Below are 274,397 nucleotides of genomic sequence, written 5' to 3'. Positions count from 1 at the left end.
TATATATAAAAGTTGGATATATAAGATATGTATATATAGTGGGATTAAGATGACAGAAAGATTAGATGATAAGATAATGTGATTTTATTTCGAATTGTCATGTATATAAACATATAGATTTCGAAAATAAAAATATATCTAGAAGATAAATAAAAACCTACAAGTTAAGGAAGTGCATTCATGAAAAATTCAAAAGTTTGACTAGCAAAGATCAAGATTTGGCTGTTTAAGAAGACCAATATATCAAGAAGATGGAAGAAGACCAATATATCAAGAAGATGGAGATTCAAGAAAATCAATGAGCAAATCTTGAGTGCAGGAATTCAAGAGAAATTTGAAATCTCCATAGGGAAAATTTGAAATTTTAAAGACATAAATTAATTAATGAAAAATAAAAAATCTATCGGATATTGAAAATTAGACATGAAATTGAAATTTACATGTCTAGCAAGTGGAGATTTTTCGAAAATGAAGCTTTTTAAGTTTTTGAAAGTTTAGGTCGAATGCAAAATTTTTTTCTTTCTTTTCTTGTGATAAGATTATCCTACATACTGGCACTGTGAGGATTCAACCGCATATGGGTGAGAATCCCAACATATGATATATTTATGACCCTTGCATGATGGCATTGTAACCATTATACGATATCGCCTTCTTAGAAGAGTACAAACTAGAGACTGATAACAGTAAACCATGAAAAATAGATGAATCTCAGTGTCTATGTCATGTTATACTTACATTTATGCTCAGGATATATGTTATACGAATTATATTATGCATGATATGTTGTTTTCGAATATCATGTGCATTTGTTATGTATGTGCTCGAACGACCACAACTTATTGAATTACGAGCATATTACTCGTCTTTTTACTCTTCATCCCCAGATAAATCAGAATAGCAAATATAAGAAGAATAATAATGAGAACAAAATCAGTTTTGTGACTGGTAGTGGATGCATGAAGAATTTTAATTTAATTTATGTTATTTTAAGTTGTAAATCGTTTCCACATTTTTTTATCATCATTTTAAGTATTAATGTTGTAAATACAACGCAATTTCTATGATATTTATGATACAAATTGATTTTGAAACCTTTTTAGTTGACGATTATGTGATTATTGAACCATACTTGATGCAAACTCTAGTAAGTCGTCGAAAAAGCAAAACAGTAAACTCACAAAAGTTTCCCCAAATGAAAGATTCTAATGTGTTGAACATGAAAAAATCAATGTAAAAGCATCGATCATGTTCCTATGCATGTTACAATAATTGAAAGTAGCAGTGAGAATGCAAAATTAATTTGCATCATTAGCGTAGATTCTACGTTACCATTTCTTTCGAACATTAATTTCCTACACTTTTTCCCCTGACTTTTGAGCAAAAAATTATTTGAGAAGATTAAAAACGTGCTCTAAATTTTGTGGTTTTCAATAATATGTTGACTTTTACAGTTGTTCTCAATTTTGTGTTCGCTCGAATTATAGCCTCAAACGTTATAATTTACTAGTTACCATCCGATCTTTTTTATTATTATCGATGGATTAAAGTGAAATTTGACAAATTATGGAGGGACTAAATTGATATTTGAATTGTTGAAATAAAAATAAAAATATGTGTTGAAATTTTAAAACAACAAAAACAAAAAAAAAGTATAATATTAATATCATATAAAAGTAAAATTGGAAGAAAAATTTGGTGTGTCTTTAGATAGTTATTATCATGTCCTCACACTTAATATAATAGTATAGATTCAGCTCTACCAAGTGAATGCTGAAATCGATGGCATGATCTCTCAAACTCGTTTAATCGTAAATATATATATATTGAAATGTTAATAAATATGTCAAAATAAGCTGGTCACTTGCAAGACGTAGAAATAATTTGAGCTCTAATCTATTCAATACATAAAAAAAATAATTAAATAACATGTGAAATGTAATAATTTTTTTAAATATAAATAAACGAATCGATCTATTCAAAATTCTCGTCTGTTTGTGCTATTGGCTTGCAACTTTAAAGTTACGAGTGACATTACTAAATTGCACCAACCACCGAAAGGTAGAAAAGTATTTTTCCCAGTGGCTCCTCTTCTTTCTAGTGTGTCAATGTCAGCAACAGACCTTGCATGTGTAGATTGGCAATTTGTAGGTGGTTTTTAATGGGATATAAAGAATTATATAACCTAAAATTTTAAATTCGACTGTATTATATATTTTTAAGATTATCTAGTAATGTTGGAGAGCTTAGAAGATCCAATTTTGCCGCTCAACATGATATTGTGTACTGTAAAATCGTTGGATTATGTGGACCTCATGTTATTAACTTGATCTAACGACGATGTTGTGCACTACATCATATCCAAAACCTTAATTTTGATGCCATTATATTAACTTATACCTTAATCACTTCAAAATATACTCTCAAATTCACCCAATTTGTGAAGTAACACCATCACCTAACTTTGATGAGACGACTATTCTTTTTTTAAAAATAAATAAATATAATAATTGAAATCATATCGGTATTTTGAAAAAAGTATATTCGTAAATATAGAATATTCTTTTTCGAGGAATAAATATATATAAATTAAGTGTAAACGATTGAGGTTTTGACTTTTTGGAAAAAAAGGTCATAATAAATAAATATTGGAACTGTATCTGCCAGTGATGAATGAATCAAGTGAAGGAGGTGCATGTACAAAATATAATCATGGGACATCACATGCCCGATATAATTAATACTGGTAATTATGCCCACGCGATCCGTGTGTACAATATTTTTTATTATTATCGATGGATTAAAGTGAAATTTGACAAATTATGGAGAGACTAAATCGATATTTGAATTGTTGAAATAAAAATAAAAGTGTGTGTTGAAATTAAAACAAAAAACAAAAAAAAAACATAAGTGTAATATTAATATCATATAAGGGTAAAATTGGAAAAAAAAAAGTTGGTATCTTCTCTAAGTAGTTATTATCATGTCCTCACACTTAATATAATAGTATAGAAGTATAGATATATAATAAATAACAAATAATATAATATAATAAATAAGAAATTAATTATTAATTTATTTTGAAACATAATTGTTTATTATTATTTAATAGGATTAGAATGCAGCCGCCTCTCGATTTTAATTTTGCACTCAGTTGGAACTAAAAGGAGCGCAGGTGGGATCCATTTGGACATTTGGTGATGCCAACGGCAAATTTTATTATTTTATTATCTAATATATATATATACACATATATATTATGAATGGGTCTCATGTGACACCGTCTCATAAGAGATCCGTCTCACAAATACGACCTATGAGACCGTCTCACACAAGTTTTTGTCATATATTATATATACATATATATAAAATATAATTTTCTTTGCCTTTTTATATTATTTATATCAAGATAAATCTGTTTTAATTGAACTTTAAAATTATGTACTTCTAAGTATCAAATAAAAGTAAATGCAAATACCAAAATAATTAAATACATGAATTATTTAATTCAGATTTGCATAAAATTAGTGAGCAATTTCTTCTTCTTCTTTTTTTTTTTTTTTAAAAAAGAGGCTTTAAACAAATTTTAGGCATCCAATCACACAATTAATCATTGTTGTCTACACTGGTGCAATTATTGCAATTATTGGTAGTTGCTTAAAATAATTTCTGGAATAACACTAAAAACCATTTACTGAAGAAAAGGACATCTGAGAAAAATCAGTGTTGTATAAGTCGAACATAAAAGATTTGGTTCATAACGTAAAATAAAAATTATTAATTAACGTCACACAATAAATTCTTCTCAAATAATATTTTAACAAATGTGTTCATCCAATAATTTTTAAAAAAAATTACTGGTCACTAAAAAATACACATTGATTCTCAAAATGTTTTTTTTAAATGTATTTTATATGTAAAGATAGTTCAAATATTAAGTCAATTTATCTGGTGAAGGTTCAAATTTTTTGGAAATCATTGACAAAATAAAATGAAGAGAAATATTAAAATTCAAATGATATATCGGATTACGGTTGATGAATTTTGAATATTTGTTTAGATTTGTTAAAATGTATTCAATTTAAATTTTAGTTTTATCATGATAATGATATTGTTATTGTGCTCATGTAATTAGTTTTGTTTTAAAAAACTATGGTGGATTTACCTAGCTAACACAATATATGAGATGGTCTGGTCGGGTTGGATCGAGTTGAGGTTTTTCTCCACGTTATTTTTTAACGGGTTAAAGTGAGGTGGGCATGTCAACTCGTTTTGAAAGATTTATTAATTATTTATAANATTTATTAATTATTCATAAATAAATAAATAAATAATTTTTGAAATAAAAAAGACGATCTATTTATTAAAAAGTCATTGGTATAAAAATTCTTAATAATACAGTGATATTATTATTGAGTCTTGTGAGACGATCTCAACAATTTTTATCTGTGAGACGGGTCAACCCTACCAATATTCACAATAAAAAAGTAATACTTTTAGCATAAAAAAGTAATAATTTTTCCTGAATGATATAAATAATATATTCGACATACGAAATTGATCTGTGAGACTGTCTCACAAGAATTTTTGTGATTATTATTTTATTGAATATTTTATCTAAGAAACGCAAAAAAAAAAAAAAAAACATATCGAGAAGATTAGGATTTGTTATTATTATTTTTCGGGGTGAGTTTAGTTGTTTTTAATTGTTGACTTGGTAAATAAATAGTCAAAACGTCAAAGCAGAAAATATTATTTACCACCATTTTCTCCTGCCATCTTAGCCGCCCCCGCTCGTCGATATATACCGCAGCACCACTCTTCTTCTGTCAACAAAAAGAATCCGTCTCATTCGCAGATACGCATATTTCTTCTCCAGAAACCTCACAGCAACCATTTTTCTCCCAATCTCACCCATTTTTTTCCTCATATATTTCTTGATTCGTTGATTCATTCAATTTTTTTGGTGAGAAGCCGTTGAAAAATTGGTGTTACATGCACGTATACGTATAATCTATTGTATGTATACGTGTGTGTGAGATTTGTGATGAGTATATGGTGAGATGATGGAGCAGAAGCACGTGTTATTGTCGGCATTGAGCGTAGGGGTGGGTGTTGGGGTGGGGCTCGGTTTGGTTTCCGGTCAAGCGGTCGGCAGATGGACCGGTGGTTCGAGTTTTTCGGTGGTTGAGGGGATCACGGGTGAGCAGATTGAGGTGGAGCTTGTCAGATTGATTGATGATGGAAAGGAAAACAAGGTCACGTTCGACGACTTCCCCTATTATCTCAGGTGAGTATAGAGAACATGCAAGTACTTTTTCTCTGTTTGAGAGAAATAACTTCTTCGGTCGTTTCATTTGCTGCTTGGTTCTTTGTTCTTTTACATGGTTTTTTGGTTTTGACTTGAGAAAAGACAAAACGATGTGTGATCAGTGAATGATTGGTTGAATGGTAGATTTGAATGGTCGGTGTCAGAGGATCAGAATAATATTCCAGATGCTAATTACTTTTGATTGTTCGCCTTTTCTTTAATTTTTCACCTGGCGACTCGGTCATGAAGAATTCTTTGAGGGCTTTTGGAGCTTTTTTTCTTCTTTCTTTTTTCTATTTGGTCTTTGAAACGCCATTATTTCTTCGTGGTCGAAGAAGACTAGTGATATTTTATAAGTTTTAGTCGAAAAAGATTTTTTTATTTTTATTTTTTTGTATATTTCATATATCTGTTTATAGTTTTAGTTGAGGCTATTGATTTGAATATCATATAAAGAAAAAAAAATTAGTAATCACAGCAAAGGACTGATATGGTTACTATGGATATTCATAAAAGTAACGTATATTTTAACTATATCTTTAAGTTCTTCATATCTTTGAGGTATTATTAATGATGTTAAAATTATATTTGTATAGTTTGTAGACTGACTACGCGGTTAAAGTAATATTATACTTTTTCCAGTTAAAGTTGGTACATTCTATGTCTTCTGTTTCCAGAAAAGATCACATCTTATTAATCGCCTTGAGTTCTTAACTGTGAAGCTGTCATCAATGTTACGCGTCCTCTATTATATAGGCAAGTAATAAGTTAATTGTGGAACCTTATGTATTTTTCTTTCTCCCTTGATGTTTTTGACAGTGAGAGAACACGTGTATTATTAACAAGTGCGGCGTACGTTCACTTAAACCACTTAGATGTCTCTAAGCACACTCGAAATCTCTCACCTGCTGCCAGCCGGGCAATCTTGCTCTCTGGACCTGCTGGTATTTGAAATCACACCTATCTCCAATTTAATTTAGCAACCCTCAACTTTCTTGTTGCTGTAGTCTTTTATATTTTTACCTTTCTGTAGAACTCTATCAGCAAACGCTTGCTAAGGCTCTAGCGCATCATTTTAAAGCAAAGTTGCTGTTGCTGGATATAACCCACTTCTCAATTAAGGTTATTGAGCTGAATAATATTTTCCGGTGCTTATTCTTTCCACATCTCTGTACTGACCTGCATCATTGTTTTTTTATTGGTCAACCATCTATAGATGCAGAGCAAGTATGGCAGCACCAAGAAAGAGTCCGTGAGTATATTTTTCATATCTATGTTGGAATGACTAGTTTTAGTTCCTTAATTTTTTGTAAGAGGGTTATTTGGGTCCATTATATACTATAGTTATGAAAACTAAGACAGAATCCAAGTGCAATGTTCTGCTAGATCTACATCATTAAACGTAGTGAAAGTGAACCTGATGGCTTTAAGTGAAAAGCGTACTGATTCCAATTGTTTGTGTCGTAGTCACTCGAAGGCACTGTCTCAGAAGTAGCATTACAACGAATGTCCACTTTCCTCAGCTCGTTTCTTCCAGCAAAAGGGGATAACAAAGGTACATTGTAAGGCATGATTTTATTTTGCATGTGTTTTCATGAAATTAAGTGTTTGTTTAAAGGGCATTTTGCACAGGCAGCACAGCCTTACATTTTGTTATATCGATCACATATAGAGCTATAATGGAGGAAAACCTGTTTATATGCGTCAGAAAGTACACGGTAGTGTCGGTTTCTCGCTATGCAGGGATTCCTTTACCTTCCATCTTCACCCAATAAGCTCAACAAAAGCATTATTAAGAAGTCACCTTAATCATGACTGACTTGTAGCATTATGAGCAATTTAGGTTGCATGAACAGTCTATTGTAAGTTGTGAATGCAACCTTAATACGAATTTGAATGCAGCATGCTCAGGCAAAAGCTATTACTAGCAATTTACTTGCTTGTTCCTGCTTGCACACAAACATTATTGATATTTATAATTTGATCTGAGCAATTTTTAAAATTCCTGTTATGAAGGCACGTTATCGAGGCAAAGCAGTGGATTGGATTCTAAGGGAAGGTATGGTTAGCAAATTTCATTTAGAACATCAACATTCTAAGCCAGACTGAACTCCCGAATGACCCTTAATTCTTCTTCTTAAAGGAACAATGAAGGAATCAGCAATCCCCTAAAACCTCGCAGGACTTCTTCTGTTTCTTCGGACATGAGTAACATTAGTGTGCAATCATCCTCTTCAAATCCAGGTTTGAACATAACATTTTTAACTGGCATTGATTGTTATTCTGTTGTATGTGTCAGTTGCAAGATTAAAGTACAAATGCCAAATTGTGGTGTGGTTGGCTTATACCTTCTTGCGCTCGAGTATTTTATGTACAAAATAAATGGTATTTATCCCTGAAAATGAGCTTACTATGTTTCCCAAGCATTTGATTATTTGATTTAAGTTCCAATTTGCTAATTTTTCAGTTTTTTTCCCTTGAACTGCATTGTTTCGACGAAGAATGTTCTTTACACAAATATCTCTTAGTTCACTCTTAATTGTGTAATCAAATTTAACATCTGTTTGTTTTTATCTTGATTTTATCAGCTCATATTAAGCGCATTGGCAACTTGTCTTTTGATGAGAAGGTTTTCTTACAGTCACTTTATAAGGTAACATTGTCAAGAATTGCTTGATCTTGTCCATTGAATGTCACTTATCCTTTTATCGACATCGTTTGATAATTCCTTCTCCTGATTCTATTTGCATATGTTGTGTGTCTTATGTGATCTTGATGTCCCTTTCACCTATTTTGGCATAATAAAATGTTGGCCTTTTGAGTTATTTTTCTATATATAATAACTTAGTTGTCTCTGGCAGGTGTTAGTTTCAGTCTCCCAAACCAGCTGCATCATTCTCTACATCAGGGATGTTGAGAAACTTTTTCTCCAATCTTCAAGATTCTACAAATTGTTTGATCGAATGCTAAAGAAATTATCAGGATCAGTTTTGGTCCTCGGTTCTCGGATGTTGGACTTTGAAGAGGATTGCGGTGAGGTAGATGACAGGCTGAGTCTTTCATTTCCTTATGATATTGTGATCAGGCCACCGGAAGATGAAACTCATCTTGTGAGCTGGAAAGCTCAGCTGGAAGAGGATATGAAGAAGATTCAGTTTCAGGATAACAAGAATCATATTGCTGAGGTACTTGCTGCCAACGACCTTGAATGTGATGATCTAGGATCAATCTGCCTTGCTGATACTGTGGTTCTGAGTAATTACATTGAGGAAATTGTGGTTTCTGCTATATCTTATCATTTGATGAATATCAAAGATCCAGAGTATCGTAATGGGAAGCTTATAATATCATCCAACAGGTTGAGATAAATCTTTATTTTTTGACTTTTTTTCTGCTGTCTTTGCTCGCTAAATGTCTTTTATTTGCTTCAATCGATTTGGTGCAGTTTGTCCCATGGTTTAAGCATTTTTCAGGAGGGGAAAAGTGGTGGCAAGGATACCCTTAAAATGGAGACTAGTGTTGAATCGCTGAAGGTTGTGCTTAGACTGTTCATCATTTTTCAATATTTTGTCCAGTGTTCTCAGATTGTAATTGTACGTGCTTTTCTTGTTTTGATAAATATTAGGAGACTGAATCAAAAGATGGTTCTGGAGGAAAACCTGAATTTAAGTCCGAGAGCAAGAATGAGGCAGAAAAATCTTCTTTGATAAAGGTAGATAGATAGAATACCTCAGGCTCCAAGCTCCTCCTAGTTTGTACTATTTTTGTTGATGTAGAACTGTGGTCAATATTCAGGCTGTGTGATTTTGAACAGACGAGATCCAAACTATGTTGAAGCTATTTCTCCTTCTTCTTATCTTGTTCGTTTGAGCCTCAAATTGATTTTACAGTTTCTTCCTAAATGACCCTTCCTTTCTTTTCTAAACCTTGAAACGAAAGGGTTTACTATAGGTTGGAAAGATGTGTTTTGCTACGATCAATAACACGTAATAACTTTATCTTATCCATTTTGTCTTACTGACACTGTCACGATGCTTGGTGATGCCAGGAAATCCCCCCTGACAATGAATTCGAAAAACGCATGAGGCCTGAAGTTATTCCTGCAAATGAGATTGGAGTCACATTTGCCGATATTGGTTCTCTGGATGAGACTAAAGAACTACTTCAGGAGCTGGTCATGCTTCCTCTTAGAAGACCAGACCTTTTCAATGGAGGGCTTCTTAAGCCTTGTCGAGGCATCCTTCTTTTTGGACCTCCAGGTACTGGAAAAACAATGCTCGCTAAGGCCATTGCTAATGAGGCTGGAGCAAGCTTCATAAATGTCAACATGTCAACAATCACTTCAAAATGGTTTGGTGAAGATGAGAAGAATGTTCGAGCTCTTTTCACCCTAGCAGCAAAGGTTTCTCCAACCATCATTTTCGTAGATGAGGTTGATAGCATGCTTGGACAACGGACAAGAGTAGGAGAGCATGAGGCGATGCGTAAAATTAAGAATGAGTTCATGACACATTGGGATGGACTCCTGACAAAACCCGGAGAGCGCATTCTTGTTCTTGCTGCAACAAACCGACCTTTTGATCTCGATGAAGCAATAATTAGGAGGTTTGAGCGCAGGTATCATAACTGGTTGTCCGTTGCACATATTTTGGGATTCCATTTATTAAATTTGCTTGTTGGCTTACAAATGCCAGCTTGAGTTTCACGTAAATGGACATTATTTTTGAAGTGTAATCAATCTTGAGTTACTGTTAAACAGAATTATGGTCGATCTTCCATCGGTGGAGAACAGAGAAATGATCTTGAGAACCCTGTTGTCCAAAGAAAAAGTTGAAGACCTAGATTTTAAAGAGCTTCCAGCCATAACTGAAGGATATAGTGGGAGTGATCTTAAGGTGTGTGTTTTCTCCTGAAGATTTTTTCACGCTATTCTTTAATTGGTTGCCAATGACTCTTGGTGGTAATTATTGGAAACAGAATCTATGCATAACTGCGGCTTATAGACCAGTAAGAGAACTGCTGCAACAAGAGAGACAGAAGGATAGGGTATGCTAACATTTCAGCACAGAAGATGGACCTTCTTGATCACTCTCCTTGTTTATTCATACAAGCCTTGGTCCCAAACTTGTTGGGATCGCAACATAGATCTCTCATTATTTTGTGTTTGCGTTTCATTAATTCTTCTAACCTTTTCTTTTTATTATGTTCCGATAGGAAAAAAGGCAAAAGCATGATGAAGGCCAGAGCTTGGAAGATTCTTCTACACCAGGAGAAGAAACTGAGGAAAAGGTGATTTTTCTAAGGCCCTTAAACATGGAAGACATGAGGCAGGCAAAGAACCAGGTAATATGAATTTTATTGCTGTTGATTGGTGACCATGGAAGTTCGAATATCAGCGTTATTTCTAATCTATGAAAACATGGCCAGTTCTATCCACGCACCATAATTTTTCCCAATCATACTGGTCCATTTTTTTATTTTATCTATTCTATAAAGAAGAATTCAACTCTAGGGACAAATGATATCTTGGGTACATGAGATGCCATCAATAGCACCATCTTCTTTATTATTCAAGTGATAGTTGTGTTCATATGCATGAATCAATCTTATCATTTTGCTGTATTTGAAATTAAAGCCTTGCTGATCCTCGATTCACCAGAGTTTATGATGTTCTATAAATTTACGTCGAGTTATTTTTGGCATTTCTCTATTTAAAGTAAACTATTGGTATTTCCTTATGATTTAGTAACCGGGACTTTAAAACTGTGTAAAAAGAAAATGATTCTAGCAACTTCTATTTATCATCAACCACACACTAATCACTAGAGTTCATTGCAAATTGAAAAGGCATTGCTGCATATTTACAGGTTGCTGCTAGTTTTGCTTCGGAGGGATCCGTAATGGCCGAGCTGAAGCAATGGAATGATCTATATGGAGAAGGAGGTTCAAGAAAGAGAGAGCAATTATCATACTTTCTTTAAAAGATAGGGCTTTTCGAATATTGACATCGGAAGACAACATTTTGTTTCCTTATATGCAACAGATGCAAGGGAAAAATGGATTCCTGGAACCAAACCAATGCGAAAACCTTCTTAGAATTGTTGATTATCAAACTTGAATTCAAATGCGAAACGTTTTGATTTATGCGTAGGCTTTTGTATATTTGATTGAATTCTTGATCGAAATCTCGAGTTAGGAGGTTTATAGGGAGCTGCTGCTAGAAATGATATACCATTGCTATTTAGAAATTAGACAATCGAAGTGTGTTTTTTTAAGATGTGTCTGCATACAGTAGTGGCTCTCATTTATTGTAAATTTGTAAAATTAATACAAATTGTAATCCATTCATTATTTCACTTTCCTCGTATGAATTTGATAAGCATAACAAATTTCAGATGGTGCCGTTCGGTTGAACCATAAATTTTGGATCGTTTGGTTCAATTTAAACGACGTTTTATTTGGTTACGATTTTAATTTTTAAATAAAAATTTAAAACCCGTAGAAACACAACGGACCGCCATATATGACATTTTGGATCCTAATGATTTATCTTAGAGAAATTGGTCGACTGTTTCTAGAATTATTCGCCTGCAACATATCAAATATTGTTACGATAATCAAACTAGTATTTATTTTTGAGTTCTTAATTTTGATGTATAAAATTACTAAAACATTAAAAAAAATTAGAATAAAAAAACATTAAATTTGATTGTGTTTGTATCAATTTATGAGATCTTTGATATTTTTAAAGATTAATGAATTTTTACAAGCAACTAATGCTCAAAAAAAAAAAATCATTAGTATTACATATTTTAAAACATGTAACTTGATTTGTAACTCAATTAATTACTTAAACCACATGAACCAAACCGTAATATTCTTATTTCTAATATTTTGTTATTTTTATAATATTTTTAGTTGCTAATTCTTATTTTTAATTTTGTTCTTATTGTTCTCTTGAAAATTTGATAAATATTTTAGTAGTTAATCAAAATAATTTAAATTTAAAACATTGAATTATAGATGGTAATAGGGAATTTGAGTAGAATATAAAATTCGATGGATATAATGATGAGGCTAAAGTCAAAATATATAGAGAAGATGAAGTTATGCATGGTTATTAGTATAATAAATAGGGATGAAAACGGAAGATATCAAATTCGACCCATTACATATATTCCCACTGCACCAGTAAACTCGTTTTGATTTGGGCCGATCGTACTAGGCCTGTGGCCGGTCCGGAGTGGTGCCAACCTAATATGACAGGATTCACCCAGCCCAATATAGTATTGGGTTAGTTTTCTTGAAAATGCAACCCAATTACTAGCTAGTTTCTAACNAAAAAAAAAAAAAAAAAAAAAAAAAAAAAAAAAAAAAAACCCATCACTGATTTACAATTCTCGAACTATTCCTTTTACCTGAAACTTCGAAACTAGAAGCTTGAAAAAATTGAGGGTCAGATAATGGCCAGCAAATTAAGCCGTTCTCCACCATCAATCATCAGATCCGAGTTCGCAAACTCTGTAATTCGCCGATTCATGTGTTCGACGGCTCAGAAGTTAGGGAAGAGAGAAGAATCGGATCCAGAAACCAAAGAGAAAATACAGCAGATGCAGGATGAAGAGAAATATAATCCGAATACCGAGGGAAATGAGGCCGAGGAATGGATGAACAGAGAGAACGGCGAGATTGGAGGGCCCAGAGGCCCGGAGCCAACTCGGTACGGCGATTGGGAGAAGAACGGTCGGTGCTCCGATTTCTGAATTTTTCATTTCCAGATTATAAAAATATTAATTGGCTTGATTTTGGGTTTTTGCGTGCTAAATTATGAGTTTAAACTAAATAAATAATAACAAATATTGATTCCATAAAGTTTGCTCAACAAAGTTTTATAATTATTTTAATTATAGCAATGAAAGATGATCTCTTAATCATTTCAGAATACTTTAGCGTAGCTAAAACGAAGTTTCGAAAATATTAAAATCAATTAAGTTGTTTCCTCCCATATATTTGTTTAATCCTATTTAAATTTATGCCAGAATTAAAGTATACCATGAAGGCATGTAGTGCACTCGAACTCATGGAATTGTCTTTTTTTTTGTTCTTCCTTGTTGGTAAATGGACATATTCTCTATATATTTTATCAACCTGTGTTTCTATATCCTCTTTTATTTAATTATTTATTTTAAGTCAAATAACATAACGTCGATTAACTTAGGCAACTCAATTAAATAAAGTTCTAATATAAATATAAAAAATGAACAGAATTTGTTGCAGTCCAGTGGCCCGAAGCAATTCAAATATAGCAATTTAGTGGTAAACAAACAAACAAACAACACAGACACACAGTGAATATGAGACAGAACAACAAAATGACTAAATTAAAACAGACAAATACCTAACCCACTCACCGTGAAAACCTAATACCACCACTCTACAATATCTAAGCAAGTTTGTCTTTCAGACTTTTTGGGAGTCTACTCAAAACCTTGTCGTTGAAAACGGCATATTGTTTCTTCAACTCTGACTCGGCTTTCTCGGCAAAAGCATCGATCTGATCATCGTATTTTTCGTAAACCAAAGGCACCGTGTGCAGCAAAACGATACCTATTTTTGAAGGTGAATATAGGAACGAAGAGAAAACATGATAAGGAAATGGTAATGATGTAGCTTACAATTCGATAACAGCCATTATGTATAGAGATGATAGCAAGAAAGCTAATTACCGATGTAAAATAAGGTCAAGAAGTTGCAGCAACTCCCCAGAGAGGATAATATCCACAGCCCAGCAATCACCTGAAAACCAGAATGGGATTTCAAACTATCAATGGAAAAGTTATTGAAAACGTTAATGAATTTCAATAAATCACAGCCTGCAAATATATTCAAAATGCTTTAGTCTAGTACGTTTGACAACAAAATAGTAAGCGCCACTACAAAAGTTAGCCTAGGGCTTAGATGTTTGTTTGTTTAGCAACAATGTTTCATAATGAAATAAGAACAAATAGATTCACACACAGCAAGGAATTTCTTCAAATCTTTCCCACGTGCAATGTCTCGAAAGATGGAGCAAGCACGGTTGAATTCAACACGAAGGGCAGAAGCTACACCCAGCACTATGTCCTCCGGAAGAATGACTTCTGGGATCTTAGGTGGAGACCTGTGACGCATGATAAAACAGAAAAGTGAGAAGAATGTATAGAAAAGTCATCAGTAGGAAGTTTCTTTACCAGTTTAGAATCATACTTATTAATAAAGGTGGATGCATTTGACCAAAGAAAAAGGATTGCCAGGGCAAGAATAAAGATATGGCACACTAGTGAGAGTAAGTGATATTCAAGCAATTCAAAGAGCACCCAAACTGTGGTGGCAACACCAATCACACCACCGGAAGTTCTCTTGTCTCTCCATAGGAAAATATCAGCAGCTGTCAGAAAATATCAGCGTCAGATAGCACAAAATAATATTTAATAGTGATAATAACAGTTATGAACACATGCACCATATTACATGAGCCTACGTGTAAAAAGCAGCCACACAACTCTCCTAACTCTAGACTCGCAAATTATACTCTAATCGGGTCCATAAACCATTTCAGAGATGAAAGAAATCAATTACAAGATTCACGGACTCTTTTAAGAGGAATTTCTTTGACAGTTTCAGAGCATATATATGCACCAAAAAACTATCCTCCAGTAGATTACATGGAATTTGCGAGCAGTACCGGAGCATATAAAATAATGCACAACAAATAATTGTGGAACTGAGCAGTTTACAGCATCAAATGAGGAGACAATGCAATCTTTCTGTTTTTGAATAGAAAAATAGCCTCACTTTTCTATGTAGAACTCAAACATCAGAAGATGTTGGCATTGTTAAAGTTTGAAAATATTATTAGCACAATAACAAAGAATTTAAATTTCTTGAAGAGTTCGAAAGTACAAACTCCCGTCTATATTATTTCACTGAATTGGTCATGGGTTCTTATTCTCGATCTTTATTGTCCATTATTTCAAATAACACGTACATGTATCTATCTATGTTCTCCATGTACGTTCAAGTATTTCTACAATACATCCTTGTTAACAATATGAAGTATGAACACCACTAATGAATGCAGTTTGATAAATAGTTATATGCACCAACGAAACCAATCCAATAACCTCAATTCCAGAAACCGTTGTATGAGAAAAATGAACAGTATCTCATCTAACGCATGTCGATGATAAAACCATTGGAGAGATAGAGAATACGAAATCCATACGTTTTCCACCTCCTAGAACCTTGTGGACAGGCTTTTCGCGGCCGAAGAGACGATAAATCTTGGCCTTTTTTGATTCGGCAGAAGATTTGATGTCCTTGTCGTCGTCCGAATCTGACGACGAAGATGGACCGTGGCTGTGAAGTTTCTCCGTGATCTGATCGATCACTGATTTAGCGTTGGATTCGTTCTTCTCGTGATCAGACATGGCTTCTGATTCCAGATTTCACGGGCGGCCGAACGGGATGTCGTTTGAAAGTTTATTTCGGCGCCTTTTGCGATGTTTCCTAGTTGAAGTGATTGAAATGAGGGCTGAGGTTTAGGGAAACGGAAACGAGCTGGAGCACCGTGTCGGGTTAGTGGGTTTGCCCAATAAAAATATATTACTAGCCCAATGGAGAATTGAAGTTGAGATAGGGTCAGAATTCAAATGGGCCTGGACCCTTTGCTGATTCACGAGGCAGTTATAAAAGAATTCCACCAGCAACTTTCTGCAAATCAAATCAGTAAATAAAAAATATTTTGTAAATTTCTAGCTTTATATTAGTCCTTTTATCAGTATTGTAAAAACTCATGTGATACAGATATTTTATTTGACTGTTTTTTGAAAAATTATTATTTTTTATTATAAATATGAACATGTCTCATAAATAAAAATCTGTGAGACCTCTCATAAGAGACCTACTAAATAATTGTAAGTAGTGCAATGCGATCAAATCCATAAATACATATATATGTGGTTGATTAATTTGAAATATCATTTTATTTTTATTAAAGTACAAAAAAACAAATGATCGTATCACATTTCAAATGTATGAGAAATATTTTCAACTATATGCGACTCATGGAAATATATTAATTTTTATATTAAAAATATTATTTTTCATTGCTTATATAGATCGAATCGACTAATCTCACATATCGTCCAATAAAAGTCATGTTCCATTACTTGATTATCACTCCTATAACATAAGGTCGGAGATTTAGATGAACATTATAATCATACAAATATATTTAGATAAAGAAAATTTTTAAACACAAGGTTTTAAAAATATATAAATAAACATACAATCTTATATCTAATTACTCCCGGATCCTTATCCTCATCCCAAACTTGCTTCGTCGGAACGGTCGTGCCCTATCGATCAAGTTGGTGGGCTCGAACACAATAACATGCCATGTACGTAATATCATTTTTATAACAGTATTTTAAAAATTCAAAGTTTCATATAATAATCTAAAAATATAATGAATTTAAATAATTTAGGATATCTGACCGGGGGTTCAGATCTTATGTTGTGCAAATATTACGTTGAAGATGAAGAAAAGGAAAATTAACATAGTTTGAAAACAATATATATATATATATATATATATACTTTGATGTAAGTTACGGTAATTAAATGGATAGAGTCCTTATTTTTTAAGTATTAAGTTTTATGTTCTATTATTGTTTGGATCATTTTTTCTTTTTTCTTTTTCTATTTTTTTTAAAATATATATATCAAAATTACCGTGTAATTCACCACTATGTTTTATAATTATATATTAATTCTCATTAATAAAAAGTAAATGAATTATAAAAAACATATTGTTAATTCATGCGTGCTTCAATGCATTATTGTATATATGTGTGTGTGTGTGTGTGTGATGTTATTGATGCAGTATCCCCGTGACTCTACAGCATGGACTCGTCTGAGCACAAGGAAACAACCTAGCTACACTCTACTAGCTAGTACTACTCATCCACCCTTCATGCCAACAAATGGATATATATATCTATATATATATATTTATTTATTTATTTATTTATTTATTTGTGGTAATGTATAAAATTAAGTGCCAACTCCTTGTAGCTAGCTAGAGGTGGATTTCCAAATGTGAAGCAAATTATTAAAAAAAAAAAAAAAAAACCAAATGGCATATACACTACTTCACTATCATGCATAGAAATTAGTACTAACATATCCTTCCACAATTACCTTCTCTTTCCACTCTATCATTCTTGCTCCGCCATGGATAAAGAATCACCACCGCGGCCTTACAAAACGTACACGATCACAGCCTCATCCATCTCCTATATGAAATCCACTACCACAATCGCCACCCTCTTCATCTTCAAACCTTGCATTCCAACTCCACCAACTTACATCTTACGAGAAATCTCACTTACCGCATATCCATCTCAAATCCTCGCAATCGTCGGCCCCAGTGGCGCTGGGAAATCAACTCTACTCGACATTTTGGCTGCTCGAACCGCGCCGACGAGTGGCGCCCTGCTCCTCAACTCTTCCCCCCTCAACCCGTCGTCCTTCCGCAAGCTATCCGCTTATGTTCCCCAGCATGATGCATGCCTTCCTTTACTCACCGTGGCTGAAACATTTGCCTTTTCTGCGAGTTTGCTGAACCCTAAAACCTCTGATATATCAGGGATTGTGTCCACCCTTCTTGATGAGCTCCGCCTCAAACATTTGGCGGAGACTAGGATGGCGTGTGGGCTCTCCGGCGGGGAACGCCGTCGCGTTTCTATAGGACTAAGCCTCCTCCACGACCCGGCGGTGCTGCTTCTTGATGAACCCACTTCAGGACTCGACAGTGGCTCAGCTTTGAATGTAATGAAGACGCTCAGATCAATCGCAGACTCACGCCATCGCACTGTTGTTCTGTCTATTCATCAGCCAAGTTTCAAGATTCTTTCCACCATAGATAAGATTCTACTCCTAGCGAAAGGAACGGCTGTGCACAACGGTACACTTTCTTCCCTTCAAGATTTCTTGCTTTGCAATGGCTTCTCAGTTCCCCCACAGCTTAATCCGCTCGAATATGCCATGGAAATACTGAATCTGCTCCATAAACCCGAAGCCATTTCACCGGCCGCAGCATCACCTGAAAATTCTTCCCCTTCTCAATCAAAAATTGCTGAAACAAAAGAAAAAATAAGGTACAGAAGCTCGAGTTTCCACGAAATAGTCACATTATACATCAGGTTCTGGAAAATAATATACAGAACAAAGCAGTTACTCTTAACAAACACTTTACAGGCTTTGGGGGTTGGCTTAGTGTTGGGCACAATATACATAAACATTGGATTTGGTAAATCAGGGATTGAGAAAAGATTTGGCCTTTTCGCTTTCACTCTAACATTCCTCCTCTCCTCCTCAACCGAAAACCTGCCAATCTTCATCGACGAAAGACCAATCCTTCTGAGAGAAACCTCGAGTGGAGTTTATAGGTTGTCGTCCTATCTCATGGCGAATACTCTAGTTTTCTTCCCCTACTTACTCGGGATCGCATTTCTTTACTCGGTTTCACTCTATTTCTTAGTGGGTCTTTGCGCAACATGGCAAGCGTTTGCATACTTTGTTCTCGTCATCTGGGTCATACTTCTAATGGCGAACTCATTCGTCCTATTCTTAAGCTCCGTAGCTCCAAATTTCATTGCTGGAACTTCATTAGTGACAGTACTTCTAGCCGGATTCTTCCTGTTCTCCGGCTACTTCATCGCGAAAGACAACCTACCCAAGTTCTGGCTCTTCATGCATTACTTGTCCATGTACAAATACGCTCTGGATGCATTCTTGATTAACGAGTATTCCTGCATGGTTTCAAGGTGTTTCATATGGTCGGATGAGACGAAGACGTCGTGCATGGTGAATGGGGGTAATGTGTTGGAGAAGAAAGGGCTCCATGAATTGCAGAGGTGGACGAATGTTTACATTTTGCTTGCGTTCTTCGTGCTTTATCGTCTGCTTTGGTTGATTGTTTTGAGAAGAAGGGTTTCAAGATTCAAGAAATGAAACAGCTAGCATGCCTTCAGTCGTTGCACAAAACGGATTAATTTCTTAACACAAATCGAGGTAATATTTAAGGATCCGTTCAATAAACATTTCTTGTAAAAATTTTCGATTGTTCATGGCGTTTCTTTTTTTATATAATTGTTAAGATATATTATGGAAATTTGTGGTTGTAAATGTCAATTAATGCATGCTTGATTAACGCCAAGACGGATGCCGAAATCTAAAATTAGCGATTTTAAAATTACGATGATTATAAGGTTTACTCAAATTGTGCTTATATGGATTTTTTTATATATATATAGTAAACTTTTAAAAAGAAAGGATTTAAGTTGAAATCACTCCCGTAATTTATCATTTGAATTTTTTTTTACTTTGATTTAAATTGTATTAGAATTGTAACTGAAGGATTTAAAATTTATAGATTTCTCAACCGTCCAATTATTATAGTAGCTTTGTAGTTCTTTTTTATTTTTTTTGGGTTGAAGGATGACTATATTTGTATTAATATATTTTTAGTTGGCAATAGTGTGAGTGTGTGTATATATTATTATTATTATTATTATTATTAATATTAAAGTTGAGGATATAATGATAGAAATCGTCAAGGAACCAAGATATGTATATTCATTTTTGACCCTCTATTATGAACAAATTCACCAAAATTATTTTATATTAAAATTGCTGTGTAATCTCGCACTATTTTTTATAATTACATTTTGATTCTCATTTAAATATAAATCAAATGAATTATAAAAAAATATTGTACAAGTATGCAACGAGTGTATCGATATACTAGTATATATTATGAATGCGTGGGCAGTACAAATAATTGTTTATGTTTTATGTGAATAGTATACGAGTTCATGAAAACAATTAAGCATCATAATTTGCATATATGACTGTAAATCGATTCTTCGGTTTGGATCATGATAAAAAGACAAGGAGTAACAACAAAAAAATATATATAATTTTGATATGTTGTACGTTTACGTGAACACTGATATATAATGTGATATTCACCAATGAAACATAGAAAAATTAAATATCAAACACATGAGTGTCATCATCGATATTTATATAAGTGCATGTATAAGATAAATGTGTCATGATTTATCAAAAATATACATATATGTTTGAAATATGTGCTTGTCACGGGTCCTTATGATCCCGACAATAACAAAGTGAACATAAATATGCGAAAACAAATTCAAGTTAATGCATCATCGTCGTTTTCTGCGAAATTATGCAAACCTTATGATCATAGGGGCCGGTCTCCATAAAGAAAACACTATAGTCTATAGTCACCAAGTGGTGAGATGGGATAATATATAGGAGAGGGAAGACTTTGTAAATATTTAGTGTGTGTGTGTGTGTATAGAAAAATCTTATAATTTTTACTTATTCGAGTGGAAGCGATCCAATTGAGATACAATAAAGTAATATAAATTTAGAACCAAAATGTATATACCTATATATTTCACTAGAATATATATATATAAATAAAATATTTAAAACTATATATCCATATTAAATTGTCCTAGTCTATTGTGGCCCAGGCTTGAATCGCAGAAAAAAGATGCAGAGATTTGTTGTCCTTTATCTATTTTCCGAATCATTTGGTCACGGGTTCTACTTGCCTTTTTCCTATCACGTGAATCCATGAACATGCATGTACCAATATTTCATTTATATCATAAATTATTACTTGAAAATATATATAATATATAAAATTTTTTTTGATTGGCTATAAATTAGTATTAAATGAAGAAATACGATACATTATATATATTCATGGTTTAGATTATTTTTAATGTTTTATCTTCCGTACATTTTCGGTTTAATATATTAATTAAAGTATTTTTTATTTGAATATTATGAATTAAAATAATCAATAAATTTGGAGAAAGGTAAACCCAATCCAATTTATCCTCATCGATAACCAGCCCGGATAAGTTTGGTGGTCCAGTCCAACAGGTTGAGAGCCCAAGGATCACTAACAAGTTCGTTTATTATTATTGTGTGTGTGTATATAATATAAGTAAAATATGATTCTTGTTGAAAAATTATTTAAAAATGTGTTAAATATTTGTGTTGAAAATGTGAATGTTGAATGTTGAAAATTAGGTAAAATTAGGTGTTGAATATTGAAAATTAGTGTGTGATGATGTAGGTAATGATGTATTTTATTTTTGGATTATTTGTAAAAATTTTCTATAAATAGATCTCTCATTTGTGAAGAAAATCACAATTGAGTTGAGAGAAAAATATTATAAAGTGTGTAGTGTGATAATTTTGAGAGTTTGAGATTTTTACTTTTTACCGTAAATTTTTACTTTTTCACAACACGTTATCAGCACGAAGCTCTAAAAGTCCTCCATATTTTTCCAAGCTCCGAACAGAAGAAAAAGGTAACAAAAGTAATAATATTTATTTTACTGTTATTTATTTATTGTTTATATATGTAATATATAATATAATGTTATTGTTAGAAATAATAAAAATAATTTTTTCAAAAACTTGTTATAAATCCTGGGAGGATGTTAAGACGACATCCCACACTCCCGGTAAGGGATACGACAAGTATAAAAGCCTATAAGGTTTTTTAAACAAAATAACTTATGACACCTAATTATAATAATGTGATATGATATACATAATTATTTAAATATGACTAATATTATATACACCATATTATTACCATAAAATTATACAAATACATACATTTATTTTCTTATACACCAACGGTAATAAACGGTAACAAAACGGCTAGTTTTTGCTCTATAAATACAATCTCACAAATACATTCAATCACTCCAACTTTCTCTTCTTCTCTAAAAATTATTCTTCATCAAATTTTCGAAGAAAAAAAGAAGATGGCTTTCACGAGGTTATTTTTAATTATTTTGGTTATCATACTCACCAGTCTTGTATTTATCGGAGAATATCCTCCTCGTGTGTTTTCTTTATTTTTACGAATACTTGTACTTGTTGTTTATCCATTACTTTGTATTGCAATATTCATTAACTAATAAAATGCATCGTAATTTTTAGTACCACCATGGCAAACTTGGCAAAGCTCGAATTCATCGCTCTTGATATTACTGGGAAAAACTATATGCCATGGACTCTTGATGTAGAAATGCATCTTGAGTCATTGGGTCTAAGCGAGACCATTAAAGAAAATGGTATATCTTCATCACAAGAAAAAGCAAAAGCTATAATATTTTTACGACGACACCTTGATGAAGGTTTAAAATGTGAATATCTCATCGAAAAAGATCCCATGGCTCTGTGGAAAGGATTAAAAGAGAGATTTGAACATATAAGGGAAGTTATACTTCCGACCGCCCGTGATGAATGGAATATGTTAAGATTCCAAGACTTTAAAAAAGTCAGTGATTACAATTCAGCGATGTATAGAATAATCTCGCAGTTAAAATTTTGTGGACATGAGGTTACAGAATCGGAAATGCTTGAAAAAACATTTTCCACGTTTCACGCATCAAATATAACACTACAGCAACAATATAGAGTGCGTGGATTTGCGAGATATTCTGAACTCATCGCCTGTCTTCTTGTGGCGGAAAAGAACAACGAGCTATTAATGAGAAATCATCAGTCCCGACCCACTGGATCAACAGCATTTCCAGAAGTAAATGCTGTAAGTAAAAATGAATTTAAATCTGGAAACCAAAATCAAATTCAAAGACAAGGTTTTGGTCGAGGTCGAGGTCGAGGTCGAGGTCGTGGACGTGGACGAGGAAGTGGTCGTAGTCGTGGACGCGACCGTGGTTTTGAAAATAATCGAGATAGTTATTTCTATAACTCATCTCAAAATAACGTCCCAAACCATCCACAGAAAAGGCATCAAGAAAACATGAATGTTAATGAAAATCACTCGAAAAGATTTGAAAGTTCTTGTTTCAGATGCGGCACTCCAGGACATCGGTCTCGTATTTGTCGAGCCCCTGAGTATCTTTGCAAACTTTATAAAGAATCAATAAAGGGGAAAGAAAAGGAGACCAACTTCACTGAGCGAAGTGACCGTTTGAGTGATTCAACTCATTTTGATGCTGCTGATTTTATGAATGATTTCTCTGGAAATGATCAATATGTTGGTGGGATAGAAATGAACAATATTGATGCTGCAGATTTTCTCAATGATTTCTCTGAAAATGAACAATATAGTGGTAGAATATAAATGTACAATAATTTATTTTTCATGTATTTATATGATAATGTTTTATTGTACAATTATGATATGTGTTATATTTAAATATGTATTGTCATTAATTTTTTTTCATTGCATATTTTTTGAAGTTCAAATATGGAAAATGCTATGAGCAAAGCTGAAGTTTGCATACCCGATAGTGGTACAACGCACACTATCCTCCGAGATAAAAGATATTTCTTGGAACTAAAACCAACAAAAACAACGGTGAATACAATATCAGGTCCTGTAGACTTGATTAAAGGATGTGGTAAAGCACAATTTTTGTTACCTAATGGTACAAAATTTTTGATCAATGATGCTTTATATTCACCACAATCGAAAAGAAATTTGTTGAGTTTTAATGATATATATTCCCATGGGTATGATACTCAAACAATGAATGAAGGGAATGAGAAATATATGTGTCTTACCACATATAAATCAGGAAAGAAATATGTGATTGAAAAACTACCAATGCTCCCTACTGGATTGCATTATACACATATACGTCCCATTGAATCAAACATGGTAATTGATAATTCTTCAATATTAACCAATTGGCATGATCGATTAGGACATCCTGGTTCAACAATGATGCGAAGAATTATAGAAAATACACATGGTCATCCATTGAAAGACCAGAAGATCTTTCAGAATAATAAGTTTCAATGTAAAGCATGTTCTCTTGGAAAACTTATTATAAGACCATCACCAGCCAAAATCCAAACTGAATCACCAATGTTTCTTGAACGTATTCAGGGTGATATTTGTGGACCAATCCATCCACCATGTGGACCATTCAGATACTTTATGGTATTGATTGATGCCTCCAGCAGATGGTCACATGTATGTTTATTGTCAACTCGAAATGTTGCATTTGCAAGATTACTTGCTCAAATAATAAAATTGAGGAATCAATTTCCCGATTATACAATCAAGAAAATTAGACTTGATAATGCTGGTGAATTTACTTCCCAGACTTTCAATGATTATTGTATGTCTATGGGAATCATTGTTGAGCATCCTGTTGCTCATGTACATACTCAAAATGGATTGGCTGAATCATTGATTAAACGTCTGCAAATGATTGCTAGACCAATGATTATGAAAACAAAGCTCCCTATTTCTATATGGGGACATGCAATTTTACATGCTGCTTCATTAATTCGCATCAGACCAAGTGCATATCATAAATACTCCCCATTGCAGCTTGCATTTGGTAAAGAACCAGACATTTCTCATCTGAGAATTTTTGGATGTATGGTGTATGTGCCTATTGCACCACCTCAACGAAAGAAAATGGGACCTCAAAGAAAGATTGGAATTTATATTGGTTATGATAGTCCATCGATCATTCGATATCTTGAACCACAGACAGGCGACGTGTTCACAGCACGTTTTGCTGATTGTCATTTTAATGAGGAAATCTTCCCAATGTTAGGGGGAGAACAGAAACATACCGAAAAAGAAATTACATGGTATGTATCATCATTGTTACATCTGGATCCAAGAACAAAACAATGTGAAAAAGATGTACAGCAAATTGTGCACTTGCAAAGAATAGCAAATCAAATACCAGATGCATTTGCAGACACAAAAGGGGTAACTAAATCATATATACATGCTGCAAATGCCCCTGCTCGAATTGAAATTCCGAAGAAACAAATTGAAGATAGTCATGATGTCATTAAACGCCTGAAGCGTGGAAGGCCAGTTGGTTCCAAGGATAAAAATCCTCGAAAAAGAAAATTCATAGAGAAACACAATGATCACAAAATAGAGAATGATGTTCCTGAAGAAACACATAATGATCACAAAATAGAGAATGATGTTCCTGAAGAAACACATGATGATGAAAATGTTTTGTCAGAACCACAAACTGACGAGAATCATGAAATCTCTATCAATTATATTAATACTGGAAAAATATGGAACCGAAAAGATATAGAAGAAATTGATGATATATTTTCTTATAATGTGGCAATCGACATCATAAATGATAATGAAGATCATGAACCAAAATCTTTTGGTGAATGTAAAAATCGGCAGGATTGGATAAAATGGAAAGATGCCATCCAGGTTGAATTGGATTCGCTAAATAAACGTAATGTTTTTGGACCTATAGTCCTTACACCTGAAGGTGTAAAACCTGTTGGATACAAATGGGTTTTTATTCGAAAGCGAAATGAGAAAAATGAAATAGTAAGATATAAAGCTCGACTTGTTGCACAAGGTTTTTCTCAAAGGCCTGGAATTGATTATGAAGAAACGTATTCTCCTGTGATGGATGCAATTACGTTTCGGTATTTGATTAGCTTGGCAGTATCTGAAAATTTAGAAATGCGTCTTATGGATGTTGTTACAGCCTACTTATATGGATCACTTGATAGTAATATATATATGAAAATCCCTGAAGGATTTAAGATGCCTGAAGCACAAAGTTCAAAACCCAGAGAATGTTATTCTGTGAAATTACTAAGATCATTATATGGGTTGAAGCAATCCGGCAGAATGTGGTATAATAGGCTAAGTGATCACTTGATGAAAAAGGGATATGTAAATAATTCAATATGCCCTTGTGTTTTCATTAAGAAAACAACATCCGGATGCGTAATTATTGCTGTATATGTTGATGATTTAAACATCATTGGAACAAATAAGGAAATTCAAGAAGTTGTGTCATACTTGAAAGAAGAATTTGAAATGAAGGATCTTGGAAAAACCAAGTATTGTCTGGGTTTACAAATTGAACAAAAAGAATGTGGAATATTTGTTCACCAGACAAATTATACAGAAAAGATCCTTAAACGTTTTAATATGGACAAATCAAATCCTTTAAGTACTCCAATGGTTGTTAGATCATTAAACATAGAAAAGGATCCATTCCGTCCATGTGAAGATGATGAAGATATTCTTGGTCCAGAAGTACCATATCTAAGTGCTATCGGTGCCCTTATGTATCTTACAAATTGTACAAGGCCTGATATATCTTTTGCCGTAAATTTATTGGCAAGATTTAGCACATATCCAACAAAGAGACATTGGAACGGAATTAAACATATATTCCGTTATCTACGAGGAACGACAGACTTGGGACTTTTGTATTCAAAAGATGCTAATCCAAGTATAATTGGTTATGCCGATGCTGGATACTTATCTGATCCACACAAAGCACGTTCTCAAACTGGATATGTATTTACTCGTGGAGGCACTGCAATTTCTTGGCGTTCACAGAAACAAACACTTGTAACAACTTCATCAAATCATGCCGAGATTATTGCACTACATGAAGCAAGCCGTGAATGTGTGTGGTTAAAATCAATGACTCAACATATCCAAATCTCATGCGGATTATCATTCGACGAGAAGCCTGTGATACTATATGAAGATAATGCTGCATGTGTTGCTCAAATGAAAGAAGGATACATAAAAAGCGACAGAACTAAACATATTCCTCCTAAGTTCTTCGCATTCACCAAGGAGCTTGAGAAGAATAAATGTATTGATGTTCGTCACATTCAATCAAGTGAAAACTCATCAGATCTCTTCACAAAGGCACTTCCTACGACAATATTCAGAAAGCACATATATAATATTGGGATGCGCAATCTACGAAATTTGTGAAGAATTGTTCGTGTCAACATGAGGGGGAGTTTACGTGACTGCACTCTTTTTCCCTTACTATGGTTTTTATCCCAATGGGTTTTTCCTAGTAAGGTTTTTAACGAGGCAGTATAAAAACACGTAATGTATACAATCATTATGATCATCATCACAAGGGGGAGTGTTGAAAAATTATTTAAAAATGTGTTAAATATTTGTGTTGAAAATGTGAATGTTGAATGTTGAAAATTAGGTAAAATTAGGTGTTGAATATTGAAAATTAGTGTGTGATGATGTAGGTAATGATGTATTTTATTTTTGGATTATTTGTAAAATTTTTCTATAAATAGATCTCTCATTTGTGAAGAAAATTACAATTGAGTTGAGAGAAAAATATTATAAAGTGTGTAGTGTGATAATTTTGAGAGTTTGAGATTTTTACTTTTTACCGTAAATTTTTACTTTTTCACAACAATTCTACTTTTCTAAGTTTTTATTATATGGTTTAATATAAAATCATGTCACCAAAATATCTATATATCAATAAAAACATTATTTTTGCTATACTTTGAAATTTCTCGCAAAAAATAATACGTTATAAAAGGAAATATTTATCGGTATTAATGCATTCACTTCACACATTAAATATTTGAAAATAAATACATAATTAAATTTGAAGTGTTTTTATATTTTTTTAAAAAAAATTCAATTTTGATTTTGATGTCTCTCTAAAATATAAACAACATTTAAATATCTACAGTGATTATACCATTTCGTTTAATTTCGATTATGATTGTTTAGTTTTATGTTGTTTTTATATATTTAGTCTCACTAATTTCTATCATATTAAATAAATTATAATATTTTTTCTATATATAATATTATGTTTTTTTAACTTTTTAAAAGAATGTCGTTGTCAATATATGATATATTGACCTTTCATAAATTATTATTATATGTATTTTAATTCAATCTTTAATATAAATATTTTTTTAACATGTTCTCAAAAATAATTAAAATTTTTAATGCAAATTTATTCATCTAATTATGATTTATCATTTCTATATCTGTATTGGGTGTAGCACTTCTCGAATTCGTCATTAAGTAATTACAATTATATTATTGATTAATTCAAAATTCCATTGTTAGCAATGGATGGGTTTCTTTATTTGGTTTTTTGAAGGATAACAATATATACAAGTGGAGTAAATAATTTTGATATGATGCACAATAATTACGTGTCGTTTTGAATCCAAAAAATTTAATTAGATCCTCTCACAAAATTGTGTGATATATTTTCAAATGATTTACAAAAAAAATATTATTTTTATATCGAAAATATTATTTTTTATTATTAATATAAATTGAATCGACTAATCAGTCTCACGGATAATACCACTTATTTTTAAACTTGACCAAAAAAAGAAACAATTTTTTTAAAAAAAAAATAAAATCTGAAGAGATACATCATATCATACCACAGGAAGCAAAAAGGTAATTCGGATCACAAAACACCACCACACATTCCAATAACTGAACATAAGCATGGAATATTCCACTATGCAAAATTATCATTTCAACTTCATTCGATTCAATTCGCCACATCCATCTCACCGTCATCGAATATGCTGGTGATCGAACTTCACACCACAGCCGCCGTTCGACTCCCCGCCGCCAATGTTTTCATCCCTCGGTAACTGTTTTTCTTTATTTTTCTACTTGTTTTTTGATATATTTTGGTCGTTTGCTTATGCTTGAAAAAATGTGGAGTTTGGGGGAATGAACTGAGCTTTTTCCCCCTATTGAATTTGGTTGGTGAGTAGGAGTAAGTGCTGGGAGTTGAGGGATAACTGTGTTGGAAGAAGGTCTGGAGGTTGGGTGAATGGTGGTACTCGGAATAGAATAAGAGCTACTGCAAAAGAGCAGCCGACCTCCGGTTCGGGTTCGGGTCCGGTGAAACATAATTTGAAGCCTCAGAGGTATCATCCGTTCGAAGACATTTTGGACTCTGAATTATTGGAGAACGGGGAAGCTAGTCTCACTCCAGCCGAAGCTTCTCGGACAATAATTGAGGTATACACAGAAATAGTAGTGTGTAATTTCAAGTTTCGTCTCAAGGAATTTTATTGGTGATGAATTGCTAATTTTATGGAAATGATTTGGTTGTGGGTGAAAATCTATGTCGTTGATGTTGTGTAAAGATTTTGTTTTAGGTGAATAGCAAGGCGACACTGATGTTTTCTGGTTTGGTGAATGAAGAAGTTCACGAGAGCATTTTTTGGCCAGATCTGCCTTATGTAACCGATGAACATGGAAGTAAGATGCAATTATTTCTTGTTTATATTTGGCACTATTTGGTTGTCGATGGGAAGTGTTGTCATTGCTAAAGTTGCGATTGCTTGTGATCAGATATATACTTTCAAGTGAAGAACGATGAAGACATCTTGCAAACTCTCACTTCTGAAGAAACCATCGTGGTAAGTTTATATCTTTTAAACTCAATGCACATGATTTTGACAAAAAGAAGAACGATATCATCCTATAAAATTCAACCACAGTCCTTTACGACTTGTTAGTACCTGGAGTAGTGCTATAAAGACTTTACACTTCTGTTATTTCTATTTTCCGATCTTGATTCTTCCCTCTTTTGGAAGCCACTGATGATTTGATCCGCATCTAAAAAAATAGCTTAAGAGATTGAATCAACAGCATGAACTTTTTACTTGCCAAGCGACTAGTGAAAGAGTGTAACATAAGTAGATTCGAGACACTAGTAGTTGCCAATTTACTTCAATGCATGCCCCTATCCCAATGTTCAAGTGCATTGTCAGATATTAAGGATCTTCTAATTCAAGCAATTTTTTTAGATGCTTACTAGAATTTCACACAATGCAGCAAGTAATTGTTGGACTAGATACTGCAGAAATGATTAGCGAGATGGAAGCATTAGGTCATTCTGATATTGAATTTGGTGTTGATGAGTTGGATGGTGAAGGTAGCGATTATGATGATGGTGAGGAAGATGAAGAAGATGATGATGATAATGAAGAAGATGATGATGAAGACAGTGAAGTGTGCACTCTACCTTCTATTCTTTTATCTTTTAGTGTCAAGGTTGTAGCTCTGCAGTATGTAAATTTTATCACATTCATCTGCAGGAATGGGTTGCCATTCAAGATGATGAGGAGGATGAAGATGAGGAATCTGATGGATCATTGGGGGACTGGGCAAAATTGGAGACAATGCGATCTTCTCATCCTATGTATTTTGCCAAAAAGTTAACAGAGGTAATTTTTTCAATAAGTTTGGTGGGCAATAATGATAGAAATTAGTCAGAAAAACTTGAATCCTTATTAGAAATAGTCTACTTTTTATTGACAGAGACTAGGATATAACCTCAATATTTTGTGGGTCCTTTGAAATTCTAGTAATTAAAAGAAGTATGTATTATAAAATAAATCCACGATTCAATAAAGTGTGAACATATTGAATTAACTAAGAACTCAAATTTAATTTAATGATTTAGTTGATTAAATACGAACTAATCTACCAAAATGTTGGAGTTTTTTTAAATAAAATAATAATGAACAAACCTATTAATAAATAGACAAAATTATATTATTGGATATTTTTTTGAAAAGCAGAAGAATATGACATGATTACCTACATCCACAGCCATAAATCAATTTATAATTTTAACATGATTAAAAGTAATGTAATTAAACCTAAATGAATCATAGAAAATATTTTTTCCCAAATGACATACATAATAAAGATTTTATAACATAATAAACATTGAATTTTAATTTATTTATGTTCTTGATTTAGTTCATTGTGGTCAAACAATATTCTTTAGTTTGATATATTCAACAAATTATATTATAACAACACAAGAAGTTCTAGTATTTATCTACATAACGTCTTCCCGACTAAAAGTTGTTAAAAAATTAACAATGACCGGTGAGGTATGTATGCGAAACATTTCCGTGAGTATAATAAAGAGCATTCCTGTAGCACTCAAACAGGATTGTAGCAATGGGGTTATAAAAAAAATTCATCTGAAATTCGGTCAAGGCATAATTTCAATGCACTCAAGCGATCATCGGAGGCTCTTCTGCTGTATTAGAGAGGTGGTGATGCTAATTGACTTCAACCACCAAAATTTTTATAGATAGAGAACATTGTTTATAATGGTTTCTTTGATGTCAAGATCTTATGAATGTAAAAGGAAAGCTAATTGTGGAAAATATAAGAGAGTCGAGGAAGATATTATATCCTGAAGAGGTTTCATGATTCAATTTTTCTCAAAGAGTGGCTTGAGAAGTTCAAGCTAAGACAAGGTATTAAGTTGTTTTGGAGAAGTGAACCGATTGATATACAATACATGGAAAATAAGTTAGAGTACATAAGGAAGAAAATAGCCCAATTTGGCAAAATAAATTTTCAACATGTATGATTTTGGATTGCCGTATCGAGTATAACCTGATCACTAACTTGAAACAAAATAGCTAGAATTGAAAAACAAGGTAAAAGTGACAAACAATTGTTTTATGTTGTAATGAGGATGACCCAGAAAAGATTACTCTACATCATCTGAAAGTATGTAAATCCATGTTGCTTTAAGAATGTTAATATGAACAGCTTGAATTGCCAATATGATGTCAACAGAAGATCGTGCCAACATCACGGATAATCCTACTGATGGTGAAGATGGGGATAACATTATAATATTGGAGTTTTGTGGCATGCAAGGAAACAATTGAAGCATTCAACAGCACAATAATTTTCCATAACAAAATAAAACAAGTAGCAATAGACTCATATTTTAAGAACATATGACATTTAAGAATTTTTTTTTGATTTTATTAAATTATTTATTTATGATATAAACAGTAGCATAGAGTATGAGGCTTCGGAAGAAATATTATCTTATTAATTTATCAAAATTATCAATTTGTCTCTCTAGCCCAAGTCTGGGAGCAAGAAAGACTATTGTCTGATAGAAGTGATTTACCAATCAAATATTAAATTATGGAGGTTATACTGTACTTTCATGCTCATATTTTTTTATTGTAAAAAATGTACACCCTTTTTATGGCTACTTTTTTTGCACAGGTTGTTTCAGACGATCCTTTAGATTTTATGGAACAGCCTTCTTCTGGCCTTGCTATACAAGGCCTTGTAAGACCTGCATTCATCGAAGAACATTCTGTCATCCAAAAGAATGTATCAGATCCTGAATGCAGTGATACTGATTCAAGTAACATTGACGATGAACATCAGGAAGAAGGCACTGTGAAGATCGATGGCCACAGATATGAAAAAGAACAATCACAAGATGATCCAAGTTGGGCAGAGGAATTGGAGAAGGAAGAAAACCTTGGAAGTGGATTTTCGTTTTACAAACTAGAGATGATTAAAATTCAGTTAGTGTCAGCGCATGGACGTGAGGTAAATCTATGGCTTTCCTCGTGAATCTCAGCGGTATATGTTGTTTCGTGTTGTGTTAGAACTGTCTTCGTACTTGTTAAAGTTTAATATATTTCAATATGTGACACTAGAGAAATGTCAAATTTACCTCTCTTTGTTCCCTGCCTTTTTTATTCATTAATGTTGATCGCCATTTCAATACATCTTCATCCACATAACGAAGAGGCAGTTTCTGGATACTAAGAGGTGCTACATGAACAGGAGACATATACTCTGTTTTATGCTGTATGTTACTAGACAAAAAAATGCAATAGTTTGTCAATGATAGTAGTTTTTTACATTCATTAAACGAATGAAAACTTATGCTTGACATCCGTATTCTCTCCTTAAATGATTGATGTTACTGCAGTGCTAAGCAATGCAATTTTTTATTGATCCATATGGAAAATGGGGAGTATGATGGAGTTGTCATAAGTGGAGTAGAAAAAAGAGACAAAGTATGTCTCATACTGTTGTTCAATCTGGTTGATTAACTGATGATCACATTTTTGATTCTGTTTCTTCAGACTCTATTCTGATATATTTTCAGTGTCAAACTTACAACTTGGAATAAAATGAGACGGGATAGGTATTATACACATGTTGTTTGGTATTGGGAAGGAAAAGTGTGATTTAATTATTCTTGCAGAATTTTGTTGAAATAGAAGATTATAAGAGGGCTCGACCTGATGCTATAGCACATTCAGCCGCAAAAATAATATCACACCTCAAAGCTGGTGGAGAAAAGACCACTCAAGCTCTACAATCTCTTTGTTGGAGATGTAAAGGGATTCAAGTTGAGGTAACACTCTGAACAACGGACCACAATTTCAAAGCGTTAGTTATTGTGAGCCTGACTAATATACCTGTTGGGAAAATTGATTAAAGCTTTACCGTCATCTAGTATTGGAAAATAAATCTTAGACATAAGGTTCTATTACACCCATATGTAGTAAGAAATTTATGGCATGAAGAATGTGTAAGGAACTAAAACATCACCATTCCCCACCACATTTTCCATGCCCATGTACAAGTCGTCCCAGATATAATTCGTTTCCCACCGAGAAGCATAAAAATTTGTTAAAGTTCTAATTTATTTATGAAAATTTTTCCACTTGGCTGCATCATCTACTTGTATGATGAATTATCCACTCTAGCCATGTATTGTTATTGAATTAAGGAGTAAAAATACCATCTAGTGAGTCATCAGAAAACTTTAATAAGCAGTTGCTTGGTTTTTGCACTAATTTTTTACAACTTGAAACAATGACAGGAATGTGCTCTTATAGGAGTAGACAGCCTTGGTTTTGACTTGCGGGTTTGCTCGGGAACACAACTTCAAACACTGCGTTTTCCTTTCAAAAAACGGGTGTGTACTTTTCTTTCCCTTACTTTCAGGTTGTTCATAATTTCCTTACTGGATTTTTGAACAGTAGAACATCATCTCAACATCAGTTGCTTTTCTTTCCCTTACTTTCAAATTGTTCCAGCTTAAAAGGCTTGTTTCAGTTGCTTATATTTTGTTGTGATAAACCATCCCATGTCAATTAACTTGTGAGATTTGGCTTAATGCACAATTGGATGCTTTATCTTCAGCAGTGGTAGAATAATCAAATTTCATGTACTCGGTGGATCCTGATTCAACTCTTACTTCTCTCGTGAATCTCTAGGACTACATATATTTTTATGTGGTTTTGGCTTCATAAATTTGCCATCCTTCAAAAAGATTGTCTTACCTCTCAAATCCCCCTCATACTTAACTTCACAGGCCTCATCGGAGTACGGTGCCGAAAGGCATCTGAATGACATGCTGTTTCCGAGAGCTCACAAAATCCAACCACGGAAAGAAGCTCAGCAGACTGAATCTTAGGTTCAAGTTAGATGCTGCTGATATCTGTATTTTTTTTTTTTATGTTGTCCCATGTACGTAGTCGATAAAAATAGTACAAAGCTATATAGGAAATCTTTCAGTTTCAGCTATTATATTTGTTATTGCAAGAAATTTTGACATTCCAAATCTCGTCTCGTATCTTCTTTCCATTTTGTAATAATATGTGTATTGCATAATTTTAAAATTTATTTTGGGAGAAATGTGTATTTTATTCATATAAAATACGATATTTGAATTTGAATTTTAACTCTGTTGCACATAATTTTTAACGTTTTATGATCATGTGTGATCGGGTGGATTCATAAATCCAAACTGATCGATTCGATCTTCAATAAGCTGTATTACTTCCATATTTTTCGATTATATTATTTTATTTCAAAATATAGGATGGGTGTCTAGTAATTTAAAACTCCATATAAACAAAACAAGTATGGTTCTAAATAAGTTCACGGGATATATCAAATCATGAAAGATTTGGTTAAAAGGTAGAAATCGTTTCGTTGCAAAAAAATGGTTTCCGAGTGCATTTTTATATGATATCAATTATTTTTAAAACAAAAAATATTCCTTCAGAAACTAAACCAAATATAGGTAAGATTTCTAATTCAATTTCTGTATATATATTGCTCTCTTGTTGGTAATTCTATGTTCGATGTCGTTTATTAGTGCCTTCTCTTGCCGTTTTTCAGTTTTGGCTTTGACTGCAGTCTTAGGATCGATGCCTATAAGATTTGATCAACTCGCTTCACAATTTCATTTGTTTCTACAACATCTCTTCTTAGGATCGCCTTATCTTAATACCTTTTTTGCAGGGTAATCTCATCGAAGACCCTCGTACAACCTCGTGCACCACGCCAATCCCTGCACTGATATATTTGCAGGGTAAGTCTTAGGATCCCTGTCCATGAGAAAGTTGAGGGAGATTAGGGGGTTCGACAATGCATGTGAGATTTTCACTTAGGTTTCACAAACAGGAAACTAATCAAGGGCGAAGAGGAGGGATTCTTGAAAGGATGAATAGGTTTTTGTGTCTCATACTTCTAAATTAGATAGAAATCTTACCTATATTTGGTTTAGTTTCTGAAGGAATATTTTTTGTTTTAAAAATAATTGATATCATATAAAAATGCACTCGGAAACCATTTTTTTGCAACGAAACGATTTCCTTAATATATATATATATTAAGGAAGCGATTTCGAAATTTTTTTTGACTAGTTTTTGTTCTTCACAAACAAAAAAAATATATTAATAATTTTAGTGTAACCATTCCCCGCTTTAGGAAGTGCCATAAGTTGAAAATGAGGCAATACTATAAAAAGTAAAGGCCACAAAATGTCATGCCTTCGTGCTTATACCTAATCTTATGATATAATAAACTTAATTGTTTTTATTAATTGACTGTTTGGATTAATGCTAGTGGCGGCTATCCTTTAACATAATAATTTTTTTATTCCTAACCAATTAACACTAGAAACGTGGTACGATGACGTTTTCTACTCATCATCAATTAGCATTTTCCCTTCAAAATAATTTAAGTGATGAATTTCAAATGATATGAGTACATAATTTGAAATTAACATAATTATCAATGAAATTACGTAACTTGATATGAAGTAAATTTGAAATCCAAAAATATGAAATTTATTGAATTGAAATTCATCATCTCAAATATATCCTCAATCCGTCAAGCACAATCATCACACCTTCTACAAAGTTCAAGTTCTTTTTTCGAAACTAAATATCAATTTTTAGTCTTTTTGTTTTTTTATAAAAATGTAAATTTTTGGTAGAATTTGTTGGCATGTTCGATATTTAATATTTTAACAGATTCCAAACTTTCTATTACGAGTGACTTCAAAATATTTTATATATTTATTGAACATTCGTAAAAGAATCATTCAAACATTGATCGAATCTTTAATATTTGGACATGGTAAATAGTGTGGCCATTTTTGGTTTAGATATAAGTTTAAGTTTCCAGGTCGCTTGAGATTAATTAAACGTAGAAAACTACGAATGATTTTAATATACAGATGTTTTTTGGTCGGAAAGTGGCGGTCGATCAATACTCAACTGCTCCATTACATGTAATTACTCCATGAAATTATATAGTTATTTCATTTTATTTGTTTGCTGACTCATCGAAAAATTATTTGGTGTGTTGGGAATTTTCAATTCAACTCACTTAGTTTAGATGACGGGACGAACCTAACTAATTTCTTGTGTTGTTTCATGAATCAAGAAATTGTCAATTCAATCCACTTATTTTATATAGTGGATGAGAATAACCATTATAACATCTCTATTTGTCACGGAATTTGAACGAATGATATAGAATATGTATAAAGCTTTAGTTATTGGGTAGAATATTTTGTGTGTATCCGAGTGAAACTCATCAACTTGAATTAAATTAAAGATTTTTACATGTTATCTTTAATTTTTTATCAGCATTAATTTACTAAAGATTTTAACTACTCTTGGCTTTTCTAGCTTGTTACTATCAAGCATCAATTTCTTTACTTTTGATAGTTTATGATAAATAATTAATGTTTTAAACTCTATTATTTCATGTACCTTATATTAAAAGTAAAACTTTTTAGAGGTGATTTTTTCAGAAGATTGTTTATAATTAGTTAAATAACATTATTTTCGTTATTTAGTGTGTAAGAATTTTTGTAAATTATCATAGGTTAGAATAATTCTTCTGGTTTTTTTTAAAGAGAACAATCAATCTTATTCATAAATGATTTTTTAGAAGATTGATCTTTCTTATTTTAACGTGCATTTATTTTGTGAATTTATATAGTAGAGGTATTTTGGGAATTTTAAAAACTAATACTGGAATTATTAATCAATCTATTAACTCCCAATCTTAATAGTTAGATATGCAAAATAATAGATTGAATCATCATTTGAAATACTAGATTTGGACCTAATTTTCTTCTATATATTTAAATCATCCCATTTTAGAACATAAACCTTGCATTTGTCCCTAGCCAAAAAAAAAAGGCGCATCCGACCACCTTAAAATTTTTCATAAACTCAAACATTTGAATATCCACTAGTAAATTCTTGCACTGACCAAGAATCATTAATGAAAAATGGCAGCAAACGATGTCCCATGTTGTGAAACTATGTTTTGGGTATATTTGGTGGTTAGCGTATCTCTAGTTTGTTTTGCCGGCCTCATGTCTGGGCTAACTCTAGGACTCATGTCTCTCAGCCTCGTTGATCTCGAAGTCCTCATCAAGGCTGGTCGGCCGGAGGACAGAAAGAATGCCGGTGAGTCCCCTTTCAAACGTCAAGAATTTTTATTAAATCTGACGTATCTGTAGTTGTCATGCCATTACAAGTCTTGTTGGTTCAGCATATCGCGAACCGTATGGTTGTTTGGTCACAGTCAGGACGAGTGCACAAGGATTTTCAAGTTGAATCCATCCATGTGCACTGACACGTTATTTGGTTTCATCATCTCTTGCAGAAAAGATCTACCCGATCGTGAAGAATCAGCACTTGCTACTTTGCACGCTGCTTATATCCAATTCCCTGGCAATGGAGGTAACTGCATGACACATAAAACTTTACTTTGAATTAAATCTTTAAACCATTATTTTAACATATATACTTTTTTTTTTCTCATGCGATATAATTAAAGGCCCTTCCAATTTTCCTTGATGCTCTTCTTCCTGCCTGGGGAGCCATACTGATTTCAGTTACCCTCATACTCGCATTCGGAGAGGTACATCAATATTTTCTTCTGTTTTTTTTTAAATAATATAACCCGGGATACAATGCGAAACTCGTATTCCAACCCCTTCATGCAAATCATAATGCATGTTTTAAATATTCTGCAATTTCGTATTCGTACATTATCTCATGCATATCCAGAAGGGACACTGTTGTACTCGTGTGCCCGTTCTCATATCCATACTTAAAGATTGGAACAAATTTCTCTAAGCAAGGAGAATTTCCTCATAAGAAAAACTTGGGAGCGTGATTAAGTTCGATTTAGTTATCCTGAAACATATGGAATAGATTTTATTCATCGTCTCATCCTTCTTTTTTCGCGCAGATTATACCTCAATCCGTGTGCTCTCGATATGGTCTGAGTATTGGAGCAAGATTATCAGTACTAGTAAGATTGCTGGTGTTAATAGTTTTCCCTTTATCGTACCCCATTAGCAAGCTTCTGGATTTGCTGCTTGGGAAGAGCCATTCTGCTTTATTGAGGCGTGCTGAGTTGAAAACCTTGGTTGACATGCATGGAAATGAGGTTTGTTTGTATTTATTGATTCTAACAATATAGGAAATGATAATATTTACACACGTCAAGTTTACTACTTCCTCCTAAGAACGTATGTGATAAACAATTGTAAATAAAATAATAGGTACATGATTTCCATAGATACACATATGATCGTATTTCGTATTTATCAAATTTATAGATGATGAGTGTAATTCAAATATTTTAAACTATAAAGCAATATAAATGCTATTACATGTTTCAATCATAGAGCCACACATAGAAACAATTACTGCCAACAAAACCCCTTGTCAAAACTTGATCAAACTACTATTGGGGTATTGACTGACTTATTTCACAAGAGGTGACATGGTGTAAACAAATCGAGCAAGCTCGAAAAATAAATTAGATTGATATTTAAATTATCGAATTCGAGCCAAACTTGAAATTTTTGAATTTTTATTTCCAACCGAACTTGACCCTAAAATATTTTGTTCGATAGTTCATCTAACATATTGTGATCTTTAATATTTTTTGATATAATATAATTATATAATAAATAAATATATTTCACGTTTTTCGAACCTGTGATTTCGAAGAATAGTTCAAATTGTTCGCAAAATTTTTGAAATTTTCAGCTTCGAATCAAGTTCGAATATACTTTATCAGAGCTTGAATTCGAGCCTTATAATTTTTCTTGATACTCGTTCGATTCAGTTTGTTTACATCCATAGGCATTGTCATGCCCCGAAACTCGGGATTTGACACCGACGTCGTTTAACAATCACACAACTGAAACGACCAGCCTCGTAGCATAGTATACACCGAAAACCAGTTTATTAATCATAAATCTAAAAAAAAAACAACCGTCTTTACAACTGAAATAAAATAAACTTGCGGAAACGTCTAACATAAAATTTTAAATTTGCTAAAATTCGAAAATCCCTACTACCAAAATCTCGAAAATTAAATTAAATCACCAGCCCCAAAACTGTTCAGATTCTTCTTCCTCTACCTGTTCTTCGGATTTATCTGGGAAAGGTTGTAAGGGGTGAGTATTTTGGGAATACTCAGTAAATGGGGGAATTATCGAACACCACATAACAAATTCCATATTTTCGAAAATAACATATATTGATAGCATGCTTTTCATAATTTTAACACTGCAATTTTTCACCTTTCATGGTTTACTGACGTCAGTCCCTAAGTTTTAATCCTCTAAGGGGGCGAGGCCGTAAAACAGTTCTATCCCACTGTTAAGGGCCATATGTTGGAATTCCACCCATTTTCAGGGAATCCTCACAGTGTTCTCACAAAAACGTAACAAGATTTTAAAAAAAACGTAGACGGTGTTCGACCGTAATTTTTTTTCTTTAAAAAGAAAAACACATAACCCAAAAATTTAAACTTTAAAATTTGCCCACTTACCTTAAATTCTTGATGCAAAAATTACGTGAATAATTAGGGTTGCTTGCACAGGAATTTCGAAAATTCCTCTTCAACGGCTGGACGGCGGCAGCGCTTCGCTGTGCTCGAAAATTCCTATGGAGACTAGAGGAGAATTTTCGAAAATTTGCTGTATTCTAAGGTGTGATTTTCGAAAACTAGGGCCCTTCTATTTATAGGAGTTGGCTGCTATCGTGATAGTGCGTTTGAACTGTGAATCAAATCTAAAATCTTGATATATCCGTGATCTAGGTAGATATCCGAAATCTCCTTTTTTTTTTCCACCTAATTTTCGAAAATCTCATGGTGTATATTGTTAGATTTCGAATTCTAGGGATTTTATTATCTCTTATTTGATCTTTTATCCCGGTATCTCAATATCAACCTAAATCTTAGACATTTATCTGCTTATTTTCAAAATTCCTTCTTTAATTCCTTAGATTGAGATAAATTTATTCCTACCAAAATTTCAAGTTTAAAAATAGATAATATTATCTTAATCTCGAGCTTTATAATTCTGTACACGATAAAATTATCTACACAATTATCTACACAACTTAGATAACCTTAAAACAAATCTTATATTCTGAATGATTTAAATATTAATATCCAAGATTACACCATCAAATTATTAACCTGATATTAAACTGATATGATCACGATATCACAAAATCCCGGGTTTTATAGGCATGGCCAAATATGGGTTGTTGGGGCCATCTTTCCCCAACATGGTTAAATTATCTATAAACTCACACATAAAATTTTCCAAATATTAGTTTCTATAGCCATTTTTAGATGTAATGCATCGGTGATGTCAGGCTGGAAAAGGTGGAGAATTGACCCATGATGAAACAACTATAATTTCTGGAGCTTTGGACTTGACCGAGAAAACTGCTAGAGATGCAATGACACCTTTGTCTAGAGTTTTTTCACTTGATCTTAATGCTAAATTCGACAAGTACGCAGCAAGCTCTCTGCCCTTTTCTCCATTCAAAGTTTACATTCTTGTATTTTCACAAATATTTCTGTCCTCAGTGATACTATGGATCTGATCATAAGCAGAGGCCACAGTCGTATACCGATATACTCGGGTTCTCCAACAAACATTGTTGGCCTCGTTCTGGTAAGCAAAACCAAGCAGTCTTAACTCTCAAATTGAACCGAAAAAAATATGATCATTACCTTAGAAACACACTTCTCCAAAAGTTCAAACTTGTGGAAAATGGCCCATCAATAATTTTATACTTTAGTATATACCTCTATGTAAAAACAAATCGTAATTAGCATCCAATAGGCGAACGGTAAGTTGATTAACTAACTCTTATTAGCCTTTCACTTGAAAATGGTGGGCAAATTCTTTATATTCTTTTTTCTGACCACCGTGAAAGAAAATATTGATTCATTAGAACCTAAAGTTGGTTTTTCTGTTCTTGAAATGACAATAGGTCAAGAATTTGATCAAATGTCTCCGAGAAGACGATTTCCCCATCAGAAATCTTACCATAAGGAGAATACCTAGGTACATCATTCCAACGTTTTATGTTTCTTACCTCCATTAATCTTTTACCTACAAAACCGACTTCGAGATTTTCACCATATCATATCAATATGTAACCAACTCCTCTGGTTTTTTGGCATATGACAGATTCAATGAAAGTCTACCATTGTATGCCATATTGAGCCAGTTTCAGAAAGGGCAGAGCCATATGGGTGTTGTTGTAAAGAATGCCAGTCATCTCAAGGATGTCGCAGAAAGTATTCCCTCCAAATCTAACGAGTTGAAACCGAACGTCAACTCCAACTTAGTCACAATAATTAGTGTTGAAAGCTTAAGTTCTTCCCCTAGTACAGATGAAGAAGTTCTTGGCATAATTACGATGGAAGATGTTCTGGAAGAACTACTACAGGTAAACTAAAATCACATTCAATTAAATTTTCCAAGTAGATGCTTTATTTTTTTGCCTCAATCATATCTAAAGCTCCTATTTCTATGTGCTTGTATGCTTTAAGGGGCCAATATTTGACGAAACAGATGAACATGTTGACAATCACAACAAGTAAGTTAGACTCAACCTTTATCCTCTTTGATCAAATTTAGCACGATTAATCTATACCATGTACCTATGAAGTATCCTTTAGAATAACCACTTATAGAGTTTATTTGCCATGACTTTTTTTCTGTTTCCTAAAATACTCCTCTACTATTTCGAATTTTTTTTTATCTACTTTAGTTTTTTCTCCATTTTTTAAAAGAATGAACCATTTACTAATGAACACATAAAATTTTTATCATACAAGTATTTAATCTCTTCAAGTGTTTGTTTCACTCCCTAAAATACGCATCACTTTAATAATGATACACTTTGATGTTTAAAATATCAATATTATATACATAAAATCATTAGACTTGGTTAAGAATTCCCTCTTAATGTGTTCCACAGGATAGAGATGAATATATTAACTCCAGTTAAATTTGGACCCAAGTCTCCGGGAATGGCATCACCTTCTCACCTGAATTGGCGAAGCCCAACTGGATCTCCCTATTCTTCTAGCCATCGGACACCACTTTCATATAATCAAACTGCTACCACACGTTCGCCACTCTCGTATCATCAAACAGCCACAACACGTTCACCACTCTCTCCGTATATTCAATCACCTGATACTAGACCAAGTCTTTCTCCATCATCAGGAAACTCTGTGGCAAATTCTACAAATGGGATTGCTCGCCCTCGATGCGGATCACCATCCACCTATCAGGTAAGATAAAATATATTTAGAGGAAGAGTGGTATCCAGAAATGGAAGCTTTCAATTGAAAGTAGAAATTCTTCAATCAAACTTAACCAAATCTTTCTATGAATTCTAGTAAGTTGAATATAAAATAATAAAAATTTTGTAAATAGAGAATACACTACAGAGATTATCTTCATGTCACGAACACGTATATCCTTGACACAATGGTCAAACGGAAAAACATAATTGACTCTCTTTTAATTTAAAATACAATCATCACCCTTAAAATAGGTTAAGTTTTGGGGGATAAATATATACAGTAGAGAGTATATTATCCTAACACTAAATCACAAGAAGATTACATCAAATTGAGTATAATGTAAAGCCAATTACGTAACTGTGATGTGATTTCCAACATAATTCCTAAGTATCTAAATTGCAAAATACATATGCATTCTTACCAGCTTAACCGCAAATCTAGGGATGTTAACTTTACATGGTTTCTTAATTAATATATGCTAAGGATGACAAAACTTCATTAAGAGTAATTGCATCCTATTCTGTTGTTTAAATCAGGTTTCGAGGAAATCATACGAGAAGCTGAGAAAGCCGGGCAGTTGATAATTCCCCAGATGTTAGGAAGATTACGCTAGCTATTGACAGCAAGCTTTGTCAATTGTCAGAATTATTTCCTGTGATATTTTGAAGCCGACAATTTAAAAGCAAAAATCTTGGTTGTAACTTTGTGGTGCTTATTTAACTTAACAAAACATTCTATAGCCACAAATCTGTATCAACACTTCCTGCTGCTTTTGACTTTGTAGACAACAAGAATCACCGCAGTGCTAGACTAATAGGTAAGATATACAGCACTTTGACACAGATAGATATATAGAAAAGTTTCAATACACTAAAAATTCGAAAATCTGGTAAAATGAGCATGAAGTTAAAAAAAATATTCATGCGAAGGTGAGAGATTGACTATTTTGTGCTGCTAGATGATCCCTCTGGTTGCAATATCATAAAGATCCAATCTTTGCATAAACAGACGGTGAACAGCACCCAGTGGAATAGAATTTGGTTTCCCAAAGTTGAAGATGTCTGGTTTGACTCGGTAGGCAAATGTATTTTATCTTCTTTTATTGTATAAAGACTACAATTGTGGGGGCAATAAATATCCTTTAGCAATACAATATTCCAATCAACTCATAGTGAGAATTTTTTTAGCATAAAACAGAACCATTCATCTGTCTAGATAAGATTTCAACGCATCAATAATGACAAATTGTGCGCACACACATTTCTTTCGAAAACATTGACATACAACAAACTGGAAGAAAAGCCATGAAAACTCTCACCATTCTCCAACAAATCACACTCCCACACACAACAAAACCATTTTCATGGTCGCAAAGCAACCCAAATCTCCATCATAACCGCCGTGGGTTGCCATTCCCACAACCAAGAACATGGAGGGTGCACGGCGAAGCAAAGGGGTTCACCGGACAGTCAGACCCATACAAAAGAAAGCCCAAGAATAAAGAAATCCCTGCAAGAAAAGGTAAAACAACCAGAAGAAGCAGCAGAGACTACGAAGAAGCTGATGATAAAATACCTGAAATTGTGTGGAAGAGAATGATTTCAAGAATCCTGTCGTACGTAGGCGTGCCATTGTTAACGGGTTTCGCTTCGCTGCAAGCTTTTAGCATAATAAAAGAACAAAAATTGTGGGATATACCGATTTGGCTGCCATATTTGACGACTTTGATCACCTTTGGAGCTTCAGCACTTGGGATAGCTTTTGGCAGTCTCTCAACGAGTCTGGATCCAGATGAAGAAGGCTCAATCTTGGGGCTTGAACAGTTCGAGAAAAATTGGACTGAAGTGTGGAAGGAAGAAGATGAGAGTGGCGAAACATGACTTTCCATTTCGAGTGCTTGATTTACATCTCAATTTCATGGACCTATATTTTTTGGGTTTCGATTGAAATAATATAAAATCTCACATTTGATTATTGGAACGTTGCTAGGATTTGTAAGAATTTAAACATGTCAATCTTTGGTTTTGTTCTAATATGGATTCGAGCTCACGTCTTACACCAGCGTACCAGAAAGAGTGATGACATATTATGGTCAAGCTATTGTCATACGACTGAATAATTCGGTCCTCCAATGTATACAAGTGTGTGTCTATATATATATATGTATATATTTATTTTATAATAATGTGTTTAAATAAATAAATATAATTATAATTTTTATTTTGTTATGATTTGAATATAAATTAATTATTTAATTTTAGGACGGTCCAACGAAAACGAGGCGGTGTAAAGTGAAACAGGATAGATCCAAAATTGGGCCAAAGCAGGTCCAAACCCATCTCCATTTTCATGCAAACCGCCAACCTTTGCAGAAACCCTCACTGGCTATTACTTTTATTTTTATAGAAATTAGAAGAATCGGTCCAGCTGATTTAATATTTGCTGTTAGTGGAAAAGTGGCTTTACTGAGAATAAAGGGAGCCTTCTGAGCTTAGCAACCAAGCAGAAAACCGAAACCCAACTGGAAGCTCTTACAGGCATGGCTTTGCCGAACCTCGGCTCGTTATCATCTTCTACGGATGCGGTTGCGGCCTCCAGTACGACGTTGTCTCAGGACGACTCGAACAGGAAGGTCCGAAAACATTACACGATTTCCAAGTCACGAGAGAGCTGGACCGAACCCGAGCACGACAAGTTTCTGGAAGCCATTCAGCTGTGAGCACGAAATTTTGGATTTGGCATTTATTGATTCTTGTTTTACCGGTTTACGTGGATTAGGGTTTGGTTCGGGTGAATTTGACCGAGACTGTGCCAAGGAATTTTAATTTGGTTGGATTTTCTTTAGATTTCATGAATTAAGTTTTATATGTGAGTACTTTCATTAGGCAAGAACTGTATGGCCAAATTCTCTTTGCTTTCTGTTTTTTGTCTTCCGACCATTGTAACTGTGCTTTGATCAGGTAGTAGAAGGAGCGATTATCTGTATTTTGGCTGTTTATTTGTCTTCTTGAGACGCATGATTTCATATGTTTTGATCGAGGGTATTGCTATACCCAAGGTTTACTTAATATATGAATACGATAACCTTCAAGGATGCGAGTGAGTGGAGAGGGTAATAAATTGTTTTCAAAATTGTTGTGTGGCTGCTGATCTGCTAATCCTGCAGCAAGATGTCGGCTTACTCTTTGATGAACCAAACGTCCAAACCATAATTTTACATTCTCGCTCTGTATTGTTCCTTTATTTGCTATTGGTTTGATTTACTAAAGATTTGAGCTCTTTTCATAAATACAGCTTTGATCGTGATTGGAAGAAGATTGAAGCATTCATTGGATCAAAGAGTGTCATTCAGGTAACTTCTAAATTCGTACAATTATTTAATTAGTAATTACCCTGTCTTGCCTGTTTGAATGACTGTTACTTTTATTCTTGTTGAATTAACTCCCCAACTCCTAAGCATGACATGTACATATTCTACGGGCACTTTTTCTTTCAAAGGATAGGTTCTGAGGGCGAGAAGTTCAGAAATACCAGCCGAATTCAATCTACTATCATAACCTGGTTTCTGAACTGGGAATTCTTTTGTATTATCATGATGTGTGCCTTGAATATGTGTTTTTGACATTTATAAAGTTTGTATATAAGGAGTTTCATTATGTTTTTCATGGGATACAGAATTTTAGACTCAGCATCAGAGGAACGTTAACTCAGTGAGGGACTGGAGCTTAAATAACTCACTCAGAACACTTTTTTAAAGTATTACGTGGTACAATTTGGTCAAATAAGCCTTTTTGGAATAAATATTCAGTCGCTTGTGAACCTTCAGGTACTGTTTTATTGTTGGAAGCTTTAGAGAAATGTGCCTTAAACTAGGACCTCTATCAAAATTACTGGGATACACCTACATTTATTAGTGACTCCTGCTAAGCAGGCACAGAGAGATGCTGTCAACAGAGCTTTTCTGGCCATATCAACTGGATTATAATTTTCCTGGCTCTGCCAGATACATTTCCTGTGTTTGTACTTATTGGATTTACCACATGAACTTCAATTACATAATTGAAACAATTGTTTTGGAGTTTACTTTCTGGTAACAAGAAAATAACATTTCTGTTGATATTGGTTTTTGGACATCTTTCCACTTCACAATTTCTGTGTGAAGATTTTTTTTTTTTGAGTGACGTGATATAAGATAAATCATATTTTTGTAGATTCGCAGTCATGCACAGAAGTATTTTATGAAAGTTCAAAAGAGTGGGATCAAGGAACATCTACCTCCACCTCGGCCAAAAAGGAAAGCTGCTCATCCTTATCCACAGAAAGCTTCAAAAATTTGTAAGAGCGGATTGATTTTCTCTAATCCTGTTTGGAGTGGGTTTGAAATTAGTATAAACTCTGCCATGTATTGTAAGCTCAGCAGTGGGGGGTGTTTTACGACCCATGCCATCTCCCCAAGCATCCCCTCTTGTACCTGATACTGGATCTGTAAGTAGGCCAGATTCTTCAGCTTCGCTCAGGCATTCTGATACTGCTGCCTCCCTACCTTGCTTGATTGACAATTCTGTAAAAAAAGGTGTTCTTAATCTTATGTGCAAATAAAGATACCCTATTCCATAATTCGAAGACTTTTGCATTACATCTCTGAGTATGAATTTATGTTGTTGCAGGTGATATCAGATCTGGTGGACAGTCACTGCCTGGTATTTACTGTTGCTGTGGAAGTGACAGCAGTCCAAGGGCTAGGCCAACAGGTAAGATATTCCACTGATAATTAAGATTTTAAGAATAAAGTTGTCGAGGCATTGTGCTCCTTGAGCTGTAATGGTTGAGTGCTTTTGCTTAATCGTGTGTATCTTGTGCTAATTCGTAAACAGTTAGGTGGTATTTGATTATCGTTACATAAAGTGTTACACAATAGTCAAAATTTATATGGTTTGAAGTGCCGACACTCTCAAATGTATTTTCAAATGAGTTTTTTTTTACCTGGCTCCAAACAGTCTTGTCCGGTTCCTTTCTATGCACGCATCTGCTTAGTAGCTAATGTTTCGTGTACAAACATGAAAACTTCTTGATGTTTATCACTTTTCTGATTCCATCTCTAATGGATGTAATCTTCATTAATTACTTATTTTGCTGGCTGCTTTCTGGTTATTACTGTTATTAATGTATCAATTGCGGTTTTTATTGCAGTTCTTCCTGATTTTGCTCAAGTGTATAACTTCATAGGCAGTATCTTTGACCCAAATGTGACCGGACATTTACAGAAATTGAAGAAAATGGATCAAATTGACATCGAAACTGTATGATTTTCAAGCATGACATTTGTGCATCTCGTTGCTTCATCATTATGTGGTAGAAACTAGAAACCATTATTTTTTGGTGTGTCAAGCAAAATCTATGAATGCATCATCTAAATACTTAGGACTAAACTGTTGGAAAGGAATGAGGATGTGATATCTGATCTTGAACTGATGCTCAAGAATGTTTTTTGTTCTGTTTGTTACAGTTGGAACGTACATTCTGACTTCAAAGCTGCTCTTTTTACTCTGTTTGGTTTGTTTCTCTTGTAACATGTCTAACTTATGCAAAAAAGAAAATCTTTTAATGAAGTTTAAACATAATATCTGTACTCAGATGTTATATTTCAAAGTAACCCTTACTCTTTTAAAGCTTGTGAAACAAGCTGCAAAAGTATATTCTGGTCCTTACTGCGGTCTGAGATGTCAGAAATAGTGTTATTTTCCTTACTAATATAATTTGATGATCTTTATTAACTCTATATACCCTTGACATATGCTATAATTTTTACTGATTTTTTTCTTTTTTTTCCCGGACACGTTAACAGGTTTTATTGTTGATGAGAAATCTCTCCATCAATTTATCCAGTCCTGATTTTGAGGATCATGTAAGAACTATGTAGTCCGAGAATCACAGCATAAGTCTCCATTCTCTAATCTTCTATTGTTGAGCAATTACTTGTAATGAAGTTTCCTACGACTTTTTACTGCCATATTATTAACATATAATGCAACGATGGACTCATGAATATGGAATGGCAGTGGGGGGAAGAGTTGTATAATATGAAACTTTTTTGTGAGACAAGAAAATAGAAAACATTGATGGAACAAAGCCCGTGTATCAGAGAGTTAACTGTAAAATTTGAGTAAATTTTCACCAGAAGTAGGGAATGGGGTTGCACTTATCCCGCCTTCTGCTCCATTGGCCCTGTTTCTACTTACATGCAATGTAACCATTGTGATATATTGTTGCAGAGACGATTACTTTCAACCCACGAGATTGACAAAAGGGACAGTGCCTACGATGCAATAAAATATATCCGTACTGATCAATTTGACGATTCGACATAATGTGGTACTCCTTTGGCGGTTCGTTTTTTGAAATTATGATATTGCGAGAATGATGCTTATGATTTTTAATTAAAAACCAAAACGTGCTCATTTTAGCAGGTCAGGACCTTGGCTTGGCACTACGGGTATTGGATTGTATAAAGTAAGGCAAAATCCAGTGTTTGTGATCATATTTTCTTTTGGTTGGGCAGTTCTCATGTCCTCGCGTGTTGTACATAGTAACTGTACAATAAAAGGTGAAGGAGGACTAGTATTAGATTATTTCTTAGGTTGGACTTGGGGTGCAAACAAATGAAATCGATTGAACACTGATAGAGTTATAAACAAACTATCAACTCTGTTAAAGATTCGAGCTCGATTCATTTGATTCAGACTGATTATCGAGTTTTATGATAGCTAGACTCGGGCCTGTAATTTGTTTTAATTTTAAACATAGTTATAGATTAATAATTAGTAGATAATTGAATGTAGCGGCCAACGAGAGTGGTCCATGAGCTGTCCAACAAAATAATTTAAGCTCGAAATGGTGTGCACCCCAAGTACTGATTAAACTAGGCAAAAGTGTACCGAGTTTCATTTTGTGTTGTAAGGGTGGACGAAGATGTGGCACTGTATAATTCAGTATCAAAACCATGAGAAGAATTGTGTTGCGGGAAAGTAAGTAATACAATGTGGAATGTAATGCAATTTTTGGTCGGCCCTGTTTTCTAGATTTTATGCAATAAGTTCAATGTAATTTTATTTTCCACAATATACCTTGCTTCTTGTTCGATAGTTGGATAATATTTGATCCGTTAAACAAGAAAATTTCAATTCAGGTTTTTTTTTATACATCATACTTGCATAAACAACATAATTTATGAATTTTAAAACCTTTTTAATTAAATATTATTTTTGGGGCTTGGCTCTCTTATCCGATTTTGGTTGTCTTTAGGATATAATCTATATTTCCTTTTGGATAAACTTTGACGATGGTGATTAAAAATGTGATTGTGTTATTTTTTCCATTTGATATTTATTCGAATATGGTAAAGAAGTTTTGTGAAGAATCGCCCTAATGAAATTATATGGTTACATTTTGGTGATTGAATAAAAATCCCTGTTTCGGTTGAACCTGTTCTCCACAGATTCCGTTCCCCAATCAACCACGTCACTTCCATATATTATTAATCAATTACATGTATTTTATATATTCAAATTGTTGTGAAAAATTAAAAATTTACGGTGAAAAATAAAAATTTCAAACTCTCAAAATTATCACAATACACACTTTATAATATTTTTCTCTCAACTCAATTGTATCAAATCTTTACAAATGGAGACCTATTTATAAGATTTCTTTGGAAAACAATCTAAAAATAATTTCATCATTACATACATCGTCACACACTAATTTTACCTAATTTTAAACATTATAATTTTCAACACAAATAAATATTAATTTCCAACACAAATAACTATTCTAGGAGTGAATGTTCTATAATTATTCTCTAACTTAAGATAAAGATTGATTTATCTTTTTTATAACAATATTTAAATCATTAGATTTTTTTAAAAAAAAAATGAAAAGAAAAAGAAACCCATGATTTCGTACCACACAGTAACATGCCAATTACTTGTCAAATAATCGAATTCCAGAGAATGAGTCCTGATAAAACTAAATTTTATTGTAACAAAATTTTTATCTCAGAACATCTTAATCAAGAACACTAGATATAAATCCATCTTCCATTAATCCAAATAATCAACTCCGAAACTTTTTTTTATTGTTATTAAAAAAAAGATCATATTGCCATTCATTGTATCCCCAATTGGCCACCAACTGTCGGAACCCATATCAGTCTTTGGAATGAAATTATGGGTTGCTATCGTAATCGGCGTTGCAGTAATCCTGCTTTCAATCCTCATCTCTGTTCTTGTATTCGGGAAACGCGGAAAAAACAGCACTGAATCATCAAGTCCAAGATTGCTGATCAATCCGAGTTCCATGGATAAGAGGCTGTTATCCGTTAAGAGATGGGCTATCGAGGCGAACATGGAGGAGCCAGAAAACCAAGCGACGTATTGTGATGATAAATGGCCTGGGATTTATGGGGAAAGCATTGTTGGTGGTAGTGATGTGGAGGATTTGAAAACACTAGTGTTGGATACCGGATCTGCGAAAATGTGAGCTGGAATGGGGATCATGTGATCTTTTTTCTTTGTTTATCGATCGATAACACTGAAGAAGTTGTCAAAAGGCTATAGAATAGCAGGCATATATAAGAACTGTTAGCCAAATTGCTAAAAGCGGCCATATGAACGGTAGCAATCTCGTAAGTACAAAATACTAAACGAAATAAGTATATTTATATAAACCGATGCATGTAACAAGTACAGTTTTCTTAAACATATTTGTCGTCTCAGATATGTGCTTCGAGGATTTAGTCGGACGATGCAGCGATGTTACACAAAGCAGAAAACGCAAACAGAGGCACCCAACAATCAATCAAGAATGTGAAAGGTAGCTAAGCGATTTTTTCCCTTGATCAGTATGACATTCGACGTACTCAGATCGTGCCCGTACACTTGTACACAAAGTCAAGGTTTTTCCCATTCAAATCGGGCCCTTGATTTGCACCCCTCCTGCCACCCTTGAAAGAATGCGTAATAGCTCACTGATCGAGCGCTCTTGCGCTAAGAGCGCTGAAGATGAACAGTGCTAAGCGATCTGCCGTAATGTACTCGTACTATAAAGAAGAATGAGATAAAGTGAATAAATATTCAAACTTATTATCATTTTATATATATATTATCCTTTTCCTGATATATATAATCAATCCTTTTCTTGACATTAGGTAGGAGTTCCTATAACCCAAGCTTCATCCTGGTCATGGATAGATCACCCAGGTTCGGGTCCATGAATAGTGACAATTCTTGGTTAATTATTTGATATAAAAAATTCAGATAAGTGCAAGTAATATTATAAAAGTTCCAAGTTTTCTACGAGTCATAGAACAAATTCTTGGTTGTAATCAATGTGGGAAAATTCTCTCTACTCGACCTGTACCAAATAGCAACTGTTTTTCTAACTTCATCATATTTTAAAAAAAAATGTCATATCAACCGGAAATGTTGCAAGATATATTTTCCGTCTATAAACTATAAATTTTGCCAACAAATATTAATCCCATTTCCCGACTGAAACCAAATTCTTGAATATAATCACATAATTTATTTTTTAATTTAATATTATTCGTTCAGGGAATCGGGATGCTTGTGTGGGAGTATATAGACAATGGGAATCTTAGCCACAGGCTTCACCAGTTGATAGGCGTAGCAAACTCTTTAAGTTGGAAAATTCGAGTGAAGATTATTATAGGAATCACAAAAAGGTTTATGAATCTTTGTCGAGTATAAACTTGTTTCATTTGCCCTTGAGCTACTAACCGAATCAATAGTGGTCATATATAGAACGTATATAAAATGCGTATGCATGTATGTATAAAATTTGTAGATATGTTTGATTTATACTCGGTTTGACTTACCTTCGTTAAGACACTGAACCAGCGATGATTCATCAAAACTTGAAATCAACCAATATATTGGCTGATAAACAGTCTGATAATGGGATCACGAAGCTTTTAGGCCCCGAGTGGAATCATGTCACGGTTCCTCCAATGGAAATGACCGGGTAAATAAGCTCTTTATGTCCTTTGAGTTTCAAGAATCTTTTATGTCTAAGAACTGTAAGTTTATGATTTAAATATAATTTCGTTAGCTATGTAGATATATTCCACCGGAGTTCACGAACACGAGTTTAGTGAGCACGAAGAGTGATGTTCACTGCTTTGGAGTTCTTTATCGGTAGATTGTATCTGGAAAGCTTTCTACGTAGTTGACTTTGGAGGATATAGAGGTTAATATGTCTTAATTTTATAGACACAGATACCAGTGAAATATCAAATTTCTTGTACTGGTATTTCAATATTCTTGAATGAACAACTTGGATTAATTTCGGAGGATTGGGTAAAATCCAAGATGTCAGACCAAAAATATGATTTCGTATTCGATTCTAAGTTGCTTGAACGCCCCCAATGAAGGAACTCAAACGAATTCTTCTCAGTGCTCTTCGGTGTGTGGATTTTGAGGTCGAAAATAGACCTTAAATAGGAGAAATTATCCATATGCTAGAGTCTCGTCACTTGTTACTCAGTGATGTAAATAGACGTCATTAATTATATTTCTATATACATTAAATAAGTAATTGAATTAACACTTAGTGCACACACGTCCTATGCACTCAATTTATTTTGAAAGTTCTTTATTTATTATAATATTCACCGATAATAATATCTTGTTTTGTTAACAGAATAGATTACATGAGACCTTGAGAAATCCGCAATGTGACCGACTAATAATCAGGTGACACGTATCCATAATCCTCTAATATCCAATTTTACCCTTGTTCTATTCACTTCCGGCTCTTCCAGTTCCCACCGGCAAGCAATCTCATTCGATCGGTTCTTTTAAGTTTTATCCGTCTCACTTGTTACAGATCCATACTTTTTTTCTTCACCCGATTCACAATTTTTATCCTTTTTTGACCTTAAAGTTGATCTTTTTTGTCCCTGATAGCATCTTGTTGTTGAGGGGCCTTCTTTTCTCTCCTTGATCGTTATAGGTTTTACTTGGTTTTGATTCTGAATTACTGATTTATTCTATTATTTTTTCAGTTCTCTATGTGGATTTTTTGATCTGATGCAAAACAGTGCATATGAGAGATTGATTTTCTTTCGAATTTAGATTTTGGCTTCTGGGTCTGGCGAATCGTGCGATTGATTGTGGGTTTTTGTCGTCTAAGTGTTATTGGATTTGGGTTTTCCTTTAATCTAGGTTCTTAAGTAGAGTAGGTTTTGTTGAATTGTTTAATTGTTTGGATACCTTAATTGTAAATTTTTTTGGGGGATCTGAAATTGAGGTTAGAGTAACTACACCAGGATGCTTGTTATGATGGGTAACCTAAACCAACAGCTATCATAAGGAACTAATGTTACTGAATCAGTTACCTAGTTGTTTTCTAGTTTATACTGCGGATTTGATAACTTAAAAATTGATTGTTTAGTTTTAAGGGAAAAAATTAAAGAACGTGTAATTGTTCTAGTCTAGTGATGATAGAATTCTATTTAATTTACGCTTAAAATGGAAGGCTCCGGTTAGGAGGACTGCATGTTAATTAGGGTATTTCTGTTTGGTACTTTATTGAGGATTTGATCTTTGAGGTGGCTAGGATTGATCGGATCTTGAATGGGTTATAGGAGCATTTGTTGTGGGCGTTTTTCGATCGATGCTGTGGTAAAGGCCAAGTTATGTGTGCATTACATAATAAATTGTTTTATGTGTCGCTTACCTACTTAATCAGTATGGTCGTGTTGATTTTTTGTGTTGTCGCTGCTATTTGTAGTATTGTTTTCTATTTTATCTTTGTCGTTTTTTCATGTCAGCATGCTGTTGTGATTTCTCTCTTGAATTTTGCTTTGCATTTAGTCAGATCTTCAGTGCTTTCTAATGATTCATCGATCTTTATGCAGGAGGAAGGCCATGTGAGTTATTCGAAATAGAGAGAAACAGTTAACTTAAAATCAATAAAATCATCTTTTTTTATATTGTGACTGCGATATGGGTGGCACAGGTTGTGAGAAATTGGGAAAAATGGAAAAGGTTAGTGGATTAAGTTCTCATATGTTTTCTATTCTCCTATGTCCAGTTATTTCTTTTTGGGAGTGTAGTGTGCGTAAAATGAGGTACTCCTTTAGACCGGAGTGGGTGTAGGTGTAAGTTTGATCTATCTAAATAATTTCTGTAGTTTCCAATTTTAATATTTCGTTTCCATTATTAAGTATTTAATAGCAAGGTTAAAAAGGAAACGGAAACATATAGATAGATCATGCTCACTGCTGAGGTAAGTTTTCTCGAAAAAGCACAAGGGTAATTTAAGAGAGAGAGGTGTACAAGTTATAGAGTTACAGTTGAGGCGTTACTGGGCATGATGGATTGTGTTAAAGTGACAGCTAGTGTTAGGAAAGCCAAGAAGAAGCAGGTGAAGGGAGAATTAGATCGCCTTAAACAGGCCGAGAAGAAGAGGAGGCGCTTAGAGAAGGCTCTGGCTACTTCTGCGGCCATCCGTTCCGAACTGGAAAAGAAGAAGCAGAAAAAGAAAGAAGAACAGGAGCGGCTCGATGAAGAAGGTGCCGCCATAGCTGAGGCAGTTGCACTTCATGTCCTACTTGGTGAAGACCCTGAAGATTCAGGCAATGTCGTGCGGAACAAGGACGAGGGGCTGTCCTCGTGGGATCATGCTCAACAAATTGATGTCATTTTCGGGAGAAGACGGGGGCTGTTTCCTTACCATGACCAACTCGATTATTCATTTGAAAGCATGGGACGTGTTTCTGATGCTCGTATATATGGGCAATTGCAAAATCAATGGGGAAATTCTATGTGGGCGACTGATCCTCAAGAAAATTATTTATACTCTCTGTGTTATGAAGAAGATGATTTGTGCTCTGCTGATTTATCTGCTGATCATGTTGCTGCTGAAGCTGTTTCATCACTTAAAATAGCTGATGATGCACGGGTAGATGCATACGTCTACAACCATATTTTAAGTGGGTAGAAGGATGGATCTTTTTGTGGTGTGGTGAAGTTGTGGGTCTTGCCAGTTTTAGTTGTTTTGAGCAAATGATATGTACATATATTACATCTCTGAGTTGAATTAGCGTGTGATTTTGTTGAAGAATACAGTTTGTATCGTGACATTTTGAAGCTTTTGACTTTCAAGATCTTACTGTTTGATTTTTGTTGCCGAAATTTACTCATTTTCCTTACCGCATGGCATCTTTCATCATTTGGAATATTTTATGAAGTGCTCTTCAATAGCTATTCGCTGCAAGTCATAGCAAGGAATCCCGACCGATTGGAAATAATATGGATGTCAATAAACTAGCAATGGGTTTATAAAAACGGCGGTTTTGTATATCTTTTAGGGCAAGAATTTATTCTTGATTTTAAAAAAAAGTAATTTTTTTATATTTTAGAAATAATTGTAGGTTGAGCTGGAGCTGTTTGGGTGGGGTCCACTGGATTGTCGGGTCCCGCCTGATATGCGGATCAGATGGACAGTTCCCAACCTGTCAAAATAGTGGGCTGGCCTGTTCACCAAGTGGTGGGTAGTGGATCAATTCCTCAAAACTTAATTGAAAATTGACAGATTGATTGTGAGTTTTGGTGGGTTATGGGTTGGACCGTTTCATTGGGCCCGTTTTGATTTGAGCTCGCTCACTTTCAAGACAATATCCAAAAAAAATGTGTAAAACTGGGCTCCATGCAAAACTAGATCGTGGTCAACCCTGCCATGGGTTAGGTCCATTTTAGTGCAGGCTGAGAGATGGACCATTTGTTGTCTAATTGGGCTTTACAACCATTCGGCTTTTAAAGGCCCAATCAGTTTCATTTAGCTTGCAAATGCACACACGAGTATCGACACCAAGTATCCTTTAATCGACGAGCTCGATGAATCAAATTCTCTCTTTGGATTCTCAATCTTGAGGTTTTTCATCTAATCTTACTCAGAGTTTTTATTGTTTTTGTAAATTATATTGTTTTTACGATTAGGGTTTGGTTAATCGTACTTTGTATGTGATTGGGTTAGTTTCAATTTCTGGAGATTATATGCTTCATATTGTGTTGTGTATGAATCATGATACAAAGCTCGTTTTTTTCTTTTTTTAAAAAAACGGAACCAAAGCATTTCAAATCCACCAAATACTCAATTATTGGAGTTAATCAAATTCATTTTTACAAGTTCATTCCTCGATCAAATCCTTCCATCCAGAAAGGAGTGCTTGAACTCTCTGGAAATTGAAATTCCTAGCAGAGCTGATTTAGAATATGTGCCTTTAGTGTGGTGAGTATTTTGATAATCGTGAATTACACAAACTAGCCATTGTACATGGTTTCATTTTTCTAACCATTTTTTAATCATTAAATGTAGAAGTACTTTGAAATGTATGTCTGTCTTTTGTGTGTGTGTTAGAGAGTGTATAATTAAGGTTTGCTCTATATTCTTTAAAGTAGAAGTCTGTGTGGAATTACCTTCTCTTGTATTGCCATTTTCTTTGATTTGGTGATATGTTGTGGAAGAATGTGTCTTTGTTCTCGGAAATAATGCATTTGGATCTCCTGAGTTTTAATGCGTATTCAATTGCCGTTGACTTCATTTTTTATTTTGGAATTGGTTTCTGCTTGTGGATTGACTCTCTGCTTGTGGATTGACTCTCGAAAGGATTGACGACTACTGTGGCTATATCATGGTATTTCTTCTACAAGCCTCTTTTTAGTCCATCGAAATTTATACGTTAAAACAAAGTGTAGTGAGTATATTTGATGTTCGTTAGCATCACTTGCTTTTCTTTATATTTCCCATCATTCAAGGGATGGAAACTCAGTTCTGAGTAACATTTCAAGTTTGCAGCATAAGAATTAAAGGTTTTCAAATCTGAATGAAATATCGATAAGTAATTTTTAAGCTGGTGGATGGTTGCATGTTATATCGCGAGTCACTGACTTGGCTTTTTCACAACAATTGGCAGGACTCCAACAATTTCAGTGATGAAAAGTTGGAATGTAGATTATATGTTGGGAACCTTGATTTGAGGATCACAGAGTAAGCGCAACATTCTTTGGTATCAAATAATTTCTATCAAGAATTCTACGCCCCCGAATAAAACTACTATATGTGAATCCTTGTAGGGCTGCTCTGATTAAGATGTTTTCCCCCTTTGGAAAGATAATCTCCGAAGACTTCCTGTGGCATACCCGTGGCCCAAAACGTGGAGAACCACGTGGTTATGCTTTCATTCAGTTCAGTTCTATAGAGGTAAGTTGCTCAGTTTATAGTGTCCTCACTCGATGCAATTCCTGAATCCTGCTTTTAAAGTGAGAATGCAGGAAGCTAAACTGGCCAAGGAGAAGATGCACGGCAGGATGGCATGTGGCCGCCCCTTGGTCGTTCGTCTTGCTAGTGAGAAATACACATTGGAAGGACAAGCTAATTCACTCAAATACAGTGGTGAAGGAAGTGCATCTAGCATTCCTGTTGGTTATTCAGGACAAATAAATCGCTGTGCTAGAATTGCTGCAATAAAGAATAAGCTAAAGGCCATGGAACAAGAAGATGATAAATGCTCGAAAAAACAGAAGCAAACTGACATATCGGGGCACTGATGGTTGTGAGAACACCTTTCCCTCATAGAGGTCGTACGCAAGCAAAATCTTAAAGACGATGGGTATGCTGTTTTTATGTGTGTGCACAAATTTGCGTTAGTAGAATATGTCGACATTGTAACATATGATCGAAGGAGCAGTTCTCCTCTACACTTCTGGATATTGCTTCGTTGTAAAATTCTCTTTTGAATTTTCGTGCATCAGTTTTTTTGCACCTCATTGTTGCGAGTGGGAGCTTTACCAAGGATATCGATACAACATATTATATTTCTTTCTATGCTCTGGTCCAATGGTCCATCTTGATCGAGCTATTATTCTGGTGTTGAATGCAAATTCCACTAAACAAGCATACTTCTTACAAAGATGTATTGTAAACTCACACTTCAAGACCACAACACTACCCCGTAATCAAGATTGCACTAACTTGCATGCTATTTATCGCGTGCCGATGGCTCCGGTTGGATTGAACCCTGAAATTATGTCCCCATTCATGAATCTTAACTACGGTGCGCAGTGATTGCAGATTGGTGTTCCTAGTGTATGGCAAAACCCTCGCTAAAAAGGCCTTCATAGCTAAGTTACAAGCTCTGAAAAACAAAGTACGAGAATGAAGCTTAGAAACTTTGAACAAAACTTAAAGATTCGGAGCTTGATATATGATTCTTTCTTGAAATTGTCGTTAGCTTATGGTATCTTGCTTGCTTTTATGATACACCAGTTCTTTGTGTTTCCATCCTCAAAGGGTCAAAAACAAAATTCCAAAGAAATGGCATGTTAGCATTAGTTGCATCTTCTTTTTTTTTTTTGACAAATTTCTACTCATCCAAAAACTATTTTTTTCCTTTTAAAAAATGGAAAAATATATATGTTATAGGCATGTTTATTTTATTAAATTTTATAACCAAAAAATTACATATATTACTTGTAAAATTAATCATCAAATATGGGTTTTTTAACAAAGAATTAAAAGTAAAGAATTTAATTTTGATTTTAAAAGATAGTACGATTTCAAAAAAATATGAAAAAAAATTATCTATGACAAATATATATGTTATAGGCATATTTATTTTATTAAATTATATAACTAAAAAATTACATGTATTGCTTGTAAAATCAATCATCAATCAAAACTTTGAATATGTAATTCATGAAAAGAGATTTAATGAGCAATAAAAAGACTCTAAGTTATTTTCTACTATAAAAATAATATATGATATAATCCTTATAATAAATATAATTATAATTATCATTGATTAGCATTTGTCAAAGTATCATATTTTCTACATATGATAGTTAATATCTTTATTTAATTATTTTGAAATCAAACTAATTAATTCAATAGATACAAAAATAACATTTTTTTAAGAAATTTTATTTCTTTTGTTATATTTCTAATTATTTTAATGGTGAAAATCATACCAATAGTTTAAAATCTATATTTAATAATTATTATATGAGTTTATTTGATATTTACTATATAATCTTATTTGAATGTGCATTTCTTTACATATGTTGATTTATTTATTATTTTAAAACTTATTTAACAAGAAATTAATAGTCATCAATGTTAGTCTACGAAAAATCGATATATAAAATTTATTATCCATGATATAGAATTGTAAAAATAAAAAGTAAAAAAATTCTTTATGAGGTTAAATTAAATATTATGAGTTATATTTTATTATTAATATTACTATTTAATTTGTTTTAATATTGTTTTTATGAGTTAGTCACAGTGATTTTAAATTGATAATTATTTGTCTTTAGTATGCTTCGCTTATGTAGATTATGATTTATACATTGATAAAATCCATAATTTGTTTGATTTTTAGGTTATTCTGCTTTACACGTGGTGTTTGAATATATAAATTTTTTAAAAAATTTTGTTTCAGTTCATTTTGTTTTATATATTATGTTCATTACAATTTATTATATAACATAAAATCTACTGCTTGAATTTTAATTTGGGAAACAGTTTAAAAATAAGTTATATAAATTCTTATAAATCGTCTAATATGATATTAAATTAAGCCCAGATAAATAACAAAATGATTCAAATTATTTTTTAGAAAATCAAAATTTTTTAACTTTTATAATATAATTGATATTACGTGCAACGCACGTGCATCATGCTAGTCTAATATAAATACACCAAATCAAATTAAATTACCATATTTCAGTTTAAATACCGATGGACTATTGATGAGTAGTGTGGCCATCCTACAAGAGCAAGATGATTATGCATTCAAGCAGTGGCGGCGGCGGCCTATTTATGTGAACACAAAAATAAATTTTAATATTTAATTCAGTGAGAAGAAGGGTAGAAATATTAGCCCTAATGATGGCAACTATTTTTGTGTTGGTTTTTTGTAAAATTTGAATGTTAATATGTTCATTACACCGATTATTCAACAAGAGGGAAAAACAAAAAAACAAAATAGTAATAAGGCCAGAATTGAAATCATACGTATGGAATGTTTTTAACATTTGTTTAAGTCGAGCTTTGAGAAATATGAAGTTCAAGTCTTACAGTCACCCACCACGTACAAATATCAGTGTTACGATGAATGTGTTGTATATCAACATTAATATTAATGTATATATTTGTGTAATAAATTTTTTACAATAATTTATTATAAAATTATTTGATAATTGCAAGATGGGGTTTAGATAAGATTTTATGTAATGATATTGATTGAAAACATGTAAATTTTCAAACAATAATTTCGTTAAAAAAAATAGTTTTCGCCATAGCATCAAACATATATAGTAGTCGATTTGTAAGTATTGAATGAAAGGGGCATTTATGTCATTACACTAAATGACACTAAGGAGCATTTTTTTTTTTTGGGGATTAACTTTCTCAATCATAAACAAAATTGAAGCATAAATGTGTTAGCTAAAAGCCTAAAATTTGGAAACTTGGTCCTTTTTCATTCAACACATATGTTAAAACATTGTGGCTTTTCTTTTGTACTCATCTATACTAAATTTTTTTTCATGTACTTAAAGACTCCTCTTGGTAAATAGTTTCTTGAAAAAAAAAAGAAGGGGACCTTTTACAAAAAGAAGAAATATACGGAGACATACATGGATTTGGTTAAAACAGGGAGGAAGATTAATGGACGAATCAAGAATGTCCAACTTGGAATAAAGTTTCTTGTTTTGGTCATTTTTCTTGGATACATGATGATATGGATTATGATGCCTACAAATATATTTTGGCTACATTGGTTGCCTCGTATTCATAATGCGACTGCTTCGACTTACTTTGGGCAACAAGGTTTGATTTCATGTAGTGTGTTATGACAATAAAGTGTTTGGTAATAAATTTTCTGAGTTTGTTGGAGTTACAGGTGATCAGTAGTTGCATGTGGATCGTTGTTGTACATCTTGTAGCTGGTTAGAAACTTGGTTCTGAAAGTTTTCTTGTACTAACTTCACTCATCCTTTGATTACATTAGGTGCAAATTTTCTTATATATTCATTTCCGATCCTTCTTATGGCTACATTGGGATGTTTACATCTCTATTTGTACAAGTATGTTGATGATGCAGACACTAGGTATTTGAATAATCTCTTATAGCACAATTTCTTATCAGGGTTTATTAAGGAATTCCACTTGTACCCATTACAAATTTTTTTCTCGATAGAGTTCAAAAGACTGCACATTTTGTCTCTTGGAAACGACCCGTACTCATGAGAGGCCCTCTTGGAATCGTGTCTTTGGCAGAATTATCATTTCTATTAATGTTCCTTGCGCTCTTGATATGGTCATTTTCAGCCTATGTACATGGCATGTTCAAGAATATAACTAGACAGGCTGCTTCAACTATGAACGAATCTGTGTAAGAGTATTGTTTTCCAAGCATTTGACAACTAAATGTCATTGGTGTAATCAATGACTTGGGAGAAATATCTCAAAATACAAACCCATTTTTTGTGTTTGTATCAGGTGGGAACTCAAGCTATGCAGTGCTGCTCTGCTGTTAGGCCTTGTAGGGAATGTATGCTTGGCTTTCCTCTTTTTTCCAGTGGCTCGAGGATCATCAATATTACGCTTGTTTGGCCTCACTTCAGAATCCACGATCAAATATCATATTTGGCTTGGCCATACAACATTAACACTTTTCACTGCACATGGTCTTTGCTATGTTATCTTTTGGGCTAATACGCATCAGATCTCGGAGGTATATAATGATCAAGTCTTGGTCTAATTTTTGTGGGATTTGCTAAAAAAAAAGATTCTTGATCTTTTTTCAGATGATCAAATGGAATAAAATTGGGATTTCAAACCTGGCTGGTGAAATAGCTTTGGTCTCTGGATTAATAATGTGGATTACAAGCTTCACTCTTGTTAGGAGGAAAATATTTGAACTCTTCTTCTACACACATCATCTGTACATTGCTTTTGTTGTTTTCTTCGTTTTACATGTGGGATTTCCTTATTCTTGCATCATGTTACCCGGTTTCTACCTCTTCTTGATTGATCGGTATCTGAGATTTTTACAATCTCAGCAAAAAGTTCGTCTGGTATCTGCTCGTGTATTACCTTGCCAAGCCATGGAACTGAACTTTTCCAAGGATCCAAGTGAGTTATGATTCAGTATGCACCTCTCTTTACAGAGATATCATGCTTTTAGATTACCGAACAGCGAAACTTTACTTTATTGCCCATTTCCTAATTTTCCATTCATTACCAGGATTGAGTTATAAACCATCAAGCATTATGTTCATCAATGTTAAGAGTGTATCTAAGCTCCAGTGGCATCCATTCACTGTAATCTCAAATAATAACACGGATCCTGATCAACTCAGCGTTGTCATCAGATGTGAAGGGGGATGGTCTCAGAAGCTTTTTCAGAAACTTTCGTCTCAAATACATCGTCTTGAAGTATCCGTTGAAGGACCTTATGGTCTCGCATCAACCTCATTTTTAAGGTTAAATTTTACCAAAAAAAAAACAGCATTCCTTTGATTTCAACTCGGCCAATTCTGTTCCTTCTTTTTTGTTATCAAGCTACATATCATGTGGACTAATGCATTACATATGCAGGCAAGACATGCTAGTGATGGTGAGTGGAGGCAGTGGAATCACCCCTTTTATTTCCATCATTCGAGAACTCATTTTCCTTTCGAGCACATCAGAAATAAACATGCCGAGAGTTCTCCTCGTGTCAGCTTTCAAGAAATCTGAAGATCTCGCAATGCTAGAGCTTCTGCTTCCAGAATCGGGAACTTTTTGCAATATTTCCACCTTAAAGTTACAAATTCAAGCATACGTGACGAGAGAGAAAAGGCCCACGATGGACAACCAGAAGCAACCTCAAACCATCTACTTCAGGCCAAATGCTCTTGACAAACCAATTTCTTCCATTTTAGGCCCGAACAGTTGGATTTGGCTTGGAGCTATAATTTCATGCTCTTTTCTCATTTTTCTCATTCTAACCGGTCTTCTGACTCGATACTACATCTACCCGATTGACCATAACACCGATCAGATATATTCGTACACTGCAAGATCAATGCTCAATATGTTGTTATTGTGTGTGTCTATTGTGATTGCTGCAACGCTAGTGTTTCTTTGGAACAAGAAACAGAACGCTATATATGTGAGGCAGATTCAAAGTGCTGACTCCCCAACATCAATAGCATCTCCAGCACCAGAGTCTTGGTCTTACAACATCGACAGAGAATTAGAAATCCTTCCACGCCAACAATCTTTGGAGCAATTCACTACAATACATTTTGGCCAAAGACCAGATTTGAAAAGTAAGCTCCTCTTTTTCCCCAGAAAATAATTACAGAAACTAGTTACCAGGGTATATATCAGGCATCAAGAGTGCGCCAACTCCCCCAAGAAACAAAAAAAAATCTCCAAATAAGTTTTTTCCATGCTCCATGAATTAAGTCATCCTTTCATGCATGAAATTCCGTGCGTCTGCCTCTGAATATGCAATGTTGTTTTGACGAAATGTATGTTATTTTCTGAGGCAGAAATACTGTTGGAGTTGGAAGAATTCGACGTCGGAGTTCTGGTTAGTGGTCCCAAGAAGATGAGGCAGGATGCAGCTGAAATATGTTCATCTAGTTTAGCCAACAACCTGAGTTATGAATCTTTTAGCTTCAACTGGTAAAATTGAAGCCGCATGAAAATCTTACATTTGTTTTGTATCATGAAATCTTATCAGGTTATTATGTGCTTCTTTGAATATACTCTCGTAAAATTTGATCAAGTTTTAGGGGTGTATTTTTTTATTTAAGTCAATTTAATATGTTTATTTAATTAATTAATATTTTTAATATTAATAAATATATAACAATAATTTTCAATATTAATAAATAATCAAACTTAAAATAATTTCATTTATTTTAAGTAAATTTTTGTATGAAGTCAATTTTATTTTTGACAATATGTTTAACAACAAATAAACAAGACGGCATAAAAAATAGAGAATAATGATTTTGTTCACTATATATCATATGTATGAATTTTGTGTTATAACCAATATTAAGATATAAATTAATTAAAATTATAGAAAATGATAATTAATTTAAAAAATAAATTTTACTTATTAAAAATAATATTATTGTTTTCAATTTATGGACCAATAAAATATTATAATTAATATAATTTTAAATTTCACGAGGTTTTGTTATCAAAACTCGAAAAATAAAATCAACTATATAATAATTTTGCTTTTAAACTCTTGTTAGCAATAATAAAATTATGTTTTAAAAAGTCCAACGAAAATGAAAAATATAAAAAGGAGAAAAGAATGAATTAATTATTGTTTGTATTGATATTATTTTTAATAGAAATGAAAGTGAATATGTGAGTTTGAGATATTTAATTCTCAATTACATGTACATCCAAATATTTAAGATGAATCAAAAACGTTTTTTGGTATTTTATAATTGTATCTTAGGATTTGATTCTTGTACTTAATAAAATTTCACTGAGTAATAATTAAAATTTTACTGACATTTTGAATATCTCTAGATTTTTAAACTCCACAAAAATCATTAAAAGTTTAGAACCAATTAAACTCCATTTGATATTTATTTCAACACCCAAACATATCACAACAAAGACAAACTAAAAGGGATATTTGCTATAAACCTCACATGAGCCGAGCTACGTATCTATTTAAAAAAAAAAAAACCAATTTTCTACCATATTTTTATTTCAAAAATAAACTTCAAAATTAAATTTCGGATTTATTGGGAAGCAAAAGTTCTAAAACTTTCAACGAATAATGTGATAATATTTTTTTTCTGAAACATAATAATTACATTAAAAACAAATTACTCATCAATTTGAGTAAAAACAAAAGTGACTATACTATTTATCTATCTACTTTGATTTAGACGAAATACACTAACCAAATTAATCGAAAATATTAAGGAAGAAAACGTCCACAACTACACCAAACAGCCGTTTTTAAAATTGGAATTGCATTATATAAACAAATGAGTTAGCAGGAAACAACGAGCGTAAGGCCAATCTGCAACGCGGGGTGGTCACAACTAATTGACCAAACACACCTAACTAGTCTCCTCATCAGATAATCTCGGCATACCAGCAAGGCAGAACCTCACAAGCTACTGCCAAAAGTTCATATTACCAATTTTCCATCAAGGATGCATCAGCTTAGGTGACTCAATTGCCATGAGATCAGAAGAAATTTCTTCCCCCCAGTTCATGTATGGCAGCTTTGGTGACTCTGGTGATCGACAAGCAGGTGAAAAGTTGCCACAAGTCTCTGTTTTCCAGAATTTTAGAACTTGGTCATTAGAGGGCTGCTCGGTCATCTCTTCCATGATCAAATCCTTAACCAGTTCCTCAGGCTGAATCATAATTGAATAATAATATCTAAAATTTCAATGTTCAAAACCTTGTAAATGAATAACAGAATGTGAAGGAACAGACCTTCTTTGGTGATGACTTTACCACAGCAGATGGCCACACGAGAAAATCTGAGAATACCAAGAAATGAAGTTCGGTCCCGGGGCATAGTACAAAAACGAAAATGAATATATATTGATTTTTAAAGTTGATTGGCAATACCATTATCAAGTCCAACTGACTTCATAAAGAAGCCCAAATCCATGATTTTCGTTTGTGCTTTGATGCACTCTTGATGATTGTGATGAAATCTATCTTCTACTATAGAGATGGGTACTTTTTCTTCTGCAACAGCGCTTAACTTCCCACCTGTCTTTGGCGCATATAGTAAAGGTCTCTTAACTGAGTTTGTAATGTCGCCAAGCGCTTTCCTGTCACCATCTTCTCCTTTCTCGGTTGTTTTTACCCTTTTTTTGGTGGTAGCAGTAGAAGCAGCACATAGATCTTTCCCAGTGGAAATGGCATTTGTAAAATTGTATGTTTTGTTTGACTGAAATACAGATGGTTTTCTTGAATTCGATATGTCATTCAGAGCTTTCCGACCACTGATCCTTCCTTTCTTATCTGCCTTGAGTACATCAGCCTTTCCACCTAGAGTTCTCCAAGAGAAAAATAAAGGCTTTAAAACTCCAAGCATATCAACGGAATATTTTGATAAAAATTTATGTTAGGATATGAGTAACTTTACCATTGTGGAGAATATTTAAATTTTGATCTTGCATCAGGAAATGAGCTGGTAAAAGATAAAAGTTTTTAAATGTGTGAAAGGACAATTAAGAACTACAATACATTTTTCTACATTTACCCCTTTATACCAAAAGCATAGTAAAAAATCATAGATTCATGGTTTAATAACTTCTGAAGGCAACCAACACAATCAGAAAATAAAAATTAAAGAAATTTTTTTAACTGAAGATTCTATGAACTCCTCACCAGGGCAGTACCATTTTGTCAATAACTGAGAAGTTTCCATCATAAGCTATTTGAATATTAATGATTCAATACACTTGAATAAGACTGTATTGAATTAACTGTTCGAATTTTTTTTCTAAAAATCATGTTTCTGCACGTATATAAAAACATGATAAACAAATATGCGGAAGCTAAATCGAGCCTTACCTCCAGCCATTGAATTATCTTTTGATTTCTCTGATTTTCCTCCGATTGAAGCCTTCTAAACACTCCAATCTCTCTATAGATGGTGTATTATTCTGGTGTGTTTAGGGACCTCAATCACCTCTATTTATAGGTGTTTCTCATACCATCAACTAGAAAAGTCGGGAGCATGAATGTCAAAAGAAGAATCGTGTACGCATCTAAATTTTCTTGGCCGTCGTCAATATCAATTTGTACACGCCTCTTTTAATATGTGTCATATTTCTTACATTAACTTCATCAAAATTCATATAAGTTATATTCGTCAACTGAAAAAAAGTTTTGAAATGGTAACAATATTCTGAATTTGATCGCTCCCACTGATCAAGTCATTCTCAAGAAATTTTGAATCTCTTCATTCCACAACCTCATGATTTGTGATGAACATTTATCTGTTATAGTACTTTGTACCCTATATCATCTCATATTAATAGCGCCCATTAAGCCTGTATGAAGAATAATATTCAATTTCACAACTTAAAATTATAAACTTGAATTTTAGAAATTAATATCAGAGTAATAGTAATATGCTGCAAAATTAATGAATACATGCTATTGTTATTAAATGAAACAATAAACTATATGTCATGTTTTACCAATGTAATTCATGTTTTAAAAATCCAGTGACATAAAATTTGCCTGTGGGCTAAAATTTTAATTCAATAAGATTTTTCTGTAACTTTATGATAAAACTATCAAAATGTATTTTCCTTAATTCCTGTGGGTAAATTAAGAAAAATATAATTTAATATTTTAACCTAATTAGTTATATAAATATAATAAAAATCCCTGTGGGGTAAATTTTATTATATTTATATAATTAATTACAATTGATGTCCATTATGTGATCCAAATCCACTTAATGCATAATTTTTCATAATTAAGGATGCGGTGGCTATTCCTCAATTATTTAAAATTATACGGTTCACTGGACAAAATTTTGGCTTTACGTAATGCTTTATATAATAATTATTTCGCAATCAATACTTTCCAAGAGTGCTTCCAGGAAAAATAGGTAGTGATAAGGCTCTTTAAATACCTAACTCCTAGTCAGAGCAACATTGCTCAGGGAGACCAGTGGCAAGTCAAGACAGTTTAACCGATCTATGAAGAACTCCCTCAGATCATGTTTTCTTACGTCACCTTATAATTATTATTCAACTTAATTATCCACATATATGTGAATCTTAAGAAACCAAAATTTTTCATTAAATAACTTTATATTCACATTTTTACTTAATATGAACAAATATGTTCCCCATCAGTTTTTCTCTTCAATCAGAGTAGTGATAAAGTGAGGATCACATTTACGTGAAAATGTGGGCTCCTCATCAGTTTTTCTTTTTTATCAAAGTAGTGATAAAGTGAGGATTATTTATTCATTTGTGAACATCTTAAATATTTTATAATATTATATTCACATCTTACTTGATATGTTCATTTCAAATTATAAACAACTTAATATATTTAATATGAACATAATGTGAATATTGATGTACAAATTATTTTTCAATATTATTTGCATTTTAGATTTCAAGAATAAATGCAAACATAATATTAAATTTTCATGTACACGTCAAACACTTATCCATAATATTTGACATTATATCTAACATACAAAAATAATTTCTTAACATGTATTAAAAATTACATCGAATTTGAAATTATTTTAATGTGTACAAATTATTTAACCAAATGCTATATGTATACCGAATTATACATATAACTTAATAACATATTAATCATCATTATTTATTTATTTATTATTTTTATTTTAAAAATAATAATAAAAACGAAAAAAAAACCAACGACCATGTATACCAATTTGATAATTGGTGTGGGTCTCACGACATTAATTAATATTATTATTATTATTAAAATTATAATAATAATAAAACTTTGCAGAGACTTTAATGAGAAGGCAGATTCACGTGAAATGTTTTATCGGTATTAAATTGTTTGAAAATTGAAGGCAATTCATTGTATATCTCTTCGTCTACAACCTCTCCAATTTTCAGAAAACCAGTAGCACCTTCTTCAAAATATTTTCCTCCCGAAAAAATTCTCCATTATTTAAGATTTCAAGGAAGAATTTCAAGGTGCAACCGAGAACACAATTCTCAGGTAAGTTTCTTAATATAATTTTATCTGATTTTCAACTTCAAGTTTTTTACGTAAAACTTTCCCGATATCGAATTTTCAGAAAATGAAAACAAAATTTTAAAGGTTGAGGTATCACTGCTCTGATATCAAATGTTAGAATTTTTTTCTAAAAATCATGTTTCTGCACGTATATAAAAACATGATAAACAAATATGCGGAAGCTAAATCGAGCGTTACCTCCAGCCATTGAATCATCTTTTGATTTCTCTGATTTTCCTCCGATTGAAGCCTTCTAAACACTCCAATCTCTCTATAGATGGTGTATTATTCTGGTGTGTTTAGTGACCTCAATCACCTCTATTTATAGGCGTTTCTCATACCATCAACGAGAAAAGTCGGGAGAATGAATGTCAAAAGAAGAATCGTGTACTCATCTAAATTTTCTTGGCCGTCGCCAATATCAATTTGTACACGCCTCTTTTAATATGTGTCATATTTCTTACATTAACTTCATCAAAATTCATATAAGTTATATCCGTCAACTGAAAAAAAGTTTTGAAATGGTAACAAACCACAAATTTGCTTCAATAATTCCTCTTCTCCTCCAAAATTAACCATAACTATTGTGTATCTTTTAGTATATCTATTAGTTCATTAGTGTACAATACTATGATTGCTTAAATTAAATACAACATATCCCTGCAGTATTCTTAAGTTATCTGGGATTTATCAACTGCTTTATTCATGAAATATGGAAAACGCGTGGAATATATGATCCATTTCATAACTCCAATGTCAATAATTCATAAAAAAAAACCACATCCTACGAAATCCTTCTTCACCCTTGAAGAAGGAGCAATTACCTCCCATGTGTGATCAAAATCACTTTGAAAACACTCGAATGAAAAAAGAAAAAATATATCAACAAGAATGAAACCCAAACACAATCAAAAGTTGAACAAAATACGAACACTCAAATTAGAAGGCTTTAAATAATTCGCATGCTAAGGATAAACAAACGCTAATGATAAGAAATTTAACATCAATTTACAAATATAGATATTAACTCGAGAAACGTTCAGGTCATCATCCGACTTTTTGTCACGAAAATTTCCAACAAACAAGAAGATGGAGAAGAAAACTCACGGTAGATTCTCAGATTTTCAGAAATTTCTTTCGCGCTCCAGAGTATTACCTTCTTGTTTCGAAAAATTTCTCACTTAATTCAGAGGATTAAAGTAGATTTAATTTCTTCACTCGAATCTTCTCAATTTTCAAGGGCTTCAAATCTTGAATGAATTCTGGCACTTTGGCGTTCTACGAATAAAAAGGGGCCGCAGTGCAACAACGGTCATATTTGTAAGGATGAAATTACAGAAATAGGCCGTTCTCACCCAATAATTACAGAATTGGATTTATCTTTTTTCTTGATCAATTAAATTATTTTCCAATAATATACTCTATATCATATAAATATTTTAATGTTTGTAATGTACAATGTGATTTGAATTATTTAGCATGAATATTATTTAATATCAGTGAAGTAAATTAAATTAATCAAAATTTTAAATGGTTTAATCATGGATTTTAACAAATTAAATACTTTTTACTTGCCATCTTAATATTTTTTTTAAATTTAAATTGAAGTGTTTGTTGAAATATGAGTTTGCTATCATTAAGTCTCAAAATCATGTGTTCTTGTGCATTTTCCTAAGGGTATGTCTCTTGGGAGACGGTCTCACGAATCTTTATCTGTGAGACGGGTCTACACGGTCTACCATACCGATATTTATAATAAAAAATAATACTCGTAGCATAAAAAGTAATATTTTTTCATAGATGACCCAAATAAGATATTCGTCTAACAAAATACGACTCGTGTGACCCTCTCACACAAGTTTTACCTTTTCCCTAAGGCCTATTATATCAAGTCACTCGTATGCCTCACCAGGAGATATACATTTTAATATTATTAATTAATAATTAAGCCAGTGCCTTCCATTAATATTCATTGCCTTAGACAAAGCTGGGGAAGAAGTCAAATGGCTGAGAAACTTCCTAGAAGATATTCCTTGTTGGAATAAGCCAGTGCCTTCCATTAATATTCATTGTGATAGTCAATCGGCAATAGGAAGAACACAAAGCAGTATGTACAATGGTAAGTCTCGTAACATTAGACGAAGACATAATACCATAAGACAATTGATCTCGAACGGGGTTATTTCTGTCGAATATGTGAAATCAAAGGAAAACCTAGCGGATCCATTTGCAAAAGGAATAAATAGAGATCAAATGTACAAGCTGTTAAGAGGGATGAGCTTAAAACCCACGAAATAAAATATTTATAGCGGTAACCCAACCTTGTGAATTGGAGATCCCAAAACCTTGGTTCAATGGAAAAACTAAGTTATAATTATTGGTTTAACACTTGGAAACAATGAAGGCTCATTCCTATGAAATCCAAGTAGAAAAAAACCTGCAACACGTGGTAAGGTTAAGTTTCTTTTAATGATGCCTAGACCTAAGAGGTAGGGTATGGCAGGATACTCTAGATAGGAGATCACCTATATAAGTGAGAAGTAATGGCCGTTTCAATGGAAAACACTTATGAATCTAAGATATGGTCCAGGGCCGAAATGGACACAACATGAGAACAATAATATGTTAGAATTACTATTGTGTAAATACTATTGACTTGGTTTACATAAACGGTTGACTAGTTCAAGACATCATGTCACTACTCAACTAGTAAATCCTATAGTATATTACTAAGGAAGGTTCAAAGTCAAAAACTACCTATCCTAATGCAATAATAATTCACAAGAGCTTTCAAGTAAATAAGCATACATGCATTAATTTCATTTATGTGGGGGATTGTTGGATAAATGAAAAGAGAAGAAAAGGAAGAGTGAGAAGTTGTAAAGGGAAGTGGGATGTCTCAAGTGTGGCTTGTCCCACATTGAGTTAATAACCAAATAAAGTCTCCCTAATAAGCTCCAAGTTGAGACAAGGGTTTGGGCCCCAAGGGGTACCAGAAGTTTTTAGACGAGGGAAGACGCTAATAAGTTGTGTCTCGGTAAACCAAACACACACGCGCGCGCCCGGCCGGCGCGGTGCGGTGCGGTGTGGTCTTATGACCGTATTATTCTTTTTGGACAAAATTTATTTGAAAATAATTTTGTTGACAACACCTGCTCACGAAACCGAAACAGAAACCAACGTGCATTCACAGAAGATGCTGCGCATATGCGCGCCAGAATCCGCGCACATGCGCGTGACTTGCTGTTTTCTTCGCAGATGGGCAGAACAAGTCGCGCATATGCGCGGATAAGGACGCGCATATGCGCGAACCTTTCTGGAATTATGCATTGTGGGCAGAGCAGGGCGCGCATATGCGCGACTTAGGACGCGCATATGCGCGAGCCTTTCTGGAAATCTGCGTTGCGAATCTGTGCATGCGTCCCTCACAGAAAAGGTGGGTTTCAACCAAACAATGTACCCCTCGACTGAAGTTGTGACTCTTCTTCACATCCGGTCCGTAAAGACGTGACTTTTCTGCGCACCCGGTGATCATCTATAAATGATTCCTCCATCCATTTTAGAATTGCTGATCATTTTTCTAATTTCTTGTCATATTGCTGCACTCTATTTCGTTTTATATACTTGAAAGTTCCTGCATATTTTGTTCGTTGTTTCGAGACTTGTAGTGCCTCAAAATCTCGGATTGAAGTCATTGTATCTTAGGGACGATTGCCTGCAACGTATAGCACTATATACGGGCAATTTCGTCTTGCGGACAAAGGAGATTCCTTGCCTCTACTTGATCTTATTGTTGCTGCGTTTTGTTCGTGATTCAAGTTACTGCGCTTTGCTCGTGTTTAAAGTCTTCCAACATATCCAGGGTAATATCTTACAAACATATACTTCCAAACAAATTAATGATAAATATATTAATTTTTTAAGTTGATTAAATAATATTAAACAATTAACACGAAATTATTTTCAATTTAAAAGTGTTGTTCAATTTTAAATTGAAATTTTGTTTATAAAGTTTTTTTTAGTCGGTACGAAGGATAATTATGAAATTAAATATTTTGTTGTCTNTATACATGGTTTCACTCATTCGAGTTAGAAATTAAATCGCAAATGGGACATTATACATCTATAGATTAAATTTATTCCTTATTTTATTTTTTGGTTCACAAAATTTTTTGCAACGTATATAATTTGATGATCGCCAAACCGTTAATTTGTCGTGTCTAAAAACTAATGTTCCATACTAATTAGTTACAACAAAATTGAAGTTAGACGACTTTTCGATATGACCCAGCTGATGAATAATATAATATCAGAAATATTATTTTCATGATTAATATAAATCGAGTCGATACAAATATAAACATATGCTCACTCCAATATTACTATGCTTGAGTCAAAAACTTGATGATAAATGGCGATTCAATGCTGCATTATGTATTCCACCAACATATGTATAATGTTAAAATGCGCCATGTGGGAGGGCCACGCTGGTTTTCACACCGAATCAATGAGAAAATGACGATTATTCTTGTTCGCAAATTTGATCCAACATTTTTCCATGGGAAAACCTTTTTAAGTATAAATAATCTATTTTTAGATTTTCGGTGTAAAAATGCAGTAATTGTCCTACTAGTTTTTTAGTGGTATGATATTATTTTGATTCGATATTCTAATATTTATTTATATTTTAAATAAGAATTATGTTAGATTTTTCATGCACCATTCTTTTTTAAATTCCACGCCTTTTCCATGTGGGTCTGGCCTTGAAATTTGAGAACTAAACGACATTGACTGCAAAAGCATCCCGTGTGAAGCCCGCGTTAAGATAAGAATATTCTTTATACTCAAATTTTCCAATTCCTCAATATTTTATTCATTACCAACCTTATTTTATTTTTATTTTAATTTGAATATATGTGTACAAAAATTTATTTTTATATTATTTGACATCTATTTTCAACGGCCTATAATATAAGACATAAAAAAAAAAGTTTTTTTTCTCGATTTTTATTTAATTTAATTTATTTTAAATCACAAAAACCGTTGTCAATATGCTTTATTGATTAATTTTATAAAATAAATATTCGATTTGATTTGTATAAAAATTTAGTTGAGTCGTCTCACATGTCTAGGTAATTATTTTATATTAGAACAATATTTATTGAAGAGCAGCAGATATTTCTAACTCTGAAAAGTCCTGTCTCGTTAACCACTCCCAAAAATCTAATTTCTAATCCAAGTTCCAAACGCAGGACTGTTTATATACCCAATTTACCCTTACTTATTTTTTGAACTTCAATAATTTGAAATGGATGTTTTTTCATTGTATTTTCACTGTGTAGCCGATAAGGGTCAAAAAAGTCTGGATGGCATATCAGTAATAAATTCAAATGTCAAGCCTAAACAAAAGTCACTCCGCCCTATAAATGACCCAATCTCACTTCTTCTCTAATGCCCCAACCAAATTACGTAATATATTTTCTTATAAAAAAATCGAAAATGGCGTCACGGTACGAGGTTGAAGTCACCGTCACTTCCGCCAAAGACCTCAAGAATATCAGTTGGCGACACGGCAAGCTCAAGCCATACGCCGTCGTCTGGATCGACTCCAAGAACAAGTTGTCCTCCCACGTCGACGAAGAAGGCGACACGTCCCCCTACTGGGATCAGAAGCTCACCATCCCCTTCGACTCCCCCATAGAGGAGACCACCCTCTACATAGACATCGTCCACGCCGACGCCGATGAGGACACCAAACCTATAATCGGCTCCGCCAAGCTGCCCCTTCGCCACGTTGTGGATGATGTCGGGTTGAGTGCCCTCGCAGATCGGAAGCTCGAGCTGGTGCGCCCATCCGGCAGGCCACATGGCAAGGTTGAGGTCAAAGTCAGCGTACTTGAACCGCGATACCGTGCGGCACAGGATCCTTACCACGCGCAGCCGTACGGCGTACCTCCGCCTGGGTCGAGGGACTACACACCCCCACCACCGTATGGAAATCCATACAGTGCGCCACCCGCTTATGGTTCACAGACAGGATACCCGGGTTACGGGCAGCCGAGCTATGGACAGCCTGCGGGTTATGGACAGTCATATTACGGGCAGCCGGGAGGTTACGGGCAGGGTAGTTATTACGGGCAGCCACCTCCCGTGGAGGAGAAACAGAGCAAGTTTGGGGGGATGGGAACAGGCTTGGCTGTAGGTGCCGTGGCGGGGGTGCTAGGTGGAGTCGCGCTGGCGGAGGGCTTCGATGCGTTGGAGGACAATATTGCTGACGACGTGGCAGATCGCGTGGAGGATGACTTGGGCGACGAAGGGGATGATTACTAGGAACGTATTGGAAATATAAATCTCATTTTAATTTCGACGATCTTTATGCATTTGTTGTGTTTGATTTGAATTTCAAAATAATCCTTTGTGTTTTTAAATCATTTTTAGAATCCATCCCTTACTTTTATGAAAGGGTATTTTCTTTTTCAACAATAATTAAATTCTCAAAGATTAATTAACAAAAAAAATATGATTTTTGTGAGATTGAAATACTCATATCTCACTTAGAATAAGGAGTACTAGAGTGACAAAATATAACACGATCTGTTAATCTGATACGACTCAACACGAAAAAAATTAGGTCTGGGTTGGGTTTTTCGGGTTCGGTTGGGGTTAGTGACAAGTCAGATTTCATGTTGGATCAGATGAATTTTTTTTAAATAAATATTATATATATTTTTATATATTGGACGTTTGAATAAAATTTATTGTATATTTATATGATAAATTTTCATTATTTAATATTTATTTTGTATATTTTTTTATTTTTTTTAATAATTGTTTATTTGATTTAATAAATATATTTTTACTTTTCTACAATTAAATTTTCAAATTTAAATCAGAAATTTTGTTATTACATGTTTAAATTAAAATATTATTATTATTTATTATTTTTTAAATTTTTTCATTAAAATTTTTTTAAAAAAAAAATAAATAAAATTCGGGTTAGACGGACTTAGTCGGGTTAGGGGTTTTCGGGTTGGTTCGGGTTCCGATTGGGTTCGGGTTGGAAAAAAAATATTTCGTGGGTTGATTCGAAACCGAGCCACCCGACTGGAGTAAGAGCCAGTTGAGAGAAATCAATTTAACATGGCGAAAGATTGCATTTTCGGGGATTGAATTGCAGAATGTAATAAGGAAGAACGCAACAAAAATTGAATTGGGAGTCAAAATTGTACAAGCCATTTCATTTGTCATTTTGGTGTATGTTTCAAGCCATCACGTAAAATATATGCACACAATTTCCCCAAAGAAAAAATCATTTTAATACATGGACACAATTTCCTAATTATGAATTTATAAAACAAATGATGTGTTTTAGCTCATTTCTTTCTTTGTCAACTAAAAATTTAGAAATATGATAAGATTTTGAAACAATTTTAAATAATAATAATATAAAAAGAGGTATTTAGGAGTCAAAGTCACAAAACGTTCTGATTTGCCAAAACGTAAAGTCAGAGTGCATTTGGTATTTAAATATTTAATATAACTTATTTTTTGAAATAATGGTAGGGACCAAGCGAAAGTTAGTCAACTCCTGGCTTTAATATCATTTTGAAGAAATAAGAAAATGTCGATGCCTTGTTTGAAAATCTGCAAATTGCTTTTAGCCGTGACTCCACCTATTTATTATCTCATAAATTTTTTACTTTTAAAAAAATGAACGACATTTTAAAAGAAAATCCCTAGATATTTTAATTTGAAAATACTTTTTGAATTAAAATTTATATTACCATGCAATAATTATGAACAGAGTAGTTTTGGAAAGTTTAATAGGTTTCTTAAGTATTTAGTATTTTGGAAAAATATACTGAATTATTATGATAAAAAAAATTTATTTCTTGGGTTTTTTTATATAAAATTTTTTATAATGAAATATTTTTCATGTTTTTAATTTTTAATATTAATCTACACACCCCCATATACATACACATACATACATATGATCAAGTTGGTTTACCCTTGTAAATTAGAAATAGCCGGAACTCTTATCATGCCAACCAAGCGGTTGCCTCAGGGTCCGGCCCAATAAAAGGCCCAAATTTATATATATGTAAATATATATATGTTATTTGTTTTCTAACTCACTCCAAATCTTGACTCTAATTCTTGTCCCCATTCATCAAATAAAGTTTATGGTCTCCTATTTATTTAATCCTGAAGGTAAGTAATTTTTTTCATGAATTATGCTTTATTTCCGTTTCTAATCTCCTTTCATCAGATAAAGTTTATTAATGTATTTATTAGTATATTTGTTATTTGCAAATTGAATTTTATATTTATTACTGTAACAAGAAGGCCCGTTTTTCAAATTTCGTTTCAGGCCCCATTCAACACAAGTACGGCTTTGAAATTAGAGCATGATTCTAGATTTTGATGATTGTTAACATGTAACTATTATCAGACTTTATTTTTAATGAAGTCATTAACATAATTAAATTAGATTATCATAATATGTAAAATATTCCATTTAATTTAATTTTTCTTGGCCCAGTAAAGTAAAATATGTCAAGCAAGTTATTTATATTATTTGGGACCAATTTTCATTTTCATGTAAATATTTTAATTTCGATTGCATCTTGTTATTTCTGAAAATCAAGAAAAAACCACCAGCTCTGAGTTTTAGTCTTTTAGATTCGATCTTGGAATTAAAAAAATAATTTTCAAATCTGATTTCAATTTTGTTTATGAATTAAGTTTATGCTGTATTTAAGTCAGATAAATTGTGCATGATATACATAATTGAATTCATTATTATATCTAATCAATTATATATCCAGCTATATATACCATAAATTTTATTGTGCATGGGCAACTAGAGATCTGTAATTACTATTGAATCTGGGAAAACAAGTTTATTGTATAATATAATAATAATAATAATAATAATAATAATAATAATAATAATAATGATATATAAAATAAATGAGTACATATAAATGCAAGATTTCATCTTGGCATGCCCGAGCAACGTGAATCAATCGCATGTTCTAGGACGTGTCTTGAAAACGTTGTCCCCGTATGCAGACGAATCAATTTCTATCCAATATTAAAAGAAACGATTGCTGTCATGAGAAATAAATGATGGCAAGTAACCAACTAATCTTTTTCACAAATGTGCTCTCTTTTCACGTGCAGGTAATTTAGTATTTCTTTAACATTTTCTTGATTCTGAGCGTTTGAATCTGTGAATAGTTTTTTGGGTTGATAAGAATGAGGTGTTCTTGAACTTTGTATTCATCTTATTCCTATTGCGGTTAAGCTGTTTCATCAAAATCTTATCTTGTTTTGGTTTGAGGTTATTTGTCAATAGATGATTAATGGGCACGTGTTTTACTTTCAGAGTAATGAAACTATTGGGATTTCGATTGATTAATCAGGCTTAGATTTAGTTTTCTTGAGAATTTTTTCCGAGTTTTCTTGTTCTTACATTGAATTATTTCGTGGTATAATAGCTTTGATTTCTTATGAAATGTGCTCTATGTCAAGAACTCAACACTGAATCCTCCCAAGTTCATGTATTCAAATAATTCTCTATTTCAGATGGTTGATTTTCATGTGAATTCAGGTGGAGCAGAGATGAATCTTGGATGTAAATATTCTGAAATCTGGGGTGCGTAAAAAGAGCTGGGGATTTTGATTGTTAAGTGTTAAACATGACTATGGCTCCAACTGTAAAAGTGGTTCTTGGCTCAATCGCGTTCGGAATATTCTGGGTCTTGGCAGTTTTTCCGGCCGTTCCATTCATGCCCATCGGAAGGACTGCAGGTTCTCTCCTTGGCGCTATGCTTATGGTACTTTTCCAAGTCATAACTCCAGACCAAGCATTTGCTGCTATTGATCTGCCTATCCTCGGTCTTCTTTTTGGGACAATGGTTGTTAGTGCTTATCTGGAACGAGCCGATATATTCAAATATTTGGGCAAGTTACTATCTTGGAGAAGCAAGGGAGCGAAGGACTTGCTTTGCCGAATTTGCTTGATATCCGCTGTTTCAAGTGCCCTATTCACCAACGATACGTCTTGTGTTGTTTTGACGGAATTCGTGTTGAAAATCGCGAGGCAACACAATCTCCCTCCTCATCCTTTTCTGTTAGCCCTGGCTTCAAGTGCAAATATTGGGTCATCAGCAACTCCGATAGGCAATCCTCAAAACTTAGTTATAGCAGTTCAAAGTAAGATCAGTTTTGGAAAGTTTTTATTCGGAGTTCTCCCAGCGATGCTCGTGGGAGTTGTGATCAATGCTTTGATGCTTTTGTGTATGTATTGGAAGTTGCTATCGGATCAAAAAGATGAAGAAGATGCTTCAGTGGAAGTTGTTGGAGAAGACGATGTGAGTTTCCATCGATTTTCACCTGCTACAATGTCACATCTCGCGTCACTGAAGTCCCAAGATCTGAGCTCTATTTTAGACTCAATGGGTATCCACAGCCCTGCGAACATCAATGGTCTAACAAATATTCACAGCCCTGTGAACGTCAATGGCCATGAGTCGAAACTCAATCATCGTGGGAATATGCCCGAGAATGGTAGCATTCACAGCTCTCCTGATGTTAATGTTCATACAGATAACACCGAGAAGCTTAGGAACCGAGGCTATTTAGCTGAGAGTGAGATTCATAAGGTCCTAAATACGGGAGTTGAATCAGTTAGAAATTCAGATGCTTCAAAAGAAACTACAAACTTCGGGCCTATACTATCAAAAAGGGGTCCCTCATCTTCTGGGGTTGAGTTTGAAAATTTTGGGTCATTCACGGAAGAAGGACTTGGATTTTCCAAGAAATGGAAAAGAATCTTATGGAAAGCATGTGTTTATCTTGTTACTTTAGGAATGCTCGTGGCTTTGCTATTGGGGCTAAACATGTCGTGGACTGCAATTACCGCTGCACTCGCGCTTATCGTTCTTGATTTCAAAGACGCCAGGCCTAGTTTAGAAAAGGTGATATTTATTTCTTAAAACTATTCTCAAACTTTTTTATGTCGTTGACATTTCGACATATTTGACATCTCAGGTATCATATTCGCTCTTAATATTTTTCTGTGGAATGTTTATTACCGTCGATGGGTTCAATAAGACAGGCATTCCGAGTAGTTTGTGGGAGTTCATGGAGCCATATGCAAAAATAGATAGCGTAGGGGGAACTGCTATCTTAGCAGTTGTTATTGTTGTGCTCTCGAATGTTGCTTCCAATGTTCCGACAGGTATGTCAAAAGTTGAACTCGAATGCCTTTTTAAGATTTTCAACACTATTTACATTTGTAATTACGCCTTTAGTATTCTTATATAACCCTTTTTTGGCTGATCCTATGAAAATCAAAGTCCAAGAAAGTTCTTTTCAACATTTTAAAAAGAGCTTTTCAAGTCGAACAACTTGATTCAAGTAGTAGCTAATCAAGTACAATTCTAGTGTAGCCCTCGGCTCGTGTCAAAGCTTAGTATGCAGCCTTGTTCTATAATTTATGTACAATTTCTGGGTCTCTTTAACAATATCGATACATCTAACGTTGCACACTCTGGTTGTACTTAGTGCTACTACTCGGAGCTCGTGTGGCAGCATCAGCAGCGGCGATATCACCTGCAAGCGAGAAGAAAGCGTGGCTTATCTTAGCCTGGGTGAGTACTGTCGCCGGGAATATGTCGCTCTTGGGCTCAGCTGCAAACTTGATCGTCTGCGAGCAGGCACGTCGTGCTCTACACTGCGGCTACAATTTATCATTCTGGAAACATCTCAAATTCGGATTTCCTTCGACGATTGTAGTTACCGCGATAGGTTTGATTCTCATCAGAGGGTGACACTCCTTTTTCCAGTCTAATATTGAGTATATTTTATGCAAGATGCCACCAAAAACTTGCCATGGTCAAGAGTATACACAAGTCTAAGTTCTTGGGAGAGTTTCATAAGTTCTTTTGTCTTATACCATCTGTATCATTAGATACTTTCCCCTTAAATTTGTTATATTAATACATGCCCTTATCGATTTTTACTTGAGTAATTTTTTAAAATTACGATATAAATGACGATTGTATCAAGAATATAGAGCCGATTACCATAATTATATTATATATATCGAAATATTCAAACAAATATTGCATTTAATTTTTGTCCTAAATCAAATAAATCAAACTAAACTACATGAAAATAGTTATATCAACATCCAAATTGGCATCACTCAGAATCTAAGATGCCACCGATTTCTGTCCAAACAAAAGGTGTACATCTTCTTCATAGGGTAGACAATCATAGTGATGAAATTTAAAATTTTTGTATTCAATTACAGAGACATTACAAGTACATTTTTCGATATAATATAGGCCATACTCTACTATGGGAATCAGATAAAAGTCCCAACTTTCAATTTTTCACGGTTGATTGGAGAATCATAACTATCATTTGATCAAATCCATGCTGAAATCCCAGAGTTTCTTTGCCACATCTGAGTCTCCAGCTTTCCCACTTGCTTTGGCCATGTTGTTGTCTGCAAAGTAGGCACCGGTCGTCCCCTTTATTTGTGGATGCAGCGCCAGATAACAAGTGGTTGAAGCACCCTTTATAAACCATGAACGGTTAGAATTGAACTTTCAATCCGTCAAAACATGGTTGTCCGTGTTTGTTATTCGACACGTTAAAGCATGCGTCAATGTAAAAAGACATCGGGTATGATAATTCATTGAATTATAAAAGAGGAGTGAGTGGTTTTATAAGATTGTGCAATTAATAATTTTAACAATTTCTTAATCATTCTAATAAATGAGTGAATACGAAGCAGTTACTAGCGAAGTATATTGTCTATAGCCTCATTCATGAAATGAGTATGAAAATACGAGCTAGTTACTAGCAAAGTATATCGTCTATCACCTCATTTAAGAAGGCTCGTGGACTAGGGGTATGAAATTGACTTGGAATTAATGCATTACAATTTACAACTAGAAAAGAATGTTACCTGCTGAACATTTTTAAACACCAATTTACCAAGTGTGCCGAGAAAACCTGTATTATGAAAAATCGTTGCACAGTAAGTTGGATAACGGATGAGTGTTCGCAGATTCCAAATAAATTTTGTTTTAATAATATTTGTGCAAAAACACGTTGCACTTTTTTTTTGTCTAAAACGAAATGAAGGAAATGTGAAGGACTCCAAGGTCCAAAGGGAGAGCATATATATCTGGTCATTATGTCAACTGTGAAGTCGAGTAATATGGTGTTACCTTCAAATAAGCCGAGGTTTCCTCCCCAAACACTGAAGTGACGGAAAAGATTAGTCGTGACTACTCCAGGATGAACTGAATTTACCGTTATCTCAACACCATCTTCCTGTTCAAGATCTATAAAAGATCAGAAATTCAAGAATCTTCAGATATTTTGATACAAATCCAGAAAAAATATGTAGATCAATAAATAGCCTTAAATGTGTGCTAAATCAAGTCAAGAAACAGGGGAACTCTTCAAATATTATTTAAAATGTTTAAAAGCCAAAAAGTCATAAGTCCCACCCCTTGATTTTATTCCATCATGCCAAAGGAAAAGGCATCACCTTTAAGCGTCTGGCCAATTCATTAGCATGCAGTAGATTAGCTAGTTTAGATTGACCATAAGCAAGCCACCTATTGTATCTGGAGACAGAGAATTGATATTAGAAGTTAAAACATATAGATTTCCATAAAGAATCTGCTAAAAAGGGAAAACTATGGTGCACCCTTCTTGATCATTAAGTCTGTCAAAGCGAATTCCCTCTCTATATGAAAAGTGGTGGGCCTCTGATGAAACATTCACTATCCTTCCCTCCCTTTTCGTCTCACCAACCGTTCGTTTCATCGTGTCTAACAACAAATTCGTCAAAAGAAAGTGACCTGAAAAAATATCGTTCTCAAATATTTCAATACTTGAAGCTTAAGATAGTTGGATTAAAAAAAATTCTTGCATATGGGCACACAAAACACATCTGAACAAGAGCTCTAGATACCTAGGTGATTGGTGGCGAACTGCAACTCTATATTGTCTTTAGATAGCGTGTACGGTGTTGCCATAATTCCTGCATTATTGCTGACAGCGGAACATACAAAATCCATACTTGGAAAAATTTCGTGCTAGATGCAAATTTTACGCTTGACAGAAAAATGGACATGGCAGACATTGAGGAACAACCTCCCCTGTTACGATATGTAGCTATGTGGCTCAATATTCAAAATGCCGGCTCTTGATTGTTAAATAGTTTTAAAAGATTTTAATTACAATGATACCATCAGATATAACTTTTAATATAGAGAAAGACGCTTGGTTTTACAGAAATGAGATATTTAGTGACAATCGTCCCTGTCAAACAAAGAAAATAAATTCAAATCTGACGAATGATTCTTCTAAAGCATATATTTCTACGCTCAACATTCACCATAGGTGTGTAATGTGATCTACTTACATTAAAAGATTCAGTGGCTGTCCGGACGAAGTAAACTCGGACGCAAATTTTATAACAGATGCCATTGAACTGAGATCCAACTCCATTGCGTCTACTTTTGCTGCAGGAATTTCGTTAACTATTGCTTCTTTCACTTGTTTTCCAGTAGAAACGTTCCTAGAACCCATTATGACATGCACACCGCGCAATGCAAGAACTCGAGCAGTTTCTGAACCTATACCACTCGACGCCCCTGCAAGTGAAATAAGAGGATTTGAGCAAAACCAGTGAATGAAATGGCACTGTTGGCAGTCTATAGAAGATATTTTAAATTTTATTTCTAAGTTTTATCCACAAAATACACCAAACAATCAAGCCAGGCAATTGTAGATCCAACCTGATCCAGCTTCTAAATTTTTTGAGTCATTTATAAGCTTATCATAAGTTTTCAAGTTCTAGCCCGACGCACTCACTGACCGCACCAGTTTCATTTTGCATTGTTCTTATCCAAAATCGAAAAAAAAATTTTGAAAATTACACATCGTATAATGCCAAAGTTTTAATGGAAAAGTTTTGATATAATAACGATGCTCGGTGATTAAACTTGATCATCCCAAGATTTCCAACAAAAAAAAAATTGTTATAGCAATTAAATCACAAAAAAAAAAAAAAAAAATAAAAAAAAAAAAAAAAAAAAAAAAAATGAAACCAGTAGGAAAACCAACATTTTCTTCTTTCAAAGCAGTAAAATCAAAACCGTGATCTCATCCTCATGCTTAACCTGTAACAATGGCAGTGAGCCCGGACCCATCAATTCCATTGGTAACTTCTTCAGCAGTAGACGAAGAAGCAAACCCAGATGTCCCATTCCTTCTAAACAGCCACATTTGCTGAGAGAAATAACTCCCGCTCACAATCTTTTTCGAATTTGGAATGGGAGTACACAGAAACAGCCGGTGAAATTTTGAACAAATGACGTTCATAAAGTAATGTGTTGGATGAGTGGAAAAATGTCGAGAACGTGGATTGCGCATGCGTGGATCAGAGGGGAAGGGAGACGTGTGTAAGCAATTTGTGGCATATTTGATTTCCAAATAGAAAAATCTTCAACGAGGAAGTAACTTTACAACCTCAACCAAATTGATGAAAATATAATATAAAATAACTTTGATGATCAAGCCTACTCACATTTATTGACATAGATATAAGTACACTATTATTTTAAATGATTGATAAAATAATAGCAAAGACAAAATATCTTGAGTGGAGATTGAGGTAAACCAAATAATTGGACAAATTTTATGTCGAATAATACCATGATTTATGTTGATGTTCAATAGCACAGTTGTTCACTAGTTGATGTTCCATTGCACAGTTCCCTTACGACATTGAAAGGGAAAACAAATTAAAGAAAGTAATAAAGATCTAGATTGAATTATAATCCTCGACCCCTTTGGTCCATGTAAAAATAAAAGAGCGACAATGAGAATTGGAGCACGACTGTCGACTCTCCAAACAATAACAAGACTCAATTTATTTAAAGCATAAATCTTGCTTTCCGTCCTTTCGCCCATGTAAAAAATAAAAATAATGACGGACCTAATTCCTTCCCAAAACTTACTCCAATATTGAGACAGAAGATCTCTGGTAAAACGGAACCTCTGCTAGAAAAGGGCAATTACGTAAAACACTACACAAGCTGATTATACTCCTGTATACTAGACAACACCTCTTTCTTTCGGTCTGTATTTAATTCGCAAACCCTTGTCCGGTTTTGTTTTGGGCGTCACACCTTGAGAATGTACGCCGAGCCGGTTCTCAACGTTACCAAGAAGACTAATTTCTCCAAGAATTGATGCTTGAGTGGCCATTTTGTCGGAGTTTCCAAGAGTTTCTGGTCCAGAAGCAAGTACTAATCTCACGTGGTCCGCAGATATAGCTTCCTTCCATCCTTAAAAACAAACAGAAAATCAGGGAAAAAGGAAATTTTGCAAGCGCAAATTGTTAAGATGACGCGAGAAGGAACGCGAAAACAGTAAAATTACACGTACTCTGTGCAAGAAATTCTTTAGCTGTAATGCTGGAGAATGGTGCACATTCTTGTTGAGGGGTTTCGCCTGAAAGTAGGCAGGTGTCATTTCTAATGTCACAATCATCGTCATCCTCTATCGAGTGCGATGGTACACATCTTTCACTGGATGAAAATCGATCATTCGTACTCAATATACCACACATCACGCCTGGTTCCTCGCTACCACTCTCAACTGGGGAGGTACTTATAGCTTCACCTTTGGTGCCAGACTGGACACTATCTCCTTTAGTTAGTTCCTCCATCATAATATTCTTGTTGAGGATGGCATGCTCCATGCTAGGAGTGCCTATCGATTCATCTGGATGGCACTCATGTTTCCGTGAATCACGAACTTTTAGTGCGACAGAAATAGAACCAATCATCACCTCACTGTCAGTATCCTCCGTTTGGCAACTAATCTCTCCTGGCATCGCTGCTTTCAAGCTCTCCCCAGCATTATTTGGTTTAAATTTTCTGGTCCAAACTTTGTTCCCATTAACTAGAGCCTGGCCTTTGGTATGTCGGAGCTTTTGTGTAGCTTCAGGTTTTAATGCTTGAAGATTTTTCCTAACGACAAAGCCATTTCGACCGGCCTTGTGTGATTTTGGAACCTGCCAATTATTGATAGCAACATGCTGATGATCATTCACACCAGGTCCAATTGTCTGAAAATCGTCTAGTATTATACGTTCAGTGTTAAAATCCAACTGTGCTTCAATATCTGTTTCTTCTTCTTTGCTACAATTCTGTAAGGAGTCTAAGTAGGACTGGATAAAATTGTCCGCATTTGGTGAAATTGAATTAGAATCAGATGGGGATGGAGTCGCCGCAGATGCTTCAGCCAAAACTGGTCCATCTACTGCATCAACAGTCACATTCAAGTATCCATTCCCCTCGTACAAGTGTTCCTTATATTTTTGTTCCTTTTGACGAAGCTTTTTTTGTTTTTTCCTCTCCAAAAGCTCCGCTTGCCTATCAAAACCACAACCAGAATGAGTAAATACGGTTGTAATGCCATCAGCACTCAAAATAAGTCGTGTCTCAGTTATGTAAATGAAGCGAAGTGAAATTTAAGATATGTTACGGTCTTGCTGAGTGACTCCAATACCAAAAGCACATCACGGCAAATAGATTTTAAAAAAGACTCAATTGCTCGTGCTTTTTCACAAATAATACAAGCATCAATGATAGGAGAAAAGCTATGTTAATTTTAGAACGTATCCCACCTTGCCTCCTAACCTTATACCTCATGCATAGTTAACCCCTTCGCACTCTTTAATCATTTTTCCTCTCCCAGATATATCAAAACACACTTAACCCCTTATATTACTAATTGCACCAAATGTCCTCCCATATTATTAATTAACCTCCAATGTAGCTCATTTTTAAATTAAAAAACTAGATATTTGATTTTTTTTTAAATATTTAATATATATTAGACTCATTGATATTTCTGAATAAAAAACTTGACCATAGCTACATCAGAATCTATATCTATAATTAAAAATATTTGATTAACTACAATTTTTTTAATGACGTCAATGAATAGAATAACTTGAAATGTATGAGGGGTACTTCAAAAAAACAATAATGAGGTAAATTGAATCAATTAGTAATGCAACACAGTAGGACTCGAGAGGATTAATTGAATCAACACTTCTAACACTAACAAAAAAACAGAGGTAATACGGTTACAACCCCAACATCAAAGAAATTCTCCAATGTAGGAGGTAAATTCCAAGAACCGATTAATTATTAATTATAAAATTTACCAAAGAAGCCCAAAAGAAACTATCTCAGTTTATATGTTTTTGGAAACATTTACATGACAAGACCAGCGACACAATACAGTACTCAAGACCAACTACATAGAACAAAGAAAAAACTTATTAGACATCATGGCCATCACACTCATTAAGTAATACCAATAATTAACAGCCAAATTCCAAATAACTATTTTCTGTCAAGTAGAGGAAAGGCACAAAATTATTAGCAGTAAAAGACATGCAATTAGAATGAGGTTAACTCCAAAGGCATAACTAACAATGCCACCAACACATACATATATGTATAATATAGTAACACACATATACAAATATCACACTACATGCATACACACACAAGAGAAAGCGAGAGATGTAACTACACAGTTTCATGCATAGTTCATGTCAATTGCGCAATACCTTTTTTGAGCAGCTTCTTCCTCCTCGACAAGCAGCTTGTGGCATCTCAAAGCCTCTGCATCTTTGTCCGCAACCCATGCTTTCACCTGGTTACGAAAGCATGAGTCATAGTACATCATATTAAGTTACTCAAGAGACAAAACTGAGCCAATAGACTAAGGTATGACTCTGTCCAATGGAAGGACAATATTCTTCAATAATAAACCACCAATCCACCTCCAAAGTCCAAAAGAAGAAGAAAAGGGTTTAAGATAGAATCCCTCATGGTTGGTCGGTATGTGGTTAGGCCCGTTACATAAAATAGACATTTTAAGGATTTTGTTTCTGCTTTTCATGCAGTTATATTCGGGTTAGTTTTCCTTCAAAGATCCTCACAATTTCAAGTTCTTCAAGACAACCATTCAACCACAAAATTACTAGCTTTCAGAGTGCACATTGTGAGATAAACTAGAAGTCATTCAATGGTACCTAAACACAGTAACAAACGACGAAGGGATGAACGAAGAGTGAATACCAGCTGCAGTTCAAAGAGGAATCCGGTGCAAGCAACTAAATTCTTCAGCTCAAGGCTATTTTTAGCCGCTTCTACATCAAAAACATATTTTTGCACAGAATCAGCGGTGCCAGCACATAAAAATGTTCTCTCGCTGGCATTATCAAGAATGCTGAACAACTCCTGTGAGGATATTGGCAGCCTGGGAGGCTTAGCATGAATAATGTCCTGAGAATGAAGTTTCACTAAGGAAAAAAATAACAAAAGAAAAAAAAAATTGATAGCAGTGTAGAGAAGGCAGGGACGATTGAACAGGTGGCAGTATGGAGTAAAAATATGCCTCCTCACTCACCAATAATGCAGAGCCAGCTTTCACATAAACTGGCGGAAGAGTCCACAACCCTGGTTTGCGAAGAGAGGATGCCAAAGCCCTTACTATCGACGAGCCGGGAATATCCTGAACAATGACATACTAGTTCAACCAGTGAATATTATAAGAAAGACCAATAATTCAACAAAAAAAAGGAAGGATATCACACTATTAGATAATTTATTGGGAGACCATGTTATTCTTTAAATAATTCAAAGGATTAGGAAGGCAATAAAGTTTGCAATAATTTAAAGAAAAATTATATTTGCTCACAATGAAGACATTGAAACCATTCACAGATAGATAAAAACAACCTAAGGAAGACAAGATCCCATATTTCAAACTCAATTTATGAAACCGGCTATTGAAATCCTTAGATAGTTGCCTAGTACTATTGTGCTTCTGGTATGATAGGCAAATCAATTGTGATGTGATCTTAACTACGACCCACAATCAAAATAATGGTGGAGCATCTAAATGCCTTGATTCTCATAAATCGAAGACGATGAAGGAATCTGAAGATCAACATATTGACAATTTGAAGAAATTCAAGAAATGGAAAGATTATGCTTGGAAGTTTAAGCTATTTGATTAACAGGCCTGTTGAGTTATTTAATTTAGTTGAAGGCCTATTTTGTTAGTTTATGAGCTTCAATCTTGTTTATTTAAGTTTTCTTTCGTTGCAAGTTAAAGAGTTTCCTAGTTGTTTAAGATGTCCTTATTTAAAAGGTTTCCTAGTTATTTAGATTTCCTTATTTAAATGGTTACTTAGATGTAGTATTGATTGTCTATAAATACTCTATTTCATTGTCAATAAATTAATAACCTTTTTCATACAATTTGTGAGCTTTGCGCTCGTTTTTCGCTTACACGTGAAACACAAAAAAAAACAAGTTTATCAAAGTTTTCAACTTTGTGGCCTTCGTCGACTTATTGTTCTTAGGTTCTCAAAGACAAGTTCTTCGTGGCTTTATGGTTTGTGGCATGTTTCTTCTTATTGTTTTGGTTCCTACCTCATTTATGGGCAACGGGTCAAAACACGTCATTGAAGCTAACTTTGAGTTCTTGGCGTTTTGTTACAATTTCGATATTGGGTTTCATCGGAGTTGTTTGGGTTCACATGTCTCGTAGGATATTGTGTTCATACACGTTGTTGTCGGTTCTCTATCACATCGTCAGTGATTTTTGACAACCTAAAAACCGCATGATATTGCAACTATTTTCAGATTCACAAACACAGTCAACAGCAGCAATGAAACAGAACACAAAATGACATAATGAAATAGAGCACGACAGTGCACACAGTTACATTTAGAAATGGTTTTAACTTCGTGGCAATTCCTGTTGAGTGTGTCTATATCTATATATATACTAAAATGAGTGATATGGTGCTAAGGAAAATCCTAGAACTATCACAAATGCAACACTGCACCCTGTCAAAGCACAAGGATCATAACATAATAATGGTAGAAACGAGAAAGAAAGATACTCAGGTAGACTTTATATAAGAAGCTAGTAGATTCTGATCAATGTATAGAAAATTCATGAACACACGAATTATTTTCTTGCCCCCGCGTAATTACAGGTAAAGAAGCCAAATGCTGTTTTCTCAGAATATACAAGACAAAATCCATCGACTTCCAAATCCCGTCAGTACTCAGCCAAGAAAAATTTCTATGAAAGGAGAAAGTATCAAAGTTCAACCCATTTCATAAAACAATCTGTAGAAATGTAAGCCTGATATAATATCTACAAATCTACATGTTCCCAATTGGAAGAATATTTTTTACAAAATGAATAATTCATCTTCGTTAAAGTTCTTTTCTTTTTTTGGGATAACCCAGAATAAAAGTAATCCAGCTAAAAGGTCCACATCGTTCAACTACGAAGTCCAGGTTAGATTTTCTTACCATGTACAACACTGGCTTATCATCAAAGAAAGCAATTTTCTCAGCACGATGCAGACAGGCAGACACAGACTATTAAACATAAGGTCGAACGTTGTGTAAAACAAACATAACAACACACACAGAAATTTTAGATGGCAATTACCTTTAGCATCACATCACTTAACGACACTATTTCCGTGGACTCCTTCAGAGATAGCTGTGGAGATAACATGAAATTATTTCAATAATGGTGAAATAAATAAGAAACAAATGCAACAGGGGAAGGTAATCTATTACCTTATCCCAAAAAGCAGCCAATAAATCCCTATTTTTGTGAGATTCCTGCATAATGTGAAATCAAGAATAAGAAATATCTGAGAAACGAAAACTCGGAAAAATCAATTACAGCCTGTCTTCACCAATTTCGACATCTAAGGTTCACCAAAATATGCTAGGAGAACGTAACACTAGGAAAATATGTCATACAAGAATCGCATACATAATTAATACTATCACAAAAGATGAAAGGTCGAGAATTCATCAAAAAGGCTGCCCATATTCCACAATTTTTCATTAAATCTTGTAAAAATCATACAACCTTATCCACATTCAGAGACCGACGGTGTACGCGAATGTGTCTCCTGTAGTTAATTGGCGAACAGAACTCTCGGGAACACTTCTCACACTTCTGCATCTGAACTTTCACAGGAGTAAGCAAGGGCCAACCAGGAAGATCTGTAAGAAAGTAGAAAGAAAGAATTAATAAGCAAACTAGAGCAGCTGTTGATAACTTGATGATATCCAGTGATTTTTCATGGGTCGATAGCTTACAGGCTATAGAAACATAAGAGCATTACATCATAAGGCTTAAATTATTTGCCCACCTGGCTGATCTAAGGAATGAAGCAACTGAATCCACTGTACTGGGCTGTCCCCAGTTCTTGAAAAGGGAAGAATAGGTTCCTTTTCAACAGCTTGTCTGATGAAACTGTTAAGGGAATCATTCCCTTCATCCGATTCCATTGCATTGAGACTTCCACTGGTGCAGAGATTTGCAACAGACATCTAAGATTCAACTACAATCAGATCATGCGGTGGCACTGCAAGGATATAAGATTGCATGATCATACATGGAAGAGAGAGAAATTCACGGACTCACTTGAACAAAGAGAAGAGCGTAGTGTCAATTGACTTAACCAAACAATGCAGCTATAATAAAAAAATTCAAATTGCGGTGAGAATTATTTGATTTGTTCAGCCAAACCCGTCATCTCATGAATAGGAGAAGGTCGAATTTGATTTTCAAGAGTCGTGTAAAATAAGGATTCATAATGGCCCAATTAGTTGAATAGCTAATATCATAAAACAAGACTTCACTGAATGGACATACAAAGAGAAATAGTGCAGTTGCAACATGAAGGAAAAGCTTGGGCAAAACAATCAAGAAAACCAAGTATCAAAGGTTTATATGGAAAAGCTAATGCATTTTAACCCATATGAAAATCAAGTCAAATTTTCTTTGTAGACAAGCACAAATTTTAATTGCCTCCGGAAGCAGTATGGGGATTAGATGGTGTGTGAGGATACATCAAAGGATGTTAACGTTTTGAATATAGCTTCATCTCCTGCAAGGTGATAAACATTAATAACAGATAACCAGAAGTTTTCAACATAGCTATTTTAAGTCTCAAAACTGGCCATTGACCAATATAAAGTTTATGACATTCCTATAGCATACAGAAGATCATCTGAAAATAAAGAGGCCTTCTATGAGTGTGTTTAGATAGAAAAGGTGAACTAAGGAATGATTTTTAGAAAATTGTTTCTTCAGGCAAGTTGTTTAAAAAGCCTTTGTGTCCAACAAGAACTGATTCTGCTGCATGAACACTTAAAAAAACAATGTTTAATAGAGTAATTTTGTAAGTTCGATGTTTTTACTAGCCCTATAGCTAAGAAATGTACTAACAAGTAGATGTGCATGTCTGCGCACCCACCACCCGGCAATAAATATTTAGTGAATCGCAAATATTAGGAATCAGATTTTCCCATTTGCACAAACACAACACAATCATATCCCCAGCATATATAATCAGCAAATAAACAGTAGCCGAACCCCATGATCTTCTTTCCTCCTTGACCATCCCACCACCACAAAAGAAGTTCCCGATGATCCTTGCCACAATCTTATGTGTCAAGTAATTCGATGAAGTAAATCATTTTAACTAGGCTACACTCGAGCAAAATTCTACATAGAAAACCTAGAACCACAACAAAAAACTTTCCCTTCAACGAAAGGGCGGAAAAGAAAACCATTAAAAACAAATCCACTGCACACGCGCAAACAATCTCATTGAACTCGGACAAATAAACGAGCAACGTACGGAACGATTCAGTTCAAGATTCATAACAAAATCAAATATACACATAAATAAACAATCAGCAATGACAAAAATGGCCGCGACCAAAAATGAAGGAGAAAAATTAACAACATATGCTAGGGTTCATGAGATCACGTGATCTGCGATCCGCATGTAACCTACAGTTCATAAGAGTGAAAAGAATCACGTACCGGTCCAGTTAACTTACAGGAGGATCGCCGGCAACAGGTGAAAGGTTGCTCGTCGACTGAGACGTCGTCCTCGAATTTGTTGATATGAATCTATTACCTAAACGAGAGATGAAGGAGTCGGCGAAGGTTTTTAGAGAGAGAAATGAAATGAGGTGGAAATGGGACATGTAATTAGGAGAATATATATATATATATATACGCATACACGAACGATTTAAAAATATGGATTTTGAGCCTTCTAAACAGTAAAATCATCTAAGAAGTCGATAATGTAATATTGTTCATTGTCTAAAAATCAAAACAATACATAATCACATAAACGGTCTTGTACAACACATTTTAGAACATTGATCTTTATAATCATTTCACCATGCATCATCAACCAAAACATCGTTTGTAATTAAAAAATTATATCAGATAGTTTTTTTTTTAATGAATATCAGTAAGTTGACGAAGTGTTTTGGATTTTCTCAAAATAACCGTATTCTCATTCTTACTTTACAATTTCTATCTATTCTAATCTTTATTTCAATTTCAGTATGGATTCCCAAAAAGGCTGGATTTTGATTATCATTCTACATAAAATACATATTCCAAAAAATCTTTTGCTCATGGCATAAATGATAAATCTACCCCGAAAGCCAAATGGTCCTCCTGTATGCTTTTTTAAAATAAAATATTTTAATAAAAATATTCCTGAAGATTTAAACGGGCCAGGTTCATTCTTTTATGGGTGCGTTTTTTTTTAAATGCGTTAAATAAGAGCTTAGGCCCAGACGGTTTGGCTCGGTCCATGTCAATCATTGGTTCGAAAATAAATATCCAAGAATCTGGGTGCCAATTCAGTAATGTACATAAAAGAAAAGGGGAATTTAGCAAATATTCGTTTGCTTAAATTCATTTCGTTTTCAGTCAGAACATCTTTCTTTCTCTGCTTGCAAAGATTTCAAGTCAAAGGTGATCTCACTCTCCGAGGATACCTAGATGTAACTATTTGCTGAATTTTCAATGACTTATCGTTGATTTTTGCCGGAAGATGTTCACGTTTTCAGCGTTTTCTTTATCTTTCATGAGCGCGTGTTTTTTTAATCTATATCATTGTTGATTATGCGGTGAATTGATTCCAATTCTGTAGAAGTGTTTTTGTGTTTTTAAGATTTTCACCTCTCTCTTTTTTTCTTCCGGATTATGTACCTTTACTGTGATTTCTTGCTTTTTCTCGCTCGTGATTATTTGTGAGTGAACGAGAATTAACTAAAATTTATTTCTTTTCGTCTGCGCTTGAACGCGTATTATCTATAGGGTTTTTTAATTTAGTGATAAATTACTGAGACGGTCTTAATGAGCTTATTTTCTTATAAAGAAAAGTAGAAAAGAAGGGAGGAATGTGCTAATTTGTGTGGTATATTTTGGCAGTCTCGTGGATGTGTTGTCAATGTAAATTTATTCTCCGAGACCCTATACTTTGGCATTATGCGTGCGACTTTGATTCGTTGCAGGAAATTCTTGCGGCACACATCGTGGGGATAAAAACTCCTGTTTTGTTTGCACTTAGTGTTTTCCAGAAATCATGGCTATGGTTTCCAAAGGGACTAATTGGATTTTAACTGAGCCTGATTGTTGGCCACTGTGTTTTTGAAGTTATTAGACTCGGGTTTCATAAATTGTTAGTTTATTTCCTAGATGGAGCCACTCTGGAAACTTGTTTATTTGCTGGAACTGCCTTCAATCATTCTACTAATCACCGCCGTAGCAGTGACATATGCCTCTGCTTCTAGAGCTCTAAGTTATGAAAAGGAAATGGAGCGAAACAGTGACCTATCAGAAGCTTCCATTACTTTGGACAGCTCTCAGGCTCTGATGATCCCAATAGTGAGCTCTTGCAGCTTGCTTATTATGTTTTATTTGTTTTCCTCAGTCTCTCAAATTCTTACCGTTTTTACCACAGTTGCGTCAGCATCAGCCCTATACTTTTGCTTGTCACCATATGTTGTTCACATCAAGTCACAGTTCAGTTTGTCTGACCCACATGTATCTCAGTGCTGTTCCAAGCCACTTACCCGTATCCAAAGTCTTTTGTTGTTTATCTGCATTGCTTTAGTTATGGCATGGATTGTATCTGGGCACTGGATATTGAACAACATTTTGGGTATCTCTCTTTGCATTGCCTTTGTCAGCCATGTTCGACTTCCCAATATCAAGATATGTGCAATCCTTCTTTTTTGTCTGTTCTTGTATGATATATTCTGGGTTTTCTATTCTGAGAGAATTTTCGGTGCTAACGTCATGGTATCGGTTGCAACTCAACAAGCGTCTAATCCGGTACATACAGTGGCTGATAGTTTGAGTCTTCCGGGGCTACAGTTGATTACGAAAAAACTAGAGTTGCCTGTCAAGATTGTGTTCCCCAGGAATCTGTTAGGTGGTGCAGCACCTGAGAACAATGTGTCCGAATACATGATGCTTGGTCTTGGAGACATGGTAAGATATGTTGTTTATATGTTCCTGGTGATTTAGATTTATATCATCTGGTTGCTGGTGCGGCGTGGCTGGAGACTGTTTAAATGCTTTCAGATTTGAGTTAAGTGTGTTTCGGCTCACAGTGTGTGAGCTGGCTCTACATGTCCTGTGGTATCATATAGTTATAAATCATCTCGATCTTACCATTATTGTGCTAATGTCTTTCTTTTGCATTATTTTAAAGTAATTTGGTGTCTGTAGTTTGACTAATCTTCACTGACCTTTATCCGCATTAACCAAAATTTGTCCATGGCTTCAATAGATACCAGTGTTTATGGACATATTATACCATAGTGAAAACTCACACGGCTTTTCCATAGCCTCGTAGTCTCGTATTTTGTTCAAGTCCCTCTCCAGAAATGCAGAGCATATTAAGTATGTTATTGCTGAGAGATGCTAAAAGTATAATGAACGTTTTAACCATTACTCACATCTTTATTTTTTAATATTACCGGTCACCTTCACTGTATTTTGGCTCTGAAAGCATGAGTTTACAGCATCCTACTACTTTTTCCGGCATAATTTGTGTATTGCTTTTGTATACATTGTGTGACAATAATTTGAGCTCTTGCTATGTTTATTATTTTTGCAGGCTATTCCATCTATGCTTTTAGCCATGGTTCTCGGTTTTGATCATCGAAAAAGCAGGGATTCTGCCACTTCCTTCGATGTACAATCTTCAAAGGGTTTCAAGTACTTTCCACACGCACTTACTGGGTATGCAATTGGACTGGTAGCCGCACTAGCAGCTGGCATTTTGACTCGATCACCTCAACCAGCTCTTTTGTATCTGGTATGTACAGACACTGATTACTATAGACAGTTGAAACTAAGGTGAAATTCAAATTTTTAAACTGTATTAGGAGTTCCAACATTGCCTTTCGATTTAGACTTGAACTATTGTGCTTAGATATTATCCGACTTCGCCTTTCAATTCTTTGCAATTTTGCGACGAATGCAGGTGCCTTCCACCCTTGGACCCGTAATCGTTTGCTCTTGGGTCAAGAAGGACCTGGCCGAGCTGTGGGAGGGAAATTCGATAAATGTAGATGAGAAAGCCCATCTAACAGTGCCCTGATACTTATATTTGGCCTCAACCTGTCCGCCCTCTGGGATGTTGGAAACTCGGAAAATATAAATGGGTGCGATTTGGTCCAACTTGATCTCAAATTGGAATATGATAAAACATCAAGTAGTATGGCATGTACTGAGGCCATCCGAGGAAATTTATATTGGGGGCAAGACTTGAATACTATTTTATGCTATTTTGAAAGATATTTATAATGATTTGTTCACAGAAATCGCCCGCGATAATCTTCGTAATTGAAAGAAACCAATAGAATCGCCATGCAAGGAGTAGAATCCTAGGCCGTAACCTTCGAGCGATAGAATCCGAGAAGTTATATTGTCGTATTATTATACTATTCTGGCTAAGTTTTAATGAGGGTTTCATCTTCTCGGACAACGTCACTAAAATATCAGGCAAAATGGAACGGTGAAGAAAAATAAATAAATTTATATGAAATCGAAACTAAGACATACGAATTGGATAATTTTATTTAAACATGATGGGAAGTAGATGTTAAAATTTAAATGTTTATTTTCTTAAAAAATTATATCATTAGGTTTAATTTTTTTTTTAAAGAAAAATGAAATCATTTCATTAATCGAACCAGCAAGTCTAAGGGATGGAGAGGCCGAAGGAATAACATAATTGCTTCTAAGAAATCGAAATTATAACGAGATTGAAAACTTCGATGAGCCAATTCATGTGCCACTTTGTTAGCACTACGAGCCAATGTTGGATTGTAAATTGATCTAAAGATTCGGCAATAGGTGCATCCATGTGCAATGTTGTAAGCATTTTTTGGCTAGCTAGCTGATAAAAACAACCTGGTTGACATGCCTTCTATTCAGGCCGATTTACAAGTGTAATGGTACTACCATCATTTATAACTAGTGCGGACCAAGCGATGGTAAGAGAAATAGTCCTAAAAAATAAAATAAAAATCTAAAATACCAAAAATATCCTTTTTATATTTAATAAAATATCATGTAAATCTATAATTTTTTAGAATTATTAAAATATTTCTTAATTTTTATCCAGACTTTCGAATTTTTTAATTCATACCACTCCTAGCATAAAATTTTTATTTAACAATAAATTTTAAAAATAACACCAAATTTTTTTATATGCATCGTATGCCGCCAAACCAAAGTATGCTAGTTAAATACAAATATCTAATGACATACCACGCAATATGTAAAATTGTAGAACAAAAAACAAAAAATAAAGATCTGTTTTATATGTCAGAAATGCAAAATAATGGATAAATATTATTCATTACTCAAAAACAATGAAAAAGTATGATAACATCATCAAGATTTATCGCCGAAGATTCCAAAATAACCACAATTCTAAAGAATCGTTTATATTTTTTTTCCAGTTCCCCAACTAGCTTTTCTCTAGGTAATTGAAGAACCTGCCACACGTATAATGAGGAAAATCGATCAGTTTCTTCCTAAAAACATAAGGACGAAAATGTTACAAAATTTTACCTCTTTTGCCTGCTCTTGTTCATGTACGATTCTTAGCCGCACATTTAAAGCGGCATGGTACATTTCATCACGAATTTTTTCAAAAAGGGGTTGCTTATTTACTCTCCACAGCAATATAGCTTGTCTAGATCCATTCACTGAAACTTTCTGCAAAATATTAAAGTTAATTCAAAGTTCTTCCATTTCCAACATAAACATTATTTTCTCCCAAGCAAAATGTCACCAGTAAAAACTAATCCAGTGCATCTATAGTCCCTTTTATCATTTATGTATTATTTTTTCTTTCTGATTGAACCTTACATATCTGCAATCTCACTAGTTAACAATGTCATATATAACCGCATTCTCGAAGCACATCTGATAGGGACTGGTGTATCATGCATAGTTCACCTCACAGATTCGCCAGCAGCGAAGAGCAATTACCAAATAATGTTTCATTATATATACATTCGTTTTGGTCGAATGTCTTTGATTATTATCTGTGAAACTTCACAAAATAATAATCCAGGACTTGATTCATCGAATCAATTATATCAATGTCTAGCCTAAACATGAGGTGTACTCTAGAACATTGATAATGCAATTAAAGTTACCTCCATGTCCAAGAAATCATCCTTCCAAAGCTTGAATAAAGTCTTGAGTGTATCTTTCTTTTCGACAAATGTATCATCTGAAATCTACAAATGTTAATATCAGATGATCCACAAGAAACATTTCCTATAAATCAGCTTAAATCTAGTCATGTTTGGTATTCACCAGAATAGCTAAACAATTCAAATCTACCGTCGTTTTTCCTTCCAAAAGTTTACTTCCCAAGTGGAAAAGGGTTTCAGAGATCATAATAACAAATTAACATTTTCCAGCAAAGCACACAAAAAAGAACATGAAGTTAGAGCTGAATAAGTGGAGACTGTTGAGCAGCCTCGAATCTAATTATAAAATACATGAGTTGACATCAAATGTCATAGTAATCCAAATCTCTCAAGCTAAGCCAATGCTATAACAACTTGATCCAAGAAAAAAGGTCTCAAGTACAGAATATAGGTATCAGTTGCTACAAAATGAGAACAGCTTGTGGAAAATCACAGGCCAAAAAGGTCTGATAAGAGCAATCCACATTTCAGAAACAGTTAAATGTTCCAAGTCGATGAATCAGTGCAGTGGAAAATTAATCGACATCGAGTGACACCTCCAATGTAGAAATTAGCATGCCAAACAAAAAGCGTCAAAATATTAGTCTATAGAGTTACCTTATCAGTCTCAAGAAGACGACCAGCTTTTGACAGTAATTTGAATATCCTGCATGCCTCCCTCCCATATCTCTTCAATACCACCGACTCCACCTATGTAAATATTCCAATTAATATTAAATGCTGCATACATGAAAGAAGCCAAGAATATGGAGGAAAATTACAGACCTCTTCATTTTGAGCCTTTTCAGTGATGCCCTTCAAATCTGTTGAGATAACAAAAGGGTGAAGCCAGTGCATTAAAACCTAAGGGATAAACAACGGCTGATATGCAAACATTTGATGACTGCACCAGAAAGTAGCACAGAGAGTACGTCCATACCAATACTATAAGTCTCACCATCTGCTGATGAGCGTGTACAGCCAAGCTGGGCAAGTGAAGCTCTAATACGATCAAAATCCATACCAATACCGCCATCCTTTTTAATAACCTCATCATAAATAGCATTTACTGATAGATTAGCTGAAAATTATATTCAGAGTGGTGAGAAATTACTAAGTGGAACACCAAGTTCAATCACACGGAGAAGAGATCTCAAAAAACTAAACACCATCATGTGAAAGATCATTGATCAATATTCAAAGTGGGCCTTCATAGTTCACACACACCAACTACAAAGTTCTAGATGCACAGTTGGAAAAATTAAAAAACAAAAGTTAATGGGACACATGAGCCATGACAGAACAGTTTAACCTAAACACTTTATCCAAGCAACTCATGAGGAGTTGAGCAGTTGTCGTTTGGCTAGTTATGGGATCAAACAAATTGAACCCAATTTTTTAGGCTTATCTATAGCGGAAATATAAGAAAGCATGTGTTAAGGGAGTTTGTTATTCTGTATATTATTTTGCTAGGTGTTTTCTATCTTGAGCTAGAGGCAAGTATAAATCTGAACAGATAGAAGCCAAGTTCACAACCACCTATCTCTTTGTGCTTTGGAAAATCAACCACCAGCACTACATAAACTGAATTATCTTCAGATCATTTTTTAGAAGAAACTTTAGTGATGGATATCTAAAGGCACACTAGAGGCAAAAGGAAAGAGACTCAACAGTCCAAAATGGTCCCACGGTGGATATAATTCCTCAGAGTAACTACCAAGCACTGATAAGGATGAGCAACAACAATCGAATAAGTAGACTTGAGAATGAAAAATGGGGATTAATTACCTGATTCTTCAGCTTTCTGCCTGAAAGTAGTGTATTTACTTAATTCCAAAATTGCACTCAGCACAATCGAAGCATCATCATTTAGTCTTGTTTTTACGTACGAAATGAAAGTCTAAATCACATATGCAAAGAATCAAATACTGGAGAGAATATGCATCAGGATATATTATTATTAGAGAAATACAATTCATAAAGCTTAGCAACATTTATCAAGTGTTGCATCCCTGATCAAATGAGACAATCATATGCATCAGTCCAAGAAGTAACCATTACAACAAACCTTGTCCCTCAAACGTCGTACAAATTCTTCATAGTTCACACGCCAAATAACTTCTTTCTTTTCACCAGCACCTATCAAATCTTCATCATGCAACNTAAACTCAATCAAAATTTTCTTTAAACTCGATCAAAATTTTGAAAGAAATTTCCAAACAGGATAGCACACAAACCTTCTTCCCAAGTGTCACTCTTGCATGCCTTTCTTCAATTTTTTCTTCAGAAGCAGAGTCTATGTACTCTAAGAATTTTAATGACTCCATCGGAGCAGCTGCTTCCAAAACACCCTGCTCTACTGTCTGCACTTCTTCAGTCTGTCATTGCACAACAAGCACTAACTTGCCAGGAAGAGCTACAAAATGGATCCGAGAAATATACAAACTAGTTCGGAATTAGCCACAACAATATCAAAAGTTGCCAAGGAGAAAATATACAGGAAGAACCAACTGAGTATATTAGCGTTCTCAAACAAAAGAAATTACAACTGAAACTGTGCCTCAATCATCTGAACTATTACTCAAAGATACGCTAAAACCTGCACACCACCACTCAGAATTCCTATAAATTCTATGTATGAGTTATCAACTAGGCTTTTCTGATGTGATCCTGAGAAACAAATTTCATTAATAAAATGTATAAGTTAGGGATAAAACCTACTTCTGACCAATCTCCCTAACAAAATAAAATAATAAACGGATTTGTGACAAGAATTAAAATTCATTTACATTATATCGGCCAACTACAGCTTAGAGCTCTATTTTATTGCATGAGGAAGAATTTCTCGGAATAACTAATTCGGAGGGGAAAATAAAACAGAATGATCAACATTTATTGAATTGTTTAGAATAATTGAGCAGTCCTACCTGTAAAAATATTCGAAGCAGAAATCATGAATTTTCTATTCATTGGCATTGCCTTATATTTCTACTTAAGTGGAGCCTAAGTTACGACGTTGGAAATCGTCCATAATTGTGAACAATTGGAGGAAGAGATTGCTTCCTCCATATTTGTACAAGTGAAACTATATTATTAGTAAACTGACAAGTCCACAAACGATTACCTTGCCTTTCCTGGCACCACGTTTTCCCGCAGGAGGTTTGTCATCAGAAGGTGGCGCAAGAAATGGCTCAGGTTCAGGACATCGTTCAATAAATCTAAAATTCAGAAGCCTGTTGAAGCTTTCTTTTACAACTATAACATCAGACTCTCCTGCTACAATAGTTTAGAGAAAAAGTGAAGATGTTATTAAGTGCTTAACAAGATGTTTCCTGACAAGTAAATAGCTAGATTATTTAAAAAGTTTCAAAAGCTAGGGTTCTGATTTATTTAACTTATGGCGAACCCTACATTTCTATCACATCAGATTGAGATATGAGGTTTGCCTAAAACCTTTGCCAGGGAGTACATATGTCTAAAGAAACTCGATTGAGGTTGACTACAACATATCAACGATGTCGATGTTTCTATTATAATTCAACAATGCACATAAACAAAGTAGGTCAGCATTTTTTAAGACTTGTAGGCCTGCATTTGGCATCAAGGAATTAGAATAATTTTATCTTGAATCAGGACGATGATTTTATTCACGTAGAGTGGGTGTGGCATGTCATATATTTGTGTGGAAAAAGGTGGACCAAAAATAAACACCTGAACCACTCTAGTTAGGATCTGTAATCAAAATGTTCACGGGATTGGGAAATCAAATTGAAGCATGCTTATAGTGTAACGAAATTATATATTTTATTCTAATTCAGGGCCTAAATCCCTCACCACCTATCTAACTTTAGAATTGCAAAGATGCCAAAAAGCACCCAGAACCACTTTGTCACCAACAACTCTCTAAACAAATGCAGAGAGCAGGTAATCAACAATTTCAGAAATTATTATCAATCCATTAACAGATTGCAGAATCTGAAGTGGTCACCCATTAATTGCAACAATGAATCAATCAGATAATACAAGAGTTAATCAGTCATAAAAATATATATCAACTATTTATAATATATGATTTACCCGTGATCTGCTCATTCCTCTCGATTATTTGATTAAGAGAAAGTCTTCCATGCTGAATCAACCCATGAAAAATTTTTAGGCACTGTATCGAAAAGAAATTAATCAATGGCTTCAGAAACCAACTTCAACACCAGAAGGCACAAGTGCAACAACAAATTAACCAGCAAAACAAATTATCAATAAACAATTCTCACATCACTTCCAAGCTCCTCCGATACGATTTGAATAAATTTACGAGCCCTCGACTTGTGAATAATGTTGTCAAACAAGGCAATATACTGTGTCACACTCTTCGGGGCCTCATCTTTCTTCGGGGCCTCATCATAAGCACCTAAAAATTTAAAAGAATTGAAACATTACTTGACCCTAAAGAATTTTTTAACAATCAATCACAACTAACAAGCATGAAAAACTTGATCCCCGACATACCATTGTTTTAATATTCAAAACAATGCCACCGAATTCCGGGAGAGGACCAATAATCTCCCTCAAACAAGAAACTTAATTTTTTTAAAAAAAAAATTTCAAAAAACTACTTCAATCAATGAGAATTCGATTTGAAATAATTGCCACTTCTACCTTCCAGCTGGGTTGAAAAGGGTTGGACACAATTTTGGTTGAATAAAACGCGCAAGCAGTTCACGACACTCTCCTTGCTTAGCTCCGTGAATCGGATAATCTGAGCTAGTGTTAGGGTTCCTCGGCGCAATAAACAGTCGCATACTTTCTGCAACGCAAAAAAATGACAGAAAACGTAAAATTAGAATAGGAAACAGAGCGGGGAGAACGAAAGTGAGTGGACAATAAAATAGGAGTGGTAACCGAGCATTGTTCTCCGTAAGAAGAAGATATTATGTGAGTCGCTAGTAAAATTCCATGCTGCGACACCATTGCAGGCCAGAGTTCCAGCGCTTGCAAGGACAATGAATTTGTGTTACTTAAACCCCATTTTGCGTGAATTTATACTAAAATAATATATATATATATATATATATATATCATTAAGTGGGTTTTCTCACGAATCTTTTATCACGAATCAACCCTAACGATATTCACAATAAAAAGTAATATTCTTAATATAAAAAATAATATTTTTTCATTCTCATAAAATACGACACGTGAGACCGTTTCTCACAAATTTTTGCTTTAATCATTATAATACAAAACTAATATGTGTGTGTTATTAATTAGTAATTATATGAAGTAACAGTTTTGGTAAATTGAAAAAAATCAAATCAAAATTAAAAAAATAGTTATTTATGAAAAAAATATACCACGAGACTACGAGGTTATTTTTTGAAACGGTTATTTATCAATAACGAGTAAACACGAAATGTGTTTATAAATTAAATTTTATTTATATATAATAATTTTTCATATATAATTTAATGAGATTATATTAAATTTTATTTAAAATTAATTTTTAAGTTTCTAATTTATTATATTTTTTTAATCAGTAATTTATTATGTTTTGCTTTTTACGAAAAATGAATATGCACGATCGCTAACAATATATGGATTCGAGGCCAATCAACCTATAAGTCTCATCGTCACTTGGGTAAGCCCACGAATCATCCCATAGAGCATGGGGCTGGGCAGGGTTGACTAGATAATTTGATGGACAGGCTTGTATTGGGCTTTTATTGTCCTGGGTCATGGGTTTCTGAACCGATCCAGCCCATGTTCATCTTCAACTTAACAATATTTGTCCTACGTGGTAAAGATGATTACTGCTCGAAAACCCTTCCTGGCCAGTAGCCTCAATTCTTGTTTTCGAACTCCACCAAAACATATAGCGGAGTTCTTCAAGGAAGAACAAGGAAATGGTGAGCCAAAGGCAAAGAACGGCGCGGAAACGCTTTAAGGAATCTAACCCAGAACTCTTCCCTAAGCCGGAGCCAACGCCGCCGAAAGATCCAAACAAGGTAAAGAAGAAGAAATATGGAAAATTCAAACGCAATAAGTTGAAACCCATTGATCCAAATAAGCCGAAGAAAACTTCGTACAAAAGGCACCCGCTTAGAGTTGCTGGCATGAAGCCCGGCGAGAGCTGCTACATATGCAAAGCGCCTGAACACATTGCTAAAGATTGCCCCAAAAAATCGGAGTGGGAAAGGAATAAGGTTAGATATATATTTTTGTTTGATGATGTTTTTTGGATTTTGGTATGTGTGTGCTCAATAAGGATTCGGGAATCTGTATTTCTTTGTATATATTGTATTATAATGCTTGCCGGTTCATTCCCTTAGGTTTATTGTTGGTGTAATTGTTTATGTGGAGCTTTTGCATTCTATTGACCAAACAAGTTTAGATGTTTATTTCTGTCTTTGGTGGTGGACTACTCCAATCTTCATTCATTCTTTTTCTATTGTTTTTACTGAAAATTCCATTAATATTGTATGTATATATTTTTGGAGATTCTTAGCTATTTCTTTTACTCTAAAATGAGATGTTCTCCCTCTTCTTAGTGAAGTGAATGAATATTTTGTTGGACATTTACTGCGTGAAGGAAATGTACTATCCTTGACACTAGTTATTTTTTACTGATGTAGATATGTTTGTTCTGTCGGCATCGTGGCCACAGTCTAAAGAATTGCCCTAACAAGAATGAAGAGTCTTTCGACAGGAAATTGTGTTACAATTGTGGAGAAATGGGACATTCTCTGGATAAATGTCAGTATCCTCTTCAAGATGGTAAATATTCTTCCTTCGGACTCAATGATTTGCATCCCCTGTTATTTCCTGATATATTAACTCAACTGACGATTAATCACTGTGCCTAGATTTTTATTGATCAGTGGTAGATTATCTTTTTATTTTTTATTTTTTATTTTTTTTTATAGGAAACATAGTGGATTATCTTTTTATTGATCAGCAGTAGATTATCTTTTGCAGTTATTTGGTAGGTTTTTATGTTGTAATGAGGTAGGTATATAATCATGATGTTAACCGGTAATATGTATTATGTAAAGCAGTTCGTAGCTCTCCAAATGTCGCCGTATATTTTTTTATTTCCTTTCTATTCCACATTTCCCATTTTCACAGAATGAAGCAAACATTGCTCTATCTGAAAATGAAATAAAACATTGCTCTATCCAACAATATATTTTTCCTCCTATTTACATCTCCGACATAATCTTTAGTTTTTAATTCAACTATTTCCAATCTCCGAAAATACTATAGTATTATAATCAAATATACAACGTTTTTAAATTTGTGAATACCCACAAACCATTGAAAAATTGTATATCTCTGTCATGATATCTCCTATTAATCCATATTCTTACATAACATGGAAAGCTAGACTAAAAATATAAAATAAAACCAAACATTCATTACATTCTACAATACATATCCCAAGAATTAAGTTTTAGAAAAAAATCTTCCAGGACAGCCAAACATAGCCTTGGTTCTCCTGCCCATTTTGTTAGGTCTAAACTTTTTTATGTTATTTTATGAAACATTTGAATGCTGGGACAGGTGAACCAGTGTGTAAAGATGCTGAAGTAGCTTATGTTTGAGTAAAAATGTTGTTCTCATTAATGTAGGACTTTGTCGAGAGGAGTGTTTGTTGTTTATGTTGAAAAGAAGCAGTTTATTTTTGTCAATCTAAACATTCTGACAGAATTGTCTCGGCAAGGCAGACGTATCAAATGTAATTCCCATCTACTGGGATGACCAAGTCTAAGAGAATGCTTTGGTAGTGTCCCGTTTTGTTTCAAATTTTTGGAGATATAGAGAATTTTAACTCGAGTTTACTGGTTCATTTTTATATCATCTGGTTGGATGTAAATTCCAAGTTCATTAAAAATTGACTCATCTGTGCTGCCAAGGTTTAGGGAAGGCCTTCTAAACTTAAGTTTTGATGTCACAGGAGGAACTAGATACGCGAATTGCTTTATATGCAATGAGTCCGGGCACTTGAGTAAAAATTGTCCTAAGAATACTCATGGAATCTATCCAAAGGTACATTCTCTTTATAATGACACAAACGAAGATGCACGCTTCACTCATGATGCTGTGACTTAATTTGCTATTTTTTATCCAGCATCTTTCTGAATAAGGAACCGATGTTTTCTTGCTTACTATAAGTCAAACAACCATTTTGATTGATCCTAGGCAATTTCCTTGCTATTTGTTAGTACTTTCAACAAACTTCTTCATTAGGTGTCTTCGACTCGAAAAGGAGAAAAGTATGATTTTGGCAGAATCGTAGAAGTCAAAATAAGCTTAATCATAGACATCCCATTCTTCTCGCCACTTTTTTTAATTATCTTTTTCCTAAAAGAAAGTCTAATGAGATTTGTTTAATGGCCTACCTAAATTACACTCAGTTCTGCATCTATTGACACCACTCTTCTAGTCATGGGGCTAATAAGCTTTCGGTGTTTTGCAAAATGTTTGTGCAGGGTGGGTGCTGTAAAATTTGTGGCGGTGTCACGCATCTGGCCAAAGATTGTCCTAATAAACACAGCCAAACTTCTAAAGGTGATTGGATGTCCGGTTATTCATGTAAGTACAGTGTATTAGTTCATTGACTGTATTTTGCTCTCAGTTGTCCGGTTAAATCTCTTATTTCTCAAAACTATGTTACATTGATATGCCATTACTATGCTTGACATGGGCGTTCAATATTTTTACCATTGTAAATATGTGTATTGCCCATTAGTTGAGAGAGATAAAAGTGTAAAATCCGTAATATATGACATACTTACCATTCCTGAATGTTAATGTCAATGAATGATACATTTTGGACAGTGAGTTTAGATGCAGAAGTATTTAGTTCAATCACTTCAGTAAGCTGGGATTTTTAAGTTTTTTACAATTAAAACAGAGACATCTTTTTGATATACGATCGTGGAAAAAACACCCTTTTTTATTTTATTTTCAGAAAGAAGTTGAAGCAGAATCATAGAAAGCTATATTTTCTTGCTGATGGTTTAGCTGTAGAAGTTGAAATAACTAAAACTTATGCATCAGCATATATTTATATATATGACATTTGCATTCAAAGCTCTCTCGACTTTTGCTAATCGTCTTGTATTGTAACAGCTGAGATTCAAGAAAGGCCTAATCGAATAACCAGGTTCCTTAGTGGAGACGACCTTGAAGATGACTTCATTGCAGCTGTTCCGGTTGCTGCTGAGAAAGATAAGAGTGTAAAATCCAGTAGTAAGCAGAGAACTAAAGTCGTTAGTTTTGTTGGTTGAATTGAACGCAAGAGATGTTAGACAAATAGACCGTTTGAACTGTTGTTTTCATGTAAAAATTAATATTAATTGAATCGTTTTTGCGGTTCTCTCTTTTCTACCTTTTGTGCTTCTAGTGTGCATTTAGTTTTTTCGGCAATATATTACTATTAATTAAAATTATGTACCATGTTTATAGAGAAATATAGTTATATTATATATTTATTTATTATAATATAATTGATCCATATTTATTTAATTACGAGTTCGTCTAGTTGAACAACCATCATTTCAGTCTACGTATTAATTTTTAAAATCTGTCTCTGTTGGTCTAGGATCCGTGTGTGTTAAAAATTAATTTTACCTCGCCTCTCACACCCTGCCCACCATATCGCACATCGGGAGACGAACGTTACTAGTTCCGGGGACCAAGTGATCCGTACCGTTGCATTGGAGAATTTACCCACATCCTCTACGAACATGGAGATAATCTCAAGCGATATAGGGACTGAGGTGCATCATTATGATAAATCCGAAGTGGCTGACCTTAATCGAGACTTAGCTCTCGAGAAGCTACCGCCACGGGAAGGGGTGGTATTCAAATGGAAACAACGAGCACGGGAGGAGGGGATGGTTGCTGAAGCTCAAGGAAATGAAGCTGAAAAGTAGATCGAGTAGTTGACGACTCGAGAAGAATTGCACTGGAAGCAAAGAGCACGTGTGAACTGGTTGGGATTTTTTTTTATTAATAAACTGCAATTTTTTGTTTTCGATTTTTTAGATTAACTAAATTTTGTAATAGCCCATTAAAACAAAAATTTTAGTTTTCTCCCTTAACGTAAATAATGAACTTTCAAATACCTATGTCAAAAGAAATTTTTATTCATCAATTTGAATGTTTTTTCAAAAATATTGCAACCAGTCGAATTTTTAAATCTAGACGGTTGCTTATTCATAGACTATTATGATGGTGAAATTGGTAGGCACGCTGCTCTTAGGAAGCAGTGCTAGAGCATCTCGGTTCAAGTTCGAGCGACCGAGGCAATCACTTCGCAAATAGACCGGACTATAGATGATGTCATGAATGATTGCCTTTGTGCTCTTTATACAGCTATGGAGGTCCGAAAAGCCTTATTTGATATGCATCCCTCAAATGTTCCATGTTCGGACGGATTCAGACACTTTTCTTCAGGAAAAAATTGGACCTTTATTTGGGATTGCCAACATTTCGGAATTCGGAAAAGACATGTCTTCATGCAAAATTTCCAGCTGAACCGAATATCCCAAAAGATTTTCGGGACATTAGCTTGTGCAACATAATGAGCGATCATTAATTGTTTACAACTGATCCATGCAAAATTCATTGATCCTTATCAAAGTGCTTTCGTTTCCAAGAGATTTATCTGAGACAACATCATCATCGCTTTGAGTGTATGAACTAAATTCAAAATAATGCAAGAAATAAAACTGGTTTTGGTGTCCTCAAATTAGATATAAGTAAATTATTTTGTGAAAAGTGCAAAAATATATATTACTAATTAATTAACCAAACTATGAAAATAAAAAAAATAAGAAACCACATAGAACCAAAAGTAAAAAAAGAATAAATTCAGTGTATTTAATAAATATCAATCTTGATATATTATGAATAATTAATTAGTTAAAATAAAAAAAAATTGTAAATTAATTCATAAACACATTAATTTGTTAAGATAAATAAATATAGAAAGACAAATTCACAAATATATTTATATTTAAATAAGTAGATAATTGATGATGGGATGTACGTGAAATGCATACAAAGTCAAAGTTTGCGACCCATTGCTTCCAAAACAAAAAAAAAACTTCGAACCAGCTGATTTCAAGAAAACTAAATCGGTGCACTGGCCAAGTGTTGGAGCTCCAAAATCTTGAAACCTCAACGCCCGAAAACCTCTAAATCTTAGCATACAAGTGGGATTTCGACATTTAAGTGAACTCGTGGAAACAATGATCCGCCGGTTACTTGGAAGATCTTCGATGACAGGCCTCCTCCCTTTCGTCTGCCTCGTGTCTTTCGGCGCGTTCATTTGCACTCGCCGCCTGGAATCTTCTGTTGCTGTGAGTCTCCAAATTTCTCCGATAGTTTCGTTAACTTATGTAGCATTACTCCGAATGTAGCATTAATCTTTGGAGGTATTATTATTATTATTATTATTATTATTATTATTATTATTATTATTATGTTTTCTTGTTCAGTACTGGGCTTTGTTTCTTAATTCTGGATGATGTTTCTGGTTTAAACAGCGTCATTTGGCTTGTTCGGTTGGTAATTCTGGTACTTTCTTGTTTAAGGAAATTTAATGATTCAGTAAAGAAGAATTAGTTAAGTAGTTTGGTTATTGTTAAATATATTGTAATAAAAAGAAAAATGGACTAATAAAATTTGAGAATTCAGGAGTAAAATCTGGATACGCGCTTCATTTACAACTAACTGCTAACTAACACGTATGCGCGTACTGAACAATACATCTGTCGGTGATAATCAATTGTGAGTTAAATATGAGTTTAATTAATGTCACCATTTTTATAGGTATTCTTTAATTTTGGTATCACTTACCAATGTTTTGGACTTAAAATATATCTTGATTAGGGTCTATACTGATTAGTATAATGGTACAGATCGAATTAGTAATATGGCCATTTTGGATTCTAAATTGGAGGAAGCAATTGTGTTTATGTTTCTTGTTTCGGTTTGTTCTATACATGTTTATTTTTACAAGAGAAATGTTTGACTCTTAATGAGATCAAATTTCACCGTAATCTTCAATAATTAGTATTTCGTTCTTTATATATATGTGTTATCTTTTAGAAGAAATGGTAAAGTTTATATTAACAAAATCAAAATATAGCCTTTGTTGGAAACTACTGACATTTGTAGAGAATGCAAAAGAAATAGTTGTCTAAACTTTAACGTTATTTCATCATCATATGCTTGTGGATTCCTATGTGTGTATGTATTCCTTCCCAAATCTACCGTTCAAACAAAGACTAAATCCAATTCAAATATCTCCTCTTGCAGGTCATGACCGAAAACCCTCAGAAACCAGTATTAACCACCAAAACAATGTACCATCATCCTTCCGAAACACTTCAAATCCATCCCAAGGTCACAGAAATACCCCTGAATTGTTCACGTGATACCTTGCCTCGAATTTGTCCTGCCAATTATTACCCTTCCAAAAAACCATCAGAAAACAACGACACTTACTTAAGCCCACCACCTTCGTGTCCTGGTTACTTCCGTTGGATTCACAATGATTTGTGGCCATGGAGGGAAACAGGAATCACTAAAGAAATGGTGATGAGTGCCAGTCGAACAGCAAATTTCCGATTGGTGATATTAAAAGGGAAAGCATATGTGGAAACATATAGAAAATCGTTTCAAAGTAGAGATACATTTACTCTTTGGGGGATCTTGCAATTGCTAAGGAAGTTCCCTGGGAAAGTCCCGGATTTGGAGTTGATGTTTGATTGTGTAGACTGGCCGGTCATCAAGAAAGAAACTTTCCACGAGCCTGAGTATAAATCTCCACCACCATTGTTCAGATACTGTGGCGACGATGCCACATATGATATAGTGTTTCCAGATTGGTCGTTCTGGGGATGGTAAGTTTGTGTTTCATTGGAGTACATATAATAATCTTGATTATATAGCATATAGTGTGACCAAAGCATGGGTGGAATTATAGACTAGATTTAATTGTTTAGGCCGGAGATAAATATAAAACCGTGGGATGATTTGTCCAAAGATATCAAACAAGGAAACACGAGGACTAGATGGACGGATAGGGAACCTCATGCTTACTGGAAGGGAAATCCAGCCGTTGCTGCCACCAGGATGGATTTGCTCAAGTGTAATGTTTCAGATGAACAAGATTGGAATGCTCGTGTATATGCACAGGTGAAGTTTAATTTTTCCTTGGACTTTTACTTTCAATAGGAATAGATAGATGTCTTGAAATTTGTTCACAAGTTCGTCTAATTATGTTTGTTTTGAATCGTAGAAGCTCCATTTTGAGCTGTGAAAGTGAGTTGATAATTAGGATAGGAAACAATTATACGGAGTGATAGGATTTAACAATCACTTAATTTGATGCAACTTTCTTAGGCAGACAAGAATTGTGATGAGAGATCTGCCCGAAAATTTTGATAGAAGTGGCAACTTGATGTAATTTGACGTGTAAAACATACATTTTCTAAAAAAGGTTTACAAAGTTGTTGGATTTTTAAATTTGAAGGGTGGCTGTACTGCCATCATCAATGTTAAGGTTTTCAAGGGCATCTTCCTTCCTCATTCACAGCCGTAAGCATTTGACAGGGTAAAATGTCAGAACACTGGAGCATTAATTACTCAAAATAAATTTGCAGGATTGGAAACAAGAACAAGATCGCGGTTACAAGCAATCAGACTTGGCGAGCCAATGCATTCACAGGTGTGACGGATGAACACTTTATATATGGTTCGTTTTTTCCCAGTATCAAAACTGCAGCTTATTTTATATGGGAATATGACTCCAGGGGCCTTTTTCCTCATTGTTTGCTTAACATGATTAACAGCTTCATTTATTTTTTTCATCATGCGCTATATACACAGATACAAAATTTACATTGAAGGTTCAGCATGGTCCGTGAGCGAGAAATACATTCTAGCTTGCAATTCTGTGGCGTTACTCGTAAAGCCTCATTATTACGATTTTTTCACTAGAAATTTGATGCCATTGCAACATTACTGGCCGATTAAGGATGATGATAAGTGTAGATCGATTAAATATGCAGTTGACTATGGAAATAGCCACGAACAAGAGGTATTCATCTCTCTCTGAAACCATGACCGCCCATTGATTGAAAACTAAAACTTTGTTTGCAAGGGAAGAGTCAACAGCAAGCACATATTAGTTTTCCACTTGTAAATACCCTTTCCCACTCTTATGTCTCAAAATTTCATTTTCCTCTGCTATTGTGATGTTTGAGCATTAACCAAACGATCTAAATGTAGTGTTTTAGCTACTTTACGAGCAAAAAAGATTTGAGTTCTTGCATCGTCCCTCGTATTATCACCTCCTCTTGATCGTACACATCTTTCATACTCTGTAAACCAGGCTCAAGCCATCGGCCAGACTGCAAGCAAATTCATCCTAGAGGAACTAAAGATGGATTACGTCTACGATTACATGTTTCATCTCTTGAACCAGTATGCTAAGCTTTTAACCTACAAACCCACCGTCCCCAAGAAAGCAGTCGAACTCTGTTCAGAATCAATGGCTTGCCATGCACAAGGATTGGAGAAGAAATTCATGACCGATTCTCTGGTTAAAGGGCCTAGCTATTCGGATCCATGCGTCCTGCCTCCACCGTACGATCCGGCGACACTTCATTCTGTTCTTGAGGGAAAACAGAACAATATACATCAAGTAGAAGCATGGGAACAACAATTTTGGGGGACTCACGATAAACAGATAAAAGATTGACCATTATAAACTTTGCCTTTATTTTTATTTTTACAACTTTTGGCTGTTTTCTTTGTATCAGTATGAATCGATATACATACCGCAGTTGCTGTTTAAGAACAAAGCAAGAAAAGAGAAGATATATAGCACAGTTTCACGAGGTGCCATTTTTTGTTGTGTTATAGCAAGAATTTCGTTGTAGGACTATGAGTGGCGTATACGAGTTGCATTTTGATGATGGGTTTTACGAATTTATTTTTATTTTATTTTATTTTATTTCAATTTAATTTTTTTAGATTTGTTTCCTTATATTTTTGGAAATAAATTTATCTTGGTTAAAAAAGTAATTTACATATTGAGTATGATTTTATTTAATTCATTGTTTATGTATAAACTGAAATCGGTTTCCCGTTTGCATGAGATAGTTATAAAAGAGAGAAAGAAAAGATAAATCTTTATTAAATTTTTCAAAAAAAGAAGTAAAAGCACTAAAAACTCTGATTTCTAAATTCAGTTTTTTTATTAAACGTTTTGAGGCGCTGAATAAATTTGTTCAAACATTATTAAATTATGTAAAATTATTTTTTTAAAATAAATTTGAGGAGATAATTTTCTTTAAAAAAAATAATTGATCAAAAATTTAAAAAAAATCTATATAATATATGGAAAGAAATGGATACGCTTGGCTAGTTGAGAATGTCATTTTCTTGAAAAGAATAATCGACCAAAATTAAACAAAAAAGTTTATAATATATGGACAATGGATATGCCTAGGTGTCGAAATTCTAACATGTTACGTGGATTATTATTTATTTAACAACTTTAGTGTCCAAGTTACTAACCATGTTTGAGACTATTTTACAAATATTTATTTGTGAAACGAATCAACTATGCTCATATTTATAATAAAATGTAATATTTTTTCATGGATGATCTAAATATAAAATTCGTCTCACAAAATTGATCTGTAAGACTGTAACTCACATGAGATTTTGTAATACATTATTATGGTTCATCAATTTTATTTAAATTTAGTATCACATGTTACCTTACATATTTATTTTAATTTACTTATATTACTGATTTTTTATTTTGTAAAACTATATGATAATAGTAGTTTGTGTCTTTTCTCGCTCAATTAATTATTGCATATAGTGTGATAGCAGTCCAAGGAGATTTCAGATTCAAATTAATATGAACTTACTTATTTACGAAATTTATATATTTAAAAATATTATTACAAAACATTTTATGTAATGTAAGGCGGCCAGGGAAATTGGACAAGCTTTAATGCGTACGCACGTGAAATTATTTTATGGTGATTTTTTTATTAAAAAAAATACAAATAAAATTAAAAAAACATAATTAAATAATTGTTATAATTTATTATTATCTTTGATAAATATTTGTACATTCAGTGTCCAGCGCCTTCAAAGTTGTCTATTTTCACAAATAACTTAAAACACAACATGAAAAAACGAGTGATAAAACTAAATAAGAGGTCATTCGTATGTATAAATTATGGCCGCATCCGAATTTACTTAAAGATCATCCAATGGAAAAAGATTGTCTTTCTGCAAGATTAATCGGTAAAGTCCGAATATTTGGGTTCCTCGAAAAAGAAACATATAATAGTTTTTCATAACATAAATTTAATCTTACAACTCAAGAAATCGAAAAAGTTCGGGTCGAATAAGTTGAATCTAATCGAATTTTCAATATTATTTGCGTCAATGTTTAAGAAACGATATTTTAATGACTCTGTATTGTCAATTATTTTTATGTCAGTGTAGAATAATAATAAAAAAAAATGTGATAATAATTTGAAAGATTAGTATTACATGATTATTTTCGAACTCTAGTATGATAAAATTTGAATTGAACATTGAGACGATGTCAAAATATTTAATTTATTAACAAATGATAAAATTCCAATCACTTGTTACTTTCTAAAACTATCTACTTGCTTATATATATAAATTTTGTCTGCATTTTTTTTAACAAATGCATGTACTTGTGATATTTTGGATGAACTCATATTTATTTATTTTTAAAATGAAATTATATACAAGTTAAAATTTATCCTCTATTAAACCTACCAACTCTTTGGAAATTTTTTTTGTCTATATGATTTATCTGATCATCGTTTACAAACTATTATGCTGATCATTTAAATTTATTTTGAACGAACCAAAAATAATTGTTACGGGTTCAATAAAATAAAATAAAATAAAAATCCACCTGACTCTTGAATTTATTATAAAAACCAAAAAATGCATTGTATATTAAAATAAAATTTAAATCATTTTTATAAATATTAAAATTATAATATTATTTTTAGAAGAAAAAAAAAAGAGAAAGTCGTGTGCCCTGCGGTAGTTGAGCACGTGGAGGTAGCTAGCAGCCTTCAATGACCCAAAGTATGGTCCAGAGTCGTGGCGACACCACACGATCAGTGACTGATATATGTATATATAAGAAGTAAGAACAAAAAGGATAGGACCACAGTTGGAAACTATAAGGAAAATCGCTCTGTTTTCTAGTATTTGGCGGATTACATCTTGACTAAGCGAACCCATTGAGGAAAACTTGGAAGAGGAGTGGGAAAACAGAAAAAGAAATGACGATAGGGGTGAAGGCAGTGCACGTTTCTTATGTGGCGCATGTTCTGGGTGTAGTTGGTGCTATATTGGTGTTAGTCTGGTGCATAAGCTTTAGGGGTGGTTTGGCTTGGGAAGCTACGAACAAGAATCTCATATTCAATGTAAGATTTCCTTTTTTTTTCCAGTTCGTGTATTTTTCTCCCGTTTGTTTGGAAGCTTTTGGGGTTTGTTTCGTGTTATTTGATGTGATAAATTTGTGGGTGGCGAGTGGAATTGGATTCCATGGTCCAGTCGAAGCTTCTCTTAGGCTCTTGATTCTTTGTCTGTTTTTGGGTTTTCTGAACTTCTTTTTTAGTTTGTGTGCTGTGATTACTGGGATATGGGCTGCAAGAAACTAGATTTTGACAGTTGTCTGATGTCATAGAAGTGTTTGTTCTTGATTCAATTGTTGTCTTCCAGGGAAATGAGCTGAAGTAGTAATCTACTTATTAAGCGGAAGATAATTCGCAAGTTAATTTTTTGTTTGAAATATGAAAAAATGATAGATTTCTAGGGAGTCCAGTAATTTGTGAGATGCCGTTGACCCGTGTAACTGATTTTGGCATAAAAAATAAGGTTTCACTGGAGGACTTTCAGCTCAATTCATTAATATATATTCAAATGATATCCATTACTGGGATGCCCAACCACATCGGACCCGTACGTACCGGTCCATGGTGAGCAGTGTTGTTCTTAGTACAATTGTATGACCTTTGGATCAATCATTGTGAAATCTCACTAAAAAATTTTGTATGTCTGGGTTGCATTTGGATTGATGGATGTGATTTGGGTGACTTTCATTTGAAATCCACCATATTTATTGTTGAATAAAAAAATAACTTGATGTAAAGTGGATTTGATATTCACTTGTATTTTGTTCATCCAAACAAGTCGAGGAATTTGAAATCAATGGACTTGAAATCCTGTATGTCAATTCCTTCGATCCAAGCACTGCCTAAGGGTTAAAATGGTGATGTGGGAATCGTGAACAGAACTCTTGATGCAACATAGAATGATAGTGGAGTTAGGGTTCTTATTTAGGACTTAGGAGGGATTGAAACTAATTTGACGAAATTTTAGATGGGGAGAAACTCTAATTACATGATAAAAGTATTCTGGTGTTACGGAAAACATGATAAAAGTATTCTGGTGTTTGGACACACTGAGGATAAGAACCCAACTATAGGATCTCATTAAACACATTTGATTTCTAAAATTACCCTTTACAATTATTGAACTACATATTTGAATACCCCCGAATGAAGGAGTAAATGCTGTTCTTTCTTAACATATATGGAGAGATAATCATGGTTTTTAACCTTCTCCATGAGATTTTAAAATGTATCAACAAGGCTTAGTGTTGCAACGTATATATAATTGGTTGAATCAGAGTAAACATATTAAATTTTAGTTACATTGTAAGCGGCGGGGTTAGTCGAGGAATAAAGACGAGTCATGAATTTCAAAAGATAGAGTTGAAAGAATATAATGGTTATTAGTTGATCAAGGGACTGCAATGCTTCAATTTAGGTTGATATTTGTGGCAGGAAAAGAAAATCTTGAACGAGAACAGTCTCGATTTAAGATTTTTTAAAATAACTTGACTATTAAGATGGTTGTGGTGAGTCTCACATCTTATTTTCTTCTTTTGGCTCCAGCTTCATCCTGTATTGATGCTCATTGGGTTGATCATAATCGGTGGCCAAGGTAGTAAAAGCTCATCTTGAACCTAAACTTTATAGAATTTCTTAAATTTCTCCATTCTTTTTAATTACAGCCATTATGAGTTACAAATGTCTGCCTCTGAAGAAGCCAGAAAAGAAACTAATACATCTAGTTCTTCATGCTATTGCTCTTGTACTCGGTATAATTGGAATATACACCGCATTCAAGTTCCACAATGAAAGCAACATTGCAAATTTATATAGTTTACACTCTTGGCTAGGAATTGGTGTCATCTCTCTCTATGGAATCCAGGTTACATTCAGATGCTCAAATTATTCCTCAGTTTGTATCTTATATTAATTTTTTTGGCGTCCTTTATGTTTCTGTTAAAAATCATGGCTTGAGTGGCATAAATATGTATGCTAGGTTCTTGTTGCATGTGTTTCACCACTGGCTTGTCGATGTGATTTTTTAACTTTATGATCTAAAGGCGACATTAAGTTGAGATTGAGTTCAGACAGAAACGATTAAGCTTGAGGTTTTCTTGTTAAGGGGTTGGGTTGGTTATATCATCGAGGCTTGTACGAGCAAGTGTAGTTAACAACGCAACTCAAATCTTTTGATCATATAGTACAAGCATTATGTTTTGCTTGATATGTTCTATACATTAAAATTTCTGGAATTCCTCGAACTTTGTTGTACTTAGCCCTTAAGTTAAAATATCCGCAACTTGATTCCCAGTATAAATTTTCTCCATGGTTTTTTCTATAAAACCTTTTCTTGAGTCAAGTGTTCCTTGTGTGTACCTCAATATTTGTCGTAAGTGAGGTTTCTTTTTGTTCTTCTTATGGCGGAGACCCAGTGAAATTGGTTCGTTTAAGTTTCCTAAGCAAGTTCGCCTAGTTTTAGGTTTTAGCACCTTCCTTATTTTCGGATGCAACTCAGATTCCTCCTGCATGGCTTGTATCCATGAAAGCCCTTTTTTCTATGTGTTGGTGTTCTATATGACTGACATAAAACTCGACTTGTTAGATATTAAGGAGGTTTAGTGAGCACTTAACCAAATTTCCAATTGTTGATAGCAAACAATTCTCCTCCAAATAATTTCGAATGACATTGGCTCTGATAAAATTGGTAGACCATCTAAAAGCTACGGCTGCCTAGCAGTAAGGATGTAACTGAATATTTTTTTTGAACTATACAAGAGTTCAAATATAATATTTCGATTATCATGCTGCATTGATTGCTATATAAGAAATGCTATTGCTATTAAAAGGCTTGCATCCCTATTCCCTCCATAGCTAGCTTCTCAATTCTCGATACTCATCCAAATGACAAGTGTAAAATTTGCCAAAATTTTATTTCTATCCCCGTAAGTTGGCCATATCTACCCAAACATGAAACACACGATTTCTGCTCTTATTTGATATATATATAGACATTTTTTAAAAAAAATTCTCCATTGTTAAGGACCTCATCATCTCATGTATTTCTGATAATTTACAGTGGTTATACGGGTTCGTGATTTTCTTTTACCCCGGAGGAACACCACCACTTAGAAAAGAGTCACTTCCATGGCACGTACTTTTTGGCATGTTTGTTTATATATTGGCTGTAGGCACTGCTACCTTGGGTTACCTTGAAAAGCTTACCTTCCTGGAGAGCTCTGGTATTGCCAAATATGGTTCGGAGGCATTCCTTGTCAACTTCACCGCTATAGTCACCATCTTATATGGGTCATTTGTCATCTTCACGATCCTGTCTCAGGCTCCTCCAGAAGTTCATGAATATGGTTATGGTTACACGGCCATAGAAACATGAATGATTGTTTTTGCTTGCTCTTTTTTGGATTTGAATAATGCGGGGCTTCTAGTAAAGTTGGTCAGTGGGTGTGTGCATGAACGTGAACTACAAACGTTCGCCAAATATTTATGCTTTGACACAATTACACAAAGGATATCCCATTAATTAAGCAAGTAGTATGCACTGCTATTATTCGCCAATTACAGAATGAAAATTCGTAGCGAATTATTGAATAGATTATCATTTGTCTACGCATAATTTCTGAAAAATGATCATTTGAGGAAGTGATCATATTCTTGCTCTCCCTTTATTAGCATGGTCTACAATTTGCGTCTTTATATCTCTATCAATTCTTTTTCTTGGATTTATTTATTTATACATATATATGTGCACAGACGTTTAGATATTATTATTATGCCCATTGCAATCAGAAGAATAATTCTGACGTAATCAAATTTTTAATAAATCTCAGTCATATATTTAGTTTTCTTGTACTTGGTGTTTCTAGTGTAAAGGTGCTTTAATTTTCTTGGTGATTATATTTTCAGGAATTTTAAATATATATATTTGAGTTGAGAAAGTTTGTTACCGAAGAATTTCGAACTAAGAGTTATAAAGATAAAACTTTGATGTCAGATGAATTACAAATTTTTCAGTAATTTTATTTTATTTTTTAAAAAATATCAACTCTATTATTATTTTTACTAGAGTTTCACTCAGATGTACGGAATATTAAAATTAGTAATTATGTTTTGTTTAAATAAATAATTAAAATTATTGATATAATACATATATTTAGTTATTATATAATTTTTTAATATCATTTGAGATCGTATTCAAATAAAGATAACAATCTTGTTATTAAATTGAATTATTTATCATTGTATTCGATATATTGATGTGTTAAAAAATATATATTTTAAAAATCATATATTATTTCTTTATCAAAAAATTTAAAGAATAAATTATCTTTTTTCAAAAAATAAGTAAATATTTTTTGAACTTTTTTAAAAATATTTACACCGAATTCTAATTAAATAATAATAATAATGTACGGACAATCAATATAAACAAAATTCACGAAAAATTTGAAAAGTGTAATATTATATAAAAATGTTATAGTGTATTTATTATTTTAGAGTATTTGAAGAACTAAATATATAAAAGTAACACAAAACTCAAAACAGTAATCGGAATTAAATGAAATGATGATATCAATGCAAATATTTAAGGTAATATTATTTACACTCCACTTTTTTTAAAATATATTTCATATTTATTTTTTTTACTCTAAAATGTTTAATATGTTTTGGAATGATTTTTAAAAATATTGATATAAATGTACAATGTCTTTTATACAATTTTCTTTCATTAAATATAAGAAAATATTAAAAATAAATCACAAAGACTCTAATAAAGCGCTCCCGTGAGTCAATATGTGAGACAAATCTTATACAAGATTTGAATATTAAAAAATATTATTTTATGTCAAAATTATTATTTTTCACTCAAGATATGGATCGAGTTGATTCGTCTCATGAATATAGACATGTGAGAGGGTTTCAAATGAGACTTACTCAAATTAATTTAGTTAAATTTATTAATTTATCTTGAGTAATTTTTCGTAAATATGTTGACAAACAATTTAATTAAACTATTGATTTATAACATTTTTTAAAATATTATAACACATTATTATAAAGTTATTATTATTTTTTCAAAAATATATTGTAGCGAATTTTAAGATAGTTTATTTATTTTCAAATAATTATTTTAATTTTTATTTATAATATTTATTTAGTAATTTAATGAGTAACAAAAAGAATTGTAAATACTTGTATAGTTATTGATTATTGTATGTGTAGTTGTAAATTTAAGTTTCTCGAATAAATTTATCTTTAGTGAAATAATAAATATTTATACTATTATCTTTTAATATAAACTATTGCTTTAATTACATATATAAATATATTAACAATTTTTGTGTATTACTTTTTCAAAATCAATACATTTAAATAAATATATGAGAAATAACAATGAATATTATTATTTTTTAAAAATAAATAAATTAATGATATTAAAAATAGAATATTATTAAATATAATACTAATCCACGTTTATTTCCTTTTACCATGAATTTTTTGACGGAACTTACTATATATAAGAACAACTCTACTTTCATATTAATAAAAATGGTTGGCTCTTTAGCTAAACATATTATAATAGAAAATCTACGTAGAACAAACTATAATCATATCTCCAAGTCACAAAATTATTTTCAAACCAAAGCATTCGAGATAATTATCAATTTATTTAGAAAAAAAAATCACATATAATTTTTTTTAATTTGTTCAATGAAAAATTCATATATAAATTTAATTTCAAAAATATTATTTATATAAAACCTTATAAATTATTAGAGTATGATATATAATATTACTTCCATAGTTAGCCAACTACACACAACTCTGTGGGCAGCAGCCAACTCACTCAAAATAGTCCAAAAATTATGTATCAATCATACTCATACAGTTCCCTTCTGGGTTCAATTCCAAGCGACACTTACCTTCCTCCAACCAACAGTTACGATCTATTTAATCTTCCATAGTTCGTATCGTTCTCTCTTGTTGAATTCTCTGTGTTTTCCTGCTGAAATTGAGCTAATATATCCAATTTTCTGAAGTAATGGGTGTGGAAGGAACCAAGAATGTAGAACCCGATACCTGTTCCGACCCTCCTCCGCCGCCGCCGGCGGTGGTGGAGCACGTGGAGGATCCGAAAGATGTGGTGGAAGAGAAATCTGAGATTCCACTTGCTGAAGAGAAGAAACCTGATGAGTCCAAGGCTCTTGCTGTTGTTGAAAGTAAATAAAGACACCCTTTCTTCTCTGCGTGTCTAGGTGTTGTAATATGTGTATGTATGTGTTGATGTTTGAGATGTTTTATTGGCTTTGAATGGAAAGGAAAAAAGTGTTCTTTGTTGCTTTGATAAAATCGTTTCTCGAGTTCGAATTTGGAATTTGTACATGTTCTTTACGTTGAAAAGAATCCTTTTTTTTTGTTTTAAAAAAATAAAAAATAGCATCCCTTTTGGATTTTTTTCATGTTCTGTAAAATTATTTGGTAAATCTCAAATCTTGACCTATCTTGCTTAGGGACACGGTGATTAGCCATTGCTTAAGCCAAACTTTTCCTAACCACGATTTTCTTTTTGTTCTATGCTAAAGAACCAGAATCTACTGAGAGGAAAGAAGCCGAGGGATCCATCAGCAGAGGTAATCAAGACTATTTAGAATACTACTTCTTATGTTTATAGTGAATGAGTCGAGAGAGTTATAAAATTTTCCATCATATCTCACTACTTCAGATGCTGTACTTGAACGGGTAGCAACTGAAAAGAGGCTGTCCTTAGTCAAAGCATGGGAGGAAAGTGAAAAGTCGAAAGCTGAAAACAAGTAAGTTGCGTCGAGAAAAAGTTGTGTTCTTTTTTTATTAGAATTCGTCGATATTTGTCTGAGTTTTCCTACGAAAGTGTGGAAAAAGGAGCATTTATCAACTTGTGGCTCGTTGCTACTGAATTATTGACAGAGCTCAGAAGAAGGTATCCGCTATCGCGGCGTGGGAGAACTGCAAGAAAGCTAGTCTAGAGGCTGAGCTTAAGAAGACCGAGGTAACAAGCTATACATCTTAGATTCTTAGTGTATATTTTCTTCTTTTTGATGCTACCCCCATCCCCCAACTCCCTTCCTTTTTTGGTTTCAAGCAGGTAGAGGAAGTTGTTTTGCAAGTTCTAGAAATCAATCAATCGCGTATTGTTACGTTCTGTTGCTAAAAATATGTATGTACCATGGATTTCAAAATGCATGTTAGTATTACCAAATTTTAAAAATATATATACTTTCTTTCATTTAGTATATATTCCTCATATGCTTGATATACTTGTGCATGCCCCAGTTGATAAAAACTTCTGGTGAGCATGCCTTTAATGCGGGTTTTACTTGAAATGAAATGCACTGCTATTGTAATGCATATTTGCCTAGAGGCTTGCAGCTAAATAATTTGTAAAGCACAGGTTTTTTTTTTTTTTTTGACAAGTTTCTCTTTGTATTTGAATTCATTAAAGTGCTTGCTTTGCGTTGCACTTAGGCTCCAGGGCACTCAAGCACTTTAGTTTGATTTCGCCCCTTTAATAGCTAGTACTAAATAAAACGCATTTGATGTGTATGTGAAGAACATAATAGAAATATTGCTAAAATAATTATTTACTAATTTGTATTTTAATAATTTTTAAAAAGAGAAACTTTTAAATATAAATTTGTCAGGAAAAATACTTCCTGCTAAATTAAAAATTAATCATAGTTTTTATTCTTAAATTTTGCATATTGATTATTTTCGAAATCATTCATTTGTATTCTTTTAGTTTTAATCTACATTGGGAGTCTCAAATTTAGTTTGTATGGATTTTTTCGCCTTACTAAATTGAAATAAATGTGCCTGGCACGTTTGATATCCAAAGTTATGATTCACATCCTTTTTTTCCAAGTTGATGTTGGGTTATTTCCAGGAGTATTATGTATTTAGAGGTTCAAAGGAAAGTTCAGGAGATGATTTCCAAAACTACCTTCAAATTTCCTTTTTGTTAAGTGCAGCTCGGGTTTAGTTTCAGAATTATACATGTGGAGTTCCCAATAGAATATTAAGGGTGTGATCAACTGAGTTGAGCTCAAGTAGCACCCTACTCTCGAGCTCGTCTCACCAAAAAAATAGTACTTGAACCTGAGCTTACTCGAGTGACGCTTTCTGATTTCGAGCTCAATTTGCATAATTTTTGAGTTATTTGAGCTTTAGATCAAGCATTAAATCTCTTTTTACAAGAAACTCTCAATTTTTTAAAATATTGAATACTGCAGTATGTGAATTTTGATGAAGATAAGATAAGATATTCATCTAATCAATATATTTAAAACATAAAAAATAAAAAAAAATAAAAAAAATTGTCGAGCTTGATTACTCATGGAATGCTTGAATTTAAGCTCGAGCATGGCTTGAGATAGTACTCCAGCTACTCGAGTCTTGGTTGCATCCTTAAGTAAGAGTATAAAGTCTGTCAATTTCATACATAGAGATTAGAGACACCTGACTATTTTTGAAACCATTAGTTTTTTGTTATCAAATTGTTTTTGCTTTTCAATTTGGATTGGTGCTCAACTTTGGCCTTCACATGTGTGCGTGCATATAATATAAGGTGAGATTTTTGTGTACTTAGAGACAGACCCATTTAACTGGCAGGCATGCGCTGGTCACCCTCATTGAAGACAAAAAATTTCAAAAATAAAATAAAATAAAATTGTATCACGCCATAGTTTTCCATCTTTGTTTCAGCACACGAAAATTTAAAAAAAAAAACAATCAAACAAAAACAAAATGATATAGTCATTGGCATTCAAGTATGATGCAGATTTTGGTTGTGACCCAATATATGAATGGTTTATAGGAACAACTGGAGAAAAAGAAGGCAGAGTACATAGAGAAAATGAAGAACAAGGTTGCACTAGTCCATAAGACAGCAGAAGAAAAACGAGCGACTGCTGAAGCCAAACGCGGGGAAGATCTTCTCAAGGCAGAAGAGACGGCTGCAAAATACCGTGCTACTGGAACTGGACCAAAGAAGTTACTTGGATGTTTCTAAAAGTGAAATTATCTTGTCCAAATGTCAAACTGCAGATTTATGTGTACATGTTGTATTTGAATATCTGTTTATTGTTCAGATGTATTGATTGTGTGGTAATTTGATGTAGAATTCATTGATTGTGGCCAATAACTTCATTATTATGTGTGCATAGTGATGTATTATTTGATACAGGTTAATTAAGAGAAGTGATTACTTTTTCGTTTGAAAGGGCAAGTTTGTATGATGTATAGTATTTTATTTCTTGAATTTTGGATGCCGATAGGAAAATCTATCGTGTGCTTTGATTTGGGAGGTTATGCATGATCGCTGGCCTTTGTTTTGATGTCTGTTCTTGCTGGCCAACATGGTAGCATTTGAATATGGTATGAAGCTCAAAGTTTTTTGCCTGACCATCAGTTGCAGTGATAAGTGCTTTATCCTACACTTGATATTTATGCTACGATAAATAAATTCTCAAGTGGAATGTTTGGACTGTAAGTTCTTGACTTATTGGCAACAATGGTGGTTAATCCTGGTAAATCAGTGATTTTTTTTTTCTTTCCCTGAAAAAAGTCAATAATTTCAGTTCGATTTTGATTGTGGTGTTCAAAACCTAACAGACCGATGACCAAATTGGGGGAGATGATTTCTTTTATCTGTTTCGTTTAGTGTTGGTTAAATTATTTTGATTGTTTTTTTTTATTATTATTCTTGTTCGAGTTTAGTCATAAGCTGGAATGCTCATCCCTTAATGGCATTATCAACTATAGTCTACAAGTTTTACCTTACGGAAACATTAAACAAACATGAACTAACCTATAATTAACATGCTACGCAGAATAGATTACTACAGTAAACTAAAATTCAGATCATGATGGAAAAAGTTTCTTTTCAAATTAGTACTTCTGTTTTAGATTCAGCTAGAAAGGTTCACCAAACGTAAAACAGTGCTATACCAACTGGACATTATGGTGAAAACTATCACATTGATGGCACCAAGGGAAGTTACTGCATCTGATCTTGGATAGAAGCAGAGATATTATTAAAGGATTCTTGAAGGAATCCCATATCATCGCCACCAGCTGGAAAATCTAGTAAAAACTGAAACATTACATCTGCTGATTCATCGATCTCGTATGGTTTTGTCAAATCAGAACAAGCTGCAAAAACGTCTGCTTCCTTTCTGCAGCTCAAATGTTCCACATTTTGGTTGGCCATGGATTTGGAGAGTTGGTTTGTGGCTATGGAGCTCGATTCAACTTTAGTTAAGGACGATGTTTGAGAAGCTTGGCTGTGAGATGAGGTGTCGCCAATCCATTCACTTGTACACTCCTTGATTTTTCGAAATGAATCAGCGACTCTAGAGTTCCACAGACGGAGGAAGAAGTCCCTTTCAGATTGATTTTCTAATGACGTAAGCTGTGCTTCACTTGATGGATAAGATTTGACCTCGAATTGAATCCTCTCCGATTGAACCATTTGGCAAGACAGTGGAGATTCAAGATTTGTGTCGACTGACTTAGAAGAGCTGGCTGGCTGGTTGGAGTCTATGCTGGTAAAGCGCTTCCTCAAATGTGAGTTCCAGAAGTTCTTGATATCATTGTCTGTTCTTCCTGGTAAATGCGAGGCTATCGCTGCCCATCTGAAAGTAATAGTGATTCAAAATCAGGATATTGATTCACCTACACCCTTGACGTGGAACGTAGCTTAAATAGTGGTCGATACCCCGTAGTTGCTTCTTGTTCCTCAAAGAAATATAAGGAAATAACAAACAAAATCCAGGTTGAACTTTGGAGTTCAGCATAGTCATCATTGTCAAATATGATCACTATATCCAACACTGTAGTTTGTAATTAATTCAATTTTTGTAAAATAGCATAACAATTTAAGCACCATTATTTTAATTGGTGCACCGCGTATGCAGTCATAGTACATGTCAATTTTATCAAGTGGTGTTCATCCAGCAGGTGACTTTTTGTTCTAACAGCAATTATATGCAATTACATCATATTACAGATAGCCCGAGCATATCATGCAAAGGTAAATAGGCATGGAGATTGAATTAAGGGGGGGTGTAAGAGGCAATTCCTTACTTGTTACCCAGTGTTCCATGTAGGTCAATGATACTTTTCTCTTCCTCTGCACTAAAGGGACCGCGTTTAATGTTGGGTCGAAGATAGTTTATCCAACGAAGCCGACAGCTCTTCCCACACCGAAGGAGACCTGTAGCAGTCACACACGCAAAAAACCGTTCTTAGCATCTTTCTGTTTCGTCGTGCTTCTCTGATTCTAGCATTAGTTTCTTGGTTATGAATATCAATTCAGATTCTTGAAGATTATCAACTGATAGAAGTGTGACCGACGGAAATGATAAAGCAGAGAACTGCTGACTTCTAGTGCTTGAGCCCTTCTAAATCGTCGTCCTATCCATTGAAAATGTGCAAGGTATGTAAAAAGCTAAACGTCTCTTAATTTGAAATTTTGTTACTATAAATCACATTTTATTCGTAACAGAATGCTCCTCCTTGATCAAACCCCACCCCACCCCACCAAAAACGAAATCTTGGTTCTGCCTCCAGTTCCTCCATAATAATTCAGAGGATGGTCTTAGGACAACTTGCAAGTTTATCTGCGAGATTATCGGTGCACGGGACTGAATTTTAACGGGGTCCAAGTCAAACAGACGAGGTAAGCCAAGTGGAAGGAGTCATCCTAGTTGCCTTGTGATCGGCAATGATCACAATATATAACTCATTTCTTCTATTTTGTGATTTCAGAAGAACGAATCTCACATCCGGAAATGTGTTGCTGGCCTCTCTATGAAGAAAGAATAATCAATAGATCTCTTAGTTCTTATTTCTTCAGAACAATCACTCGTGAGCATGGCACGAGTTACAGGTAAACAACCATGAAATGGTTAAAAATGCAGGTAGTAGAGGAATTCCTTCTATTCATTACTTGGCTAGTGCAGAATAAGTTGGAAAAATATGCCCAATTTTGACAAACAAACATTAATTGTATTTTATGGACTTAAAATCAAATATTCTTCCTACCATAACAAAAGAAAAAAGTTCAAATTTCCGGAAACATAAGTAACATTTTAATGTTATTTTCAAATTATCTTCTAAAGAACACTTTTTCACCTCAATCCTTTACATTCAGTCTTTCAACTCAACTTTTTTCTCAATCCCAAAAATATCATGGGATCGTATTACAACTACACCAATAAATTATATATTTTTAATTCCAACAAATATATATTGTATTTTTTTTATCTTTGCTTCTGATGTTACAATTTCAAGGAATATTCTCACAGTAATGGAAACTTAACCAAATTTAATCATTTTTTCTCTTAGGACCAAGAGTCCCTCCCACAGCTCGCATTCTTAACTAGAACAATGATAGAATCCAAGAAATAAATATTGTAGCAGAGATTGATTTAGAAGTTAACCACGTAAAACAGCAAATGAATGCGCATGTACACAGAAATAAAAATGGTGCTGACAATTTTTTTTAAAAAAAAAAAACCTGCAATTTTAGGGAGATTCCTCCAAGCGCCATGCCCATTCCGAGTGATGAAATCAACAAGAATCTTGTCTTCTTCAGGAGTCCAAGCCCCTTTTCTTATCCCTTCTTTTTCACAGCATGTCATTCTCCCTTTCTTCTTCTTCCTTTTCTCCCCTTCCTTATTTGTTTCTCTCTTTTTCACCATTTTTACCAAAACCAACAAATCATCTGCCCCAAAATTAAAATGCAGTTTAAACAAGCTAAATGATATTCAAGAAATGAGTGTACTTTTGGAACTAAATAAGAGGAGAAAGACACAATAAGGTGGAAAGGTGAACAGAAAAGGTTCTTGGGAGGGCTGTGACACCAAGGACTACGTAAGGATTCTACTACTCCGGTTAATATCCATTTTCTTTTCAACAAAAAATTATTACAAATTACTTAGAATAAAATAATAATAAAAATAATCACAAACTCTATCTTTAAAAATATTAATCATTTAAAATTCTTTCAGGGGTAGGTCTCTTGTGAGACGGTCTCATGAATTTTTATCTGTCATACGGATCAACCCTACTTATATTTACAATAAAAAATAATACTCTTGGCATAAAAATTAATACTTTTTCATTGATGACCCAAATAAAAGATCCGTCTAACAAAATACGATCAGTGAGATCGTCTCACACAAGTTTTTGTCTTCTTTCAGAACACCAATGAGGTAAGACATATATATTAGATATATTTAAATCACATTCAATAGGAACGTGACACTTCATTGATATTCATATTCATATAGAAAAGCAATCAAGATGTGCAGCATATATAATTATGAGTAAGTGGTTAGTGTTGAACTGGTTCATATAGAATGAGCTTGGAAAGAATATCATAAATGCAAGCAGATTACAACAGAATTATTTCTCACAGACTTCCAAGAACCCATCCCCATCCAATGCTTCCTTCTCTCTGCATTTATTTTGTACTCTCCCCTCGTTATTAATTCTAAAATTTTTTATTATTTATTTTAGCAAAAAGTTCATTTGTATATTCAAATAAACTCGTGTTTATAATATAATAATGTGCAGCACAGAGGTAATTGATGAAGAGGGAAGATCTAGTACACACACACACACACATATATATAGAATCATGATATAATATATTAATTAATTTTAAATTTGCATCCTTGCAACTTTTATTTTATTCAGTCAAGATATTCGAATTCAATACAGTATTTAGTCTGAGTCGAATTACTTACTATTCAAACCAAAACATTGTTCTTTAAATAAAAGAATTGCATTTATTCAATGGTAAAAATTTCCATCTTTGAGCCAATGAGGTATGAATTCGAGCTCAGGTAACAACGAAAAACCCTCCGCCCCCATGCAATTGATAAACAATCCATCTTTGACGACTATTACTATACACAACATATTCTACATTTTCAAAAAAATTAACAAAAGTTAAGATTTTAATTTATGCAATTTTCTTATATAGAAAATATATAACAAATTTTGTTCCGATTAATCACAAAATTCTAATAACACCAATTAAAAAAGCTACCTCGTCAGTTGTACGCCAAACCAACTTCACTCGGATACGCTGAGTTCTTCTGGAGAATGAGAGATGGCGACAAGAGACACACAGACATACATATATTCATTCATAGTCGTGCATGCAGATATATATATAGATAGATACAAATAACATAATGCATACGTATATCGTGCATGCTTACCTGCAGGAAAATAAAGATAGACGGAGGGATTCGCGGAGAAGAGAAGAAGAAAGCCTGTCCAATTTTACTGAAAGGGCTGTTTCTTATGGTGGTGGCTTGCGATGTTCCGTTTTAGCCGGGGTTGTTTTTTTGTGCTTTTCCAAAGACGACGAAAAAGATTGGGACCCTTTTCACCTTTTTATTGAATTAAATTAAATTCAAATAAAGAGATTACCTCAATCTCTGCTCGTTTTCCAAGCAAAAAAATCTGGGTGGACACGGGCTACTTTTATCCTTTGTGCAACGCAACGTGCTGAATGCCATTTCTCAGACATACAGATATTATATTCCAACGTACAATGGTCCTTACCACCCGATAATTGTAAATATTACCATATTCAATTTTTTTTATATATTCTGTTATTTCTTATAAGGTGGGTATCCTTCATCTATCTCATACTATTTATCAATAAAAAAAATACCTTTTTTGATATTTACTAAAACCAATAAATCTATATATTAAATAATACACAAATAAGATAAATTTAACTCTAAAATGCATTAATTCTTATATTGATAAAATCACGAAAATCTCAAAATTATAATATTTAGTAGTTTTTGCAACTAGAACACAACACATCAAAAAATTATAAATTTAATTGTATTATCGTCGGCTCGATTTCGAAGGAAAAAAGAGAGGAGAAAAGCTTTTTTAAGGAATTTTATGCCAAGGGAGGAGTGAAAGAAATGAGGTAGGCGGGGAGAGAAATTTTGTGTGAAGGACTAAAGTTCAACATCTAAACCTAATATATTATTTGAAATTTTAAAAAAATAAATAAACACAATTAACTGTAATTAAACGTGTTTAATTATCAACTCAATCCACCTATTTTATGTAATGGTGGACCGATCCCATTTTGACACCCCTACATGTCATAGGCAAAAACTTGTGTGAGACGGTCTCACGGATCGTATTTTGTGAGACGGATATCTTATTTTTGTTATCCATGAAAAAGTATTACTTTTTCTGCTAAGAGTATTACTTTTTGTTATGAATGTCGGTAGGATTGATCCGTCTCACAAGAAACTTACTCCATGTCATATTAGGTGGGGCGGATAGGGGGGACCAGCAACCAGCCATTAAATCTGTATTTTTGTGGGATTACAAAAGTTTAGCAAATACATATCATAATCCAAATTTAATAAAGGCAAAAACTTGTGTGAGACGGTCTCATGAGTATTATTTGTGAGACAGATCTCTTATTTGTGTCATCCATGAAAAACTATTACTTTTTATGGTAACAATGTTACTTTTTGTAGTGAATATGGGTAGAGTTGACCCGTCTCACAGTTTAGGATCTGTGAGACGGTCTCACATGAGACCCACTCTTTAATAAAAATAATTTTCTTTATGTGCACACTTAAGACCTTCGATTTATTCTTTATGTGCACACTTAAGACCTTCGATTTAAGCATTTGCAAAATAATTAAAGGAGTGGGTCTCATGTGAGACCGTCTCAATTATCTTAATCTGTGAGACGGGTCAATCCCACTCATATTCACAATAAAAAATAATACTCTTAGCATAAAAAGTAATAATTTTTTATGGATGACCCAAATAAGATATCCGTCTTATAAATACGACCCGTAAGATCGTCTCACACAAATTTTTGCATAATTAAATATGCAAACTAAAATTATATATAATTCATATTTATAAAATGAGGACTTATATCTACTAATCTTTACTGGGTCGATGTGTTCGTTGGTGCTAAAATTAAACATGATCCACGGAGAATATAAGTTTCAATAAATTATGTCAAAAAATATAAATTTATCAACAGTATTTTTATATGAAAATTATATACAGTAATATATATTTTTTTGGCTCAACTATAGAGGTAAATAACAATATTTTTATCAAGACATGACAATGAGATAGAGCGATAATATCTTCTCAATCCACGTCCCCACGGGAATTTATTCTTCATCTCCGCTTTCATACTCAAATTTTTACTTGTAGAATTTTCATACACTCTAATCATACATATATTATTATAATAATACATTTATTAATGTAATGTCTTCTTTGCTTTAATTGCTTATAATAGATTGAATAAAGGGCTTGTTTCACGGCACATTTCTATTTAAATTTAAATTGACATTTCAATATTATTTATCCCTAAAAATAATCATTTTTTAGGCGGAAACATGTATCACCAATTACAGTTGGGGGGAATTACAATTTCGAGTATATGTATTGTGTTTTTGAAATTTTGAATTTTAATATTATTAAACTTAAGTTTTAGTCGCGTATTATGGTTCCCTTGAAGTCTAGAGATGTAGACAATCCAAACCAAGTCAAACAATATCGGACTTGAATTTGGTTCATTTAAGATTGATAGAGGCTCGAGCTCGATTCGAGCTTTTATCATCATACTCGAGTTCGAATTGTCTTGAAATTAATAAGCTCGTGAAAAGCTCGAGCTCGGCTCGTTAAAAATTCGTTTAACATGTTAATCAAGTCAGGCTCGAGTTTTATTCATTAATAGATTTTTTATTATGTTTAACAAACCTGACTTGAGCTTAGCTCGTTTTCGAGCTCTTAAAATATAAATTGAGCTGGAGTTGGAACTTGATTCGAGATTGGTAAAAGATTAAATATATATATGAACTGATTTTAAATTACACATAAAAGTGTAAACTTTATCGGCATTAATATTTTTATTTGTCAACTCAACAAATGAGCCAAGCTTGAGCTTACGAGCCACCTGAACAAGTACAGCTCGCGAGCCTATTAACAAATAAGTTTGTAAGCTCACGAGCCGAATATCCTTAGGTTTGAGCTTGATTTGATTAAATTATCGAGCTCGAGCTTGACTTTATATGATTTAAAAATAAATTCAAATGAGCTTTTTATCGAACCGAGCTCCGAATAGCTCGCGACGGTTTTAGTTCATTTACATCCTTAGGACTTGAACATTAGAAAATAATATAATTGATAGTTTTTTCATATTCGCGTTTTCCTTTTGATGCTCCATGTCATTTTATCGTTATCGGTATTTTCATGGACATCATGAACATTCCACATAGATAAATTAAAAACCTTGAAGTGGATTATTCCAATTTAGCAATTAAATTATTAATTCAAAATTATATTTTTCTTATCAGGCTAATATGGGCCAACCCAACCCAGAGAGTGCTGGGCCCGTCCTTTACTTTTCTTGGCCTTTTGATACATAAAAATTTGGGGTTAAAATCAGGTGATAAATAATGGAATTTTAGTCTTGTGAATATTTTTCATAAATATAGTACACATCTATATATATTTATGTTATTTGGGGTCGCAATATGTTCGTACTANTGCTATTTGGGGTGGGGTCACGTTATGTTCGTACTAACATTTAATAAAAAACATTAAATTCTTGTGAGATATTTGTGTAAAATATATATTTATGTGTGTGTGTGTAAAATTACATATATTTTTTATAAAGCGAGATTACAATTTTTCATGAGATTAACAACATCCTATTCTTTGATAAGTAATATTTATGGTTTTCATTTGAATAAATTTGTCCGAACGTAACATGTTAAATCTTCATTATAATATTGGTAAAACGAATTAAATAACGTATTCCTGATTATTGAAAAGTTTTTTTTAAAAAAATTAATTATAATTTAATAGGTAAAATGAAATAATATATATTTGATACACAGTTATATTTTTAGTTTGTTAATTGTGAAAGAAATTGACATCTTTTCTTAGTATTTGTATTACTTATTTGAATTAACTATACTATTTAATTTAATAAACACCCTTTCACTACTTACATAAAAAAAATAAAAAAATAAAAAAATAAAAGATTTTAAGACAAAGTGAGATGAATAGTTTTTTAAAAGACAGAATTCATCAGTGCACTAGTGTGAAATCTATGGCTGTTAGTTCCATTGGGAGCGTTACACAAAAGAGAAATGATTCAATCCCATGAACAACAACCCTTTCACGTCATTCAGAGCTTCTACAATTTGCGTCTCTTTCTTCGTCTCACTTACTATATTTTCCCTAAAATTCAGTGTTAAAAATTATTTTAAGACAGCCCACTAATGGAAAAATCAGGCTATGAAGTTTTCCTGATTTAATCGAAAGGTATCATGCTAATCTTGGTGTATTTTCTTGTTAATTTTCCATGTTTCTGGCTTGGGTTTGGATCTTGATTCTGGGACCTTTATGATTTGGGAAAAGCTTGTCGTTGATGTGAAAAAGGTGGTTGTTTTTCTTGAGGAAAACTGGAATGGAAGCATTGTTGTTTGATTTCTTTAATTTCTTGGATTTTACTATGTGATGATTTTGGTTTTCTAGGTCGGTTGTGAATTTCCGGTACGATGATTTGCTAATCTTTGTGGCTCGAGAGAGATACTGATGTGTGATTATTTGCTGATCTTTTTATTCCGGTCTCCCATTCATTTCCAATTTTTAGGTTTTACAGCTTCTTTAATTAGATCTCATATGGTGTCTTTGTTATTCCATTCTTCCATCTGGCTTTAATAAATGTTGGAGGAGAAAATTTATTGTCGGAGGACTTGATGTGTGGAGGAGTGGGACTGAACATTTACAAAAATTTTACATGAAATTCGAAGATTTGTGCAGAAGCAAATAAGCAAGATTATTTTTTTCAGTACCATTCCTTTCCTGAGAATTTTTTTTATCAGAACTGGTGAAATTGGGACTTTGAAACAGTGGATTTCTAATGGAATTCAGGTTCATTCGTTGATATCCTATTCTATGTATGTATATTTTCCTAAGAGTTAAGCTCTTCGTTTGGATAATTGAAGTTTATGGACTCATGAATACAGTGGCCTGGTAACTTAAATTTATCAACGGGCTATAATTTTATGAGTATTACAATCTTGTTTCCAAGAATTTTTAAAATGGGTGAAAAAAGATTTTTTTTTTTTTGGAAACAAGAAATTGCTGAGTCAGGACACAATGACTTGATTGGTTTGCCAACGTCTGGTCTTCACGTGGATAAATTTTCTGGTACCTTTCTTAGGCTCGAGAAAAAGACATCTAGGAAATTTTCACAAGCTTGTGCAATGGACGATGTGTGCTCCAGTTTGAGAAGATGGGAGGAAATGAATCATGATATTTTGGTTAAGATTTTCCAAACCCTGGACATCTTTGATTTGATCTTGGGGATTGGTCAAGTTTGTAGCACTTGGAGATTGGCGGCTTGTGACCCTTTACTCTGGCGGACTCTTGATTTGTCGATGCTTAAGTCAAACTTCATTAAAATACCGTTAGAGCCATATGTATACGTGGATGGTCGGTCGGATAAGACGTTGACTCGGGTTTTGAAGATTTCCTTAAATCTAAGCCGTGGAAACGTATCGACAATAATTTTTCACTACAATCTCTACATCAGCAATGATCAGTTGACTTACGCAGCTGAAAGGTACACCTGAAACTTGTAGTGTGTCCCGATTTAGTTAAACAGGGGAATAATGCAACTAACCGGCTGTATTGCAGGTGCCCTCGTCTCAAACGTCTGGTCATGCCTGCATGGAATAGAATAAAGGAGGCTGGAATATGTCATGCAATTCGTATATGGAAAGATCTTGAATCACTAACAATGCCTAGCATATCAAACCCTCCAGTTCTAATGGAGGAAATTTCGGAAAATTGTAAGAATTTTTCCGAATTGAAGATAATGGGACCCTTTGATGTTTGCTTCGCTTCAACACTCGTTGCATTTCTACCTAGCTTGAAAGTCTTAAGCCTTCGATGCTCGATGGTTTTCAAGGATGCTTTGGTTATTATCTTGGATGGATTGAAAGGGCTAGAAGTTCTCAACATATCTCATTGCCTACTTGTTGATGCCCCTCCACCTCCTGCCACAAAAAATGTCCTCCGGAAGCTTGACAGCACGATTCTCGAAAGGACAAGCAAGTTAAAAATTTTTTTATCGTGTATGAATGATTCGTGTGTGATGTGCCAACGTGCTAGAAATGACGAAGGGTTGATGAGGTGGTACAAGTACGAGGAAGATCTTTGGAAAGTAGATGAAGTGGGATCACTCGCGATCTGATCCTACCCTCTTAGTGGCCGTTTGAACGTAATAATAGGTGCAACATTCGGGACGATGAACTAAGATCTATGTAGATGGTAAATTCTAAATACAAGTCATTTCGCATGAAACCATAGTTGATAATAGATCGGAGGCGGTTTATTTTCTTGTTTATCTGATGGGTTGAACCTGTGATGATTGAGGTCATACATGTATGTAGGTTGTTCCAACAACTAATGAGTTTTTACATCTCGTTGTTGTAGATTCTAGGGCTGTACATATATTGTGTGTGTGCTGATACTTGGTTGTTTAATAAGGAGACTTCGTTTATCGGCTTTTCTTGCTATTTCATTCATTGTTTTTTCAGTTTTGGGTGAACAATATCAAAGGAGCAATGATCAGGCATAAGGTGTGTGAACGAGCTTATATGTATGTATATGATTTCAAATGACTGTATTCTAGCCCACCCGTATGGAAAAGTAGCTTAAAGACATCCCCTGATGAGTGAATTAAGTTAACGTTTTATCAACAGTAACACATTTTCTCGGATGAGTCTGTTGCTCTAAGTTTGTAGAGTACGATTTACTGTACTAACGTAATTTACGTACTATTGCATTAGTCTAAGAGTTTAACTAATGTGCACAAAATATTAGCGACAGTGAGTTCAGCTTCATTAAAAAATTAGCTTAAATACATCAAAGGCAAAAAAATGCTAGTTTAAATATATGAATATTAGAATTAAGGTATGGTATGGTATGGTATGGCTTTCGACAGATGAAGCCCAAATAATTCAGATTAATGTCAATAATTAACGCTACTTCTTCCATTATGTTGATTTCATTCAAATATGGCAATATATTCTAAATCTAAATTTTAAAAAATGTGGCAAGATATCCTATAAGACATGATTTTCACACCGTTTTTCAAATTTCTATTTTTCTAAAGACTTTTTTTTTTGTATTTGATTGGATTAAATTAATATAAATATCCATGAATAAACTTACCATATAATCTGCTTAAGAATTCAAATACGTATCCAAAATATAATTATTATCGGTCGAATATCATGATCATTAATTTTAAGGTATATTATATTAGTATTATATCACTTTATTTTCAAAAGGTTAATCTAAATGATACATTTAACCTTTTTTTGAATGTATTAATCTAAATAATACATTCATAAAAGAGGTACACAAAAATAAGAAAAGGTTTCAAGTGGGAGCATGGACTTTGAATTCAAGAGAAATATACCACAAACATTAACAAAAAACAAAAACAAATCGTAACAGAGAAAGTAGGTCACCAGTATTTTTGACGAAAAAGGATGTATTTCGACAATGCCTTCTTCACAAGCATGTCGCTCGATCAACCCTGTTATCGGAAAGCGATTGAATCTTCTTCTTGGCTCACACTAATTTGATACTTCTTTGTCCCCATTCTTTGTTGTTCAGCTTTCTCCTTCCCGAACGAGTGGCCAGATCTAGGGTTCTTTCCCAATTTTAAGTTGTTTTTTATTTGAGCCTAAATTCGGTAGAATTAAATGAGAGCAATATGGGGATATTTCATGAAAATCCAGAAGATTGTACAAGACGTGAGAACACATCTCAAGTGTCTAGCGGCATATCTTGTACTGAGATTTAAGTTTTTAATGTCGGACTCATGGACATTTTATTTTTCTCAAAAAGCCAAAGGAACAAGGGATGAGACAGTATGTGTCATCTAATCCCTCACTCATATATACTATCAAATAATCTTGTCATGCTAAAAATATATTATCCTTTATAATTAATAATAAAAATAAATATATCATTTTAAATAAAATAAAACATATTAATTTGTTGACTTGCGAAGAAGGATATTTCGATTCAATCCATTAGTCAATTGGATGGATTATCGATTGGGTCCAATTCACGTAAAGCTTAACCTTAAATAGGAAAGTGTTTGACTACTGCTTTCATTTAATACTTTTACCATGATCAGTAATCTCTATCATCAAAGCGACTGGCTCATAATTAAAATTTGGCCAAATTTACAAGTTCAAATGAAGTGAGTTAAAGTTCTCTAAGGACAATTTTTTATTCCATGATCGCTACACATTTTAAATTTAAAATGTGAATCTTAGTTCGAGACTCCGAATTATAATGTACTCTCAAAATATGAACAAAGAAAAAAGTTTCAACAAAAAAAATAAAAAAAATTCAATATTTTTTTGCTTAGAGCATCTCAATTCCGTCTTATTAATGTTGAAACATAAACTTAACTCAACTTTAAAAGTTCGCTCCAGAGTGAAGATTGTCTAAGTTTTTATACAACTATCAATAACTTAATACAATCGATGTGATTGGAGAGATGACTTGTTCGGAGAGAAAAAGATATTTGAAAGAAAAAGAGCACCAGATAGATGGTGTCCCATTAGTGGAAACAAGCATATACTTAGGTAATAAGTTCATCAATGGCTTAATAGAGTCGATATGATAAAAGTTTCTTAAATTACTAAGATATTATTTCGATTAGAATAATATTATAATTTATCACCCAAATTAAAATTCAAAATAAATACATATAAACTACATTTACTTGACTCGCTTTTATTTTTACTATTTCACGTGAATGCATAACAATAAAATAAATAACAAGGAGGGTTTGAAAAAAAAGTTATGCGTTTAGGGAATTGATTAAATTATTTGAAAAAATTAATATCGATTGTGTTTTGTAAATAAAAAATTATTTTTATAATAGATTTTAAATAGAATGCCAATTTTATTTGCATTCAATTGGGCTCCAGCTTCCAAGCTTGGATCAAATTAGGACTTGGGCCTACTCAAGCAGATCTGTTCGTGTTTTTATGATTTTTCATTTTATAAAATATATAACATTTTAATAATTTTTAATTCATCATTTTTACTTATATTCAATATAAACGTACGATACCATATGAACGATGCACACGTTTATATATATTGTATAGATACGAATATGCCAATTTTTTTAAAAAAAATAGTAAGTAGAATTAATTAATATCATCCATGTAAAATAATTTTTTCCTATATTTTTAAATATAATTATCATTTCGATAAATTATCATTAAAAAAATATCTTTTAGAGTATTCGAATATATTCATGATATGTTGATCATGATAAACATAGTTAAAAAAATATGATAATTAATTGACAATACCAAATGTTTTACAAATTTCGATTATGGTAGGACCACCAGAAAAGTACAAGAAGAATTAGCAAAAAAAATAAAAAAATCATATTTGTTTGGATACAATAATTATTTTTATTGATAGAACGATCGAACTATGATATTCGAACTGCTGTATGATTTTAAAAAAAATTAGCTACACTATTATCACTAGCTAAAATTTTTGGTAAAACGAATTACACAATAAATGTGTTCAATCAGATNTTTTGTAATTTTCTTTTTCAAATCTATTAATGTCTGTAGTTTAATTCATTTAATACACATTATATATATATACTTTTTTGTAATTTTCTTTTTCAAATCTATTAATTTCTGTAGTTTAATTCATTTAATACACATAATTTTTAGGATTCAATGGAATGTCACATGCTACATATGGGTGTGTATTCCTTTTTCACCAAAGGCAGGACGCTTGGCAAGTTCGATGAATCAATCATTCCGGGGACAAATCCTTTTTCCATAATTGCAAACTATTGACCCCAAATTTATACTTTCTTTTTTTCTATACTGTACTTTTCTTGATGTAACATCGGCAAATCTTAATCTTTAGATATGATATAATACATTATGTGGATTTCCACAAAGATGCGAATGACACTTGTTGGTTGTTGGGCAGATGACGAAAATTACTTCAAATGAAGCACAAGTAAAACTCGTTGTTACTTGAGCTTGGCCTGTTTGTCCCGTTGGTAAAGCTCACCTTTCTCCTTGTAATAAGTCTCAAGATCGAGACCTCTCCTCTCTCTAGAATAGGAAATAAAAAAAAAAACTCGTTGGTACTCAATTTAACTATAATTTTAACTATTTATATTAGTCCATAATTAAATAATTTTTATCTCTATTGTTAAGATTGGAACTTGGACATAACTCAACCTTAAAAACTAGCTCAAAGGACTAGGATTATCCAAGCCCATATATGTAACTCCATGTAATTTTGGGACAACTAACACACCCTACTCACGTCCAGGAATGAATATTTGGAGCGTGGAGTTGACAAATTACTCAATTATGGGCATAACAGGTGGTCTAATACATAATGGTGGAACCTGAGCTCTGATACCATGTTCAGATTGGAACTTGGATCTAACTCAACCCCAAAAGCTAGCTCAAACATCCAAGAAAGGAAGATTATCCAAACCAATATATATAACTCTCAAGTATTTTATCTAACCGATGTGGAATAACTAACATATATTAGACAAGTGACTCGACTACCTTTGATCGAGATAAGTTATTCTTTTAAGTTGGGACAAAGGGGGAGCCCAAGAAGCCAATAACAATTCTTAATAAATTAAATCGGTTAATTAATATTATTTTATATATACATACATAAAAAGATGTTCCGAGCATTATAGATTTGTAGAGATTTATTTATATTAGATATGTTTATAATTTATTAATTAATTGGTCAAAGATTTCCAAAAACATATTGTCATACCATTGTTGGATAAATATATAATCCTTTGAAAATAACATATTCATTGTAATTTGTACTTAGGAGATCGAAGCACCATGAAAAGCAGAAATATTCCCATTTGCCCAATGATATTATATAAAAAATTTGTAGAGTCTATGTATATATATTCTGATTCCTAAGTCTAACTAGCCAATGAGCAAAAGACAAATTCATTTTTCAAAAAAGAAAAAAAATACAAATTTTATTTTTTTATCTAGTAGGAATCTTAAGCAAATTCTTGCAAGCAATTCTGATGTACAACACATCAATAAGTTTTGGAAAGTCGTATATATCGACCATTTTTATGAATTACAAATTTCTTTTACAACCCAGTAGTTAACTTCAAGAACAACAAATATTTGAGATNATAAAAGAGAATGTGAGTTGAACAGTCTTTATGAGATGATCACATGTATCTTTATTTGTGAGATGAGTCAATTCTACTCATACTTACAGTAAAAAGTAATATTTTTCATGAGTGACTTAAATAGATTATATGTCTCATAAATTTGATTATTAAGATCGTCTCACATGAGTTTTTTGTGTTTAAATTTATAAGTATTTGTCTTTGAAGTTGTTTAATTAGATCTTCAATTGTTTTTTTAAAAAATTTAGGGGATTTTTTGAATAAAATAAAATTAGTTAATAATAAATTTAATAGTAATTAAATTGGTATTTTTTGGTTGATAAAGAAGGGACATGTTTTTTAAAATTTTAATTGAAGATAAAACGAAAATCCTAAAGTACTCATATTTTTTGTTACAATATATTTAAACAAAAAAAGAATTGGAAAACCTGTTTTAACAAAAAAAATTTAATAAAGATTTTTTATTGTTAATGTCTTAATTGTTAAACATGAAAATTTCATTTATAACTAAGCATTAATGTATTTGAAAATATCGGAAAACCTCCATAAATAAAGATTTGATTAATGCATGAAAAAAATGTATAAATTCTACGCGAAAATTTTAAATTTCATGATTATTTTATTTTTTTTTCCTCAAATAAATAACGTAGGATATAGAAGTCAGCCGTTTCCGTCGCCCTGCCCTACTCCAAATAAGATGGCTCTAACTCACAAAATTCTTCCAAACATGTTTCTTTCTGGATACAGACAACCTTTTTCATTTCATGCATGAAAGAAGAAATTCTCAAGAATCTTTAAACTTGTAATCCAAACCCAACACGTCCCCCCCCCTTTTTTTTTTTTGCACTATAAAAGCAACTCTTTCGATCAATACCACAAAACAAAACCAGACAAAAACACATTTCACTCTCGGTGTTTCCACTTTTCTACTTGTAATCATGTCGAGGCTTGCGGAAACCCTTCGTGTAGGAAGAATTATAGGAGAAGTGGTGGATTGTTTCTATCCCAGTGTACAGTTAAATGTGATATATAATGGGAACAAACATGTCTCCAATGGACATGAACTCATGCCCGCTCTTGTGGCTGCCAATCCCAGGGTCGAGATAGGTGGAGAAGACATGAGGGATGCGTATACTCTTGTAAGTCATATATATATTTTATATATATACACATACGTGCTGAGTGTACTTTGTATAATATATTACTCTATATATACTGTACGGTGATATTGTAACTGGGATATCACATTATATCATCTTCTGAATTCTGAAAGAGTCTTGTTTACTAAACTTGCATTCATAACCAATTAAATTTGTGTGGTTTTGAAGGTTATGACTGATCCGGATGCTCCGAGTCCAAGCGAGCCATACTTGAGAGAACATGTCCACTGGTTTGTGGAGACACTAATAAATAATAATAAATTTTCAGATAATATAACTATACATTACACATATATTCACCACATGATATATATATGAACGTACTGATAGAATTTAACTTTTCCAGGATAGTCACCGATATTCCTGGAACCACTGATGCTTCTTTTGGTAAGTTTAACGAATTTCTTATTTTATAATTACAAACTAAAGTCAAATTTAATTAGAACACAGACATGAAATCACATGATTAAACAGGGAGAGAAGTTGTATGCTATGAGAAGCCGAAGCCGACGATAGGCATCCATCGATACGCATTTGTCGTTTTCAAGCAGAAAGGGAGGCACAGCGTTAAGTACCTACCTTCTTCAAGGGATCATTTCGACACAAGGAGATTTGCGCAAGAAAATGGCCTAGATTTGCCGGTTGCTGCACTCTACTTCAATGCACAAAGAGAGACTGCCTGCAGAAAAAGATGATTAATTAATTAAAAAATTACAAGAGTAATTGGTATTAAATTAATACGATTCTGGTGGTTTTTGGGATTGCTTATAATATTGTTGCTGGTGGGGGTTCGGACAAACTTTTTCTTTTAACGCTTTTTGTTTATGTTAATAATAAGAAATGAAATGCATGGAAGTGTGTTAGAATCAGAGTGTATTTTTTTACTGGAAATTGGGATGAGATAACCTTGGGGAATAATGATCAGTGAGATTGCTGGTTGTTCAACTTTAACTGAACAGCTTCTACTTTGTGTAAACATTGATGAGCTAAACTTACAAGAGTAACTTATGTCGCTTTTACATGGATTTTCACATTTAATCCCACTCAAATTCCACAACTTTTATGGTCAAAATTTCACCTTAATTTACATCGTAAACAAAATTTCTAAAAATAAAAAATAAAAAGTCAAGTGTTTCACAGATTCTCAAGTTAATAGGCCAACCAAACGAGAGGCTTTAGTTGAAAAGAAATTGTACTGGTACAAAAAGTACAGTATTTCAATCTATTGCATTTTAAGCAACGGGTAACGTTACTGCTCACAAGGACCTAACATTCTGGTATTTTATAATCAAACTCGCAACCTCCGACTTAGATAATGATTTTCGCACAAATAACTTACCAGGATTTTCTGTTCACAAAGACACAAAAAAGAAAACCTGAACTAACCTAAAAAGAATCTTATTACCAACATGATAGCTCCCACTTTGATATGTAGACATCAGGAGATACTTGCAGCTCACTAAAATCTTAGCACACAACCAGGAAAACAAGAAACTTGTATATATACTTCTTCACTCGTGAAACCAACATTCTTGAACAACTAATAATGCCACAAATATGGTGGCATACTACTATAATCGATTAGTCTCGGTGTACCATCTTTACGAGCTCCTTCGGTCAACCAAAGCAAACACAGAAACGGGCACGGACTTGTGGTATTTCCAGACAAATACGAACAGGATTCTTGAACAAGGAAAAGAATGGAAGCAAACCATCCATTGATCTTGAGACCCAAAACTTCAAACTAACGCAAATATATTTTTTAAACAAACAAATCATGCATTTATTTCGGCATTACACTGATGCTCCCTGCTGCAGCTTCTTCTTCCCCAAAACATACTTGAACATGTCGTTTTCTCCAGTCTCATTGCGTCCATTTTGTCCTGTTCGGTTGATGTGGATTGTGAACGATGAGGCGACTCTTCTTGAGGGTCTCTTTCGCCAGAATCAAAATTCGGACAAGGTCCTTCATTGCACGTGCATAAAGGCATGGTGACAGAAGGAAATGGGCTGCAAGTGACGGGACAAAACATATCTGAGGTAATAGAAGACACACGGTTCTTTCGCGTATCGGGTGAACCAAAGGCCTCGGATGCATCTGGCTCTCGGGGATGAAGCATGCATGGTGTGCATAAGCTAAGTGACAATGGTAATTTGATCTCCTTTGATGAAGAACCAGGGAGTTTGACAAAAGAGATGATGCCATGTCGACAAAGAGGACAGGGAATGGAGCCTGGGGGTATTGATGATTCCAATGGGATGTTACTGGTCGAGCAAAGGTAGAGAGCACATCTTACACAGAGTTCATGTGAACACCCTGAAAGTTACGACACAGATATTCATGAAAATTGGCGCAAAGAGTCATTTCATTGTACATAACTAGACGCCAAAATATTTTATTGTCACATGTATATGGACCGGGCCAAACTCCAACTATTGGAATTTGCAAGCAACGACGACTACAAATTACTACTTTTAAGCCAGAAAAACTCAAGTTAGAATGGGAGCGCAGCAGGTTATTTGACTCAGATGTGTGGTCCTCTATCTTTAAGCCCGACTACTCTATTTCATATAAGCAGAGAATTCTGATATCGTATTTTGCTGTTTACAGATTACTATGATGTTCCAGAACCTTGTAAAAGAAGATGGAATATTGAAAGTTACTGCTACATCAGAAAAACAGAAGTCAAAAGGTCGTCCTATGCAAAATATATGTTCATAATTGCGCATATTAGGATCTATCAAGTCTAGAATGGAAGATTAAGGTCAAGGATTTGAATTTGGAGCAAGTTAATGCAGATATGGTCGCCGGTACATCTCAATCTATAAATGGTACTGGTATTTGGGCTGGATATTCAATACTGTGTCAATGGGGCATAGAGAAAAAATGCAAATGAAACCTAGAAACTTTTTATTTGAGAGGAAAAACCATTTAACTGAGAGCACTAGTCCAAGGTCAAAGCATTGCTAGAATAAACTAGAAGGAATGAATTTGATGCCCGCATAAAATTATGGAAATAACCATGGATACATTATAATTCAGTCACAACATTGTATCGAAAATGAACAAAGTACCAGACCTTCAGCAGCTACACTGCATGCTCGCTCAATGCACACGGCACAAATATCAGCATCATCTGATGCAGTTGTTGAGGTCTGCAACCCACAATCTCTGAAGAAATAAAAAGAATTTCAGTGTTAATTATCAAAACTGGTTGAGATGAAAAGAAAATTTAATATTCTGCGATGGAGTGCCGAACAGAAAACTATTAAGCGTTTCAAGAAAAAACTGTATTTATTGAAAATTCTTTGATTCTCGAGTGAGAACACTTTCTTTTTTTAAAAAAAAAGCACCACAAGCACCTGGTGTTCGAGTTTAAAATATTTTTGGAAATCAATTGCTCCACCGTGTGATACTTGGCTGGCCATCTTTCGAATAAGCACGTTATCAACACAAAAACCACAGATGATCAGCTAACTAAAAGTTTCTTCCATCTTCATTCTTACCTTGCTATATTTAACACACTCATGAGTGGCAATGATAAATAATTAGAAGGTGGAAACACTGGGATTGGCAAATCAGAGTTAGGTGTCAGCAGCGACTCGAGCCAATGACGTCCCCACGTCCTTGCGACATCAAGAGGAAGCCATCTGAAACAGGCTATATTATCATCCGGTGTTGCACATAAACAAGTACTTAAGCGAATATTGAGAAAATGTATCCAAATTTCAGTACCCATTGCAGTTTAATGCCAAACGACTGGCACCTCTTGCAAGAAGGATCTGTGGAAATTAAAATGGTCAAGATTATCAATACACCACATTTGCAATACCAGCAAAAAATTGGCAGATAGTTCCAAATGTTTACTTCTTGAAACTTCAAATTCAATGACATAAAAATAATGATCACCTGGCAGCATTTCAAGTTTCCTCCGCATGCAGCATAGTGCAAAGGAGTGCTACCAGCCCCTACAAATTTACGACTTAAAGAAATCACGAAACAGTAATAAAAAAAAAGGAGGGTTTTCCAGGATAAATAATCACGCTCAAGAAAATAGAATACCTATCAAATCCATTGACGTGCCATAATGGAATGTTACAGCTGAAACATTTGCATGAAGGCCGAGTAGGAGTTGCACACAGTCAAAATATCCATTTAACGCAGCCATGTGAAGAGCCGTAATACCACCATCAGCAGCCTTATTTACAAATTTGGAGAGAGCACTGTCACAGAATGAGGAAGATACAAATAAGAAAATACATAAAGGTGACCAGATCTCGAAAATTTTACTAATCATTTGCACTAGTTATTATTTGACACTTCTACGAAGCAAGAAAGAAAACCAACAAGACTTCAGAAAAATAAAAAACTATGCTCGCACTTGGTTTTATCATTAGCACAACTACTTCCATCCCCGTTGGTTTGAAAATTTAGATCCTCGAATGGAACACTGGGAACAAAATCTGCAACCACTAATCTTATACATCGCAAATGACCGTTGACAGCTGCAAAATGGAGCGCAGTCCTCCCGCTAAGATAATCTGCTCTAGTAACCTGAATTTTACAGTAGTTGCGAGCTTCAAAAGATAATCCATCAATGATACACAAAGTGAAAGATTTTAACAGCGCAAACAATAAAAAATTAAAATCTGAGTTCGTAACCCATTGATAGACCAACAAACATAACGATTACACACTGATTAAATTCACATATCATTTTCAATGTAAGCTACTGGATATATTACAAATAAATTGAAGAAAATCAAGCACATTATATTTAATTTCAACACTCACGTTGCATCGAAAGAGAATAAGAGTTTGAACAACTTCCCAATGACCGTATCGACAAGCTTGCATCAATGCTGTCTGCATCAACAATAACATAATACTTAAGATAAAGATCGATTAAGCCCAGTACAGATCTGTTCAATCAAGCAAAAACCCATCAATAATATCTCATTATCAATTCAAAAACCTTGTTCACAAGTCACAACTAAGTTGATCTAAACAATAAGATTTTTCTTTTGCACAAGAAAAACCAAACCATCCATCTGATGTTACAAAATGGGGAAAACCCCGAGTTTTATCCCAAAGCATAATTTGACATTATCCCCTAGAAAGAAATTTAATTAAAAAGAAAACTGAAGACAATATATTACACCTGTCCACAGTAATTTCTCGTATTCACATCAGCTCCGTTCTCCAGTAACAATGCCACAATCTAAAAATCCAAAATTTCAAAAATCAACACAACCACCAAAAGCAACAGATTTGAATAGAAACTCAAACAAGAAAATCAACCCCAAAAGACAAAGAAAAAGAAAAATTAGACCTTTTTCAAGAAATAACCAATGGCTGAAAAAAAATAGGTTCGAACCTCGATATGACCTTTTGCAGCAGCAAAATGTAGAGGAGAATTTAATCCACCAAAAGTCGAATACTTGGCGAGGCACGGATTGCAATCCAACAGCATCTTTGCCTCAACAAAATCTCCATCTCTTGCAGCTGATACCAATCTTTCCCCTGAAGCAGAACACCCAAAGGAATTCCCCATTTCTTGGTTTTCTTCCTCAATTTTTTAGGCCTTTCCTCTTTCTATAAATCTTTGTTATAGATTATGTGTACGTGGATTTACTGATATTTTAAGCCAGCTCTGGAGTTTTTATATATATACGAGGAAGGAATTTAGGTCAACTGTCTAACAAATTCTGAAAATAGTAGCAAGAAAATGGTAACATATCTAAAGTTCCAAATTTTATGAACTATTATCGTATCCTACATTGAAATGTTCAACAAGTTTGAGTAAAAAGTTTTTATCACATTTAATATACATTATTTGACCTTTTTATTATTAAAAAAAATGACTTTCCAATTTTATTTAAAATTTTTTTTTTGTTTTTGTTTTTGTCAGTTTATTTGGACATAATACGAAAACACACAAATTTGTGTATAGAAAGAGCACTGAGCATTTTTTGGGGGATTTCATTGGTTTACTGAGGACTGGAAATGATAATAAATAATAATAGGGGGAAAAAAGGCCAGGGATTGCTTGTCAAGTCAACATTCTTGGCTTTCTTTTTTTTTAAAAAAAAAAAAATAATAATAATCCCTTTGTAGGTAATTAAATTTTGAGACATTTTTTGAATTAATTGCTCTTGTTTTTGGTGAGTGTGGTTCACTCGTAGTTCGATGTATCTCATCTTATGCTTAATTCAGTCCAGACAACAAATTTAAGTGCGAGTATATAATGTTGTGTAAGCAAATAATGAATGAAATAAAACCGTAAAAAATAATTTGTATTTATAGATGGGGCTACATACTTCTATGGAAAGATTATTGAGTCGGACCTTGTGTAGAACTTTTCTCGAGCATATAGACAAATGAGTCGGGCCTTGTGTATGTTATTGGGCCTTCTACTTTGATCCTGATTGTATTCAACATGGACCATCAGTGTGGTTAATGAACTAGAGATCGATCGGGTTGGCTTAACTCGGATCTGATTCGAATCGGAATTATGGTATATCAATTCATTAATTCTTATTTTCTATGACCATGAATTTGGCTTTCTTCCACAAGTGTTGTGTTTCTTGGCCTAATTTTATACTTTTCTTCAAACATTTGTTATACCTTCCTAACAATTTGCATGACACTATGAAATATCATTATAGAAATTTGCAATTGATTTTAATCACAAAAAAAGTCAAAAGAAATATTATTTGCCTAAAAAGCAGTGCAAACTTTTCAACAAATTAAAAAGTGTATATGGTACCACCTTCTAAAATATATATTATTAAAAAGAACAAATAATAATGTCATTTGATACGAAACATAAGATTCAACAAAATTACAACATCATTCAATTTTTCCAAAAATTAGATTTAAAAATATATATGTTATTTTTATTTTTCATTTGATCATTTTATCATAATTCACAATAAAAGCGTATTAGTGAAATCATACTTCTATGTGACACAAGGCAAGAAAAATGTACATAAATTTGGCTAGCATTGTAAATATAGTATTAGGTATGAAGAGGGATCAATGTATCTTCGTGTGTCCATTTGATCGAAACTAAATTCTATTAGTTATGGATTGTCGATTTATATGTTAAGATTGCTAACGATTCCAGATATAACAAACGAAATGATCTGAACTCGAATTCAATTGAAATGCGTATGGATAACTTCGAACTTGAGTCGATTTCGATAATAATTTAGAATATTAATCAAGTAAGGTTCGAAACAACTCATGAAACTTAGGTTGCGTTCTAATTAGTTAGAATAATTATATATTTAAATCATTTTTCAATTTCTTAAATATTTCGGCAAAATTTTATATCATCTTGGATATTTACGTAAATGAATCAATCCGTTCGTGAGTTATTCAAATATTGATTCGATAAAAGCTCGTTTAATGAGACACGTTAAGATAAGAAGGTCAAACTCAAAATTTACAATATTCAACTTGTTAGCTTGTGAACATGTTTGTTAATAAGCTTATGAGTCTCTCTAATTAGATTAAAAAGAATAGTCTCAATACTTGATTTATAAATTTTACACTTTACTTATGGAAAATATAGAAAAATTTATTAAATCTATTTATCAGAATAAAATTACAAATTTTAATAAGAATATTATATTTTCTCTAAATATATAATTTAATTTTTAATAAATTTAATGAATATTTACATTTATAATTTATATTTATCAAACTCGTTTAAACTCGGTAAAAGCTCGAATAAACTCGTGAGTCATGAATATATTCATTAAATAAAACTCGAGCTCAGCTCGATAAAAAACGGTTCAAACTCAAACATTCATGAATTTGCGACTTGATTACATCCCTATTTTCACTTCTATCGAAATTTTTTTCTTCACATATGAGGTCAATGTTGGTCTGAACCAACTTTGATTATATATATTTATATGACAATAACGTAGCCTCTAAAAATTTGTCTGCTACGAGACAAGTTGATTTTGAACGAGATATAAAATTTATCCCAACTCGTAAATTTTTTGAAAAACGGGAGACGTGAGGGTTTTCAATTATATAATGCTTAATAATATAATTTTTAAGAACAAAATATCTGAATTATAGAGCATGCACGTAGATCGTTAGAACATCATCTTCTGATGTTTACATCACAATGTACTGGAAATTATATAAAAATATTGTCGGCTTGTAATTCATGATATATATTAGTGCTCATACNTAGGGTCTTAAACAATATCATGAGACTTTTGGGTATTTATTGAGTTTGAAAAAGTTAAATAGTGGGTCTTTAACTAGTTTGTTGAAGTCATATATAGAGATTCAACAATTTCTGAATCATGATGAATGTGACATTAATAGTGACGAGTTATGTTCGGAGTAAATGACTATGAGATGTTATTTAACAAATAAAAAAAGTAATTGATAGGCTATCGTGTTTGACGAAACTGAATGGTTTATTTCCAATTCTCATGTTGCTTATAAGATTTTGTTAACCATACTAGTAAGAGTTGCATCAGCATAATAAAACTTGTCTTCGATCAATATGACAAGATAGACAAAAAGAGCTAGCTCTATGTTGTCGATTGACAAATATATGGTCCGACAACTTGATTACACAGATTCGATAAATATTTCAACTCTAATACAACTATAAATGTAATATTTATGCAATTAATTCAAGTATATGTTGGCTTGTTACCGATATAATATATTGTTTATTGTATTTGTCATTAGCTAACGGAACTTTGTAGTTATTTATAGCAATAAAAAGACTCATTTTTTACTTTTCACCTCAAATTCCATCGAACATAAGTACAACTTTGTCGAAGAAATGAAATAAATAGGGATGCAGCCGAGTCAAAAAAATGTTCAGTTCACGCCCTGATTTAGATATGTGAGACAAGACATCCGGATGAACCAACAATCGTACCAACCTTTGGAACTAGTACTTGTGTGCGTCACGGTGGAGGAGGCATAGAAATGGTGCGAATAGGATACAATTACGCAACTCGAATTTGCTATCATTGCTTATTTTCAAATGATTTTCAGTCTATTTTTAAATATTTATTTTATTACAATTATACAAAAATTAAACTTATGTTTTGTACGATCAAATAACATTTTAAATTATTTCCAAAATAATTTGAAATTATTAGCTCCAAGTTCTTACCAAAAAAATCCTTAAAATCAAACGCAACGTTAGCTTCTTTTATTTTATTTTATTTATTGTCTTTATTATTATATAATAACCGCGAAGAATAACTGAATTAGTAACTCCCGGTACTTCGGCTGCTATTCTATGTTTCGCAACCCACAGCTTGCCATGTACACCACCCAATAGCCACTGAATAACAAACTAAAATTCCCGATACAGGACACGTGGCAATCAAGCGAAGCAATACCACTGAACATTGCTGTGAGGATGATAACAGATGATCCCTACCCTCAATAGCACAGAATGCGAACCAAACAAAACAACTCCTCTCAACACGTTCATCTCCCCACGATCCCACTTCAACTTTCACTGCAATAAATTCAAGAAATTTCGGGTTATAAGACAAGATAAAGGGATTGAATACAAGAAATAATAGCAGCAGCAGCTTGCAGCCATGGCGGGTGAGGATATAGAGAGCAAGAGGGAGAAAAGCAACTACTCTTCAACTTCAAGCGCAGACGCGTTTGAGGAGGGGGAAAGCCAGTGGACTTCATGGCTGATTCCAGTATTTGTGGTGGCTAATGTTGCGATGTTTCTGTTCGTGATGTATGTGAATAATTGCCCGAGGGATTTGAAGAACAGGGGTTCGAGTTTCCGTGGTGACAATGACAAGTGTGCGGCTATGTTTCTTGGAAGATTTTCTTTCCAGCCGCTGAGAGAGAATCCTCTCTTTGGGCCGTCTTCTGCAACGTGGGTATCTTGTTTGTTGAATTCTCACTTTTGTTTCTTGCTGAAATTTACGCTTGATTTTACTTGTTTTTTTTGGTCGGAATTGTGGTGTAAAGATCGAGTTTTTATTGTTTTCGGGATGGTTCTTTTTCTGTGTTTTGGTTTTTGGGGCGGAAAAATTGGTCGGCTGATTAGCTAAATGATTAGTTTTTTAATATTTCATTTTGTTTTTGTTTTGGTGGTATTGTGAACCATGCTTTAGTTTATGATCTGAATGTAATAGAGGTTCTATGCTTACACATACAATCTAGAATTGAGTTTTTTTTTTGTGTTAGTCTGATTGATTGCATTCTTGTTTTGGAGTAAACTTTGTTATGGACTGTTCTGTGATGTTTTTTTCTTTGCTCGAGTGTTGTATTTTATACAATGCTGAACTTGATGATTCCTAAGTTTATATATGATAACTTTGTTGCGCGGGAAATTTTTTCCATTTGGTGATCACAGAAATACAAAAGGAATATAGTTCTTCAAAAAAAAAAAAAGTAAAACAATAAATTTAAGCTAATGGCTCTTCGATTCTGCTTTTCTTGGTACCAAAGATTAGAGAAGTTGGGTGCTCTTAATTGGAATAAAGTGGTGCACGGCCATCAAGGCTGGAGGCTTATCTCATGTATCTGGTTACATGCTGGCATTATACATCTTCTAGCAAACATGATGAGCCTCGTCTTCATCGGGGTTCGACTTGAGCATCAATTTGGCTTCGGTATGAACCCTCACTCCAATAATCTGTATATCTCGAATCATTGCCCTTTTTTTTTTTTTTAAAATCATTACCTGTTATATATACTCGCGATAATTCAAAACATGCCTTGCAGTGCGAGTTGGCGTCATCTATTTAATATCCGGATTCGGTGGGAGCATACTATCATCTTTATTTATTCAAAACCGAATATCTGTTGGTGCCTCTGGCGCACTTTTTGGACTCCTTGGAGCCATGCTTTCCGAGTTGATCACAAACTGGTCTATATACACCAACAAGGTGAACAGTCGCCCATGGCTCTCGAGTTTTGGGGAAGTGAAAACTAAAATGACTTTTTAGCCATCTGAAATTTTTTTATCTTTTTACCTCGCAGATTGTGGCATTATCAACCCTTTTGTTTATAGTCTTGATTAACCTAGCAGTTGGGATTCTTCCACATGTTGATAACTTTGCCCATATCGGCGGATTCTTGGCTGGATTCTTGCTTGGCCTTGTTCTTTTACCTCGTCCACAGTTCGGGTGGATTGAAAGACACAATATTCCTGTCGGAGTTGGTGTAAAATCTAAGTACAAGGGTTATCAATATGTACTTTGGTTTGTGTCTGTGATATTGCTAATTGTCGGGTAAACATTGTATTTCCTATCCGTATCATAACACTAGGTTGTTAACTTGCACTTCTCGAGTTACTGATCGATACGATCGTCCAAACTGGTTGCCTTTTTAAATGCAGATTTACTGTCGGACTCGTGATGCTATTCCAGGGAGTGAATGGATACAAGCGTTGCCATTGGTGTCGCTATGTGAGCTGCGTCCCGACTTCGAAATGGGAATGCGATGAAACTTGAACGTCATAAGTTAATGAACAGCTTCCAACTTCAATCAGACAAGTTATTATGATACATTGCATTCTTATATATTATAGTAGTATGGTCCAGATATTTCAATAAATTAGTATGTGATTAAACTTAATTCGATTAATTGAGATTTTTTGTCGATTGAGTTTATGTTTGATGTTGAAAACAATTATTATTTTAATAATTTGATCGGATTATTTAATTTTCATTAGTACATTAAATTGTTTAGGCTTTTAGAATTGCATTTGGTCACACTTTCTTAGAGGTATATTAACTGAAGTTATTTAACCAATTTTCTCCATTTTTTCTTATTTAGTTATTTATTATTATTAAATCGTGTATTAATGATATATATTAACATATATAATATTAATATTGATACTGTTAATGTATCAAAACATTTAGATATACTGATAGAAACTACAATCAGGTAGCTAGCTTAAATTCAATCATTTAACTAATTTTATTTGATAATATATTGATATTTTCATTTTAATGACAATTATGTCTTTTTAATATTATAATATAATATTGATAATAACAATAAGGGTGATAATGATAGTAATAAGACAATAATAACGACAATGATCGATCATAATTGCAGGACATTAATTATGTAAGAAATAGGAAAGGGAAGAAGAAGACAAAGCAAGATGGACCTTAGACGACCAATGTTACCCCAAAGTCAGACAGACCTATTAATTGTGTGGACCGGATAAGTCCATATTGGACCGATCGTTCTCCCACGGCAGATCCAACAATTTGTTCAAAATTTCTTTGCCCACATGCACCGGAAAAATGGGATACTTAGCCACTCCATGATCAAATTTTCGGCAAGGGCCTGATCGATTAAAGGTTACATTAACATAAAGTGACGTTGAATTGAACATGATGTCTTTTCTGTTTATGAGAAAATGAAATTTAAAATTTTTTTTTTAATCTAATAAACAGATAAATGAAAGAAAGAAATGGTCAAGTAGACGGGGTATACTGCTCCTTTTCCCACTTACTTCCATATATAAAAATTCCTTTTGCTCTTCTATTTGCTTCTCAATTCATTTTTAAATTATCACTTCAATCTTGCTACTTCATTTAACTCTTTGTATTTTTTTGTCTTCTTGAAATTGCATCTCTCTGTTATTTTAAAGTGAACAGTGTGATATCAAGAAATTAAAGGGGGAGAATCAAGAACCCTTTTCACTATCATTATTCCAGAGGTGAAAGGTGACTTCTTTCCTCATTATCTCACATTGAGAATTAATTTCGACAACCAATTATTTTTTTCTCTGTGGTTTCTGTCAGGTTCTTCAAGATATGATGCTAGTTTGCAAAGAGATTAGTTTGTTTTACATGTAAAAGTTGTATTTCCAGAAAATTACCCTCTTGTCCAGTCTGTTCATTGTGGATTTTGAACAAACTGAGCAGGATCTAATATTGTCTTTCTGCATTCTATTTCGTGTGACTGGTTCAATGTGTGTGCCAGCTCTAGGCCAAAGTCAGCGCAAAATAAATTTAGGAGGGGAGTGGCTCTATTTCAGGTGCGATACACACGGTTAATTATTGTTTGGTATTTCCTATTCCTTGTATCTTAGTTGCTGGCAATTTCCTGAAACCTTCCATTGAAAATTTCAAGTTTTGAGAAATTTCCGTGTGTCTGCATTAGTTGATAAGAATGTTCGTTTGTTTGATATTATGCATCACTTCAATTTTGATTAGAGGTTTTTATGGTCAAGAAAATAACTTTAAATTTTAAGTCGTACATATTGACTTGGGAATTGTTTTGTTTCCTGCTAAGCTATTTCCTCGCACTAGAAATGAAATGACTAGAACTGTAATCACAATAAAGCTTCTAGTTTCACGTTGTATAAGCCCCTGAAGGATTTTTATGGGCTTTTTCAGTCTATTCTAATTTCAATAAATTGATACTTATCTTGGGAGGTATCCTGACTGGAATTAAAGCAATCGGTGAATCTCGTATGAAATGAAAGAAAAACTAACGAATAACTGGAAACAAAATATCATGAGGTTTTCTTTCTCCTTCAGATCGTAAATGTCATTCACATTAATAAAAGAGTTGTTATTACATAGTAGGTTATTGAATATAAAGTGTTGTACTACTTGTGTTAAAATGCTGTTGAGTATATGAATGGTACTTTTTTTTATATTTATCTTCTGCTTTTGAAATTTATTTCATCTCTCTTGGATTCAAAGATAGGATTTGAGGGTGGTAACCAAGCACATTTGAGAGATTCACTTTCGGATGATGTCTGAAATGTCTATTATGAATAACGAGGTCTACAGTCATTATTTGAATGGTATGACTCCAGCTGAAATTGCCGAACATCTCAGGGACACAATTCCTGAATTTGGCGATGTTGACATTGAAGAATTTCTTGTACAGCAGGTACATCAAATCTTAAAAGCCAGTTTTGCGGAATGAAAATTATATTTTTCTCGAAAATTAATGCTTTATCATTCTATGGTCTCAAGAAATTCATTAACACTGTGAGAACTAATGCTTTATCATTCTATGGTCTCAAGAAATTCATTAACACCATACATGTTTTCTTACAGGAAAGTGCATTTCTTGATTTTCAGAACGATAATCACAGAAGAGATGTGATTAATGACCATGGTCAACCTAGCAGCAGGAATCTGCAGTCAGAACGTGAGACCTTGTCCTCACGTGTCCCACATTATGAATCACAGATGGCTCTGGATGAAGATTTTGCAAGGTCCTTGGAGTTGGGGGATGACTTCAACAGTCTTGACGTTGCAGAGAATGGTGATGGTATGGTTTATTATTTGTAACTTCTCTTTCATCTTACTCACTCTATCCCATTTTCAAGGAGCATATAGTTATATATAATATTGGAAAAACAAAAAATTAGTGATATCTTTGCCCATCTCTTTCATCTTGGCTCGTTTATGTTGCTCTCTTCATACACGACATGTCCAAACCGCAGCTTTTCGCTTTGTTGCATTGCTTTATGCCATGCCCCTTTCTTTCCGTATTTTTTCACCTTTTCACCCTGCAGATGCCCAGTTCAATGATTTAAATAATAATGAAAATATAAGATACACGTAACTGAACGTGAATTATATTATTCATCTCCTATTACTATGACATGAATCCACAATTTCTTATGACTCTGAGATGAATCCAATTTATTATATCCTATATATCATTTTCAATTTATTTCATCTGAGTAATGTGTCATAAGATTATCGATGCACTTTAGCCCTTCTTTTGAACCAATTTTCTCCTCATTCTCCACTGCTTGGCTTTTACCTGTAACTTTGTGTGCAATTTGTTTCAACCTATAGAGACTCTACACCACTTTTGTCTTGAAAATCTATACTAAATCAGAACTTCTGTCTTTTGGTTTATCCACCTTTTGGGATGTTTCATGTGGCACTGTTAATGGTTCCGTTGTGCTGTCTGAAAATTTATTTGGCCTTCAAATGCGTGCAAGTTCCCATCAGTAGTTCATTCCATGGCATAAATGCTTGATCGAATTAGACTAAAACAACAAGCAAGAAAATTTCATAGAAAAGGAGGAAGGAGCCCTGCGAGGATGCATACATAAGCCTGCATCATTATATTCTAATTAAACCATTTTCATTTTTACATTTGTCTGTTTAACTTGTTAATGGGAACTGTGACATCTGTAATCTACAGTTGACACCGGGCCATCTTCGAGAGAAACACCTGTGGTGGTAATTGCACAATCTTTTTGTGTACGCAATTAATCAACAAGAGATTAGAGTTGTGCCATGATTCTTGATTCGTCTTACTTATTACAGGGAGATAATCAGAACATACAGCAAGATGATTTTGATCCTGATACCATGAGTTATGAGGTTGGTTACATGAACTGCATGTTATGGACTGATCCTTAAAGCTGGCAATCTTAGTAACCATCAAAATTTCTATTTAATATTAATTTATTTATTCTTGGTTTTAGGAGTTGCAAACGCTTGGAGAATCTGTTGGCAATGAAAGCAAAGGACTTTCACCTAATATCATAGCTCGGCTTCCAACTTCCAAATACAAAGCAGGGTTTTTCTCAAGGAAAAAAAAGGAACCCGAAGAGTATGATTTATTACAAAGTTTTTTTTTTGTCTTGGCTTTTATCATTATCTGTGCTGGTAAATTATGTGCTAAATGCATGTTTAAAAGTAGCATTTTGCTATGCGGTGTTGAGAGTGTAAGATGCTATTTAGCACAAATAATGATGAACGGTAAGTCACACCAACCTCACTTGAGGTAAGCCTATAAAAATAGACCTTTCCTCAGAAAACCGTAATCACCACCACATCCCTTGAAGCTATTGGCCATGGAAAAGAACATATAATATAGTATCACATGTCGAGTTTACCTTTCTACCAGCGCCTTTTTTGGATAAAGGTTAAATAGCATCATCGTCTTCGCTCGAGGTTTGGATGATTTCCTCCTATGGCGCATTCAATAAAACTTAAGGACTTGTTGTTATTGCATCAATTGAATGAAGGGAAAATCATTTTATTGGTTTTGTTTTTTCCATGTCAACAATTTTTAGGTGTGTGATATGCTGTGCCGAGTATAAGAATAGGTCCGAACTGATCATTTTGCCTTGCGCTCACCACTATCATTCCAAGTGCATCACTCATTGGTTGCGATTGAATAAGGTGAATATGATTTTTTCCTTCTTTTCTAGGATAATAATTTACTTCTTTATTTGTCACTGAGTTCAACTTCAATCGCATCGATGAACTCATCCTATCTATTTGAATCTTATTCTGCAACGTGGAACTGCTACCACATACCAGTAACTTATGAAAGGCAAATGTACCAAAAGATTATTATTTACAGCTACCACAATACCAGTAACTTATGAAAGGCAAATGTACCAAAAGATTATTTTATTGTAAATTCAACTTTATGGATGAGATAGAGTTCATATGTATATCTCTGCATGCAAATATAATTGGTGAATTTTTATTATAGAATTTTTTACTCATAATTTATATACACTTAATAGTGGTATATCATCATGTACAATACAATCCACAGGTACATGTTTTAAGGTGATCATTATGCAAGGACGAATATGCTTTTTGAAGATCTTCATTTTTCTGCACTCCCAGTACTTGTACCTGCACTTGTTTCAGTAAATCCAAATCACCGGTTGTGTTGAAGATTGGAATTTGGACATAACTCAACCTTAAAAGCTAGTTCAAGGAGAGAGGATTGTCCAAATCCATATATACAACTTTCAGGAAATTTATCTAACCGATGGAATGAACATCTGGAGTTGTTAGTTGTCCCACATCGGTTGGATAATATACTTGGGAGTTGCATATATGGACTTGGACAATCCTCCCTCCTTGAGCTAGTTTTTGGGGTTGAGTTAGGTCTAAGTCCCAATCTTAATATGACATCAGAGCACAAGTTCTATCGTTATATGTTGGACTGCCTATAGTTAAGCCACATGCTCTGCCCATAGTTGAGTCATTTGTAAACTCCACGCTCCAGATGTTCATTCCTGGGCGTGAGAGGGTGTGTTAGTTGTCCCACATCGGTTGGATAATATACTTGAGAGTTGCATATATGGACTTGGACAATTCTCCCCCTTGAGCTAGCTTTTGGGGTTGAATTAAGTCCAAGTTCCAATCTTAACATGTTGGAATGGTGATACTCTTTAAACGACCATTTTCTTGTATCAGAAGGATGAAATTTGCTGTCGAATGTAGAGTAAACCATGATGTATTTCCCTTATACGTGTGTAATGTCTCCCATCTCTGTCACTTGCAGAATTGTCCTGTGTGTCAAAAGGAGGTGAAAAACAAGTAATCCTCAACTGGATCAAGGACAGCAGGTGGCAATGGTTCCTCCTTTATATCTTTGGAAACACAATGATTCATGAGTATGGAAGTCGCCCACGGTTCCAAAATTACATTTGTTTGGAGGAACGTGTCTGATTACTTGTACTTTGTGTGTAAATGGTTTTCTTGATTTTCTTTTCCATTGAGTAAAAACATTAAGTGAATGCTGTTTGCAATGGATACATATTTCAGTTAGGCTAAATTTTGTTGTATTCTCATCTCAGTAAACGTAGGTAAGACATAAATGGTATCTACCACAATAGATCAGCAGGTCATTTTTAAATACAAAAATCTCATTTTTTGATGTATAAATTTTCTAAAATATAAATTATAGTCCCCATTAACCTTTCAGATTAAGTTGTTCTTCGTGCCCGATGCATCCAATCCCTTGATAAATCTGGCTAAATTTACTAATATTAAATGCGTTGACATTATGTAGATTTACTTGTAAAACACAAATTTCATTATTTCAGAAAAGCTCAAGATTGATTATGAATACTAGTACATCGACGCATGCGTTGCGTGTTTGTACGATATTTTTTTATAATTCATTTAGTTTAAATTTAAATGAGAATCAAAATATAATTATAAGAAATAGTGAGAGACTATAATGCAATTTTGATATATTAATTAAAAAATAAATAGAAAAAAGAAAAAGATAAAAAAAAGACCCAGTTAAGAATTGAACCTACAACTTAATGCATAATAAATAAAGACTTTATCCGCTGAACTATATATGACTTGCAATAAAATTTTAATACTTTATTAATATATATAATTATTAAAACAAACAATTACACTAAAAGTTAGTTACTTTAAGTGTCTCAAACTTAATAATATAATATAGAAGTATACCTAAAATAAAATCCAAAAAAAAAAGTTGCCATTATAATATATTTTTCAACGGGACGATGATGTTAACATTAATTTTGTTATTTTATTTTATTTATTTAAATTAAAGTTCCCGATCGGTTTCGGTGCGAACAATTTTCTTGCTGGGAAAAATGTATTGACGAGGACCAAAATGAAAACGGCAATCACGTTTATCAAAGAACAAATGATTAAACGGTAGACACCAACTTGCCCTTAAATTATTAATCATTGTTGTTTGTCGGTGTCAGAGTCCAATCAAATTATTAATGAATAACGTTATATACTTTGTTTATTTACACTCTTAAATCTCCGTTGCTTTTGATATATATATAGATTTGATAGTCATTGTGAATTAGATGTGATGAAATATAGAAAAATTGTATATCTAATGGGCGAACGACACCTTATCGGTACTCACATAGGTGTGCACGATAGGTGTTTAGCATATCAAATATATATTTCATGAGCTTCAACTCGAATATTGATAATTTTAGTTCATGAGCTTCAACTCGAATATATAGTTCATGAGCTTCAACTCGAATATTGATAATTTTTTACATAATTTTTCTCAAGAAATCTATGTAGGGCGGCATAAAATCTTACCGAGAATCAAATGTACTAAGTGTTCGGTTGGACAAGTATTTAAAAAAGAGTTATTATTTAAAAAAACATATAAAATTTTAAAAAAGTTGTTTTAAGAATAAATATATATTTGAAAAACTATTCTATAATTTCGTATTTATAGTTGCAAATATGTCTGGACAATTATTTTAAAAAAAATATAGTAAAAAAAAATTATGAAGATTTTTGTAAAACTAATTTATGAAAACATTTTAAATATCGTATAATCCACATTTTTTATTCTGAAAACATAAAAAAAAAAAAAGAAAAAAACACACACACACACACATCTCTCAATTGTTTTTAAAAAACAATACTCGACAAACATTTTTCTAAAAAAATATTTTTCAAAAACGTTTTACGAAAATCTTGTCCAAACAAATATTTTATTTGTTTCACTTATAAAATAGTAAAGACATATTTAAAATACTTATTAAACGGAACCTTATTAACTAATTAATTATAATTGGCCGGCGTGACAACTATAATCGGAGAATCACGATTAATTACAAAATTATATAAATTCACGTCTAATTTCAATATTCATGCTCAAATATCTAATCCAAGTATGAATTTCAAATAATTTATACGATTTGATTTTAAAAATGTAACTTTATTATTTTAAAAATATTAAATATTTTTTAATTTATATATATTATTTCGGTATTTCGGTATGTACCGAAAATGTTCAAATTTGTATTGTTAACGTACCAAAAATTTTGATATCGATACTGTACCGAAAATTTCGATATATTCAATATTTTTCGATACGGTAACCTCGATATATCGAAAATTCAATATTTTTATCTATCTCATGTGAAATAATTTCATAAAAACTGTTGTGAAACTAGAATAAAGTTTAACAAAATTTGTACGGTCATAAAAAATCCACATCGCACTTATTTTATTTTCGATTTTTAATTAACTTTTTTGAAGGACCGCATAAGCGAATATCGAAGAAGTCTTAAGAATGTGTATTATATAGTTCACCAAACCTTTTATCATATATCATCTTATTTATGACAAAAATTTATATGAGAAGGTCTTACTGATCATATTTTGTGAGACGGATCTCTTATTTAATTCAGTCATGAAAAGTATTACTTTTTATGCTAAGAGTATTACTTTTTATTGTGAAAATCGGTAGGTTGATCCGTCTCACAAGTAAAGATTCGTGAGACTATCTTACAAGAGATCTACTACTTATTTATTATGACTTTAGCCACTAGACATGCGATGGTTGTAAAATCAGCATACCATGATCGTGCCACCAAATTAAATATTGCATGATTCTAATATTTTCGGAGTCAAAATTTTATCAGACATTGTCACAAAAACAAAGAAAAATTGTAATTTTGATCATGCATATTTATCTTTTATGAATTTAATATTTTATATTGTTATATTTCGTAGTTTTAGTCCGTGATCATTGTTTTTATTTTAATTTCAGCAATTTTTTTCTAACGTAACATCAGTACAATACTATATGTGCAATATCATTTTAGTACCCAACGAAGAAAATTCTAAAATTACAAATAATTGAAAGATACATGTATAAAACTGAAATTTCGATAATATCCAAAATTACAATTTTTCGTAGGTGGTTTTACACATAGTTGCGTTGAAATTTCCTCTAATTAATTAACTAAAAAGGGAATATTTTCATATAGGATTTAAGAAATGTATACTGCGTAAAGTTCACTCGATAGGTTAACTTTTTGTTTCCATATCAATAAAAGATTTTATTATTACTTCACAGTTTTTTCCCAAATTTTTTTTTATAATTAAAGCAAGCTCATCCATTCAAACTCTGCCTTAATTTATTCCAGGCTTTCGCAATTTTGTCAAGTTATAAAACAATATATTTTCTAAAATCACGAGGTTAAAATTGCATTTTTATTATATATATACAAGAAAAAAAGGGATGATTTGTTGTGCTACAAACACGCATTTCCATTTCCATTCCCTCTAACCACACCAAAAGATCTCTTCTCTAGCTTTCTTGAATTCTTCCAAGTTTCCTTCATAATTTATTGGATTATGTTGCATATTTCAGGGTGTTATCTCCTTTTCGGCTACATATTCTAGTAATTCTCTTGAATCTTTTCGAGGTTTTTGGCTTTTCTTGGATTTAGTTTTCTTGATCAAATATATATACACTCAGGATTCTTAAAAGTTTTAATCTTTGGGGGCCTGATGGGAGCTGGTTTTTCAAGCCCTGAAACTGAGAGAACATGTGCTTCAGTTAAACTCCCAATCACTCGGCCTGCAGGTCTCGGGGACTTACCAGAGAACTGTATCGCTTTGATTCTGTCACTTTTAGATGCTTCAGAAATCTGTAAATTTTCGTGTTTGAACAAAGCATTTCTCCAAGCTTCTTTATCTGATACTGTGTGGGATCCTAAGTTGCCTGAAAATCATCGGATTCTTGTGAAGAAGCTGATCGGTGAATGCTCGGAGAATTTCATCAGTTCTAAAAAAGAAATTTACGCCAGCTTGAGTAATCCCTCTCGCTTTGATTGTGACACCAGTGTGTGTGTGTGTGTGTGTGTGTGTGTGTGTGTGTGTATATATGCAGCAGAAAATTTCAGGGTCATTTTAACCATTGTCTCTTGGCTACAATTTCGCATTCATTCGGAAATAATGGTGTTGGATTTTTCAAAGAAAAATATAAACATGGTGGTGTACGAAAACAGAATCAAATTCAAAATTTTTCACAAAACCATTAATGCATATTTTTCATTTCCTTTTTAGTATCGGGCAAAACCACGTGTTTTAATTAATTATAAATAAAATGTTCAGGAAATTTGGTTGGACAAGAGAAGAAGAGGAATCTGTGTTGCTATTTCTTGGAAGGGCTTGAAAATCACTGGCATAGATGACCGTAGGTATTGGAGTCATGTCTCCACCGACGAATCAAGGTCAGAATTTTTTTAACCTGTTTGCACTGCGTACATTTTTCAGGATAAGCGAAATGCATATATATAAATGTATGGCCGTCATCTGGTTTATATCGGTCCCATGATTAATTTCGAAAATTTGATATATAATATGATATCCAATTTTCTTGCTCGGGTCATTTCAATGTCTAACTTTAATTGTGGGTCATGTTGGGTGTTCGGAAACTATTTTTCCATCGTTATATATAAAAAAAAAACTCGTTTTCATTTAAATTTGTCACCTCCTGAAAATTCATTCGCACATTTTCAATATAATAATCGCTACTTTTATTTTATATATCATTATCTCTTTCTCACGAAAACTTGCCAGGCATTTAAGATAATTTCAAATATGGAATGATTCAACTTCTTTATCAAGCGTTGTGTGTCCCAATTCGATCGTTAGTTCTATTTTCCTCGTTATGACTTCAAAGCAAAAAATATAAACTGAGTAATATGATGAAATTATATAGAAAATCCATGAACAAAATCAAATTTAATTACGTTGTTATGAACTTGAATGACATTTTTATAAGAAAGTTGAAGGAATATGTCAAAATATAAAGAAACTAAAATACTAAGAAACTTTGCTTCTTTTTTTGTTGAACGTTTGTCGTCTTTTTTTGCTGATTATTCCTCTCAGCTTTTGTTCAGCTTCACTGAACAGTTGATTATCTTCCACGATCCATCCTCGTGGATTGTAGGTCAATACCTCTCATCGTGATCTTCAACTGATTTTTTCTTGGACTTGTCTACTGGATTTCTCCAAATTCTACGGGTTTTTATTGTCATTGGACTTCAAAAATTTGGGCTAAACATTATCATTATATTGCAGAAAGGTACAAAATCTTCTACAAGTTTTAACTAGCTACGTAATATTCAAAATCCCATCACCGAAAAAAACGCTCAAGATTTAGAGGGTGTTTGGCAGAACTTATAAGCTCAAAAAACTACTTATAAATTGTTTTAGAGCATATAAGTTCTCATAAATTTTTTTGTACAAAAAATTACAAGCAACTTAAAAGCGATGTAAAAAGATGTTTTACAGCTTATAACCTGGTTTTAAAAAAGTTAGAATATTTCACTTTTTTTTCAAAAGAACTTATTTTATATTTAATTATCCAAAATATCTTTATATAAATCTTCTTAAATCTTTTACTTTATCATCACTAAATCCTTACTTTATCACTTTTCATTTTATTGAATTTAAAATAAAGTTATGTCCTATCTTTTTATTAGACTATGGAAAACAAAAATGTATTTTAGTGAGTAAATTATTAACTATAATTTTTCTAATCAACATTTTATTTATATGCATTAAAAATATCCAATGAACATCCATTTTCAAAATATAAATAAATTATTTTTTAATATTAAAATTATAAAACTATTCATATATATAACTACTTACATTAACTCATAATTTTGACAATAAAAAATATTATAACACTTTTAAGTTCGTTTAAAATAAATTCATCTAAAATTTTTTTATTATCAAATATTTTTTTAAAAAAAAATATATTTATTGATTTACAAAAAGCCCGGGAACAAAACATAATAAAGTTCCACATATGAATTTCAGGTTCCATACAATAGCTTATCTTCAACAAATATGGTGGCTACAAGTAGAGGGCAACTTGGAGCTAGAGTTCCCTATAGGCACTTACAGCCTGTTTTTCCGACTGCAACTCGGGCGACCGTCAAAACGACTCGTCGGCAGCCGAAGATCAATATGCAGCAATGCAGAAAATATTCATGGATGGAACATAAAACCAGTGCAATTCCAAGTAGCATCATCGAACGGGTATCATGCACAATCGCAGTGTTTCTTGGAAGAAGAAGGCAAATGGACGTACCATCATGTTGGAGATTTTGTGGTTGAGAATTCACACACTGTCACAAAGCTTAGGTTTTCGATGACGCAGATCGATTGCACGCATACGAAAGGCGGGCTTTGCTTGGATTGCGTGTTCATTTGTCCGAGCCGAATTGTTCAGTTTACAAAATTAGTAAACTCTAGAGTTTAAATTTTTTTATTGCTAGTAGGTTAATAATTTTGAATCTTCTACCCTATAATTTCAAATCAGGGCTTGATATGATCGTACCAGTTTGATTCCAATAAGAATCTTTGACCTTTTGTAGGTGTGAGAATAATTGGAAAATGTAAATTGCCATTGAGATCTTCAAAATGATGAATCAAACCCAAAAAATTAGAAAGGGTACTTGAGACTGTGCTCGGGAACTTGACTCTTTGAGTCAGAACTTTAACAGAGCTTCTTGTGAAGTATTTAGTAGCAGCTACAGTTCCGATCCAATTTATCATCATATTAGATTTTGTCAGGTACGACTGACTAACGATAATAAATAAATAAATAAAATAAAATCATGCATCCCTTTCATGTTGATTTGGCGATACTTGTATCAAAAACAAACAATGAAGATTTGCAAGAAATTGGCATTGCACAACTCAGACATAGTTCAATAAATTACACGTGGAAATAAATTTTGGCTGTGGATAACACAGTTTCAACAAACAAACAGGAACATTGCACTACAAAACACACAAGTTCCAAATGTTTGAAAATGAAATGAAAAAAAAATATATTAAGGAAATTGTAACAGCCTGTACAAAGTCCAACCAAGTGGAACACCCTAATAATATAAACTTACGACAAAACAAAGTCGGTCACGGTTTCCAGCTGAAGTTCATATTGTCATCGAAATCATTACTAAAAAACCCATTCTCTATGTACTCATGGGCAATATCATTAACCAGCTCATCAGATAGATGAAGATTCTGTGGCAAATCTGATGGTTTTTGGCTGAATCCAAAAGTGCCAGTGGGTGCCGAAGACTCTCCATTTGCAGTAGCTTTGAAACTGTTGCTTCTGCTTGGTGGCTGCTGGCCGAAAACATTCCCTGGCCCACTCACTGCTGCAGGTGAGTCGCTATTCCTCAACTCACGGGCATCCCAATTCCCATCTGAATTATTATGGACAGAAAGGGACTGCTGTGGAACGGCTCCCCCACTATTCTTGTTGCTCATATCTTGCAGCAATTGCTGTATCATATGCTGTTGCAAGACATTCCCACCTGATGAATGTTGGGGTACTTGCTGTTGCTGTGGTAAATGGCAACTCGAATAGCCACCGACCGGCGGGATCTGCAAGGCTCTGGGCAAAATACCAGAAGATGTGGGAACCATTGAAGATTGAGGTTGGCTGGCAGTACTAAAAGGAGAAGATGCCTCCAGATGAACAGAATTATGATTTGAGTTATTTGAGTTTTGTCTTGCCAGTAAAGTTGGGTAGTTACTCAATGCAGCAGTAGCCTGTGCTGAGCTGCTCAAAGCTTCTTGTCCAACTACTGCACGTTGGGTATTATTATTCATTTGGCTATTGAGAGAAGGATGAATTGCCATAAACTTATTGAGCATGTTGGGATCAGCCGGCGGACCTTGAAAACTTCTCATCTGCTCCATTGCTTGCGCCTTTTGCATCTGGGCATTGACTGCTTTGATATGTCTTGGTATGTTTTTCAACCCCTCTGCAGATTAGTGTATGGTTTTGAGCTCCATCATGAAAGTCACATGGTCGTCAAGGCAATTTTCATGCACGTTATTTGAGGAAATCATGCAGACATATATGTTGTATGAAGTTTAGCCAACAAACACCTTTGCTCTCATTTGATATATTCATTCTACATCTATGGGCACACCACAGACTACGCAGGCTGGGTTTGCACATTGGGTTAAGTTCGTAACTTTTTTTCGACCGTACTTAATATTGCAAAAATATTTTGACTCAAAATGCTAGAAAACCCCATTATTTAATCTCATACACTTTCACTCCTTTGTGTGCTACATCCACCGTTCTCCTATCATGCGTCCAAAATACAAATTTCCTCCAATAAATCAAAATTACATGGGAGGGTAGCCAGGTGCGGAAGACACTGTGCCATATTTGGAGGGGAGGTTGTAGTAAACATCTAATCTTTACCAGTCATGTTATTAACCAAAATGTAAATTTTCAAACTTTCAGCAGAGTAGCAGCAGTTCTATATTCCAGAGAGAATTGTGTAAATTTGGATAGATGTTGGAGGATATGATGTACTTGTTCCCAAGATATGATGGAGTTTCCCTCTGAAAATACTTAACTAATAAGTTATTAACCAGTTAGGCAACATTGCTAGATAAGGTTGTTTACCAGTAGGCCCAACTTTCTGTTCACTGCAGAAATCCATCAGGTCTTTCATGCTGTTGACTACCTCAGCTATCTGTTAGTTAACATGAAAAAACTGAGAAAGCTTAAAAACACCTGCTGGTAAACATTGAAAGGCTCATATAAAGGTCGACAGTTGAGACATACCTGCAGGCACCGTACATATCTTTTGGAAAATCCCAAGTCATTTAGCGACTGCAACTCCAAGCTTCTAGCAAGCTGACGTCTAGCCGTGACAACCCTAAGACAACAATAGATATAGGATTAATAGAAGAAAAAATAATTAGAAATTTGACATGCTTTTAAAAATGGATACTTAATGGACTTTTACACGTGTTTCTCATTGTTTAGGTAAAAACAACCAAAAAAATGCCATAAAGCATGAGAATAAAGTGAAATCCATTATTAAATGTGAAGAGAGAGAATCAAAATAAAATTTACACTACTAGGCTAAGAGATTTTCAACTCACATGGCACTGTTTGCTTGAATATCTGACTGAGAAACTCCACTGGATCCACTCTCAGAAATAGTACTTTGACATTTCTGCGCAACCTGCAACAACTGATTTACCTGCAGTAAAAGTACGATATATCAGTTATGCATTTAAAAAGTAATGACAATTTCTATTAACTTCATTAATATGCTAGATGCAGTCCTCATGTGTTGATCCTCTCCCAATTTTTACTCTGTATCTTCAATTTCACCTTTATACGCAACGAAAAAGAACCATAACCAGTTAAGCACATTTTACCTGTGGTGCAACCAATTTACGAGGAAGAAGTTCTTCATGACGCCGTGCGCAAAATTCCCAAGATAATATCTGAAGAAGGTGCGGAGATGCAAGTGTTACGACATCTCTGACTACCATCTGACAGTAGTTTTGACTGAACTAGTTCATTGCAGCTTACCTTTAAATCAGGAGTGAACATGATACGAAGCTGACCCTCACGAACCACACGGAGTTGTTCGAACACACTTTCTTGAACCGCCTTTCCATACTCCAGCATCATCATGCCTGACGGGAATCTACACTCCCGAGGCAAGTCCAAAAATAGAAGCTCGTCAATAACACCACTGCCAAATTTGATTTCATTAAGTCTAGGGAACACTTCAAAAGTTGCCTCTGTTAAAATGCAAAAGAGAAAATGTGTTACAGTACAAGAGCTGATGTGAATATTGAGGTACAAGCTAGGGATGCAAAAAGAACAAAGCTACTCAAAACTCAAGTAATATACTGCTAGAAGCTTGGTTTGACTCGCTTGGTAAAAGCCCATTTGTGCATAGTTTTAGAAAAGTTCACCAGGACATATCCTAATATCATGTGATTACATACTCTGTTTCCACTTAAACAAAATCACTCAGAAATAGATTTTACTGCTCTACGCCCTTACAATTGTAATATTCCTTTTGGCAACATTAAACCTATGACAACAAAAGAAGACAACCTTCTTACTTTTCAGAGCCCATTATTTAAATTTACACTAATTAATACAAAAAACAAGAGCATGTGAATCTTCCCTAGGAATGAGTAAACAACTCACAAGATTTTTTTTCTTTCTTCCTATTTTTTTTTTTTTTTGTGTGGAAATGCTATGATTTCTCCTCACATTGTCCCGACTTGCTCTATTTTAAAATAGAACGTCTCTTCAATACAACAGTGATTTATGGTATCTTAGAAAAAGCTTACCAAATCCCCTTCCAGATTTTGAGCCACATATGTCACACAGCCATGCATCCTGCAAAAATAGAGGCAATAAGAAATGACAATGTCAGAAAAAATGAGTGAATAGACACATCAAATCCAGGTATTCAAAGATTTATTAGTAGCTTCTTTATCAGAAGAAAGAATCCAAGTTGTATAGTGGTGCAGTAAAGTAACAGGTGGCCCAAAATAATTACCATTGCTGCCTGGGGAAATACCCCAAGTGAATGATTTCCAACATTATCATATAAAGACAAGCACCATCTCTTCTTTGCACGTGGAGAGTAATACTCAGCCACAAATTTTCTCCAATATGCAATAGGATTGTCCTGGCAAAACATGATATCATGACAAAGTGTGTTGAACAATATTGGAACTAAAGAAGGAAACTTTTCATCGTTTATACAAACCGTATATGGATTGAATAATGTTTGGGAAAATAATTCAAAAAATGGCAAGCAGGCACTTGTGACCAAATGTCAACTATACTATAGAGTGCTTACAGCAGTCCTCTGTCTCTGATGGTACAGGTATTGCATAAGCCGGCGTGAGCATACACCACCGTCATAGGGGCGCTTTGCTCCAGATGCAGGCGGCATTCCTTGCTGTTGAAGCTGCTGCCTTAACTGCAACTGCTGTTGTTGCTGCAACAATTGAGCCCGCTGCATTGGTGGCATATTTTGTAGCAGCTGTTGCTGTTGTTGCCTTAGTTTCTGCTGCTGGATCAAAGCTTGCAATTGAGGATTGGGATTCTGTAACTGCATGATATCCTGATTCCGCAATAGCTGTTGCAGCACTTGCTGTTGTATAACATCTTCCTGCTTCACGTCCAAGCGAGGTTTCTTCTGTTGTGGAGATATAGCAGCAGGATCCTGAGTGAAAGAATTAGGCATCCTTGGATCACCAGATGTGGAAATTGAAGCTCCTTGATGCTGCTGAATCTTTTGGCCTTGTTGCAAGCCCAGGTCTCGATTGGAGCTTTGCTGCGCCATAGAGGATGCATCCATAACAGATGACACTGAAATGCTAATTTTATTGGATGAAAAAGACATGGGTGATGCCGGCAAGCGCATGTGAGACTCTGTATTTATACTCGCACTTCTCTGCAGACGAGGAACTCCTGGAAGACCCGAGTTGGCATCAGTGACCAGAGAGCTGGCACCAACACTGGGTATGGAGCTTGCCACACCATTCAAAATTGTGCTGCTAATATCCCCAGAAACAGGACCCAAGTTGGCACATGCTTGTACGTGTAATGAATTAGACGAGTTCACAAAATTTGAACTCAGCTGAGAATTCCCAGCAACCTGGGACTGGCCATCTCCTTGGAAAAATATTCCTGAGCTCGACAATGATTGTGCCAATCCTCCGGTCATCCGGGAAGGCACCATTGGAAGCACCACAGTTTAGTCACTGGGATCCAAACAGCTACCCACACCCAAAGTACAAAAAAAATCATGTAAAACTAGATACTCAGCTCCATCCCTTGAGATAAATGTCCATAACCTGAATCAACACAAAATATTACTACTTCTTGCAACATCAACTTTTCCACTCACCCAATTATGTTTAACCTCAAACTCGAACAACCTAGACGATTAGCTTTTGGATTCTGCAGACAATATAGGCAGAAAAAATCAGCACCAAACAAAAGCGAGCAACTCAAGCAAAAATAGAAAGAGAAATCAAGTAAACCGACCCATATAAGAGTGTCAACCAAAAATTCCGATTAAACTTGTAGAAAGTCTACTTCGTTGCATAGTTTTCCCAATTCAATAAAACACCAAACTACACTACAAAACCCTAATTTACCTCAACTCTACAAAAAATTTAGGGTACATTATTTTAAAAAATGACGAGGGTCACTTTTAAAAATAAGTTTGACCAAGGTGATTCACCCAAATATCCAAAAATTTAATCCGGTTGCAGGATAGCAGATATCTTCAACAATTACAATCTAAATCAGCGACAAAGTAAAACAATTCAAATCCACAAAAACACTAACGATAAATGGCAACAAGAATCTCAAGCAAATCACATCAATTAAAAAAATAAAAGAAAGAACGATCAAAATCAAACTTACTTTAACCAAGTGAATAAACTCATAAAAAGGCGCTCACAGCCACACTTGATGAAATTACGCAACTTTTGAGCTCAATGTTGAACCTCATTACCCGAATCTAGAATTGGAAGCTCACAAATATCACCAGTATTATAATTATGAAAAACACTCGGAGTAGAACATCACGAACAGTTCAGCTTTAACCAATAATCAGATCGGGAAAAGACGTAGAAACTAAAAATGAAGAATTCCTACAGAATTTGCCGAAAGAGAGAAAGTAGGTTCCTAGGATGGTGTTTATGCACCGAGCTGCAATAGGGGATGGGGTTACCGGCTGCAGGCAGTATATGATCGCAGAGTAACCGGGTACAGACGGTATTTCTGGTACACGTGGCGATTGATTACAGATGATTGCAGTTGGTGCAAAATCTCACGGTGGCGACGGAGCACGTGGCGCTCCGCTATTGGTACTCGACTTGAAGTAAGTGGAGAGAGAGCCATAGGGTGTCATCTTATACATTCGTGCGCATTTGACGAACATCGTATAACTGACTCATTATTGATATTGATAATTTGGGTTTTTTTTTAAGATATCTATTTGAATTTAAGTTGAAATTTTTTAAAAATTGATAATAAATTTATTGAAATATGTTTTTGTAATAATTTTTTATTGATGAAATAAATGATATTTTTCTCTATTTACTAAAATGATTGGATCGATGAATTATTATTTAGTACAGATATATATAATTTAATATATTCAATTTTATTGCTATTAATTAATAAATATAATATTAATTTAAAGAATTATTTAAGAGAAACCAATAATAACATTCATATGTTAAATCTTTCCGATAAGTTTAATTTTGTTTTTATTTTTGTATAATATGATAATCAATCTTCGTTATCCTTCAATGCGCATTAGGTAAATCTCCGAATAATATTGTAACATATATATCAAATTAATCAAATAAACTACATATTAAAAAAAATCATATATGACAGACTCGTCCAAAAAAACGTTGATAAAAAAACTCTCACCAAACCCTTTCACATCTAAATTTTGCCTTTTCATTTGATGCAACATGCACTGTATGCTAATGGATCGTTAATAAAATTTATACGAAATTTAAAGGTAATTATTCTACCGCTGCTAAAAGCGTGTTTTGATGACAGCAATGATTATCATACTGCTTTACACTTTATCAAATAGTAGCGATCGTGTGCGGAAACGAATGGGTTATATATATAATTCTCAAATTAAAATTTACTATATTTTACCAATTGACAAAGATAATAATTAAAGGTACTTTTTAATATATTGAAATTTTGAAGAATATATTAAAGGTACTTGAGTTGGTCATCATACCTGTACTTTTCAATTTTTGCCACCTTTTTTCTCGTACGTAATATGTAAATTTGTTTTGTATAACGTAGGATTATCTTGTGTATAACAGAGAAGTTCAAAACAACTTCAGTGACTCCTAGAGATGAAATTAATTCTAGATGGAAAATCGACTTTCAGTCATTAAATACTGCTTTAGTGTTTTTTTGGTGATGCTAGTTTTCAAAGTTTTTTCCCTTCAGGATTTTCACTTCAGATCGAGCTGGCGTCTCTCCCGTAGTGACAGAGATTTATGTCACTGTACCAACGAAGTCAGAAAGTGAAACTAAATTCAGTTTTGTTTGAAGAATTTATCCAAAATGGGGAGTTTTGTAACACCAAAAACATTCGTGCTTCAAAATTTTCAGCATACCATGATATCCGCAGTGAAGGGGAAAACTCCAGCCACCTGATTCCACAAAACACTCATGGAACCATACATTATAAGCATTCAATCAATTCATGTATTCTTGGCTTTCTACAAAAGCTTCTCTAAACCATACACCAGACTCTGCCAAGAAAAAGGGAACACTTGTTTTAGCGTAAGCAATAACATCATGGATCCAAACATAAAATCGGGGTTTTCTCCAAAAATAAATAGATTACCTTTAGTCGGACAACTTTTCTAATGGCTAGAATCAGGCCTGGCATGAGACATTGCACGTCCACGATGTCATGCTTGATGGTGTAAACCTGCAACGGACATCGTTTTTAAGTAGCTCAACCAGCATGGTTTAAAAATAATATATATATATACCATTGTACTAGGCAGTGCAACAGCTCAAAAACCATTATATACTATCTTTGTTCGGTACTTCACAATTTCTATTCAAGAAGATCGATTCCATGTCAACCCAAGCTCTTATACCCATTTTAGCATTAACTGTGTGCCACTTCATTAATAAAAATGTTGCTATATATATAGCAAGTAATATTACGCAGCAGATGAAAACCTTTTGATCATTATTCTTTTAAATGGTCAATGTGTGAGGATGGTAAGGAAAGCGCACCTCGCCTGGCCTGGAAAAGTAGACAGAGGTGCTGGATGGAAGACCTGGAAGAATCAAACTGTGTACTCTTACCCCATCTTCTCCCACAACTTCGCCCCTTGCCTAGCACAAGTTAATTATTTTGAGACATATTACTTCTTGAAAAGACACTGTGATATAATATTTCTAGTTGCATATGTACCTTAATGTCCGCTGAAATGTCTTCTCGGTTGTAAACATGACCGAGATTTGTAATGTTGTTTGCTATTTGTATCGCATCCTGTGATGGAAAATCTTGTCCCTGCCCATGAAAGTAGATTGAATTTCACATATTTATAAGTATATAACAATTAGAATCTTATGGTATATATACGAGTAAGAGCACGAATTGGCTCACCCCAGCATTTGATCTGGATTCAACAATCTCCACATTGTTGTAGTGAAAAGAGGCAGAAATTGCAGCTTGCTGGAGTAGTATGGATCCTATTGAAAGGGTTGGTGCCACCAAACAACCCTAGAATCGAGTAATTGTAACGAAATTATTTAAACATAAAACAACTTTTCCCCAGACATCTGGTTTACGTTTTTTATCTGATATATTATAAGGCAATGTTTGGATGCGTTCCTGAACACAGATTAACATATATCACAGATAATTTCAATACAACAAATATACTCTGAGGTCTGCCTTGATAGTTGTTGAAATCACTTTGTTTCAGAAACTACAGCTCATGTGTGGCAGAGAGACAACAGTTATATGTTTAGCACAACTCTCATGAATAACTCCGAAATCGAATAGCACTGAGAATCATTTCCAAGAGACAATGTTGACATTAGTCTCTTAAAAAATCCAAGATCCCAATATCATGTAATATAGTTTGCAACAAGTATATAGAACCTCTGAATTTGTGAGTTTAATTTGATATCATATCATGAATAACTTTTCCAAATGATCAAAATCGTGAAAAACGACACATGATACTCTATATTTAAGAACAGCTACACACTTTGATTTTCTTGAAAAATATATAAGATGATTATGATGAGAAATCTCACCCTTGGCTCACCATGCTGGCTCTCTCACAAAAGGCAGCTAATGCGGAGACTGTATCCATTTTAATTCTGGGAACATAAACCACACTCTTCATCCCAAATGCTGTTGCCTACATTATTAATCAACAAAAAATAAGCGAAAATAAATCTTACTTAGAAAATATAATAAATATTTATATGGAAAATAAAAAAAATGTTTACTACAAAAGTTTCACCTGTTTGACATTCTCATAAACTGTTGAAGGGTCGGTGAAATCCAACACTACTGCCTGTGCTTTTGACTGCCGAAAATAACAGTTAATTATTATTTTTTGAACTAAACTATTAACATTAGATCATATGATAACTATCAAAATTCACATAATTCATTAATAACAAATAAGATATAATAACTATATTAGCATTTTAAAAAACAAACTTTTGAATTAGATATATTGAAATATAGATAGAAATCTGCATATTTTTTTTAAAGAAAATTGTATATAAATGGCATGTGCACCTCTGATATTTAATTACCTGTGATATGGAACCTAAGACCAAGGTTAGATCATTCATTACTGGAATTTCCAATGCATCTTCCATGTCACAGATCTAAAATCATCATAGATTAGACTACACGTTCATATCTTAGACCAAGTAAGAAGAATTCATGCTTCTGTATCGATGGATTTTTATTAAGAAATGAAAGGACCTTAAAAAAATAATCAATTCACAAAAAAAGTAATGCAGGTACAAAAAATTTCTTGAAAAATAAAACAGAGAGATGTGAGATCATTATATGGACTTGTTATTATTGTCCAATTTTAAATAAAAAAAATTATTTTTACTTCCAATAAATTGTGTTCATTTGAAACTTTGAATACATCATAAAATATTTGCATGCTGTTCCGGAATTAATTATAAAGTTATACTGTATCATTAGTCATCAATACTAATTAACTATTTTTATCATTTAACCACTTACAATTCCTTGCAATAATCCATATCTCCACCTTTTCAAAAAAAAAAATAATAATAAAAAGAAGAACCTTTCCTATGTCTTCTCCAACGAGATTGGAATCAACAGCACCAGCCACTTCCATTCCTCTGGCTTTTGTTATAGCAACCACAGCTGCCCTACCAATTTCCTTGGCTGCTCCATTTATGATTACCTCTTTCCCATAATCAAATATAAAACCTTAGTTTCTTTTGAAAGAAATTCAAAGACGGGGGTGGAATAATTTTTGGGCAGTCGACAAAATGTTACCTTGATATTGGTTTGAGTTGGCTGCATCGAGCAAGAAACGTAAGGGAAAATCTTGACATTTTTGGGGTTGTGTTTCTTGATTCTGGGGTGGAATCTGCAGCATAAGGCTGCCATGAATTCTGAGGTTTTGAGTTTCGAAATTGTGCCAAACAAAGCTCTGGATAAGGGCTCTTCTTGGTTCACTCATGGTTCCATATTTTTGCCTTCCAAACCAAATAAAGACAAGGAGTTGTTTTGTGGTTTATGGGCAGAATGAGGCGTGTTTGGGGATAAGAGATTTAAGAATATTATTGAAAGGATAGATCAGCCTGATTACGCTGAACGGGGATGAGAAAACAGAGTTGGAGGTGATTAGGGAAACGAAACAGTTCGACAGATAATACTCTCAAATAAAAAAAAATAAGAAAAACGAGTTCGGCATATTTTGATTTTGATTTTTAACGATATAATTTCACAAAAAATTACAATAATTATGGGTAGTCATATTTTTCCAAAAATCGAAATAACCGATCGAACCAAACTGAACTACACCGTCGTATCAATTTTTTGAAAAATTAAATTATGATTTCAAAACAATTATCAAACCACAAAACATACAATGACGTTGTGACAATTATTTGTATAAATGTAAAATATTTGTTCCATTAATTTTTTTATACCTAAAAGCTCGTTCGAGAAAATTATATTTTTATTCTTATAATTGAGATGTTTTTCATGTTTGGTTATGTCATCGACCAATTTATAGCTTTAATATACTAATTTTCACATTTCTTTTAAAAAAAAAATTAGACATTTTCATTGTAATGATGACATGATACCAAAAAATGATGACGTGTCATCAGAATAATATTGACGTGCTTGATGCTAGCTACGCCACTACTCTGTTAAAAATTGATCAAAATTGAAACAAAAATATAAGTTAGATGATTAAAACGTAAATTGATTGATAATATAATTAAAAAAAATGCAAATTACAACATAAGCAATATAATTCTCCAAAGCTCATTCAGTTAAAATATATTATTTTTTATTTATACATCACTCATTAAATGTAAAATATTCGTTCAATTAAAATTTGAATTTTTAAAAGCTTTAAAATATTTTAAGAATTATATTTAATCGACCAAATATATGTTAATCTGACTGAACAAAATTTTTTGTAAGTCAATTTTGTGAGGAAAAATTTCTTATTTAGGTCACTCCTGAAAATATATAACTTTTTATGCAAAAATTATTATTTCTTGTTGTAAACATGAGTAAGATTGATACGTCTCATGGATTTATACGTGAGAACGTTTGACATACTAATTAATTAATCATTTTACCTTGATGATCACTCTATAGGCAGCTTAGCTACTATTTATTTTTACAAACGATATCGTAGCTTGCAAACATGCGAGGCATTCAGAAGGAAGACTAAGAAAAGAATCCATGAAGAAGTCTCCGATTGGGTCAACTCTCGCAACCCCAACAAGCGCACACAACCCTTGTTCATTCAGCCTCGCTCCTCTCCCTCCCCTGATCTCTCCTGCTGCTTCCTCTGATGTCAGAACTGTGTCCACTACAAGTGGTGCAGCTCTGTAGATGCTCCCCACCGAGAAGTAGAACTTGGCTTTCAATCTCAGATCAACCTGTATGAAAGAATAATATTCTAATTCTGGTTAATTATTTAATTATATTATAATGTACTGTACGTATACAATTAATAACAATTCTTTAAATTATCTTTTTTGGATTAAAAATAATGAGTAGGAAATAGGATTTCCATTACGGTAGAAGATTGTTTTCGTTTTGGATATATTCGTGGAAATAATCTAAATTTGAAATTTAATTTCAAAAAGAAGAATGATGGTGCGTGTGCTGCAACGTTACTGTCCCCTCAATTATTTTTTATTTATTTTATTGACTAAAAATCTGAAAATAATTATAAATTTTTTTTATTTTCTTCTCTGCTATTTACTGTTAGTGTAAAGTCCGTATGAAGCTACACTTCTGACATTTATTTACACTTTAGTGTGAATTCCGTCTGACACCCATAAGTGTCGTTCATTGCATTTAAGATTGTACATCATCCGATAAAGTGTTCTACCTTTTAAGGTAATGGGCCCAATTTAAGTGTTCTAATTAATAAGATTTACTCATAAAATATCTACATATTAAATTAATTTAGAGTAAGTCTATTGTGAGACGGTTTCAGAATTTTTATCTGTGAGACGGGTCAATCCTGCTGATATTCACAATAAAAAGTAATATTCTTAGCATAAAAAATAATACTTTTTCATGGATAACCCAAATAAAAGATCTGTCTCACAAAATACGACCCGTGAGATCGTCTCACATAAGTTTTTGCCATTAATCTAATGTTTGGGAAAGAGTTGAAATTTATTTTTTCCCATGGAATCAAATGGTTAAAACACAACTGATGTACTAAGATCGAAGTAACCGATAATACTTTTACAGGAGGTTCTACAGAAAAAAAAATCATGTCATGTTTAGAAGTAAACTTGTTCATAAGTGTTTCAAAGTTAGTAAATGTCCAAGACTCGTACATTTTCATGCATTCACAGTGTTCAGTAAAATATTTAAAGTTTGTCAGAATATATTTTTTCAGACATCATATGTTGTTTTCTTTCTGTAACTTCCTTGTTTCATCCACTTTTTTACTGAATTTTTATTGTAATAATATCGTACATATCTTTCAGTTTTTTATTATATACTTTTATGATCATTCAAAGTAATTAATTCTAAGATTGACATGAATAGGAATTCTAGAATAAATCTATATACCTGGCCGGATTCTGTGTTGATTTTCCCACTTAAGATCTCCGGAACAATGTGGATGTTTAAAAACGGTGGCAGAGGCAATCTCAAAAATTTAGTTGTGGCGGTTGACACGGCCGGGATGTACAGCGTATTAACGTCGAAGTCAACAAAAACTTCACCGCTCAGACGATCGTTACTATTATTCGAAACTGGTACTGTAGCTTTCCCAGTACCTGAACCCCCTTGGGCGTCATACTCAAAATCAGGATACCTTGAAATCCCAAGTTTACAACCTCCTAAAGTCTTCAACTTTACGTTTATTACATCAATATTTGAGATTTCTGTTTCGTTAACGGAAATAGTAGACACTGCTTTTTGTTGCTGATTTACAGCGTTGTGAGTGGTGAAAAGGGTTGTTTTTTGGAGCTTCGGGTTTGGGTTTGTTGGAAAATGCGGAGATAAATTTGTAGTTTTAGCGCAAATATGGTGCAATATACGGGGATTCAGGATCTGGGTTCGATAATTCATCATAGTTTTGGGCATGGAGGAATATTGGATATCGATAACTTCGTGGGTTTATGCAAGGAAATGAGGATTATTTGTCTCCATGAATTTGGATAAATAACCTTATCTCTTATCCATCAGAAGAAACTCAACCGTGAAGAAGCCCAACTGTATAATATCCTTTCAAAAAAAAAAAAAAAAACGACTTATGACTTATAAATTAGGGAAAAATGTATTTTTGGTTATGTTATTTTATCGTTTTGCATTTTGAATTTTTATATTATTAAATTTTAATTTTGTATTTTTTAAATAATTTTAAGCTTAGTTGGGATGTCGAAAGTGAGAAGAAAAGAGAAGATTTTTACGTTTAAAATTTTGTTTTAAATATCTATCTAATTTTCTTTTAATTCCCTTCCATTAAAATATCCTAATCAGCCAAAATTTTAAAATTCTCTTATATCTCTCTTCTTTTCCTTCTAAATCATAATTCCAAAAGAAATATCTTAGTCATTTTATATTAAAAAATGTTGATGTAATATTATATACGTCAGCACTACATCAATACTGCATTGATATCACATTAAGGTCGAGTCAGAAAAATGATTAAAAATCATCAAATACAAACGTAACAAACTAAAATTAAAATTTGACAGATGAGATTAGCAAGTCTCACCCTTGTCATTAGGCCCAGCAATAGTTGCACTTCTATACTCAGTGATTTTTAATTACCAATATATCAAGTTCATCAACACTCTTATAATTTTTTTTAGGTAAATATACATGTGGTATTAATGCAGCATAATGCATTAAATACTTCTAACAACGAAGAGTACTCGTGTATATTGGCAATAAAAAATCTTGCTTGAGACAATCATGTAATATTAATACTGAAAGTAAAACATAATATATATTTATTACAATTATCAATCTTTGTGAGACGGTCTCACGAATTTTTATTTGTGAGACGGATCAACCCACAGATATTCAAAATAAAAAGTACTACTCTTAGCATAAAAAGTAATGCTCTTTTATGGATGACTCAAATAAGAGATTCGTTTCACAAAATACGACACGTGAGACCATCTCACACAAGTTTTTGTCATCCTCTCTTTGTTCTACGAAGTCTAACTTTTAAAATTTTCAATTAGAAATTTTTATTTATATGCACATAATAGGAGGTGGCTATAAGAAGAATACTCGGTGTAATTTACACAAAATAGTTATTAATAAATCACATATATTTATTTTTATCTAAAAACAAAAGTTATTTTTGTCAAGTTGGGCTCAAGTGTATCATCTTTCAACCAAAATTATAATTACCTATAATTTGAACTTGCAGTTGCCGAAAATTTATTTGAACTCGACTCCAACACTTAAACCACCTCTGAAGCATACTTCAATGCAAGCGTGGAAGCTGTCTAATAGTATTGAATTTTAGGAGTGTAAGTTGTTGGATTTTTTTATGTAGTCTCTAGGAAAATTCTGACTATAAAAATTTATTTTCGATCAAATGAAATATACCGGAAGCGATTATATAATTTCATAAATTATAAAAGAGTATGTGTGTCTATATATATATATATATATGTATGTATGAATATAAATTAATGATGATTTTAAACAAAATTATTTAATAGAAAACTAACCTTTTATAGTTTTCTTCCTTTTCTTTTTCGTGAATCTGAGATGCGTAGAAACCACAACCTTCCAATATGATTCTTTCTATCGACGGCAGTGTCTGGACATTCAAAAACGCAATTACTAAAAATTAAATTTTTTATTTTTATTCTCTAATATATTTTCGACTCATGAAAAAGTAGAGAAAAAGTTGTTCATTTCAAAAGACCATCTAGGTTCTTATTTATAATTATTCAAACCAATAGTCCAAATCATAATCTAATTGGGATTCCAAAAAATCGGCCACTATATCTAGGATAAGGCCAAAAGATTTGATTTGGTTAGAATTGTATTATCTTAAATCTTTTGAAACTCCTTTTAAAAATTATAAGAATTTTTAGGATCTTATCAAAATAAATTAGAATATCATTCTAACTTATTTTTAGATATTAAATAATATCTAAATTTTATTCATAATAAATTAAAGATATTATCAACAACTTTTGAATATTACCATACTAATCCAAATCTACAATTATCATAATTATAATTTAATATAATTAATATCTCATAATCAATTATATTTATCACCAAGCATTTGAATTTGGTTTGAATTGTATTATCTTAAGTCTTTCAAAACTCTTTTTAAAAGTTATAAGATTTCTAAGATCTTGTCAAAATAAATTAGAATATCATTCTATCTAATTTATTGGAATATCACATTATATATAATTGCCCCCGTCTAGATGTCCTAACATCGATGATCCGGATAAGACAGTGATCACATTCATAATGTTCATGGGCTACATTAGTGATGCTTTAATTAAATATCCCTACTTTAATTAATTCATCACAGACTTAATTTAAGTTTATTATTCATAATTTAATTCTCTTATATATATAACTCTTATATATACTAAAATTATGGTTATATCCAATAAACTAGAGATTTTGCTAAGATATTCATGACAATAACATTTTCATGCAAACATATTCAATAATAAATGTCATTTTCATTAAAAAAATATAACTTATTACGATGCTTCAAGGGTACGATTCCCACCATAAGTGTTCCTAAGTCGTCCGCCATGATATTCAATGTCAATGTAGTGTACGCAAACAGCATCTAAAAATGGACCACTGGTTTATTTTCAAACGGTAGGTATACATGTATTCAAGATTCAAGGGCCAGCTTAGCTCATTAAATATCTCTCTTTTATGATATAATTACCGTGTGATGTACATAGGTAAACCAGAAAAATATCTTTTTACAATATTATCAGATAGATCATACTGCGTCACAGTGAATATTGTATAAGTTTGTCACCTACATTTATAAACTTTTTGTACCCTTTAATCATACGCCACATTTCTTTTTCTCCTTCGGCCGCCATGGCTCCGCTGCTGAGCACTAACTACGTATCAGTTGTTGTATATTAATGCCATTTCATTATCTATGTTAGTTGAGTTTACCTATTTTTTTTTTTTTTTAAAAAATTAATAGTTTTGGTTTTCTTTTTTTCAGTTTCATGTTAAAATTTTAAAATAGAACCACCCAACAAATCACGTTTTATTCTCGTCTATTGGATGGTTTCGTAGATTGATCTGAATTTATTTGATTTTGAGGTAAAATTCGACAACTATAAAATTATGTTGAATATTTTAGTTGTGATTATTTGAGTTGCGATAATATTGATTTAGGATGTATATGAATTTTCGAGTTTATATTTTTATCTAAAAACTCTATTGCTGTGAATTTTGAGAAAAAAGAATCAATTAATTGAAATATTTGAGAATTATTGATATTGTAATTATTATTGTGCGTGTATTGCGATTTTTTTAATTAGAATAACAAAATTTTTGAATAGTTATGAGATATTTTTAAAAAATATTTGTTAGAAATTTTTGAGATAATTGAATTTTTCTAATTAAGTAACTTAGATAATAAAGAAAAAAACTATAAAGTTATTTTTAAAACCAAAAGAACATACAACGACAAGTAATGAACATACATCAATTACAGTTTAGGGTGATTAAGATATTGATTTCAACCAAAATAACTGATCGAACTGAATAAATTTTAAAATACCGATTCGGTTTATTCTGATGTTCAGTTTTAGTTTTTTATAATATCGTTTAGTTCGGTTCGGTTCAATTTTTAATATAAAATTTCTATTAACCAAACAAACCAAACTTTTATATATATATATTTTTTAATATTATTAAATTTTCTAATAAAGTTTATATTGATATAAATATTACTAATTTCTAATAAAATTTTATTGGATAATTCTATTATAAATAAAAATACATTTTTAAACAAAATTAAAATTTATTTAATTCAATTTTGATATTACATTTTTTAAAAAAATAAAACTTGATTTTTTAAAAAAAAATCATAAAGTTCAGTTGATTCGGTTACCGACCGGAATAACTTATTTTTTCGATTTGTCAACATTTTTTTAGTTAATTCGATTTTAGAAAATTAGTTTGGTTTTAACCGAATACTCACATCCTATCATCGTCTAACAAGGAGGCGAAGCCAGCCCCATGTACTTTTAAATCTTGGCTCTGCCCATATATATACTAGTGCATTGATGCAAGCATTGCGTGTTTGTACAATATTTTTTATAATTCATTTGGTTTATATTTAAATGAAGATCAAAATATAATTATAAAAAAGTGAAATACTACATTACAATTTAATTTGATATATGAGTTAAAAATAAATAGAAAAAGAAATAAAAAAAGACTCAAGTAGAAATTGAACAGGAAACTTAAAACTCTATCAACTATACATGTTATTTGTATTAAAATTTTAACACTTTATTAATATATATAATTATTAAAATAACTCATAATATTAAAAATTAGTCATTTTAATTATATCAAATGTAATAATATAATATAAAATATATATTTGAATATTACATAGATTTTCGTGTATTGATTGTGCGGTGGAGACGCACAATCATATATATTATATATGCCATCTTTTCTATATTAATTTTGCCGGGAGGATTGTTGAAAAATACCCCATGAAAACTTAAAATTTGTGCTCATTCCCCAATTAATAAAATCATATGCTGCACTCCCTATATCCAATTTTATTTTGTTTTGAGTCCCTAAATCAATTATTAATTAAATTTCTCTTTAATTTTTTTTTCAGCTAATATTTAAGTAATATATGTAGACCATACTTCTATTATTAGGATTTGTTTGGACCAGACTTCTCCATTATTCCTTTTCTATTTTCTCTCCTCTGTTCGTGTGATAAAACCTTCATTCCCCCAACCCACGAAATCGACCCTCGTTTGATAAAATCCAGCCGCTTTCTTCATTGATCGTAGAAACCCATCGGCCGAAAGGGTCTTCTGACAACGACGGAGAACCATTAGTAAGGCGCACGAGGTAACAAACAGAATCAAGTGAGAAAGTCCGTGAGTTTCTCCGATTTTTCATTTTCGAAATTTTTTTATGTTTTTGTGGTTTTTTGTGGTTCTTACAACGTTTGTTGTCGATTTTTTGTAGTTTATTCATTGGAGAAGTTATTTTCATTGATATTCGAGAACTGTAAGTTTTTTCATTTTTTTAAAATTATTTGCTTGTTCTGTCGATTTGTAAGAATGAGAAGAATTTTCTTTGTTTGGACTGCTATGAAGGAATTTGCCCTCGTTGCCTCATTCATCATCCTTCTCGCCGACTGTTGCAGGTATGTCTCTAAATTAGTGATTCATATTTTAAAAAAAAAATATGTTATTTACGTATTGTAATGCCATAAATTAATCTATGGTTTGATTTTTGTTGGGGGAGTTTTCTCCCTTTCTTTATTAATTGATTATTTTTCTAGTTTAGTGGCTTTATTTGGTGTGAATTTCAAATATAGAGGTACGTGTATCATTATGTTATAAGGCTGGGGATGTTGATATGAAACTTATAAATGAATGCTTCAAGAAATAAGATGATTTTTTGTATTATTTTGGATGGCCTAGTTGGTTCCCTCTTGTCACAATAACCAAAAGGGATGCAAAAAATCTATGGTCATGTACAGAATTAGTGATTCGTATTTGCTGTAATTTGACTGTTTGAAATAATATGTGGTCATGTATACAATTATGAGTTCAATTCCAAAATTAACTTTGATTGTATTTTCAAAATAAGTTATTTCGGTCGGTTGTACAACCATTATTTTTGTCGATCATGTACCACCATCTCATTGTTTTTCATCTTTTTGATTGGATGGCAGTGTTTCTGTTTGCCTTGTTTTTTTATTTTACTAAATTTTATGGTACAAAATATGTGGATTAATTTTAGAAGTTTATGTTGTTTTTAATTCTGTATATTGATATTGTTAATTTTTGTCTTTTATGTAGAAATGGTTAAAAAGAAAGTTGATGAAAATGATGCTCATATGCAGAGCAGAAAAGATGCAATGTCACGATGTTCTTCTACTTATTTTAGAAAAGTAATAAACAAACTTGAACCAAAACTGAATGAGAGGCAACAAGCAAGGATCATTGGTACTCCTTTTGGTAAATGGTTGAAGATGCCTAAACTGTCTATCTACAGTACCCGAGTTGATGTCGTTTTAAGGAGTTTCAACATTGATTCACTCTCTTTTATCTTTGGAAAGGGCATCGTCATCCCTTTCACATCATTCGAATTTTCTATCGTCATTGGTCTACCTCATGGAGGCCAACCTGTAAACCAAGAGCTCGGAACAAAGTCGGATTTTTTGTCACGTTATTTTGCAGGGAAGCTTATCAAAGCCACGAGGAAGTCGATTTCTGAAAATCCGTTGTTAATAGCCGAATCAGAAGATGACTCACATTTGGATGATTTTGTTAGAATGTTTATCTTGTTTGCATTTAATTGCATAGTATTTCCGCTGAGTACCTATTTGCCTCCCCGGTTTGTATTTTCTTACATTGATGATTTGACCAATTTCTTTGGATATTCATGGGGAGATGCTGCCCATAGATTTCTATGCGATAAAATTTTTGGACATATTGTGAATTCGGAATGAGCATCTGGAAGGAAAACATACTTGGATGGTTGTGTTGTCGGGATGATGGTGAGTTTGTATTATTTTTTGTAACAACTTTTATATAAATATTTTGTATCATAATTTTTATTTTATCATTATTTATGTAGGCTTGGGTGTACGAAAAAGTTCCTTCGTTAGGAGTAGTATCCGGATCCCCGCGTACATATCCCCGTTTGTTAAAGTGGTGTGAAAGCAAGATTCCGTTAAAAGTTGAAGAAGCGGAGGCTTTGCTCGAAAGAATCACTTGTACGAAGGTATTTTGTTTTCAGATAATTTTTGAGTATTTCAAAGTTGATAATTTTTCTTTTTTAATATCTGAAAGGTGTTTGACATCATTCCATTTGGTGAGGAATTGGAACTATTTGATCAGAAGGAGGAAAATATAAAGGTATACAAATATATGCACCAAATGTATTTTAGGATGTATTAAGAATCAGTGTTGATTTATTTAGGTGTTGAATTTTCAGGTGTCGTCTAAAATGAAGGATGCAGAAACAATATACAAAATTAAGAGATTGGAAAAACTTGTTGAAGACCAATTCAACGAGATTCAAATGCTTAAACAAATGTGTTGTCAATCTGATGGAATGGTGACAAAGAATGTTGTTGGTGGTCGGGTAGATTGTGAGGTGAATGTTGGAAAAAAAGACGATAAGAATGTTTCGTTTGAAGATTTTGACATCGATTTAGGTGGATACAATGGATTCCATAATGTTGATGTCGTTCAAAATGTGATTAAAGGCGACGGTGTTGGTTTAACTGAGGTGGATGTGGAAGTAAATAAGGTTCACATAGATGAGTCTTCGAGAGAGATAATAGATGAAAGTAATGATGTTAATTGTGTATCTGGCTCACAAAATGACACAGTTAGTAATGTTATATCTTCAATTGTGAAGAATGTACTTACAAGAACTAATCGTGTGAAAAAGAGAAAGCCAGACATGTTTGTCACTCCTCCAAGTTCCATCCCAAGACGCAAAACAAAGGCCATTGTAGAATGCAAAGAGTACACTGTACTTCATGATGAGGTATCATGTACATTAATTGTTATGATTTTTCTTATGGTTTGTTTAGAATTATTTCATTTATTTTAAATTTTGTTTCAATATTGTTGTTCCATAGGGGGACACAAACATAGAAGACGAGAAGGTATCAGCTGATAAAGACGAGCTAAAACTTAAAAATTTCAGGGGTAGAGAAGATTTTTGTGGTTGTGAAGAAGTATCCGAGAAGGAGCGCAATGTAATAATGAATTATCTTACGGGGGAAAGATTAAGGTACAATTCACAGTATTTTTTATATTTATTTATTATTTTTTTATGATATTTAACCATAATCTTGTTTTTTTAGTGCAGCGTGTGGGAGGGAGAAAGATTCAAAATATTTGGCATTGATTTCTGTGATTTGCTTTTTGGTAACGCATTGAAAGGCAATATCATCGATTGCTATATGAAAATTGTGAGTGTGTATAATGCAAGAAATGGTTTTGAAATATTCTGCATGGATACGACAGTCCAGGTTCGTATTTTCTTACATAAAAATAGAGTGAATAATTTGTTTGCATATATTCAATGTAAATGTAATGATTTGTTATTTTATATGCTTAGGATGAGATATTAGGTGCGTTACAGAGATTGAACAGAAAACGGAAGTTGAATGATGACGGCTATTGTGATTTTTTTTTTTTTTATCAAATTTGACAAATGATTCGAGGGGAAAATTAGAACAACTAGATAGAAAGTTGAAGGATCGTTGTAGATATTTGTTGTTCCCAATTAACATTAAATATCACTGGTTCTTACTTGTATACGTAACTGAGAAGAGAGAGTTTGAATTTATAAACTCGATATACACATCCATGTCACTTGGAACAGCAAGATCTTATGTAAGTTGATATTTAAATGGTTATTTAATTATGAGCATGTTGTTCATATTAACTGATTGTTTGTTGTTATTGTTAGGCTACTTTCTTAGTTTGGTATATGAGGATAATGTTCAATTACAGAATGGATAAAAAGGTGAACCACGTTTTCTGCCGACAACAAGGTGCTGATTTGAATTGTGGTATTTACACATGTTTGTGGGCGGAGTGTTATGCTCGTGATGACGATGATGCTTTGAACTATGAAAAGGTATGTACAATCAACAGTTTCAGAGCACGTATTTCTGCAACCATTCTATCTGACGATAATGGATTGTTCGGTAAAGATATATGAGCATGTATCGCTGCGTTGGTATTTTGAGTAGATAATATTATATTATGATTTTGTATCTATAGCTTGTTGGTGTTTTGAATAGATAATATTATCCTGTTATTTTGTAACTTTACATTGAAGAAGGAATGTTTAATTAAATATTGAAGTTGTAGTTACATTGAAGCTATTTTGCCAAGTTCCAACAGTGGCTTGTTGTTTAAAACCACGATTCTCGTTTCTGCACAGCATTATAAATGCAGACTGCCATTTCTGGTACAAAAATGGTAAATTTCAGCATATTTTGTATGAATTTCAGCCTTCATTGTATTAATTTGAGTACATATATGGTTAATTCGAGCATACATCCTGAATGACAGTAGGATAGGATAAATGCAAAATGCCATGATAAATTGATGGCCGTGAATTGGGAATCTATTTCCTTACAATGAATCTCGTCCACCCAACAATCGTTTTTGCATCACCATTTCTGGTACAAAAATGGTAAATTTCAGCCTATTTGGTATGAATTTCAACATACATGGTATTAATTTGAGTACATATATGGTGATTTCGAGCATACTTCCCGAATGATAGTATGATGAGATAAATGCAAACTGCCATGACAAATTGATGGTTGTGAGTTGAGAATTTATTTCTTTACAAAATGATTCGATTCCACCCAACAATCGTATTTTACGCCATTTTTTTGGTACAAAAACAATATATTTCAGCATATTTTATATGAATTTCAGCATACATTGTATCAATTCGAGTACATAATTCGAGAATTCGAGCATACTTTTTTGAGTGGACACTACTACTACGAGATAAATGCAAACTCATATGTCAAATTGATTGGTGAGAGTTCGGAATTTATTTCTTTACAATTACAATGATTCGAGTCCACCCATCAATCATCTTTTACGCCACTATTTTTGGTACAAAAACAATATATTTCTGCATATTTTATATTAGATTCAGCATACATTGTATCAATTCGAGCATATAATTCAAGAATTCGAGCACACTTTTTTGAGAGGACACTACTACGAGATAAATGCAAACTCATATGGCAAATTTATGGGTGATAGTCGGGAATTTATTTCTTTACAACGATTCGAGTCCACCCGACAATAGTATTTTAGGCCACTATTTTTGGTACAAAAATATCATATTTCAGCATATTTTATATGAATATCAGCATACATTGTATCAATTCGAGTATATAATTCGAGAATTCGAGCATACGTTTTTGAATGGACACTACTACGAGATAAATGAAAACTCCTATGGCAAATTGATGGGTGAGAGTTGAGAATTTATTTCTTTACAATTACAATGATTCGAGTCCACCCATCAATCATCTTTTACGCCACTATTTTTGGTACAAAAACAATATATTTCAGCATATTTTATATGAATGTCAGCATACGTTGTATCAATTCGAGTATATAATTCGAGAATTCGAGCATATTTTTTGAATGGACACTACTACGAGATAAATGAAAACTCCTATCGCAAATTGATGGGTGAGAGTTGGGAATTTATTTCTTTACAATTACAATGATTCGAGTCCACCCAAAAATCGTCTTTTACGCCACTATTTTTGGTACAAAAAAAAATATATTTCAGCATATTTTATATGAATGTCAGCATACGTTGTATCAATTCGAGTATATAATTCGAGAATTCGAGCATACTTTTTTGAGTGGACACTACTACTACGAGATAAATGCAAACTCATATGTCAAATTGATTGGTGAGAGTTCGGAATTTATTTCTTTACAATTACAATGATTCGAGTTCACCCGACAATCGTCTTTTACGCCACTATTTTTGGTACAAAAACAATATATTTCAGCATATTTTATACGAATTTCAGCATACATTGTATCAATTCGAGTACATAATTTGATAATTCGAGCACACTTTTTTGAGTGGACACTACTACGAGATAAATGCAAACTCATATGGAAAATTGATAAGTGAGAGTTGGGAATTTATTTATTTACAATGATTCGAGTCCACCCGACAATCGTCTTTTAGGCCATTATTTTTGGTACAAAAACAATATATTTCAGCATATTTTATATTAATTTCAGCATACATTGTAACAATTCGAGTACATAAATCGAGAATTCGAGCATACTTTTTTGAGTTGATACTACTACGAGATAAATGCAAACTCATATGGCAAATTGATGGGTGAGAGTGGGGAATTTATTTCTTTACAACGATTCGAGTTCACCCGACAATCGTCTTTTACGCCACTATTTTTGGTACAAAAACAATATATTTAAGAATATTTTATATGAATTTCAGCATACATTGTATCAATTCGAGTACATAATTCGAGAATTCGAGCATACTTTTTTGAGTGGACACTACTACGAGATAAATGCAAACTCCTATGGCAATTTGATGGGTGAGAGTTTGGAATTTATTTCTTTACAACGATTCGAGTCCACCCGACAATCGTCTTTTACGCCACTATTTTTGGTACAAAACAATATATTTCAGCATATTTTATATTAATTTCAGCATACATTTTATCAATTCTAGTACATAAATCTAGAAATCGAGCATACTTTTTTGAGTGGACACTACTACGAGATAAATGCAAACTCATATGGCAAATTGATGGGTGAGAGTTGGGAATTTATTTCTTTACAACGATTCGAGTTCACCCGACAATCGTATTTTACGCCACTATTTTTGGTACAAAAACAATATATTTCAGCATATTTTATATTAATTTCAGCATACATTTTATCAATTCTAGTACATAAATCTAGAAATCGAGCATACTTTTTTGAGTGGACACTACTACGAGATAAATGCAAACTCCTATGGCCAATTGATGGGTGAGAGTTGTGAATTTATTTCTTTACAACGATTCGAGTCCACCCGACAATCGTCTTTTACGACACTATTTTTGGTATAAAAACAATATATTTCAGTTTATTTTATATTACTTTCAGCATACATTGTATCAATTCTAGTACATAATGCGAGAATTCGAGCATACTTTTTGAGTTGACACTACTACGAGATAAATGCAAACTCCTATGGCAAATTGATGGGTGAGAGTTGTGAATTTATTTCTTTACAATTACAATGATTCGAGTCCACCCAACAATCGTCTTTTACGCCACTATTTTTGGTATAAAAACAATATATTTCAGTTTATTTTATATTACTTTCAGCATACATTGTATCAATTCTAGTACATAGTGCGAGAATTCGAGCATACTTTTTGAGTTGACACTACTACGAGATAAATGCAACCTCCTATGGCAAATTGATGGGTGAGAGTTGTGAATTTATTTCTTTACAACGATTCGAGTCCACCCGACAATCGTCTTTTACGCCACTATTTTTTGTACAAAACAATATATTTCAGCATATTTTATATGAATGTCAGCATACGTTATATCAATTCGAGTATATAATTCGAGAATTCGAGCATACTTTTTTGAGTGGACACTACTACGAGATAAATGCAAACTCATATGTCAAATTGATGGGTGAGAGTTCGGAATTTATTTTTTTACAATTACAATGATTCGAGTTCACCCGACAATCGTCTTTTACGCCACTATTTTTGGTACAAAAACAATATATTTCAGCATATTTTATGTGAATGTCAGCATACGTTGTATCAATTCGAGTATATAATTCGAGCATACTTTTTTGAGTGGACACTACTACGAGATAAATGCAAACTCATATGTCAAATTGATGGGTGAGAGTTCGGAATTTATTTCTTTACAATTAAAATGATTCGAGTTCACCCGACAATCGTCTTTTACGCCACTATTTTTGGTACAAAACAATATATTTCAGCATATTTTATATGAATTTCAGCATACATTGTATCAATTCGAGTATAGAAATCGAGAATTCGAACATACTTTTCTGAGTGGACACTACTACGAGATAAATGCAAACCCCTATGAGTAATTACAACATATTTAGTATGAATATTAGCATACATTGTATTAATTGGAGTACATATATCCATAGTTTGAGCATAATTCTTGAGTAGAAAAAATGAAAATAAAAATGCAAATTTGTCTTCTATTACATGGGTCAGCGTTGGGAATCTATTTCATTACAATGAACCAAGTTTGCACAACAATTGACATTTACATAAGGATTTCTGGTACACAAATGTTTAATTACAACATATTTAGTATGAATATCAGCATACATTGTATTAATTTGAGTACATATATCCATAGTTTGGGCATAATTCCTGAGTAGAAAAAAATTAAATAAAAATGCAAACTTTTCTTCTATTACATGGTTCAGCGTTGGGAATCTATTTCATTACAATGAACAAAGTCTGTACAACAAATTACATTTACACAATTGATAAATCTGTAGTATATTTCCTGCATAAAAGATGTTAAATCCAGCATACAACCACAAAATGCAAACTCATATAACAACCACATATCTCAGCAAAACAATCTTGAGTGGAATGGTAGAACACCTAAAAATAGTTCCAGCAACACAAAATAGAGTTAAACAAACATTAGCAATAGATCTCAGAAACAAAAATAGATCTCAACATTAGCAATATGATAAAATAACATTAATATCAATTTCATGATTCCCCACTAATAATTCCACTGAATCAAGTATACCTTTTTTTGTAGATGTCCATAAAAAATTCTTCGTTCTACCATCTTCATTTTTCTGTTAATTTGAGATAAATACATTAGTAGTTTTCATAATATTGTAAGACACAAAACATAACTCAAAAAAAAAAAAATTATAAAATAACATGAATATCAATTTCATGATTCCCCACTAATAATTCTACTGAATCAAGTATACCTTTTTTGTAGATGTTCCATTAAAAATTCTTCGTTCTACCATCTTCATTTTTCTGTTAATTTGAGATAAATACATTAGTAGTTTTCATAATATTGTAAGACACAAAACATAACTCAGCAAAAAATATATTATAAAATAACATGAATATCAATTTCATGATTCCCCACTAATACTTCCACTGGATCAGGTACACCTTTTTGTAGATGTTCCATCAAAAATCCTTCGTTCTACTATCTTCATTTTTCTGTGCATTAGAAAACATGTTAGTTGTTTTGACATCAATCATAATATTGTAAGACACAAATTCATGAGTATAAGATATTTACTTGCAAGCAAATAGGTCAAAAACTTATTCAACAAAAGATTATGCAAAGCTAGCTAATGGCTTCTTTGCAACTGCGTCGATTGTGGCCTTGCTTATGACACCGGCCACACTTTGACACACGTAGAACTTGAGATGCTATCCTTTGTGTTCTTCTTCGGCCTGGTTGGCTACGAACATCGGGAGGATTGATCATAATTGGGTGATCGGGATTGGGCTCATGCATCTCAAATGTAGGAATCGGATTTAGAATTCCTCTATAAGTTTCACGATATGAATCTGTCTTAAAGTATTTATCACAAAAATCATATGAAGACAATGCTTTTGACTCTATTGCTGCACATGCATGTTTGCAAGGAAGCCTATTAAACTGCCAGGCTTTGCACGAACAAGTCGTAGCACGCAAATCAACAGCAAATGATTTATCTCCATCCACAACCTCAAAACTCCAAGAACATGCTTTCAACACTTTCAAACTACGAGATTCCGCATATGTTTTTGCAAGAACATTCTCCTTTGATGGACTCAATATCTTAATCATCCCCATTGACGCTTCACGTCTCCTGTGCATAATGTCCATAATTTGAATGTGGATCTGGTCCACCATGGCAACAATAGGAAGAAATCGTGCTGCTTTAACCCAATTGTTCCAACACTCGGCTATGTTATTATTATAACACCCCACCGATTTCCCGGAAACCATGCATTTGCCCAACATTCTGGAGACGATCTCACTATGAAGTCTCTAGCAATTGGCATTGACTTTATTATATTGTTAATATGTTGTTCAAACTCCTGTTTTGATGGGGCATATGCGGCTTTCTTGAAAACTGATGACCAATACTTCTTGTTGTGAAATGGGTATTTCCGCATGACCTACATTCAGATTACATAAAAAAATATTATAAAACAGTACATATAGTAATATTTTTCAAAAAAAATTAATACCACAATTATACAATTATGTAACAAACCTTATTCACAAAATTATCTACCAAATGACACAGACAGTAAGCATGATAACTACTTGGGAACATTAACTCAACAGCCTTGATTATCCCGGTATGCCTATCTGAGAAAAAAAGTGAACTGGTCAAATCTGGTACAGTGATGCGAAAGCAAAACACTTTTAAGTTGGAAACAAAACCACCCCCAATTATCATCATTTTCAGCATCCACGACTGAATATGCTAATGTGAAAAGATCATCGTTAGCATCCTTAGCAATAGCAACCAAAATATTTCCCTTGTATTTATTCTTTATGTGAGTGCCATTCAAGAAAACCAAGGGCCTACATCCACGGATAAAACCAGTTGCACATGCATTGAAACAGATGAATAGCCGTTTAAATTTATTACTGCAATGATCAATTTCACACTCAACAATACTTCCGGGATTAGTTTCTTTGATAGCACCACAATACCATCTCAGTCTATCATAAGACTCATCCTCTGCACCATGAATGGCATGCATAGCTAATTCCTTACCTTTCCAAACCTTGTGGTAATTGAGCTCGACCCCATAATCTCTCTGGATATCTTTCAACATCATACATGGTCGATATGATGGTTCTCCCCTTAATCTCTCCATCACAACATTGGAAACCCATGCAGCATCAGCTTTAGGATGTCCTCTACTACGAAGATTGTCATCACCACACGTATGTATTAGATTACATTTTCTGATTCCAAAAAGATTGTCAGATTTGTGTCTTGAACCATAAATTCTCCAAGAACAACTGTTTGCACTACAGACCATAATAACCTTCTAACTATCATTCTTTTTATACAAAAAGGACCGTCTCGTAGCAATTGCATAAATTTCAGCAAATGTTCGAAATTCTACAACATCTTTGAAGATCTGACCAGCCCCAAGGATGCAATTACTCCACGCGTTTATGGAATTTATTGACAAACCAACTTCGAGACGAGCATCATTAATAGTCAGCGTACCATCTTCACATTCAACCCTATTATAATCAATCGAAAATTTTATTACAGTTCATTTTTAACGTAGTACAAAATTATTAATGTGGCACAAATGAATATACTCAGGTGATGTTTAACAATTCAAATGATTAATGATTTGAAAGATATAACTTACACATGATCAATATTCAAAAGAAACATACACACAACAAATGACTTACCCAACAGAACAAAGGCCTACATAATAATTAACATCAACAAAATTCATAAGGAAATAAAAAATCAAGCCATAAGTCATTACCTCTCGACATCGTGGGATCCCATTGGTTCTTTGATTATTGCCTTCATAGTAATTATAGTAAGTTTCATAGAGACATGTAGATGAGTCATAATACGGACGTCATCATCTTTATTCAACGTCACATACTTCTTCATATGAGGGGCTAGATACTGCAAGGTCACATTTTGTGGAGAAATTTCCTCACATTTTCTTCCAAGATTGAGAAACAGCTCCATTACACTGAAGCCATCAGAAATTGAAATCATATAGAGGTCATCTTTATACTCGCAGCTACCCAGAAATGATAAATTTGTTGATCCAGATCCAGATTCCATTTCTACAAGAAATCGAACACAACGTTATGTTTCATGAGTGGTTGAAAATTATAATGAAAAAAACGATTGTTGGGTGGACGAGATTCATTGTAAGGAAATAGATTCCCAACTCACACCCATCAATTTGTCATGACAGTTTGCATTTATCTCATCCTACTGTCATTCAGGAAGTATGCTCGAATTAACCATATATATACTCAAATTAATACAATGAAGGCTGAAATTCATACAAAATATGCTGAAATTTACCGTTTTTGTACCAGAAATGGCAGTCTGCATTTATAATGCTGTGCAGAAACGAGAATCGTGGTTTTAAACAACAAGCCACTGTTGGAACTTGGCAAAATAGCTTCGATGTAATTACAACTTCAATATTTAATTAAACATTCATTCTTCAATGTAAAGTTACAAAATAACAAGGTAATATTATTATCTATTCAAAACACCAACAAGCTACAGATATAAAATCACAAGATAATATTATCTACTCAAAATACCAACGCAACGATACGTGATCATTTATCTTTACCAATATCTTTATTGTTGTGTGGTCGAAAAAGTACAAAATTGAACCGACAAACACCCCTTATAAGCATGTTTAAACTCACCTTATCAATTTCTGCAGTGGAATTTTGTTTTCTTATACTTTCTCGCTCAATCTCTGCAATGGAATCTTGAACACATGTTTTTTTCGACTTTCTTCGGCTTTCTCGCTCAATTTCTGCACTCGAATCTTGATTACGCAAAAAAAAAAAAAGGGTTTTGTTTCTTCGAAAATCAGGGATGGAATAAGAAGCTCCAAGAAATTGTTTCTTTGAAAATCGGTGGGTTTCTTTGACGTGAGTTTAGGATTTGAGTCAAGATGGCTGCCTCCGATCAATGAAGAAGTGTGAAGCTGGCGTCTTCATCGTTTACTTTAGGAATGGAGGTTTTGGCTTCTTCATCGTTTACTTTAGGAATGGAGGTTTTGGGCCGACATGACTGACGGGAACATGAAATAAATTAAAAGTCAAATATTTTAATGATAGGAAATCCCAAAATATAAACCATAAAATGGGTCAAGAGTCAGTCGGGGAGTAATTAAACAAATAGATTGGAGGGAGGGACTGCAGAATAAACTTTTATGACGTGGGTACTGATCACAAATTCAGTGTTTTAATTAGGTATTTATCACCAATTTACTCAATTTTGCCTCTGTTGTTTCTAAAGCGCTGATTCAGTACGTACAGCATGTAAGCATATATACAAGGTTTTACTTTTTATCTGAAAATATTATTGAGAGCTATCGGGCAGGAACATAAAATATATATCTTAGATAATATTATTATGTAAATTCTACTTGTTTCAGTGGACTGTATGGATAGATTGGCAAATGGCCTTCTAGCTCCCATTATCCAAGGAGCTTCACGGAAGTGGTGAAGGTAGCTCTCAATCGTTTCCCGTCAATTCTCCATCTCCAAGTAAATTTTTCATTTTTTGAAAGATCGATATATAATATAATGTGTTCTTAAATGATCTCTTTCAATTCATGTTTTTCAATATGAAATTACATGGTAATCAGTTGCTCCATCTTTTTGTTCTGTAATTTCTCTCCTGACATGTGCTTGACTTACTTACCTACTAGTTGAAGCCAAATTTGAACCAAGTTGGGAGATCTAACAAGATCTCATTAACTTATTTTCAATAATAAATATATAATTTTTGTGAACGTGTAAGTTTTGAAAACGCAAAACCTTTTCTTTTTCTTTTTCTTTTTCTTTTTTTGCTTTCAGCAGTTCCCGGATGAAAAATACAATGAAAAGATTTTTTTTCTTTTAAAAAAGCAAGATCCACTTGATGGTGAAACTTGAAATGGGAATGATCTGAACTACGGATTTCAAAAACGACACTAATCTTGGATGTATTAAAAATTCACCACAACTTGGTATTGGATGGATTTGAAATGTATTTCAATTTTGTCAATCGAAACAAGGTAAAAAAAAAGTAAAATCCATCAATCCAAGCATACTTTTAAGGAGTATTAAAAATTTAATTTGAAAAATTATATTAATTTTTGTAATTTTGTTCATCGAAAGAAGGTAAAAAAAAATTGAAATCCATCGATCCAAATATATTTTTAAGCAGTATAAAAAAATTTACGATGAAAAATTATATTAATTTTTGTAGGTAGTGAAGCTGTGGAGAGATAGACAAAAGGAAAACCATCTGGAGAATTTTTTTTCCTGATTTTAGATATGGTCATAGAATCAGAAGTACGTACGATGTTAAATGAATCTCTAAGCCACTGACATGTAAAAAAGAATTGAAGAAAAAGTTTGCAAGAAATTAATTACCAAGTCTGAAAGTGTTTGGAGTTTTCATTTTTATTTCAAATAAAGAGTAATGATAGTCGAAGAAAAAAATCACGAGTGTCTTAATCTGCTTCTTCTGTCTCTCTTTATCTCTAGCTCTCTTGTTTCATTTGCACCCAAATTCTAAACCAAATCAATACCTGTTTCAAAAAATGTTATTAAATTCCCTTAAAATAAATTAATAATCAATTTAATTCGTTGAAAGTAATTAAATAAAATTTAAAAAGTTTCTCCTAATGCAGCTCGAAAAAATTTCGTTAAAAAAATTTAAAAAAAAATGCAAGGGACCCATTTAAAATTTATTTGGAGAGGGATCTAATTAATTAGCAGCTCTGAGTTATATATTTCGTACATGTTTGGTGGGGGAAGTTAATTATAACCATGCATGATATAAATTTCATGACAAAAAATCCATCCTACAAATAATTCTCTTGTTGAAAATCCATTCTACTATTTGTAATAACAATTTTTTTTAAAAAAAATAAAGACATCAAATTATATGATATTTCTAACCAAAATATCCTCAAATTATATGGCCAAAATTATTGAAGGCGGAAATTTACCAATTTCTGTGATTAGCGCGGTTGATCACAACGAGCCTCGACGACCATAATTTCCTTCTTGCAGTTGCATTTCTTTATCAATCTAGAATTTCAAACAAACATTTATAGAATAATATTATTTAAGTCCCACAAGTCGAACAATTCAGATATCTCATTTCATTTTATACTTCTTGGTGTCCTTGAAATAAAATAGGGAAAATTTCATAGAAAAATTAGAGAAATTTTAGGTATCTATAAATATTTTTGCTCTAAGGACTCATCCTATATATAATTTTCAAAAAATTATCGAATTTTAAAATATAAAAATGAATTAATCAATAAGTTTGTTAAAAAATGATTTATGTCGTAATAAAATTTAATCAAGAGCATTTGGGTACAAAAACAAAAAAAAATGGGATTTTTAGATGTGAAAGGATGTTAGATGGGATTTTAACTTTCCCAGAAAAATAAAATAATAGGCGTCATTCATCAGCATGTATGATCATGAACACAATTGTGGAAATAATAGATTTTTGTTAGACAGTATCACGAATCTATATCAATGAGACGGATCGATCGAGTCCATATTTAGAACAAAAAGTATTACTTTTGACATAAAAAGTAATACTATTTCATGGATCGAGTTAGATAGTAGTTCGTCTCACAAAATTGACCTGTGAAATAGTCGTTTTTTATTGTGGAAAATAGTTCAATTTAAAATGGAAAATTAAAGTGATGAAAAGTCAAATCAAAATATATGGATAACCTTCTCTTTAAGCTCTTTATTTTGTTGTTCAAGTTCAGTGTCCTGATAACACAGTAAAAACACAAAGATGAGTGCTAATATTGTCCCATTAATATATGTGTGTAATATGAAAGTATGTGCATAGAGATGTCAAAGTAGATCGACTCTGTCCGTCATATAAAATAGACGGATTGAGTTGACAATTTCTCATCTCGCCAAAATGACGGACAATCCCCCCAACAATTGATTATGTATGCAGGGCGACCCATCTCGCCACCTAAAACCCATCAAAAATACGGGCCGCCCCATCACGATAACCTGTTTTGACATCTCTTTGTGTGATAGTGAATGCATGTGTTACCAATTTTCGTAAAGCTTCCACCCGTTCCAGCATCTTCTTGGTCTGCATTTAATGTTAAAATTTTCATTTGCCAAACAATACAGAGTTATAAATGAATGGCATGAATATAACTCATATATAGATATATATTTTCATTTTTATATACTTCGGGACCTTTTTTTTTTTTTTTTTTTTTAATATTTAGAAAAATCTCAAGTTGTTTAAATCATATATTAATGCTACATCAATACGAGATAATGACACAAATGACATTCTAAGTTTCTAACTAATAATTTTGACAAAATACTTCAAAAAAAATTGAGTTATATGTTAAAAAAATACTAATTGTGCAAATTAAAGTAAAATAAAAAATACTTGTACTTCCAACAGGTTATACAAAAACGATTTATGATCACTAAATTGGTACCTTACATTTCCTTGCTTTTGATAGGGTTCCCTCGATTTGTTTCTCGAGGTTTCTCAATTTCTTCAAACTAAGGGATCCTAGATCTTCTCCAAGTAAGTGCCTTACATAAATTGCGGGTGGGTAATATGTTAGAAATACGATATTGAAAATTAAATTTCACATAAAATAACATTTTTTCGAAGCGATATATATAATAACTACTTTGGCGTCATAGTGCAACTTTTAATAAACAAAAAAATCCTTATAAGATTACAAAAATATTTAATCTTCATTTGATAAAAAAAATATGATAAAAAATTATTTTAGTGCTGTTTATTTGTAATTAAAATTATCTCAATAATATTTTATTTTAATTTATCTCTATTTTTGAATTTTTTTTTTCAAAAAAAATCATATCGCCACTAACATAAAATATTATTGCAAAAAACATTTTAAATTTTAACATAATCTCTAAATATTTCATACGAACATTATTCTACATAAACAAATTTTAATATGTACATGCATATCATGTGCTAGTATGTATAGTGGTTGAACTGATACAATATAAGAGAACAAAAGTAGGGTGAAATTAAATAAGAAAGTTTTGGAAGGGGTAAAACACGGTTAATCCTAAAAGTTAACAATGCTAAGTTTGATGGCGAAAGATATATACTGAACTGACCTATTCAGAAGTTGAAGGGATTGATATTTGGCGTTTAACTTCGTCACAGCTTGGCAAATAGACTGCACTTGACATGAACAATTTAAGAAATTAAACCCTGATGAGATTAACCGAATATATCGGTCATGGGGTATTAGGTGCAATCACAACTAGATGGATTAGATCGAACATGTGCATCACAAGGATATGTAGATTTTGCAAATAATTAAGTGCAATCAAAACAAGTATATCATGATCGGATGATCATATATATTAGAAGGGGTGTATCATAAAGAAACAGACATTTGGTTAGCAATGTCAAATGTGCTAGCGGGACGGGCTGGCTGGCTGGCTCATAACCCGTTGCTGCAAGGAGGGGTGGGTCTGGTCTGACAGGACTAGTCAATTTTGTATTAGATTTGACGATATTGTCAACCTAATCTATTTATTTATATTATTATGTGGCGGGTGGGGAGGACCTTACTCGTTTTGACAGAATTTTCGATATCGTTTAATTAATCTTGGTAGGGTATTAAGATTATCCAGATTCATGTGGTGCTTTTCCTATATTTATATATGCTTTATGATTTTATTAGTAGATTGACTTTTATTATTTAGCTCTGTCTGCTTCTTATTTTTAATACTGCGACAATTTGGATTAATGTGATGTGTTTGTATAATGGGTAGGCCCTTAGCTTAAAGGTGTTCAAGGAGCAGACATAGCTTGTATGGTATAAATGTATACCTGCCTATTTATATTTTTTTTAAAGTCATTATTATTATATATACTTTGTAATTAGAGTAAAATAAGATCTAGTGTAGTTAGGTGAGGACAATGCCACGAAACATTTGCAAAACGCAGGTTTAGCAAAGTAAGACATTAGATGAAACAAATTAAACCTGGCTTTCATGTTCACCATCTTCTCCTTCGATTGCATTCTTGGAATGGAACTGCCTGTACCTGTCTATGGTATTTTTTGTTCTGGTACAAGAAAGGAAATATAAAAATAAAAAACCAAGTGTACTTAATTGAAAGGAAAATATTTACATAATTCTATCAGTAAACACAAGATTTAGGCACTTCAAATGAATGCTTTGTTCTGGTTCCTAGGTGTGGGCACGCAAAAAATATACTGTTATGATGGAATAGCAATTACAACATAGTGCTATGTCACTATACAATTTTCGAATCAACTATAACTTTCATACAAATGTGTTGAGATTAATATTTGAGTCTAACTTCACATCAAAAAGATAATTCAAGAAAGAAGATTGCGCAAGTCTATATATACAAACTCTCAAGGAGTTAATCTAACCGATATTGGATATCTAATAGACTCACTCACGATGTGAAATTTACAAGAAATTATCGTGTGACTCGTAGAACAGTTCAACATATAACATTAGTTTAATACTCTAATATCATGTTAAGAAACGTACTTTGGCAAGTCAGCAAGCTACCTTTCTGCAATTTTCCATAGAAAAATAAATTTAATATCGTGTGAGCCATTGGCCCACGTATCAAGAACAGATGGATCCAGATATGACCAAACTGTGTATATTCAATCACACAACAAACACGTACACAGCCAATCTTTGAGGCATGTGATCTTCTACATTTTGAAAATCACCAGAAACATTTAGACTCTGATCTCTTTATTGTTTCAAACACACAAAAAAAGTTGATTACCTTCGAGGAATTTAATACAAAACGAAAAAATATTTACCTGCAAAAACAGACCAAGAAATAGATATACGTTTATTTGCCCCTATATTGGTGGCATGGGCTAACTCATTATCGAGGATTTTGGAAATACGATAAACTTTCGATAATCTGTTTTTCTGGACCCCTCTTGACCATAACACAAAAACTACAGTACTCGTGTGTGTCACACTCAAACCCACAAAACTTTTTGTGCTTTTCCAAAATTGTTTGCAACTGTTTTCTTCTCGATTGGGCTGGGTTTTGATTATAAGTTAATTTTTTCCCCTCAAATTCAAATGCATCTTCCAAAAAAAAAAAAAAACACACACACACACAGAGAAAACACACATGTTTACATATTTAAAATTCAATGCTTATACCCAGTACTCCCGAAGTGAAAAAGCTTGCCCTCATTGGAGAAGAGGATCAAAGCAACCTCTGCATCGCACAACACAGACAACTCCGAAGCTTTCTTCAACAAACCCTTCTTTCTTTTACCAAACGTGACTTGTCTATTCACCTTGTTGCTTATTCTCTCCAACACAACTTTCCCTCTCCCCATCTGATCTTGTTCTTTTTCTAGATACCAAAAACCCCAAAAATGAAAGTTCTGTAAGTAGAACAAGCCTCGTTTCTAGTCTAGCATATTTATACAGATGGCATATTCAGCTTTTTTTTTTTTTTTTTTTTTTTTTACCTTTTTACCGTGGGCAACTGAAAGTTAACTAATTTAATTGGATGAATGGATGGGTTTTCCTTGTGTGTGATAATGGAAACATGTTGGAAGCCAAGTTTTTGTGTGGTACAAGGTCATCCGTCTTCTGAAACAAAAATTAATTGATTTGGGTGGAAATTAATTTTGTGGGCTATTTCTTCAATAATGTTTCGATAATACTAAAGTAATAGGGAGGGCTAAAGCTTCATACAAATCTATTCATTAAATGAAACAAACGCGAAACATCTATCCCTTCATTAATCTGATGCCCTGCTCTTATATATATTACTAAAATTTTCTGACATTTTTAATCTGACCAAAATTTATTTAAGTATTGATTTCTTATGTTTTTATGGTACATGTTATAACCAAGCGGTATTCAAACAGATCAGTACTGCACATCAATACATTAGAAATTAATTAGCTGAAACATAAATAATATAATTTTTATATATTAATACACGAGAAAATTACATTTTTTGCCTGTGATTTACAATTGTTAATGGTGGAATTGCATTTTTAGTCATGTAACTTTCATTTTTTCTTTCATTTTTGATTCTGTTGTTGCTGTGAATTTCATTTTTAGACGTGTCAATTCTGCTCATATTTATAATAAAAATAATATTATTTGGAATAAAAATTAATACTTTTTCATGAGTGACTCAAAATAGAATATGTGTATCACAAAATTGACTTGTGAGATCGTCTCATATTAGTTTTTGTGTAAACTATAAAACGACCTATTCAAATATCATGTTTCGTTTTCTCTCTTAACGGATACAATAATCGCTCTCAACAATCAAAATAATTTTATTTTTTTTAAAAAAAGAAGAAATTAATCACTATAAATTTGTATTTACTCGTATTTTCCAACAAAAAAAACTATCCACTCGTCATCAATATATACATCTAACGAATCCGTATGTTCAGTCTTATAAATACTATCATTTATTACCAATAAGGATGGTCCAACATGTTGGACCGCTAGTTAGCCACGGGGCTCGGACTATTAATTTGCACCTACCTTCTCCAAATTAATTTTAACATGATTTTTATTTTTATTTTACGTTCAATAATAATAAAAGTTATACTATGTGTAACATAAAACTTAAATTTTCTTATAAATAAACAAAAAAAAATTACTTTTAACTATAGAATAAAAATATTTATTACTTGGAATCTAGTAATAAACTTTACTAAAAAAATATTTTTTTAAATGTTTTTTATTATATGATTTTGAATTTTATCATATTTAATCCGCATGTGCAGTAATATTAATATTGTATATAATATAATATACACAAGCAGCGACTAATGAATGCTGCAATATATAATTTTGGACCACTGGCTGGTAACTCTCACAATCAATTTGCGCCCACACATCTTTTATTTCTCAAATATTGTTCATGCACCAAGTTTAAATTATTTTATTCATGATATATTAATTTGTGGCATTTAAATGAAATCTTCAAGCCCTGCATGAGTTTGTTATATTTCATACTTTTCTTCTATTTTATAAAATAAAAAACTTTATCTTAAAATTTGGATTTCAAAATATAACCATCCATATTAACAACATTAGAAAAAACCAGCTACAATTCTTAATAAAAAAACTAAAGTTTAATTTAATAACTTGAAAAGTAAATTCAATAATTTAAGTTACAGTAATTGTTAGTATCGTAACACTGATTAAAGGGATTAATAAACAATCTACAAAAAATCTCCCGGAGGCACCTAAACGCCTCTTGTTGCATAGGAGGGGCGTGAGAGAGGTGGCTACGCGCCCGAAAAGTGGCGTCTGGGTGTCTGTAATATTGTTTGACAACATACACTAGTTTTTTTTCGTGGAATAATACATTCTAAGTTGTGTCTCTTGATGTAAATCATCAAACTTTTGAATTGGAAGACACCCCAATGTTGAAAAAACATGTCCTTGCATATTGATATTTTTAAATAGATGATCAAATGTCTTTCATATTATTTGAATTTTGAATATACATGCTCACATTCATCTTGTCTACATTTCTTTTATTGTGTTATAATTACAAGATAAGTTGTATTTTGAGAGAAGATTGTTATTCACTGAAGCACCAGAGTGGAACAAATTCTTTTTAAGGACACAATGTTCAACACTGACCTCAACTATCGTTGCTGCAAGTTTCTGTCATTTTCAAGATTTCAGGTATATATTTTTGTAATTAACTCTTGTTCTAAAATCCAAGATTTTTATTTAATCGTGATAATATCTTTTGGTAATCTAATTGTACTAGGATTATGAAATCTGGGATATTTATCTGATATAAGATTTTTCAAAGTTAGCTAAGTTGTGTAGATAATTTTATCGTGTGCAGAATTATGGAGCTCGAAATTAAGATGATATTATCTTGGGGATGAATATATCTATCATAATCCAAGAAATTAAATAAGAAATTTTGGATATAAGCATGTAAAGTTGGAGATATAAATTCAAAATTTGGAATAATTACACCAGATAAAGACCTAAGATTTGATATATGGATTCACCTGGATAAAGATTAAGCAAGAGGATAAATTCATCTAGGAATTTCGAAATTTTGGTAAGGTTATTTGGGATTTTCGAAATTCTAGATATAGAAAGAGTCTACACAGAAAAAAAATACAGGCATAGGAAAATTTAAAAGTTTCTCTACCAGAATTTTCGGAAAAATCAAAAGTCCTATTTTTAGGAAAAGTTACCATTAAATTCGAATTACTAAAAAGAAGTTTTGGGATTCAAGAAAAATAATTTACTTATACAGGAAAATAAAAGATATACCGAATATTGAAAATTAGACGCAAAATTCGAAATTTTGCAGGCTAGGACAAGGTATAAATTTCGAAATATCCAAAAGATGGATAGTTAGATTTCGAAATATTATTCAGAATCAGAGATACATAAGGATTTTTATCCTAAATTTAAGTTTGATTCAAAAAAATTCAAACGCAAGGATAATACACGATCAGGATAGCAGTCAACTCCTGTAAATAGGAGGGCCCTATAACTCGAAATTCACACCTCTAAACTCATCAAAATTTTGAGTTTCTCCCTCTCAAGTCTCCCTAGGATTTTCAAGAGCTTGCTCTTTTAGTGTGCCGAGTAGCGAAGCGCTGCTGCATTCTAGCCGCCGAAGCAGGAATTCGAAATTCCAGTGCAAGAAACCCCTCTTTTCACGTTTTTCTTCAAGGATTAAGGTAAGTGGGCTTGTTTTAAATATTAAAATTCATTATGCATGTTCCTTCGTTTTTATGAAAATAAGGTCGAGTACACTTTCTTCTTCTACTCCGTTCTTGTGTTGGTTGTCATGTGGTTTTAGGCATTGTGAGGATTCGACTGTATATGGGTGAGAATCTCAACCATGATATAACCCTTACACGGTGGAGATATAACAGATATATGGCTTCGCCCCCTTAGAGGAGTAAAAATTAGGGACTGATATCAGTAAACCATAGAAAGTTGAGGAATCTCAGTGTCTGGTAAATGTTATACATGCGATATGAATGATGTTGTGCAAGTCATGTGATTTCGAAATTTTATGCATGTTGTTACATTGTGCTCGAACGGCCCCTACTAGCTGAGTATTTCCCGAAATACTCACCCCTTACTCTTCTCTCCCAAGATTTATCCAAAGAACAGGTTGAGGAAGAGGAGTCCGAGAAATTTTGAGGCTGGTGATTCACAAGATTATTAGTAGCCATGTTTAGTTATTCGAATTTTTGTATTATCTATTCCTTGTAGACGTTTTCGCATTAATTATTTAATTATTTCAGTTGTAAAGACATTGGTATCTTTTTTGAGGATTTATGAAATAAACTGGTTTCGGTTTATATTGTGCTACGAGACTGGTTGTTTTTCGATTGTGTGATTGATGAACAACGCCGATGTCGACTAACACTGGTCGCGGGGCGTAACACTTGTATATTTATAAAATCTCAATATAATATTATGTAATTTGAATTGTATGCTATAAAACCCAACCCAGATTCAACACACATATATACACATATGTTTGTATGTATTTATAAATATATCAGATTATGTTTCATTTTGCACAAAGACTAAGAATCAATTAAAGCATATTTGAAGTCGGAGATGTGTTGTATAATGGAAATCACATATTTCCACAATGGTATGATGTTGTTCACTTTGAGCCAAATCCCTAATTGCTTTTCTTTTGGACTTTACACAAAAGACTTCATACCAATGGAGATATTATTTCATCTTATTAACCCACGATCTTCCTCGATCTTCCTCATGCATTTTAAATTTGGGACTTTGGTTGAATTCACAACAATCCTTCCCTCATATGAAAGACCACAATTCTTCTCATGGTCCAGGAATCCTCTCAATCTCATCTGTCCATCCTTGAGACAACTCATCTCCGCTGCGATGTGAGCGCATGCTTTACATGAAATATTTGAAGCATCTCCTGCCTCGATCTCATCGTGGATTTACTAGAAGCCCTCATCTCCTTCATTAAGTATTTGAGAATTCCACCAACATGGCTCGATCTCGACCATGGCTTTGATACCACTTTTTTGAGATAAAAACATATTAACCAATAAAGCATCGGAATAAATAACTCATCTTTTGTGTGAAACTAGCAAGAAACAATATCAAATAGAGCAACTAAAATCAGTACACACAATCAAAGCATAATAAATGACGAGCGATTTTTAACATAAAAAACCTCTATGGTGTAAGATGGAAAAACTACAAGACTGGAGTCCACTAAAATAATATCCACTATAATGAATAACGAGATTACAACTAGTCCATATCCAAAGCCAAATAATCACTAATAACTGTCAAGATATCACAACATTGAAACATCAAAAAAATTAAAAAGATCTACACAAAAAAATCTATTATCTAGAACCTATTCTTGTCGATACAAAGCTCCAATTCCTAAGTCCATTGTCTAGAATGTATCTCACCATGTTTTGAATATTTTGTCCAAATTTTAGCTCAATCCGACAATTAGATTTTCGCAAACGGGCTTTGAGAAATCCACAAGCCTCTATTCGTCATCCAAAAACTGATCCAAATTAACGACCATAAAATTCGATCTCAATTGTTCACAATTTATTTACATCTTTTGAACGTGCTTACCAAATTTTAGCTAGATCCAATGGATCAATAAGTCTAAATGCTTCTGCAAATTGATTGATTTGCACGGATGTGTACTCAAACGACATACTTTAAGCTTCTCTCTTAGAAATATTTTTGTCATCATAAAAGCACAATTATCATCCGTGTGAATCTTTTTAAGCTCAAGCAATTTATCATTCATGATAACATTTCTCATCCAGTGGTATTTAACGTCAACATGATTTGGCATTGAATGAAAGTAGAATGCTTGCTAAGGTGTATAGCACTTTGTTATCACAAAATACTTTGTATTGTTCCTGCTGACCAAGTTCCTCCACAAACTTTTTCATCCAAAGCAGCTCTTTACAAGCTTCGTTTGCTACAATATACTCTGCTCCTGTTGTAGAAAGTACAACACATTTTTGTAATCTTGATTGCCATGATACAACACAACCTAAAAAAGTTAATAAGTATCCAGAAATATATTTTCTAATATCCACATCATTTGCCATGTTCGAATCTGTGTAGCCAAATAACATTGTTCTCCATTTCTAAATCTAAGTCTCAAACTATAAAGATCTCACAGATATCTTAGTATATCCACTTCACTGCATCCCAATGCTCTCTTCCTGGATTGGATAAATAACGACTCACAACACCAACTACATGAGTTATACCTGGCCATGTGCACACCATTGTGTACATCAAACTTCATACTGTTGAAACATATAGAACTTTTCTCATATTTTATTTTTCTTTATAAGTAATGGGACACTGATGAACATCGAGCCTAAAGTGTGCATCATATGGGGAAATATTCATTTTAGCTTCGCTCATATTGAATCTTTTCAGCACTTTCTCAATGTATTGCTCATGTGATATGTATAAATTTTTATTAGTCCTGTCTCGACAAATTATGATGACAAGAACTTGTTGTTCGACTCAAATCTTTCACGGCAAACGATTTAACAATTGCTTCTTCAGCCCATTAATTCTTAAAGATTTTTTAGCAACAATTAACATGTCATCGACATAGAAAAATAATATAATATAATCATCATCGGAAAATCTTTGCACAAAGACACAATGATCAGAACTTTTTTTCTGGTATTCTTGCTTACCCATAAGTGAGTCATTTTTTTATATCATAATCTGAGTGTCTGCTTCAAGCCATACAAACTCTTTTTTTCGATTTGCATAAAAAATAATTTTTTTCTTTTACCTTGAAACCTTCTGGTTGATCCATTTATATTTCTCTATCCAACTCACTGTGAAGAAAAACAGTTTTAACATCCATATGCTCAACCTCCAAGTCCAATTTGGCTGCAAAACCAATCACAACACCGATAGAGGACATTATAATTATGGGAGAAAATATTCCATCAAAATCATGATAAAAGTTAAACGTGTGATTTGAAGAGACATTTTGGTTGGAATGCTTGAAGAATTAATATCAGTCAAAAGTTCATTTTCCAATTATTAATTAGTATGCATTTAATTTTTTTGTAGTTGTAATTTTTTATAAATTCTGAAATGTAATCAGTTTAAGGGGTGTGATCAAATATATCTTGTCTCTATTCTCCAACAAAGTGGTATCAGAGCTTTTTTTTATTGGAGTGAGTCAATTATATTTGAAGACACCGCCATGAATTCTCTTCCTGTACACTTTCCGAAACTATCAAAGGAAAACTACAGCAACTGGAGTATTAAGATGAAGACTCTGTTGCGTTCTCAAGGTGTGTGGGATGCTGTAGAAAAAGGTGTGGAAGCTCCCGAAGATGAATCAACCTTGAGTCAAGCCCAAAGAACAGCATGGCAAAAATCTGAACAGAAGGATCAGCAGGCACTGTCCACCATTCAACTTTATGTAGATGATGAAGTTTTTGAAAAAATATCCACGGCATCAACGTCGAAGGAGGCATGGGATTTGCTTCAAAAGTCATTCAATGGAGGTGACAAAGTTGTACGTATTCGTCTTCAAACTTTGAGAAGAGAGTTTGAATCATTAAATATGAAAGAGTCGGAATCAATTTCGGAGTATATTTCACGCGTTCTTGCCACCGTCAACCAATTGAAAAGACACGGAGAGAAAATAGAGGATGTTCGTGTGATTGAAAAAATTCTTCGATCACTTGATGCGAGATTTGACTATATTGTTGTGGCTATAGAAGAATCAAAAGATTTAGATTCCATGACGATTGATCAATTGATGGGATCGTTGCAAGCTCACGAAGAGAGAATTAAAAGAAAGGAAGAACCACCTTCACAATCTTTGCAATCCAAACTTTATTTGGGAGAAAAGAATGAAGATTTTAAATTTTTTAATCGTGGAAGAGGAAGGGGTAGAAACTATGAAAGAGGTCGTGGACGAAGAAATTCTCGAGGCAGAGGAGGAAGATGGAATGGATACAACTGTGATTCAAATAATAATCACCAACGATACTCGAAAGGATACCATGATGAATCGAATAATCAACAGCAATACTCGAGAGGTCGTTGAAGATCTCATTTTCAGCAAAGATGAGGAAGAAATAAAGCAGAAATAAGATGTTACTCCTGTCAAAAACTTGGCCACTACGCAAGTGAGTGCCCAGATTCAGAAAAGAAAGAAGAAAAGAATTATTATCTTGAAGCCGAAAATGAAGAATCAACACTGTTAATGACATGCAAGAGTGAGGATGAACAAAGCACTGGGGAAACTTGGTATCTTGACACTGGTGCAAGCAATCACATGACAGGTAACAAAGATCTGTTCACCATTTTTGATAAATCATTTGGAGGAAACATTTTTTTTGTAGACAAGACTAAAGTTTCGATTGATGGAAGAGGTGATGTTTTGATTAAACTAAAGAACGGAGATCATCAATTTATTTCCGATGTTTACTATGTTCCTGCTTTGAAGTCAAATATTTTGAGCATTGGACAATTGCTAGAAAAAAGATATGCAGTTGATATGATGAACTGTGGACTAGTACTCAAAAGTCACAAAGGGAAGATGATTGCTAAAGTGCCTATGACGAAAAACAGAATGTTTCCTCTCAACATTGAAACAGGTATTTGGAAGTTTTTCAAGAATAGCATTTCCGATTCATCATGGCTATGGCATTTGAGAATGGGGCATTTAAATTTTGAAAGTTTAAATATTTTGAGTAAAGAAAGGATGGTTGCTGGTTTGCCATTATTTTGTCATCCTAATCAACTTTGTGAGAATTGCATATTTGGCAAACAAACAAGGAAAAGTTTTCCGAAGGAATCCTTGACGAAAGCATCAAAACTTTTGGAATTAATACATGCTGATATTTGCGGACCTATCAAGCCAACTTCATTTGGTAAGAACAATTATTTCTTATTGTTCATCGATGATTTTTCCAGGAAAACATGGGTCTATTTTCTTAAGCAAAAATCTGAAGCTTTTGAATCATTTAAAAAATTCAAAACATTCGTAGAAAATCAAAGTGGGTTTGTGATTAAAGCCTTGAGAACCGATCGTGGAGGAGAATTCACATCACTATATTTCAACAACTTTTGTGAATCACATGAAATTAGAAGGCCACTAATTGTTCCAAGATCTCCGCAACAAAATGGAGTTGTAGAGCGGAAGAATCGAACTATTTTAAATATGGTTCGCAGCATGCTGAAAAGTATGAATATGCCAAAGATTTTCTGGGCAGAAGCAGTAGCATGTGCTGTATATTTATCAAACCGTTGTCCAACCAAAAGTTTGGAGAAAATGACACCAATTGAAACTTGGAGTGGGCGAAAGCCAAGTGTTTCTCATCTCAAAATATTTGGAAGTGTGGCTTACTCACATGTCTCTAATGAGTTGAGAAGTAAACTCGATGACAAAAGTGAGAAACTTGTTTTCCTTGGCTATGCGGAAAATTCTAAAGGATACAAGTTGTATAATCCAAACACAAAAAAGCTTATCATTAGTAGAGATGTTGTCTTCGATGAAAGCAAGTCATTTGATTGGAAAAATCAAAGTGATGAATATGATTTCTCGTATTCTCTAGAAATCAGTTTTGATAATATAGAATCTGAAATCACAGAACCTGAAAATTCAGAAAGCATGGATGCAGATTCTCCGTCTGAAAATTCGAATGAAAGACCTCATCGGTTCAGAAATCTAACCGAGATATACGAAGATTCTGAAATTACCAATGATCCTACTTTCTTTTGCCTATTTGCAGATATTGAGCCATTAGATTTTGAGAAGGCAGAAAAACAAATTGAATGGAAAAATGCTATGGATGAGGAGATTGCATCCATCAACAAAAATCATACTTGGGAGTTGACTCGGTTGCCACCCGGAAAGAAAGCAATTGGTGTGAAATGGATATTCAAAATAAAGAAAAATGCTGATGGAGACGTGGAAAAATATAAGGCTCGATTGGTAGCTCGGGGATTCACACAGAAAAAGGGGATTGATTATGAAGAAGTTTTTTCTCCTGCTGCAAGGATTGAAACAATTAGATTGATTTTGGCAATTTCAGCTCAACTAAAGTGGAAAGTGCACCAAATGGATGTGAAATCTGTTTTTTTTTTTGCATGGAGAACTTTCAGAAGAGGTTTATGTTACTCAACCTCAAGGATATATTGCAGTAGGAAATGAAGATAAAGTCTTGAAACTAAGAAAGACACTATACGGACTTAAACAAGCTCCAAGAGCTTGGTATAGTTGCATTAATTCTTATTTTGAGCAAACCGGTTTCCAGAAATCACCACATGAGCATGGATTATATGTGAAGAAAGAAAAAGCTGGAGGTGTTTTGATTGTATGTTTGTATGTCGATGATCTTATTTTTACCGGAAATAACTCTAGCATGATTGAAAATTTCCGAAAATCCATGCGACAAAGATTTGAGATCACAGATTTGGGTCTTATGTCATATTATTTAGGTATTGAAGTCAAACAAGAAGATGGTGGAATTCGGTTAAATCAGAAGACATATGCAGAAAAAATTTTGAATGAATTTGGAATTAGGAATTGCAGCATTGCGGCTTCACCTATGGATCCAGGTGTTAAATTATCTAAAGATGATGGATCAAGTAGAACAAATGCAACTCTTTTCAGAAGCATGATTGGAAGCTTGAGGTTTCTAACTTACACCAGACCGGATATTCAATTTGCAGTAGGTGTGTTGAGCAGATTCATGACAGCACCTACTCAAACTCACATGAAAGCACTCAAACGGATTTTGAGTTATGTAAAGGGAACAATCAGTTTTGGTTTAGTTTACTCAAGTAATGAAGACTTTAAGCTGACTGGTTTTTGTGATAGTGATTGGGGAGGAAATTTAGACGATCGAAAGAGTACTACGGGTTTTGTTTTCTTTCTAGGAAATGCAGCGGTAGCTTGGAGTTCGAAAAAGCAGCAGATTGTGACGTTATCTTCTTGTGAAGCTGAGTATGTGGCTGCCACCGCTTGTGTTTGTCATGCTATATGGATAAAGAATGTAATGAAAATGCTACAACTTGAGCAACAAGAGGCAATTCGCATTCATATTGATAATATTTCTGCAATTGCATTGGCTAAAAATCCGGTATTTCATGAAAGAAGTAAGCACATCGACACTCGATATCATTTTCTTCGTGACCGTGTTAACAAAGGAGAAGTTCTGCTGAAGCATGTGAAAACTCGAGAACAAATAGCTGATATTCTTACAAAGGCGTTGAAGATTTTAGACTTCCAAAGGCTCAGAGATAAACTTGGAGTTATAAAATCACATGTTTAAGGAAGGGTGATAAAAGTTAAACGTGTGGTTTGAAGAGACATTTTGGTTGGAATGCTTGAAGAATTAATATCAGTCAAAAGTTCATTTTCCAATTATTAATTAGTATGCATTTAATTTTTTTGTAGTTGTAATTTTTTATAAATTCTGAAATGTAATCAGTTTAAGGGGTGTGATCAAATATATCTTGTCTCTATTCTCCAACAAATCAACACCTTTATTTTGACTGAAACCTTGAACAACCGATCTAGCTTAGAATCGCGGCAGAGAAGTGTACTCATTCAGCTTTATTTTATATACTTGTTTATTTTTCAAAGCTTCTTTTTCCCACGGGCAGTTTCACCTGCCCAAAGGTATCATTTTCATATAAAGATTTCATCTCATCTTGTATGTCATCAATCCACTCATTTTTGTGCACATCTTCCATTGCTTTTTCATAATATCAGGTTCTCTCCCATTAGTCAATAACACAGACTCACTCGCAGGATCTGTGTTCCGAGTATAAGAATTATGAAAGACCTTTAACTAGAACCTGAGTTTCTGATTCTAGATCTGCCTCAACCTCTACATGACCATCAATATCATCAATAATAGAAAAGTCAGTCTGAATAGTGCGCCCTCATCTTGTACCGACACTTGGTTATGAGGTACTGTGTCCAAATCAATCAAATTGTCACTAGACTTGCTTGATGTCTTGTCTATCTTCTCAATATCCTTTAGAGATTTTGATTTTCAAAAAATACGACATCTCGACTTCTGATGGGTTTCTTTTCTCGTGGATCATAAAACCTGTAATCAAGCACATTCTGGTCGTAGCTAAGAAATACACACTCCCGGGTCTTAACGTCGAGCTTGGACCTTTCATCTTTGGGAATATGGATAAAAGCCTTGCATCCAAAAACGCTTAAGTGTTTATAAGAAATATTCTTTTGGGACCAAACCCTATCTGGAATGTCAAAAATTTAAAGGAACACATGGTGTAAGATTTAAAACATGTGTAACTGTACCTAAGGTCTCACCCCAAAACGACCTTGGAAAACCTAATTCTGAAAAGCAAACATCTCACCTCTTCAAAACTGCTATTTCATTTGATTATGTAGTTAATAAAAGGTACACTTTTTTTTCATGCAAATGTGCCAAATACAGAAAATATGATATCTGAGCTGGTTCAGCAACACCACATAAGTATTTCAATTGTTGTCAAATCTGATCATGCTCCATGCATCTATCCAATGAAATATGCATGTGTTAACTATACTTATAGGCAAATTAACACAAATCAATCTAATTATGCAAACATGAAGAAAATATGAAAAAGAAAAACCTAAAACATGCAAATGTGAATAGAGTGAACATGATTAACGTACCTTAAATATGTTCATGGATCAATATCCTAAAGAAGTCTCTACTTTGTCTGATGAAACTAAGAGAAAACCAAGCTAGGTAATGGATCATATGAAAAACGATATATAAAATTGAACGACCGTATTTATGGTATCATCTTGGCGTATTTCATATGGCTCGGTAATCCATCCGAGCAACCTTGGCCTACCATCCACTGAAGTAATTCTTGTTTCTTCTCATAGTCGTCTACGTACCGAACTAATTGTTTATGACATATATCAGTCTTTCTTGCAAAACAGATGGATCAATGTATGTCGCGTGGCTCGACTGAAAATATATGAGCATTAGATTAACTGAAAGTTATGAATGATAAAGGCAAAGGTAACTAGGTAACACCAGCCCATTACCAGAAAAGAGCTTAACTACTGAAAGAAATCTTTTATGCATGTGATAAGAGTTAAAGGGAAAAAAAGAAGAAGAAGAAGAAGAATTACCAACTGGCTAATTATTTTTGAATTCAATCAATTATCCTATACTTGACCAGGGGTAATTAAATTTTTTTAGGAAAAAACTGAAATGGCCAGCAATAATCAAAGTATTTTTTCGAGGGAAAACAACTTAAGTTAGCAGTATAGTTACCAATTTAAGAAATGAAAGCTTGCTGAAGTTCTGAAAAGAGATCATACTGAATCGAGGTAAGAAAACTTCATAGAGAACAAATAATTCCATCAAAATATTAGTATTTCTTGGCATTTGACTGATGTCATTAAAAATTAGATTGAGAAAGAAAAGAAGGATAGACAAAACCCTAATACTCGCATAACACATACTTCAATTCTTGCTGATTTTTAACTTAGTACCTCTGCCTGAATTTTGTGAAAGAACTTCCCGTTGACTGTTGTGGTGACCCAAGCAACCACATCGAGACCCCTTTCCATTATTTCTACAAACACTGTTGAGATTCGAAAGCTTCGATTTCCCAAGCAAGAATGGATCAGGATCTCCACCCCTCTCGTTTCAACATTCACCGTGACAGAATGCTTCGAATTCTCTGATATATCTGACAGTTCCTTAGCTGGTCTCGTCTTATTTTCAAGTCTTGGATATTCTTTTTCTTGTGTTTTAAGTAATTTACTGCCTCGTGCATGTGGTCGGATATTGAACGTTTCCCCTGAAAACAATTTCTATTTAGCAAACATATTGGAGGGGAACTACAAGCACAGCCTGGCAAGGACTTGAGATATATAAAATATATTCAGACCGGTTTAGATCTTCTGCACCTCCACCATTTTACATATTAATGATGCATGATTCGCCGCATGTAATCATATTTGACTTGATTTTCACCCACGATTCATATCAACTGATCAGTATAGTTAAAGGATGTAGCAAGTGCAGCAAAAGATTTGATAGGTTCAGCTAAAACTAGAAACAATACTCATTGAGAATTCGAGGCTTCCATCACTTCAATTTGAATATTATAAAGACAAGGGCTTCAGGTTTTGAGAAAAAAACATAGCCTCCCGATAGAGCTAAAACAAAGTCAAATTTAGAGAAAATGCGTGCCAATTGAAAAAGGAATTAAATTCTTTAGCTAGCTTTTTACCTTGATGCATTCGAATGGAATAAGGGTTTGAAGAGATGCATAAAGATTAGCCATCTCATTCCTTCTTCGTTTTTCAAGATCTCTACACTCGTTTTTCCTGATACGTATACCGAGTTCATTTTTCTTCTCTGTTATACTTTCTTCAACCCCAAACTCTATGAATCTTTGTTTTTGGGTGCCGATTGTGGTGCTGGAGGTGGCCGTGGCGGTGGTGGAATGTACGTTTGCATCCAAGAGAAGCTTGATCCGAAATCAAATCGTCAAAATATAATTTATCTTCTTGTCCAGAAATTGATTTGGTTACAAAAGACAGCTCATCTCCTGATCGTAAATCAAACATCTTTAATTTATCCAAGATTCTGATCAAAGCTAGCTAGATTGATTATTTTTTTGGATATGAAAATGGAGAAGAAGATACGGTGGTTGAGGTGTTGAGATCTTCCATGGCTCACTAATAATGGAATATTATTATCTTCATTAAACAAGGCGAGGGCCTCCAACAAGCGACCCACCGGCCATTCTTTAACTTACTTTAGGGTTTATTATAAGAATACACGCTCTATATATATAACTTCTGTTTTGGTTAAAAAAATATTTGGAGATTACAATTTAGAGTCATGTATTTTAAGACATGCTCTCGAGTATAGAAAACAAAATATGTTTTCTTTAGGGAAAATTACAATTTTAATCCCGTAATTTAATATGTTTTTTATTTTAGTCACTTAATTTTTCAAAGTTTGGTTTTCATATAATTCAGATTTTTTGTCTTTTTTTGGGTTCAAAACAAATAAATACATGACATTGATTCCATCTTACATGATACATGTAGAGAGAATAAATCTCATATTACTCAAATTAAATTAGATTTGAAAAAAAAAAACATGGAAAAATAAAGCAATACGATAGAATCGGTGTCAAATAAACCATAAAATAAAGCTTTTTTATTTTTGTTTATGTATATTTTAATGTATGTGATATAAACTTTATTTTTGTTACATATGCCAAGTAGGATAGAATCAGTACAAATAAATCATATCCGATGAATTTAGCGGTTTCAGACAAAAAAATGACCAAAAATAAAAAAAAAATCAAATTACCGTATGAAAACCAAATTTTAACAAGTTTCAGGAGTAAAACAAAAAATTGTCCGACTTGCAGGACTAAAATTGTAATTTTTCTTTTTCTTTAATACAAATATATATAGATAGATGATAGTAGTAAGAATTTCATTTTTAATCGGAAAATCAAAACTCTGTTACTCTAAAATAAAAATACTAATATATATACTCTATATACCAAAAAAATATAGTCAAATATCAAATGACTCATACAACTACCTATATCACCGATGAATGGTACAATTGACAACTTAGACGATAGGGTGGTTGATTAGAAGACAAATCTGTTAAGGTAGTCAACACTGACCATTACTATCTCCACGTATGCGAGCATGGTTCAAATTACATTTATTTATTCGATACGATGAAAATATATATCATTTTATATTTTTTATTTATTTCAAACTTTTAAGCTTTAGAAATTAAAAAACATTTTTTATTTTTATTTTTTTACGTAAATAGCACAAATATTAAATCAAATGTGTTTTTTACTCTATAGGGAACTTATTTAAACAGTAAAATGTGTGTATAGTTTTTACAATTTTATGAATTGTTTACAAGGTTACTTCGTATCGTATATAGTATTGATTGTTTACATAGTATATATGTATATATATAATAGTTCGTCGACCTCAAGCTTGAATTGTATTACTAACTGAACATAAAATGTAGACGCGCGGCTTCTCTCGGCGGCAGAGATATTCATCTTTCTGAATCAATTCGAGGTGTTTATAATAAGATTTTATAACTGCATCGATTATTTCTCAGTTGCTGATTGATATCCCGGGATGTCCCGGGACATGAATAGTGCCCGAGATGTCCTGGTGACCCGGGTCTCAGAGCCGAGATATGGATAGTGCCAGGAATGGATTGCTCCTGAGTCAATAAGGTGACAACCTGAAGGCAGATCCAAGTCTCTGGATGGTTGGGACATTGAGAGTGACTTGACAGGAAGTGTATAAGAAGAGGCCAGTCAAGAGGCCGGGCCATCGGAGCAGCTGAGATATAATTTCCCGGGCTATTGGATGCCCGAGCCCTCTTGTAATTTTCTGAGAGGCATTCTGCCCAAGCCACTTCGATATAAATGCTGCATTTAATGACGTCGACTACGTAGGGTGTGCAAAGCCGACCTATCTCTGACAATAATATAAATGGTTGACAGAATTAAGTGGGCTGGATGTGGCTAATATACGATTTGACATGTCAGAATATAGGGTATAATCAGCCGTCCTACTATAATTAATGATCAGCACAAAGAACGAGATCATCATTACATCCTCTACTATAAATACCGGGTTTTATATTTGCATTTACTATCTATTGACACATTAAATACTCTTATTTATTGTTCATTTACTCTCCACTCCCTACACCAATTACACAGCCATCACTTGGTTACATTGGTTTTCTTGCTTGAGTTCCCTACTGACTTAAGCATCGGAGTGGTCACGCCGGATACCCCTCCGACGTCCATTCACGTGGTTACTTTCTTGTTTACAGATCTCTCAAGCCAAGCAAGGGAGGAGAAAAGTTTTTAGTCTAGACGTCCAACTCATATTTCCCTCGATATATTGATAACAAACCCGGTAGAGTACCCGACCCAACTCACCCCTTTCACCCGGTTTACATCACTGATATCTCAAAGTGTGAGTGGTGTTACGATTGCCAAATTTGGACTGATCACTGTCCATGATCGATTTGCCTATATCCTTTTCGGTTGCGTTACAATTTTGATTTGCAAGTTTTTAACAGTATGTCTGGACTTTGACAGATTTGTGTGGCGGGTTTCGAACTTCTGTGTTTAGTCCAATTATGTTTTGCAACTTCAATACAAATTTAGATGGGCTCTTTACTTGCAACTCGATCGAACTTTCTAGATCTATAGTATAAGAGACGCATCTGAGATTGACCAAGTATACCGGGCAGCGCCAAACTTGTAGTTTTAGAACATATCAAGATTTTCTCTTCTGAGCAGGATGTGTGCCACTTTATTTGCCATGTCCTCGGCTGGTTCCATCCCCTGGTTCGAACCTTAAAGCTAACTCAGCTTCCATGAATTTCTTTTCTCAATGTAAATTTCATTGAATTCAGTAAAAACATTTCATGCAACAAAAAAGATACAGCTTGGGATCTCAAACAACAAAAGAAAAATCTCCTTATTGAAGCACCACCTAGTTCCACTTTGAGCTGATTATAATGGTGTGATCCATGTTATCACTATCGGGCTTCTTACGCTATGCACACCATCTTTCCATATGAGAGCTCCAAACTCAGGACCTGATTGTGAAGATTTTGCAGTGAATGTGATCTTGTATGACAATTTCTTTATTTTGCTCGTAAAATTCAGTGTCACGGGCTCAACCCTCACGAGTACGCCTCTAAAAGGAGACACCACAACATGGTAACTGGAAACGGGAGGACCGACGTTCGTGACTGTTCTGTGAAGTGTCAAAACAGTAGTGTTTCCGCTATCAGAAAGTACTGCTGATATCGCGGGGTAGTTCAAATCCCCTGGGCTGGCAAGAGAATGTCTGCAAGTTCTTTTCGAGAATCTCGCAAAAAGCAGCAACTGGGAGGAGGTCAAGCCTTGAGTACAAAGAAAGTCGAAGTATTCTTGGGGTAAAATATCGTAAACCAAGCCGGGATTCAGGGCTTTCATTGGATGTATGTGTCCTGCCCCATGGTCGTATGCTGTGGAAGGCTCATCCGTCGAGGCGTCTTTTAGGGGATTATAGTTATTATCATGAGTATAAGCAGTGGTCATTAGTGCAGATTTGATTGCTGCCTGGCTCCAATCCTGATGCCTCGATTTTAGTAATGCAGCTACTCCACTTACATGAGGGCACGACATTGAAGTGCCAGATAAGATGTTGAATCTTGTTCTTCTAGGGTCGGAAGGGAGACTTGACGGCCCCAAAACTCCGGTCCACGCAGCAAGAATGTTTACTCCTGGTGCCACCATATCAGGTTTTAGCACCTCTAGGGATAGAAGATTCGGTCCTCTGGATGAAAAGGCAGCCACGACAGGAGACGGCCTGATGCCCAACTTGGTACCAAGAAATGCAAGGGTCGCAGTGGCATAGCGGTTTGTTAAAGCATAATGCTTAATCGATTTTCCCGCCATTTCCCCAACTGCCACTGCAGGGAGAAGATGACAATCTGCGATCAATTCCTCTCCGTTTGCCGCAGTATTTGACAAGATCATGCCTATACCTCCAGCATCTTTCACCACTTGACCCTTTTGGACTCGGGGGCTGATGCCGCGGTCACATATCACGATTTTGCCGGCCACAGAGTGAGGATTCAGGGTCCCTTCCAAGCACATTGAGCTTGGTGAAAGATTGCTGGAATTACTCCCATGGTATATGAGAGGATACTGCCTTTCCGAAAAAAGGCTTTTTTGTCCTTTGTAGAGCGATGCTCCAGTGAAAAATTTACCGGACCCAAGCTTAACATTGGCCGGAAAATCTCTATCCATTGTGCTGGCTCCAACTGTTGTAACCCATGGCGACACATTGGTGAGGCTAATCGGATCAGGGCCACCATTTCCAGCCGAACAAGAAACAAAGACTCCCCTCTCCATCGCCCCGAATGCTGCAATCGACAAACTATCACGATAATACGACGAAACGCCGCCACCCAACGAGATTGACAGAACATTGACTCCATCGGCCACAGCTTGATCAACCGCCGACAGAATGTCCGAGCTAAAGCACCCTCCAGTCCAGCAAACTTTGTAGGCTGCAATTCTTGCTCCCGGGGCCATTCCTCTCGCAGTCCCGTAAGCGTAACCCAAAAGATTGGCACCCCGAACTGGAGCTCCCGCAACTGTTGCTGCAGTGTGGGTGCCATGTCCATCTTGATCCCTTGCGGATTTGTACTCCTTTTGATAATTGATTCTGCCTGAAGCAGCCTCATATCCTTTGTAAAACACTCCAGCACCAACTATCTTTTTATTGCAGTTGCTCTTCGTAAATCCACGACCCGTTTCACATGTGCCTTTCCAATGTGCAGGAATTTTTGTCATCCCGGAATCGTTGAAGCTTTGGCTCTCCGGCCATATCCCGGTATCCAAAACACCTACCACGACATCGTGGTCGGATAATACATCGGACCAAATGCCGGTGCTATCTTCGTGTTCGAGCCCAAGGAACACAGGACTTCTGGTGGTGTGTAGCTGGTATACAGCTTCAGGGAACACAGTCATAACTCCATCTTGTTCTTGGAGTTTCTTTACTTCTTCTTCACTAAGCTGAGCAGCGACACCATGAAATGCAGTCTGGTAATTGTAAATTATCCTGTTTTCGAGTTGTAAATTTCCATCACCTGTTTCAGAGGTTCTTGATGCTACTGAATCGATCAATGATGAATACCACTGGTTATGGTCAGTAAATTTTTCTGGTTTTGCCCATTTGTCGATGTAAACTATGTATGTTTTCTTTGTTGACGTTTGGCTGGTGCCGGTACAAGTAACAAGAATGGTAGCCAGACAGCTTGATAGAAGAAGAAAGGCCCTCCATTTCACTGGCATTTTTTGTGGGCGAAAATGTGAGAAATGGATGAAGAAGGGTGCAGTGACAATTAGGGTAAAATGGAAGTGTTCGAAAATATCAAAGTGGGAGGGGCCATTAGGACTGTCCTTTGGCGCAGATAATAAAATTGGTGGTTGCCTCATGAATGATGGTTGTATGGAGTTCGGTGAAAACATTGAAATGTGAGAGGGATGGGATGGGATGGGATAGCTGCTGAATTCAACATACTTTCTTTTATTTTTCTCATAAAGTGGTCTCTCATTATTAATGGCATCTTGCAAACGGGGAAATCAAACATCATGTGAGATTTGACGTCATTCATTAAACAAAAATTTGAAATTAAACAAAAATTTGATGACAAGAATGAAAAGAACAATGAAATCTGATGCGATCCGGGTGAATCATATGAATAGGATCGGAGCAATCCGCCGAATCGGATAAGAGTTGTGCTCAAGGGAAATGAGCAAAAGATATGGCTTCAAACGTAACCTGCAAATAAGAAAATGAACTCGTGAATGGACGTCGGAGGGGTGTCCGAGATAGCCACTCCGATGCTTAAGTCAACAGGTAAAGGATAAAGAAGAAAAACTGTATATGTGAGTGAATATACGTGAATGTTCCAAAGTTCAGAATCTTTCAAATGAAATACATATCTGCTATTTATATGAGGAAATCCTATTATTATCTTGTTTTCAGTGTCAACTTACTATTTGGGGTGATATGGCTGTCCATACCATGTGGTTCTGACAGTAATGATTGTCAAGTATAAGGTGATCCATACTGATGCACTCGAGTGGGGTGCTACTTTCGAGATAACCCGAGTAGAAAGCTTCTCGAGAGTTTGTATGAGATCCCGAGCGGCTGGTAGCCCGGAGAGAAGATGTCTTAGGCATTCATCTGCCCGGTTTCTAACGAACTTCTCCTGTAGGCTTATCTTGAATGAGGCTATCTATATAAAATCACGGGTCATCCATAACCCGGACTCTTACGAGTTAACAAAACCATCCGCCAAGAGTTGGTTTCTGTTGTGTCTTAAAATTATTGATATTGGTGGGTTCCACCACTGGGTGCAGTTTTTTGTTGAGTACATGTAAATGATACTCGTCGTCTGATTAATCGTATTATTACTTCACAAAAAGTATGGAAGAGAGCCAAGTTTTGAGTCGGATTGGAATGAAATCAAACACGAAAAGATAAGATATTTATGGAGACATAATATTTGATTAATATGCAAATGATTTTGTTGGTATGAGATGTGACGGTGGATCACTGGTGACTTTAATGACAAGTGGTCGTGTATATATAATATATAATTGTCAAGACATCACTAATTCCACTAATATTGATGCATAAAAATTTATTGGTGGATGCATCTTTTTATATAAAGATACGTGGTCCCTTTAAATATTTCACAAGATTCTTGGTACGAAAAAAGGAGGGAAAAAAAATCAAAGGTTTTGTGGTGATCGACATGGGGAATGAAGCTGGCAAGGCTCACGAGGCATGATAATCTTGCTCCCCTGTGATTTTTTTATATCGCTAGCTTTGTCCATGGTATTTCAAGTTAAATCGGATGATTGATTATATTCTTGTTGGATTCGACAAAAGGCTAAAAATTTGGGATTTTTTTTTTCAGCAATTGAAGAAATTAAAGAAAAAAAAGGTTTTATTTGTAGGTTTTAGGAAAGGCAATTTGGGGATTGTATTAGTATAATGTGGCATAATATTTGATGCGGTTACTGAAATGGTTTAATAAATGCACACAAATAATGAAGAATCGTTATTAATTCCTCATTTAAAAAAAAATTAATAATGAATCATTAATGCCACTTTATAATTTGATTTCAATTAATGGTGTTAGGGGGTGATCACAGTGCCGTTTGATGGTCGATGCCATTTTACCTTCAAATTGTCACCAAGCCATTGCATGTGGATAGTGCGGTTTTTATATATATAAAAAATTGATCAGCCTAATTAGTGTGCATTTCAACGTAGCTGTACCACACAATTATCATCTACGTCGTATACTAATAATAAATCAATTATTATTTGAGTTTTTTGACTTTTTACTTTTCTTTTCAAAATTTTTGAGGGCCCATTATTGGTCGGGACAGATTGTATATTCAGCATCTATGTCAGTCTTTTTTTCTTTTGGTATAATTCGATGACTAATAAAGCTTGTGAAAGTAGCAGTGATATGCTAAATGTTACACATACACCATTAAGTTACATGCAAAAGTTGCTTAAATAATTAATAGTTTGTGCGTTTAAAAGTAAATGCACTACTTGCTTTTTATTTGTTACCTATAGTCCGTAAACTAGGATGGTAGGATTTATTCCACCAAGAAGCGGCCTATTTTCTCTATCAGATAAATGATTAAATGATGTTGCTAAAATAATAGGTCTCATCCATTGAACTCCCCCTTCTGAGACGGGGAAAGTGGTGAAAATAGCATATATGCCCTTCAAGAAACCTTGATCTGCACTATCCTCCCTTCTCAAATCAAAATAATGTCAAACTTCATATGCAAATTTAGCTACAAAATCGCCTCAGCTTTGCAAGAATACCTTTCTAACTTCATCTCATTGCTTAATACCATAAGTAAACTGTTTAGGACTTCCATTTGTATCCCTGGTGATCCTTTGACAGAGAATTCATAGACAATACCATCAACTTCAATCATGCTGCATCCAGGAACCGTCTTCCGTACTTCTTGTTCCTTCATCAAACTCCTTATTCTCTTCAAATCATCAAATCTACCAGCCCTGGAATACACATCACACAAATTCTCATAAAAGGCGTGGTTTTCGGGTTCCAACTCAATCAAGTGTCGAGAAACTACTTCTCCCAACTTCATATTTCCATGCAGTTGGCATCCTCCAAGAAGTGCACCCCAAACAAAAACATCTGGCTTCTTTGGCATGCTTCTAATAATCTCTTCCGCCTCAGAAAACAGCCCGGCTCGGCCAAGAATACCAACCATGCAAGCATAGTGTTGGACCTCTGGCTCAATACAATAATCTTCCCTCATCACATCAAAACACAGGCGACCTTTATCTACTAGCCCAGAGTGAGCACATGCAGTTAACAATGCAACAAATGTTACAGCATTAGGTCGAACTCCAATTGCTACCATTTCTTCGAAAATTGCGAAAGCCTCATTCTCATACCCATGAAGTGCTAATGTAGATATCATGGCCGTACACGCCAAAACATCCCTCTTCGGCATTGCCTTGAAAACATCAAAGGCTCTTTCAATGCATCCACATTTGCCATACATGTCCACCAAAGCCGTCCCAATTACCATATCACATTCAATACCACTTCTTTCCAAATAACCATGCAGCCACCTCCCATGATCTATGGCACCAAGAGAAGCACAGGCCGAAAGCAAACTTGTCACTGTAATTCTATCAGGCAAAACCAAATCTTTATCGTCTTCCAAAACTTGCATTTGGTGAAAAATTTCCAACGCCTCCTTCGCTCTTCCTCCTTGAACCAAACCTGTGATCATAGAATTCCAAGTAATGATGTTTTTCCTGTCCATCTGTCTAAACAAAACCAACGCTTTGTCAAGTTCACCACCTCTCAAAAACCCAACAATAATCGTGTTCCATGAAACCACATCCCTGTTAGACATTTCATCAAACACCCTTCCTGCATCCTCTAAAACCCCACATTCTGCGTACAGATTCATCAAAGAGTTTTGCGCATAAACATCAGAGCCACACCCAAACTTCACGACGTGCGCATGAATGCTTCGGCCAATTGTTACATCAACCCTTTTCTCACATTCCTTCAGCACAAAAGGGAACGTAATACAATCAGGCAATAAATTATCGTGCAGCACCGCTTTATACAGAATCAAGGATTCACACCATAAAGGGTCCTTTATTTTCACCGAATTCGCTCTGATAATCGCATTATACATAAAAAGACTCGGTTTTGGCACGAGATTGAAGATTTTATTAGCATAGTGTAGAGAGTGTGGTTCGTTGGAGACGGTGCAGAGGAAGAAGAGGAGGCGAGAGACGAGGAAAGATCGATCGATTGGAGATAAATTCGGCGATGTTACGATCTGGGAATGGATTTGACTGATTTCCTTGATGGTCTTGCTGTAGTGTAATAAGCGTGCAAGAATGTTCTTGAGATTCAGCAGTTGGGATTCAATCATTTGGCGCCAATCATTTTGTGGCGGTTTACTTTAATTAAGAGAGCTGAGAGGCCAAACTTGAGTAAAATCATGTTCAACTTTTTTTTTTTTTTTTTTAACCATCGGATATTACTTGTGCAGGTTGGTTTCAACTTCACCTGGTAGTTTGTATAGATCATTTTATGTTAATTTAAGTGGACAATAACACTTATCCCGATGCTCCAAATTTGGTCGAAAGTCATCAAGCCACGACCCTACCTTTTGAGGAAGTACCAATGGGTTGATTGATCATGCAAAGATATCACATCATATTTTCACACGGTCGACCCTTAACCAGTAACACTAGCGCCTGAAAGTTCTACCAACAAAGTTAAAGATCTGTGGCAAAATTTAGAAATTTTTTATGGTAATAAATGGTCTTGCCAATCTGATAGTGTTAGTTTCTTATCACGGTTGGAAAATGATCGAGTCTTTGAATTCTTGGCCGGTTTGAATAGAAATCTGGATGAAGTCGGGGTCAAAATTCTTGGAAAAGTTCCACTGCCATCTATTCACGCTGTATTTGCTGAAACAAGGCGTGAAGGAAGGACATGATGAGCGAGAAGGGTCCACATCAACCTGAAAGTCGTGCATTAATTTCAAAAAACAGTAGAATACTTCTCAGCTGAAAGGCCGGCAGAAAAAGAAGGGAGAAAGAGTGTGGTGTGAACATATGCGACATACAATAGAAACTTACTGGGAGTTACATGGAAAACCACCTTATTCAAAGCCAAGGTCATTCAACCAATCAAACCGTGATCAGAAGGCGTACACGGCAAACACCGAGGGAATCCAGTGAGAGTGAAACCTCAGGAAGGAACAACCCCCTCTTTCACTCAGGAACAATTGTATAGCCTTTCTCAGTCCACACAGAAGGCGACCAACTATGCTAATTAACGAAACGATAAATGGAAAAATACAGCCCTAAATCTGTTCCGATTAAACGACTTGATCCAACAATAAAACGCCNACAAAATACGACCCATGAGACCGTCTCACACAAGTTTTTGCCTTTTTTTGTCAGGTGATTTTTATTTTTACTTGTAAATGTTTAATTTTTTTATAATATATATGCGATGTGTGTATAAAATAATAACTAATATGTATATAAATCATAAAAGTTTATTATATTTTAGAATTATTAGATAAAGATAATGAAATTATATTAAATATATAATTTATATGGATAATAATCATCATATAAATTATCTCTACAGAATCCAATCTTCGAGTTTATCCGACGCACCGAAACAATTTGTAAACTATCACACAAGAAATTTCAAAACCATCCCCTCTCTGTGGTGCATTATTTTGTCATCGTCTCTCGTTTGTATTACATGATTCTGATAGACAAAATTAAGTTACTCGTTATATTGAATTCACCCTCGCGATGGTTTTACTTTTAATGTTGAGATATGTTTATTTTGATAAATGAATATAATTAAATATCTTATTATACGCTCTTGTATCATGGCAGCGGCCACCACCGTACAGAGAAGGGCCAAACTCAAACTTTTGTCTCAAATTTTGCAAAGCAGGTACTTGTGCATTTTCAGGCTGGCCACCATAATAAAATTCTAAAAAGATGAGCCGCGATTGATAAAATATAAATAAAATACGTGACAACTGGATCTTTTGGGCAATGAAATTATAATATTATTAACAGAAACCTGATCTGAGTGACACACCTACAAAATAAATTAAATAATCAGGCTTGATGGATCAAAAATTTTACTGACGTGAATAAATTGGCGTCTTTGAATTACAGGTCTTCCTTTTCTTTTATGACATATGATCCATTCCTGCGTGTGTTATATAATTATTATTTTGTAACTTCGTACAGTACAAATCTTGCAAAAACTGAGACACCTGATGTATGCCCATCAGAATATTTTCATGTGGAAACGTGGTTTTAACCCGTGGAATGTACAAAAATTACATCACAATATGCAGATCAGGGATTAGAATGAAGACCATCCTCACAGATCTGGAACAGGATTAAAAGTACAGAATCCGTTGATGTAACACGATCGATCGAATTTAAATCGAATGCCGAATTTGAAAGCACTATAAAAATACTTCAAAAAGTTAACAAGAACATTGGGAAATTAAGAATCCATTACAGTTCAGAAACATGGATTTAGCATGCATCTCCCTTTCAAACCTCCAAATGTAATTCAGACCAACCAACAGTTCAGTTATGGCAGCTTCAGTCTTTTCTTGATTTGCAAAATACAGAGTTTGCAGCAAAAGAACATTAGTTTTCAGAATTAAATTCTGCTGCTCAAAGCTCCTTTCACTCTGCCATTTGATCATGTTGTGTGCCAATGGTGATAGCCATTTCAATACCTTCTGCAATGCTTCTCGCCACTCGGCAGCAAGAACAGGATCACTAGCCGAAAATCCCATCCCTTTTAGTCTAGCCCTTAACAAAAATCGAATGCTATCAGGCAGCATCGAATAGAGATCATCTCGAGCATCGGCACCTACTAGTTGTGGTGACTTGATCATCTTTTCCATCACTATGATCACGTTTGCATAGTGCAGAGCGAGTGCAGCTGCCCCTAACGTGGTGGATGGTGGTTTCAAAATCATGGAATTGGACCCGAAAAATCCGTGAGCTTCGCGAGTATTTGGTGGGTTTTTTGCTAAAGGTCCAGATACATGCAAAAACGAATTGGAATTTTCGAAAGGGTGTACTAACGCTGAGGCAGAAAGACTAAGAGGTAACGAAGAAGGATTGTACCCATGGCCATGGCCAACTCCAAAAACAAGCTTGATTCTTGCAAGAACAGCGAAAATTGATCTTGCCAGCAATTTAGTAAGAGTGTCAAAGCTTCTGCACCATAAAGATTTTTCCTTTAGGTACTTAACTTCCTGCCTTTGCCACAGAATCTTTTGCCGTAAATCAATGATTTTCTGCTCTTTGATTCCCGCATCATGATCTTTACTGTGCAATGATTTCTTCAACTCATTTTCAAGAAGCAAAAGTTCATCAATTTCTCTAAGCAAAGATGCAGTAATTGTAACAAAACGTTCCATTTCCTTAATCTTGGACGTCAATTCTTTCGAGCCCATAAGCCAGCTGTGAGGATCATGACCCGAGTTTGCAAACTCGTCGAATAAGCGATCGAAACATCTGAGGCTCGAGTCCTGGCACTTCTTACTCACACTCGAGATAGAATTCGCAATAACCCTCAGGTTTTCAACCAGCTCCGCACATACAAGGCCCAATAAGAACACATCGTCGTTCGACACAATTTTACGAACACCTTCAAGCCATATTGATTCACTGCGGAATCTAGCCATACTCTCATCCGACAGACACTCCCATAAATGGAGGATCTTTGACATGAGACCCGCAATCTCAAAGGCCAAAACCCCAACACCAGATTTCTTTATCACGAGTTTGTTTTTCAACGGTGGGGAGACGCGCGCTGAATCAAGGCTATATGAAAGTGTCTTCTTCACCTTGATCAACCATGTTTCAAGAGCCATGAAACCTATCCTGAGCGATACGAAAAACGAAATAAAGAGAGAAAAAAATATTACAATTTGCAGTTCTTCAAATTTGATGATTGATTTTGGAAGAAGAAGCAAAAAAAAAAAATATGTGGATATGAATTTGGAAGGTGCAGAGGAAAAGATAAAATAATGGAGGAGGACTTTGGTGAGGTGCATGCAGTGTAAAGCATCATGGGATGTTTGCAATTAAAAGAAATCTATTAGTCTGCGCGCACACATTATTGTCACCTTCGCTCGGGGAATTATTACACTTAAAATATTCTATTAAATTAATCAATTTTTCAAAATATAAAAAGAGAAAGAAAAGCCATGAGAAAGTCCTTTTATTAAATGAATTATGAGTTCACATTTATAAAAATAGCATTGACAGAAGACCACATTCATGCTAATGCAATTTCAAGAAATGGGAAATTTTGTCTGATTATTATGTTTATGCTCGAATCTGTGTGCAAACTTAATTATTTAAGACAAAAACTTGTGTGAGACGGTTTCACGGGTCGTATTTTGTGAGATAGATTTCTTATTTAGGTCATCTATGAAAAAGTATTACTTTTTATTTATGCTAAGATTGTTATTTTTTATTGTAAATATCGGTAGGGTTGACCCGTCTCACAAATAAAGATTCGTGATACCGTCCCACAAGCAACCTACGCATTATTTTATCATATTAGATAGATAGATAGATTGATTGATGCATTAAATTATTTAGTTGAATAAGTTATCCTGATAATTAGTCAATTTTTAAAAGTATGGTGGTATTTTGATGCATGCATTGTATTCATTTACATCTAATATTTATATAGAGAAATACTTTATAAATATTAAATCAACACGACATAATGATCTAATAATAAAGAAAAAGCATAGTTAGTGTTTTACTTATTTTTTTGGTGAAATATATATATATGTATATATTTTTAAAAAAGAAAAGTTAGTGTTGATAATAAATAAGAGACATGTTTTGAGCTCAGGAGAGTGTTTATTTAGGCATTAATTGCGAGAAAAAAGCGGAAACATTGGGACCTGGGTACACGACTTTCTTTTAATTGAAAGTTTCTGTATATTTTCGCTTTTCTTTGCATGTAACTTAGGAAATATACGATAATAAAAAAAATTAGGAAATGTATTTTGTTGAAATAAATTTGGATATTCTAACAAAGATAAAACCGTGGTGGTGGTGTAAATTTAGACTATATTTAAGTATATATATAGATGCAATTATATAATTGATTTAAAATGAAGATTTAATTTTGTATCAAAACTCATGACATATATCATCTACAAAATCTTTTATGAAAAAACTAAATTTTGAGAAATTTCATTTTATATGAACTTATTATATACAAAAATTAGAAGAAGAAATTACTAGTGGAATCCGTCGATCTGAAGGAAAGATGAAATACAAATTTAATGCATCAAAATTGGCCACGTTTTCTCATTAATTTGATGGTCAATTTGAAACCAAATGGCAATCTTCCAAAAGGAAACCACTAAAAAAATACACATGCAATGTTATGCAATTACAAAAATAGTCCAGAAACATCCATCTCGCCGAACCCAATAAAATCGTACCTCTTTCAAAAGAGGACCGAACACATCCATTTACATGTGATTTGTGCTGCATTAAAGGTCAATGACTATTGATGAAGTTTTGGTAAATTGGTTGAGCCGCGTAGGTAATTTATCGGGTTGGGTCGGACTCTTTTCCTGGGAATGCTGGCAACCAGGCAAAGCAATATCGGGTTTAGTGATATGCACACTTGGAGAGCAAATAATGTTAGTGGGACGCCGAAAGCGTTTCCGTCGAAGTCACTTCGACGCTTAAGTTAGTCGAGTATTCACACAAAAGAAAAAAAAATGCTATGTAGTGAATATATGTGAAAAATGTCAAGTGAATATATAATGATCGAACAAACTTGGGTATTTATAGGGGAGAACGTGATGATGACATTATTTTCAGTGATCGATCACTTCTTCATGATTGGACGATTGCTCATGCCCTGTCTTCTGACACTGTTACGACTGACAATACATATTGTCTCTAGTATTGTCACATTACCACTATGTACACTTGATTGACATACTAATGCTTTCGATGCATGATGACCTATATCAGTGGGCCCATAATAGGCACTTGTCCCGAGATGCTCGGGCACTGGTCATGATGTGACATAGAGGAGATTCTGGTCCGTTGAATGCCCATAGACAGGGTCCTTGATCCATTATCTTGGCTTTCTTATCCTGCTCGGGCTACACTAAGAGCCCAAGCTTGTATGAATATATAGTAGTCTGATTGGTTTCACTGGATGTTATATACCTAGAGATGGTTTAAATGAGGTACTATTTCTTTATCCAATCTGATTTTCAACTTTTCTTATCTTAGTCTCCCAGGAGAAGCTCTGAGTTCACAGTCCTTCTTTCTCTGCTTGAGTCATCTAACTCTAACTGAGTCCAAAGATGACCGGAACTCTTTCCGAGATATAAACGATTGACATTACATGAAATAGAAAGAAGACATAAAATTATTTAAAAAAAATTGGTATACCAACGTCTACAAGAATGAGAATAATTCATTATGTTATATTGAGGATTCATTTTGGATTGAAAGATTTGAAATTCCTAATATAAATGCATCATATTTGTTTTTGGGTGTTTTTAAAATTCAACATATATGAATACTATTCCATCCTATTTTGAACATATATATATACTAGAAATAATGCACGTGTGTTGCACGTGAGAAATATATGTTAAAATAGTTAGAATTTGAAATAAAATTAGTTAACTCAACAAAAGACAATGATAATAGTATTGTAAATTTTGAAAATTCGTGTTAATTAGCATATGTAACTAATTTTTTTAAAAAATATTTTTAAAATTTTAAAAAAATATTTGGACTACTAAAATTTTTCTCATATCTTTTTTATAATATTGTTTTCTTTTGTTATTTGTCATATTCTCTCAATAATGCATATATTTTATTATTATAATCTTTTTGTCGATCAATTATATGCAATTTTTTATTTACAATGTTGTTTGATTATTATTCTCTTTCATGTAAATTGACAACAATTTCTACTGGATGCTTTTACTTTCATAGTAACCTTTAATTTATTAAACACTTATACTTGATAACATATAAACTACACATTATTATTAGAGTGAACAAAATTTTGGTTAAATCGAATTAACCGACCGAGCCGAGTCAATTCGAAAATTTGGTTCGGTTATTTCAGAAATTCGATTTTCAAATTAAAAAAAATTGGTTGTATCGGTTAATTCGGTTCGGTTACGATTGTCAAAATTTTGAAATCGGCTAACCGAATTAACCGATATAATAAATACTATTATTTAATAAATTTTTATTATTTATCAATTTTAATATATTTTTTAATTTTTAATTTTAAAATCAGCCCTAATTCTAAAGAAAAATTTGTGATGTGTGTGATTTTATGTTTTTATGCATTTGTATAGATTGTAGTGTTCAAAAAAATTAAATATATAATTAAAGTTAAATCACAAATTTTTTTAAAAAAAACTAATCGGTTAATTCGGTCACCAACCGAATTAACCGATTAGTTTTTTTTAAAAAAATTTTTTATTTAACTTTAATTATATATTTAATTTTTTTAATTGTTTAAATATCTTAACCGGAACATTTGAGAACCCTTATATTGAGAAAAATTCATTGCATTTATAAAGTTTGAACGGTAAATATAACTTTATAGTGTACATTTAATTTAGAAACTGAATTCATTGTATGACAAACACTTCTTTCATTTCTATTTTTTTGTGTATCCCGAAACAATTAATATTTTTGCTCTTTTATCTTCTCCAACTCACTGTAAAAAGTTATAAAAAAATATTTATATCTAGAAAAATATTTTTATTTATTGTTTTTCTTGTCTATATATTTTGTTATATGTGAGCAAATATTATACTTCATTCTCTTAATTGTCATATATCTTTACTATATAATTTGTGTACATTGAAGATGAACAAGTTCATTTTGTAGTTTTTAGTACCTAGACTTAGGTTGATATATTAATATGTGATATACATATATATAAGAATTTTCAAATTCAATTTATTCACAATGATTGTTCATAACAAAGGCCAACTCAAATTAATAAAAATTAGGATTCATAATTATTTTGAATATGATATAAAAATAATACGTGGAAACTTTTTTTGATATTTTAGTTGCAAAAATACAGTGATAAATGCATGTAAGTGCATTATTTAATTGTAGCAATTATAACTTTATTTAAATATCTTATTTCTCACTCAAGGATCAAAATTTGTTTATTTCTTATTTTGATTATCTACAAATCCAATATTTCATTTAAATGTTTTTGTTAATAAAATTTACGTGAGTTTTATTGTATATTTATCCAATTTGAAAGGGATAAATTATAATTCAATATATAATAATATTTGAAAATTGTAGAATGGTTCTAAATTTAAAAATTGAGTAACATGTAAGTTATCAATTCAAAACTAAAAGTTGATTCAACATGTTTCTTCTAGCTTTACAATCAAATAATATATGATCGAGCGTTTGTTGCTTTATCAAAAGCTATAACTGATAGTAACTGTGCAAGTCAAATCTTTAAATCATACAACAGCTCAAGCGCCTACCCATCGTGGACAATTATTGTACCAAACACTCTATCTCCTAATAATTGCATCAATTGCAATAATTGAAAATCAAAATCGCGATCTTGGCTCTGATACCAATTGTACACTCAAGCGTTTACTGTTTTATCAAAATCTATAGATTATGGTAACAGTGCAAATCAAATATTTTAAATAGTACAACAGCTCAAACACAACATTTCAATTACTCTACCCTACATGATCAATTATTGTACCCAACAAATAAGTTTCNCAAATTGAAATTTGAATTAATACATTCATATTCATCATTAAATTTTACTATTTAATTTTAATAGATTTAACATATTTATCCACTAAAAATATTGAAAGAATTGTTTATACAATTTAATAAAAAAGACAAAGTACATCATTTTCTGTTTCCAAATAACGATCGCATTATTATTACGTTACAATGATAAATAAATTATTATTTTTAGTTTATAATCATAGTCTTTATCTCAATAAACACAATTTCGAACGTAGGATATTAAATTTAATATTGACATTAGATAATTATAGTATTAATTCTAACATTCTTTTTTTATTCTTCTCAATACATTACTTTTTATATTTTCAAATATATTAATCTATTTATTATTGTATACAAAATATAATAATTATTTGGTTAATTGATCACATTTAAGATTAGATGTTTAGAAAAAAGTCTAATATATCTTCAAAGACCAATAGATGATGAAAAATTAAGAAAATGTAGAACACTACGGTACGTAAACTTTCGCTTTGTACAGTGACAAAAGATAAGGTGAGACCAAGTGAGATACTTATATATACGAGTCCCGTTCAACTTAGCCCATTATAATATTTTTATTAACCGACTTTGTCCTTCGTTTTTACTTCACTAACTTTGCAGTGTGACTCATTCAAGCATTAACTTTTTATGTTTTTAGTACATAGTGGCCTCCACTCTCTCACCGACTTCAATCTTTAGAAGTCGATATTAGTAGTTTATAGGTAATAGACAATTATTTAATTTTTATTTTCTGTCTTTTGATTAATTGTGTAATTTTTTATGTTCTACCTAATTCATTTTTAGAATTTTTATTGAATTTTTATAATCATGATTATAAGTGGTGCACCTATACAATATAAATTAATATATTTTAAAATGTTAATATTGAAGTGTCGAATAAATGTATTAAATTATTATTTAAGAACTTTTAGAAAAACAATATACATTATAATTCAGATTTAAAGATTAATATATAAATAAAGAATTGCGATTGCGATGAATATCTTATAAAATAAATGGTGTTAGTCCAAAAAGATTAAATATGATTATTGTAAATGAATTTTTCTTAATTAATTAGAAAATTTCCAGCAAATGCGCTGAATTAATTAGAATGTTTTTAATATAGTATGTCGATAAATGTTTTTCCATATGAGTTAGTGATTGAGTCCTTATGAACATTTTAAAAAAATATGTCTTTAGTTATAGTAACGTTGTCTTATAATTTAAAATATTAAATGAAACAAATTATCAAGATAAAAAATTAATTAGGAAATTCAAGAATATGTGATTACTCAATTAGTTTAATTGACACACTCTTTAGTTTGCTGATTTAATATATATTAAATCCGCAATCACTGAGTTTGACAAGAATTCTTATAGAATAAAATACAATTATAATAAATTACTTGATTGTATATGTAATAAAATTTTGTATATTTCATATATGTTTGATTTATTTCATTTATAATGTTGAAATTTTATATATTATGATATAAGATTTGTTATACGTCTTAACATCGATAAATTCACTAAAAATTTATATATTAATTTTCGCTACCATATAATTCTTGTTTCGCCCCAGAATTTTGTGTATTCATTTGTTTGAATTTATTATTCTTCATTTTACCAAGACCCAAATATGTCAAACATGAAAGTGAATATTAATTTAAAGAGATGATAATATTTATATATTGTTATAAACATATTTATCCCTCACAATACTGATAAAACTAACTTAAAAATAATATGTTAACGAACATATTGTCAGGAATCCAAAAATACAACTCAAATGTCAACTTTGACACTCAATTTTGAGTGACTGTCAAAATGTCTCAAAAACCCACAACTTTTGGACAAGATAGTAACATCACAAATTTGAAATCAAACTGATATTTTTCATTTTATATCAAGAATTCATGATTGAAAATTGATAACATTATATATAGATATTTAATATAAACTTGTGCGAGCTCATTCAAGTTCACCTTTAAATGAGTTGACAAAATTTCAACCCAACTCACTTAAATTGTTTGGCGGTGTAGGCCAAACCGCACCGCCAAACCGACAGACCACATAAATTCTAGCAAACTGTCAGATGAGGACATGAAAAAAAATTAATAAGATAACAAAAAAAATTCACAATTCGATAATGAGTTATTTCTAAACTTTAATTAACTCTATTTATATAATGAAAAGATAAATAAAATATCTAAATCATTAGATTAAAAATAACATATTATAATATGTGTATGCATAAAAAAACCAAATACTAATTTACATAATGAAAATATATCATTGGATAAAAATAACATATTATAATGTGAATAGTCATAAAAAATTAAATATTAATAATCACATTTTCAACCGGAAAGGGTATATGGACCAAACCCCATTTTACCTTAGTGTCTATCCATATATGCCAATCACAAGTGGAAGTGACAGAAAATGTAGCAGTACTTAGCATGTGGCATTGGAATAAAATGAGATCATATCTTGACTTAGCAAGGTATTTGAAGAGATGTGAGGCTCAATTTAATGTCGAAATCACCATCAATTTCCCATGGGAATCTTCTTAACTCGCACTCATTGTGCTTCAGACTCTTGGCTTTGATGGAAAGCCATGTAAGGTAAGTGTTCATTACTAGGATCCCACTTCAAAAGGCACTATCTTGAAAGAAATTTGCAACTCCAAAGTCAAAGATGTGCTTTGGTATGAGATATCATCATTTTCTTTCTTCCCTTTTTTAAGTGGAAAATGTATAAGAAAGAACTAATGGATATGAAGATTGGCGCTGGAATCAGAAAAATTACGCGAGTCCGATGATCTAATAATATTTTTTAAGATGAATTATATTTTTTTTAACAAAGAAATATTATATATATATTTTTTTTACTTGAGAGGCGATTTGGATCCACCCTGGGGATGATGATTCATGTGCCTCTGTACATGTCTCACCACAAGTCATGAAGGTTGGTTGTGTTTGCATTATAAGATAACTTGTCCCCCTTATTCAGAATTGGAGTTGGAGATATGTAAAGGTGAGAAGGTGCGTTGAACTCTTTGCTGTCACCTGTTGATTAATTGTCCGCACCTGTCAACATTTTGGTACAAGGTACAATTATTTGGTGATTCGAACGTGAGCAGCAATTCCATTTCAAGATAAAAATGCATTAAATCGGTTCTTTTTTTTATTAAAAATAATAATAATAATAATAATAAAAATTTATCCAATATCCAGAATCAGGACATCATGATATGGAGAAATGACTTAAAAGAGAAAATTGTTTTTTCTTTCATGTTTTTCATTTTGATCATTTACCTCGTTAAATTACATCTTTGTTTTTTTTAAAAAAACTTGACGCTGATGTGACATCAATAAAATATTGTTGTGGTATTAAATTTAGTTGGCATTTGTAATATCATATAATGTTCTTGATTTCTTACCGTGATAATTAAAATGATGTTTCATATAACTAAATGAAAATAAGTATATAATAGCTAAAATGCAAGTATTTTTTTATTTAAAAGATTAGTTGGTCAACTGATTTACTTATAAACTCTTATTTATGTGTGTACATTGTCATCTTCTCAAAACACAAGGAAGCGATTGATCTATCATAATTGAAAAGATTAGATCTTCCAACTATTCACATGGAAACACTCTTCAAATCTTTTCTGTATTTTTCTCGTAATATCTAAGAAAAACTCCATAATGCTGAAAAGCCTTGAATCATGCTATCAATAATTAGAGTAGGTCTCTTGTGAGACGGTCTAATGAATCTTTATATGTGAGACGGGTCAACCCTATCGATATTTACAATAAAATGTAATATTCTTAGCATAAAAAGTAATATTTTTTCATGTATGACCCAAATAAAAGATTTGTCTCACAAAATATGACCCGTGAGACCGTCTCACACAACTTTTTGCTCAATAATTATTTCCGACGCCGAATTGAAAAGAATTTAGCATAAATTCAACTACATGATATACTCATGATTAAGATAGTTTGCAGATTACTATGTTAGTCGACGAGGGGGAAAATGTCATTAACTCATATTACCATTTCTAAGTTGTAACAGTCACCTGGCCAAGGTCAACCGACGATTATTAATTTTCCTTCTAAATCACTTTTGCCCTTGGCTTGAAATTTTTGAAAATCTCCTTTCCACCTCACTATAATTAACAACCACCGCCCTCTCTGTCTCATCTATAACGGTCAGATTTCTCGATATTCCAGCTCCCTAATTCTCTCCCTCTCGCTTCACCTCAAAACGCAAATTCGTGGATCCATTTTCCAGAACTGCGGTAATTCAAGAATTTTAATCGGTCCTCTAGTTTATATCTAAGGTATGCTGTTGAATCTATGTTTAGTTTCTCTTTGTTTGTTTTTTTAGTGTTATTTTTATTATGCTGGGAACGAAAAAAATTGGCGAATCTGTGAACACATTTTCGTATAATTTGGAAATTGTATTCAGTTTTTGTGTGGTAATAATTCAGACGAGGGTTGTTTTGGGTGCGGAGAAGGCCAAAAGTTCATGGTTCGTTTTCTAATTCAATTTTGAAGTAGGACGGTTTTTTGACCTGGAAAAATCTGAGCTTTAGTTTTTTGAGTGATCAAATTTCACCAGATGATTTACTGTAGTTAAGTTGAGATGAACGGGGGATAAATGATATTTGATACCTGACGTTTTTCTATTGGTGAAATCATTTAGTGCTTTTAATTTAGCTTCTAAGCATATACAATATATGCTTTTGAGTCAAGCCAGACAGGGTCTACCTTTTTATTTATTTTTACTCGAGTAATGCAAGTTGAGCAATTGTCACATCGAACTTTAGTTCTTGTTTTCATTTTTCTGTTAACTGTCCGGATGAAGAGAACTGGAAGATTATGAAAATAAATAAATAAACTAACAATATGCATTTTTTGGTTTCACAACATGGTGCATATGATTTAACACAATTTCAGTTTGCTACGTACATCACATGGCTTAGCAAGGAAATCATCAAAGGATAGTAAGCATTTGGAAATTCATTGCATCAATAAACTTTGATGCTCATTCAAGAGTCTGTGACGCTAATTGATAGAAACTGCTACGTTTCTACCGCTTTCAATTATTGTATCTTTTCTGTAAGACATCGAGTCCTTGGTATCAAATTGATGGATTAAAGATTACGTGATTCAAATGCATATAAAAATCCTCCCGACCCAAAAAGCACTGTTGTATATTCGATAGTTATATAGTATGATATCTATTGTGCTTATGACCTTACTAATGTATGGCTTCTGTAGCAGGTATAACCACTTTAAAATTTCGATGGGTCAAAGGAATCTACTTTCGCATCTGGAAACATCATGCGGAACTCTACTAAAAGAATTGCAGGTTTTCTCACCGTTAATTTGTCACTTGCTTATGGCGTCTACCCCTCCTAATTTCCTTTATCTACGCAAAATACTGAAGTGCCTGCATTTGACTGTTATTATCCAATGTGTTGCTGGTAAACTATTCAGATAATATGGGATGAGGTTGGTGAATCTGCTTCCGAAAGGGACAGAATGTTGCTTCAACTTGAACAAGAATGTATGGAGGTGTACCGAAGAAAAGTAGACCAGGCTAACAAAGATAGAGCTCAGCTGAGGTTGGCAATTGCTGATGCTGAAGCTGAGCTTGCTGCAATCTGCTCTGCAATGGGAGAGATGCCAGTGCACATTAGGCAGGTAAGGCTTAAAAAGTTAAAAGCTCTGAGTCATTCATGTATTATTTTATAATGAAATTGTGAGATGCATTTTTGTTCCTTCGGTTGTGAATGTTCGAACATAATAACTTAGATGTGTGTGTTAAAATTATTCAGTTTCAACTGCTGATCAGTATTATAGTCCTATACGGTTTTTTATGGGCAGAGGTGTAGAGTCTTATAGCATGAGCTCATATTAACCTTAACTATGAGATATCGCGACTTAAAAGTCATTTCCTGAAAACTAGCTCTCAAGATCGACATGAGTTTGATATGTTTTGATAAACATTGCCCCTCATTAAAATTTTGACCATGGATATTATCTTACCATTATCGCTGGTCTTTTGTGCAGGCTGATCAAAACCCTAGAAGCCTGAAAGCTGAGCTCCGAGCTATCCTTCCACAGATAGAGGAGATGCAGAACAGGAAATGTGACAGGAAGAATCAAATTATAACTGCCTTAGAGGAGCTACATACGATAAAAAATGAGATCTCTTCAGGAGGGTATACTTTTAGTAATACAGATGTAGATGAAGCAGATTTGTCTTCTAGAAAGCTCGAAGAAGTGCACAGAGAGCTTAAAGCACTTCAAGAAGAAAAGGTTGTCCTTCATAAATACCTTCATCAATTTGACATTGTTTTCTTGTTCTCCTCTGATACTCTTTTGTATGTGTGATATTTCTATTTCTGACCTTTGGTTTCAGAGTGCACGTTTGAATCAGATTTTGGACTATTTGAACCTTGTTTATACCTTGTGCTCAGTCCTTGGTTTAGATTTTAAACAAACTGTGAGTGAGATTCACCCAAGTTTAGGAGAATCGGAAGGCTCAAAAAATATTAGCGATCATACCTTGCAACAGTTGGAAACTGCTATACAGAGACTGCAAGAACTTAAAATACAGAGAATTCAGCAGGTCAATATTTTAGATTAGCGATATCCCTTTGAGTTGTAATCTATACAGTTTGACTCTGAAATTTAATAGTTACGGGATCTCACTACTTCATTACTGGAGCTCTGGAAATTGATGGACATGCCTGTTGAAGAGCAACAGATAGTTCAACAGGTCACTTGTAACATAGTTGCTGCAGAAGAGGAGATAACAGAACCTGAGATGCTTTCTGTCAACTTCATAGATCATGTGAGTCTAGGTCTTTTATTTGGGGTCGATGATTGTATAAATTTGTCTTACTTTGACGGTTCACTTTATTTTTCAATTGAGGGTTGAAATGTATGTTGGTTCTGAAAGTAATTAAATCATGTTTGTGGCAGGTCAAGGCGGAAGTTTCCCGGTTGGAAGAGTTGAAAACAAGAAAATTGAAGGAGCTTGTTTTGAAAAAGAAAGCAGAGATAGAGGATATTCATAGAAAAACACATCTTATTCCAGAAACAGATGAAGCAATGGATACTGTAATTGAGCCTGGTATTTTCTTTTATGTGAAACACAGTTGTTGATCTTTCCTTCAGAAGTTCGTTTGCTTCCTCATTTTTTAGTTCCTTGATCAATTGAAGGAGCAGTTGATGCCGCTTGTGTACTAGAGAAAATTGAGCTTCAAATGTCTAGGGCCAAGGAGGAAGCTCTCAGCAGGAAAGAGATCCTAGAAAAGGTTGAGAAGTGGATTGCTGCATGTGAGGAGGAGAGCTGGCTCGAGGAGTATAGTAGGGTTTGTTTCTACAATTTGCTGTTGATTACAAGATGATATTTGACCAGTAGATTACTAAAAATAACTTTTAGTTTTATTCAACATAGGATGATAACCGCTATAATGCTGGGAGGGGTGCTCATCTTACTCTAAGACGTGCTGAAAAAGCTCGTGTGTTGGTCAATAAACTTCCAGGTATATTAACACCATGCATTAGTAGAAGAGCCTTCTGTTCTTAGTACCACCCCCTACAGTGAAAAATGTGGCTAATGCATTTTTGAATTTGATAATGTATTTATCATCATAATGGTGGAATAGCAATGGTGGATACATTGGCCTCAAAGATCGTAGCATGGGAAAATGAGAAAGGATTATATTTTATTTACGATGGTGTAAGTGTTACCCTTTTATCACAAGTAATTTTTCTATCAATCCTTAAAATTTTTGTGGGTAAAATTTACCTTTGGTTGTCATTTGCTGTCTAGGTTCGCCTTCTTTCTATGCTGGAAAGATATATGGTTCTACGGCAGGAAAAAGAATTGGAGCAAAAAAGACAGAGGGTATGCATGCGGCATGTACCTTTTAAATTTTAATTTCTAGCTAAACACCAAAACTCATGACTTCTCAAGAAAAAGGACATTATTACCCGTTCACCATCTCTTTTCATCTCCATTACTAAATCTCTCTCACACTGTATTGGTGTCTATCATTTTTTTCACATCAGGACGAGAAGAAACTTCAAGGGCAGTTACTGACAGAGCAGGAGGTTCTTTATGGTTCAAAACCAAGCCCCATGAAGAACCCAAGTGCAAAAAAAGGATCTAGATTGTCATATGGCGGCCAAAGCAATAGAAGACTTTCTCTTGGAGGGCCTATGCTACAGACACATAAACCTGATCTGCCCCCTGCAAAAGCTACTCCTAATGCACGCACTGCCAAAAAGAATGAATGTATAAACCTGGACCGTTTTAGAGACGATGGCTTTGCCGCTGCTCTGTCTTCCGGTAAAGTTTTTCCTCTGTTTTCTGGTTAAAGCTCCTTTTAGTTCCATGGACATCACTGGTATTGTCTTAAAACATCAAGATGTGGGAATAAGGTTTTTGAAACTTGGCGAAAAGGTCTTGAAGAATAAGGTTTCCAAAAATGGCATGTAGCTCGTGTATGGATGGGATGAATGGTGTTTTGTCGTAGACAAAATTCTCCCGGAGTGTAAATATTTTTTTATTTTTTGATCTCAGGGGGTAGAGGTTTGGACATAGTTGGCCTTCCCTTGAAGCTTCAGCCTTTCGATGTATCAAATGCTTGTGGTCTTGAGTCGCCCATTATACGGAAACCATTCTCTCCCATTTCTTCCTCGGATTCATCAAACTCCAATGCAACAAATATGTTGGAAGATCTACACAAAAAACATAGTGAAATGTTGCAGAAGACTCTTCTCACAACAAGCAACAACACACAGTTCGGTACTCCTCCCAAGATTCTCCCCACAACCCAGGGAGAAAATAGGACGCCCCAAACAATGCCAGTCCCGGTACCTTCCACACCCTCAACAGTGTCCATTCCAATGCAGACCGGTTTAACACCAGCTCCTACAGACAAGTCAATTGAAGAAGAGATTGAATATTCGTTTGAGGAGAGGAGAGCGGGATTTGTACTTCCCAGATCATTACATTCTACGATTGTGACATGAGCATAAATTGTTGAATGTGATGATATCGTAAACTGATGAGATCACGCTCATTCTGCGTTGGGTTGTGTGAATCATGGGGTGTTTAGTGAATTCAAATGTCTTTAAGCCCCTGCAATAGTCTATGTACAAATGAGCATGGACTAACACATTGAATTTGCTCTAGTTCTATATCCAACGAGAGTTCTATCAAAAGTTACTAGTCGGTCTTTTGGTTTTCGGAGAATGCATGCATGTTATTTATCTTGTGCTCCAATTTTTTATTTTAACTGTGCACCATATTATTAGTCCTATACTACTATTGTTGTGACACAAGCCAATGGGCAAACTCGATCCATTCATCTTAATGTTGAGTGATATTGTTTGTTATTTGTCAAAATAAAATTCCATTTTTTCCTTTTTGGAATATGCATTTTTTTATGTGTGTATATAAAAAAATTGAGCTCCCTAGCTTGAAATAATATTAAATTGTACAGTAAAAATTATTATCTTTGTGAACTCATAAAATCTTCTTGTCTGCTGATGCAAATTGGATAACTACTTGCAGATATTTATTCACAACAAAGCAAAGATAAGCTATGCTTCTTCTGCTTGTGATCTGGACTAAAGAAAAAACAAAAACAGAAAGTTGAAAATAATTTAATATTAAACTTTCCAAAATACTCGAAATCTATTCCTCAAATTAGTAATTATATGCTACTCTAACCAAAGCATTTAATATATAAAATCATAATTAACTTTCAAACTTCATTCCATTTACCCTTCTATGGTTGATCGAGCAAACATCAATAGATTGGAAGTTTGTAATCATAGATTTTTGGAGAGTGAAATGTGTGTTGCTCGCGTGTGATGACTGACATTATTTTGAATTTAAATAGCTACCCAAAATATCATATCAGACTAATGAATACTCCAATATTCTAAATCGAGATTGTCGGGATATTTGGAAAAATAGACCTGATTTTCGATACTTTGATTTAAGATCAGTCAGTTTTATTTCTTGATGGAGACAAGAAAGAGATATAACTCAACGATAGAGTTTCATCTTAAATATTTTTTGAAAAAATAAAATCAAGATTATATTTGAAATACATTACCAAATGTCGTATTTTAAAATAATAAACGATCTTCTTTGTTCACGCACTGAATAAACCATAAAGTCCAAAAGTGTACAAATCAAGAAAATGTTTTGAGTTTTTCATCCCTCCATCCCCTGTTTATTTTCGCAATAAATTCCTCGATTCTCTCTCTCAATTCATCATCTTCTTCTTTGTCAGCATCGCTTTCTTCTTCGATGATAATATCATCCATGGCTATGCTGACAGACCACAACTTTTCGTCATCGTGGTTAGATTTCATCGATTCGTTAGCCTTTTCAGACGAAGAAACTACGTTTTTCTCGAAAATTTCGTCATTACGAGTGATCAGAAAAGGCCTGCTTTCGTCGGCCATGCCGACAGATGATAATCGATCTTCTTTGTTCACTTTGATGGAATCATCCGATGAAGAAGCATCATCTTTCTTGAGATTTTCATCGCTGAGAAAAGGGCTGCTTTCGTTGGGTTTTGAGCTACCACTCACCAGTATAATGCCAATGATGAGGTTGCAGAAACAGAAAACAGCAAAGGAATTTGATGCAGCTAAGGTGAACAATTCAAGTGTGGAATCCAGCATTTTCTTGGGATTTGATGGAAATTGGTGAGTGAATATTCAAGATTTTGGGTATTAATAGGAATTGGGTAGAGACTTTTTGAATGGAAATGTTTGTAAATGGTAATGGATCAAGCATTTTTTATAGGGTTTTGTTTGGATGAGAAAAAAATGTGTCTCAGAAGCTTTAAAAGTCAAAGGTGTATGGTGTAAGCTAATATTAAATAAATTGGGATTCTAAAATAAAATAAATTGAGCGTCTATATATGGATCTAATATAAAATAAATGATTAAGTTTCTTGTGAGACGATATTACGAGTCTTTATTTATGAGAAGAGTCAACTCGAATCATGCATATCATAAAAATAATAATATTTTTGACATAAAAACTAATATGTTTTCATGAATTAGATCAGATTGGATATTCATCTCATAAAATTAACATAGTTGAAACGATGTCAAGAGAGTTTTTTTTAGAAATAATTAATGAATTGTGAACAATAAGTTGGCTGATGAAAGGTTTTGGAACCACCCTTTATGCCCACATCATTTTTTATGGTTTTCTAACAGATAAGTTATTTAATCACATGTATATCTTCAAATGTTTTAATTTTAAATAATGATGATGATATTTTCACACAGAATAGAGTAAAATGATGAACCTTAAAAAATTCCAATATGTAGTAAAAAAAAAAAATTGTTTCTGGATTGACTAATTTGATTTGGAAAGATAGATTTAACTCGATAAATGGTTTGAACGATTTCAAATTACATAAAAGCTGAGTGTTGAATTTTCATGGCTCGGATTTAACAATCATATTGATTGTATCTTTCTCTGAAAAATTAGAGAATAAATAGGCTTTGAATCATTTAATGGAGTTAAGACCTTCACAATGTTACAATTGAAATGATTTTGCTTCCCAATGAAGTTAATTTGTGGATGAATAAGAGTTAAGACTAAGACACAAAGCTAACCACCTAATCCACAATAAAAGAGGGGATCGAGTTAATAAAATTTTCACCACCAAATGGAGTAATTAATTTGGTGGGGCTTTTAGTGGATATTTCATATGAAATACTTGATTTATTCCTGCTATATTTTGTTCAAACAAGTCTCGTTTGTACATATTATAAAACATTAAAAGTAACAAACATGATATATAAACAAAATACAGTAAATTACAGACAAAACATTTGATTTATATATTTGTTCTTTGAAAAAAAAATCTCAAGCACGAGATTTGTTAAAAAAATGAATAAAATGTTCTGTATGTGATTTTTTATATTTTATTTATGTTTAATATTTGGTGTTTTTATTTTGTTTATAGTTCGTACAAACGAGATTTATTTGAGTAAAATATAATACGGTTCAAAGCACAAAATATAACAAAGAAACTCCGATTTTTCCCTATCTTTTCCTCTCAAATTGGCAACACCTCTAATCAAATTTCACTTGTCGTTCCAAAAAACTTAAGTTGTAGTTGTCAAAATTTTAGTCCGCTAAATGAAATGCTAGGTAATGTTTGTGGCCATTTCCCAAAAGACAAAAATTTATGTGAGATGGTCTTACGGGTCGTATTTTGTGAGACAGGTCTCTTATTTAGATCATACATGAAAAAATATTACTTTTTATGCTAAGAGTATTACTTTGTATTGTGAATATTGATAGGGTTGACCCCTCTCACAGATAAAGATTTGTGAGACCGTCTCACAAGATACCTACTCTTTCCGAAAATATCAAATTATCTCAAAGTTAAAATAAATAAATTCGTATTATTTAACATTATCTTTCAAATCCATATATTTTATTTTATTTTATTTTTATATCTTGAATATGATCATTACTTTTGATTTAATTAATTTGATCCACAAAAGTAGTTTCCTATTATATTATATTTGAATCCATGGTAATTTCCAAAATATGGTATATAGATTAAAAATAATTCATCAAAATTACTGATGAATATCTCAACATCATAAAATTTTTATATGGAATTATATTTTCGATAAATAATATCTTATAAATATATAAGAATAAAACAAAATATACATCACAATGTCCAATACATCCTCTCCAAAAATGGATCAAAATTGGACCTGCGAGTCACAAAGCCCACAAGGCCAAATTGCAAATCTTATCTCAAATTGAACTGGGCTGGCCCATTTTCTAAGCAGCAAAATTAATCCCTAGCGGGGCCAGCGGCTTCTCACTTTCAGCCACCCCAAGGCCTCCCACTTTCCTCGGTGATCGCCGAGCTCCCCCACCGTGGGTCGTACGCACAGCCGCGGGTACTCGTTCATTCTCCTCAATCCACGAATTTGCTATTTTCTCTTTATTTAATTTTCTTGTATCTTCAAATTTATTGTTTGCTTTACGTTTTGTTTGATTTCGGCAAAGGTATTTCTGCTTCAGCACTTCCCTACAAGAGAACTCCCCCCCAACAGGCTCAAAATCTTGTCTCCAGATGTAACCTGTCCAATTCGAAATAAATTTTTGTGTTGAAAACAGGAAGGACGAGGACTCCAAATTTAGGCTGGTTCTGGCGGAGAGCAGGATCCATCGTCTTGCTACAAGAAGACCAAGAAGCTTCCACCAGTTTGGAAATAGTACGTAATACCCTTTCTCTTCTCATCGTCCAGCCCATTTTTTCTTTAATATTTTTAAACCGTCGCTATTTATGAAAATCGTCGCAAAATGTCTATAAATATCCACTGGCTGAGTTCATTTTGTAAGTTTCAGTTCGATTTCTTGTTTCGCTTCCAGCTGTATATCGGCGTGCTGCTGTGGACTGTAGCGACTAGATTATATTCCGTTCTTGAGGTGTTAAAAGCTCGAAATTCCAGATTTCGAATATGATTATATCTTGTTTATATTAGAATTTTTTATATCATATATTAATTAATTAAGTGTTGGAACGTGTTTCAGATTTACAGATTATGATATATAGTTTAATTTGTTTTATTGCATGTATTAAACTTTTTAACGAATGAGTAAATAATAACAAATTTAATAATTGTATAAAATATTGAATAAAATATATGTGTGATTTATTTTTATTTTTTAAGTAAAATGGATAACGATAGAAATTTGATGTATCATCAGTTGGAGAATGGATTTCTAACGAGTGAATATTGTGTTGGTGTAGAGTCGTTTGTAATATTTGCAATTATTTATGATTGAATTGTAATTGGATAAAATATATTTTATTTTGTGCACGTAATTACTAAATCAGTTGCATATATAGATTCTGTACGTATATATGGCGAAGCAGCTACACGGATCCTTTCCGGTTGATGGTCGTACTCTAATATGGGTCGCAGACGGCATGTAAGTTATAAAATCATTTTTTGTTTCTTCATTATCATTTTATTGATAAATCAATTTATATAATTGTTGTCGTTAATTTTAAAAACTTTGATAACAGATTTATGCCGGAGCACAACAAGGTTATGCGGTTCCTTACTGCACAGTTTTCGTTTCAGACATGCGACGAAGGCTATTCATGGAAGTATGTTACTAAAGAACAACGACAGTGGTATTGAGAGGAGTTCACTGTAAGTATTGTTATATAGATTACAAATTTATTAATTGCTTTACGTTATAATTTTTTTTTCTAAACTTAATTTTAAGTCATAATAACAATTAATCCAAATTATTGTTGTCTTACATTTCATTTGCAGAAAAAATATAAATGGCCAGATCATCTCGACGCTACCATCAGACATCTATGGTACAAGAACATAGCTACACAGTATCGTCGCACTGTTCACTCGTGGAGGAGTGCTGGTCATCATCCGCAAACAGTCAGCAACGAACGATGGGCTTCATGGATGTTGGCATGGAATGAGGAGAGGTGGCTGGATAGGGCAGCCAAAAACAAGAAAAACAGGAATAGTGAGCCAGCAGGACCTGGCACTGGGACTACAAAGCACGTTGGTGGCTCAAAGACTTACAGCGGACATAGCCAGAAATTGGTAAGTATGTTAATATTTTATTATTAAACATTGTGGTTATTATGAAAATATATGATTTTATCATCTCTAATTACATAAAATCGATTTAATAATGAAGCGAGAACAACATGGTAGAGATCCTACGTCGTGGGAGTTATATGTTCACACACATCGACACGACGACGGATCGTTTGTGGACGAGCGTTCACGACTTGTCGATGTAAGTATTATGTTTTATTATAATTATATAAATTTAAAATGTGTTACGAAATATTGTTTTTAAATAACATATTTTTTTCTGAAACAGCAAGCTATGCAGGCTTACATGAACGAGTCTTTGACACCTCTTGACGATGGGACGATTCCTAGTCAGCCTAGTTCAGAAGAGGTGAACAACATGTTTAGCATGGTCGTCGGTGGACCGAAAAAGAGACGAATGTATGGATGCGGTTCCATGGCCTCCACATTCTATCCGGATCAGATGGCTCAACGTCCACGTGGTGGTTCGAGCCGTTCGAGCAGAGGGTCGCAGGATATGGAGAGGATGCGAGAGGAGTGGGAGACACAGAAAAGAGTTAATGAACATCTCCGTATCGACCTGGAGGCGACGCATACCACTCTGGAGGCGACCCAACATGAGAATGCCTCGTTGAAGGATAGGATGACGATTCTGGAGGACCAGGTACGTCAACTCGTCGCTGGATTACCGCAGCCACAGCACGCATCCTAACCCACGTACATCCCGACGAGTTCTGTATGGTCGAGGCTCATCTAGCAGAGGACGCGCTTTAGCAGGGTCATCACATTTGTATAATCCATACGCAATTGGATCATCACATCGTCGACGTTCGGACAAGGGCCTGATGTACTCGCCTGAGTACATCCCACCATCACAGGACTTTGGTCACGACGACGGTGATGGCAATAGCGAGGACGCATATGATGATGATGAGACAGTCTCCTTAGTTCTTTTATTACATTTACATATGTATTTATTGATACTTATGAATTTTGTTTTTTCTATTTTATGGCATAATTTAATATTGTTGTTCGTTTATTTTATCGAATGGTTTATAATATTTACAAATGTGTACAGATAATAAAAAAAATATTTTTATTAAATAAATTATAAAAAGTAATAATTTTTTTTTATAGAATTAACCGTCGCTAAGTAGACTGTCGTTAATTAGTGATGGGTTGGCTCATTAGAGACGATTTTTGAAAAACTGTCGTAAATAGCTCGCGACGATGACTTTCCGGACGGTTTTCCTAAAACCGTCGCTAAAAACGGTTCAATAGCGACGGTTTAGTTTTTTTTTTTTTTTTTAGTGTGTATGTCTCATTTTTATTAAATTATCAATTTGCATTTTGAAAGGCTGTATGTGATGCTCCTCAACTCTGAGCAATTGCTGTTTTCTTAGATTGTCATCTTATGAAGAAATTAGGGGATAGCAGTTCAAGGGTTGGTCTAAATTCAAACTTTTTTCAATAAATTTATAGACTGAGTTTGGCCTGAATGAAGCTTATATTACCATAAATAATAACAAAACACAAACAACATATTACAAAACAAATAGAGATTTTTCACCATAATCCTCCATAAAGCATCAACAAAATAGCGTTACAAGTTATCATTTAGGCCAACTCACTCTTTAAATTTATTGAAAAAAGTTTGAATTTAGACCAACCCTTGAACTGCTATTCCCTAATTTCTTCATAATATGACAATCTAAGATGATGTACCTGTCTTATCATTACTTGGGGCAAATTTTTTTTGGCAAAAAACAGTTAGTGTAGAAGTTCATTAACAAATTTTGATGTATCAATGCTGCTTTCAAAGATGTAAAACTCCCCGCTCTGACCTCCCGCCATCGCCGCCCTTTCTCTCGACCTTCGATAGCATTTGAGCATACATTTCTCTCTGTGGCAATTGGTAAATATACTTTTCAGCAATTTCATTCCCATGAGGTCATGGAGAACAATTTGAGGTACTTTTGTTGTACAGGAACTAATTTTCTTTATTCGTTTTTTTGATGAATCCAAACGATGCAAGTATAACTCTCTAAACTGTTGAATTTGCGGCATTGGTATTTATTCTTAGAGTGATTGACCATTTCAGCTCCCCAGACGTTGTTAAGCAGATCACTTCAATCAGTATAGAACCTGGTGTAGGGGTTGAGGTTACAATCGCTGATTCATAGTCATTCATTCACATGTGCTGTATTTCTGTTCTCCCTGGTTATAAAATTCAAGACTAGAAGCTTTCATCACAATCCAGGATTAAAGTTTCAACAGGAGTTTTTGTGTTATTTTACATGAACGTGGTATCAGGTATGCAAGGAAAAAAGTTTAAATGTTCGTTTTTTCAAAAAATTATTTAATGTTGAGGAGCCAATGAAATTAGTTATGTTTATCAAATCAAAGGTTATCTTTCATTTTAATTAGATTTATGTTTTATTTTGGGAAAATTGACATTTTAGTTTTGTAAGTTGTCATCGTTTTGATTTAATCATGTAACGTGTTAAAATTTACTTTTGATCCAATAATTTGAATGTTTTTATCTTTTTTTTAACAGGAAAACATTAAACCAATATTGCTTATATGGTACCAATTCTCTCTTACATGACTCTTATGGTGCAAATAAAAATCATGTTACACAAATTAAACTTCATCGTCTAAGCAAAAATTAATTGAAAAATAAATTGTTCGACACCCAATATTTCAAAATTAAATAAGAGGAAAAAAATTTCAATTTGCTTATATAGATTTTTTAAAGAGAGATTTTGTTATATGTAATATAGTTTTATTATAGCTACATGAGCTAGTTAGGAGAATATTGATGTCGAATTAATAATATTAGTTGGATTTAATGATTTTGACAAAAAAAAAATGACAAAAACCAAAACAATCTAAGTTACTGAATGAAAACTAAATTTTTTAAAAAATATATAATAAAATCCAAAACAAAATAACTTACCTGACCAAAATCCCAATTTTTCATTTTATATTTTGATGTTTTCAACAACTAATTTGATGAATGAATTCTACTGAGAAATAAACAAAATATGAGAAAAAAGCAAAATCCTTCGTCATGCCACACGTTGCTCGAGCTCGATCCGATATTAATAATTAATTTGTTATTAATTAATTTAAGAAGCTTTGAATGTCAATTATCTTAACACAAAAACTCTTGTGAGACGATCTCACGAATCAATTTCGTGGGTCGAATATCTTATTTGGGTCATCTGTGAAAAAGTATTTTATGACGTACGCATATAAAAGTGAATATGAACCGTAATATCATAACACTAACATGAAGTCATTTAGTGCAAAATAGACTAACAAATGATGAAATTAACTTTCGAATATAACCAATCAAAGCACGGATATATCGCCAAATATATGATAAACAGTGGGAAAATAAGAAAAAAGAGACTAAAAGAGCAATCTTATGTTGTTTTGTGTATGACAAACTTTAAAGCATCTTTAAGAAATAAAACTTGTATAAAAGTAATTCATTAAAATTAAATATCGGATTTATTAGTTGTGAATAGGAGATTTCCGATGCGGTGGCTCATAGTCCGTCACTATTAAATTTTCTTCACTGAAAATTGATGAATTCAGTGATTTTACTCTTCCCTTGAGTTGTGGCTGTGACACCCTTTCACCCTACATACACATTATATATATATATTGTCACAAATTTTTTTAAATGAATACTTTTTAAAAAATAATAAAATTTTATAAAAAAATCTATTTTTTTATGTAAAAAAAATAGATTGTTTAGAAATTACCTCTAATTTTGTTGTATTCATCATGGCACTGTGAACCCAAGACTCCCATTCTTCATCACTTCCTGCATTATGCCCAAGAATTGGTCAAAGATGAAATACTTTATTTTGGGGATTATATAAAACCTCAAAGAAAATTTATGCGATAAACTCTATGCTACACCGAGAGAACTTTTCCCTGAATAGAAAAACCATTAAGGTTTAGTAAGGTCCACATCAATCCAATGACTTTCCTATGTACATAGAGAGAAGTTCTTCCGATGTAAGATAGATGAAACATCCGTACGTTTAAGTTTTGAATTGAATTTTTTATGCATGTCATATTAATAAATGAATACAACACACGCACACACATTGCTCGAGATTAGTGATCCAAAATTTAAGCATGCCAAATATTTTATTGCTACATTTCTTGATTATTAGTTTTTATATATAGATTGATAGGCTTGAGTGTAGCTAGTACACCTGAATTGTTCCTTGTGCCTTCATTTTTCTTGTGAAGGATATCTTCTTCTTCCTTTGCTTTTGAGTTCTCCAAATCTTTCGAGTTGCGACTTAGTTCAAACTTTTCTTGAATCTGCAGAGCAGTTAAAGGAACAAATGAATATCTAATTTATCAATGAGGATCAACAATTAATGTTACTACCAAGAAAACGATAATAACTCGACGATGTGTTGTTGTGTTGGTCAAAAGATTTGAGTTGCATATATAATTATGACAACAAATATGTTCAAAAATATGAAAATGGGGCAATGTTTCTTCACATCTTCTCCCAAGCCAAATCAATACTCATATAAATTGAATTAAACATTTAAAATCTATCGATTAATTTATGTAGAAAATTCAGAAATAAACTTACCTCGTGAGGTGGACGAATATTCAGAATTGGCCGAGCACTGCATTTGCATGCATGCATGAATAAAATAAAATACAAAATAAAGAAATAAGATCTAGCCATCATTATTATATAATTTATTGACGGCAGAGAAAATATATATATGTTCTCTGAAAATAATAATACAAATTCCAGTAGAAAATATCAGAAATATAAAAGCGACTCGAGTGACTGATTTGAGGTGACTCGGTTTTATAGTGAAAGGGAGAATTTTACGGGGATTGGAGCCCAATATATTATTACTTCAGTTGTACTACTGCTTTTTCTATAACTTTAGATTTTCTACGGACAACAATTTATATATTTTTCAGTCTAAGGGTCTTGGAAACGAGAAATTGGCCTTCAGTCTTTGGGTATTTTTTTAGTATCACATTTTCACATGAAGTGTATCACATTTTCACATGAAGTGTACCACAATTTGTATGACATAGTACCACAATTTTGTGGGTAGGGATTGAACCCAAAGAAATGTTTTTGATTGGGGATTTTTCACCAACTTCTCCTCTTGGAAATCTAATTTTTAATATAGATTTTAAATATTGTTCAAATTTTATGATATGTTTGATCATGTAATTATAAAAATCAAATATATTATCAGACGAGAATAAACTAAAATTAATTGTTGAATTAAAAGATTATAACTGATTCAACAAAAAAATATACGACTAAAACGATCACACTATCTTTAGTACTACTAAAATCAATATTTTGCATCACTTAAAATTTGAAATTAAAATGTTGGCTAAAAATAAAAAGTGGGCAATATGAAAGACAAAATCGACTGCCGTGATGGATAAGACACAAGCTTCGTATGAGCTGCTGCCTGCCTGCCTGCATGCCTTGTCTTGTGCACATTTTTCAACAGTGCTGTTCGGTCCCATTTTCATTCCAAGGCAAAAAGACAACTCAAATTTAGCACTTCAATTGATATTTTTCTTTTTTTGGGTCATGAAAAATATGATCTTTGTGAAGTTAGATCGTCTCCAAGTAAATTCACCTGATTTTCGGATTTCACCTATTACCTATATTAATTAAATTAATTAATTAATTGATTAGTTTTGAACTTGCAGGAATATGTAATAATATATTCCTTAAATCATGTTTGTAATTGGATCAAACATCAATGAATTGGTCTGGTTTGCTTGTGCAGTTCTTTACTATTTATTTGTCTTCTCCTGCTTGAACCTCTTCAACCTACGTCTGACTCTTCTGCATGTCCGTTTGCCTTTCATATGTATCAGTTTCCATGGATGTGTGACTTTTCTGATTAATTATGAAGTAAGCCCTACTTGGTTCCACCATTTATTTATGTATTATCCTTGTTAGTTTATGTAATATAGGCACAAATTTTGATTAAAGATAGAAACTTGAAGCATCTATAGTACACGTTCCTGTTCTCCGACAGCTACACTTACAAGGAAATAAAACTTCACTTTTGGAAATTCTCCGTGCCTTCCTTCTCTACCTATATCAGGAGGGTTAGCTACCGTACCTCCTCTCCCTCCAAGTCTCAAACGATATATAATCGAATCTTTTGGAAAAAAGTTTTTAAAAATAAACTTGACATAATGCGAGATCGGAAATTATTCGTTAATGACTTATAGCCGGAAGCTCTATCTTAAGTGAATTGCTTACAACCCCATTTGACATAATTGTAGAAAGGTCTTAATTATATTATGTTCGAGGCCCAATTCATGTTGTAACAAACCTCTTCCCAAATTTAAAATAAAAATAAAAATCGAGCTCTTTTGACTAGTTCAAAACCATAGGTGCATGAGGAAATCCCTTGATTACTTGCAATTTAAATTTAATATTGAGGATTCAAGAAACATGATGACAACATTTAGCAAAAAGTGTCGATGGCCTCATCTTCTTGTCTAGTTATATTTCTCCAAATTTCAGCCGTGTTTGCTGCTAATTTGCACCTTAATTCAATGTAAAAAGGTGAAAATGGATATATAATGACTTATATTGTAATGGGATTATATATATATATATATAGAAGAATAATTTAGCCCTTATCTTGGAATGCTACTCAGATCTAATAATTAATTTTAGAGAAGAAAAAATTTAAAAATTTCAGAAAAAGTTACCCCTTCTAAAAAATGGTGTAAATGTAGGGGGAAAAAACACTTTTAAAAAAATGAAGAAATAAATGGAAGTTTATCTAGTGATTAACACCGTTAAGGTTAAAAACTAAAATCATAACATAGACAATTTATCTTCTATGTTTGAGTCTGTATGCAGTTTTCTACAGTTTTACGTGATTTACATGTTAACTATACATATATTCGGGATTTACCAAATACATGTTAAAAATTTACATCAGTTTCGAATTACTTTATTCTCAAATTGATTTTTAGAAATGTCATTATATTATTTTTATTTAAAAACAATATTGTTTGAAACTTTATCCCCTACTTTATACATTCTTTGTAAACATAAACTCTAATGAGATATAGAGAGTCTAGTTTGAGATATAATTATATCTGACCAGTTGTAGAATTTAATTTATCATATAACATATTAATGTACGAATATAATCCTCGTATTACTGACATACTATTAATTTATCATATAACATATTAATGTACGAATAGATTTGGAGTTATGTTTTGATTATCGTTCACGAGGCTTCAATTTTTCTCCCCACATGTTATCTGATTTGTAATATTAATAAACATCATAATCTGATTTTTTTTTAAAATATATAAAAAAAAAAATTGCTTATAAAATCTTTCTCATTCCTCAATTTCGATGCCACTTGCTTCACTTGATCATACTGAGTGTAATTTTTTACTTTGATATATTATTTTTTAAAAAATTTAAAAATCTAAAACGAAATTAACGACTTGGATATATTATATTTGAATAAATTTATTTATCAAATTTTAAAATAAGAATGAAGTTTAATAAAAATAATCATTAAGGGATATTTATGATTAAAGCAGAGTGTGAAGAAATCATTGAAGTGTTTGTATTTATTTTTTTGTTTTAAGTTAATTGTTAGTTAAAGAAAGTATATTAAATTAAAATAAAAACAAAAAAGAGAACCGCTGGCCCATCAGGCGGAGAACGAATTTTCCCGAAATCGCGAGCTATTTTCTGGCTCCCCGTCCGAGCACTTCAGCAACCCCCGCCGTCGGCGAGAGGCGATCCCGTGTCGCTGCTCGAATATCTCGAAAAGTCTTCCCGTCGAGAAGCACACAACACGTTAGTTCTGTCTGTTTTTTCATTTAATTTTTAGTGGCGAAGAGTGATGGGTATCATAAGGAGGAGCTTCTTCTTCATAGCTGGAACTGCTTGCGGAATCTACCTTGCCCAGAATTACGACGTTCCCAATATCAAGAAGGTCGTCAATGATACCCTTTTTACTGCTAAGAAAGTCGAGGAAAAGTACCGGAAGCCCGAGAAATCCGGCAACGACGCCGTTTGAACAACCACTATATGGGTGTACATGGGGTTGAGAGATTTGATTACATATTACATCCACTGTATGATTCTTTTTCCCTTTTAAGAGAAAAAAAATAGTCTTGTTTTGTGATTCGGATCTATGAATTTGATCGACTTGTAGGAAATAGGAATGGTAACTGAAGGGAAACTGCTTGAGTTATTGTTCAAACTTCAAATTAGTTAGCCAACGAATTTACCATGTTTTAGATTCTACTAGCACGGTAATCAACCGAAGGTTGGTGCCATAAATTTTTATCAGCCATAAATGTAGATGGAAGAAATTCACGTGTAATACGCTAATTTGATCTTTTGCATACTATGTTGATCAAATGGCACTGTGATTTGCAATTCTGTGATGCAAGTAAAAATTGATCACCATTTTCTGGATTTGTTGGGATAGTCTCTGGTCTTATTGACATTTAGAATTCGTGTATACTTCACTATATATATCCTGTGGATTAAATGGCCATGTGATCTTCATTTGCATTATTCTTGATTTGTATGCTTGTTGGTTTTATAGGCAATATTTTTTGTATAATACACTTGTACTCTATGTATTGTGTTGATCAAATGGGCATATGATTTGAATTCTGCTTAATGCAATTGCCATTTCTTCATTAATTTGGATGGTGACCGGTTTTATTGGCTCACTGATTCTAAGTCATCCGCCTTCATTAATTAGCACCGCTGCAGGTTTCTATGCAACTAAACTCTATGAATTTAGTTGTTGTTTATTAGTTTTGATGTGCCTTCTAGGCTCTATGTTTTCTTGGATACATAGAAATGGGAGTCTATTTGATTTGACAAAATGCATTCTGATTAATATGCATAAGTTGGCTTACATAGAATAATAGAGGATATGATTTCATGTTGAAGATTTTGTTCCCTTTCATCTTCTTCTTTTGCTTGTGTATATTAGTATATGGTGGGATCTATTGTATGAAGGATGTGTTTGACATATTAAGGTTCATTTGGTGAGAGCAAGGGAAGTTAAAAGTGGTGGACATAGTTTTTGAGGTTTTCATTCACCTTAAAAAAACAGAGTAGTTAGAAATCCACTGGGTGTACATCCGGACTCAAGGCCCAAGGAGGCTCGGTCTTTGTCTTGTTTAAAGCGCGGATGCCTTGGCCATGAAATACAAAAGTTGCTGCTCTGATCCAACAAAAAACATATTAAATTGTCAGCCAAGTTCAATGACGGAAAAAAATAAGTTCCTGGGATCTTCCCAGAAGGCAGAAGCTGATCTTAGACGATCAACTCGTGTGTTTCGAATGCCAACTTGAATGCATGTGACAATGTCCATAGAGGAGCCAGAAACCCTATTGAATCAAGATGGAAAACCGTTTCATGTTTTAAATTGAAGTTTGTGAATAAATTCTGTGTTTTAAATCAATTAGCACTGGATATTCCGGAGTTCTTTCTCCAAAATAGCCGCCTGTTTTGCTGCCATATTTAGTTTAGTCTGAGTATCTTGACGGTCTTGGTTACATCTAGGCATGGTAAAGAAATAGCTATTGCGAGAATTCGATAGTGGTATTTTTCCCCTGAACGATATCACAACCCTCTAATAATGTCATGAAACGTTGAAAAAATATATAAATATTAGTGTATTAACTTTCTCGTGTATTTTTTATTTCTTTAAATACTATTTATTTAACATAAAAACTCATATGAGACCGTCTCGCAGAGCAATTTTGGTGAGACGAATCCCCAACCCGAACCGACTAATGAAAAAAATTAATTTTTATATCAAAATTTTTAAAAATTTTAATTGTTGTAAGAGCAAAAATGAAATATCAAAATTTTATTATTATTCCACTTAATATATAATTAATTAGTTGTCTAATTATTCCACATAATATATAATTAATAGTCTTACAAATGTTAATAAATTATCACTACAATATACGTTGATTGTAGTGATTTATATCACTTCAAGAATAAAATATAACTCTTATATTAATTCTCTCAAATAATTCATCTTCATATTACCTTTAAATATTTTATCTTTTTAATTTTATTTCTACATGTTATTTTATGATTTTAATGAAATTTTGTAATTATATTTTTAGTGTAGTTTCTTATAAAGTAATAAATTATAATATCACAAGAAGATATTCGAAAAAAATAATGATGTATTAAATAGTAGAATAGCATGATAAGTATATAATAATATGAAGTTTAACACCAACATATTTTATAGTTTTTCATTAGTTTATTCCCACTAATTTTGATAATAAATAAAATAAATTGAATGATTAATTGTTTTAATTACACTTATAGATTCTATTTTATATAAGTCTCCTCATTATTATATATTATCAAATAGTACTCAATTATAACAATAAGACAATTTATTTGCATTTGTAGAATTATTTACATATTCATATATAATGACAATTATATTGACAAAAATAAAATCAAACATTAACTAAAAAAATTCAATAAACACTTAATTTGAACAAAAAATATTATATATTTTGAGTCCATTCACATCTGTTATCTTTCTTTAATTAGCTTTAGTTGTATAATTATGGAAATCTCAAATCATCTACATAAATCGAAAGACTTCTTAGAGACATATTTAAAATTCTAATATCATAAGATATATATAGAAATTGTATTCTATATTATTTTTATTAACTTTAATTTTTTAACATAATTTAGTATTAGATTAATAGGTCAATGACAATGAATGTCAAATTAAATGCTAATGTCAATCACGATTTAAATTCTATAATCATTATTTCTCTCTTTAATTTATTTGAAACTCACAAAGGATCCATCTTATTGCAATTGTTGTTTGGAGTATTCGTCAATTGTTAAGGTCTTAATATTGAAAATTCTAATATTTTTTTAAATTGCATTTGAGATCATAGTTTTGGCCTCATTTTTTCTCAAAGAATTGCATATAAGTAGGTGCAAAAGAATGATAGAACACAGTTCATTTAATTTATTTGTTTGATTGTCATTTTCTTTTTATTTTCAAATTAAAGTGTTATGTTATTTATTTTTTTTATTTATTGTACTTACTATTTATTTATATGATATATATTTAGTCATGAGATGTTACAATGATATAAGATGAGTGGTTAAACTATAAATTTGAATTGACATATGTTGTATTATCTATATATTCTGCATCATTTCATCTCCATCTAATTTTTTTTTGTTACTCTCTCTAATTAAAATGTGTGGATGAATAAACAATTTTTTTGAGTTTGTTTCAATTCATATTTTTTTCTATGTGTTATGTTTATTATCACTTACAAATAATATAAGTTTTGAGATATAATTTTCAACTTTCAATGTGCATCGCACGTACTTCTTACTAGTATAATAAATGTGTAAATGTGGTGCATCTCTTTTGTTCCGTGGCGCCAAATTTCCTATCTTCGAATAAATTAATAGATTAAATCATCGTCTTCATTTATGTTAAATCATCAAGAAATCATAATAAACATTATTTATAATTTATATATAATGTTTGAATAATAAGTAAAAATCGCTAATATTACATCATTTAAAATTTGTTGAAGCAGTGGGAAAGTGGGAAAAAAATAGACCCATAAACGGAAAATAGAACAGATATATATACTACCAGAATATATAGTTTATGTGATTTTAAATTATAAAGAAATCTAAGATATTGTGAGTTTTGTTTTAATCTCGTTTGTCTTGTTCATGACGGTGCTTGGAAAAGCCTCATACTCTTATTCTTTTAATTAATAATTAGTTGAGGAAACATGAGAAAAATTGAAAAAAGAAAATTAAAATTATTATAAACCATGTATTTTAGTTTTTTTTACACATTTTTTTTTAGTGGCAAAGGCTCAAACTCTTAAAAAGTCGATAACCAAATCCTAATTTTTTTTCTTTTTTGGGTTGAGAAGGCTAAAACGGTTGATTGTATTGAAGCAAATTAACAATTAAGTATATTTTCTATATTTCTTATTTTAGGGAAATTAATGGACATGAATTAATGCATGGGAATAAAATGAAGATCACAGAAATCTTGTCACAATCAAGTTGATTCCTTTTCAAACTCAAATATGTTTCCATGCAGAAACCTAAAAGGACTCGAACACATGAAATTGTTGATTACTATAAAAACAACATCATGTTATTCTAATTTTCTAGAAATTCTTGTTCTTATTTCCTCCTGAGTACACTCCCATCTCACAAGATTAAAGCAATACCAAAAGAAAAGCAATAAAAGTTAACGTGGAAAGCTAAAAAAAAAAAAAAGGAATAATTTGAAGCCTGCAGCCATGCCAAGAATTACGAGGAGACCCAGACAATATTTCGGGAAAATTCAACCTATCGTTTCAAGATTTGAAATACTTCCGAATGAATTGGTCGGCGAAGTTTTGGCTCCAGTAGCAGCATCTTCGGTTATTGATATAATCAACGCCAAGTCGAGGTATGTATCTATGTGAATGATTCTAAGGTGGTGTGATTTGATCCAAGAAATCCGAATCAGGATTTTAAAGATAATGTGTTTTTCTTAATCTAAATGATTCATATCAAATTCAAGTTTTGCTTAAAAAACGGATCAAAGAATCCACATTATGTAGTTTTCAAAAGTTTTAGGGTATTCTAGTTTCTAGATGTTGTTTGTTTTATAAGTGATATATGTTAATGATTAACATTATGATGTTTCTTACACAGTTGTAAAACTTTCAAAGAAATCGGTGAGGATTCGCATGTGTACCATCATATGTCCCTGGACAAAAAGTTCATAGATTCTTGGACACCTTTGAGCGAAGAGCAACAAGTTTTCTTGAACAAATGCTGGAAGTCGGAAAATCCCGAGTTGTTGTATCGACAAGCGATTGTAAGTTCATTTAATATTTTGTATTTGATCTGCGTTTGAATTATTGTTGGTCTCTTTTGTCTATATATCATGTAATTGAGCCAAAATTATACCCAGACATGCATTAATTTTCAAAAAAAATTCTTTCTTTGATTCAGTCGGACTTCTTCAAACGGGCAGATATTGAATCAGCTTGCAAATATCTACTCAAGGCGTAGATGCAAGGCATGTAGGTGCAGTTTATCTCACTTGTATCATGCTGATTCTAAGTGATGATAACAAGTTTAAAGACAAGGGTATTGAAATGATTAGTAACATGCAAAAGTCAACATGGCTGAGACGAAAATTAGCATTGTATCGTGAAAGTTTGATGCAATCTTTGAGGCGAATGTGGGTGAAAAATCCCATTTTGAATCGGATGCTCGTCTTTTGCCAAATACGACATCAAAACCACTGGAGATCTGGGTGGAGGGATATGGATGCAGAGTTGCAATGTCAAGCTTGTTGTGTGGACAGGGAGATTAGCGCTATTTGTGGGTTTCCATAATTGTAATACAGAGATTATCAGTTTGGTGATTATTCTGTAACATATGTTGGATAAAAAATGACTATTTTTTTCTTGAAGACATTGTAATGGAGAGAGTAAATAGATATATAATATATGATTTCGAGTTGACTATTTTGTTGCCTCTTATCTTTGTTCTTTTTCGATGAGTTCCACATATTAAGGTGAGAGTCGAGCAAAATTACAAGTGGTAAAGACATAGTTTTTAAGCTAATCTTTCACCTTAACATCACTGTCTGTCTTCATGTACTGTAATGATATGCAAACTGATGAATTATCAATAGACAAATAAACAAGTTGATAAAAGAAATTGATTCTAGGGTGAAATGATTTTCAACTAGAAAGCCCATTTATCACTTCTGTCCTCTTCCTTGATTTTGGGTAGGAAAATCTTGAGAACCCCATTCTTCATCTCGGCTTTGATCTCATTAGTCTTGTACAGTTTCTCAGGAAGATCGATTCTGCTACTGTACCTCTGCACAGTCTCTTCGTCTTCGGGCTCTTTAATGATCAGAGTGCTCTGCTCCATCGAGACTTTGACTTCCTCCTTGCTCAGACCAGGCATGTCCAGATGCAGATGAAGACCGTCAGCTGTTTCTTTAGCGTCCCAGTTTCTTCTTAAGCTTGAAGTTACAGGGGATTCCACAAGTTGATCCATCATGTTCAGGATTTGGCTCAGGCTGCTGCGTGATGAGAATGGGCTGAGAAAGTCAACAGTCATAGATACTTGCTGTCATTATTCGATTTTTCACGAACACAAGCAACTAAACAGCACCTTGCTCGCAATCAAAAAATTTAAACTATCTTCATCACATGCAGTTCGAAAGCTTACTTGTGTTGTAAAATGAACAGAGGATAACATAAGTTTCGCGACCAAAAAGAGGAGAATACGCGAGCAGAAATACCTCCTACTAATTAAAATTTACAACCTAATACCTAGAAAGTAGAAATGCTGAAAAATAGAAGTCAATTCCAACCCAGATCAACTAAATACGGCAATAATAAACCAAACCATCCACAAAAACAGCAACACGAAACAGAGCTCCTCAAAACACAGTAGAAGGTTTATCAAGCAAAAAAATTACCTGAAAAATGTAAGAACACGCGGCGATCCGGTCTACAACTTTCAATATCAAAGTCACGTTCATCGCATCGTACTCACGGAATGCGTTGGAGTTGAAGAGCCGTCAGTAGTCGGGGTGAGCCACAGCGCGTAGTGGACGGAGGGTCCTTGAGAGGACACCGGAGGAAACGAGCTTCTTCAAGGCCAGTGAAAACGCCATTGCCGATGCGGTGGAAAGCTTGGGGGAGAAGAAAACTCGAGAAATGAGGGTGGTTATTTGGGAATTCTGCAGAAGTTACTAGAGTGTCGTCGAGATGGAGTGAATCATTCCCATCGACGTTTAGTTGGGCCTATACCTTACGAAAGCCTATTGGGTTTAATCGTACGATATCCGCTACAGTTGGGCTTTACCCATATTTTAGGTTTCGAATATTTCCGGTTGGCCACAAACCCGAACCCAATCCAAAGATGTTGGACAACATTCGAATTATTTGATTCTATATTTTGGAAAGACCTTTTGCTTTACAAATAATATTTGTTCTATTGTTTGTATATACAGTAATAAGGAAGTTTAATAGAATAGACGGATGCCTAAAGCAATATTCTTTTCATTACTTAACTTACGTTACTGAAGAGACCTCTTATCAAATAAATGATGTTCTGTTAAAAATGTGAGCTTTTATTCTATATATAATTCGGAAGAGGTTTAATTTGCCATATTCAATTAACCACTTCATATTCATTATTTTTCATTTTGCGCTGCAAACATAATTTACTCTCAACTTCAAGCTAATATGATTACCTCCGGATATGAAAAGGAATTGAATTGGATAAAGGGATGGTAACTTTAATGAATGAAAAACATGTTGAGGTATACAGTATGAGATTAATAAGGGTAAAACAACATGGAAAACGAAAACGAGATCTTAATACACATTCATTTCTTTGTGTTCATCAAGAACCAGCTTTCTAGAGTGCTTTTACACGGATTATCTACCGAGACGGTACCGTGCTGATAACACGTTAACTGTTATATCCAATCCAACGTGATTGAAACGAATCAACAACAAAAGACAACTGAAATCGAATTCGATGCTTGAATGGAGGGAGTATCACAACTTTTTGTAGAGAGCACAGATGGCTCGAGACAAGCAGATGTAGCGCCGTCTAGTATAAAAGAATCGGTTCTATATATCAAACAAACAATCATTATAGAAGTTATTCCTACAGAACCCTACTTTTCGACCACAAGAAAACAGATGTTACCGACTGCAGTCCTCTCACAATCCTTGTTCCATAAAAAAAGGTCATGAGTAGAAAACAGATTGTCCGTTTTCTAACAATCTTAAATAGGAGCATGCTCAAAAGGTGGCCTGAATGTAACTGCTATGAAGAACCCAGGTCTAAAAAACCTTGTAAATTTTTAGATTGCCACACTGGAGGTGCAGAAAATGAATTATGAGGGGAATACGAATTGTCCTTGATCGCCACCTGTTGAGTGTTCACCTCAGATCACACTAGAAGGAAATCATTTGACTTTTTAAATCCAGTATATCTCATAGAATTCTAAATCAATCCAAGCAGTTACTTGAAATCGTCGACTAATATTTTCATTAATGTTAGGCCATGTATCAGCACAGCTGAACTAATTAAGTCCTTGTCCAACAGGTGAAAAACAAATCAGGTAAGAAAAGTTTACCACGGCTGTCCGAGTAAGCAACTATCACAAGCAAGTGTTTTGGTTGAATAACCAGAGTTACCGAATAGATCGGACTCGAATTTGCACCAGAGCATCTAAATAAACAAAAGAGAGAAAACCAAAATCGTGATAATTGGCATATATTTAACAGGGTAAATAAACCGGCAGGTTACCTCACTTTTGTAAAAACAATTGTTCTCCATCAGCAGCAGTACTATGAATGAACACATGTTATCTGTTCTTTAACTACTTGAGATGAGTTGATCCCATTCAAACCAGACAATACAAGCTGTGGGTTTGAGAGGAAACCATGTAAAATACATGGATCAATCAACCCAAAGTGCGACAAAAAGATTCATGACGATAAGGTTATACCTACCTCAAATTTTCTCCTCTAATTATATTGATGAAAGGGACATGGTATAGTCTCAATAGAGCTGTGAGAACAAAAAACAAGTTCACTCATAGTGACAACCAGAATTTGAGACTCCAAATCACGCATACATTAAACTTGGGGGACATAAAAATGGCTACCTCTTCAGCATTCAGATTCAGAAAATTATCCATACAATCATTTAACGCGGGTGAACAGGACTCCTGGATGACCTCCTGTTACCATGCCTGATGGGGGAATGAGACATGCTTCTGTCACGGTCTCTATATCTATCTCTACTTCCTTCCCTTCCATTCCTCGAACTATTGTACTTAAAATCGGATACTCTTCCCCCATCTCGGCTTCCTCTGCCGTTTCTATCACGAGATCTCTCATGATATCGATCCCGTTCACGTAGTCGATCCCTCTCCCTGTCTCGGTACTTGTCCCTGTCAGTTGATTCACTTTTGTGCCTGCTCTCATGTTCTCTCTCTCGTTTCTTCCTCCGTTCTTCAATTTCTTTCTCCCTTGACAATCTTTCTTCTCTTGCCTTTTCCTTGGCTTCCTGGTGATTGTATGAATTAACAAATGGGGTATAAAGATATGGTTATGTACTTATGTCTATGTAACTTTGTGTAATTACATTACTCTCAATTGAGACATGAGTTGTATCACACGTACCTTATGCTCGGCCAGAAATTCACGAACCATTCCGTAGCCCATATGCTGCTTACCAGTAACATGTGACTGAGTTCTCTCCGCGGCATCATTTGCCACCAGAAAGGAACCACATATTTCACATAGAGCCATTTTTTTCTCCTGCGCTGCCAGTAACAGTTTATCCTGCTGTGGTTGCTGAGTCAAAACTGTCTTCTCGATATTCAGTATCTCAACCTGAAAAGCATGACAATCAAAGTCCGCAAGTTTAGACCAGAAAATTTTTTAAAATTGAAGAGGAAATAGCACGTAATAAATGAATAAACTTAAAAGCACCTTTCTCATTAGCGCCTCAGCTTCATCCACCTTCCCTTCCTCACCAAGAGACTCGACTTGTTCAAGTAGGTTTTTTATCTTCTCTTCCAGTACAGACAACTGCTCAGATTTTTCAGCAGAAATTGGAGGTGGAGGGGGGACTTCAACATCTTGTTCAAGGCGTTCACGGCCACGTCTAACTCTTCTATCTAAGTCCGAAACCTAATATTAATATAGAATACGGTCACATCTCGTGAATCTATTGGGACATTGAATTTCACAAGTGTTAAAATGGAAACCTACCAGTCTTTCACAGAAGTGGGCTAGTTCAGCTTCAAATTTGGGCACATGTGAATCATGTCTTGGGGAGTTCTCAAAACTAAATAAGAGAAACAAATCTCATCACAATTGTGGAAAAGACAATATGCATGATACTGGTAAAAAAATATAAAAGGAATCACATCAATGCCCCCATGAATCCAAATTTTCGGAGTCCTCGAGCTCATAGATTAAAGTTGTATCAAAGCATCCATGGACCATTGAATTGCCTCGATAAGTAGTTTGAACTGGGAGTGCTGGCACAATTATGGATACAAGCACAGAGAAACAACATAGATGCAGTGACAAATGCAAAAATAAATATATGATGTCTCAAGAAATCATCCACGCATTTTTTGCAAATAATCCTTAAGTTCAGATTTGTGAAGATAGTAAAATAATTAATGCCAACAAGTAGCTAATACTATTCTTCTTGAATATGCCAGCAGTTTGTGAAATAATTATCAATTAACATAACAACAATAAAAAATAAAAGAGAGACGTGAGGCAAGAACCGCACAAGGATGCCCAGAGAGACGCGAGACAAGAACTGCACGCAAGTTCCTAGGTTTATGGTATAACCAGTTGACATGCATGAATCATCTACAATTAAAAAAAAAATCTAATGGACCTTTAATTTGTTTGAAATGAAAATACGAGGAAGTTCAATATCTTAACTATTTTCAAGGTTACCCCAACTTCCTCGAATAAATCTTAGAACTAACAAAGAGCATCGTTGGAAAATCATCGTGACAAAAAATTCTAGATCAATAACCATTCACTACCTTTCCTTCAATTTTGGATCATGAATCTTTGGGCACACTCCTGTTGCAACAGACACAAAACTTGTAAGCATAATATGGAACAGAAAATAAACACAAGAGTTAAATAGTTGCAAAAATAAAAGGAAAAACTTTGGTTTATTCACCAAGAAATTATAAACCATTCAAATAAAAAAAATAAAGTATTTCGTTAACATCTTCAATTGAATTTCCAAATAAAAATTGACATAAGGGGCATCAAGAATGAAATGTTAGAAACTGCACCTAGATCACTACGAGTGTTGACGAACAAATCATGAGGGCAAAATCGAACCATATAGAATCCACAAACTTCCTTGTCATCCCAGTTAATTTCTCTGTAACCTTTTCTCTCCTCAGCGGTCAAATTACGTGCTGCAAGAACCATGGAAAATTGTTGAACTATCAAAAACCACTCAATTAAACAACCAAAAGTTTGGATAAATTGAAATGGGGGAGTCTTGAAAAAAAATGCGCAGACAATGTTACAATTCTGAAAATACATGGAATATGTTTAATGAAGATAAATCGGCTAAAAACAAAACTGCGAACCAGAAAATCAAGATTCAAATATTTCTACTCAATCAGGTAAATATCAATTCATATTCAGGAAAATTACAAACGTAACGCTCCAATTTGGTTCCGTCATAAGCAACCTATGTTCCAAAAATTAATTTAACAAAAAATGATTTTTTCAACAAAGAAAAAAACAGATACTAAAAGCGAAAACTAGAAAGGGAAAGGCACATCGAATCGAGATTAGAAACACTAGGGTTTTAATAGAAGTTGCATCTAACTAACCTGCACCCATGAGTTCATCAAGCAAAGCTCTTTGAGCATCCATCGTTGAGATTGGAGAAGGTGAGGCTTGAAGTACCAACAGCAGCAGCAACAATAAAAAACGCAATCTGAAAACCTAAGATCTTCGGAGATGTGGTGACGAAAGGAGTGTGTTGCGAAATAGGGTTTCTCCACACGATATTTTAACTTAGCTTCTGTTTGGTTCCTCCTACTCCGTACAGAAATTATATTCTCTCTTTTGTTAAGAAAATTATGTTATTTTTCCCCGTTGTATTTATATTCTAATTACTTTCTTTTAATTTTCTAGAATTTTAGTTTTTTTAGCCCGAGAATGTGTCATATGTGTTTTTTTTTTTTTTATTACAAAATGATATAACGTTTTACAAGAATTATAAAAAAAAAATGAAAAATACACAAATTAAACTAAAATATATTAATATATACAATCAAAATACAAATAAATAAATATATCAGATCAAAATTATAATTTTTTATTCTAAAAATATAATAAACAACTACTGTCCTTTTCATGCAACACATTTGGATAATGTACTAAACATGATAATTGTTTATTTTCAAATTAATATTTTTCCATATTTTTAATTAAAATCAATATAATAATCTAATTTTTTTTAAAAATATAGATAAAGATATGATATGATTTAGAAATATAGAAAATATAAGATTGGAATATTTTTTTTAAAAAAAATCAACAAAATTATATAATGAAGATATAATTGTAATTTTAAATAAAATTTCATTAAATCAATTAAAAATCAGTTAACATAAGATTCTCAACTTTAATTAATAATAAGTATAGATAGTGGCAAGTCACCTCTAATCTAAAACATAGCTACACCTAGTGAGTTTCTTTTAGTTAGATCAGAATAAATATGATAGATTTCAATAGCTTATGTTGTGTTAATAAGAGTAAAACCTAGTTTGGGTATTGAAAAAAAGGTAAAAAAATTGTATAAGACGATCTCAAAGGTCGTATTTTGTGAGATTGATATCTTATTTGGGTCATGCACGAAAAAGTATTACTTTTTATGCTAAGATTATTATTTTTTATTGTGAATATCGGTATGATTGATCTGTCTCACAGATAAAGATTCGTGAGACCGTTTCACAAGAGACTTACTGTTGAAAAAATGAAAGATAAAATTATTGGAGAAAATAGAAGCGACCAGTACGTTTAACGTTATAATCGGTTAATTAGATGCTACTTTTAGGCTACTCAAACACATGAAGAGTAATATTAATGTTGATAGTATGACAAAATATGAGTAATTAGATAAATTAACAAACTGCGTGCATGAAATATGATTCTTGAATTAAAATAAACAAATAAAAATATTTAGCCAAAAATATGCTTGTATTATTAGATATAGGCGACTTATACTTTCGTTAAAACGCGTAAGAAAGTGTTTCAGAAATCAAGATTTAATAATTTCAGACCTATACAAGAAGTAAGCAACATAAATCCTAACAAAGTCCGGAGTAAAACAGACACGAACTCCTTGCGCATGCACAACTCCAAATATCCAAAATTCTTCAGCATTGATCTATATAAATATATAACCCTCAACTCCATATATATATTTCTCGAGACATCAAAAATTCAAAACAAAATAAGAGGGTAGATGGATTCGAGAAAATACGATATCTGCCAAGTAGGGCCGTGCCTATGTAGAGGCATGAGAATCTATTGACTCAGGCCAATTTATTTTATGAGGCCTATAATTTTTTGAAAATTTTATTATATATTAGTATATGTTTTTCCAAAATAAACATATTATTTTGGGTTTTTTCATAACAAAGTCATTGTCTTCCTACTTTATTCCACACATTCCAATATTCAATATTTCTTACAATTATATTATAAAAAATATGAATATTATAATAACTACCAAAGGTAGGTTGATATCTCCATATTTTTATTACAAAAATAATAATCATCCTTTTTGTTAATTTCAATTTAATATTTTATGTATCTATTTTATTTTATTAAAGTTGAGGACATGATAGTAACCACCTAAGGACACCAACTTTTTTTCTAACTTTACTCTTATATGATAATAATATTACACTTTTGTTTTTTGTTTTTTGTTTTAAATTTCAACACACACTTTTATTTTTATTTTTTTATTTCAACAATTCAAATATCAATTTAGTCCCTCCATAATTTGTCAAATTTCACTTTAGTCTATCGATAATGATAAAAAAGATTGTACACACACATCGCGTGTGCAGAGTAACTAGTATTTCTTAAGTCTTAACCCGCATAAAAGAAAAAAATGCTCTGCCTACTCAATGTTTAATTAGTGGACGAAATATTTTTGACTCTATTTTTTAACTCGCGCAATCCTCATGCCCAAACAATACTAGTTCGTATGAAATATTTGACTACAGAGAACCTATTGAAAAAAATGTTCGCTACCGTTTCTTGTCGCCAGCAACTGACACAACCGCGCCTAGAATCGAGATTCATTTGGTGTTATTCGATTAATAGTGAATTCCCTACAAAATCTAAACCATGAAGTTTCTCGATCTTTCTAGATAATCACGAATCTTCCGCTATATTCTTTACCGTATCTGACTATTTTTGGCGGTTGGTTTTCCTTTTTTATTTTCTCGTACAAGATTGTTTTGCTTAATCGAGCACTAAAATTTTGTATCATAGCACTTGACCAGTAGTATTGCTGTAGTATACGACAATTCCATCTGTTGTCTACAATCTGTTCGACGAAATGTATAAATATGCTCT

At 33.3% G+C, this 274,397-nt stretch overlaps 42 protein-coding genes, 2 long non-coding RNA genes and 2 pseudogenes across 97 annotated transcripts; 26 read left to right on the top strand and 20 right to left on the bottom strand.

The window, feature by feature from the left end:
- Positions 1–4,770: 4,770 nt before the first annotated feature.
- On the top strand, positions 4,771–11,670 carry LOC140989686 (uncharacterized). Its single transcript, XM_073459014.1, has 16 exons — positions 4,771–5,290; positions 6,131–6,255; positions 6,345–6,433; positions 6,528–6,563; positions 6,779–6,866; positions 7,328–7,370; positions 7,455–7,555; positions 7,900–7,964; positions 8,173–8,669; positions 8,757–8,844; positions 8,937–9,023; positions 9,360–9,928; positions 10,071–10,206; positions 10,289–10,357; positions 10,526–10,654; positions 11,179–11,670. Exons 1-16 carry the CDS (start codon positions 5,064–5,066, stop codon positions 11,290–11,292), a joined length of 2,463 nt encoding a protein of 820 aa, XP_073315115.1. The 5' UTR covers positions 4,771–5,063; the 3' UTR covers positions 11,293–11,670.
- A 1,868-nt stretch (positions 11,671–13,538) lies between these two features.
- On the bottom strand, positions 13,539–15,920 carry LOC140989232 (reticulon-like protein B2). The gene is made up of 5 exons (XM_073458385.1): positions 15,576–15,920; positions 14,558–14,738; positions 14,330–14,471; positions 14,038–14,107; positions 13,539–13,918 (listed from the first exon to the last, which is right to left on the bottom strand). Exons 1-5 carry the CDS (start codon positions 15,778–15,780, stop codon positions 13,755–13,757), a joined length of 762 nt encoding a protein of 253 aa, XP_073314486.1. The 5' UTR covers positions 15,781–15,920; the 3' UTR covers positions 13,539–13,754.
- A 1,506-nt stretch (positions 15,921–17,426) lies between these two features.
- On the top strand, positions 17,427–19,581 carry LOC140989187 (ABC transporter G family member 8). Its single transcript, XM_073458321.1, has one exon. It carries the CDS (start codon positions 17,588–17,590, stop codon positions 19,367–19,369), a length of 1,782 nt encoding a protein of 593 aa, XP_073314422.1. The 5' UTR covers positions 17,427–17,587; the 3' UTR covers positions 19,370–19,581.
- A 9,094-nt stretch (positions 19,582–28,675) lies between these two features.
- Positions 28,676–34,745, top strand: LOC140989923 (uncharacterized protein At3g49140-like). Its single transcript, XM_073459460.1, has 10 exons — positions 28,676–28,878; positions 29,009–29,258; positions 29,399–29,501; positions 29,595–29,662; positions 30,081–30,257; positions 30,344–30,472; positions 32,301–32,636; positions 33,304–33,456; positions 33,928–34,023; positions 34,423–34,745. Exons 1-10 carry the CDS (start codon positions 28,811–28,813, stop codon positions 34,522–34,524), a joined length of 1,482 nt encoding a protein of 493 aa, XP_073315561.1. The 5' UTR covers positions 28,676–28,810; the 3' UTR covers positions 34,525–34,745.
- Positions 34,746–37,537: 2,792 nt separating this feature from the next.
- LOC140990221 (DUF21 domain-containing protein At5g52790) lies at positions 37,538–42,296 on the top strand. The gene is made up of 9 exons (XM_073459811.1): positions 37,538–37,828; positions 38,028–38,104; positions 38,202–38,285; positions 38,619–38,819; positions 41,054–41,193; positions 41,271–41,358; positions 41,681–41,754; positions 41,881–42,142; positions 42,246–42,296. Exons 1-9 carry the CDS (start codon positions 37,648–37,650, stop codon positions 42,294–42,296), a joined length of 1,158 nt encoding a protein of 385 aa, XP_073315912.1. The 5' UTR covers positions 37,538–37,647.
- Positions 42,297–43,013: 717 nt separating this feature from the next.
- Positions 43,014–45,076, top strand: LOC140990223 (uncharacterized protein PAM68-like). Its single transcript, XM_073459817.1, has one exon. It carries the CDS (start codon positions 44,315–44,317, stop codon positions 44,888–44,890), a length of 576 nt encoding a protein of 191 aa, XP_073315918.1. The 5' UTR covers positions 43,014–44,314; the 3' UTR covers positions 44,891–45,076.
- Positions 45,077–45,373: 297 nt separating this feature from the next.
- Positions 45,374–49,520, top strand: LOC140990222 (protein REVEILLE 6-like). 5 transcript variants are annotated; one of them, XM_073459815.1, is made up of 9 exons: positions 45,376–45,725; positions 46,305–46,362; positions 47,222–47,345; positions 47,431–47,583; positions 47,678–47,761; positions 48,201–48,310; positions 48,856–48,915; positions 49,283–49,382; positions 49,478–49,520. In XM_073459815.1, exons 1-8 carry the CDS (start codon positions 45,550–45,552, stop codon positions 49,376–49,378), a joined length of 861 nt encoding a protein of 286 aa, XP_073315916.1. In that variant the 5' UTR covers positions 45,376–45,549; the 3' UTR covers positions 49,379–49,382; positions 49,478–49,520. The 5 variants fall into 5 exon arrangements, with proteins under 5 accessions (XP_073315917.1, XP_073315916.1, XP_073315915.1 ...); XM_073459814.1 differs by having other exon boundaries at positions 47,428–47,583; positions 49,475–49,520; XM_073459813.1 differs by having other exon boundaries at positions 47,428–47,583; positions 49,283–49,396.
- A 4,228-nt stretch (positions 49,521–53,748) lies between these two features.
- On the top strand, positions 53,749–56,227 carry LOC140989579 (uncharacterized). Its single transcript, XM_073458848.1, has 2 exons — positions 53,749–54,041; positions 54,949–56,227. The coding sequence occupies exon 2, from the start codon at positions 55,404–55,406 to the stop codon at positions 56,031–56,033; it is 630 nt and encodes a 209-aa protein (XP_073314949.1). The 5' UTR covers positions 53,749–54,041; positions 54,949–55,403; the 3' UTR covers positions 56,034–56,227.
- Positions 56,228–56,865: 638 nt separating this feature from the next.
- LOC140989580 (uncharacterized) lies at positions 56,866–58,919 on the top strand. 5 transcript variants are annotated; one of them, XM_073458853.1, is made up of 6 exons: positions 56,876–56,966; positions 57,252–57,323; positions 57,702–57,729; positions 58,009–58,082; positions 58,169–58,295; positions 58,367–58,919. In XM_073458853.1, the coding sequence occupies exons 3-6, from the start codon at positions 57,727–57,729 to the stop codon at positions 58,640–58,642; spliced, it is 480 nt and encodes a 159-aa protein (XP_073314954.1). In that variant the 5' UTR covers positions 56,876–56,966; positions 57,252–57,323; positions 57,702–57,726; the 3' UTR covers positions 58,643–58,919. The 5 variants fall into 5 exon arrangements, with proteins under 5 accessions (XP_073314950.1, XP_073314954.1, XP_073314953.1 ...); XM_073458852.1 differs by having other exon boundaries at positions 57,222–57,323; XM_073458849.1 differs by lacking the exon at positions 57,252–57,323 and having other exon boundaries at positions 56,866–56,966.
- A 2,696-nt stretch (positions 58,920–61,615) lies between these two features.
- LOC140990480 (ferric reduction oxidase 2-like) lies at positions 61,616–64,878 on the top strand. Its single transcript, XM_073460191.1, has 8 exons — positions 61,616–61,925; positions 62,107–62,206; positions 62,296–62,490; positions 62,598–62,832; positions 62,906–63,233; positions 63,346–63,583; positions 63,699–64,414; positions 64,640–64,878. Exons 1-8 carry the CDS (start codon positions 61,733–61,735, stop codon positions 64,777–64,779), a joined length of 2,145 nt encoding a protein of 714 aa, XP_073316292.1. The 5' UTR covers positions 61,616–61,732; the 3' UTR covers positions 64,780–64,878.
- A 1,215-nt stretch (positions 64,879–66,093) lies between these two features.
- LOC140990311 (uncharacterized) lies at positions 66,094–67,284 on the bottom strand. Its single transcript, XM_073459930.1, has 4 exons — positions 67,240–67,284; positions 66,714–67,142; positions 66,576–66,622; positions 66,094–66,493 (listed from the first exon to the last, which is right to left on the bottom strand). The coding sequence occupies exons 1-4, from the start codon at positions 67,271–67,273 to the stop codon at positions 66,281–66,283; spliced, it is 723 nt and encodes a 240-aa protein (XP_073316031.1). The 5' UTR covers positions 67,274–67,284; the 3' UTR covers positions 66,094–66,280.
- Positions 67,285–75,317: 8,033 nt separating this feature from the next.
- LOC140990634 (uncharacterized) lies at positions 75,318–76,292 on the top strand. The gene has a single exon (XM_073460425.1). It carries the CDS (start codon positions 75,348–75,350, stop codon positions 76,176–76,178), a length of 831 nt encoding a protein of 276 aa, XP_073316526.1. The 5' UTR covers positions 75,318–75,347; the 3' UTR covers positions 76,179–76,292.
- A 2,584-nt stretch (positions 76,293–78,876) lies between these two features.
- Positions 78,877–81,951, top strand: LOC140989820 (silicon efflux transporter LSI2-like). Of its 3 annotated transcripts, none has more exons than XM_073459257.1 (4): positions 78,877–79,037; positions 79,468–80,836; positions 80,910–81,099; positions 81,426–81,951. In XM_073459257.1, the coding sequence occupies exons 2-4, from the start codon at positions 79,556–79,558 to the stop codon at positions 81,689–81,691; spliced, it is 1,737 nt and encodes a 578-aa protein (XP_073315358.1). In that variant the 5' UTR covers positions 78,877–79,037; positions 79,468–79,555; the 3' UTR covers positions 81,692–81,951. The 3 variants fall into 3 exon arrangements, with proteins under 3 accessions (XP_073315358.1, XP_073315359.1, XP_073315357.1); XM_073459258.1 differs by having other exon boundaries at positions 79,443–80,836; XM_073459256.1 differs by lacking the exon at positions 78,877–79,037 and having other exon boundaries at positions 79,072–80,836.
- Positions 81,952–82,090: 139 nt separating this feature from the next.
- Positions 82,091–85,417, bottom strand: LOC140989821 (short-chain dehydrogenase TIC 32, chloroplastic-like). Its single transcript, XM_073459259.1, has 8 exons — positions 85,073–85,417; positions 84,313–84,544; positions 83,860–83,939; positions 83,593–83,746; positions 83,431–83,509; positions 83,105–83,210; positions 82,840–82,886; positions 82,091–82,444 (listed from the first exon to the last, which is right to left on the bottom strand). The coding sequence occupies exons 1-8, from the start codon at positions 85,323–85,325 to the stop codon at positions 82,286–82,288; spliced, it is 1,110 nt and encodes a 369-aa protein (XP_073315360.1). The 5' UTR covers positions 85,326–85,417; the 3' UTR covers positions 82,091–82,285.
- Positions 85,418–85,701: 284 nt separating this feature from the next.
- Positions 85,702–94,025, bottom strand: LOC140989819 (uncharacterized). 4 transcript variants are annotated; one of them, XM_073459252.1, is made up of 10 exons: positions 93,867–94,025; positions 92,182–92,397; positions 91,896–92,032; positions 91,595–91,639; positions 91,461–91,514; positions 89,391–89,495; positions 89,060–89,266; positions 88,546–88,631; positions 86,343–87,334; positions 85,702–86,242 (listed from the first exon to the last, which is right to left on the bottom strand). In XM_073459252.1, exons 2-10 carry the CDS (start codon positions 92,360–92,362, stop codon positions 86,010–86,012), a joined length of 2,040 nt encoding a protein of 679 aa, XP_073315353.1. In that variant the 5' UTR covers positions 92,363–92,397; positions 93,867–94,025; the 3' UTR covers positions 85,702–86,009. The 4 variants fall into 4 exon arrangements, with proteins under 4 accessions (XP_073315353.1, XP_073315355.1, XP_073315354.1 ...); XM_073459254.1 differs by having other exon boundaries at positions 92,182–92,362; XM_073459253.1 differs by having other exon boundaries at positions 93,884–94,025.
- Positions 94,026–94,706: 681 nt separating this feature from the next.
- On the top strand, positions 94,707–97,685 carry LOC140990440 (signal peptide peptidase-like 1). 2 transcript variants are annotated; one of them, XM_073460123.1, is made up of 4 exons: positions 94,707–94,823; positions 95,366–96,347; positions 96,979–97,179; positions 97,348–97,685. In XM_073460123.1, exons 2-4 carry the CDS (start codon positions 95,550–95,552, stop codon positions 97,462–97,464), a joined length of 1,116 nt encoding a protein of 371 aa, XP_073316224.1. In that variant the 5' UTR covers positions 94,707–94,823; positions 95,366–95,549; the 3' UTR covers positions 97,465–97,685. The 2 variants fall into 2 exon arrangements, with proteins under 2 accessions (XP_073316224.1, XP_073316225.1); XM_073460124.1 differs by having other exon boundaries at positions 94,766–94,852.
- Positions 97,686–98,672: 987 nt separating this feature from the next.
- On the bottom strand, positions 98,673–104,613 carry LOC140989783 (uncharacterized). Of its 5 annotated transcripts, none has more exons than XM_073459176.1 (14): positions 104,477–104,613; positions 104,234–104,381; positions 103,849–103,985; positions 103,655–103,736; positions 102,702–102,850; positions 101,815–101,955; positions 101,646–101,759; positions 101,366–101,477; positions 100,518–100,658; positions 100,364–100,401; positions 100,196–100,288; positions 99,539–99,622; positions 98,946–99,092; positions 98,673–98,869 (listed from the first exon to the last, which is right to left on the bottom strand). In XM_073459176.1, exons 1-14 carry the CDS (start codon positions 104,543–104,545, stop codon positions 98,735–98,737), a joined length of 1,590 nt encoding a protein of 529 aa, XP_073315277.1. In that variant the 5' UTR covers positions 104,546–104,613; the 3' UTR covers positions 98,673–98,734. The 5 variants fall into 5 exon arrangements, with proteins under 5 accessions (XP_073315277.1, XP_073315278.1, XP_073315279.1 ...); XM_073459177.1 differs by having other exon boundaries at positions 102,702–102,853; positions 103,655–103,720; positions 103,851–103,985; XM_073459178.1 differs by having other exon boundaries at positions 103,655–103,720; positions 103,851–103,985.
- A 760-nt stretch (positions 104,614–105,373) lies between these two features.
- On the top strand, positions 105,374–108,959 carry LOC140989858 (uncharacterized). Its single transcript, XM_073459336.1, has 5 exons — positions 105,374–105,777; positions 106,207–106,348; positions 107,529–107,620; positions 108,064–108,166; positions 108,707–108,959. The coding sequence occupies exons 1-5, from the start codon at positions 105,478–105,480 to the stop codon at positions 108,862–108,864; spliced, it is 795 nt and encodes a 264-aa protein (XP_073315437.1). The 5' UTR covers positions 105,374–105,477; the 3' UTR covers positions 108,865–108,959.
- A 1,668-nt stretch (positions 108,960–110,627) lies between these two features.
- Positions 110,628–114,495, top strand: LOC140989857 (uncharacterized). Of its 2 annotated transcripts, none has more exons than XM_073459334.1 (6): positions 110,628–110,943; positions 111,905–112,491; positions 112,594–112,786; positions 113,254–113,318; positions 113,480–113,690; positions 113,985–114,495. In XM_073459334.1, exons 1-6 carry the CDS (start codon positions 110,833–110,835, stop codon positions 114,351–114,353), a joined length of 1,536 nt encoding a protein of 511 aa, XP_073315435.1. In that variant the 5' UTR covers positions 110,628–110,832; the 3' UTR covers positions 114,354–114,495. The 2 variants fall into 2 exon arrangements, with proteins under 2 accessions (XP_073315435.1, XP_073315436.1); XM_073459335.1 differs by having other exon boundaries at positions 110,890–111,018.
- A 2,318-nt stretch (positions 114,496–116,813) lies between these two features.
- LOC140990247 (transmembrane ascorbate ferrireductase 1-like) lies at positions 116,814–120,744 on the top strand. The gene is made up of 4 exons (XM_073459847.1): positions 116,814–117,096; positions 118,633–118,681; positions 118,752–118,951; positions 120,146–120,744. The coding sequence occupies exons 1-4, from the start codon at positions 116,953–116,955 to the stop codon at positions 120,458–120,460; spliced, it is 708 nt and encodes a 235-aa protein (XP_073315948.1). The 5' UTR covers positions 116,814–116,952; the 3' UTR covers positions 120,461–120,744.
- A 2,151-nt stretch (positions 120,745–122,895) lies between these two features.
- LOC140990171 (remorin-like) lies at positions 122,896–126,340 on the top strand. Of its 3 annotated transcripts, none has more exons than XM_073459748.1 (6): positions 122,896–123,024; positions 123,126–123,305; positions 123,669–123,716; positions 123,809–123,896; positions 124,030–124,111; positions 125,936–126,340. In XM_073459748.1, exons 1-6 carry the CDS (start codon positions 122,952–122,954, stop codon positions 126,128–126,130), a joined length of 666 nt encoding a protein of 221 aa, XP_073315849.1. In that variant the 5' UTR covers positions 122,896–122,951; the 3' UTR covers positions 126,131–126,340. The 3 variants fall into 3 exon arrangements, with proteins under 3 accessions (XP_073315849.1, XP_073315851.1, XP_073315850.1); XM_073459750.1 differs by having other exon boundaries at positions 122,914–123,049; XM_073459749.1 differs by having other exon boundaries at positions 122,949–123,305.
- On the bottom strand, positions 126,028–131,416 carry LOC140990170 (transcription factor MYB17-like). 2 transcript variants are annotated; one of them, XM_073459746.1, is made up of 4 exons: positions 131,355–131,416; positions 129,641–129,847; positions 128,206–128,335; positions 126,028–127,754 (listed from the first exon to the last, which is right to left on the bottom strand). In XM_073459746.1, the coding sequence occupies exons 2-4, from the start codon at positions 129,822–129,824 to the stop codon at positions 127,118–127,120; spliced, it is 951 nt and encodes a 316-aa protein (XP_073315847.1). In that variant the 5' UTR covers positions 129,825–129,847; positions 131,355–131,416; the 3' UTR covers positions 126,028–127,117. The 2 variants fall into 2 exon arrangements, with proteins under 2 accessions (XP_073315847.1, XP_073315846.1); XM_073459745.1 differs by lacking the exon at positions 131,355–131,416 and adding an exon at positions 131,180–131,315.
- A 3,812-nt stretch (positions 131,417–135,228) lies between these two features.
- Positions 135,229–137,736, top strand: LOC140990623 (F-box/LRR-repeat protein At3g48880-like). 4 transcript variants are annotated; one of them, XM_073460403.1, is made up of 4 exons: positions 135,229–135,480; positions 136,044–136,092; positions 136,385–136,786; positions 136,861–137,736. In XM_073460403.1, exons 2-4 carry the CDS (start codon positions 136,082–136,084, stop codon positions 137,417–137,419), a joined length of 972 nt encoding a protein of 323 aa, XP_073316504.1. In that variant the 5' UTR covers positions 135,229–135,480; positions 136,044–136,081; the 3' UTR covers positions 137,420–137,736. The 4 variants fall into 4 exon arrangements, with proteins under 4 accessions (XP_073316504.1, XP_073316507.1, XP_073316505.1 ...); XM_073460406.1 differs by lacking the exon at positions 136,044–136,092 and having other exon boundaries at positions 136,398–136,786; XM_073460404.1 differs by lacking the exon at positions 136,044–136,092.
- A 5,593-nt stretch (positions 137,737–143,329) lies between these two features.
- Positions 143,330–144,421, top strand: LOC140990003 (CEN-like protein 1). Its single transcript, XM_073459596.1, has 4 exons — positions 143,330–143,571; positions 143,761–143,822; positions 143,939–143,979; positions 144,067–144,421. The coding sequence occupies exons 1-4, from the start codon at positions 143,371–143,373 to the stop codon at positions 144,285–144,287; spliced, it is 525 nt and encodes a 174-aa protein (XP_073315697.1). The 5' UTR covers positions 143,330–143,370; the 3' UTR covers positions 144,288–144,421.
- A 390-nt stretch (positions 144,422–144,811) lies between these two features.
- On the bottom strand, positions 144,812–149,339 carry LOC140990002 (E3 ubiquitin-protein ligase XBAT33-like). Its single transcript, XM_073459595.1, has 10 exons — positions 148,971–149,339; positions 148,755–148,814; positions 148,388–148,459; positions 147,975–148,147; positions 147,656–147,816; positions 147,503–147,561; positions 147,329–147,375; positions 147,100–147,243; positions 146,673–146,764; positions 144,812–145,909 (listed from the first exon to the last, which is right to left on the bottom strand). The coding sequence occupies exons 1-10, from the start codon at positions 149,145–149,147 to the stop codon at positions 145,368–145,370; spliced, it is 1,527 nt and encodes a 508-aa protein (XP_073315696.1). The 5' UTR covers positions 149,148–149,339; the 3' UTR covers positions 144,812–145,367.
- A 3,738-nt stretch (positions 149,340–153,077) lies between these two features.
- On the top strand, positions 153,078–155,154 carry LOC140989634 (RHOMBOID-like protein 2). Its single transcript, XM_073458936.1, has 5 exons — positions 153,078–153,491; positions 154,070–154,233; positions 154,346–154,509; positions 154,604–154,854; positions 154,962–155,154. Exons 1-5 carry the CDS (start codon positions 153,196–153,198, stop codon positions 155,074–155,076), a joined length of 990 nt encoding a protein of 329 aa, XP_073315037.1. The 5' UTR covers positions 153,078–153,195; the 3' UTR covers positions 155,077–155,154.
- Positions 155,155–155,844: 690 nt separating this feature from the next.
- LOC140989635 (E3 ubiquitin-protein ligase BIG BROTHER-like) lies at positions 155,845–161,155 on the top strand. Of its 12 annotated transcripts, none has more exons than XR_012177548.1 (9): positions 155,845–155,940; positions 156,241–156,309; positions 156,569–156,623; positions 157,301–157,489; positions 157,660–157,876; positions 158,768–158,805; positions 158,893–158,949; positions 159,054–159,756; positions 160,883–161,155. XR_012177548.1 is itself a non-coding variant. In XM_073458937.1 (8 exons), exons 2-8 carry the CDS (start codon positions 157,346–157,348, stop codon positions 160,919–160,921), a joined length of 732 nt encoding a protein of 243 aa, XP_073315038.1. In that variant the 5' UTR covers positions 156,080–156,623; positions 157,297–157,345; the 3' UTR covers positions 160,922–161,155. The 12 variants fall into 12 exon arrangements, 1 of the variants encoding a protein (XP_073315038.1); XR_012177543.1 differs by having other exon boundaries at positions 155,849–155,940; positions 157,297–157,489; XR_012177542.1 differs by having other exon boundaries at positions 155,853–155,940; positions 156,234–156,309; positions 157,297–157,489.
- A 3,252-nt stretch (positions 161,156–164,407) lies between these two features.
- LOC140990377 (F-box protein PP2-A12-like) lies at positions 164,408–167,600 on the top strand. Its single transcript, XM_073460054.1, has 3 exons — positions 164,408–164,979; positions 165,250–165,368; positions 166,969–167,600. The coding sequence occupies exons 1-3, from the start codon at positions 164,644–164,646 to the stop codon at positions 167,411–167,413; spliced, it is 900 nt and encodes a 299-aa protein (XP_073316155.1). The 5' UTR covers positions 164,408–164,643; the 3' UTR covers positions 167,414–167,600.
- A 279-nt stretch (positions 167,601–167,879) lies between these two features.
- LOC140989703 (probable transcriptional regulator SLK2) lies at positions 167,880–173,895 on the bottom strand. Of its 4 annotated transcripts, XM_073459042.1 has the most exons (11): positions 173,393–173,895; positions 171,813–172,921; positions 171,507–171,638; positions 171,295–171,343; positions 170,516–170,730; positions 170,359–170,427; positions 170,077–170,177; positions 169,754–169,847; positions 169,592–169,661; positions 168,843–168,932; positions 167,880–168,752 (listed from the first exon to the last, which is right to left on the bottom strand). In XM_073459042.1, the coding sequence occupies exons 2-11, from the start codon at positions 172,698–172,700 to the stop codon at positions 168,073–168,075; spliced, it is 2,388 nt and encodes a 795-aa protein (XP_073315143.1). In that variant the 5' UTR covers positions 172,701–172,921; positions 173,393–173,895; the 3' UTR covers positions 167,880–168,072. The 4 variants fall into 4 exon arrangements, with proteins under 4 accessions (XP_073315143.1, XP_073315139.1, XP_073315141.1 ...); XM_073459038.1 differs by having other exon boundaries at positions 167,880–168,932; positions 173,393–173,893; XM_073459040.1 differs by having other exon boundaries at positions 167,880–168,932; positions 171,813–172,815; positions 173,393–173,893.
- Positions 173,896–175,038: 1,143 nt separating this feature from the next.
- LOC140989265 (dihydrodipicolinate reductase-like protein CRR1, chloroplastic) lies at positions 175,039–178,333 on the bottom strand. The gene is made up of 10 exons (XM_073458432.1): positions 178,044–178,333; positions 177,826–177,948; positions 177,314–177,388; positions 177,013–177,078; positions 176,812–176,907; positions 176,142–176,258; positions 175,947–176,045; positions 175,766–175,867; positions 175,362–175,448; positions 175,039–175,266 (listed from the first exon to the last, which is right to left on the bottom strand). Exons 1-10 carry the CDS (start codon positions 178,155–178,157, stop codon positions 175,234–175,236), a joined length of 912 nt encoding a protein of 303 aa, XP_073314533.1. The 5' UTR covers positions 178,158–178,333; the 3' UTR covers positions 175,039–175,233.
- A 1,015-nt stretch (positions 178,334–179,348) lies between these two features.
- LOC140990033 (uncharacterized) lies at positions 179,349–181,490 on the bottom strand. Its single transcript, XM_073459618.1, has 2 exons — positions 180,831–181,490; positions 179,349–179,674 (listed from the first exon to the last, which is right to left on the bottom strand). The coding sequence occupies exons 1-2, from the start codon at positions 181,347–181,349 to the stop codon at positions 179,393–179,395; spliced, it is 801 nt and encodes a 266-aa protein (XP_073315719.1). The 5' UTR covers positions 181,350–181,490; the 3' UTR covers positions 179,349–179,392.
- A 5,035-nt stretch (positions 181,491–186,525) lies between these two features.
- Positions 186,526–190,190, top strand: LOC140990105 (uncharacterized). The gene is made up of 7 exons (XM_073459684.1): positions 186,526–186,639; positions 187,301–188,001; positions 188,082–188,228; positions 188,297–188,362; positions 188,442–189,002; positions 189,097–189,251; positions 189,980–190,190. Exons 2-7 carry the CDS (start codon positions 187,996–187,998, stop codon positions 190,188–190,190), a joined length of 1,146 nt encoding a protein of 381 aa, XP_073315785.1. The 5' UTR covers positions 186,526–186,639; positions 187,301–187,995.
- A 4,991-nt stretch (positions 190,191–195,181) lies between these two features.
- LOC140989156 (uncharacterized) lies at positions 195,182–198,837 on the bottom strand. 3 transcript variants are annotated; one of them, XR_012177447.1, is made up of 3 exons: positions 198,488–198,837; positions 197,566–197,881; positions 195,182–195,258 (listed from the first exon to the last, which is right to left on the bottom strand). It is a non-coding gene; the product is annotated as an uncharacterized lncRNA (long non-coding RNA). The 3 variants fall into 3 exon arrangements; XR_012177448.1 differs by lacking the exon at positions 195,182–195,258 and adding an exon at positions 196,048–196,212; XR_012177446.1 differs by lacking the exon at positions 195,182–195,258 and adding an exon at positions 197,205–197,305.
- Positions 198,838–200,122: 1,285 nt separating this feature from the next.
- LOC140989338 (agamous-like MADS-box protein MADS3) lies at positions 200,123–205,816 on the bottom strand. 3 transcript variants are annotated; one of them, XR_012177477.1, is made up of 8 exons: positions 205,013–205,813; positions 203,828–203,909; positions 202,949–203,010; positions 202,290–202,384; positions 201,879–201,920; positions 201,539–201,580; positions 200,794–200,875; positions 200,123–200,370 (listed from the first exon to the last, which is right to left on the bottom strand). XR_012177477.1 is itself a non-coding variant. In XM_073458539.1 (8 exons), the coding sequence occupies exons 1-7, from the start codon at positions 205,192–205,194 to the stop codon at positions 200,819–200,821; spliced, it is 567 nt and encodes a 188-aa protein (XP_073314640.1). In that variant the 5' UTR covers positions 205,195–205,812; the 3' UTR covers positions 200,123–200,370; positions 200,794–200,818. The 3 variants fall into 3 exon arrangements, 2 of the variants coding, with proteins under 2 accessions (XP_073314640.1, XP_073314641.1); XM_073458539.1 differs by having other exon boundaries at positions 202,285–202,384; positions 205,013–205,812; XM_073458540.1 differs by lacking the exons at positions 200,123–200,370; positions 200,794–200,875; positions 201,539–201,580 and having other exon boundaries at positions 201,820–201,920; positions 205,013–205,816.
- An 11,972-nt stretch (positions 205,817–217,788) lies between these two features.
- Positions 217,789–219,581, bottom strand: LOC140990104 (transcription factor bHLH118-like; annotated as a pseudogene).
- A 2,721-nt stretch (positions 219,582–222,302) lies between these two features.
- On the bottom strand, positions 222,303–224,935 carry LOC140989614 (subtilisin-like protease SBT1.3). The gene has a single exon (XM_073458901.1). The coding sequence runs from the start codon at positions 224,927–224,929 to the stop codon at positions 222,446–222,448; it is 2,484 nt and encodes an 827-aa protein (XP_073315002.1). The 5' UTR covers positions 224,930–224,935; the 3' UTR covers positions 222,303–222,445.
- Positions 224,936–227,177: 2,242 nt separating this feature from the next.
- Positions 227,178–229,051, bottom strand: LOC140989331 (pentatricopeptide repeat-containing protein At5g66520-like). Its single transcript, XM_073458525.1, has one exon. It carries the CDS (start codon positions 228,959–228,961, stop codon positions 227,324–227,326), a length of 1,638 nt encoding a protein of 545 aa, XP_073314626.1. The 5' UTR covers positions 228,962–229,051; the 3' UTR covers positions 227,178–227,323.
- A 1,944-nt stretch (positions 229,052–230,995) lies between these two features.
- LOC140989256 (protein PSK SIMULATOR 1-like) lies at positions 230,996–232,690 on the bottom strand. Its single transcript, XM_073458423.1, has one exon. The coding sequence runs from the start codon at positions 232,658–232,660 to the stop codon at positions 231,068–231,070; it is 1,593 nt and encodes a 530-aa protein (XP_073314524.1). The 5' UTR covers positions 232,661–232,690; the 3' UTR covers positions 230,996–231,067.
- Positions 232,691–241,487: 8,797 nt separating this feature from the next.
- On the top strand, positions 241,488–246,687 carry LOC140990329 (65-kDa microtubule-associated protein 3-like). Of its 3 annotated transcripts, none has more exons than XM_073459959.1 (13): positions 241,488–241,764; positions 242,711–242,798; positions 242,927–243,133; positions 243,503–243,751; positions 243,855–244,064; positions 244,134–244,289; positions 244,421–244,571; positions 244,667–244,812; positions 244,899–244,986; positions 245,110–245,183; positions 245,277–245,351; positions 245,516–245,795; positions 246,030–246,687. In XM_073459959.1, the coding sequence occupies exons 2-13, from the start codon at positions 242,733–242,735 to the stop codon at positions 246,479–246,481; spliced, it is 2,154 nt and encodes a 717-aa protein (XP_073316060.1). In that variant the 5' UTR covers positions 241,488–241,764; positions 242,711–242,732; the 3' UTR covers positions 246,482–246,687. The 3 variants fall into 3 exon arrangements, with proteins under 3 accessions (XP_073316060.1, XP_073316059.1, XP_073316058.1); XM_073459958.1 differs by having other exon boundaries at positions 241,489–241,722; positions 244,661–244,812; XM_073459957.1 differs by having other exon boundaries at positions 241,489–241,764; positions 244,661–244,812.
- An 899-nt stretch (positions 246,688–247,586) lies between these two features.
- Positions 247,587–248,377, bottom strand: LOC140990411 (uncharacterized). Its single transcript, XM_073460086.1, has one exon. The coding sequence runs from the start codon at positions 248,150–248,152 to the stop codon at positions 247,655–247,657; it is 498 nt and encodes a 165-aa protein (XP_073316187.1). The 5' UTR covers positions 248,153–248,377; the 3' UTR covers positions 247,587–247,654.
- Positions 248,378–251,438: 3,061 nt separating this feature from the next.
- Positions 251,439–253,088, top strand: LOC140990011 (uncharacterized). Its single transcript, XM_073459604.1, has 5 exons — positions 251,439–251,456; positions 251,554–251,637; positions 251,810–252,103; positions 252,201–252,302; positions 252,390–253,088. The coding sequence occupies exons 1-5, from the start codon at positions 251,439–251,441 to the stop codon at positions 252,810–252,812; spliced, it is 921 nt and encodes a 306-aa protein (XP_073315705.1). The 3' UTR covers positions 252,813–253,088.
- A 2,429-nt stretch (positions 253,089–255,517) lies between these two features.
- Positions 255,518–256,452, bottom strand: LOC140989745 (uncharacterized). Its single transcript, XR_012177557.1, has 3 exons — positions 256,339–256,452; positions 255,877–255,938; positions 255,518–255,751 (listed from the first exon to the last, which is right to left on the bottom strand). It is a non-coding gene; the product is annotated as an uncharacterized lncRNA (long non-coding RNA).
- Positions 256,453–259,820: 3,368 nt separating this feature from the next.
- On the top strand, positions 259,821–260,612 carry LOC140990231 (uncharacterized). Its single transcript, XM_073459831.1, has one exon. It carries the CDS (start codon positions 260,029–260,031, stop codon positions 260,203–260,205), a length of 177 nt encoding a protein of 58 aa, XP_073315932.1. The 5' UTR covers positions 259,821–260,028; the 3' UTR covers positions 260,206–260,612.
- A 3,719-nt stretch (positions 260,613–264,331) lies between these two features.
- Positions 264,332–265,652, top strand: LOC140989282 (putative F-box protein At1g67623). Its single transcript, XM_073458450.1, has 3 exons — positions 264,332–264,646; positions 264,895–265,060; positions 265,198–265,652. Exons 1-3 carry the CDS (start codon positions 264,495–264,497, stop codon positions 265,255–265,257), a joined length of 378 nt encoding a protein of 125 aa, XP_073314551.1. The 5' UTR covers positions 264,332–264,494; the 3' UTR covers positions 265,258–265,652.
- A 278-nt stretch (positions 265,653–265,930) lies between these two features.
- Positions 265,931–267,753, bottom strand: LOC140989283 (heat shock 22 kDa protein, mitochondrial-like; annotated as a pseudogene).
- Positions 267,754–267,979: 226 nt separating this feature from the next.
- On the bottom strand, positions 267,980–271,853 carry LOC140989280 (uncharacterized). Of its 9 annotated transcripts, none has more exons than XR_012177464.1 (10): positions 271,631–271,853; positions 271,076–271,204; positions 270,815–270,854; positions 270,015–270,090; positions 269,733–269,933; positions 269,421–269,633; positions 268,901–269,304; positions 268,746–268,803; positions 268,540–268,655; positions 267,980–268,461 (listed from the first exon to the last, which is right to left on the bottom strand). XR_012177464.1 is itself a non-coding variant. In XM_073458449.1 (8 exons), the coding sequence occupies exons 1-7, from the start codon at positions 271,671–271,673 to the stop codon at positions 268,942–268,944; spliced, it is 1,065 nt and encodes a 354-aa protein (XP_073314550.1). In that variant the 5' UTR covers positions 271,674–271,853; the 3' UTR covers positions 267,980–268,803; positions 268,901–268,941. The 9 variants fall into 9 exon arrangements, 1 of the variants encoding a protein (XP_073314550.1); XR_012177467.1 differs by having other exon boundaries at positions 268,545–268,655; XR_012177466.1 differs by having other exon boundaries at positions 268,540–268,601.
- Positions 271,854–274,397: the final 2,544 nt, after the last annotated feature.

Source organism: Primulina huaijiensis, chromosome 12 (assembly GCF_012295235.1).
Source record: "Primulina huaijiensis isolate GDHJ02 chromosome 12, ASM1229523v2, whole genome shotgun sequence".
NCBI classification, from domain to species: Eukaryota; Viridiplantae; Streptophyta; class Magnoliopsida; order Lamiales; family Gesneriaceae; genus Primulina; species Primulina huaijiensis.
The sequence above is the reverse complement of the archived record's forward strand: the minus strand, read 5'-3'. Positions and strand labels throughout refer to the sequence as shown.

What these genes read in the sequence shown, in the direction of transcription:
- LOC140989686 (XM_073459014.1), top strand. Translation starts at nt 5,064, where the DNA reads ATGATGGAGCAGAAGCACGTGTTATTGTCGGCATTGAGCGTAGGGGTG. An exon ending in CTTATAATATCATCCAACAG is followed by an intron (nt 8,670 to 8,756) that starts GTTGAGATAAAT and finishes GATTTGGTGCAG; the next exon opens with TTTGTCCCATGGTTTAAGCA. An exon ending in ATTAGGAGGTTTGAGCGCAG is followed by an intron (nt 9,929 to 10,070) that starts GTATCATAACTG and finishes ACTGTTAAACAG; the next exon opens with AATTATGGTCGATCTTCCAT.
- LOC140989232 (XM_073458385.1), bottom strand. Translation starts at nt 15,780, where the DNA reads ATGTCTGATCACGAGAAGAACGAATCCAACGCTAAATCAGTGATCGAT. An exon ending in GGTTCTAGGAGGTGGAAAAC is followed by an intron (nt 14,739 to 15,575) that starts GTATGGATTTCG and finishes ATTTTCTGACAG; the next exon opens with CTGCTGATATTTTCCTATGG. An exon ending in CTTGACCTTATTTTACATCG is followed by an intron (nt 13,919 to 14,037) that starts GTAATTAGCTTT and finishes CTTCAAAAATAG; the next exon opens with GTATCGTTTTGCTGCACACG.
- LOC140989187 (XM_073458321.1), top strand. Translation starts at nt 17,588, where the DNA reads ATGGATAAAGAATCACCACCGCGGCCTTACAAAACGTACACGATCACA.
- LOC140989923 (XM_073459460.1), top strand. Translation starts at nt 28,811, where the DNA reads ATGCTGGTGATCGAACTTCACACCACAGCCGCCGTTCGACTCCCCGCC. An exon ending in GCCAATGTTTTCATCCCTCG is followed by an intron (nt 28,879 to 29,008) that starts GTAACTGTTTTT and finishes GTTGGTGAGTAG; the next exon opens with GAGTAAGTGCTGGGAGTTGA. An exon ending in TGTCAGCGCATGGACGTGAG is followed by an intron (nt 32,637 to 33,303) that starts GTAAATCTATGG and finishes TTATTCTTGCAG; the next exon opens with AATTTTGTTGAAATAGAAGA.
- LOC140990221 (XM_073459811.1), top strand. Translation starts at nt 37,648, where the DNA reads ATGGCAGCAAACGATGTCCCATGTTGTGAAACTATGTTTTGGGTATAT. An exon ending in CCAATTCCCTGGCAATGGAG is followed by an intron (nt 38,105 to 38,201) that starts GTAACTGCATGA and finishes ATATAATTAAAG; the next exon opens with GCCCTTCCAATTTTCCTTGA. An exon ending in TTCTGGAAGAACTACTACAG is followed by an intron (nt 42,143 to 42,245) that starts GTAAACTAAAAT and finishes GTATGCTTTAAG; the next exon opens with GGGCCAATATTTGACGAAAC.
- LOC140990223 (XM_073459817.1), top strand. Translation starts at nt 44,315, where the DNA reads ATGAAAACTCTCACCATTCTCCAACAAATCACACTCCCACACACAACA.
- LOC140990222 (XM_073459814.1), top strand. Translation starts at nt 45,550, where the DNA reads ATGGCTTTGCCGAACCTCGGCTCGTTATCATCTTCTACGGATGCGGTT. An exon ending in GATCAAAGAGTGTCATTCAG is followed by an intron (nt 46,363 to 47,221) that starts GTAACTTCTAAA and finishes ATATTTTTGTAG; the next exon opens with ATTCGCAGTCATGCACAGAA. An exon ending in ACAGAAAGCTTCAAAAATTT is followed by an intron (nt 47,346 to 47,427) that starts GTAAGAGCGGAT and finishes TTGTAAGCTCAG; the next exon opens with CAGTGGGGGGTGTTTTACGA.
- LOC140989579 (XM_073458848.1), top strand. Translation starts at nt 55,404, where the DNA reads ATGATGGATTGTGTTAAAGTGACAGCTAGTGTTAGGAAAGCCAAGAAG.
- LOC140989580 (XM_073458849.1), top strand. An exon ending in CTTGATTTGAGGATCACAGA is followed by an intron (nt 58,083 to 58,168) that starts GTAAGCGCAACA and finishes GAATCCTTGTAG; the next exon opens with GGCTGCTCTGATTAAGATGT. An exon ending in TTCAGTTCAGTTCTATAGAG is followed by an intron (nt 58,296 to 58,366) that starts GTAAGTTGCTCA and finishes GTGAGAATGCAG; the next exon opens with GAAGCTAAACTGGCCAAGGA.
- LOC140990480 (XM_073460191.1), top strand. Translation starts at nt 61,733, where the DNA reads ATGGATTTGGTTAAAACAGGGAGGAAGATTAATGGACGAATCAAGAAT. An exon ending in GACTTACTTTGGGCAACAAG is followed by an intron (nt 61,926 to 62,106) that starts GTTTGATTTCAT and finishes TGATTACATTAG; the next exon opens with GTGCAAATTTTCTTATATAT. An exon ending in GTTGATGATGCAGACACTAG is followed by an intron (nt 62,207 to 62,295) that starts GTATTTGAATAA and finishes TTTTCTCGATAG; the next exon opens with AGTTCAAAAGACTGCACATT.
- LOC140990311 (XM_073459930.1), bottom strand. Translation starts at nt 67,273, where the DNA reads ATGCAAGATCAAAATTTAAATATTCTCCACAATG. An exon ending in TTTAAATATTCTCCACAATG is followed by an intron (nt 67,143 to 67,239) that starts GTAAAGTTACTC and finishes GGAGAACTCTAG; the next exon opens with GTGGAAAGGCTGATGTACTC. An exon ending in TAAAGTCATCACCAAAGAAG is followed by an intron (nt 66,494 to 66,575) that starts GTCTGTTCCTTC and finishes ATTATGATTCAG; the next exon opens with CCTGAGGAACTGGTTAAGGA.
- LOC140990634 (XM_073460425.1), top strand. Translation starts at nt 75,348, where the DNA reads ATGGCGTCACGGTACGAGGTTGAAGTCACCGTCACTTCCGCCAAAGAC.
- LOC140989820 (XM_073459257.1), top strand. Translation starts at nt 79,556, where the DNA reads ATGACTATGGCTCCAACTGTAAAAGTGGTTCTTGGCTCAATCGCGTTC. An exon ending in CCAGGCCTAGTTTAGAAAAG is followed by an intron (nt 80,837 to 80,909) that starts GTGATATTTATT and finishes TTGACATCTCAG; the next exon opens with GTATCATATTCGCTCTTAAT. An exon ending in TGCTTCCAATGTTCCGACAG is followed by an intron (nt 81,100 to 81,425) that starts GTATGTCAAAAG and finishes GGTTGTACTTAG; the next exon opens with TGCTACTACTCGGAGCTCGT.
- LOC140989821 (XM_073459259.1), bottom strand. Translation starts at nt 85,325, where the DNA reads ATGCGCAATCCACGTTCTCGACATTTTTCCACTCATCCAACACATTAC. An exon ending in CAGCCACTGAATCTTTTAAT is followed by an intron (nt 83,940 to 84,312) that starts GTAAGTAGATCA and finishes TTCCGCTGTCAG; the next exon opens with CAATAATGCAGGAATTATGG. An exon ending in AGACTTAATGATCAAGAAGG is followed by an intron (nt 83,510 to 83,592) that starts GTGCACCATAGT and finishes CTCTGTCTCCAG; the next exon opens with ATACAATAGGTGGCTTGCTT.
- LOC140989819 (XM_073459252.1), bottom strand. Translation starts at nt 92,362, where the DNA reads ATGTCTGTTGCAAATCTCTGCACCAGTGGAAGTCTCAATGCAATGGAA. An exon ending in TAAGTGATGTGATGCTAAAG is followed by an intron (nt 89,496 to 91,460) that starts GTAATTGCCATC and finishes GTCATTGTTCAG; the next exon opens with GATATTCCCGGCTCGTCGAT. An exon ending in TAAAGAATTTCTTGCACAGA is followed by an intron (nt 86,243 to 86,342) that starts GTACGTGTAATT and finishes TTTGTTTTTAAG; the next exon opens with GATGGAAGGAAGCTATATCT.
- LOC140990440 (XM_073460123.1), top strand. Translation starts at nt 95,550, where the DNA reads ATGGAGCCACTCTGGAAACTTGTTTATTTGCTGGAACTGCCTTCAATC. An exon ending in TGCTTGGTCTTGGAGACATG is followed by an intron (nt 96,348 to 96,978) that starts GTAAGATATGTT and finishes TTATTTTTGCAG; the next exon opens with GCTATTCCATCTATGCTTTT. An exon ending in AACCAGCTCTTTTGTATCTG is followed by an intron (nt 97,180 to 97,347) that starts GTATGTACAGAC and finishes CGACGAATGCAG; the next exon opens with GTGCCTTCCACCCTTGGACC.
- LOC140989858 (XM_073459336.1), top strand. Translation starts at nt 105,478, where the DNA reads ATGGTGAGCCAAAGGCAAAGAACGGCGCGGAAACGCTTTAAGGAATCT. An exon ending in CTCATGGAATCTATCCAAAG is followed by an intron (nt 107,621 to 108,063) that starts GTACATTCTCTT and finishes ATGTTTGTGCAG; the next exon opens with GGTGGGTGCTGTAAAATTTG. An exon ending in TTGGATGTCCGGTTATTCAT is followed by an intron (nt 108,167 to 108,706) that starts GTAAGTACAGTG and finishes GTATTGTAACAG; the next exon opens with CTGAGATTCAAGAAAGGCCT.
- LOC140989857 (XM_073459334.1), top strand. Translation starts at nt 110,833, where the DNA reads ATGATCCGCCGGTTACTTGGAAGATCTTCGATGACAGGCCTCCTCCCT. An exon ending in GCCTGGAATCTTCTGTTGCT is followed by an intron (nt 110,944 to 111,904) that starts GTGAGTCTCCAA and finishes CTCCTCTTGCAG; the next exon opens with GTCATGACCGAAAACCCTCA. An exon ending in GCGAGCCAATGCATTCACAG is followed by an intron (nt 113,319 to 113,479) that starts GTGTGACGGATG and finishes CTATATACACAG; the next exon opens with ATACAAAATTTACATTGAAG.
- LOC140990247 (XM_073459847.1), top strand. Translation starts at nt 116,953, where the DNA reads ATGACGATAGGGGTGAAGGCAGTGCACGTTTCTTATGTGGCGCATGTT. An exon ending in ACAAGAATCTCATATTCAAT is followed by an intron (nt 117,097 to 118,632) that starts GTAAGATTTCCT and finishes TTTTGGCTCCAG; the next exon opens with CTTCATCCTGTATTGATGCT. An exon ending in TCTCTCTCTATGGAATCCAG is followed by an intron (nt 118,952 to 120,145) that starts GTTACATTCAGA and finishes GATAATTTACAG; the next exon opens with TGGTTATACGGGTTCGTGAT.
- LOC140990171 (XM_073459748.1), top strand. Translation starts at nt 122,952, where the DNA reads ATGTATCAATCATACTCATACAGTTCCCTTCTGGGTTCAATTCCAAGC. An exon ending in GGCTCTTGCTGTTGTTGAAA is followed by an intron (nt 123,306 to 123,668) that starts GTAAATAAAGAC and finishes TCTATGCTAAAG; the next exon opens with AACCAGAATCTACTGAGAGG. An exon ending in CTGAGCTTAAGAAGACCGAG is followed by an intron (nt 124,112 to 125,935) that starts GTAACAAGCTAT and finishes AATGGTTTATAG; the next exon opens with GAACAACTGGAGAAAAAGAA.
- LOC140990170 (XM_073459746.1), bottom strand. Translation starts at nt 129,824, where the DNA reads ATGGTGAAAAAGAGAGAAACAAATAAGGAAGGGGAGAAAAGGAAGAAG. An exon ending in GAATCTCCCTAAAATTGCAG is followed by an intron (nt 128,336 to 129,640) that starts GTTTTTTTTTTT and finishes TGACTGCTACAG; the next exon opens with GTCTCCTTCGGTGTGGGAAG. An exon ending in CATGGAACACTGGGTAACAA is followed by an intron (nt 127,755 to 128,205) that starts GTAAGGAATTGC and finishes TATTACTTTCAG; the next exon opens with ATGGGCAGCGATAGCCTCGC.
- LOC140990623 (XM_073460403.1), top strand. An exon ending in TTGACTTACGCAGCTGAAAG is followed by an intron (nt 136,787 to 136,860) that starts GTACACCTGAAA and finishes GCTGTATTGCAG; the next exon opens with GTGCCCTCGTCTCAAACGTC.
- LOC140990003 (XM_073459596.1), top strand. Translation starts at nt 143,371, where the DNA reads ATGTCGAGGCTTGCGGAAACCCTTCGTGTAGGAAGAATTATAGGAGAA. An exon ending in TGAGGGATGCGTATACTCTT is followed by an intron (nt 143,572 to 143,760) that starts GTAAGTCATATA and finishes GTGGTTTTGAAG; the next exon opens with GTTATGACTGATCCGGATGC. An exon ending in TTGAGAGAACATGTCCACTG is followed by an intron (nt 143,823 to 143,938) that starts GTTTGTGGAGAC and finishes TAACTTTTCCAG; the next exon opens with GATAGTCACCGATATTCCTG.
- LOC140990002 (XM_073459595.1), bottom strand. Translation starts at nt 149,147, where the DNA reads ATGGGGAATTCCTTTGGGTGTTCTGCTTCAGGGGAAAGATTGGTATCA. An exon ending in TTATTCTCTTTCGATGCAAC is followed by an intron (nt 148,148 to 148,387) that starts GTGAGTGTTGAA and finishes TGTAAAATTCAG; the next exon opens with GTTACTAGAGCAGATTATCT. An exon ending in TGTGCTAATGATAAAACCAA is followed by an intron (nt 147,817 to 147,974) that starts GTGCGAGCATAG and finishes ATTCTGTGACAG; the next exon opens with TGCTCTCTCCAAATTTGTAA.
- LOC140989634 (XM_073458936.1), top strand. Translation starts at nt 153,196, where the DNA reads ATGGCGGGTGAGGATATAGAGAGCAAGAGGGAGAAAAGCAACTACTCT. An exon ending in TTTGGGCCGTCTTCTGCAAC is followed by an intron (nt 153,492 to 154,069) that starts GTGGGTATCTTG and finishes TTGGTACCAAAG; the next exon opens with ATTAGAGAAGTTGGGTGCTC. An exon ending in GTGATATTGCTAATTGTCGG is followed by an intron (nt 154,855 to 154,961) that starts GTAAACATTGTA and finishes TTTTAAATGCAG; the next exon opens with ATTTACTGTCGGACTCGTGA.
- LOC140989635 (XM_073458937.1), top strand. Translation starts at nt 157,346, where the DNA reads ATGATGTCTGAAATGTCTATTATGAATAACGAGGTCTACAGTCATTAT. An exon ending in CGTTGCAGAGAATGGTGATG is followed by an intron (nt 157,877 to 158,767) that starts GTATGGTTTATT and finishes TGTAATCTACAG; the next exon opens with TTGACACCGGGCCATCTTCG. An exon ending in CTGATACCATGAGTTATGAG is followed by an intron (nt 158,950 to 159,053) that starts GTTGGTTACATG and finishes TCTTGGTTTTAG; the next exon opens with GAGTTGCAAACGCTTGGAGA.
- LOC140990377 (XM_073460054.1), top strand. Translation starts at nt 164,644, where the DNA reads ATGGGAGCTGGTTTTTCAAGCCCTGAAACTGAGAGAACATGTGCTTCA. An exon ending in GCTTTGATTGTGACACCAGT is followed by an intron (nt 164,980 to 165,249) that starts GTGTGTGTGTGT and finishes TAAAATGTTCAG; the next exon opens with GAAATTTGGTTGGACAAGAG. An exon ending in GTCTCCACCGACGAATCAAG is followed by an intron (nt 165,369 to 166,968) that starts GTCAGAATTTTT and finishes TATGAATTTCAG; the next exon opens with GTTCCATACAATAGCTTATC.
- LOC140989703 (XM_073459038.1), bottom strand. Translation starts at nt 172,700, where the DNA reads ATGGTGCCTTCCCGGATGACCGGAGGATTGGCACAATCATTGTCGAGC. An exon ending in TGTTCACTCCTGATTTAAAG is followed by an intron (nt 170,428 to 170,515) that starts GTAAGCTGCAAT and finishes CACCTTCTTCAG; the next exon opens with ATATTATCTTGGGAATTTTG. An exon ending in ATTCAAGCAAACAGTGCCAT is followed by an intron (nt 169,848 to 170,076) that starts GTGAGTTGAAAA and finishes TTGTTGTCTTAG; the next exon opens with GGTTGTCACGGCTAGACGTC.
- LOC140989265 (XM_073458432.1), bottom strand. Translation starts at nt 178,157, where the DNA reads ATGGCAGCCTTATGCTGCAGATTCCACCCCAGAATCAAGAAACACAAC. An exon ending in TCTTAGGTTCCATATCACAG is followed by an intron (nt 177,079 to 177,313) that starts GTAATTAAATAT and finishes TATTTTCGGCAG; the next exon opens with TCAAAAGCACAGGCAGTAGT. An exon ending in AATCCAGATCAAATGCTGGG is followed by an intron (nt 176,046 to 176,141) that starts GTGAGCCAATTC and finishes TTTCATGGGCAG; the next exon opens with GGACAAGATTTTCCATCACA.
- LOC140990033 (XM_073459618.1), bottom strand. Translation starts at nt 181,349, where the DNA reads ATGCCCAAAACTATGATGAATTATCGAACCCAGATCCTGAATCCCCGT. An exon ending in TCAACACAGAATCCGGCCAG is followed by an intron (nt 179,675 to 180,830) that starts GTATATAGATTT and finishes TCTTTCATACAG; the next exon opens with GTTGATCTGAGATTGAAAGC.
- LOC140990105 (XM_073459684.1), top strand. An exon ending in AGAAGGAGGAAAATATAAAG is followed by an intron (nt 188,363 to 188,441) that starts GTATACAAATAT and finishes TTGAATTTTCAG; the next exon opens with GTGTCGTCTAAAATGAAGGA. An exon ending in CTTACGGGGGAAAGATTAAG is followed by an intron (nt 189,252 to 189,979) that starts GTACAATTCACA and finishes GTTCAATTACAG; the next exon opens with AATGGATAAAAAGGTGAACC.
- LOC140989338 (XM_073458539.1), bottom strand. Translation starts at nt 205,194, where the DNA reads ATGGGGAGAGGGAAAGTTGTGTTGGAGAGAATAAGCAACAAGGTGAAT. An exon ending in ATGGTGAACATGAAAGCCAG is followed by an intron (nt 203,011 to 203,827) that starts GTTTAATTTGTT and finishes TGTCAAGTGCAG; the next exon opens with TCTATTTGCCAAGCTGTGAC. An exon ending in ATAAAGAGCTTAAAGAGAAG is followed by an intron (nt 200,876 to 201,538) that starts GTTATCCATATA and finishes TTGAAATTCTAG; the next exon opens with ATTGATAAAGAAATGCAACT.
- LOC140989614 (XM_073458901.1), bottom strand. Translation starts at nt 224,929, where the DNA reads ATGAGGCAACCACCAATTTTATTATCTGCGCCAAAGGACAGTCCTAAT.
- LOC140989331 (XM_073458525.1), bottom strand. Translation starts at nt 228,961, where the DNA reads ATGATTGAATCCCAACTGCTGAATCTCAAGAACATTCTTGCACGCTTA.
- LOC140989256 (XM_073458423.1), bottom strand. Translation starts at nt 232,660, where the DNA reads ATGCACCTCACCAAAGTCCTCCTCCATTATTTTATCTTTTCCTCTGCA.
- LOC140990329 (XM_073459958.1), top strand. Translation starts at nt 242,733, where the DNA reads ATGGGTCAAAGGAATCTACTTTCGCATCTGGAAACATCATGCGGAACT. An exon ending in AAGCACTTCAAGAAGAAAAG is followed by an intron (nt 243,752 to 243,854) that starts GTTGTCCTTCAT and finishes CTTTGGTTTCAG; the next exon opens with AGTGCACGTTTGAATCAGAT. An exon ending in TATATTTTATTTACGATGGT is followed by an intron (nt 245,184 to 245,276) that starts GTAAGTGTTACC and finishes TTTGCTGTCTAG; the next exon opens with GTTCGCCTTCTTTCTATGCT.
- LOC140990411 (XM_073460086.1), bottom strand. Translation starts at nt 248,152, where the DNA reads ATGCTGGATTCCACACTTGAATTGTTCACCTTAGCTGCATCAAATTCC.
- LOC140990011 (XM_073459604.1), top strand. An exon ending in GACGAAGGCTATTCATGGAA is followed by an intron (nt 251,638 to 251,809) that starts GTATGTTACTAA and finishes TTTCATTTGCAG; the next exon opens with AAAAAATATAAATGGCCAGA. An exon ending in AGCGTTCACGACTTGTCGAT is followed by an intron (nt 252,303 to 252,389) that starts GTAAGTATTATG and finishes TTTCTGAAACAG; the next exon opens with CAAGCTATGCAGGCTTACAT.
- LOC140990231 (XM_073459831.1), top strand. Translation starts at nt 260,029, where the DNA reads ATGGGTATCATAAGGAGGAGCTTCTTCTTCATAGCTGGAACTGCTTGC.
- LOC140989282 (XM_073458450.1), top strand. Translation starts at nt 264,495, where the DNA reads ATGCCAAGAATTACGAGGAGACCCAGACAATATTTCGGGAAAATTCAA. An exon ending in ATAATCAACGCCAAGTCGAG is followed by an intron (nt 264,647 to 264,894) that starts GTATGTATCTAT and finishes TTTCTTACACAG; the next exon opens with TTGTAAAACTTTCAAAGAAA. An exon ending in TGTTGTATCGACAAGCGATT is followed by an intron (nt 265,061 to 265,197) that starts GTAAGTTCATTT and finishes TCTTTGATTCAG; the next exon opens with TCGGACTTCTTCAAACGGGC.
- LOC140989280 (XM_073458449.1), bottom strand. Translation starts at nt 271,673, where the DNA reads ATGGATGCTCAAAGAGCTTTGCTTGATGAACTCATGGGTGCAG. An exon ending in GATCCAAAATTGAAGGAAAG is followed by an intron (nt 270,091 to 270,814) that starts GTAGTGAATGGT and finishes TCTCTTATTTAG; the next exon opens with TTTTGAGAACTCCCCAAGAC. An exon ending in AATTTCTGGCCGAGCATAAG is followed by an intron (nt 269,305 to 269,420) that starts GTACGTGTGATA and finishes TACAATCACCAG; the next exon opens with GAAGCCAAGGAAAAGGCAAG.